The sequence below is a fragment of the Spermophilus citellus genome, assembly GCF_964194105.1.
Source record: "Spermophilus citellus genome assembly, chromosome: 17".
NCBI lineage: Eukaryota > Metazoa > Chordata > Mammalia > Rodentia > Sciuridae > Spermophilus > Spermophilus citellus.
Window position 1 is genome coordinate 28,996,190 of NC_138199.1, and position 215,711 is coordinate 29,211,900.

The window sequence follows — 215,711 nt, forward strand, 5'->3', positions numbered from 1 at the left end:
GGAATTTTCTCACAGTCTGGAGGTCAGAATTCTGAACTCAACATGTTGGAGGGTTAGTTTCTAGTAAAACCTTCTTATGCCTCTCTCTCAGTGTCTAGTGGCTGGCAGCAATCCTTGGCATCATTTGGTTTACAGACTTACCATTGCAATCTCTTACTCTTATGGTCACATTGCCACCGTCTCTGTGTCTTTGTATGTCTTTTTCTGTCTCTTATAAGGACACTCTCCATGAATTTAGGTGCCACCCTAATCCAATATGGTCTCATATCAATTCTTACCTTAATTACCAAAAAATTCACATTCTGAAGTTCTGGGTGGAGATGAATTGTAAGGAGACACTATTCAACTTCTAATTTTATTTTTTTCTTGATGAAAGAATAATGGTTTCTGTGGTTTTTCTTAGGCAGCCCTTCCTTTTCTCACATGGGGTCTTGCTATGGATAAATTTAGTATGTCTGGCTCTGGGCTCTGGGTTCATTGATCTATTTGTTTCTTTTACACTATTATAATAAGTTATTAGATATTTTGACATAGAGTAAATCCCCCAGTGTTCTGTATTCAAATATTCTTGACCATTCTTGCACATTTTCCCTAATTTAGGTAAGCCTTTGAAAGTGCTTATTGAGTCCATTAAAAACATGTTGGTTTTTTTTTTTTTTTTTGAGAGAGAGAGAGAGAGAATTTTTTTTAATATTTATTTTTTAGTTTTTGGTGGACACAACATCTTTATTTGGACGTGGTGCTGAGGATCGAACCCAGGGCCATGTGCATGCCAGGCAAGCACGCTACCGCGTGAGCCATATCTTCAGCCCTGGTTTTTTTTTTTTTTTAATTGAGATTGCATTGAGTTGATAGATTGATTTGGAGGAAATCAACATGTTTACAATATTGACTCTTCCCTGCAGGGCCACATTCTCCATTTGACTTAGGCTTTTATGCATTTTAGTAAAGTTTTGTAGCTTCTTATAGATATTGCATAGTTTTGTTCAGTCTAAAACTAGGCATTTTATAATTTAAAAAAATATATTGTAGGCTGGGGTTGTGGCTCAGCGGTACAGTGCTCGCTTAGCATGTGCAAGGCCCTGGGTTCGATCCTCCGCACCACATAAAATAAATAAAATAAAGGTATTTTGTACAACTAAAAAATAAATATTAAAAAATATATTGTAAATGGACCTCTTTTTCCATTTTATTTCTAATTCATGTTTATTGCTTATAAAAAAAGTTTTTTTGTATATTGTATATTGATCTTATATCCAGCCACTTTACTTAAATTATTTTAATCTCCTATATTTCCATTGATTTTTAAATTTTTTTCTTGATAAATTAGTGTATTGTTTGAAAAGAGGGAGCTTATTATCTTCTAATTGTTTCTTTGGAAACAATGTTTTTCTCTCTTGAGAATTTATGAGTGGACTGTTATATTGCCATGACCCCAATAGTAGAGGATTAAACAGCAGCAGATTGAGTGAGCATGGCCCTTATAGTCCAAATAAAAGAAAACATAAAATGCAAACCAGTAAAGTCACAGATGATATTGCATAATCAAACAATGGACTTATAACACATAAAAGAAGGAAGGTGGCAACAACATCTTAGGTAGCAAGTGCTCACTGTCCGTTGTCTTGCTCTAATATTATATAAAATCCTTCTCAGACCTCTGCCAGGAAGCTCTGTTGTATTACCTGGCACATGGGAATTTTCTCTGCTTGGGAGAAAAGGAATTTTAGCCTATATAAAGAAAAAAATAGATACTTAAATAGGAGCTTGGGTTTCTATAGAAATTATGATACTCATTCTCAATACTGAAACTGAGTGCTAACATTAAGTGCTGAATATTTTTAAGATTAAAGTTACCAAAAAAGAAGGTTTCATGGACTGGGATTGTGGCTCAGTGGCAGAGCGCTCGCCTAGCACATTCGAGGCCCTGCATTCGATCCTCAGCACCACATAAAAATAAAATAAAGGTATTGTGTCCAACTACAACTAAAAAATAAAATATTTTTAAAAAAGGTTTCATTTGTATGATCTGTGAACAAATGTGGAAACGTGCTCTCCCTTCTTTGAAAGGTAAACTATAATAATTCGAATGTCAAATTACTTCTAGCTTACTAAAAATGAAGTGTATGCCAGGCATGAGGGTACATATTTATAATCCTACTCACTTTGGAGTGTGAGGCAGGAGGATCATCACAAGCTCGAGGCCAGCCTGGACAACCTGATGAGCCTCTGTCTCAAAAAATAAAAAGGACTGGGATGTAACTCAGTGATAGAATGTCCCTGGGTTTAATCCCTGCTGAGGGCAGGGGGGTGGTGGTGGTGTAGTAATAAAGAAAAGAAAGAAAGAAGATGAAGTTTGTGAAATTTTATTTTAAATAACATTGAAAATGCTTATAAATAAAATATTGATACTCAAAATTAAAGTGTCATCTCAATCAAATATATTACAAATGCACATAAGGAGGACTAGGAAGAATTCTACCAAAAGCTGAACAATAATAACTCTCAGTGATGGCAATATTTGTGATTATGTGGGCATGTATTACTTTTTAATATACTCCTTTTATAACTTTTAAAAAAACTAAAAAAAAGGTCACCTGCCTTGAATTAGCAAAATAAACCTTTTATGGAATTACCAATGAGACATGAAGACATTGAAAATTATTGGTCCGAAAACTTACAAAAGCAGCTGAGTTTGTTCACAGGGATTTACTGGTTTCTCTAGCTTATTTCAAAGGTAATTTCCATAATGGTTCAATGTCTTTGAATCTTGTTTAAACCTGAGTTTAGAAATGCCTACTTTTAGGTGGGTGTGACTCTGTAAAAAAAAAAGCCAATTTCTGCATTTATCACAAAAGAAATGGATATGTGAAAATACTTTGAAAAATAAAAAGCAATACACAAAGGCAAGCACTATATAATCGGTTCTTTGTGTAAATTATGGGTTTTATTGACAGGGATCATTATCATTGTGTACAAGAGCAAAGACTTCCCTGTGGTGTGCAGCTGTGGTCACTGTTTGCAGAAACCATGTGCCTGGGGTGTGACTGTGCCTCTTAGACCCACAATTTGCTTTGCAAATAATCCAGAATAAAACTGAGAAAGCTGCAGTCTGGAGGTGGCTAAGGCCAGCTAAGAGGATCTTCTATCCAATAGATGCTTAGGGAGAAGTTTAATAGCAGGAGGTTGGGCTATTGGGACCCAGGATAAAGAAAATAATCCCTTGTCTATATCCAGCACATAGTTTAACATGTAATTTTAAGAACATTACTCACCTAACTCTCCCAGCCCTGTGAGGCAGGTGGAGGAACTCTCTTTTACATGGAAAGTTTAGTTGTTTGCTCGATGTCAGGCAATTTACAGATAGCAGAGGCATGACTGGAACTCAGGTTCTCAGATCCCAACCTCACTGCTGTCTGCCTCCCAGAAAGTCCCTTCCATCTGGGGAAACACACAAATCCATATCAGTGCAAGGCTATAATGATCAGGCATTTATTGGGTACAAAATTAAGGAGAAATTAAGAGGAGAGTGTGTAACTTCTTCCTGGTCACATGTCAGTCCTAGGAGCAAGTCACCTCCCTATTTGTGCCATGTGTCTTTAAATGCCATATGGTTTTTGTTGGAACAATGTTCCTTAAAAATCTGTTCCTTTCTTTCTCTTTGTATGCCTCATTTTGTCTTTCTCTATGTCTTCTATCCATTTCCTCTTCTTCGGCTATTATTGTGAATACTAGTCTCTGGATTTGTATCTCTGTGTTCGTTTTCCTGTGACTTAGGGTGTATCTTGCCCCTTTTATTTCCTGTAATTGTGTCTATCTTCTTCTTGTTGTTGTTTTTTCCCCTTCAGGATATTTAACCAGGGCCTCATGCATGCTAGGCAAGGACCCTACCACTGAGCTACATCCCCAGCCCTTTTTATTTTTTGAATCAGAGCTAACTTGCTGAGGCTGTTCTCCAACTTATGATCCTCCTATCTCAGCCTCCAAAGTTGTCTTGGTCTCTCTCTTTTTGTTTTAAATTTTTTATTAGTTATTGATGGACGTTTATTCATTTATTTGTTTATATGTGGTGCTGAGAATCAAACCCAGTGCCTCACATATGCTAGGCAAATGTACTACCACTGAGCCACAATCTCAGCCCCTGTCTTGGTGTTTTTTGATGTATCTTCTTCCTGTGCTATAACTTTCTCTCTGTGTCTCTTCCTATCATTTCATTTCTCTTTTATCCTCCTTCCTTTGCACTCTCTGAAGTGTGGTCCCAAACAAAATAACTTTTATTTTAGAATAGGTTTTGGTTTTCTCTATTAGGATTTTTAAAGTGGATGAACGATGGAGACCTCCAAACTCTTTTTTTCCTCTCTCTTTTTTGGCAGTACTGGGCACGTAGGGGCACTCTGCCACTGAGATACATCCCCAGCCGTTTTTAATTTTTTTTTGTTGTTGTTTTTGTTTTTTTGAGACAGGGCCTTGCTAATTTGCCAAGGCTGAGTTTCAACTTGTGCTCCTCCTGTCTCAGCCTCAATTGGCTGAGATTATAGGCATGTGCCACCAGTTTCTCTTTTATTTCTTTTTTTTTTTAAAGGATAGTTTCTAATTTTTTTTAAGAGAGAGTGAGAGAGGAGAGAGAGAGAGAGAGAATTTTTAATATTTATTTTTTTTAGTTCTCCGCGGACACAACATCTTTGTTGGTATGTGGTGCTGAGGATCGAACCCGGGCCGCACGCATCCCAGGCGAGCGCGCTACCGCTTGAGCCACATCCCCAGCCCTTCTCTTTTATTTCTGAAGCTCAATATGAAGGTGTTTCCTGTGTGAATCTCAATTGTTTTTCTTGTAGAATCATTTTTCTGGATAGGGAAAAAATATCTTTGATCAGAATAATAGCCCACATATCTTATGATATTCACTTGAGATTTCCCAAATATTTCACATGTAAGTATGATATTTTCAATGTAAGACTGGAGAAAGCAGGTAGCAGACATGGAGAGAGTCCCTGTATCCTCTCCCCATTATCCTAAATAATGGTATCTAGAATATGGCCTACTCTAAAGGAAAAACGGGATCAAAAATTACAATCGTGTACCTCAAATGGCAGAAGAATCCCTCCAGAGCCCTCCCAAACTGGGAGCTTTGTACATTCCCTATTCAAAGATTAAGATTCCAAAGTTGGTAAATGAGTCGTCACTTAGCATCTAGTCACCCAGACTTCACTCTTGAAACCCACTCAAGTAGAAAAATGATACAAACTCCTTAAATCCCAATACTATGGCATAAAATAGTTTAAAAATCACCCTAGAGGGCTGGGCTGTAGCTCAGTGGTAGAGTGCTCGCCTCACATGTGGAAGGTACTGGGCTCAATCCTCAGCACCAGATAAAAATAAAATAAAGGTATTGGGTCCACCTACAATTAAAAAAATATTTTAAAAAATCACCCTATTACAGGAATCAGGAGCCCTATTGTCTTTCTGGAACCTAGTCCCTTCACAGAGTGGCAAATCAGTTCACCATTCTACACCTTGGTTTCTTCATCTGTAAAAGGAAACTAATAATATGTTCAGCCTACCTCACTGGCTTACTTTGAGAACCAGTGGAGATAATATAAATGAAAGTGCCTAGAAAAATTATAAAAGTCTCATATAAATATAAAATGGTGTTAATAATAGCAGCATCAGAGCCCATAAATGCCACCCTACATTTATGTTTGTGAGCAAGCAATTAGGAATAGTGGTTATTAATCCAAAACTATATTGTAAAAAATGATTACTTTCTTGGGGCTGGGGATGTGTCTCAAGTGTAGCGCACTTGCCTAGCATGCGTGAGGCACTGGGTTCGATTCTCAGCACCACATACAAAAATAATAAAATAAAGATATTGTGTCCACCTAAAACTAAAAAATAAATATTAAAAATGATTACCTTCTCTTTGCTTATCAAATTTGAAAGCAGTGTAGTCAGTCATTAAACACATGACCTTGAAGGCAGAAAGTATTGAGTTCAGATTCCAACTCTGCCACCAGCAATGTGATCTTGGGCAAGTTTATAATTATTGAGGACTGGGTCTTATATCCCTCCTACCCCCGTCTTATATTGTCCTCTCTACATACACCTCCACCCTGCCACATATTGTTAAGAGGAATTAATGAACTAATGCAAGCAAAATGTTTGATATAGTGCCTTCCATATAGCAATAAAAATTCTCAGTAAACATTAGGTTTAAAAAGTATCATTCATTGACCCCTTGAAATGTGCCAGACCTAACTTTAGGGTACAAAATGCAAAGACAAACTCTGTTTCAAAAAGCTAAGTCTGCTGGGGAAACATACATACAAATAATAAGCAGCATGTTTGCTACTCAAATGCAAAGACAGATAAGAACATGAATTTATACATTTGCTTAGAAGAGACATAGAAATCTGGAGAAGGAAATATTTGATCCTAGACGGTTTTTATTTTTATTTTTTAAACTGGGGATTGAGCCCAGTTTTTACCACTGAGCTACTTCCCTAGCCTTTTATTTTTTATCTTGAGATAGAGTCTCACTGTTGCTGAAAGCCTTGTAAAGTTGCTAAGGCTGGCCTTAAACTTGTGATCCTCCTACCTCAACCTCTGGAGTCACTGGGATTACAGGTGTGCACCACCACACCCAGCTGATTCAAGACTTTCAAAGAGGGATAGGGATGTAATTCAGTAGTAGAGGATGTGCTTAGTATGTACAAAGTCCTGGATTGGATCTGTAGCACCAAAAAAGAAAAGAAAAACCTTATAACTCTTAAGCTTGTTTTTTTTTTTTTTTTTTTTTTTTAACTTAGGGCTTGGTGCATTTGATTTGGCTTTATCATTTTCCCACAGGGGTGTGATTACTTGAAAATCCAAGGTTCATGTTTGTACTTGTCGGCTTTATGGTGATTAAACCTAAACATTCTGGTGATTTCATTGGGCATAATGTTGGAAACTGATTTTACTTGCTATTTCTATAGGTGCAGCATCTCCTTTGTTTTTACTTCATAAAGTCCCCTTAAAAAGTGTACAAACAGCTTCTTGTCTAGAGGATAGATTGGTTCCTACCACTTGAAAGTGTTAGCATATTTGGGGCATGTTGCTGATCCCTCTGAGAGAATACAGGGAGGACTTGTAAACACTTGTCACTCTGAAAAACTGGGGCTGGAGGTGACCAGGATATATGGGTAGGGAATAGAAAGTGGAATGCAGGAGATTTGTTTTTCTGGAGGGAATGGAAAGTTCAGATAGCTATTCTTTGTCCACGTGTAAATTTGAAAATCCAGGAAGACTCATTTGTCAAACATCTTGGTACTAAATTAAAGTGTCTTTCAAATTTCACCATGTATATTATATGTGAATGTGGGAGTTACAGATGTTTCCCCAAGTGGATTAAATTTCAGATTTTCTTTGGATTTTCCCTTACTGTATTGTCAGCTAAATTCCTCATTGTAACAACATGTTGGAAAAGTTAAAAGTTGTCTTTGCCCCAAAAGATCACAGCCTAATTAATAACTATAGTACTACTAATAAAGGGAAATTATCTTTTAAACCTATGAAACATTCCCAGATTAATAATTAACAACAAATTTAAACAAAAGCTGTGTTCATGCTCTATATTTCTGTACTAGTAACTGACATGTTAAAAGTAATTTATTGGCATCTAGCAGAAACCGTCTGACACTTTATAGAGGTCACAGAATCGTAAGAATTTAAAGCTGGAAGAGCCTTGAAGAGCTTGTAATCCAGCCTCCTTCTCATTTCATAACTGAGGAAATAGTGGCGCAGAGAGAGGCTGAGCCCAGCTGTTGCAAAACCCTTGAATGGGACTTCGGTGAGCTTTTGCTTGCTGGCGATTTGAAGAGACCCACAGTACTTTTCATTTGTAGTAGGAATGAATTAATTGTATCAGCCCTCCCCCCACCCCCAGCGCTTTTTGTTAAGTGAGGAAGATGCAGACCAAAGTTAAAACTTCTCTCCCTAGAGGAGAGAAGCCAGGGATACTTAAATTATTGTACTGGTCCATGTGATTGGTGCTAAATGAAAATAAGATTGATTCTAATCCATTCAAGTTTAGGGCATCTGGCCCGAGAACACGTTGTCAACAACAAAAGTTACCAAGACTGGACAGTATCTGAACCCAAAGCCAAAACAGAGAAAGGAATTGCGGAATTCTGGGGCAAAATTTAATGAGACGTCTCCACTCTGGAAAAAACTGCAGCAGTTAGGGGATGTGGGAGACACCTTTGCCGTGCAGAGGACTCCCTTCTTTAAGATTCCCATTCGAAAGCAAGATTGCCTGATAGATAAGGCAAGGCGGGCGACAGACCACGATCCCAACCGCCCACTCCTTTCTTGCCCCAAAGAGAGTTGCCCACCGCACTGTTGGCGTCGGGCAGTGCGTCTGCTGAGGGCTCGCCCCGCCTTGATGGTAGGGGATCGGGCCCGGGCGCTCGTTCCTGCCTGGCTTTTTCTGCCCTCACCCACCCACCCACCCACCCGCTTTTGCCTGGGTCTGGGGAAGAGAGGAGGTCCGCGGGGGAGGGGGAGGCGTCCGCAGTGACGGAACAGAAGCCCAACAGTCTCGGCGCTTCCCGCCACTGTTCAGCTTGGCGGACACTCGCGCGTTGCTTGTCCAGAGCGTAGGTCCGTGTACTTGGAACCCGTTCGGCCACGCGCACAGCGGCTCGGGTGGGGACAGCTGCTCGCCGCCGCCGCCCACCGCCGGCCGGCCGGGGGAACCCGGGGAACCCTCCCGGCCCAGGGGTGGCGGCGGCGAGACCCCGCCCCGCCCGCGGGCCCGCGCCTATCGCGGCCGCCGCGCTGGTCACGCGGAGAGCCGCGCTGCGGGCTGGGGGCCAGCGCCCGGCGGCTGCCGGAGTCGCGGCGGGCCAAGGCGGGGGCGGAGGGTGGAGGCTAGAAACAGGGACGGGCGGGCCGCTCCAGTCGTCGAGCCGCGCGGAGCCAACCTGAGCCACGCCAAACGGTGCCGAGCGAGGCGGCAGGACCCGAAGCACCCATGCTGCTGACGCTGGCCTGGGGCTCCCTCTTCTTCCCTGGGCTTTTCGCGCTCTGCACCTGGGCGCTGCGCCGCTCGCGGCTGGAATGGACCGACACCGACTATGTGACGATCAGCACCAGGTACGCGGTGCGTCCGGGCTGCCAGTCCAGGGCTTGGGTGCTGCCCTCCCCACCCGGCCGCGCGCGGCTGCAAGGCTCCCGGGCCCGGCGGCGACCGCCCCTGCTCTAGACTGAGGGCGGAAAAGGGGGGCGACAGGAAGCGAGGGGGCTCCCTCCCTCACTTCCCTGCTCCTGCCCCTCCGTGTTGCGCCTGCCAGAGTTTCCCGAAGACCCTTTGCGTGAAGAGAGAGGGGACAAGGGCGGAGGACTGCCCACGCGAGTCAGGAGGGAATGTGTGTGTATCTTTTGGAGCCTGCTGCTCACATCTGCCTGGGGGTCGCAGGGCCCAGCGGCCGCCTTACCATTTTCCTCCGCCCAGGAGAAAGTTGAAGAGTTTGGCTTTATGCTGTCCACAGTACTGGATGGAGCGCGCTTTCTTTCATTTTTCTTCTCTGTCCCACTTTAGGTTGGTGTCTTCAGTGCAGGCTGTGCTGGCCACGGGGTCAGGGATCATCATCATCCGCTCCTGTAGCGACGTGATCAGAGACAGGTAACATCTATTCTCCGATGAAAGAAGTACACATAACAGGGTTGGGGAACTTTTTTTGCAGTTTTCAAATTGTAGTGGCTCACAGGCACCAGTTGTTTATCAAAGCATGCTGTTAGGTGGATGACTGGTGGGAAATCTCGGGCACCATAATTAGTGCCTTCCCCCTCTCCTTGTTCTTTAAGCATCCCCGGTTTAGGAGAAAAGAAACTGAAGTTTAAACTAAGAAATGCTAGAGAGCAGCAGAGTCTGAGTCTGATTGGAGGTGGCATTGGAGAACAGTATGATTCAAGTTCTTTATAAGTGTGAAAATTATTTAGAAGTAGGAGTATGACTTTTGGTGCTTTTAAATGATCTCAGTGGGTTCTTACTCTGGAGTATGCATTAGCAGAGATAAGTGCAAGTGCAGTTAATAAGGTCCCTCCTATTGACAGGGGAAAAAAATCCACCTCTCCCCCTTTCCCTGCAGATGCTGCTCTTGACTTTCCTTTGGATTTGCTAAAGGTGATGAAGAGGTTTCTGGTGTCTTCAGAATACTGACTTGTATGTCTATTAGAGCTCAATCTAGAGGCAGTTTAGGAATGTGCGTCTATGTGCAGCTTCAGTGAGAGAAATAATAAATTAAGGCCAGAATGGTCTATTTTGTTCAGTGTTATTTACATCTTTTTAAAAGGCCATTGTTTTCCACCTGTGTTTTAGAATCATTGTCACTTTCTCACAGTTAAGTTGAAAGGGCTGGGAATGTGGATGTGGCTTGGTGGTAAGGTGCTTGCCTAGCATGTGGGAGGCCCTAGGTTAAATCCCCAGAGCCCACACATGCACATGCACGCACACACAGCCAGTTAAATTGAAGAGTGATAGTCAGATATGCAGGGAAAGTTTGACAGCCTTTCCTGATTCTTCTCTGACTATGCCAATTCCTGCTTCTCACCTGTTAAGACAGGAAATGCAAGGGGTGAGTAAGGCATCTCTGTCACCATGACCTGCAATCTTAATTGTGTTTGCTCCTGCTGTGAAGATTTTCATGCTTTTCTTCTTATGCCTCTTTTAAATCAAAACCAGTTATTGGTACTGAATTATAGATGCTAAGAGAAGATGGGGCCAAGTGACCTTCACTGCATATGCCAAAGGCTAACGGCATTTGTTGGGCTTGGTTCAGTTTTTATTTTAAATTAGCATTTTCTGATCATGCAGCAAGTTCCTTCCTGCCTGCAGTTTATCAAATCAGCTTGAAACCTGCCTCCTCTGCAAAGATTAAACTAACATAAAGTTAGCCTCTAGTTTGAGTTAACTAGTTAACATGAGGAGCAGTGCAGCAAGCAAACACTATGTGTTTCAAGAAAAGCTATTCACACATGATTAACTTAGAGTTCTGAAACACCATGGTGGTTCCCCCCTACCCCCGTCAGAATCTTGGTAATTTAGGGGCTTAGGCATATTCAGTAGCAAAAATGAGTTTGGATTTTAGATTCTATATTTTATGTATCTTTATGCCTTAGATTGTTTGCAAAGTAGAGTGACACATTTCTATTCCCTCTATCTCTGCATGGGTGCACAATTTGTGCTAAGGGCACCTAGATCTCTCTCTCTCTTTTTCCCCCTCCTTTTGTGGTACTGGACATTAAACCCAGAGACCCTCTACCACTGAACCACACCTCCAGCTCTCTTTATCTTATTTGAGACAGGGTCTTGCTAAGTTGCTAAGGCTGACCTTGAGCTTGGGATCCTCTTGCTTGCCTCAGCCTCCTGAGTTGCTAGGATAAACAGGTGTGCATTACCATATCTGGCTTAAATCATCTTTTAAAAAGACCATTGAGGATTCTTAGACCACACACCCAAATATTTTTCTATTACTTGCTTTCCCAATCTATACTTCATACAGAATGTCTATAGATGGGAGGGAGAATCTATCCATTTCTCAAAATTGTGTACAGAGTATGGTATGAGGCCAAGAATTTCATCAGATTTCTTATACGGCTCTAGATCCCTACATGGGCTGCCACAGCTTTAGGCAGTTTTCCTCACTGAAGCTCTTATATTTGAATAGTACCTTTTATACTTAAAAATACTTATAGGGCTGGCAGTGTAGCTTAGTAGTAGAGTGCTAGCCTAGCAAGTGTGAGGCCCTGTTTTTTTTTTTTTGTTTGTTTGTTTGTTTGTTTTTGTTTATTTTGGTTCTAGAGATTGAACCCAAGGGCACTTAGCCACTGAGCCACATCCCCAGCCCTTTTTATTTTTTGAGGCAGGGTCTCACTAAGTTGGTTAAGGCCTCACTTAGTTGCTGAGGCTGGCCTTGAATGTGCAATCCTCCTGCCTCAACTTCCCAAGCCACTGGGATTATAGTGTATACCACCACACTGGTGCAGCCCTGGGTTTGATCCTCAGTATGCAAAAAATAAAGGGACTTCCCTAGTTTTCATTTTTTAATCCTCACAATGATTGTTAGGAAAGTTAAGACGAGGATTATTGTCTTCATTTTACAAAGAAAAGTCCCAGGCCAGTTGTATTTAAGATTATAGTCTAGCTATCTTGCTAATAAATCTTCAGGGAATTCTACTGGAGAGTCACAATTTTAGATCTTCTTGAATTAGTACTGGGTGCAAAACATTAAAACTCCAGGTTCCATTCAAGGGGAAAGGCCAGTTAAATTTCATTCAACCTTTTAGTAGTTCTTGTCATCATTTTACTTCTAATTGCTTCAAGAAAGCAACTGAGACCATAAATAGGCAGAATGAGTATTTTGCATTTTGCCCAAATGGAACCTGGCTAATTAATTCACCTGCAAATGAACTTTATTTTTCATTAGTACTAATTTGCATCTACTCATAGTTTATTGATTAGTTATGCTGTGGTGTGGAGTCATTCAGGAACATTTGAAGTGCATGTGACACCCTCTATATATTCCCAGGGTTGCAATTCAGTGGACTGACTCCTTAGAAACTCACCTGAGACTAGATTAAAAATACAGATTTGAAGCCCTAGGCATATAATTTAGAAACTCTGGGGAAATGGGTCCCTTAATAAGCACTAAAGGTGATTCTGATGGTCAGGTAGTTTGAAATTCGTTTTCTTCTACCTAACACATGGGTGTTTAATAAAAATTTGCTGAGTGAATCTAATCCTTCCCAGCATAGTATATGAATTCAATTTCAATTTATTTATTTATTTTTATTTATTTTATTTATTTTTTTTAGAGAGAATTTTTTTAATATTTATTTTTTAGTTCTCAGCGGACACAACATCTTTGTTGGTATGTGGTGCTGAGGATCGAACCCAGGCCGCACGCATGCCAGGCGAGCACGCTACCGCTTGAGCCATATCCCCAGCCCTTTTTATTTTTTTTTAAAGGGGACACTCCCCAAACCCACTGTTCTTTTTTTTTAAAATATTTATTTATTTATTAGTTATTGGCGGACACAACATCTTTGTTTGTATGTGGTGCTGGAGGATCGAACCCCGGGCCGCACGCATGCCAGGCGAACGCGCTACCGCTTGAGCCACATCCCCAGCCCCTCAATTTCAATTTTTTTAAAACACAAAAATTCTGTAGAAGGTTTATTGTTTGGGAACAACATTATATTAACTGCTGAGATTTTTTTTCCTTCTAATATACTCTAGAAGTAATAAAACTACCAGTTTGATTTCACAAATATTGACTCAATCCTATTAGACAAACAAATGAGAACACTGACTTATCCCAGCCCCTCTCCTTTTATTTCTGCTGTAATGTGGTCTTTGGGCTCCAAACTCATTTCCAGGCATGCTTTCTTAGCCAGTGAAACTGGGATTAGCTATAGAATTGTAAAGAAAATGGCCAGGATTGCTTCCCAGAAACTCCCTAGACTGGGGTTGCATGCAGATGACAGAGAAACTCATAGGCTTTAAGTTGGAAAACTCCCAACTGTTGAGCAACTGAGGAGTTAAACTGGAAAGATTGGATTTGTGATTTCGAATACCTTCTTTTTTTTTTTTTTTTTAAAGAGAGAGAAGAGAGAGAGGGAGAGAGAGAATTTTTTTAAAAATATTTATTTCTTTTAGTTCTCGGTGGACACAACACCTTTGTTGGTATGTGGTGCTGAGGATCGAACCCGGGCCGCACGCATGCCAGGCGAGTGCGCTACCGCTTGAGCCACATCCCCAGCCCTCGAATACCTTCTAAACAGGGTTCTTGGTGGGGCTATTGAATCATTTGTGAATTTTTGTATATTAAAGTCAGCTTTTATCACAAAATGCCAGAAATCCATTATAGATGAGTAACTAAATCAAGCAAATGATGACAGCAGTTACTTGAACACACGAGGCTGAAAGAATTCCTACTTTTTGCTTTTGACACTCATGAATTTGCCCTGTAATTTAGAGAAAGTGGTCCACTCTCATTTATCAGTTTCAACATCTTCATTGTAGTGTTTAGAGTAATAACCTGATTAAGTACAAAGCTGAAGGGAACATGTTTGGGAAGAGATTGGCTCAGAGCCTTCCTAATTGACATCCATAATTATTTCACAGACCATCCATATGTTTTCTTTCAGGCACTGGCTTGCCCGAGAATATGTCTGGTTTTTGATTCCATACATGGTCTATGACTCCTACGCCATGTACCTCTGTGAGTGGTACCGAACCAGAGACCTTGGACACTCCACCACTATTCGAAACTTCCTGAGTCAAAACCGCCTCATGATCACACACCATGCAGTCATTTTGTTTGTCCTTGTGCCAGTCGCACAGGTATGGCCTTAGAGGACAGCAGCCGTGGTCGCTCATTTTCTCCTGTTGAACTGGGTATCTTGACCATTGCTGGGTATTTTGAAAAAAGAGAGGATTGCCCTGTTAAATCTGAAGTGTTTGTGATCTTCCTTACCAACAGAGTCTTTTAGGAGTCTTCCGGCTTTCTGGATTCCTTGGCATTTGTCAAAGGTTCTGTTTTTAGTTAAATACAGTGTAAAAATGATTTAAAATTCAAACATAAAACTAATAATAGTACCAGAGCATACTGTGTGCAGTGTTCTCATGTCACAGAAACAGACTATCAAAGCAAATGGCCTCATAATGGCTATCCAGATCCATCTTTCTATTAAAAATCTATTCAAAAAGGAACAGAAATGGGAATGCATCGAGAAATTCAAAATTTTATTCCAAAAGTGCCTACCAGGTGGCACACACTTATTTAAGAGTTTACAGCTTGCTAAATATTAGAAACTATTAGCTGTATACCATAAATGAAGAAACAAGGGCTCTGAGTTTACTTATGTCACTCAGTGGTACTGAATGACAGCAGGTATTCTACTGTTAGAATATTCTGAAAAAGAATGATAAATTACGTTAAGTTTTTTTCTTTTCTGTTTTTGGTACCAGGGATTGAACTCAGAGGTGCTTAACCACTGAGCCACATCTCAGGCCATTTTATTTTTTTGAGATAAGGTCTCACTAAGTTGCGTAGGGCCTCACTGAGTTGCTGGGTCTGGCCTTGAACTTGTGATCTTCCTGCCTCAGCCTCCTGAGTCCCTGGGATTATAGGTGTGCACCATCACACCTGAGAGCATTACATTCTTTAAGGAGTCTTCTCTTAATTGCTTTGAGACCCCACCATGTAGCACATACTTTGTTGAGATGAACAGGCTCAGTACCCTTGGCACAACTAAGTTAGATACACAAAAGTAGGCTACAGAGTTCTTCCAGGTGTCATTGACATTCAGAGAAAGATTGCATCCTATCTGAATTTGCCTCTGGATCCCAGGGATTGGGCCATCAAAGTGCTATTGCTATGGAAGCAGCAGAATATTAACTGGATCTACACTTGCCTATTTAGCATTTCTTTTCCCTTCATTGTCTCTCATTGAAAAAATAGCCCTACTTAGAATTTTCCTTCCAGTGGTTTCTTAACCTCCACTACTTATTTCCTTTTTTCCTTTCATCCACAGAGGCTCCGGGGAAACCTTGGGGACTTCTTTGTTGGCTGTATCTTCACAGCAGAACTGAGCACTCCCTTTGTGTCATTGGGCAGAATTCTGATTCAGGCATGTATGAGTGAAATGACAAAAATAGTTCAGGAGGGAACAGACTTTGCTTTTCCTTTGGAGATTGTTGGGTTTGAATAAATCTGTTAAAGCCAAGTATAGTGGGATAGGATGTCCTTTAACAAACTTAAAGGTCAGTTGGTCATTCAGGCCTATAGAAATGAAATTGTAGATTTGACCAAAGTTTGGGACAGTTCACTATATGTTTTCCTTGGTCAGATTGTTCTAATCCACTGTTCCCGTGACCCCATTAGCTGGGTGGTTTAGGCCAAATTTAATATCACTATTGAGAAAACTATGAGGCTCTATGTGTGTATTAATACAATAGTGCTTAATAATCTTTTCTGTGTTAAAAAACTAGATGTATGTGTGGGTGTCAAGGAATTTAACAGTCTGGGTCTTGAATGGTTCATTTACCACTGGGAGACTTGGGCTAGTGGCTCCCTGAGACCTCGCCTCTTGGTTGCCCTTCATTCTGCTTCTCTTTCTTTTTCAGCTAAAGCAGCAGCACACTCTCCTGTACAAGGTGAATGGAATCTTGACGTTGGCCACCTTCTTCTGCTGTCGGATCCTTCTTTTTCCGTTCATGTACTGGTCCTATGGTGAACACCAGGGACTAAGCCTGCTCGAGGTGCCATTCAATATCCCTTTTTACTGCAATGTGGCCAATGCCTTCCTCATCGCTCCCCAGCTCTACTGGTTCTCTCTGCTGTGCAAGAAGGCAATCCGGCTCTTTGATGGTGCCCAAGCCAAAAAGGATAGTTAATTGCTCCCACAAGTCAGGCAATGAGGGCACCTCATCACACTAGCTGCCTCCTCGATGCAGTATTCCATGGACCAAACTGTGCCCTGGGTGGCCTCTGGCATTTGGGGATTGATAAGCAGATGGATTTGAGATTTTCTAAAAAATATTCCTATTACCTCCTCCTTCTAACCTGCCCTTTTGCAAAAGCACTTTTTTCTTGGTTATAACTATTGGATCTTGTCAGACCTTCATTGGCAGCAAGGTGGCTTTAATTACAAGCCTGAGGATTCTTCCTTGGTTCTTATCTCAAGAGTTCTGGGAAGTCAACTCATGGAATGTGAAGATTGATGGACCAGGTTAATCAGTGCCTGGGCACCCACCTTTCCAACCACTCAGGGCAATATCCACAGTACTGGGCCGGCAGAAGCAAGGGATGACTTGGTTCTTGAAATAATGTATTCTTGCAGTGTTGGCCTGGGAAAATCATCGTGGGTATGTAGTTTTTTATTGTTTACTACGTAGCCCATTACTGTCCTTTGCCTCATCTCTCATTTGTGTCAACATGGAATTCTTTTGTTTACTGACTTCCAACCACAAGTTTCACTTGGCAGTGGGTAGGACGCAGGGCTGGGAATGTGAAGCACTTAAGTGGGTCTGGAGACAGTAGAAGTCAGCAGGATGTTTACAGGCTGACTTGGTAGAAAAACCAGGCTCATACTTATGAGCTTGTTGCAAGAAGTCACAAGTACTGTTCCCCTTTTAGCATGACCTCTCATGCACAGCTTTCCCTATATCTGTATGTATAGGATGCTTTCATAAAAACTAGAGGGGCAAAGTGAAATGATCGTCCCAGTAGCTATTTACTAGGTAATTCCATCTGACAGTCCTTTTCCTATAAAGTGGAAATGGACTTCTATACTCCAAACCAAGGAATGTCTCATCCTAGACCATAGAGTACTTTTCCCAGAGCCTCCTAAGAAGCCAGAACCTCTTTCCATTTTGAGTATACTGCCATTTAGCTCCAGAGGCTAGCAAGTAAGAGGGCAGCCAGCCTGGCCAAAGCACGTCCTGTAGATCGACCCTCTTCACCCCCATTTGCAAATAGGATTCTCTGGTGCCAACACTAATCATTCCTTATCAACTGAGATGGGTTTCACTCTGCTATCATGACTTTTTTCAAGTGGTAGTAAAAATCTAGAATTTTTAAAAGTGCCTTTTAATTCATTGTCCATGAACTTTAAAGGACTGAATATGTCTCCAATTTTGACTGTTTCAGTCTTGAATAGGTGCCATTTAAAATGTAAAATGCTATGGGTTTTTGTTTTTTACTATTTTTACTATCAAAATATGTCATCCATATGGTGATTAAATTGCACTAATTTCCCACCTTATTGTCCTTTGTGAAATATATCAATACTGATTTCCTGTAAGAACCGTTCTGTGACCTCACTTGATTGCTGTGTGCTATTGTTCCTGCGATTCATGCTCACATCACTAGCAATGTGTGCTGATGCTTTTAGCCTCCAGGAGGGCTTTGCTCATATTTTTAACATGTTGGTTTTTGGTCCTAAGAATACACTGAAGGTGCCTGAGTCAAGCCCAGTGGTGACATGTAACTTTAGGTCTTTTCTTCTCTACATAGGTGAATCTCAATGCGTTCGGAGTGGAAGCCTGATCTTTGGTCACAAAGCAAAGTTTACTCTAGGTGGGGGAAAGAACCTGATTAAGTGCCCCCTTTTGAATGAGGGTATGGATATGCAGGAGGTGAGGTACATCTACTTTTCTCTCATCTCCCCAACCAGTTATTATCATTCTTCAATAATAACTTATAAATCTTACATTCTAAGTTTTATGCTTCTGCACACACTGTTCCCTGATTTCATCCGTCAAAACCAGGACACCACTACTTTAGGCAGAAAGTAATTATACCCAACCTCTAAGCACATCTCTGCTGTCACCAGACCTGGCCTTAGCATAGTCCCTTCTTAGCATGCTAAATGATGGGAGTTAGGACTCTGACAGATCTCTGGGTAGAACCCATGAGTTTATGGTCAATGATTTATCCCCTTAACACTTAAGTTTTTCTTATTCAGTCCTTTCATTTTTCAAAAGTGCAGGCCTCTTAAGGACACATATCACGGGGCCAATCAGAGGCAGAGGCAGGGCTAGTCTTTCCCAAGTTGCCACCCTTTCCAAGATAGCTCATGAAAAATATCAAATGTTGAAATGGCTCTTGAAAAAGGAGACTTTCAATATCAGAAAAAAATAATAATAATACACACACTTAGATAAAAGAGACTAGATGAAACTCAAAAGAGAATTTTATTAGTCTGTATGTTATAAATACCTAAGAAACTATTTTCTTTACACTGTTATTGCCATATACCTTTTATCTTGTGTACAATTTCACATAACTATAGTTTGTGTTTCTCAGCTCTAGGCCCTCTAGAACTACCATGTTGTGGCCCAGCTTTTTTTCTGACCTACACAAGTCAGAAGTTGCTGATCTTCTGCAGCAGGGTCTGGCGCCGCTCCTTGGGGCTAATGTTCTCAGCAATGGATGATAAGAAGCGCTGTTCATTTACCTTTTGGAGCAAGGAGCTAACAGAGGGGTTGGTCTTGCTCAGTGTTTCATAACAGGTGAGGATTTCCAAGGCTAACACGTAGAGTGGTTCACAGACCTCTTGGTGCAGCATGGCCATGATGTGTAGAACATGACAGAACACCTGGGTATAAACAAACAGGCTTTCCTGGGTCAGGTCCTGGTCTTGTCCTTGAGCCCAAGGACCAACCGACTGTATCAACCTAACTGAGTCCAGAAGGTTGGTCAGACTGCTACAGAGGAGTTTGACCACATGACTCCAGCCATCTATAGGAAGCCAGTTACGACAGCTCTGGCTGCAGAGAAACTGGAAAGCTCTCAGGAAGAGCACAGAGAGTTGGAGCTCTTGGGCAAAGGGCTTCAGGTTGAGCAGGGGAACAAACTGAATATATTCTAGGCTGTAAGGGACATGTAAGAGCTGTTTCTCCAATAGTCTCCTGGTCAACTGGTAAAGGTACTGCCAGTCCTTGGGGCTGCACCAAGGCATGATCTGCACTAAGGCCACCAGAAAGCCCTTGCTGAACAATCTGACCTCCTCAGGATTGCCCACGTCCACCACCAGAAGAGAGAGCATCTGCTCAGAGACACTGCTGGAAATGTAGCAGCATTCCATCCAAGCAAGAAGCCCTGTGCCAGGCCCATACCCTGGGTGGGCCTGGGAGGTCCACTCAGCCTCAGAAAGCTTACAGATCTCAAAAAGTGTGGCTGGCACCTCACACTTGAAGTGGCCCTCAAAGAAGTTCTTCAGTCTCAGGCTTATAGTCCAGTCTAGCTGTTCCATCTTCCTGTGGAGCCAGGACAGGGACTTGATCCAGGTATCTGGGGAGAGGGTCTCAGCATTGGCTAATACAATTTCACAGAGGAGGTCTAGGATATGGATCACCAGATCCTTCCCATCCAAAGAGAGGCACCGTTTCTCTTGGGGGAATTGCCAATATTTGCTGAAGCTATCTAGAAGCTGGCACAAGCTGAAGATGAGGGGGAATGGGGAACAGGTCTGGAGCCAATATTCCTCTAAGCCCATATTTGCTTCTAGGGTTTGGATGAAGATCTTCAGACTGAGGTCCACCTCTTCAACATCCAGCATCAGGAAAGGCAGGACAAATGCCTTCAGCACCTCATCTGGCTCAAGAAGAGCAGCAACTGGAATCCCCTGGGGCTTCACAGGACTCATCAGGCAGCTCAGGAGCTCCAAAAATTGCTTTTCTTCCTTGGGTGTAGAGAACTTTGTCCAGACAGTTTCTTTGAGGCAGGATACCAAAAAAGTGGTGGGTGAATTAGGACCTTGCTCTTCTGTGAACCTAAGGGCAGGGAAGGCAGTGAGAATCTGTGCTAGGAACCTGTGGGTGCCAAGGTTGATCACAGCCATGCTGCACATCTTTTTCACTGTGACTTCTGGGTACAATATTACCAGGCGGGCCACTGAGGCAACAGCTTTAGCCAAGCCCTGTTCAGAGGCACTCTGCGTGAGCTGGTTAAATGTTGTATTTAGGTCTTCCTGAAAACCTTCCAAATAAGCTGACAACCTTTCAGAGAGGCCTTTTCGCCCCCAGCAATGCAGGACACCTGAGAGGACTTTATTTTTGTCTGGTAGAGAGAGGTCTGCATAGCATTCCAGGATCAAGATGATCACCTGTTTGATCTGAGACTGGGGGATGACTCTCTCGGTCATGCTGACTTCCATCACTGTTTCCAACAGCCTTAAAACTAAGTCTGGCTCTTGGAAGAGAGCCCTGTTGTTTACCAGGCAGGCTACCCACTCATCTGAGAAGGCCCACTTCTTCTCAGAAGCAAAAATATAGCACATTTCCATGTGTCGGTCCATCTTCTGCTCAATAATGGCCATGGCAATAGAGGCAGTAATGTCCTCGTCCTTGAACCCTTTTTTGTTCAGTACCCTGCTGGTTTTCCTCAGGAAATCCTTGACGCACTCTGCCAGCTCAGAGACCACCTGCCTCTCCTCCTTAGACAAGCTAGTGGTATCCAGGTAGAGCTTCAAATTCTGGCTGAAGGAAGTCAGACTTTCACATAGCCGGAAGCTATCGTAATTTGTCCCCTGGCTGCTGTTGAGCATGATCTGTAGCTCCTCTCCCCACTCCTGCAGCAGACTGTGCATGAACTCAAACCCCACAAAACTGGTTTCGCTGGGGAGTTTGGCCAGTGAGGTCAGGCTAACGTCCCGCTCGGCCTCCCTTACTTTCTCTGCCAGAGCCTGTTGGTGATATGGGTTCTGAGTGTCTGAATTCCACACAGAGATCACTGTGGCCAGTTTGTCCAGATACATGACTGCAGACACTTCCTGGGGGTCATCTTCCATCAGTGCAAACACAGTCAGCATGTCAGCTAAGTTGGCTAATGCATAACACTTCATCCCAAGGGACAGGATTCTGTCTTGAATTTGCTTCAGTCCATTAAGTAACATGGCCAATAGGGGCATGGTCGGACACACATCTGGGTCCGACTTAAACCTCTTTGGAGGATGAGAGAACTCATCTGAAGAAGGTAAGTACTTATGGGCCACTGTCCTAAATTGGGAGAGGAGGGGGTCCTGCTTATTGTCCTTGTGTTTCATCAATTCCCACCAGACATCGAGGAAGAAGGACACATCCCTGGAAGAAGTATCAATAGTCATGTGCTCCAAAAAGCGCTCTAGTTCTCTGCGACAGATGGTGGTGGGCAGGGCCATCAGAAGTTGGATGAAGAGCCCAGAAGCTTCTAAGGACTTGAGCAGCTCAAAAAGGACTGTGTGATTAATAGTAGGAATCATGTTGCCCACTGAGAAGAACACATCTTCCTGCCACCGAATTTCAGTGTCAGAAGGGCTAACAGGACAGGGCTGAAGGACCTTGGCCCAGATGATGATCAGAGCTTTCTTCTTCCAGGCAAAAGGCTGAGAATGTGCTGAGGCAGAAGAGATTTCCCTCAAGGCCTCCACAATGGGTTGTCCAACATGTTCCCAGTCAGACTTTGTCATTTCTGCCAATGCTTTGGGGCGAAAGAGCTGCTCAGCCAGCAAGAAGCCCCCATGCAGGATAGTCATTTCTTCGCAGATATTCAAGGGTCCTGCACAGAAGGACGAAAAATAAGAATGTAAAGTTTTCAAAATAGTAAGCAGAGCTGAGAGAGGCAGCACTTATTAGGCTGGCTGTCATTATCAAGGTTAGAAGGGATGAGAACTTTCAGTGACCTTGGTGGAAGAGGAGGAAAAAGGGATGGTTGTAAAAGCCACTGCAGTCATTAGGGCTTAGTTGAGGAATAAAAAAATGACTTCCAAGCTGCCTACACTGGGAACTGTAAGGATGATGGATACTATAGCAAATAAGGATTAGAGAATGAGAACAGGTTTAGAGGGAAGACAAGGTCAGACTTGGTTACTTGGAGTCTAACATGGAACATAAAGGAAGAGAAGTCTTCCAGCAATGGCATTGCAAGGTTGAAGCTCAAGGTGAGTCCGAAAGGTATCTGCCCAGAAGGGCTAACGAAAACCAAAGTAAATGAGATCCCTCAGGAAGAGCATGAAAAGGAAAAGTTGGACTACTGAGGCCAGACCCTCCCACAAAAGGCAGGCCTACAGATTTGGGGAGAAGGGTATAGATAAGAGACAGCGGTGAACTACAGAGGCCACAAAATGTGTATTATAGGACGTGACAACTTCTCAGTGATGATTCAGACTAAGAAGGCCACAAAGCTTCTGGCACAGAAACAATCAGACAAGCCCAACCTTTCCTCTTTTTTTCTCACAGCCTTGCCAATAGGTTTCAAACATTCTGTTCACGCGGAAGCTTTTTCCAGTCAGAGGACAAGTTACTCATAGTCCTAAGAACTTCTGTGGCAGAAACTGGTGGGTAGATGGAAGGGTCAAATACTAGTTTGGACATTCAAATGCGATGTGGCCTAAGAGTTAACTTCTTTGATCTTCCCCTGTACAATACCGTCTTCATGATATAACTGAAGATCAAATGAAAATGTACAAGTTGAGTCCTGGGCATTGGGTTGGTGCTATTTTCTCCTGATCCCGTCTCTGAAGGATGGGAGAAGGTATGGTTTAAATAAAATACAGTAAAAATCAGGCTACTGGGAACCTGAATAACATGCCATAAATGTTGGTCTCCCTTGGCTGGGTGCAGTAATCCCAGTGGCTCAGGAGGCTGAGGCAGGAGGACTGCAAGTTCGAAACCAGCCTCAGCAAAAGTGAGGCATAAGCAACTCAGTGAGACTCTTTCTCTAAATAAAATACAAAATAGGGCTGCAGATGTGGCTTTGTGTCAAGTGCCCCTGAGTTATACCCCCCCAAAAATGTTGGGTCTCCCCAAAACCCTTCTGTTGTTGGTAGGACCAGAATCTTATCTCCATTCTTTGCCTTCCCCAACTCAAAAACATGAAAGAACACCAGACACAGTGGCACACACCTGTAATCCCAGAGACTCTGGAGGCTGAGGCAGGAAGATTGAAAGTTCAAGATCAGCCTCAGCAACTTAGTGAGACCTTGTCTCAAAATAGAGAAGATGGGGTGTGTTTCAGTGGTTAAGAAACCCTGGTTTAGGGGCTGGGGATGTGGCTCAAGCGGTAGCGCGCTCGTCTGGCATGCGTGTGGCCCGGGTTCGATCCTCAGCACCACATACCAACAAAAATGTTGTGTCCGCCGAGAACTAAAAAATAAATATTAAAAATTCTCTCTCTCTCTCTTAAAAAAAACAAAACAAAACCCTGGTTTAATCCCCAGTACAAAAAAAAAAAAAGCAAGAATATAGGTCTTTATTAAGTTTGTTTTCTTTGGCCTAAAAACTAAATCAGAGTGCAAACACAGCTCACTGGTGTTCTCAACTCCTCTTCCCTTTCCCAGGCCCCAGAGATGCTATTCTTTCCTGAGTCTCTCATGCTCCCGGTAGCACATCTTCCCCATTTTCACAGTCTAGGAGTCAGCATTAAAAATACTGACTCTAGGGCTGGGGTTGTGGCTCAGAGGTGGAGCGCTCACCTAGCACATGCGAGGCCCTGGGTTCGATTCTCAGCACCACATAAAAATAAAGATATTGTGTCCAACCAAAAAATAAATATTAAAAAAAAAATACTGACTCTAGGGGCTGGGGTTGTAGCTCAGTGGTAGAGCACTTGCCTAGCATGTGTAAGGCACTGGGTTTGATTCTCAGCACCACATATAAATAAAGGTCCATTAACAACTAAAAATACAATTTAAAAAATACTGATTCCAGAAAACTAAAGGCTATCTTGCCCTACCAACAATTTAGGGAAGCACAAAAGCCAAGGATCAGCACTCCTATGCAACTCACTTGTGAAGTCAATCCATTCTGGCTCCTAGTGGGGTGTCAGACTTCTAAAGGTGTCTGAGAGTTATGGTCCTTCTTTCTGGCTCAGGTTGCTCCTTCAGAACCCCAAAATACATTCCCTCAAAACTGTAAATTAAATTTTACTGCACTATCATTACAGTTGAGCAGATGCTTGGGCCCCAACACCTGCCTTCCAGACACTAACTCTTGGGAGCAGTTAATAGCTGGGAAAACTCCAAGTACTTTATTACTAATAGGTGACTGGTACTTGTGAATGTCCACTTCTTATGTTTACTAAGTGTTTGTTTACTCTGGCAGGCACTGTGCTAGTGGTACATGTATAAGATCTTTAAATCTTCAAAACATCCTTTTGAGGATTACTGTTCCTATTTTAGAGATGGGATCATTGAGGCTCAGGCAAAATTTGCTCAGGATGTCACAACCACAGTAGTGGGGCTGAGACAGAAATCACCACAGTTGCACTGCTCCTAACTCTTCCCGCTGCCATTCCACCACTGAAAAGCTGGCTGAGGACAGGGTCCACATTTCTCCACAGCTGACTATGATTGGCACATATTGGGGGTACCTCACATTCCGCCCCTCTCCCGCAGAATACCCTCTTTATCTTCTTAAGAATATAACCGGCGGGGTGGGGAGGTTTGGCAAGGAGCCAAATGATATCTATCTGCTCTGCAAACTCACCACTTTTTCCAGGCCTTGTCTATGAAGACTATCAATTGCTCGCAGGTTCAAAAAGTGCCACCTCAGCGGATGTAACCCCTCCCCACAACTGTTAGCGCTGCTGTGCACAAAGCACGGTACCCAACACTATACACACGTGGTCGCAATGAAAACTCCCCCAAACTGTAGGAAGACATTGTCTTCATCCCCGCTTTAACGAAGAGGAGACCTGGGGTGGGGACATTTGCTTAAGAACTTAGTCCACGTTCAGTAAATCAGACTATAAGAACATCCATGATTCCTGGGGCCAGGTCACCGGCATTTTCCAAAGCACGTGCACTAACCCCGTCTGTTTTCAGGGGATCCAGCTTCACAGCCGCTCGGGTTTTTCCCATGATAAGAGGACCAGAACAGAAAAGAGGAGGGCCGCGGAGCCCCAGCTAAAGCTCGGCCTCCCGACCCCAGGTCTCCAAGGACACCTCCTGGCCCTCAAACCCTTCCCCAGCCTGAGGTTTTCTTGGTCCCGGCCCGTGCGGGAGTGCGCGGTGGGAAGGGTGTGCAAGGACACCCCTCCCTAGGGGAGCATTGCGGGGCGCCGCCGGGGCTGACCGGGACAGGGGAGCCGGGAACCCACCTAAGTCCATGGCGGCGACACCGGTGGCAGCAAGGGCCGCCCCTCCCCCTCCGAAGGAGCGAGTTCCGCGCCGACGCGACGGCACAATGGGCGGAGCCACAGGCCCCGCCCACGGCCTCAGTTCCACTCCTGCGCCGACCGCCTGCTGTTCCCCGCGCACGCGCGCTCCTCACCAACCAGCTCGCGGCGCCGAGGCTGTCAAGCGCACAGCTCCCACTCTGGGCCCCAGGCCTCTCCCCAGCCAACAGGCCGGTACCATCTGCACAGTCCCCTGGCCCAGTCCTGTTTCCTGTGTGCAGGAGGTCTGTTAGTTCCTGGCCCGGCATTCACCCTAAGCCAGGAACCCTGGGTAGCTCCGACACACAGTTCATTCACACTGAATGCCCTTCCTGGGCTGCCCACCAACCAGCACACTCAGGTCACAGAGGCTTCCTCCCCGCGGTGGGTCCCAGGGTCTCATATTCTGAGCCTCACAGACACAAACCCAATCGCCTTCAATGTTCTTCATACCATACTGCTCCTCAGGACAGCAGCACCAATGCTTAATTTTCCGGGATCACAGACATCCCCCCACCTCGCCCTCTGGTCCTAAAGATGGAACACAGGAGCTCTCTACCACTGACCTACATCCCCAGCCCTTTTTATTTTGAGTAATTCTCCCTAATTTGTCCAGACTGGCCTTGAACATGCAATCCTCCTGCCTGGGCCTCAGGATTACAGGCAAGTGCCACCACATTTGGCTCAAAGAGGCCTTTGAAACTTTGATGGGTAGTCCTCCCCAGAAAATGAACTGTGGGCAGATCCAATCCGGTGGACTTCTAGTTTGCAGTCTGTACTTCATAAAAAACACAAATGTCCTCTGTTCTTCCCACATTGTCTCCTTTTCCCCCCTCTTCCCAAGATCTAATCATCAGCCCCATGTGTTTACAACTTTCCACCCTCCAGCTTTTAGCACCAGATATCATCTAGAAGGACAGAAGCACCCAGCTTCAGGTACTCTAATATGCAAGTGGAGTTTGAGTTCGCCTGTGCTGCGATCAAGCAGCTGAAACGTCCTGTGAGCGATCAGGATAAACTGCTGATATACAGCTACTACAAACAGGCCACTCAGGGTGACTGCAACATCGCTGCCCCTCCTGACTCAGATGCAAAAGCTAAAGCAAAGTGGGAGGCATGGAACGGGAACAAAGGGATGTCCAAGATGGATGCCATGAGGATCTATATTGACAAAGTGGAAGAGCTGAAGAAAAATGAGGCTGGTTAAGGACATTTGAACAGACAAAAGGAAAATAGCATAACTCCTCTGGTAGGGAATGGGCTTCTTAAAAGACCCTGATGGCTGAAATGTCCTGAAAGGGGGTACCTAGGTTAGCTGAGACATCAATAAATTACTGAAACTGCAAGAGAGTGAGTGACTGCTTTAGGAAAAGAGAAACTCAGTGACTGTGACAGTCCTGGGGAGGTATCCAAATGTATGAAAGACATCCCTCCTCTAGGTAAATTCAAAGTGGCTTTTTCTGTAGTTTTGAATGCCATTCCCAGTCTTCCTATTCCCACGCATATGTAGATATTTGGCAGTAGAGAGGATGGAAGAGGATGGAGAATCATGTTGTGAAAATGTCCAAGGTTGGAGGTAAGTGACCATTCTCCACTGATTTGGTCTCTGAGGGGGCTGGGGACCCACCCTGTATCTTTTCAGGGAATGCCAACTCACCAATAACCTAACACTAGGGAGGAGAAAGGGACTCTGTCTTCCAGAAAGCGAAAGTCAAGTCCAAGCCCTTAGGGGAAGTCAATGTTTTGAGAGAAGCCAAACTTTTGGAGACACAGTGAAGTAACTGATATATCACAACACAGCATCTCAGAAACAATGGAACAGATGGTTTCAAAATTCCAGTCTCTGAAAGACTCTTCTAAGGTGTTAGCAATCAAAATTTTCTTGGGACTACCCAGTAGCAAACCTTGGTTCCTGCTTGGGAACCTGTGTAGGACAGTATGTATAGGTATTTATATGTGGGATTTGTTGTAAGCACTCAATATACCCCTTGACCCATGCAAGTGTCAAAGTGTCCAGCCCCAGTGTCTACTCCTTATAAAAAACCATAGAGGCATCAATGCTAACATGTTCCAGTGGCTAGGATATGAAATGCTGAATTCTTAATGACATTTCAGAGAAATAGGTCTGCTGTGGCATGGCATTTCCCAGTACTTTTCCTTAAAAACTATTGTTGGGGGGCTAAGGATGTAGCTTAATGGAAGACCACTTGCCTCACAAGTACAAAGCCCTGGGTTCATGGTGAAGGGGACAAAAACCCCACAATAACCAAAAAGACATTTTCACAGACAATGATATCAGGTCAGCTCCATGAGGGACCATTTAACAATAGAAGTAACAACCATAAAGACTTAAGAGGACAAAGAAAACCAAGTCTTACCAGTTCTCTTTAAGATATTCTGTTCATATATTTACAAGTTGCTAGGTACATTACTTAAGAATAAAGTATATCCAGTACAGCCCAATGACTAAATAACTATTTTAACTATGAAGTGGGCAAGAACCACACTGTAGAATAGAATGCTGCTCTCTCTTCTTTCAAGGACATTATGAACACATTTTGATGCCTTGAGGACCATGATTCATGTTAAATATAAACAATAGACAAATAATAATATATCTTGCTCCAAAATATGGGGTAGGTAGTTTGGCAGTTACAGGTATGCCATCCTATTTTGTAATTATAGAACCTGAAAAGGTAAAAAGGTGCCATAATTAGGACTACAGGAAGCAACTGTAAGGAAGATTAAGTTTAAAAAGAAAAGATGAAACAGTATGTTTCATAGTATACAGTGTGCTAAATTTTGTGGAGGAAAGGGAGAAAATAAGAATATATTTGTATTTGCTTAAATGGTTACCTATAGGGCTGGGATTGTGGCTCAGTGACAGAGCACTTGCCTAACATATATGAGATGCTTGGTTTGATCCTCAGCACCACATAAAAACAAATAAAGGTATTGTGTCCATTTACAACTAAAAAAAAAAAAAAATGGTTATCTATAGGAAGCAGGAGAAATGGGATTGATAGGCAGAGGTAGGAGCAGGATTTGTTGTAGATCTTTTTATATTGTTTTGATGTTTGAACCATGTGACTCTGTTACCTTATAAAGAGGTCTGAGGCAGCCTAGAGTGATGGCTCATGCCTGTAATCCCAGAGGCTTGGAGGCTGAGGAAGGAAGATCACAGCCAGCCTCAGCAATTTAGGCTCTAAGCAACTTAGCAGAACCCTGTCTCAAAATAAAAAGTGAAAAAGGGCTGGCAATGTGGCTCAGTGATTAAGCACCCTTGGGTTCAATCCCTTGTATTAAAAATAACAAACAAACAGTCGGAGGCATAGGTACTTATTGATCATTAAGGCTAGAGTACATTTCCTATTGATTTCCCATATGGTATGCGTATGAATTCTTAGACCAAACAGGGATTTTTTATTTATTTTTTTTAATGGTACTAGGGATTAAATGGTACTAAGTGTAAGTTCAAGTATGTCTTGAGGTTAAATCCAGAGATTTAGAATGGCTATGCTGCAAGAGTTCTCCTAGGTTAGATGGATTAAATGGTACTAGGGGTGCTTAGTCACTGAGCTACACCTCCAGTCCTTTATATTTTTTTGAGTTCTGGTCTCATTAAGTTGCTGAACCTCACTAAATTGCTGAGGCTGGCCTCAAACTCGCAATCCTCTTGTCTCAGCATGAACCATCGTGCCCAGCCTTATTAACTGTTACTATGAATTTCAGAGGACAAGTTGAAGGCCTCCTGAAAATTGACTGCCAAACCACAATGGCTCTGTGTGACAGGTTAGATAGGCAGAATGTCACATAAAGGAGGTCTGAACATCCATGGTTTAGTTAGTTCCACCAAGATGGCAGGTAGATTACCTCAACTCTCCATCTAACTTCGGAGAACTCTTGCAGCATAGCCATTCTAAATCTCTGGATTTAACCTCAAGACATACTTGAACTTAACTTAGTAGGCTAGACTCCACAACCCGTCAATTAAAAATCAAAGTGACTATTCTGAAAACCCAACTCTAAAAAAAAAACAAACAAAAAAAAAAAAACCAAACAAACAAACAAAAAAACAAAAACAAAGCTTTACAACTTCATTTGTTTAAAAGACCAGCTCATACAAAATCGCCTTTCTGAACTAGGGAGTAGCTCAGTGGTAGACCACGTATATAGCATATATGAGGTTCTGGGTTTGATTGCCAGCACTATAAAAATAAAAACAAAAAAGAAAACCCCAGGGGCTGGGATTGTGGCTCAGTGTAGAGCACTCACCGGGCACATGCAAAGCCCTTGGTTTGATCCTTAGCACATTAAAATAAATAAATAAAATAAAGGTATAGTGTCCAACTACAACTAAAAATAAATAAATATTAAAAAAAAAGAAAAACCTATAATACTTTCTCCAGTTCCACAACACTTTTCATTTAACTTATATTCCCTATCTTAGAGGACAATCTTGAATTTCAAAGCAAAACAACAGGACCTTTTTCTACACAAACATCTATATCTGTTTGTACTATGATTTGTTAATCTAATTTTCTATTAGATTATTAATTCCTGATAGTACCTCTTAATAATACTGTTCCCCAAAAAACAAACTACTGTTACCATGTATTAGGCTGTTATAAGGGGGATATATAGGGCTGGGTTTGTGGCTCAGAGGTAGAGCGCTTGCCTACCATGCATGAAGCGCTGGGTTCGATCCTTAGCACCACATAAAAATAAAGATATCCCATTCACCTATAACTAAAAAAAAAAAAACATTAAAAAAGGGGGGGACATATATATTTGTTATAGTAAATACAGTGGTTTATGTAAATACTGTGTGACTAAATAAACACATACTAGTTTCTTTACCTACTTAAGGTTGACTTTTTTTTTTTCTTTTTTTGGTACTGGGGATTTAACCCAGGGGTATTTTCATTGAGATTCAATTGCAGCCTTTTGTATTTCTTTGTGACAGAGTATCTTTAAGTTGCTGAAACTTGCAATCCTTCTGCCTCAGCTACCCAAGTACCTGGGATTACAGGCTTGCACTACCACATTCAACTTTATCTCGTATTTTTATGAATTGCCAAGATCATTGTAATGTCATGTGTAGCTAATAAAAAAAAAAAACAACTTTATCTCGTATTTTAAAATACTAAAATGTTTTCCTCTTAAGTATCTTTCTATGCATGATAGAAAGCATCACACATGGTAGAAATCAATGCTGCTTACTCACCTAGAACATTTGCCTTTAAGAAACTAGCTTCCTTTTATTAATTTCATTGCCTGTCATGTTTTCCTTTGTTGTAATCTTTTTAATTCATTTTAAAATCATTTAACAGCCAGGCATGGTAGTGTGCAGTTACTGGGGAGATGAATGCAAGAGGAATACAAGTTCAAGGCCAGCCTCATCAATTCAGGGAGACGGGGAGCCTGGGGATGTAGCTCAGTGGTACATCACACCTGGATTCAATTCTCAGTCCAAAAGGAAAAAAAGAAAGAAGTCATTTAGTGTGTATGTTTGGCCTTTATCAAGGAATTTGGACATTTTTCCAGAGTCCATCTAGTAATTTTAAGCCTACTATTTTTTAAAAATATTTATCAACGTCTATATCTTTTTTTTTAAAGAGAGAGAGAGAGAGAATTTTTTAATATTAATTTTTTAGTTTTCAGCAGACACAACATCTTTATTTCTATGTAGTGCTGAGGATCGAACTCGGGGCGCACGCATGCCAGGCGAGCGCGCTATCGCTTGAGCCACATCCCCAGCCCTAAGCCTACTATTTTTATAGTCATTTTAAACTAAAAATTATAATTACTTTCTTACCTCAGGAGGGATGATCACAATAAATTAGGAAATGATATTATAGAAAATAAAAAACAAGATAAATAAATAATTACTATTATATCCACTGAGGAGGATTCCAAGTTTGAGACCAGTCTAAATAACTTAGGGAGACTCTGTCTCAAAATGATTTGATTCCCAGTACTGCAAAAACAAATACAAGCACCCCCCCAAACAAACAAACACACAACAAAATGACTGTACAGAATCAAAGAGAAAACCACCAGATAACATTTTTTTTCAGGCTGCAGAAACCATTTAATCCATTTATACATAAAGAAACTAGCACAGAGGGGCACACTTCTATAATCCCAGCTACTTGGGAGGCTGAGGCAGGAGAACAGGAAGTTTAAGGCCAACCTGGGAAACTTAGTGAACCCTGTCTCAAAATAAAACTTTCTTAAAAGGGTTGGGGATGTATCTCAGTGATAGAGCACCCCTGGGTTCCATCCCAGTATTGCAAACAAAGCAAAGGAATGAAAAGAAAAAAAAGAAACTAGCACAGAGCTGGGTGTGTAGAAACACATTAAATCCTTCCCATCTGTTTTCTCTGGCTTCTCAAAATGTAAAGCAAGTAAAATGGGGTTTAACCAAATCTTTGTCCAAGGAACAGAATTTCTTTAAAAAAATGTATATGTTAAGATCTGCTAGAGTAGAAGATTAGAACAGCATATTATCATCAGATGCTGGAATTATGACTACTATAAGCAATTGATTTGAATTTATTTGAACAGTAACTCCTTTAAAATCTACATGATTCATCAAAATTCCCTCCATTCCCAACCAAGACTAATGCCCCATAGAGTTGTCCCAGTCTGGAAAATAATTTGTTACTGATCTATTACATAACGTACCATTACAGTCCAAGTGCAGATTACAGTGAGTTCCCCTCTACCTGGATTAATGATAATTGGGTTTCATTTCTAAACATATCAGAGCTTTCAAAGATTGAAATATACAAATCTTCACTACCCAGGTCTCCTTGCCTGAGCAGGACACAACCAAGTAGTAAGAGCATTTATCAAAAAGGGACACACCAGGCTTCACAGGTGCCACGCAAGAATCATAAATGCTTGTTTCACATGATGTCTTCCATTAACCTGAAGCCTTTGGTTTGTTTCTTTCAGCAAACCACTCATCACTTTTATCTGCCGCCATTGCCTACAGAAACAGAAATATACATTTATTCCAAGTCTGAAAAACAATATATACTTTATATCTCACTGCATGTACTATGCACAAAGAAGAAATTGGTATTTAAAGAGTGTTCATCCAGTGTATTTTGTTTAATGTGACAGAGATGCTAGTGAATACTGATCAACTGCTTGGTGATTATCACTCTGCAGAGTTAAGGGCAAAGTCTGTTGGCTGATGAAAGTGCAGGGACCATGCATGCCAGCCTGTGAGGTCTGTGGTAGAACAAAAATCTTTAGTGTCATGAGACTCAGTCTGAGACTAAGGCCAAATAAAAGCAGGTATTTGATGTTTTAGTGGGCCTTGAATGATTCACTTTTTTTTAAAGTATTTACTTTTTAGTTGTAGTCGGGCACAACCACAACTATTTATTTATTTTTAAGTTGTGCTAAGGATCAAACCCAGTGCCTCATGCATGCAAGGCAAGTGCTCAACCATCGAGCTACAACCCCAGCCCAAATGATTCACTTTTTAAAGGCTCCTCCTAGCCTACTCCACCAATATCAGTTCTGTTGGGTTAGTTTTATGCCTATTAACTCAAAGAGAATCCTTGTTAATGAAAGAACTCTTACAAGAGTTCTTTCAGCTGTTTGTTAAGAAAAACACTTAGGCAGCCCAAAAGCAAGTATGGAAATAGCTTTCTAAAAAAAAAAAAAAGAAAGAAAGAAAGAAAAAAGGACAGGGCTGGGGTGGTAGCTCAGTGGTAGAGCACTTGCCTCGCACATGTGAGGCCCTGGGTTTGATCCTCACTGCCACCATAAAAAAATAAAATAAAGTTATTGTGTCCATCTATAATTAAAAAAATATTTTTTAAAAAAATGACAGTTTTCATCACAAGCTAGGTACTAAGCTGGATCAGGTGTGGCTGCTATGACAAAGTCTCAGGCTATGGGGTCTATATAGAACAGCCTAGGACTCACATATGGAAACAATTACTTTGCACAGAGAATATGTGTGTGTGTGAGGCATTCACTATAATACAGCCATGAACAAAGTGGTACCTGATCAACAAAAAATAACTAATTGGAGAAAGTGTAAAAAATACCCATCTACCTTCAGAAGGAAGTCACAAGATGATGTCAGTAATTGAAAATGAGAAAACAAATGTATATAATGTATATATCTTGTTTAGAAACAGTAAAGGTGATGGCAGTCTTGGATAATGGGTCAAAGATGGGGCAAGACATTATTACATTTCATTTATATAAATCTTAGTACTGGGCTGGGGATGTAGCTCAGTTGGTAAAATGCTTGCCTTGCATGCACAAGGCTCTGGGTTCCATCCCCAGAACCACAAACAAACAATAAAATCTTAGTATTATCTGATTTATTCTGATGAAAATAAAAGGTGCTTAAAAATCAAAGATATGCTAAAAAGCAACAAAGATTCACAATAGTTAGAATTGCAAAATTTTCTGTCTTTTAGGTACCATAAAAGTGGAGGGACAGAACCCAAGAAACTTTCTCAGTTTTTTTTTTTTTAAGATGTTGATGAACCTTTATTTTATTCATTTATTTATATGCAGTGTTGAGAACCAAACCCAGTGCCTCACACATGCTAGGCAAGTGCTCTACTACTGAACCACAACCCCAGCCCCAGCTCTCTGAGTTTTGAAGCACAAGTTGAAGAACAGGGAAGAGAAAAAAACTCTTTGGGCAAGGCAAGGTTTGGGTTAATATAAACAGTTCAATGGGACTGGAATATGGATAGGTAAGTGACCTTTGTGAGACAGGTAGAATAGATCAGAGTAGGGAAGGGCCAGACATGTCCACGTCCTCTGTCAGAGGGTTTGGCATACATCTTGAAAGTACTGGAGAGCTATCAGAAGATTAAACACTTGTAAGAATCACTGGATTGCAGCTGTGGAAAGCTTACACTGGCAGCAAGAAAGGGGGATGTACTGGAAGGTGGGAAGAGGCTTTTGCAGTATTACAGGGGATAATGAGGACATTTTCAAAAATAAAGTTGTCAGGGCTGGGGATGTGGCTCAAGTGGTAGCGCGCTCGCCTGGCATGCGTGTGGCCCGGGTTCGATGCTCAGCACCACATACCAACAAAGATGTTGTGTCCGCCGAGAACTGAAAATAAATATTAAAAATTCTCTCTCTCTCTCTCTCCTCTCTCACTCTCTCTTAAAAAAAAAATAAATAAAAAAATAAATAAAGTTGTCAGACCAAAGACATTTCAGAACTCACATCTCTTGGTGACTAAGAAGAGCTAGAAGAATTTAGGAGTGTGAAGAAACAACATACAAATGTAGCTCTGTCTATACATCTAAAGCTATTTTAAAATAAAAAAACATGTTAAAAACAAAACAGTTGAAACAACAACAAATCAGTCCTGAGGACTGTGGTGTGAACAATTGGGATAAAAGACATACTGTATATACTACCCACAAGAAGAAGCAGGGTATAGAGAAAGGAAAAGAATTGACTATGAAGCCCAAAAGACCTCCACCCAAGTCCCTGCTTGACACTTAGCTGAATGAATGATGTTTATGGCTGAGTGGCTTAATCATTTTTTTTTAAATTTATTTTTTAGGTGTAGATGGACACAACACAATTTCTTTATTTTTAGGTGGTGCTAAGGATTGAACCCAGCTTCCACCCCTGCTAAGTGAGTGCTCTACCCCTGAGCCACAATCCCAGCCCTGGATTAATCTTTTTGAGCCTCAGTTTTCTCATCTGCAAAGGGGAATGCTATTAACCTTGCAGACTATACTAAGAATTATAGAAAGTACATAAAACACTTAAGAATGTGTCCAAATAAGAGATACTTAGTAACAATCTCCATTGAATATTATTAAAAGAAGAATGGATTTTTTTTCTTTTTTTCTTTAAGATAAGTTACAGACACGCCATGGGATCATGGTGAAGAGGCTCACTAGACACAATACAGGTCTGGAACCAAAAGCACTATATATAAAAAGTGGATAAATGGGCTTCCCTGCTCTTCAAAAGACTCCGCTGAGCTGGGAATGTAGCTCAGTGATAACATTTCCTAGTATGTGCAAGGTCTTGGCTTCAAACCCTAGCACCACCAACAAAATAAAATAAAGAAAATAAAGAGCCAAACCAGAGTGGTAGTACATGCAGGTAATCACAACAACTTGGGAAGCTGAAGCAGGAGGATTGTGAGTTTGAGGCCAGCGTCAGCAACTTAGTGAGACCTTGTCTCAAAATAGAAAACAAAAAGACCTGGGGATGTAGCTCAGTGGTAAAGTACTCCTGGAATAAATCCCTACACCAAAGACAAAAGAAAACAAAACAGACAAGCCATAGACTAGAAAAAATACTTGCATTTGCAGGTATCTACCAAATTACTTATATATAGAATATATAAAGAACTCCAACAAGTCAATAAAAATGAATAAATTAAAATATGGATTTAAATGAGCCTTAAAATAAGAGCAAATATTTAAATAAGAGAAAGAACATTTCAGGAGAATAAAATAATATGAACAAAGACATACAGAGTGAAAAATACATTCATTTTAGAGATTAGTGAATAGCCTAGAATGGTTAAAATGTAAAACAGATCAGAAGTCTACCTTTCAAATCATTTGTCATGAAGTCCACTGGATCAAATAAATTTGTTCTGTACTAATATATTCTAATTAAATAAAAACTAGTCACAAAAATGTAGGGCAAACCAATAGTATAAAACCATTTTTCAGACAACAGGGAAATTTTAATAACTGGATTTTTATCCCAGGACTGCCAAGAGAGAGGGAATGAGCACTGGATTTTAGATGACACTGTTGATACACAGTTCCCATCCCAGTGCCAGGGATTGAATCCAGGACCTTGCACATGCTAGCACTCAACCACTGAGCTATAACCCCAGCCCAGATTGTATATTTTTTAAGGGTGACAATGTCAACAATGGTTTATAAGAAAATTGTTTAATTCCTACTTCCTTATATTGTCATAAAAAGTACGAAATACTTAAGTATTTTAGAAATTTAAAAAATGGTATGTTAATCTGAGATATGTCTTAGAAATCCCCAGCCAAAAGAAAAAACAAAAGAAAATCAGGACTGGGGATTGAAGGAAAGAATGACAAAAATAACTATGGTACAGAGGTGATGGGTGAGAGTCACACAGGGATTTGTTGTACTTTTCTTTAGTCATCAGGGAAATACAAATTAAAGCCAAAACAAGAAATAATCTTTCAACTGTTAGAATGGCTAAAACCCAGAAAACAAAAACCCAAAATGTTGGTGAGGATATGGAGCAATTGGAATGCTCAAACACCTACAGTACTTCCCCTTTATCCTTAGGTGATACCTTCCAAGACCCCTAGAGGATGCCAGAAACTGTGGATAGTACCCTATAATTTAATGCTTTCCTATCTTAACTAGGCACTTACTTTGTCCTATGGCAATAACTTGCATTTTGAAATACAAAAGCAAAACTAATACAAATATCTTTTTACTTCTTCAAATTTTATAGATAAAAGATTTGATCGTATTGTTATCTTGGAATCTAAGCATGTTTTTTTTTTTTTCTTTTTCTTTCCTTATTAATCAATAATTTTTACCTTTTCACCTAAAAGAAGCACTGTGAAGCTTCTCTTTGGCATAATGAAATTGCCAACATCACTACTTTTGTGCTTTGAGGCCATTATTAAGTAAAATAAGGGTTGCTTGAACTCAAGCACTGCTATATCAAGGCACTTAATCTAAAAACCAAGATGGCTACTAACTGACTAATGTGAGAGGAGTGTATACAAATGGCTACACTGGATAAAAGGATGATTCAAGTCCTAGGTGGAACAGAACAGGAAAACAGGAGATTTCATTATGCTACTCAGAACAGTGTGCAATTTCAAATGTATGCACTGTCTCTTTCTGGAATTTTCCATTTAATATTTTTGGAAACGAGACTATAGGTAACTGAAATCATGTGAAAAGAGAAATTGCAATTAAGGAGGACTACTATAGTATAATTACTATGGATAGCTATTTGGTACTTTTGGATAAAGTAAAAGCAATTCTACTAAGAATTTACCTGAAACATAAAACATGTATCTACAAGAAGATTTAAACAAGAATTTTCATAGCAGTCTTCTTTTTAGGAGATAAACATCTGGAAACAGCTCAATTGTCTAACATTGCAAGAATGGATAAACAACTGTTATAAAGGTGAATACTATTCAATGAGAAAACAAACAAAAAAGAAATAAACTATGATGTATGTAACCACATGAAGGAATCTCAAAAATGTTGAAAGAAAGAACCGTGTATAAAAGAATACCTACTGAGTGATTCTATTTGTATGAGTCCAAGAACAAACAAAACTAATCTATAGTGCCAGAAATCAGAATAGCACTTGCCTCTGGAAAAAGTGGTCAAGAAAGATGTGAAGAAGGCAGAATCTCAAACTCTAATACCAAAGAAGAGAGTTTAAGAGAAGGGAAAGTTTGTAGATGGCATGAAAGAACAAGGAGGAAGTCCAGCAAAAAGTTGCCTGAGATTCTAGTTTCCTACATAAAATTTACAAAAGATGTATCTGTATCTTCTTACACATTTCCTGCTTTAGTCTATGGTTTGCTGAGCTTTAAAAACCACAGAAAAATCCCATGAAGCAGATATTCTTACCTTCTCAAATTGTTAGATAAAGAAGCAGAAGTTCAAAGAATTTAAGTAAATTGCTTAAGATCATTTATATAGATATTAAAATGACAGAACTGGGATAGACTAATTAATTCCTTCAATCATTCAATAATGTATTTAGAGATAAGCCAGGTAAGATAAGTAGTGGCATGTGCCTGTAGTCTCAGCTACTTAGGAGGCTGAGGCAGGAGGATCACTTGAACCCAGGCATTTGAGACCAGCCTGGGCAACAATTACAAGACCCTATCTCTCTCTCTCTCTCTCTCTGTCTCTCATATATACATACACACAGAGTATTCAGAAAACCTTTACTACATGCTAGATACAAGAAGTTTGAGTAACTCCTTTGAAGATTGCTTGGAAAAAAATTTTAATACAAAATTTTTCATTTTAATACAAAATTAAAAATTGTAAATACAAAAACAAAACATAACCAACTTTTTTAAAAATCTTTTTTTTGGAGGGTGGTACTAGGAAGTGAACCTAGGGCTTTACACATGTTATGTAAACACAATACCCCTGAGCTATTTCCCCAGCCCTTTTATTTTTATTTTGAGACAAGTTTCTGTAAATTTCCCAGGCTGTCCTTTAACTTTCAATCTTCCTGCCTCAGGCTCTCAAATAGCTGGGACTACAAGCACATACCATACCTGGCTGAAAAATCAAGTTTGATGAAAATAAAAAAGAAGTTTCTGGATTTGGCAAGATGGAAGTCCCAAAGATGTCAACATCAGCAAATATTTGAGTGACAAAGAGTTACTGCAGACTAGAGTGAAGTATAAATGGAGAGTAAAAAGTAGAAACTGTGTGCAGACAAATTTTTAAAGAAGAAATCTAGGGCTGGGGTTGTAGCTCAGTGGTAGAGCGCCTGCCTCTCATGTGTGAGGCCCTGGATTTGGTGCCTAGCACCACATAAAAATAAAGATATTGTGTCCATCTACAACTAAAAAAAAAAAGAGCGGGGGAAGGAGGGGGAAGAGGGGGAGGAGAAGGAGGAGGAGGAAGAGGAGGAGGAGGAGGAGGAGAGGAAGGGAGGAAGGGGAAGAGGAGGAAGGGAAGGAGGAGAAAAGGGAAGGGGAGGAGGAGGAAGGGGAGGAAGAAGAAGGGGAGGAAGAGGAAGAGAAGAGGAAGAGGTAGAGGAAGAAGAAGAAATCTATAGCCCAGTGTGGTGGCACACACCTATAATCCCAGCAGCTTAGGAGGTTAAGACAGGAGGATGGCAAGTTCAAGGCTAGATTCTGAAGATGTAGCCCAGTCATAAAGGTCCCCTGGGTTAAATCCCCATTACCAAATATAAAGAAAAAAGAGAGAGAGAGAGAAATTTATAAAGAAATCCAGGGCTGGGGATGTGGCTCAAGCGGTAGCGCGCTCGCCTGGCATGCGTGCGGCCCGGGTTCGATCCTCAGCACCACAAACAAACAAAGATGTTGTGCCCGCCGAAAACTAAAAAAAAAAAAAAAAGAAATCCAAAGAAAGGATATGCAGTTAATACAAAGCTTAAAAGATGGGAACTACTGGAGCTTGCTTGTATGCTGATGAGAACAATTCACTAGGAAGACGGACTGAGCTGCTGAATGGAAGAGAAGACCAGAAACCTAAGAAAGTGAGGCGGGGCTGGGGCTGGGGCGCTGGGGTTGTGTCTCAAGGGGTAGAGCGCTCACCTAGCATGTGTGAGGCACTGGGTTTGATTCTCAGCACCACATAAAAATAAAAGCATTGTGTTGTGTCCATCTACACCTAAAAAATAAATATTAAAAAAAAAAAAAAAGAAAGAAAGAGAATGAGACGGGATGGTATCTTGGCATTCCCACACTTACTGAGCAGAATAATATTGTATACAGCAGCAGTGGTTCTCTAAGACAGCCTGAGTCTACATAAGGGGTCATACAGGTAATAATGAAGACATAGGTCCCTGGCTAAAAAGTCACCCCAACAGCAAAAGGATGTGGTTCAGACTAAGAACCTGGACCCTACTGCTTTGGCCCTTTCCCATACACATTTATGCCTTCCCCCTTAGGCCTATGGTGACATAATATAGAAATAAGACTCACTGGCTAGGGTCATAGCACACTGGTAGAGCACTTGCTTAGCATGTGTGAGGCACAGGGTTCAATTGTCAACACCGCATATAAACAAATAAAAAATAAATAAAGGTCCATTGACAACTAAAAAATATATGTTTAAAAAAAAAAAGAAATCAGACTCACATCATCCAATAATTTGCTTCCCTCTGGATCCATTTTAGAAAGTTCTCGAAATGCTTCATCCCCAACAAAGCAAATTTCATGTCCATCCTATACCAATAAATAGAAAAGCAATTTGTAAAAAGACATCTCTGAAGCAACCCATGGTAGAGCCTGTCTCCTTGCTCAGTAATACTTACAGGGTCAGCCAGAATCACCACTTGTACTGTGGCCTTCCCTGGGGTATCCAGACTCACCAAGGGAGTCAGTATCGTCTGGTTCTCCTTTTTCATTAAGTCTTCTAAGTCTGGCAACTTGAGAAAAAGAAGGCAAAGTGAGCAAGGATCACATACTACTTTTATGGCAAGGATCAAATACTCATTAGCTCCAGATGAGTATCTGATCAGAAAGAACCATGGCACCAATTGTTTGATTTTATTATCTTAATGGCTCTTAAAATAACTGTTGAACTTGATTCCAAAGCGACAATCAGAATGAACCTGAAGAAGGAAGGCCAAGGTCCTCAGCTGAGTGGAACCAGCTAGTCACAGAGATTAAACAAAAGTCAGGTGATTTAACATTACCTCTTTATGGGGACAAGAAAAGGCAATTCTTCCAAAAGCTGCTGCATGGTCAACTGCACCCTTGATGCCCTGCAGCTCCAACTTACACTGAGAAGAAAGAAGAGAGCTTATGCTTCTGGACAGGTTATACATGCATATGGTAACAAAATTCAAACAGTGGGGCTAGGGATGTAGCTCAGTAGTAAAGTATTTGACTAGCATGTTTAGACCCTGGGTTTGATCCTAGATCCCCAGCACATTAAAAAAAAAAAAAAAAAAAAAAAAAGTTAAAGAGTATTAAAAGAAGTAAAAACAAAGTCTTCCTCCTACTTTCACCCAAGAAGCTACCAGTTTCCAATGTCCAGAGATTTCTTCTAGGCACATTTTGTGTGTGTATGTATGTGTGTGTGTTTTGTTTTATATAAATAGTAGCCCAATTTACAAGTTATTCTATCATTTGTTTTCTTTACTTAACATTACTACATACCAGTACATAAAGACTTGCCCCAGGCTTTTCAATAGCTATATAATAATCCATTCTGTTTTTTTGTATTGTTTTTGTTTTTTGTGAGGGGGTTTTTTGGTATTGGGGATGGAACCCTTGTGCATAGTAGGCAAGTCTTCTACCACTGAGCTACATCCCCAGTATCCCATTCTATGGATTAATTATACAGTTTTTAAATATTCCTCTAATCCACAGGACATGAAGATTCCTATCTTTTCCTACTACAAACAATGCTACAATAGATAACCACAAACACACTTCTTTGTGCATGTATATGCTAAGTACATCTATTAAAAAATAGAACCCCAGGGCTGGGGTTGTGGCTCAGGGGTAGAGCCCATGCCTAGCATGTGCGAGGCCCTGGGTTCGATCCTCAGCACAACATAAAAATAAATAAAAGTATTATGTCCAACTACAACTAAAAAGTAAATATTAAAAATATATATAATATGGGCTGGGGTTGTGGCTCAGTGATAGAGCACTTGCTAGCACATGCGAGGCGCTGGATTTGATTCTCAGCACAACATAAAAATAAATAAAGGCATTATGTCCAACTACAATTAACAAAAAAAATATATATATATGTATATATATGTATATATTACAATCCCAGCTACTTAGGAGGCTGAGGCAGGAGGATCACAAGTTCAAGGCCAGCCTGGGCAACTAATAGAGATCCTGTCTCAAAAAACAAAACAAAACACAACCCCCAATAAAGGCTGGGAATGTCACTTAGTGGTAAAGTAGTTGCCTAGCTTGTATAAGACCCTGGGTTTAACCCCAAGTGCCACCAGAAAATAAAATATCCAAGAAGTACAATTGCTGGGCCAAAGTATAAAGACTAAATCAGGTTCAAATGCTAGGTTACTAAGTATATATATTTACATATATAAAAACAGATCATGTATTAATCCTTGTTTGTGTCTAAGAAATTCCACCTCCTCTAGTGTGTTGGCCGTGCTGGGGATAGAACCCAGGGCCTTTCACATTAGGCAAAGGCCTTTCACTGCTCTACCACTATGCCATATCCCAGCCTATTCCACTTCTAAACAGATATATTCCCAAACAGAAACAGAAATAATATCTGAGTGGTGAGATTATCACTAATTTTTATTTTATTCTGTCTGTATAAACATTGAATCAGGGTTGGGGTTGTAGCTCAGTGGTAGAGCTTGTGTGAGGCGCTGGGTTCAATCCTCAGCACCACATTAAAAAAAATAAAATAAAAATATTGTGTCCACCTACAACTATAAATACATACATACATAAATAAATTTTGAGTCACTGTGAAGAACTATGGGAACAACCTTCATGTTCCCCTCATTTATAAAACGAACTCAAAGAAACAAGTTATTTTTTTCCAAGATCACTTACCTGGTTATCAGCATAGCCCAGCAAAGCCCTTTGTTTCTCTTCATCTTGTTCATAAATTTTCATTCCCAGTAGATTAGACCAGTAGTGCAAGGACTTCTGAAGATCAGACACTGCAAGAGTTACTTTCAATACAGGATCTGTAAAGTAATAAATCAGCAGGAATAGATAGGTCACTTTGGTACAACAGATTAAAAAGACCAAGCTGGGCATGGTGGATTGCAAGTTCATGGTCAGCCTCAACAATTTAGAGAGACCCTCAGCAATTTAACAAAACCCTGTCTCAAAATAAAAAACAAAATGGGCTGGGGGTGTAGCTCAGGATTACTGGTTTCAAACTCCAGTACCACAAAAATACATATATACAAAAATAGGCTTAGGGCTGGGGAGATAGCTCAGTTGATAGAGTGCTTGCCTTGCATGCACAAGCCCTAGGTTCAATCCCCAGCACCACAAAACAAAACACTCAATCATATGTAAAAATTTAGTTAATGGGGGTGGGGATATTGCTTAGTAGTAAAGTGCATGCTTTGCATATGTGAAGCTCTTGGTTTGATATCCCCCAAAATAATTTAGTTTATGATTTAAAAAAGGATTTTAAATCAATATGAAAGGGCACCTTATTCAATAGATGACACTAATTTAATTGGTCAATCAATTGGTGGGGAAAAGGTATGTATTTGAATTAAATAGCAAAATTAAATGCATTCCTAATGGGTTAAAGGGATCAAGTTCAAAGAATAAAACTAAGAAAATACTAAATACAGGTGATGATTTATACAATTTTAGATTGGAGGATGATTTTTATTTAAATATGACACCAAAGATAGAAAAACCATGAAGAAAAAAAGCCTGCCAGGTTAACTACACAAAATGGGAAAATCCTAGACAATAAGAACTAAAAGAATTCTAGGGCTGTGGATGTAGGTCACTGGTAAGTTACAGGCCTAGCATGTACAAGCCCTGAGTTGAATCTTGAATGCTCCTTGTCCCCCAAAAGAACTAATAATTAAGATTAAAAAGTAAAGAATTGGGCTGGGATCGTGGTTCAGTGGTAGAGTGCTTGTCTAGCATGTATGAAGCACTGGGTTCAAATCTCAGCACCACACATGAATAAATAAAGTCCACTGACAACTAAAAAAAAAAAAAAAAAAAAAGAATTAAGAAAAAATTTTTGCTATACATAGGACAAACATTCATTAATATGAAAATCATATTTAAGCACCAATGAGAAAAAGGTGAACAGCCTAGAAAAATTGGCAAAAGGTGCAAAGCAGATATCCACATAAGGAGGAACTGGAATGGTCAATGAACATGAAAAACTTATTCAACTTCACAAATCATCAAAGAAATTTAAATTCATATAAAATATTTCATCTAACTGGCAAATGATTTGGTTTTTCATTATTATTATTTTTATTTTTGTTCTCTTGGCAAACAATTTTAGTTTTCACATTGTTTGAATTAAACCCACGTCCCCAGCCACAGGAAAATAATTTTAAAAGTAGTGTTAACTGTGTGTGTGTGTGTGTGTGTGTGTGTGTGTGTGTGTGAGAGAGAGACACGGGCAGGGGTCACAATCATAGAGTACTGATAGAGTATAAATTAATACATTTCTGGTCAACAATTTGATAATTGTCTCACATGTATGAGGACTGGGTTCCATCCCTGGCACTGCTTTAAAAAAAAATAACAGTATTCTTGACAGAATGTATCGAAATCTTTAAAAATGTACATTGTTAAAAGAGCAAGTCCAGTTTCAGCAATTCAAAAAGTAATTGTGGATGTATGAAGGTCTTTCATCACAAAGACATTTGTCAGTGTTGCCCAAAAAATGAAACACTGGGAATAACATAAACATTCAACAATAGAGAATTGTTTATCTTCCTACAATGTGATAATGCAATGGAATTCTTGCAATGGATAATGAAGACAGATCCTGGGGATGGGGCCCAGTTGAACCTTGGGTTCAATCACTGGTACCAAAACAAAACAAATCAACAAGTCCCAGTTGATTCAGAACTTGAAGGAATGCAGGAACAGGAATGGGAATAAGTTTTTGAAACTAAACAGGAATGAATAATTCAAACAAAGGATGGATGCCAGCTAGACTGACAGATTTAACTCCATTACCAACAGAAAATTAATGCCCCAAGGGTGTTATCATTACCTCCCAAGGAGGACAAAAACAGTATCTAAAACACTTGGGACTGTAAGTGTTTCAGATTTTGGAGTTTTTCAGGTTTTAGAAAATTTGCACAGACTTTTACTGGTTGATCATCCCTGATCCAAAATGCTCTGAAATCTGAAACTTTCTGAGTGCAGACATGACGTTCTAAGTATGATGTTTTGGATTTCAGAGCATTTGGAATTTTCGGAATAGGGATACTCACCTGTATTGAATAACTACTAAGATTAGAGGAGGAAAAAAAAAAGTATGATGGATTTAGTTGCAGAAATTATGGTTTAAAATAGTATTCAGACCAACCACAGTGACACGTCTGTAATCCCAGCAACTGGGGAGGCTGAGGTAGGAGGACTGTAAGTTTGAGGCCAGGCTCAGAAACTTAGGGAGACCCTGTCTCAAAATAAAAATACCAATGAGAAAGGGATAAAGATGTGGCTCAGTGATAGAGTAGCCCTAGGTTCAATCCCTAGCAGCAAAAATAAATGAAAATAATAAAGTCAGTATATAAAGCAACAATTGCCTGTCAAAAAAAAAAAAAAACCCACAGCTAGGAACAGTAGTTCATGCCAATAATCCTAGCAACTGGGGAAGTTGAGGCAGGAGGACCACAAGTTCAAGGCCAGCCTCAGCACCTGAGCAAAGCCCTAAGCAACAAAGTGAGATTCTGTCTCAAAAAATAAAAAGGGATCTAGCTCAGCAATAAAGTACCCCTTGGTTCAATCCCCAGTACCAAAACAAAAAAACAAAAGAAAACAATGACAAAAATGCTTTCCTCCACTAGTCTGCATCATGTCCCAAATGCTGAGTCTAATTTTAGTTTTCAGTGTTATTTGTTTTTCATCATGCTCAGCAAAAAGAAAGACCAATCCTTTCTGATGTGGGAGGGTAGACCAGCTGTGTAGGACTTATTGCAAGCTGGTATTTCTGTACTTCATTGATGATTGAAGGTTTTTTTTAATTTTTTTTTTTTTTTTCTGTATAGGGGGATTGAACCCAGGGTGCTTTACCATGAGCTACATCCCAAGTCCTTTTTATTTTGAGACAAGGTCTTTGCTAAGTTGCTGAAGGCTTTGCAAAGTTACTGAGGCTGGCCTTCAACTTCCAATCCTCCTGCCTCAGCTTCCAGAGTTGCTGGCATTACAGACATGTATTACCACACCTGGCTTGGAAAAAAGAATTTATATGGCTCATGTCAAGTCACCTACAGGCATGTGTTCACTGAGTGAAATGGCAGGCAGAATTGTCCTTGCTCTTTACCAGCCTCCTCCTGCCCCGCACTGCTACCACCTCATCTTTTTTTTTTTTTTTTTTTTTGCTTTTGTGTTAGCAAAGAGGCAATTGAATTTATAGGAATTAAGTAAACATGATGAAGCTGTCACTATTTTGAAAAAACACACCTTGTGAGATTTCTTTCCTGCTTTATGTGACAGGCAGTGTGGTGAACTCCTCACTTCTGTTTCATCTCTTACCAAGTACCAGCATGGAGTTTTGGAAACTAACCTCAGCTCAAGTGGTGTGTCTAGGAATAATCCTACTTCTCTTACAATGATGGGTTCAGCAGCAAGCACAGTGTATTAAATCTGACCAGGAAGTTAGCTAAAAGATTCCAAGAAAGTTCTGCACAAAGAACAGTAAGAAGTTGGTTTCCCGACCCCTGCCCAAGTGAATGTGTGACAACATGTAGCCCTAACTGCTACTGGCAGCCATCCTATCATCAAGAGGATTTAGCTCTAGGAGAAATACACTGAAGAAAATAGAACATTTTAGAGAAAATTTGGGTAGTGACAATGATATTTTTCCTACTAGAATACCTGCTCTGTGAGCTAAAAATTTTTCCTATCATTCAAATTAGTCTGAGTTGGATTTTCTGTTATTTGCAACTCAAAGAATCATAAGTAGGTGCATTACCAATAGTACAAAACCAGTCTAGATTCCCTGTTGACTAATGTTCTAACATGATAATATAATTACTCAAAAAACAGGTAAGAGCACTGGCTTGTGAAGGACATGTCATATCAAAACAAAAAGACTCTATAGCAGTAAGAAATCCCACTCCCTCTCTTCTTTCATCAAAGGTGGCTTTAGACAGGTGCTCTGGTTTGGATCTGGAATGTCCCCAAGGCTCAAGTGTTGAAGACTTAGTAGTTCTCAATGCAGCAAAAGTCCCACTGGTGGGACTTTTGGGAAATGATTGTCTCATGAGGGCTCTAACTTCATCGGTGGACTGGTCCATTGATGGGTTTAATAATCTGATGGTATTATGAGGAGGTAGTGAAACTGTAGGATGTAGGGTCTAGTTGAGAAATTAGGTCACTAGGGACACACCCTGGAAGGGCAATTCTTGTCCCTGGCCCCTTCCTGTTTCTCAGTTCTCTGCCATGAACTGAGAAGCTTCCCTTGGCCATACCCTTTCACCATTATGTTCTGCCTCATCTGAGGCTCAAAGCAACCATGAAACTGAGTCAAAATAAACTTTTCCTCCTTTAAGTTGTTTATATCAGGTATTTTGGTCATAACGACGAAAAGCTGAATAACACAATAGGTTTTTACTCATCCTGATGTAATTACCTGACTGAAGTAGACTGCGATTCTGCAAATAGAATTTATATCCTCCTGGGGCCTCAATTTCAAAAACTCCTTCTGCAACTTCACTGAGTGGCCACTCCAGCTTCCTGGCATTGCTGACAGCCTGGCTAGAAGCAAGTGTGATTCCCTATAATAAACAACGAACACACCCACACATATAATCACAACAGATCTTTTACAGAACAAGGAGCCAAAGTCCACTGACTCTAGGTCAAATTACTTAAGATTTAATTGGCATTCCAAAATTTTCTTCTATTAATTTCAAAGTATGTTTTGGATGTTTTCTCCCACAAAGATTCAGATGTTTTTGGATCACAAAAGAGAAATTCAAATGTCAGTAAATTATGAACTATTCAAATATTCAAGATCTAGGGCTGGGGGTATAGCTCAGTGGTACAGTGCTTGTCTAGTATGTACAAGGCTCTTGGTTCAATCCTCAGTTGAAAACCAACAAACAAAAAAATATTTTTTCATGATGTAGCCAGAGAAATCTTGATCTTTCCTTGGCCTGTCAGCTACCTCTTCTGAGATTTTACTTATTTATTTATTTATAGGCATGGTCTTGTTATGTAGCCTAAGCTGGGCTTGAACTTGGCAATATTCCTGCCTCAGCCTCCTGAGCCATTTTTTTTTAAGTTGTAGGTGGACACAATATCTTTATTTTTTTGAGGTACTAAGGATCAAATCCAGTGCCTTATATATGCGAAGCAAGTGCTCTACCACTGAGCCACAACCCCAGCTCCTAATTTTTGCTTTTTGTTTAAAAATATTCATTTTTTAGTTGTAGTTGGACACAATACCTTTATTTATTTTTTATGTGGTGCTGAGGATTGAACCCAGGGCCCCGCACTTGCTAAGCAAGTGCTCTATTGCTGAGCCACAACCCCAGCTCCCAATTTTTGCTTTTTATTTTAACTTTTTCTATTTAGAATTTATTTTAAATTTAGGGCTTCCTGGTATTTGGTTTATTTGCAAATGTTGATAGTAATGATAATGTGGTCTTCATTTTTGTGTAAAATCGGTAGAGAACCCAAATTTGAGGGGGAATAATGCAAACAAAACAATATAACATTTATATGAGGCTGAGAGGTAAGATCCTGAAGCTATGATGAGAGCCCAATATGTCTCTACTGAAACTTTGGGGTTTGCAGACACCCCTTAGAACAAGGGAATATACTGCCCACTCCCATGTCCCCAGGAGGGGAGTCCTATATGGAAATAATGGCCACCTCTGGGGTGCAGCTTCTGAGGTTCTGCCTCTGCAAGCAGAGCCTGGGCATCTGATAAGGACAGGTTCCAGCCCAGGACCAATTTTTGCTTTTAAAACAACAAAAAATTAAACAATTAATGAACTTTTAAATTTACTCAAGTACTCAATAATGTACACTTGGGTCTCCTGAAAAGGCCAGCCTCATTTCTTTTTTAAATAATTTTTTAGTTGTAGATGGACACAATATCTTTATTTATTTATTTCTATGTGGTGCTGAGGATTGAACCCAGGGCCTCACACATGAGAGGCAGGTGCTCTACCACTGAGAAACGGCCCCAACTCCTGCCAGCCTCATTTCTAATTTGGACTATAATAGTCTCTGCTCCAATCTGATCAATTCATCACCCACTGTGCAGCCACAGTAAACTTTCCAAAATGCACCCAATAGCCTGTTTTCAAGATAGCTGCTGGACCTTGCTTTCTCCTCTGCTCAAAACCCTCAATAGCTCTTCATTTCACTCAGATGGATTATAATGGCCTAAAAAGGTTCAACCTAATCTGACCCCATCTCCTACCACCTTTCCCTGGTGTTCTCCATTCCAGTCACCCTCGTTTCCTTGCATTTCCACATGGCTAACTCCCTTACCTCCTCAGAATCTTTGCTCCAATGTCACCTCCTCATGGACTCACAGACTCAACAAATTCAGATTAAACAAGTCATCTACCCTAGCCAAAAATCTACTGGGATAGAATGATATTTACCATGAAGTCATTGCCCAGCTTGTAGTCTCCAATGCCATAATTGTAAGTCAGCTCTGCAACAAAATGATCATCCTCAGGCCCAAATCCCACCATTGTTTTACTCCATTTCCCATCATAAGGCCTAGAAAAATGAAAGTAAATGAACCCAGTGACCATAGGCAAAATCTGCTATAGTCCTCCCTCAGAGAATTATGGGGCACAGAATGGTGGGCAATCCCTTCTGGTCCTAAAAGTTCTCATAAGGTTATGATGACCTCAGGAGTTGCTGAGAACAGCTGAGGGCAGTGCTCATGGGCTCCAACTACAAGCTTCAAAGATCATCTGTTTAGCACTTTACTGGAAGGAAAGATTCATTTATAAAGATTCATTTATTCATTTATTCATTTTTTTGGCAATGGGGATTAAATCCATGGTCTTGTGAATGGTAAGCACTAGATAAGCATTCTACCACTAAGCTACATCCCTAGCCCTTTAAATATTTTAATTTTGAGACAGGGTCTTGCTAAGTTGCCCAGGCTGGTCTCAAACTCGTAATCCTCCTGCCATATCCTCCTTAATAGCTGGGGTTAAAGGTATGTTTGTTTACTTTTCTTTAAAGCAGAAAGTAGAATCCTAAAGAAAAAAAGAATACTAATTTCCAACCTAAGTTCCTAAGTTCTGAACTTAGTTTGTTTATATGTATATCAATTAACAAGTACACAAATCCCAACAGGCCTTGGAATTTTTCAACTTGATGTTGCTATTAAACTTAAAAGATATTCAATAATCAATGTTTTATCCAGAGCACATATTTGTGTTTATGGTATAATATATCTAATTCCTGTCACAGAGGTCCTAAAATCCTTGGAATTTCCTGGTATTGGGGTATCTTTCCTAGTAAGTCCTTTCCATAATGCCTGAGTTTATGATAATGAACTGTCTTAGAGTGGGGCCCTTAGAGAGCCCTAGAATAGGGCTGACTCCATAAAAATCAAGTAATTAAAGGGTTTGAAGTTTCAGCCCCACTCCCCTTTAGGAAGGGGAGGGGTTAGAGATTAAGCCCTAATAATCTGTGTAAAACTACTGAACAACAAAACTAGATGAGCTTCTGGATTGCTGAACACATGGAAGTACTATGAGGGTGTATATCCAGAAAGAATATGGAAGCGCCACACCTCCCCTCTCCCATACTCTGCTCTATGCACCTCTCCTACTTGGCTGTTCCTGAGTTACAACCTTTATAATAAACCAGTAAATAAAAATAGTGTTTCTCTGAATTGTGAGCCTTTCTAGCAAACATGTGAACTTGAAGAGGTAGTCATGGAAACCTCCAATTTATAATTTCTGGTAAATCAGAAATAGCAGAGGCCCAGACTTGTGCTGGGCAGCTATATTGGGGTAGTCTTGTGGGAATGAGCCTTTTATTTGTGGGATCTGACACTAATTTCAGGTGGACAGATTAAGAATTTAGTTAAACAGTAGGACACCTACCTGGTATTGGGAGAGTTGGAGAAATGCCTGGTTTATCAGAAGTGCTATGTGAGAGTGCAGAGAAACAGGATGGTTTCCCCAGTGTTCTTCAAGTTACCTCCCTGATTTACTGACTCCTTCATTTATTCCATTTTATAGTCACTTTGAGAAACTGCCTTCTGTTCTCCTGGGGGTATTCAGAGCCTACAGGAGATTTAAGATACAAGATGTCATACCCATTACAGGCAGCTTTGCAGCCTTCTTCAAATTCCTCATGCCGCAGAACCTGGTAAGGGAATTAAAATAAATTGTAAGGTTTTACTAGTACTGCACATAGTATATTTAGCACAAACTAAAAGGTCAAAACACAGACATTACCATTTGTAAACTTTATTGGTTTAAAAAAAAAAAAGGAAAGGAAAGGACGGAGAGAAGAAGAGAAGGAAAAATGAAGAAAAAGAAGAAAGGAAGGAAGGAAAGAAAAGCTTTATACCTTTCCCAAGCTAGAAGAGGTAAGGGAGAGCAGCTTGACACTAAGCTGAGAGCAAGCCAAGTTCTACCTAGTAAAATTCTACTTAGATTGGGAAGCAGTGCTGAGAGGGAAAAAGTGTGGTTTTTCAGCATCAGAAAAATCTGATTTGCAATTCTGGTTCTCATCTAGCAGTGTGTAATTCTGAGCAGCTGCTTAGGCTTGGAGTCTGTCTCCTCATGTGTTGGTGAAAATAGGTAACTTGTTAAAGCATCTACCATAGAACCTAATATGCATTAGATTCTCAATGTCTTAATTTCTGTCCCTCACTTTTTTTTTTTTTTTGTACCAAAAACTGAAAAGACACTTTACTATTCAGCTATATTCCCTGATTAAATTTTGAGAGAGGGTCTGGCTAAGTTGTTGAGGTTGGCCTTGAAATTGAAATCCTCCTGCCTCAGCTTCCAAAGTCTCTGGGATTTCAAACATGTACTACCATGCCCAGCACTGTTTTCCTTTTTGATTCCATGCCTACTGTTTTAGTTGAAGCTCCCATCATTTCTCTCAAAGACTACTATTAGGCTGGGCACAGTGATACACATCTGTAATCCCAGGAACTCAGGAGGATTCCAAGTTTGAGGTCAGCCTCAGCAATTTAATGAGATTCTCTCAAAATGAAATGGGTTGGGGACATATCTCAGTAGGAAAGTGCCCCTGGGTTCAATCCCCAGAATCAAAGCAAAACAAAACACAGAACAAAACAAAACTCTACTATAATCTTCTTCCTTTATACCACCATAAAAGTGTAAGAACTAAAGAACACTTCTGCTGGGTGCAGTACACGCCTGTAATCCCAGCAGCTCAGGAGGCTGAGAAGGATCTTGAGTTTAAAGCCAGCCTCAGCAGTTTAGCGAAGCCCTGAGCAACTCAGTGAGACTCTGTCTCTAAATAAAATACAAAAAGGGCTAGAGATGTGGCTCAGTGGTTAAGTGTCCCTGGGTTCAATCCCCAGTACAAACTACAAATCATTTCTGATTACATCACTACCTTATTTAAAAAAAAAAAAAAATTGGGGGCTGGGGTTGTGGCTCAGTGCTCTTAGCACGTGTGAGGCCCTGGGTTTGATCCTCAGCACGACATATAAATAAACATTTAAAAAAATTGATCTCCCTATTTACTGCAGCATCAAATCCAAATTCTCAAGCCCAGTATTCAATACACTATCAGAAGCAATCCCAATCTATTTGCCTTGATATCCCATCTCTTCAACTTCAAGTAGATAAAGGCACATAAATAGTGGTGTTTCCAAACATATCTTTGCATCATCTACTCAGTTCTTCTAGTATAACTCACTCCTTCCTCTGATTTTGATTCTTGGAAATACTATTTCTATATTCTATAGGTCAACTTGAATGTATAGTCTTCATGTATTATTCCTTGATGACTCAGGTTAGAAAACCTTGCCTTTTTAATTTTTCTAATACTTCTAGAACATACATATCTAAGGGTCAAATACCTTCTAGATTTAAAAAAAATTATTTAGTTGTAGATGAACACATAGTATCTTTATTTTTTATATGGTGCTGAGGATGGAACTCAGTGCTTCACACTTGAGGCACATGCTTTACCACTGAGCTACAGCCCCAGCCCCTCAAATACTTTTTTTTTTTTTTTTTTTTTTTTTGTGGTGGTGCTGAGGATTGAACCCAGGACCTTGTGCATGCAAGGCAGGTACTCTACCAACTGAGCTATAACCCCATCCCTCAAATACCTTCTAAATAACATGTTTAATCTTCACAACAGCCCTTTAATCAATGAGGGAAAACAGTAAATAGAGCTTTGTGGTTTTCTGCTATCATTTACTAAGACATTAATTCTGACTTCTACTACTGTTAGCTAGGTACAAATTCAATCCCCATCTCCACCTCACCCCTGACCATGAGCTCTAGTTGTGGCTAGATATCAAAATCTTTTGCAAGTCTGTCACCAAAACTCAACACAGTACCCTGAAAAAATATTTCACTGTACTAAACCTCAACCATTTTTTGAGACAGGGTCTCACTAAATTGCTCAGGCTGGCCTTGAACTTGTGATCCTTCTGTCTCAGCCTCCTGAGTAGCTGGGATTACAGGCCTGCACCATCCTGCGGGCACTGCATATATTTTTTTAAACCACTGATGTACTCAGGTAACTCCCTTTGCACTCCGCATCTTCTGTACTGTTTCTACACAAAACCACTCTTGGCTCTAACAATGCCTTCAACACTGGTGTGTACTTTCCTTCCCTGACTTACTAGGAGTTCCCTAAAAACCTCCTTCCATGTTCTCAGGTGAGCGACCCCTGAAGAATCACAGCTTCTCGGAGCTGGAGACATGCAATTTGGAGGCAGTGGGGAAGAGAATGGATTCTGACCTCATACTTAGGCCTGGATTGTTGAAAGGAGAGTCAACGATTTATCCAGCGAGATGAGAGATATCGAGAGAAACCATGCAAACTAGCCCTGACCAAAGCAAAACTTTGAATATGCTGATTATCTACCCAGAAAGGCTCCAGTACCAGAAGAGACTGCGTTATTGTTCATTGGAAGAATAATATGTAAGTTTTTGGTTGTTTATTATCCTTCACAGTACATTGGAAGCTCCCCAAGGCAGACGTTCAAAAATATTTGTGTATGTAAGTGAAAAACCGTGCGCATAGCTAGCATGTCAATCCTTTTTTGTAACGCCCACCGCGGTGGCCCACGCCTGTAATCCCTCCGGAGGCTGTAGCAGGAGGATCCCAAATTCGAGGCCAGTCGGGGCTATTTGGCGAGACACTGCCTCAACTAAAATTTAAAAAATTAAAATTATTTAAAAAAAAAAGGTTGGCCATGTAGCACAAGTAGTCAGTAACGCGCTTGTAGAGCATTGCGAAGCCCTGGGCTCGGCCTCCAAAAAAAAGAAAAGAAAACACAAAACAGTACCTAACCCGTAACCGGGGACTCAGCGCTTCCAGAAGCTGAATACCCCGCAGGGCTAATGGGAGAATCCGGGGCCCAAGGTCCGACGCCCGGGTTTGAGGTTCACCACACACCCTTTACCCCCTCCTCCGCCAGGCACTTCCAGCCTCGCGCGCCAGCCCCTGTCGGCCCCAGCCTGCACCTTCATCCCCAGGACATCTCGAAAGAAATGCGTCGTCTGGAAGCGGTTTCCCACTTTGAAAACGAAGTGCAGAGCTCGACGAGCAGCCATGACTCCCAATGCCACACCGCCGGCACTCAGACTGCGACGCCCCACCCACAGACGGCGCCGAGAGCGGGTGACGTCACTGGGGATGGACCGCGCGCTTTCCTGACGTGACCCGCGGTACGGGAAAGATGGCGCTGCTGGTGAAGAACGTGTGTTCTTCTGTGCGACCGTGGCTGCCAGTGGCCCAGACTTGGGATCTCAACGCGCGGCGCTGGGTCCGGGCATTGCGGCGGAGCCCCTTGAAAGTGGTGTTTCCATCCGGAGAGGTGGTGGAGCGGAAGCGCTCCCCTCGGAAGCAGCCCCGCGAGGCGGCGTCTGAGGCGCATGCCCAGGGGCAGCGACCGAAACAGCCACTTCGTATGTCCCCTTCCCATTCGCCGAGTACCTGGGAAGAGGCAGGACTTCGCTATGATAAAGCTTTTCCTGGGGACAGGAGGCTGAGGTGATGTTTCTGACACTTGTCTACTGCGGTGTTTTTTTTGCTGCACAGTGGAATCAACCTCCTCGTCCCGGAGGAGTTCTTCCAGAACAACCCTCTGGTTTTATTATTTTTATTTTTGCATTATGCAGAATAAGTGTCTCCTTTGGAATTCGTTTTTGCCTCTGCGAAGCTCTTTATGTCTGTTAGAAATTAGGTGTGTCTCAGTATAAGAATGTTGGTCATCAGCCATCTTTTTGTTTCTACTTACAGCAGTGTAATGACAATAGTTAAGTCCAGGCCGTTTCGGGACAAACAAGGGAAGATACTACTGGAAGGTCGCAGGCTGATTGCAGATGCTCTGAAGGCTGGAGCTGTGCCAAAAGTTTTCTTCTTTAGCCGCCTGGAATACATAAAGGAGTTGCCAGTTGATAAGTTGAAAGGTGTAAGCCTCATTAAGGTGAAATTTGAGGATATCAAGGATTGGTCCGACCTAGTAGCACCACAAGGAATAATTGGTCAGTGGTTACACAATGTGTCACTAGGTGTGAATTTCTTGTTCATATTTGTCTTAGGGCAGCAGATTTTATTTAAATCAAATTTAAAATGTTACTATCTAATCTCTTCTTGGAGGCTTTGTACCTGTGATGCCTTTGCAAAGAATTCTAAATTTTTCATTGTATTATCTTTCAGGGAAGTAACTCATTTATTGGAACAATTATATATAGCAAGATGCTTATGATATTTTAAAAACTGTACAGTCCTTTGGGAGCATGCTTACAAAGAAAATTGAATCTTTATTTGATATTAGTTTATATATAAAGAGCTTAGAAGTTGTGTTTGTTTTGGGGACTGGGAATTGAGCCCAGAGGAACTTTACCACTGAGCTTCATCTGAAGCCCTTTTTATTTTTTTTATTTGAGACAGGGTCTCCCTTGTTAAGGTGCAGAGGTTACCAAGGTTGGTCTTGCATTTGTGATCTTCCTGCCTTAATCTCTTCAGTAGCTGGGATAACAGGTGTTGCACCACTGCACCCTGCTAGGATTTTTGTTTTTCCAGGTATAAACAGGTGTTTTATGTGCTTCAAATGTGAACAAACTAGAATAGGCTGTGGGGAGGACAGTTTGGTATCACTTGTTAACAGTAAGAGTGTATTTATACCAATTGTCCTTTTCACTTATGGGTGTTTATTTTCAGACACATACACATAGAGTCATACAGGGACATTCATTATAGCATTGTTTGTAAATAAGGAAAATTTGAAATAATTTAACTGTCATTGGAAGAGCTAAATGAACTGTTGTATATCCTATTACAAAATAACATGCAAGCCAGGCGTGGTGGCACATGCCTATAATCCCAGCAGGAGGCTGAGGCACGAGGATTGTGAGTTCAAAGCCAGTCTCAGCAATGGTGAGGGGCTAAGCAGCTCAGTGAGACCCTGTCTCTAAATAAAATACAAAATAGGGCTGGGATGTGGCTCAGTGGTCAAGTGCCCCTGATTTCAATCCCTGGTACCAAAAAAAAAAAAAAAAAAAAAAAGTAAAAAATAAAAAAATAACATGCAAGACAAGAATAAGGTAGCTTTAAATAAATATACATGGTCATTTCTTTAAGACATGTTATTGAGTGAAATAAGTTAATTGCAGACTAATACATTGAGAGTTTTTATATGTTGATTAAAAGCACCTATATATGGACAGATGTCCCTGTATTAAGGTAGATGCATAATGTTTTGAAAGCATACACTACAAGATTGAAAACAGATGGGGAAGCCAGGGTATCAGCACTGGTAGAATTTTATGTTGTTGGAATTTTTTTAGTCAGAATGTATTCACATATTTCCTATGTCTTTAGAAAGACATAAAGAATAAGTAAATGGAAAATCAAATTATTTCCCACATCAAATAAGTGAACATCCATGTTGTTTCCTCAGGGATTTTTGCCAAACCTGACCATGTCAAAATGACATATCCAGAGACTCAGCTTCAGCATTTCCTGCCCTTATTTTTGATTTGTGACAATCTCCGTGACCCTGGAAACCTGGGGACAATTCTGAGATCTGCTGCTGGGGCAGGCTGCAGCAAAGTATTACTAACTAAAGGTAAGAGCACCTGTTACTAGGTAGCTTGCTTGGTTGGGACTCTGGGCAGACATGCATAGGTCTGAATCTTGGATCTGCACCTTACTAGATGTGTGTCCATGAGCAATAATGCTAAGTGTCAGTTCCCTCATCTCTGAAGTGAGAATAGTAACAGAATCTTACTCATAGGGTTGTTCTGAGGAGTACTTGAGATGATACAAATAAAGTACTTCGCTCCATGCCTGGAGTCATGTAAAATAAGTCAGTAAATGTTGATTTTCTTTTAAAGTTATTTGAAACCTGTTAGGTTATTAAAGAAAAAAAATTTAATCAGGGCAAAAAATTTTAACACTTGGTTTCAGGTCTTGTATTTAATGATTTTGAGTGGGTATAAATTAAATTAAATTTTGAATTCTGTGAAAAGAATGAGTCAATGGTGTGATTATGCCGTTATAATACATTTCCCGTAGCCTCAGGTGGGTCACACAGTCCATCCACATGCTAATTAACCAGAAATGGGGATTATTAGGTTTGGTTCTAAACAGACCTGCCAAACTCATGGGATGTGCCCAAAAGACCTGTTCCACCTTGGGAGCGGAGGAGAGGGAAAGCATCATTCATCAGAAACACTCAAGCTACCATTAAATACACTAATAATGGCAGCCATTGCTGAGACTTGCCTAAATTGCTTGTTCCAACTCTTCCCAGTCACACCCTGTTGGAGTATATTTCTCTGCTGGTGTGAGAGCTAGGTGTTGTGATTCCTTTATGAGTAGACACCAGTAGGTGTTGAGCACTGTGATAGGAGAGATGGTTTTGGAAATGTGTTTATATAATCCAAGCAGTGTGGTTTTTCATATTGATAGTGGTGGCTGGTCTGAAAGAGGTAGGGAAAGAAAGAGTAGGAAATACTTGGTATGGTGCCCAGTGTCAAGGACATGAGGAGAAGGGGGAAAGTCTCACCTTTTCCTTACTCCCCGCTAGGTGAGGGGGTCAGACTAGATAGCTCCTCACAGGTGTGAGCCCATCCTCTAGACCCTTTCCCTCACCTCTTCGCCTGTAGCCCAGCTCCCATCTCTGGTCCCTGCCATGCATGAGAAAGCCCATAGGTGGGGGTATGTGTGGCCACTCTCATGTTCTCAGTTTCTTTTATAGTCCTTCTAGAATGCTGTCTGCCTAGTTATTATGTCCTAAATCTGACAAACTGACTTTTAAAATAACTTCTCATGAGGAGACTTGTGCTAACAAGTTAGGGTAGCAATATGTGTGATATAGTCATGAGGAGGTGCCCTGGTTGTGCCATCTCTTCCCCCTTGCCTGTGATGAGTAGACACTGGGAAAGATCAAGTATCTGCTGTGCATGGGAGTGGTTGGGCCTAGCACTTGACTATATGTAGAAGAGTAGGTTTGCTAACCTTACCATAGTATGACAGAAGAGATGTATGTGAGTGACAGAACTGCCACCTGGGTTCAGGTTCATTTCCCCCTGAATTGCTGCACCGACCTCCTACCTAATTTCCTTATCTCTAGTGTGGGAAATCTGTTCCAATCCAAATTGAACATTGAAGTCAAATGAGTGTCTGAACCATAAATCAGGTTCTGTCACTGTTTTGCTGAAAATCCTTCAGTACCTCATACTGTCTTCTGAAAAAAATCCAAACTCTTCAGCTTCACATCCTTGGCCTTCTATACACTGGCCACTGCCTGCCTCCTCTCTCTTCTCCCACCCTCCACCCCCACCACCAACTCCAGTTCTTAGACATTCTCCCCTTCTCTGACTTTGTTCTCTACCTGGGCGTTTCTCTTACAACATCCTCTTATCCTTCAAGACCCAGCTCAGTGTCATGGTCTCTTAGACATTTGGTGTTTTTCCTGAAAGACTGCTTTATATCAGGGTTTTCTCTTATCCTGTTTATGCTTCTTTTACATTGTCATTAATATTCTAATTACCTGATTAGATATTGTCCCAGCACCACCAACCACCTGTACCCTGAGTTCCTGGATATTGGGTGTTTTAATTCCCTTTGCATCCCCTGGTCAGTGCCTGTATGTATGAACAATGTCAAAGGGATGCATAGAATCCCTCTTCAGCACTAGCAGGGATTAATCCTGCAGTCCCTTTGCTGGACACTGCCGTCACTGGGAAGGCTCTGGAAGGTACCAACTACCAGAAGGCTCCATTGGGAAACACTTTTGCTTTATTTTCTGGTCCAGAATTAATCTGATTTACTCCAGAGCTCCCACTCTGAGACTTATGAAATCTTGATTAAATCTTCTTTTTTGTTTTCTAGGCTGTGTGGATGCCTGGGAACCCAAAGTGCTACGGGCAGGCATGGGGGCACATTTTCAGGTGCCTATTATCAATAATCTGGAATGGGAAACAGTACCCAACTACTTGCCCCCTGACACCCGGGTCCATGTAGCAGACAACTGTGGCCTCTATGCTCAGGCCCAGATGTCTACTAAAGCCAGTGATCATGGCTGGGTGTGTGATCGACGATTTCTGAAATTTCACAAGTTCCAGGAAGAGGATATAGAAACTGGAGACAGTAAAGACTGGCTCCCTGAAATTGAGGTTCAGAGTTACGACTTGGACTGGACAGAGGCACCAGCAGCTGTTGTGATAGGTGGGGAGACCCATGGCGTGAGCCTGGAGTCCCTGCAGTTGGCTGAGAGCACTGGGGGCAAGAGGCTGCTGATCCCTGTTGTGCCTGGTGTGGACAGCCTGAACTCGGCCATGGCTGCAAGCATCCTGCTTTTTGAAGGAAAAAGACAGCTAAGGTTAAGGGTGGAACACTTGAACAGGGACAGGAGCTACCACTGAAAAAAGGGGCTGAAGTTGTGTTTGAGGATGCCTCCAGCTCCTGCAACCCCAGCATACTGGACGGAGGCTGGCAGAGTTGGTTAACTGGCTTCCTGGCCATATTCAGGAGGCAAGAGATAGGCATTGCTGCCATCATACAGCGTCGGAAAAATAGGAATTTCTACAAGTTTCTGCTTTTCCTCATAAATAAAAAGGTCAAAATTCTTCCTGAGATCTCCCGTCTCTCTACGAACTTTGAGGGTGTGTGTTTGGTAATTAATTACGTGGCTCTGGATATACATAATTTAATTGTGTACTATGGCTGGGGTGTAGCTCAGTGGTAGTGCTTCCCTGACACGTATGAAACCCTGGGTTCCATCTCCAGCATGGGGGTGGGGGGGCCAGGAGACCACTAAGAAGCATTTTTTTTTTTTTTTTTGCCCAGAAAGTTCCCAAAGACTGATTGGTATTTTACAGTCATCAAGTATTGGTTATGGGTCATGGTTAAGCCACCTCTGCCTGATAATTGGTCAGTGGAAAATAAACCTGGAACCAGCATTTAAGTGTGGTCAGTGGGTCTCAGTGTCTCTTCATTTTTGGCCTGCTGAGGAGGGCATTGCTAAGAGGAATAACCCAAGAAGCTAATGGCTGCGAGTCATGGAGCAATAGCTAGCTGTTCTTGAAGCTTGGATATGTCCACCCCTGGGGTCTGTGTAGACCTCACTTCAATAGCCACTGTTATGTATATCCCACCCACCTTATGCCAATCTTTAGAAACAGCTTGATTCATCAGGTGTTATCATCTTCTTAGCACCTTTGCAAATGTTTTTTGAGGACTCTGCAGAACAGGAAGAAATTGGCAAAATCTGCAGCTTATCCCTGCAGCAGTGGGGAAAGCGTCACCCTTTTTACAACTTTCTTGTTGTTAATCCTATTTTATGTAAAGTTGTTTAAATGTAATAATGTACTAAGGTACACCCTTCCCCCTACACAGAATGACAGAACTGCTCAGGAACATGCCAGCACGCCTGGGTGCTGTGTGAACACAGGAAGGGTGGGTGGCTGAGGTTCTGAGAGCTTGGAGCCCTGGGAACTACGGCTTTGCTGCAGGACCCCCTGCAATTCTCTTAAACCCCCAGGGAACCAGGACAAGTTACATCCTTACTTACCAGGTGCCATCCAGGATACAGCCAGGGAGGTGAGGGCAGATGCAGATGGTAATCACCGTATCTAATGACTGCCTGTGAACTAGTGTTAGGACTCAATCCAGATACCACATTTACAACTATAAATATAGGGTTGGAGTTGAGGACAACAGTAGGAGTGTAGTTGAACTATATATACCCTTTGGTACAGTGGTTCCTGTAATGATTTGGACTCCTCAGCTGCTCATTCCAGAGAGGTGGAGTGGGTTGCCAGCATGCTCAAGACATACCATGGACCCCCTTTCCTTCCCTTTCTGCTTTTCCAGCTCCCTAGTAAAAACTTCCTCCTGGGAGAACTAAATGTGGGTGTGGGTATGTGCTGAGTGATATTGGAAATCAACTTTCACTTGGCAGGTGGTATTGGTTTGGTATGTTGGGAGAGGGGTGTTTGCAGTTTGATTGGCTGTGTCTTCCTCATCAACATCTTTGAAAAGTGCTAGAGAAAAAGAAGTCATACACTTGTGTCTTTCCCACCTGAAGCCAACTTCTTGTAATTTGTGTCCGTAGATGGTGTTCTTGCTGGGTTTTGTTCAATATTAAAATCAATGAAAGAACAAACTACATCCTTGAGAAAAAACAGCAATCCAAAACACTGGCAAATAACTCTTTAGCCCAGTTTTCATCCTGACTGTAAGAGGGGGAAAAGGAGTTGGTGTGCCTTTGACGTGATAGTAGGTGGCTTCTCCACAATGTCTGTGAGTTCTTTTTGTACATTCATAGGTATAACCACCCTGGCTGCTGGTGAGAAGGGGAGGGGTGTAAGGCACGCTGTCCTTTCTCTTAAATGACTGCAGGAGAGCAAATGGTGGTTAAGTTCTTATCTGCTGAGTGATACTGGAAAACAACTTTCATGAATTTTCGAATTTGAGGCCAATGTTTGTTCGGTCACCATCTTTGCAGTGAATAGGAATAAATTGAACAATACATGACAAGAAAAACACTGGCTGAAAGGTAAACCTTGTGGGATGCTGGCCAGGCTCCTTGCCTTTGTCCCGAGGCACAGCTGCAGCAGAGGTTTCTGCCACGAGGTGGCGGGCTGCACTTCAGAACCACCCCTAAAGCCGGAGGGAGGGGTCATGATCTTTCTCAGATTTAAGTTGCTTAAAAGGAGAAGGATAGAGTCAAGTTTCCCTCTACCAAAGAGTAATTGCAAGCTCACAGTTGTCAAAGACCCATCCAGACTGGCTCATGTAATCTTAGTAGAAGCAAGAATCTGAAATTCAGGAGGACACTGGACCAAAAACTCTATAAACTAAGTGGACAGAAATGGGAACTAACAAAACTGCTACAGCTTTTCGCTGTAACAGCTTCTGAGAGAGCAGCTCTGTGCAGAGGCCAATGTCCCAATGGGCCCAAGTCTTACTGTGGGAGTGCGCTTGGCCCTTCAGTTAGTGCTACACAGCAGGGAGCGCAGAAACCATTCTCCCCTGCCCCACCCTGGCTGCTGGCTTCTGGTTAGGATACTGTTCATTAATGAACAGTATGGAGCGTCCCAGGGTTCACATCAACTCCAGAGGTCACCGCCATCCAAGCTGAGCTGCATTTAGATCCACTTTTGTGATTCCTCCATGCAAAGACCCCAGAAACAACACCCATCTAAGGTTCTCTGGATAGTGCTGAAAACCACCAGCTGTACTGCAGAGCTTGGGGCTCCCCTCTTGGTCCCTGCCACTCCCTCAGGAGCAGACTTCACTTGAGCTCACTTTTGTTTTCTCAAGGAAGCACTCATTGTCACTTAAATTCTGAGATTCCTTCGATTTCCCCATGAGATTGCACAAATAAACGAGAAGCAAAATTAATGGATGAACTAAGTCTCTTTAACTAAGGAACCATGTCACATCTGAGCAGCTGAGATGGCAGCTGTAAGCCAAGTCCTTCCTGGGAGTCTTAAGAAGCATTGTTGACGCTCAATGACCAAGCATGATGGAGACTCCCAATGTGATATGATTGGAATCAGTTCTGTTCTTCCTACTCTCAAAAATCCCTAATTGTGTAAGAAGAGCTCCTTTTCTCAGATGAATTCTCAACCGATGCCAAAGGTGCTGCTTTCTCAAAATGCAAGGGAACACAGATTGAGGAAGAGGTGGGAAAATGACTGCTGCAGGGTCCAACCTCAGCCTCCCTTGTATCCCTGGAATGAAGGAAGCATGTGCTGACTGCGAGCCTGCAGAGTGGCTCTTGGTAGACTGGGGACTCTCAGGTCCTCTGATGTCCAAAGATCAATGTGGGGGAAACTTGGCTCCTAAGACTATGTCTCTTATGGTTTTCCCATTCCAGTTCATGTGGGTGACTTATTTGTATAAAGCATGAGCACCCAAGAATCTAGACCTGAGGCTACTCTGCCTGGCTTGGGCTGTACATTGGCCTATAGAGATGGAGGCTTTCAAGAGTCTGCACATTATTTTAATGGAGATCCAAATGTCCCTCCGAATGAGTTCCACCCACCTCTAATAACACATTTCCTGGTTAAGGAAGTGTTCTAAAACACCAATGGGGTGAGCCACACATAAGCCTTGAAAAATGGGGCATATTTACTTCATCCTTTTGCATATAAGGTACCTAGAACTTCTTTGTCATATATCCCCCAGTAGAAGAAACCCCGTCATAAAGCAGAACTCAATATAAAATTTTACATATAGCCTTTTGTTTTCTGGAAACACAAGCTCACACCACACATGCTGAGGCCAGTGACACTAATAACAAAGCTCCCCACCCTCCCTAAATTTTTCCTTCAGCAACCTACTTGAAGGAAAGGACACATTCTTGTCACTCTCTTGTCCCTGTTGGCATTGGGAAGAGGGATGTTGGCGAGGTGATTACTTCAGCACAACTGTTTTGGGGCAGCCTTGAAAGTCTGCCTAGGCTTGGGGTCCCCAGGTCAGTTCCTAGTTCCCAAGGCAGTCTTTACAGAAGAACTTCTGGGGGCACTCCTGAATCTCTGTAGCCTGTGAGCATCGCTACCCCAAGATCTATAAACAGTTGCACTCTCGAACTATCCTGCAAGCACGGGCCTGCCCAGGCTGGCCAGAGAAATAGCATTGTGTACAGAATGTGTGTCCCTCCCTAGTGACTGGGTAGGGCAGGACCTCATGCTCACTGAGGTTCCTCCCAATGCTATAATTTCTTGTGTGCAGCATTTCTGCCCGAGACTTCACATGTCCATGGTTTTCTTTCTAGCTAAATAGTACAACACCACATAGTACTGCCAGCCTGTCCCCAGGCCACATCCTGCTGTCTCATTGCTGAATTCAGTTTGCTGCCCTGCAGAAGGGCAGGAGGAGTGGGAAACAGCTTTTTAGTGTCTTTAATTAGGCAATAGAGAAAAACAAAGTCTGGCTGAAAATTACCACTTGAAGCTTGTCCGATGCCAAGAAAATAGCACTGGCTCCCGAAGCCGGGATAAATGCTAGCCATTGATTTCAAGGACACATGTGTGTGTGTTGGGGGTGTGTGGGGGGGTTAGTAGCACAATACCACCTGATTCCTGAAAAGGAAGCTGGTTTCCTCTGCCCAGTGTACATACCAATCCCAATACACCCCATTTCCTTAAACAGATCTTTAATGTGGGAAGACAGTTAAAAAAAAAAATCTCTATTGTGAGAATGGCAACTGGAGGTCATTGTTGTGAACACAAATCTGGGAACTCCAGGGTGGCATTTCTACAGCCACCTTCCTGTCTCAACCGGCAGGACATGGTTCTCCTTGCATATGTCACAGCTGGGGTTTTTAACCTGCTTCCAATTAGCAATGAGACTTATAAGGTATCATGGAGCTCTTGGTGAGAATTATCCCGCTGCCATTTGTCTGCATCAATGACCTTTAGGATCTCCTGCACCATGGAAGAAGGGAATTTTTCATTGGCACGGTGAAGTGAGTCTTCCCTAACATTTTCCTCCAATGTAGCCATGGTATAGACATAAACCTTTTTAATAAACCTTCCCACTGCGCTTAACTAAACTACACATCTGCTCTAAAAGGGGAATTCTGGTGACAGGGATCTGGCTGACATTAGTAGTTAGTACTTCAGAAAAGTCAGCCCAATACAGGCCACTAAAGTAACACAGATGACCAATTTTTCTGTTGCAATGACAGCAACTCCTCACTGGACTCTGTTCCTTCTGTCCTCACAAAAAAAGCAGCTGCAAAGAGGGCCTCCTTTCCTCCAAGGCAGTCAAGACCTAGGGCAGGGACACAAATTCTATACATCTTCCAAGGGAGAGCCTAATCTTGTACCCTCATCTGCCTCACCCTCTAAGGGACAATGGTAGAATTTCTAGAGAAGCCTCTAGCCTTAGGACAGAGCTAGACTTGGGCAGCCCCAACTCTTACCCTATTCTTCACAGGGAGACCCCTGCAGGAGTCCTTGTGTTTTCCCAACCAGCAATCTCAAGAGGGAAAGAGTGGGGAATGTCCATAACAATGTCTATAATCTAGGGATTCACCTTGGAGCAAGTACCAAGCCAAAGGGATAGTGACCCGAGCTCCTGGAGGCATCTGTCTCTGGCACTGTAATCAAAATCAGCTTCCTGGCTTCTGGAAACCAAGATGATTTGACAGATGGCCATCTTCTTGGGATTTTTTTCTTATCCCCCTCAGTACCGGGGATCAAACCCAGGGCCTTCTTGCACATGCTAGTCAAGTCCTCTACCACTGACCTCTTGGGATTTTAGAAAATTCTGGAACATGGCTACTAGAGGTTCTCTATGCCTTTCCTTCCACTGCCCACCCTCTAACAGAGCACTCAAGTGAAAAATATTTTTGTTATTAAGAACAGGGAAGGCCACTAGATGGTAATGTCCAGAGATGCCTGCTTTATTTCTTACTAGGTGATTGCGTTTCAGGCTGGCAACATCAAATAGTCTAATCACCAACTAATTTTGTACCTCTGAACTACAAATAAACAATCCAATTTAGCAAGGAACACTGTCAACAGCTTATGGGTGGGTTGTGGGGTTTTCCAAATAAATTGTTTTGGTTGGCAGATGGCAGATTTGAGTCAAGGGTAAGGCTTTGGATTGTTTAAAGGCTCTGACACCTGACTGAGATAGGCGAAACCCCTGTGAATCCCTGGGCCAAAGTCTCTCACACCAAATGTTTCCCCTTTTGTGGCCAGTTCCACTCAAACAAAAGGGCAAGTTACCTAGTCCTAGCAAAGGGTACCCACGGCCTACTTTTAGTTGACACACCCTCTGTCCTCCCTCCTGCCCGAGAACACAGCTTCTTCTGAAGGTTCTTAAAGACAAGCTAGATTTCTAGTAAATTCTTGCTTTTCAGTTCTGCTTTGAAAAGAAAAGGGAGTGACAGGGGAAACTGAAAAGGATGCAGATGCCTCAGCAAAGATCCAGTGGCCTCAGGCACAGAGCTGGGCCAGAGGTCTGTGCAGCTGAGCATGCATGGCTCCTCTAAGAACTCAGGGCCAAGTTTCTTGGAAAGATATCAAGGAGAAGAATTCAAGAACAAAATTCCGAGAGAGTAGAAGCTGTCTGTATGAGCAGGCAAAAACCTGGAGAAGGTCAAGACCAAGGAAGAAAGAGATAAAAGGAAGGAATGCAAAACTCTAATCATATGGTAGGAGCTCAATAAAACTAAGCAATTATATGAATCATTACCTTAGCTACTTGTTTTCTCACCAAAAAAACCCCACACACTTCGTTTTAGATTTGGGAGTTCCCTGCCCAAGAACCCACTGATAAGCTGCTGTTTCTCCCTCAGACCAAGAAAGACTATATCTACGTCCCCTATAAAAGGATACTCTCCCCAACAGCTCTGAGCTGATGTCTACTGAGGCCACGCCCTTTCTCCGCTCCACCAGCATGTGCGTGTGCATGTGGAGCAGCTCCCTTCTGGCTGTTTTGTGTGCGTGCTGACTCCAGAGCCAGAACCCCAATTCGATGTCTCTGCATGCTTATTGTGCAGAATACCCTGAACAATCCTTCACCAAGAGCTAGTGACCTGGAGAGAGTACTGCAGTCCCAGTTCTGGCCCGGTTATGCCATCCCTGTGAATGCCAGGCAGAATCTCCAAATATGGCAGATTCTGCTGCTGCTGTGAGGATGTGCACCCTTGGGTGCTAGTGAGGAGTTAATGCAGAAACAAGGCACCACAGAGAGGTTGGAAATTTGGGTTGTGTGATTTAGGACCTGCTGGAAAAGTCCAAGGGCAGAGGGGAAGAAGGGGAGGAGGAGGAGAATGAGTCTTAAATAAGGTCTCAAGAGGCTGGAGCCCCACTAGATGGGCTCTGGCTTGAGCTTTTCTGCTAGGAAGTCATTCACAAAGGCCTCCACAATGGCAGGGGTGATCTCCTCCACGTCCATCACATACTTGGCCCGGGCTGACATGTCCAGAATGGTGAGCAAAGGGGCAGCTTCAGGCAGGTTGGTGTAATCTCGCAGGGAGTCAGTCATGTCATCCTGGAAGTCACCAGAGGGGAGAGAAAACCAGTAAGTTTTAAAAAGAAGAAGTCCCCTGGGCCCCGTCTCCCCAGACTGCATGGAATGGGACAATTCCATCATCCTGAAGAGCAGGCTCCCCTCAAGGAGAGATGGGTTCTTAGCATAGGCAGCAGGAGACCGTGCCCTGTTGTGGGGAGACCACTTCAAAAAATTCCCTCAGATCCCCCAAACCACCAAGCAAATCATCTTTATTAGCATGAAAGCAACTCTGGTTATATCTTCTGCTTTTTAAAAATGTGATGTCTTTTGATTGCTTATTTTTGCAAGCAACTCTCAATTACTTGCTAACTCTACTGTGGCTTATCTGAGGCCATCTGAACTTCAATTCTGGAAAGTTTTTAAACAGAAACAACTCACTACTCCGCAACCCATGGTTTCAAAGAAGGCAGGAGGCACATAGCTGGCCAACTCTAAACATAGCTTTGCAAGCACCAAGGTTACGCTGCTTCACTGTATTTGTTTGAGAAGGACATGGACACTTTCTTGTGCATTCCCAGCAGCTGTGCGGGTGAACTTCCCTCATATCAGATACTGCCTGATTTAAATATAAAGGCAAACACAAATCCAAAGACAAGAAAAAGGTCTTTCATGACACTGACCCCCATGAGGTAGATAACAGTCAATGGACTTTACATACCCATCCTGAAGTCATTTCCCTACAAAATGCACAATATTCTAAACCCAATGAAAAAGACAGACACTGTTATGGTTTGGATATGAGGTGTCCCCCAAAAGCTCATGTATGAGACAACGCAAGAAAGTTTACAGGAGAAATTATTGGGTCATGAGAGCCTTAACCCAATTAGTGAATTAATTCCCTGATGGGATTAACTGGGTGGTAACTGAAGGTGGGTAGGGTGCGGCTGGAGGAGGTGGGCATTGGGGGCATGACTATGGGGTGTATATATTGTATCCAGCAAGTGAAGTCTCTCTATGCTTCTTGATCACAATGTGAACCACTTCCCTCTGCCATACTCTTCTACCATGATGTTCTGCCTCACCTTAAGCCCCATGGAATGGAGCCTGCTCTCTATGGATTGAGACCTCCAAAACCATGAGCCCCCGAAAAAACTTTACATCCTAAAATTTTTCTTGTCAGATCTTTTAGTTAAAGTATCAAAAAAACTGACTAAAACAAACATTTTGCAGAAAAGAGGCTTGGATTATTCTTGGTTTTAGATGGAGGTGAGCAGGAAGCATAAAATTTATGACTCACTGATTTCTTTTTTTTAATATTTATTTTTTTAGTTGTACTTGGATGCAATACCTTTATTTTATTTATTTTTATGTGGTGCTGAGGATCGAACCCAGGGCTTTGCACATGCTAGGCGAGCACTCTACCGCTGAGCCACAACCCCAGCCTATGACTCACTGATTTCTAAGACAAAAATAAAATTCATGTGTCCATGGCAAATCTTTAGGTAGACTATTAGTGAGATGATCTTTCCTGCCCCCTAAAACACCATGCACTTCCCAGCAATGCTGTATGATTCAATTTCTCAAGCACTCTTCCCCCAATTCAGGCCCTTCATGTGAGTTAGTAAAAAGTCTTCATGATAAATAAAGGGAGATACCTGGACAAATAATTTATGTCTCATTCCCATTAGGAGGCCTGCACAAGCCAAGCGTTCCACTGCTTGCCCTCCCTGGATCCCTCCAATCAAACCACATGGATGAATTTTAATGTCCACCAGGGTTTCAGAGGGGATAACTTTTGCCTGCCACAGGGATATGATTGAGACAGAGTTCTGGGCTCAGTCAATGCTGGATGTTCCATCTTCCTCTGCCTGGCCCCCTTCCTTCCATGCTGCCTTGCTTCTGAGCCTAAGGACAGAGAACTGGAACCTGGAAAGCCCAAAAGGCCAGAAGCCCACGTGAAATGCACAGGAAGAACATGCAGCCAGGTGGGGACAAAAGCAGCAGATGACACAGATGCCTCTGTCCAGTTTTCTGGTCCAGGGAGCCTCCTCCCTCCCGCACGAGCAGGCCCATTTGTCAGAACACATGGACAGAAAGATGAAGAGCACTGTTCTTGGAGTCTCGGTAATCTCATTTCAGTTCCCTCCCTCTGCTACCTACTTCCTATGTGACCCTGGCAAGAACTTTCAGCCCAGGTCCTAGCCCCTGTCAAATGTATTTAACAAAATGGATTTGACAGAGGTTCCTAACACATGGAGCTTCTGTGAGGGTAAACCAAAGGCCAGCAACCCCAGCCCTGCTCAGAGAGAGCCCAGGGAGCAGTTTCAGGGTAGCCCTTCATCTGGCTGGAGCCTTACTTTCTTCCTCTGTGAGACAGGAGGATGATTATGTTCCCAAGCAGAGAGGTGAGGTACAAAGGAAACAAGCAGGTGAAGCACTTGGCCCAGTGCCTGAGTTTCCCCAAAGGCCTCTTTTCAGCCACTTTCTAAAGCCCTGCCCCACAGGGGCTCAGCCCTTTCTGTTCTGCACCCATCTTTTCTTTGGAGCCAGTCTGTGGGGTTAGAGTTTAATAAATGCAGAGCAGCCTCGCTGGGCGCTTTGTGTGCAGCGCTAGTAAGCCCCAGGGCCTGCGAACCCTCTTTGTTCCTTTCCATCCCAGGGTTGGGCAGGGCAGGGCGACTTGAGCTGCCTCCGAGGGGCCCTCTAGGGCCTGCAGGGGCAGCTATTGAGGAAGTGATGAATGGGTGGCTCAGGGTGTCTGGCTGCTGCCTGCCTGTCTTCTCCAGCCTCTCCTGGGATCCAAACAGCGTGAAATGAGCGTGTGGGCTCCTACCAACTAGAGGTACAGATGGGTGAACGAAGGAGGCAGGGGTAGTCTAACCAAGTGTCAATGACTTTTTCAGGGGGCACTGGGGTGGGATGCCGTGAGCATGCGCAGAAGGGGATCCTGTGGGATAGACGCCTGCGCACCGCGCACGCGTCCATCTTACTGAACGCAGCAGCTAGCGGGTTGGCGGTTCCCTCCTCTCCAGGGCTCCCTTCTAACCCTGGGAAAAGTTCCCTGTTGGTCCAAACTGTGGGGGCCTTCAAGGGCCAGGCCTTGGTTGAAAGGGATTGGGGATGACAACAGTTTCCAAACTTGACCCTCTTCCTGGGCTGGCTGGTAACTAACTGTACTCCCAACTACGGCCAAAACCAGTATCCCAGTAAAGAGCTAAGCTCATTTTGCAGGCTGGTGCAGAGAACCAGAACTGGAGAGAGGGTAGATCGTGAAAGTTTTTGGTGGCTGTTCTCCCCAGCAGCCTGTGTGGCAGCGGCCCTGAGAGGGCTTGGTACTGTTGCAAAAAGGAGGGGAAAAGGAAGCAGCAGGAGTAGGAAATGGTTTTCCATGTCTAATTATATGTCTTTTCTTCCACATTGGTCTGTGGCATAATCAGCTTGGTCCCAGAGGTCCCCTCAAACTTCCTAGAGGCCACTATTACTCACATCCTAAAAGTCCCCAGCTAAGAGAGCCAGGGCCATATCCTCTCTCCACACTTACCTCCCCAGCCACAAAGAATAGAAGTGGTGCCTCCTCGTCTTTGGCTTTGTACTTGGCGATGATCTTCTCAGCTATTGGCTGAATCAGTTGTTTGGCTGCCTCGGATTCTCCATCATCCTCAGAATCTGTGATGGGGGGAAAAAGAAATAACAAACTGTGGCTTGTCACCTACCACCCCCAAAGGCCTGGAGAGCTGGAGAAACACCCATCTAAACAGCCTCTGAATGGAAAAGAACCTCCTCTTAGACATAAATGTAACTTTCTGTGTGCATGAGTGGGCCTACACACATGCACACATGTATGCACGCACACACACATGTACTAGCAGCAAAGCAGACTTGAACAGAGCTCTACCGCGCAGGGCTCACCAGGAACAACTAGCCTCACTGAGTAGTGACACAATGCCCCAGCCAGAAAATGCTTTTCACTGAATTCTTTTTTTTTAAGCCTTTTTTTCCTTCTTATTTTTTATACCTTTATTTTATTAATTTATTTGTATGCGATGCTGAGGATCAAACCCAAGGTCTCTCGTGTACAAGGCGAGCGCTCTACCGCTGAGCCACAACCCCAGCTCCTTCACTGAATTCTTTAAAAGCTGGGTTTCCTCTAAGCCAGGATCTGAAGTATCTGGTAGTTTTCTTCTCAATCAAAGAACCAGAAGCCATGACCTGGGACCTCCAGCTTCCCAGTGAAAATGGCAGAAGTGGTGGTACAGTTGAGGTTGAGGACTGTGATTTCTTTAGTGGTTTCATGGTGCTGGGGTGAGGGTACCACAGCTGCTGTGATGCCACCTCCACAGCGAACAGCCAGACTCTCCTGGAAGGGGAAGACTGGCTACATGGGAGAACACAGACTGGAAGTGGCCATGTAGAGGGTCCCAGGGCTCAAGCTGCTGAAACCTGTAGCCAAGAGTAAAGGCAGCATCCCCAAGTGACAAAAGTAGGCTCCAGTGGTGGAGAGATTCCATTCATACATGCTACACCACATGATAAGTTTGTGGTGTGCAGAGAGAGCAGGACACACTCTGGAGCTCCATTTAGTTTGCTTTGCCTCTCTATGACCCTTTCCACATTGCTGCAGATGGTCCTGAGGTTCCTAATTCTTCCTGGGTTCAGAATTGTTTTCTAACTGGCCACAGATGTTGTGTGTATGCCTGCAGCAGGCCCTTTTCCAAGGCCACCTCTCTCCAGGGGGGCACCATCCCCACAACTCAGACCCAGGCTACAAGTCAGTTGGCTTAAGAATTCCTTCAGGTCTGCTTATTGGCTTCCCTCCTGGGAGCCCCTAAACCAGACTTCAGAGAATCGGGAGGATGAGGAATATACTCCCTGACCCTTGGTGAAGCAGATATGGCACATCTCAGCCATGTCCTAATACGGCAGTTCATCTGAAGGGGAGCAACAAGTCCTTAGGCCGAGGGGAAGGTGGCTCTTGGCCAGCAGTTGCTTAGTTTGCAAAAGCAACCTGGGTCATCCCAAAAGGCTGCAGAGACCTCACGTGAATGTTTCTCTGCCTCTTGCCCAGGCTGAGCACAGCACCCAAATGAGAGTTGCAGTTGGCTACAGGAAAAAGAGAGAGCCAAGAACACTGCCCTGGGCTGGCTCTAACAGCCTCTGGCTGTTAGCAGTTCCTCAGAGCACAGAGGAACACAGAAGCAGGTGGGAGTGAGCCAGGCTTAAGGGGGCCCAGCCTCCTGCAGCTGCAGTGCAGACAGCCCCGCCTCTTTCTTAGGGGGTGGGAGTAGGGGCATCCTCCTGGCCTGACCTATTCTGCCCAGCTGGCAGCCCAAGCAGCTAGGGAGGAAAGCACAGCAGCCGTCCTAGACCACCTCCCACAGGGGAAGAGCCATGAAAAAATCATTGGGGTCAAAAGCAAGGCTGGTAGGGAGAGACAAAGGCCTGGGCTCAGCCTGGGGCAGCAAAGAGGCTTCAGGGACAGGCACCACCCCCAGTGAGATCCATTCTGGCCCATCTCCCTCTGTCCCACCACTGAGCTCCATACCTACAAAAAGGACGAGGCAGGGCCCCTCGTTGAGCTGCACAGCGTTGGAGTCAGAGAGCTCCAGCACGGGTTTGGGGTGCCACGGAAACTCCCTGCAGTCCTCATCATTGAGCACCTCCACCCGTCCCTGCCGGGTGATCACCTCCCCCTGTGGGTCCAACACAATGAGCGTGGGGATGCCTGCAAGAGAGAGAGAGAGAGACAGGGTTCACACTAGCTTGGCCACTGGCCTGGGAGAGGAGGTGTGTCTGGAGACACAAGACAGTCTCAGAGTTAAGAATCTGGGTCCCCAAGCTGGAAAGCCTCAGGCTGAATCTGGGGTCAGCCACTAAATAGCTACAGAACTCCTGTGGTTCTGCCTGGAACCTCTCCATAAAACGCTGACAAGTCACTAGTCTGTCTGGGCCTCAGTGTCCTCAGCTGCAATGTGGTAAAGGTGTTGTAGTTCCTACCTTTTCTGGTTCCATCAAGAACATTTAAAGAATTAGGCACATGCCCCGGGGAGGAGCTCAGTGGTGGAGTGCTTCCCAAGTGCACACACAAGGCCCTGGGTTCAACCTCCAGCACCGCAAAACAGAAGCAAAAATATTAGTACAGGGTCTTGGCACATCAGAGCAGCTGATCATTGGTGGCATCCTAAAGTGATCCTAATGGCACAGGAGTCCTCCGCACGTCCAGGGAGTCTAAAGCTGACCAAGATGATGTAAGAACTCACACCCGCTCCCACATGGTACCCCTGCCATAGATGCACATGCGGCACTAAGCAACAGATGGAGCAGACTCCTCACACGGGCGGGGGTGGGGAGGTGGGGGGGGTGGCGCACCACAGTGAGCAGGGGAGGAGCCTTCGGCCAAGGCTGTAGCCACATAAGTGAGGGAGGAAGAGAAGCCATGCTGCCAGCCCTGGCCTTTTGTGGCCCCCACTCTCCAGTCCCAGCCCTGCTACCTATGGAGGCTCTGATACATGCTCTGAGAGAGATAGTCCCCAGAGGGAGCAGTGCATGGGAGTCTTGGGCTGGAATAAGAAATGCATTGCAGGGGCTCTGGTTGTGGCTCAGTGGAACAGTGCTTGCCTAGCATGTAGGAGGCCCTGGGTTCGAGTCTCAGCACCACATATAAATAAATAAAATAAAGGTCCATTTACAACTAAAATAAATATATGTATATTTTTAAAAAATAAATGTATTGCAGTTCATCGGCAACAACCACCACCACCCCCCGCCCCCGGCCCAGCACACACACAAAGCCTCTAGTGAACACTTAGAGAAAACCCATCCTGAGTTACGGTCACCTCTAAGTTTTCCACTACCCCCATTCTCCTGCAGCCAGGGCTACCCCCACCAACCACAGAGTCAGCCTTGGCCCTGTCCTTTGGGGACATGTGTCTCTCCATTGGCAGTTGGTCCCCTCTCCTTTGGAGCTATCCAGGTGCCTCTCCTCCACGGCAGACCAGAGCTTGAATTTTATATGAAAGCCAGAGCAATTTAATATTTATAGATTGCAAAGTATTTGGTCAGTAATTTGCTCCACTGACATTTTACTTCTCTATGGGGGGAACACCGAAATACCAGAAATGTGGCCTTGGTGCTTTGTAACCTGCGGCGGCAGCCAGCCCAGCGGGCATGCAGCGTTGGGCCCATCTTCAAAAGGAATAAACGAAACCATTATGTTCGTAACTATTAGAAGAAGTGGCTGGGTGTGTTAGGGGAGAGGTCCAGAGAGAAACGGGCTCCTGAGGACTGCCATTCCCATCACATCACACACAGACACACAGAGGCTCCTCGGGGACTTTGAAGATGCACTGGTGATGAAGAGGACTCCTGAGCATGAGTCCAGGCATTTCTAGCCTCATACTGTTACCTGCGCTTTCCCCTCGAGGCTGGGCCCCATGTCAGGTGTGTCTTCATCCCTGGGGATCAGGACCTGGACTTGAGTCAGAGGCCTGAAGGGGGGCCCAGGGCTGTGGGCTACTTGGGGCCAGCCAGCTTCAGATGAGTCTTCCACATTGCCACACTGCAATCTCAAAAAAGCTTTGGCTTTTAATCAAGCTAGTGTGTTTCTGAAATCGGGCGGTTATAAGCACTGGGTCACACCAGAGCTATCCACGGCTATGATTAGACACAGCAGCTGGCCAGTTCGTAGCCTGCACTCAAGATGCAGAGCTGGTCTGCGGAGCACAGGCAGGCACAGAGAATGGAGAAGGAAGGAGAAAAGGGAAGATTGCTGGTCAAGCAGGCCAATTCCCGGGTCAGAGCCTCAGACTCTCTGAGGGACTATGGTAAGGGGCCTTCTTTGTTATCATAGCCGAAGTCTCTTGGGTCCACACCCATGAGGAACAAAAGCACAGAGCTCCAGCTAGTTCCACCAAGGGCCAGATCCTCTGGGCCTGGGTCTCCCCACCTCTTCCCCTTGGTTATGCACAAGCAAAATCCCCTCTTCACGTTGGTAATTAGAGCACGAAAGCCTGTGTCTAAAAACCCTAGACAATGAGGTACACAGGAACAAGACAGTGTCAGGCATGTGACTGCGGTACATAAACAGAAACTCACTCAGTAAAATATCTGTAGTCAGATTCTGACCCAGAGAAGCCCCTGTGTTTGGCACACAGATGGGGAAAAGTCCACGCCCACTGTGCCTGGCTGGTCCCCTTCAACTGACCTCTGGTTTTGGCTCTATAGCTAGAAGAGTGTGCTTTCCTCTGATGCTGAATCAGAGGTCTAGAAAAGGGAACTCGCCTGTATGGATGTCTGCTCTGTGCCAGGCAGGACACAGATGCTACCTCACTTAATCGTCATAACAGGTGACTGCAGGGAGCACCACTATCCCTGCCTTATGGATAGTCAAGTGGCCTACCACTGTCACCCAGCTAATCAGTGGTCTTGCTGGGACAGGAACCCTGTCTGCCTGTTGCAAAAGCTGCAGTTCTCTGTCAGGCCACTGCCTTTGCTAAGGATTCTTCTAGCACCTGAATGGGGACTCTCCTAACTAGGACCAGGAAGAGCCCCTGTAGAAGCAGCTTCGCGTACCACCTTCTTCCCTCCTGTCTTCCTTCCAAAGCAGTAGGGAAAGAGGCTGAAATTGCTTCTCCGTCATGCAGTCCCTGAAGTAGGTCAAGACTTCTCAAGAGGAAGTAAGACAACACCTCAACAGGAACTTACAAGGAATGGCAAACTTCTAATTAATGGCATTAAACAAAACATCTTCCACACCATCAAGGAGCTTCTTGCAAGGGAATGAAAAACGGACAACTCATTGCTGCTTAGCTAGGGCTTGTTGTTCCCAGCCTGGATGGCTGGAATGTTGAGGGAAATGACAGTTGAGACTCTAAGGAAGATCAGGCAAGTCCTTTAATTTCTTTGAACCTCATTTCCACAGCTATCAAATGCAGATAATGGCATAATTCTGTCTTAATTGTTGTGGGGAGGAATAAACAAGATTTAAAATGTAAAAATATTTCTAGCAGAAGATCATGTATATAGTAAGTGCTCCATTAAGTATTGGCTATTATTGTAAATCAGTTCATTTTTTTTTAAAGAGAGAGTGAGAGAGGAGAGAGAGAGAAGAGAGAGAGAGAGAGAAGAGAGAGAGAGAGAGAAGAGAGAGAGAGAGAGAGAGAATTTTTAATATTTATTTTTTAGTTCTCGGCGGACACAACATCTTTGTTGGTATGTGGTGCTGAGGATCGAACCCGGGCCGCACGCATGCGAGGCGAGCGCGCCACCGCTTGAGCCACATCCCCAGCCCAATCAGTTCATTTTTTAAAATGCCATCTCTAAACTGATGATTTGAGAAGTGGAGGTGTAGAGGACTGGTGCCTTGTTCTACTGAAAGCAAAGAACCCTTAGGCTGGGCTGGGAAAGTTAGCTGAATAACAGAAGAGAGACAATGTCAATACTACAGCAAGAGTCCCAGGAATAGGATGTGAGAGCGATCTGGCTGCAACATCTGTCACCCCATTGATCACCAGGGTTGATTCGGTTGATCTGGCTGGCTAGGCGGGTGTCCCTTTCCTCCCTCACCGCTCCATGTGCGTCCCTCCCAAAGCTGTGTGCTCAGTCGAAGAGGACGACCTTCCCCGATAGAGGAGGACCGTTCTTCGGTCAAGGGTATACGAGTAGCTGCGCTCCCCTGCTAGAACCTCCAAACAAGCTCTCAAGAGTCCCAGGAACAGTGATGCCTGTCATGCATGGGGCTGGTGCTCTTTTATTTGTGCCAACTCAAACTTAAGTTTCAGGCTTAGAACAAACAGGTTATCTTCCTAGAGAGGGCTCAGGTCCAAGCTCCTAGCCTTAGGGAGCTGGGCTGGACCTCAAGTGGTTCCTAAGGAGCCTTCCCATTATCTCCCTCAAATCACAGAGAAGCCTGTAATCCCAGTACTTGGGAAGCTGTGGCAGGAGGATGGCAAGTTTAAGGCCAGCCTCAGCAACTTCATGAGATCCTGTCTCAAAAAATATAAAGGGGGGGCTGGGGATGAAGATCAGTGGTAGAACACCTCAGTGTTCAATCCTCAGTACAACCAGGTGCGTGTGGGGGGCGAAACACAAAGAAGGAACAATGAGGCCTATGAAACCAGCTCATTCATTCCTCATGGGAGGAGCCTATTTGTGACTATTTAGAACAATCTTGAAGCTAAGTGTACTGAGACTATTTTTCTATTGCTAAAGAGATAGAGTTTGTGGAGGTGACGGGGCAAAAAAGTTGAAATCATCCGGGACCTTGGGGAGAGGGAGAAAGACACACGGGATTGCAACCCAGGTTTCTTTGCATCTGGATGGCAGCATGACCTGAGGGTACTTGGAATAATTCCCCCAAGATTTCTTGGGGTTCGGAGGAGAAATCAACAGAAAAGCGGATGCTCAGACAGGAAGCATGGTTTAGGGCACATGGCAGGGAAAAATACTATGTAATCATGAAAACAGTCATTATAAAGACTGTAGCAACATGGAAATGGTTTGTAACATATTGTTAAGGAAAAAATGCTACCTGTACATTACAACTGCAAATAAGTACCTGTGTGTACTGACAGACCAAAAGAACTCAGAAAAGTGGAAACAGTTATGTTAGCAAGGCAGAAGAGTGGGCCAGATGAGCTGTATATATATTTGGGTTTTCTTTTTTGTTTTGTCATATTGGGGATCAAAACCAGGGCCTGGCACACACAAGGCAAGCTTAGGTTTTCTTATATGGTATCATGATGCATGGATTAACATAGAATGAAAAATCAGAATTGAAGGGCAGCAGGGTTGGATAAGAATGAAATACAAGCCCATGACTTAGCCAGATCATTGCCAGTTGTTTGTCAGATCCTTTTTCCTCTCCTCTTACTGGTTCCCCCAAACTTTCCCTTATTTAGAGAGCTAAGGAGGGGAAGAAAGCAGCTGGTTTGGGCGAAACTCAGAGAAACCCACAAGAGGTTCCAGGGATGGTTCTGAACATACTTGAACTGGGCCAGCAGGTCCAAAAGCTGCTCAGGGAGGTGCCTGTGCCAGGAGACAGGCATGAACAATTCAGAAAAAAATCTAGAAACAACCAACTGCCCATTAGCAGTGGAGCAGATAAATCAACTGGTACATTCATATAATGGAACACTTTCCAGAACTGAAAATAAATGAACTAGATATAAAGGTCAACAGGAGTAAGTCTTGAAAACACACTGGTAAGTGAGAAAAGCAGGTTGCAAGACGATATTTCAGCATGACAGCATTTTAAGCATGCTCCTAAACGACACACCAAGCAAAACTATATATTATTCATGGATTCATATATATGCAGGAAAAATGTGGAAACAGCTTGTGAAGTTACACATTAAATGTATGGCAGTGTTTCCCCAGGGAAGAGGAAAGAGAAAGAAGGAGAATAAAAGGACCCTCCCCTTAGTCTGTAATGCTCCCATTCATTTGTGTTTTCTTTATATCACTTTCGGATGCTGCAGACTGAACACAGGGCCAGGAGCCCATTTGTTTATATTTTAAATACCTGAGCAAAAATGTCCATGGAGGGGTGGAGGCCCATGGGTGTTTATTACAGTATTCTCTGCCCTTACTTGCCTTTTTCTGTGTTCTCACAATTAAACACGACATACAAAATAGAACACTAAGGCCACTGAGTAGTTTCCCAGGCTGCCCCCAACGTGCTCTCAGCAGCTGACGGGGCCAGTTCTAGACAGGCCGCACCAGCCCTTTGAATACTGAGATTTAGCTTAAAAAAAAAAAAAAATCCCAGAATCGGCAGCTTGCCTTCTACTGATAGGAAAAAAAAAAAAAAAAAAAGAAAGAAAGAAATCTAAGTTCCAAATGTGTACTTTTTATATCTACAGATTTTTGCTTCAAATCCATTTTTTTTAAAGGGCAAGAAAGAGGGCAAAAGGAAGGGAGAGAGGAGAAAGGAGGGAAATAGAAGGAAAGGAAAAAGGAAAGGGAGAAGAAAGAGTGGAGGAGAAGAAGGATGGAGCAAGAAAAAAAGAGAAACTGAAAACTCAATGCTAGGGCAGCAAAGGGCCCTCACCCTGTGGCCTCCCAGCCACTAGGCCAAAGCCGCTGACCTGGTGGCCCTCCCCTCAGGGCTGTTTGCTGGCCAGAGGCTATTCTGCCAGGGGCAGGGGTGGACAGGCATCTCTCCAGACCCTGCACAGCCCTTAGGCTGCCTGTCCTCCCAAAGGCTGGGGGCAGGGGACAGGGAGAGGGGAACAAAACCAGTTAGAGCCCTTAGCTCAAGAGAGAAGGGACACTAAGCCTCTGAGCTGCAAAGAACAGGGTGTTCTCTGACAGCCCAGGATTACTTAGACAATTGCTAATGGGATTTGCCCTTTGCCAAGTGTGTCTAAATGGTTTCCTTAGAAAGGCATTTTTAAACAGCTTATAAGGCCACAAACTCCCCAGTCTGCATAAAACCCTGGGAGGAGAGAGGCCTTAGACCCAGGGGAAGCCAGCTATGCCCATAATACAAAGGAAATGAATAGAAACTAAATGCCAGGTCCTCGGTGAGCTTGGGTAGCCCTGTGAAGACCACCAGTTCACACAGCCTGGGCTAGGTCCACGACACCCAAGACAGTCACAGCAACCAGTCAGCTGGCAGCGGCAAGGCATTTGTGCCATCCAACCAGGGGCAAACTCAACCAGCAAGGTAGCAAGACCCTGTCTTAAAATGAAATATAAAATGGGCTGGGGGTGTAGCCAGTTGTAAAGTCTCCTGGGTTCAATCCCCAGTACCAAAACAAAAACAGAAAGCATAATGGTAAGTGAAGAGAGAGAGAAGTGGAATGAGAGCCCCACGCACACAGGAAGAGCCACACAGGAAGCAGGTGCTCACCCAGAGACAGCCCTGTGTGATCTGCTGAAGACTGGACACTCATAGAGCCAGAAGCCTGCTACGAGTGTGTTTGTACATGTGTACACGCACGTGTGCATTTACATCTAAACATGAAGTTATAAGCACAGAGTTACACAAAAGCTCAGAAATATTCAGATTCAATAAAAAAAAAAACCTGACAATTTTGTGACCCTAGAATAGAGTATGAAAGAAAACAGCTCCTTCAAGGCCGAAGGTATTCAGAGCTAGACTGCAGACCTGTAGGCATCCAGAGAGGCCAAGCAACATCCAGTGGAGGGATGGTGCATCCTGTAGGGGGAGCTGCCAGCTTCTAAGACCAGAGAGAGCAGTGACACCAGTTAAACCAGGGCTCTGAAGGTGAGAGGAGCAACCTAATTGAGAGCAAGGACATGGCACTATAAACAGGCTGTGGGTTGGGCAGGAAAGCTGGTTACTTGCAAACTTGATGCACTGAGAAGATACTTTCAAAGAGTTGGAATAATCTTAAGTGGGCATCTTTCAAACCTAGGAAGATCTAGAATTAAGTTTAGAAAATATCAAACTCATTTATGTTTTTATATATCAAAAAATCCAAGCACATTTAATATATAACTCAAGATTTAGATTTAATTAAGAGAATGTGGTCTGTTATAGTAACAGGTTCATCCTAGGATTCCAAATATTAAAATACATTATCGAGAACTTGATGCAAACTTGTGTTTTGTTTTGTTTGGAAATTGAACCTAGGGTGCTTAAACACTAAACCACCTCTCCAGTCCTTTATATTTTTTACTTTGTTTTTTTATTTTGAGACAGAATCTCACTGAGTTGCTTAGGACCTTGCTAAGTTGCTGAGACTGACTTTGAACTTGTGATCCTCCTGCCTCAGCCTGGTGAGCCAATGGAATTGTAGGAGTGAACTCTGCAGACTTGAGATTTTTAAGTTGGACCCTGTGACAGTGATTCCACATTTAAGATAACCTAAGAATCATCATATTTGTGACTAATTTACTGGAGTGACTAGATGGACTCAAACACCAAAGAACATTTTGTTTGTCCTTCAATTAAGTATTTTTAAGAGATTTAAGTATATAAATCAGTTATAAATGTTTAAAGGAGTAAACTCGAAGTTTGTAAATGGGTTCAACAGATCCCTAACAAGAAGCTACTATAATTCCCTAAATATATACATAGAATTAAAAATTCAAAAGCCAGGTGGAGTGACAAGTGGCCTCATCCCAGCCAGCTACTTAGGAGGCTGAGCCAGTAAGGTTACTTGAGCCCAGGAGTACAAAACCAGCCTGAGCAACACAGCAAAACCCAAAATCAAGGGGGCGGAAGGGAAGTGGAGTACTGACTGATAGGGCTGGTCCTTTGTGAGGAGAAGAGACATCAAAGCTCTCTTCTGCCATAAGGACACGGGGAGAAGCTGGCTATCTGCAAGGCAGGAAGAAAACTCTCACCAGGACACAAATCTACCATCATCTTATCTTGGTTCTCCAGCCTCAAGACTGTGAGAAATAAAGTCTTGTTTAAGCTGCCCAGTGTGTGGTCTTTTGTCCTAGCAGCCCTAGCAGACTGAGCTAGTCGCTTAGTGGGTGATGATTGTTGTTGTTTCGTTTTGTTTTATGGCTAAGATAGATCCGAGTATATCATGAGGTGAAAAGGAGCTGGAGGAGGGGCTGGAGTGTGGCTCAGTAGTAGAGGACCTACCTACATGTGTGAGGCCCTGGGTTCAATCTCTAGCACTATACAAGGGGGGTGGGGAGAAAAAATGGAAGAGACGAAGAGCAAGAAACTAGAACAAAGGTGGAGGCTTGGAGAGTAAGGATGAGACTGTGAATGAGGAGAGGGGGTAGGGCTGTTCAGAGACATGGAACCTGATGAAGTTACAGGAAAGTTTCATGGCACAGGGGGACACTTGGGGAATTCAGGAGAGCTACCCATATTGCCACTAATACAGGTCTGCTGAGGAAAGGGGCTAGAAGAGGAAGAGGGGAAAAGATCAAGGGGAAGGATGTGATGGCCATGGGACCTCTGTTGGTGATCACAGGTAAGTTTCCAGCTGGCTGCTCTGCATCCCTGGACCAGGGTCCAGCCTATGCAGGGCTGTAGAGGCACGTTCTCAGCAGCCCTGCGGCCCACTTCAGGCTGCTTTGGTGACTAGTGGGATGAAAGCTTGCCTGAACTTGTACTTGTGAGAAGAAGGCTTCTGAATGGTAAGATCAATGTGAAACACTGCACAAGAACTTAATGACAACCTGTGCTTCACTGGGAAACCAGCTGCGTAAGCCTCATGGATGACAGACTCCCACCTGTCCCATCTCACATGCCCTTACGTAGGTGACAATGTGAGGCTGCGAGGAGCAGAAGCAGGGAGATGGCCTCCTCCCTTCTCCATAGGGCAGAACTGTGTGAGGCTAGACAACCTGTCAGCAGGGCCCTGAGCTCCAGGGTGAGACTCAGTGTGTCCACCAGAATTATCAGTGGATGACCTGACTATGAGATTTCTCTTCCAGTCTATGAATGTCAAAATGGTCAAGTCCAAGGATGCCTCAGGCTTTCTGTGATATTTCTGTGATACGGCCTCATCAGCCTTATCTCTGCTCTGCCCCAACAGCAAACCTCAGGCTTTCCTGAGGTATCAGTGTGGGGCAAAAAAGTAAGCACATTACAAATATTTGTCCAAAGGTTTATTTTGACCTTTGTCTTTAATGTCCCAAACCCTTCATCTAACCCCACCTATTCTATAAGGCCCTGCTCTACAACTACCTTGTCCGGGAAGTCTTCCTAGATTAGTAGCTCTAAAGCCAGGGTTTCCTCTGAACCTTATTCTATTAAATGCTGCCGTGAGGAAACAAGGGGCAGGCAACACTGTGCCAGGGAGAAGTTAGAAGCCAGAGAATGAGGAATTAGGAGGTGGGGAGTTGGAAAAGTAGATATTTCCAAGCAGAAGAGAGATTATCACAGATGGCAGGGGATGGACATCATGGAGTCGGCAGACCAGAAAAAGGAAGGGTCCAATATGAGGCTGGGCTGCAAAGAACACTCATGGCTGGAGCTGGGTTCCAGAGGAATCTGACATTCTTTCAGTGTAGCTGTCTGGCTGCTGTTTGCCTAAGGACCAGGTCTTTCCAGATCAGCTTTGTGATCCTTACCTAAGGGTTCCTTGTAGTCTTGGACCACGTATGTACTTCTCATCCTTACGATGCCAGGGCCTAAGACTGCACCAAATGAATGAGCCTCTGAAATTCATCCCTGTATTCTCTTCCTCCTCCACTGTGGCCACCTGCTTTCTGGCTGTCTGAGCCACCCCTAACAATCATGGCTCCTATGTCCACAACATGTGCACGCTGACCACTGAGAATCAGAGGGAGAGTTCAGCTGAGTTTCTAGGGTCTAGCACAAAAAAAGAATTGTGGCCCATAATGAAATTTGAAGTATACAAAAGATCTTAAAATAAGTAAGTAAGTAAGTAACTAAGTAAATAAATAAATCCCAAAACCTGGGGCTAGAGTGTAGTTTAGAGGTAGAGAGTGTTTTTAGCATGCCCAAGTCCCTGGGTTCAAATGCCAATCCCCAGTACCAAAAACCCAAATGAAACAGAATAAAACCAAAACTACCACCTGCTTAAGCTTAGCTTTTACTGGGTGCTCTAGGATAATTTCTTGAGAATAAATTCCTATAAGTGGGATTTATAAATTAAGGCTATCAAACTGCTTAAAAAAAGTAACTTAAGGGTACAAGTCATTTTCAAGGCTGTTGATATATATTGCCAAATTGCTCTCCAAATTTATATCCCTATAAATCTCTTGATTTATATCCCTACTAGCCATCTGCTATCTTTCCCTACACTGGGATTAGATTATCATTTTTAGGGGGTGGTTCTTTGCAAATGTGATAGATGCAAATTTAGTGTTCTCATCTGTAAATCATGAAATTATGCTGAATATTTTTCACATCCATACTGACAATGTATATAGGGTAAGTTGTCTGCTTCATATCTTATATCTTCTACTAAATTGTCTGTCTTTTTAAACTGGTATCTGGAGAAAGCGCTTCCTTTATGAAAGAATATGGATTCTTTGCCATACATGTTACTAATATTGTTGGTTGCCTTTGTTTCAACATTATTATATTCTAAAGTTTATCTTCTTTAGGTGATAAAATAAAAATTTTCCTTCTATTCCTCTCTGCGTTAGCCAACAAATATTTGTAATGTGCTTACCTTTTGCCCCACACTGAAATATTCCCATTTTACTGAACAAAGAGAGGTTAAGTAACCTGATCAAAGCCATTGTAGTGGGGCTGGGATGTTGGTGGCCTACAATAAGGTGGTGGTAATAAATGTGGAAAGAAATAAGACAGAAAACAATATCCTAGGAGAAGATCCAGAGTGCCCACACCTGGCAGGAGAAGGAAAATTGACAATCTTGGCCTATCTTTGAGATGCCTCTGGGAGAGTATATTCCAAGGCTCAACCACATCACAGAATCATATTTTTTGCCTACTAGTACACACACCCACACACATAGCTGGAAGGGGAAGAACAGAGGCCAGATTGTGGTTGAGGAGCCTCTGTTAGGGAGTCAGAGGAGGCCACACATGGGAGATACCTGCTGGTATGTACAGGTAATGGGGATTTGAAAAATCCCAGGGTTGTCCCATTATTACTGAAAGGCCAAGATGGAAAATCCATGGTTAGCAGAAGAGGTAGGGCACAGGTGCTCTTGGATATGGCTCTAAGAGACAACAAAGTCTTGGTAACACTTAGGAAAGATTTGGGTCCTACCCAACCTACTGGTGAGTCTCACTGTAGCCAGGGAAGGAGCACTTCAAGTCACAAGCCAGAATAGAGGCTGAGGCTCAGCCACGTGGAATGTGCTGGCTGTGCAGTTAAAAAAAGACAGTCACATCTCCATTTTAGGAAAATTGCAGAGTCAGTTTGAGGGTGAAGAACTGAATCCTGCAGGCATAAAGGAAAAAGCACAACCCCCATGTAATTTTGGGATGGGTGATGCGAATGGAACCTAGGGCCTGAAACATGCTAGACAAGCTATCTGCCATTGAGCGACACAACCAACCCCTAGTTTAATTTTTATACTTGCCAAGTAAGTACTTCACTAAGAAAAAGTAAAGTACTGAACGAAGTATATTCGTTCTGCTGAAGAATGAGAAGGAGTTTTTTTGGGGGGCGGGGGTGGACACCATGAATTAAATTCAGAGGTGCTTAACCACTGAGCCACAGTCCTTTCAATTTTTATTTTGAGAAAGGGTCTTGCTAAATTGCAGAGGCTGGCTCCTGTCTCAGCCTCCCAAGTTACTGGATTACTGGCACGTGCCACCATACCTGGCAAATAATCATTATTTCTGAAAATCACTATGATTAGTACCTGAAGTCATGGTTCTAGATACTCTCAAGCAATTTCCTTACCCAAAAGGTTATTACCCACCATTCAGCCCCACCATGATGCTTCAGGAATTGTGAGAAGCGCTTTATGTATATTACATATTCATGCTCTAAACAATTTATCATCCCCCCTTTTCAGAAGAGGAAACTGAAGCTCAAGAACTCTGAGTGTTGGAACTAAAGGTCACTCTCTGTCACACACTGGTCTGTTTGACAGTAAAACCTCATTGTTTTGGCCTTGTCATTTGGGAGCATGTGTTCCGCGGCCCACCTATGTTTGAAGCCACTATGTCAGAAAGTGAGAAGTAACTGTCTCACCAGGACAAGTACTTAAATCCACACCAAGTAATTTTTAAAATGGTGAAGAATATGAACATTCCTGGAAATAAAGTTGTTTTTTTTTTTTTTTTTTTTTTTTTTTTTTTTTTTTTTCTGCTAAAGGGAAAAGGATGTGGGCTGGGGCTGTAGCTCAGTGGTAGAACACTTGCCTAGCATATGTGAGTCCCTGGGTTTGATCCTCAGAACCATATAAAAATAAATAAATGGAATAAAGGCATTGTTAAAAAAAATCTTAAAAAAAAAAAAAAAAAAAGGAAAGGGATGTGGTGAACCTAGAGGGCCAATGGGCCTTGGTTGCCATCTAAGGAGCCACATGGAGTCGGGGCCTGGGATGCCTACCTTGGATTCCATATAGCCGGTTCAGGCGCGACCTCCGGGCCTCATCAGTGTAGGGGACAGCAAGCCAGGGCATCTCACTGAAGTACTGTTTGAATGATTCTTCTGACCTGCAGAGAGACACCCATGGAGAACAAGGCCCTGTTATCCAGAATACACCTCCATTCAGTCCTCCCCACCCATTACAGAGTTGTGCCTGAAGCCCCTATAGGGCTGGGGTTCATGACATCATGCTCCTTGGACACCAGGCAATGGGAATGTTCTGTTCTACCCATTCTGTGTTCACCAAGAAGCAAATGCCTCCACACAGCACAAACTGAAGCGCCATCCTGGCCACTGCAACATCCCCCTTGCTCACATCCTACCAATTATGCTCATGCCTCGGTGTTCATTTTCAACCCAGACAGGTCTTTCTATTCCAGGGAGCTCAGACATACACAGCTATTGTATTCCCTGTGATATTTCTACTCTGCATAGGGAACCGTGATGTGTACAAGACCACAATTCAAAACCAAGCATACACCTGTGAGTCCACATTTAAGAAATTCTAGGGAAGACAAAACTACTCACGTGATAGTGGGTACATCCGAGGTTTCTTGGAGCTGGAATTTGGGGATGAGGACTGATTGATAAGAGCCACAAAGGAATCTTTTGAGTGATGGAGACATTCTGTATCCTAACTTTGACGATGCGATTATATAGGTAAATATATTTGGCAAAACTCACTGAATTGTGTACCTTAAAGGTATTCATTTTATTGTGTAGAAACTATATTTCAATAAAAGTAATGTTGCTTAAAGTTTTTTAAAAAGGTACTGCTCCGCCTGACATGCCTTTAGGCTTGCCCCCACTCTACTCGCTGAGACAGGGAGCTGTGGAGAGGAACCGTGGGCCATTAAGACAAGCATGGGATAGTGCGGTGCCAAGTTACATAACAATGTGCAAAAGGCCTTCCGCGTGCCGAGCCGGCCTCTCAGCAGCCCTTCTGTGAACAGCGTCCTGAGAGACAGAAGTGCCTGGGGACCCAGGCTGAACAGGGCTGGAATTCTGAGTTGAAGGAAGCTTGGTGATGCGAGACATCGGAAAGAGAAGCAGAGGAAATTGAGGCTAAAAGGACCTGAACTTGCTCTGTCTTTCTTGCTTTTGTGATTCAAACAGCCCCCTGACAGAGTGCATGACCGGGGCTAAGAAAATGACTGCATGTGCACCAAGACAGCCGTCACATCCCATCAGGCGCTGGCTCTCTTCCATCCTCCCCACTCTGTATCTTTTCCTCACAATCTAGAAAGCTGTTTGAACAAATTGGAAAACAAATCCAAATCCCAAATGGCCCAGGTCTGGATTGGGATGTGCCCCAGTGTTCACAGCAAGAAGAGGTTTTTCTCGGTTCCCTTCCGACAATTATAGGAGCAAATGTGAAATGTATCTATCTGGCCCTCTGCCAAAAGTGCCAGATATGCCTTCCCCAAGTGCTGCCTCCACTCCTACAGCAAGGAAGTAACAAGTGTAAGGTGAAAGAAATGGATGCTAACCACCTCGGGAAAGGGAAGCAGCACCACCCTGCACAGGCACGTCTCACCTGTCTGCGCTAACGAAGATGATCTCAAATTTCTGGCCGGCCTCCTTGATCTTCCGGTAGGATTCCACCAGCACCCGTGTGAGGCTTCGGCAGGGTGGGCACTGAAAGAAAAGAGCAGGACCTTGCTGTGTCATCAGAGGAAGACCCAAGTGGGATTGGGACACAAAAGAGGTGGAACTGAGCTTGCTCCTCTTCATGAACCAACATTCAGTACACAAGGGCCCCCTGCTCTGTAGTGAGCCAGCAGGCAGTGGCTAGAACAGTCCCCTTGGAAACCCTTAAAGGCTCATGTGAATGGGTTAAGGGGAATATTTTTTCAGATCAATCAAAAGAAGTCATTTTGGGGGCTAGAGATTTAGCTCAGTGGTAAAGTGTTTACCTAGCTTGCACAAGGCCATGGGTTCTATCCCCAGCACTGAAAAAGAATTTTTTTTTAAAGTTAGTTTCTTGCTGCTATTATCATTTGCAACATTAAGCACTAATTGCATGCCAACACTGCATCAGGAGCAGGAGAAGACAAGAAGGCCAGAGATTTCCTGCCACAGCAGACACCCCCAGATGCCAACCACAGCTAAGCTCAGTGGTAACATCAGTGCTCCTATTTGTCTGGACTTAGGGGGGGACCAACCACTCACCCAGTGTGCGGAGAAATAGACTCCCACGTGAGACCCCTCCAGGCTGCTGCTCTCCAGGGACTGCCCATTATTTCTAAGTAAGGGCCCTGCGATGACTTCCCTGAAGGGCTTAGGTCCCCACGGGAATTCCAGACCTGAAAAAGCAACAGATGGCAATGTTAAGACTCCTCCTTATGGTGAGGGGCCCAGGAGCCACTGAGCTGCAGGCAGGACAACTTCACCATCAAATACTATCTGTTAACACAGCCACGGGATATGCAACTCACAGGAAACAAAAGAACTCATCCACTACCTGTGGGGCAACAGCTCCCAAGCCTGCATGGGGCCACCTCTGGATACAGAAGCAAGGCTGAGGACAAAACTGAGCAGACTCCCCAGGTAATTCTGATGGTGGGGCAGGGCTGCAAATCCCTGCCTCAGGCGTTAACCACAAATTGATGCAATCTAAATCCTAGCATCTCAGGCATTCTCAATGCTGACCACATGTTAAAATCTACTGGGGAATTTAAAAATATAATGCTCCGGGGCCCCATCCCCAGAGAATCTGATTATATTGGTCTGGGTTGGAGCTAAAGGAACCAAGTGAGAATTTAAGTCTAATAAAAGGAAAGATTAAAACCCAGCCAACCCAGATGGTCAACATTCTGATAATACCTAAGCTCCCGGCGGAAGAGTAAATAATATGCTCTCAATTCTATAGAAAAATATGTTCTTACAGGATGGTCTGTGGCCCACTGCCTCAAAATTGCCTGAGGGATCCAGGACTAGAGGGAGAAGTATAGACCAGTTTTAAAAAATGCAGATGGCCAAGCCCACCCTGAAATAAAATAATATAAAAATCTCTAGGGAGCCAGGCTTGGTGGTGCACGCCTATATTCCCAGTGACTCTGGAGGCTGAGGGAGGAGGATTGCAAATTCAAGGCCAGCCTCAACAATTTAGCCCCGCCCCAAGGATGTGGCTCAGTGTCTAAGTGCTCCTGGGTTCAACCCTTCTAACCAAAATAAAACCAAAAAACAAAACAAACAAAAAAAACTCTTGATTCCAATCTTTGGGGTGTATGTGTGCATGTATATGTGTACGTGCAAGTGTGTTTAAATCTTCACTGCAACACAGACAGCAATGAAACCATGGTGAGAAAGGTTGAGCATCCCTAACCTGAAATTTTAAACCGAGTCCTTTTCTTTTTTTTTTGGTACTAGGGATTGAACCCAGGGGTGCTTAACCATTGAGCCACATCCCCAGCCCTTTTTGGTGTTTTATTCAGAGATGGTCCCACCGAGTTGCTTAGGGCCTTGCTATGTTGCTGAGGCTGGCTTTGAACTCTCGACCCTCCTGCCTCAGCCTCCAGAGCTGCTGGGATTATAGGCATGCGCCATCTTGCCCGGAGAGTCATTTTAGTGCTCAAAAAGTTTTAAGATTCCAGAGTATTTCAGAGTGTTGGATTAAGAATGTTCAACTGGTAAAGTCTGTGCAAATATTTCAAAATATAAAAAATTCTGAAATCTGAAACATTTCTGCTCCCAAGCATTTCAGATGAGGGATACTCAATTTATCTTTAAATTGTGAGAGAGAGAGGGGCTGAGGTTGTGGCTCAGCGGTAGAGCGCTCGCTTAGCACGTGCAAGGCACTGGGTTCGATCCTCAGCACCACACATAAAAGTAAATAAATAAAATAAAGGTATTGTGTCCATCTACCAAAAAAAAAAATTGGGAGAGAGAAAGGCCCCTTTAGTCTGCCTCTGATTGTGAAGGTAACAGCTGCTGCTGAGAGAAGCACTGGAAAGCCGGGTGTGGTGGTGCAGGCCTGTTATCCTAGTTACTTGGGAGGCTGAGACAGGAGGGTGAAAAGTTAGAAGGTGGCATGGGCAACTTAGTGAGACCCTGTCTCGAAATAAAAAATAGAAATGACCAGGAAGGTAGCTCAGTGGTGGAGCAAATCCCCAGGATGGCAAAAAAGAGAAAGAAAGGGAAGAAAAGAAAAGAAATAGCACAAGAGGTCAGTATCTTGGTTTTTGCTGCTTTTCAACAGCCTCCTTAGACTTCAAAGCTGAACTTTCTTTTCCAGATTCCAATTCCTTCAGCCCATGAATTAAAGTCCCCTAGAGGGACATTCTTATCCCTTTAAAAACCTTAACTATGACCTACAAAATACCCTAATTTCATCAAGACAATGTTCTCTAGCCACGTAAACCCACTTACACATATTTATTAGCATTCTCTATACCAAGGAGGAGGGGGCTAGGGCAGGGGAAGGAGTGGGAATCGAGTCATAAGTGCGGATAGACAGGCTGAAGCTTCACCTTCTGGGTCATCGCGGATCACCAGGAGCCCATTTCTGCACACAACCTTCCCAGTGGTGGCATCTAGGAATATTAGCGATGGAATGTTGGAAATTCGGTATTTGTTCCAAAGTTTAAGCTGTAAAAAGAAAAATAAAAAGTCGGGGTTAAATCCAAGCCAGATTAATTGCAGAGTTCTTTTGAGACCCTCGGGAGATGAGTGAGAAAATCACTAAAGTGTAAATAAAGAAATAACTGGGCTAAAGCAGGATGCTGGGCATAAAGGGACACTGACTACAATCCCCATGCTCCCGCGTGGTAGATACACAGCAGAAGAACCCAGACCCCACTCAGGCTCAAGCTGTGACAGAGGATGATGGAGGACCAGGCTTCTCCTCTCCTGGCTCTCCCACAGACACATTCTCTGAAACACATGGTCATGAAGATGGATGACACGTGTTTGACACAATCAGACCTCCACCAGGTGGCTAAGCAAGGAAGCGAAGCTTCTCCACCCACCAGCAGCCAATCGCTCCCCTGCTTTCCCATTCTGCGGTGTCCCCTTAGCCCCATGGGAGAGGGACATCTTTTCCAACAAGAGTAAGTGGTTCAAATATGCCCCTCATCCCCTCATCCCCTCACCAGACCTGCTGCTACAGATGTGTGCCATTTGGCCTACCACACACAGGGCAGCGATATCCCATACCAGCCCCAACCCACAGCTCTAGGTGCCACTCCAAACAACCTTGGGGCTGCTGGCAGACTGTTCACGTTGGCTGTGCAAACTGTCAGAAGCCCTGGGTCTAGGAGGGATGAAGCTGAGAAAACCTGAACATAACAGCCCAGGCGGGAAGCCAGATACGTGTGGCCCATGTTTGCTCACTGCCATGGGTGAGAACCATTCTAGGTGGGCCTGGGTATTCTGAAACTTAACTGCCAAGCCCCCAAAGCAAGACCATTAAATAAAAATGTTGGGCTGGTAACACATCTCCAGAGAGGAAAAAAATGAAGGAAGATGGCCCAAGGGCCCACTGGTTCGGCTACTCAGCTGTGAGCCTCCCTTCTAGACAGGGAGGTTAACTGCTTGGGCACTGGAGGAACAGGACCCGGATGTGACACAGGATAACAGGCATCAGAAGGCAGACTGCAGGCAGCAGAGGGAAAGGCACATGTGGCCATGATTGTCCCCCCTCCCCAACGGGGTACTGGTGACTGAACCCAGGGCCTTGCACATGCTAGGCAAGTGCTCTACCACTGAGCTCCCCAGCCCCCCACCAGTTCTTTTTAGTTTAATTTTGAGATGGGGTCTCAGTTAAGTTGCCCGGGCTGGCCTCAATGTTGTGATCCTTCTGTCTTAGCCTCTGGGATTATAGGCGTGCCAGGAAACATTAGGCTTCCCTGTCCGAAAAGACCCACATCTTGGCAGGAGAGGTTGTGGGACCCCACCTCAAACTGGGTGGGCCCTGCTTGCGGCTGCCTGTTTTTCCCAGCCCCACATTTCCTGTGGGTTCACAAAACAGCCTCTGCAGAGACAGTTTCAATGACTGATATTACATCATTCCGGAGAAACCTGATCCTGGGCTAACATTCTGAAGAGATTGGACAACAAGCAAGCATCCTGCCCCTGGGATCAGCTTCCTTAAGTTTGCTGTGCACGTATCCAGCCAGGAAGGTAGGGAGGAAAAAAGAAAAGAAAGAAGAAAGGGGGAAAAAGAGAGAAAAGGAAAGTTAAAATGACTGATGTTTTTGTTTTTGTTTTTTTGGTTTAAAAAGTAATTCGTGTGTGCGTGCGTGCGTGCGTGCGTGCGTGAGAGAGAGGGGGAATAATTTCTGGAAAAAATTGGGAAAGCCAGCAAAACACAAAAACAAAAGTAAAAAATGACCATGATTCACCATTTAGGAAAGTTTAGACATTTTACATTTCCACCAGTAGCCAATGAGACAGCCTTCTTCCTAGTACCCTCACCAACATTATCACTGACAATAGTTTTCCAATTTTTATTCTTATTTTTAAAAATTTTTTAGTTATACATGGACACAATATCTTTATTTTTGTTTATTTTTTTTAATGTGGTGTTGAGGATCGAACTCAGGATTTCTCACTTGCGAGGTGAGCACTCTACCACTGAGCCACAATCCCAACCCCCAGTTTTCCAATTTTTAAAAAAATATTTTTAAAAATTGTCAATGGACCTTTATTTTATTTATTTATATGTGGTGCTGAGACTTGAACTCAGTGCCTCACACATGCTAGGAAAGTGTTCCTCCACTGAGCTACAACCCCAGCCCTAGTTTTCCAATTTGAGGCTGGCCTTGAACTTGCGATTGATCCTGCCTCAGCCTCAGCCTCCTGAAGGCTGGGATTATAGGCATCCACTGCCACACCTGGTTAGAGGATATTTTAAAGGTAGGATAACATGTGTTGACTGGGATAATCTAGGAGAGAGAGAGAGAGAATAAAATTGAAGAGAAAGAGAATGGAAAGAACAAAGTCCGTGAATGGGCAAAGCAGTGTGATCTGGGTCATAAATGGGAAGGTGGGGTTGTAGAAACAGCCCATTTTAAAAATTTATACTCTGACTTCAAAGCAGTTTTTTATCTGAATAGAAAGTCATTGCTATTTCTAAGTAAAGACACCTCTACTTTTTCTTTTCAATGGTCACACCATTTATTTCCTTTTTTTAAAGAACTATAATGGCTGGAACTTCCAGAACAGTGTTTAGTAGCCAGCATCCTTATCGTCCTACCTGACTATAATGCACATATCTCAACGATCTCACCAGCAAATATAATATTAGTCATTGGTTTGAGATAGATATTCTTTAACATGTTAAGAAAATATTCTTCCATAACTTTTTGACCAAAACTTGAATCAGGATTGTGTGACTATATTATGATGATGATCATGATGATAACAACGATGATGTCTAAGTTGCTGAGACTAGCCTTGAATTTGCAATCCTCCTGCCTCAGCCTCCAGAGTCATCAGGCATACAGGCGTGTACCACCACAGCTGGCTTATTTTAACCTGTTGTAGTATTTTTCATTAGTAGCTCTTCTAAGGTTAAAGTATCCTTGCCTTCTTAGAAGAAATCCTCCTTGGTGTTGGTCCTGTGTATACTGTTAAGGACCGTTAGGATCATATCTTTTCTGGGCATAGGGGTTCCCCCAAGCAAATGGCACCTTAAAACGAGACTCTTTTTGGGTTAACTAGACTGTTCCCTAAAGTAAACTGCAGCCTGTGAGCCTTAAAGAAATAGGACTGGATATAGGTCAGTGGTAGATCATGTGCTTAGGATGCATGAGGAGGTCGTGGGCTCCATCCTCAGCACCAAAAAACAAACTAACCAACAAAAATAATAACAAGAACCACCAAAAAAAGAATTGGTGGTGGGTCTTTGCTTCCTGGGCAGCCCAGCCTCTCTGACGCTCAGTAGAGATGCCCCACCCCAACAGAAGCTAGATAATGAGGAACTCAAATTACTCTGAGTTCTTCATGTAGAAAAAAAGAATTTTAACATCTTTCTCTGCCTTGCTGCAAACCACCACAGATATATCATTGCTCTCAGAATCCACCTTGAAGATCTAAGAATTTATAATTTCTGTGGCCCTCACTTTCCCTAGGGATCCCGTCCCCCTTCTTTCTCATGGGGACTCAGGAAGACAGTAGGTCTTGGCTTGTATTTTACACGGTCATCATTGGATCTTTGTTTCCAAGTAAAGGGCCACTGGTTTAGAGTAAAAAATAACAATTGCTTCTAAACTCGCCTGACACTGAAAAGTCAATCTTTTTATAGACTAGCCCATCATGGTCTAATTTTATACGATCGTGATTTATTTAGGAACTAGTGTCATTCATCAGTGAGCTGTATCTATCTGTGGATGGGCATGGACCATCTTTCTCAGGCTGTGGCATCAAGACTACTTGGTTCTAAACAGTGTGGAAGGTTCAGGAATAATCATTCCAACCTTATTGATCTTGATACCTGAATCAGGATCTGATTCTTAGGCTTGAAAAGTCATCGGGCCTGTGCTGAGGGTTCCCTCATGCTGCCTGAAAATAAGCAAAGTCTGAGTTTAAAGAAATGAATTATTGTGCTGGAGCTGGGGCTGGGGCTCAGTGACAGAACACTTGCCTAGCATGTGTGAGGCACTGGGTTTTTTCCTTAGCACGGCACACAAAAATAAATAAAATAAAGGCATGCTGGCCGTCTACAAATACAAAAAAAAATTTTTTAAAGAATATAAGAAATGAATTCTTTGTGTCTTCATGTGTTTGATACCTCAAATGTTCCAAAAAAACCTCTGAAAATAACCTTTTTGGGTCACTTGAGGATAAAAGCTAAGGATCTTTTCACCAGGGAAAATACACATACCAAAAAAGTCTGTATGTAATTTCACAGAGCTCATGAATCCCTTAAAGCCTGTTAGCAGAACCTGCCTGATCATGGGAGGTCTATGGGCCCCAGATAAAGATTCCCTTGTCTTAAGGGTTCATTTCAGTGCAGATCTTGACCTTATCTCCATGGGGAGAACTACATTATTGATTCATCTTTATTCCTGCCATTAAAATCTCCTCCAACAGAATTCCTCATAAAACTTGGAATGGAATCACCATTTGACCAGCTATCTCACTTCTTGGTTTATACCCAAAGGACTTAAAATCATCATATTACAATGACGCAGCCACATCAATGTATAGCAGCTCAACTCACAATAGCTAAACTATGGAACCAACCTAGGTGCCCTTCAACAAATGAATGGATAAAGAAACTGTGGTATATATACACAACGGAATATTACTCAGCCTTAAAGAAGAGTGAAATAATGGCATTTACAGGTAAATTGATGGAGCTGGAGAATATCAAGCTAAGTGAAATAAACCAATCCCAAAAAACCAAAGGCTGAATGTTTTCTCGGATATGTGGATGCTAATTCACAATGGGCAGGGGGGTTAGGGAAGACTAGAGGTACTTTAGGTAGGGAAGAGGGAGGGAAGGGGAGCAGGTATGGGGGTAGGAAGGATAGGAGAATGAATCAGACATTGTTACCCTATGTACATATATAACTATATAACTGGTGGGATTGTCCACATTGTGTATAACCAGAGAATGAGAAATTATTTATACTCCATTATATATAATGCATCAAAGTGCATTCAACTGTCATGTATAACTTACTAAAACACATTTTTAAAAATTAAAATTAATTAATTTTTTAAAAAGACATTGTCCCAGGGGCTGGGATTGTGGCTCAGTGATAGAGCGTTTGCCTAGCGCATGTAGGGCCCTGGGTTCAATCCTTAGCACTACATAAAAAATAAATAAAAATAAATTGTGTCCAACTACAACTAAAAAATAAATATCTTTAAAAAAAGACATTTTCCTGGATACAAAATTAAAAAAAAAATCTCCAATAGAATCAGCATTTATAACTTATCTTACTATGTAGGATAATGGAGTTATGAACAGCAGATGATAAAAGCCCATTATCCTGCTGCTGCTGGGGTCTTCGACTCCTTCAGCACTGATTAAAGCCTGAGGAATCTAACCCACCTTTGTTTTCAAGGTGAGCACCCCCAAACCACTCAGGGCTGAAGGCTAACTGCACTTTTTTAAAAAGCATTCCCAAGAAATAAGTTCAAGTTTGCTTTTGGTTTGGGGGGTTGATTTTTGGTTTTGTTTTTCCTTCATTTTGTTTTTATTGTTTTGCAGCACTGAGGACTAGAACCCAGGGCCTTCTGCATGCAATGCAAACAGTAGGCAAAAGCCCCATCACTGAGCTACACTGCCAGCCATTTTCTTAGAGCATTTAATCGTCAGTGCTTCATCCTCTTACAAGTGCTTCCCAGGGAGAAAATACGGTAATGTAGAAAAAGAAACTGGCTTCGGAGAGGGTGGGCTGACATCCTGGCCCTGCACCTTAGTAAATGTCAGCAGAGGACATGGGAACAGGCTCTGGGCAGGTCAGGTCTTGCTCTGAGCACAGTCATGCCCACACTGCAAGATGAATATGAGACTGGAAGGAGGCGAAGTGTGTTAGAGACACTCGAAAAGTACTGCCACACAGGGGACGCATCATTAATACTGGAATCTGATTTATGCTTATTACCCCCTTGTCTTGTCAGCATCCTCTTCAAAAAGTGTTTCCCTGTCAATTTTATTTTACAGTTAATCAATCAACTGTATAGTTACTAGGCTGTAAATGAAACTACTCAGAGAATGGGGATTTCCTTCTACAGCAAATGATATTTTGCCACAAGAACTGTCTACAACATAGAGCGATTAGGGCCTGTTTATGTGATTGGTTTGCCAGTCTCCTCCTTTCTTTACATGCCCCCCCCCCCTCTCATGTCTAGATTTCTGATTTAATTTATTCTTGTATTTACTTTTGAGCCAGGTTCTCACTATGTTTCTCAGGCTGATCATGAACTTCTGGGGCTCTAGGGAATTCCTGCCACAGCCCCCTGAGTAGCTGAGACCCGATAGGCACGTGCCACCAAGCCGGGCTGGAAAAAAACTTTTTTTTAATTACCTCTGTGGATTTTGCTCTTCACACTACTTAAGGGATCCCTGGCACTGCATCTGATTCTGAAAGGAATTCCTACTTGGTTTCCTCAACTCTGGCTTGGATGACAAAGTGTGAAATACAGTCCAGTCTGGTGCAAAGGAGCGTGGGAGGAAGAAGGAGCTGAGTCAGGCGCCTCCTTGCCCTGCTGTCTTTGAACCAGGAGATTGGATTGGGGGCAAGAGCTCACATTCCACTGTGTGTCAAGAGATTTTTTTTTTTAAAGGTCAGCGGCGACTTGAGCACTTAAAAAGCTACACTGACTGTCACTGCTGCAATTGGGAGAGCCCAAGTGACTTTTACATCCAATATTTGAGCTCTCTACAGAGACTGTTCTGGGGGAAAAAAAAAATCCACTCAAAGTTCATTTCGATGACATCTTCAACCCTCTTCTTCCATAGCTACCCAAATGTCAAGTGACTCCGACATAATATACCGCAGCAAAACCCAACACCCAGAAATGTAAGTATTCCTCAGGAGTTCGCTAAATTCAGAAGCAAGGCAACAAAGATGAAATAGGAAAGAAACAAAGAGGAGACAATATGAGCTCGACTTGGCAGAAATCAAAAAGGATGACAGAATGAGCTGTCCAGTTACTTGAAAGTTCCTGTTCCCAGGCTTGACGGCTGGCTCCGTCTCTGGATCCAAGGCTGTGGTTGGAACTATCATCCTAGGAGCACTAGCCAGAAATGCTTTTATAGTGACCCAGAAAACAATCAAGCGAAAATCACAAGGGACACGATTGGGAACTGGTAAACTGTAAAAATGCAAATGAGAAAAACCAGCTAAACTGAAACTCTGGAGGGATCAGTCAGCACCCGCAGATACCACAGGGAAATACAACCTGGTGATTTCTGAGAAGTCCCAGCTCATACGGCAACACAGGACCCGCCTCTCAAGCTACAGATTGCATCTTGCACTTGACCGAGGGGCTAAGCTTTTACTTCTCAGCAGCTGCTGCAAATCTGTGGGGTGAAGCCAACGCTAACACAGATGGAAGATTAATCAGCAATCTCCTTGCCCAGGTCAGCTGAACCTTCTCAGGCACTTTGCTCCTGGCCCTTTCACCCTGTGCTGACCACAATCAAGACCACCTTTTCTATGAGCAGCATAAAAAACAGATCCAGAGAAGTGTCCCCATCTTTCCTAACCAAACATGACCAAATCCTATTGTAAATACAGTCTGAGCGAAAAAAATTCCACTTGTCCCCACCCCCCAGTGTCAAGGGAATATATACCCTGAGGGTTACTTAGCATAAGCTAAGACTGCCTGGGCCTAAGTCGGCTCCAGACACTTAGTAGTTGATTTTAAGCAAGCTACCTTACTTCTCTCTTGGTTCCTCCATCTGTAAAATGGGGGTAACGGAACCTACACCTCACTGGGCCATTGTGAAGATTAGATGAGTTATATTAAATGTTTAAGAATAAGGCCTGACACAGACTAGGTACAATATGACATATGTGTTAGTTGCTATTATTACCAGCAATTATTACTATTGTTACTGCTATCCCAGCACCATCTACTAAATGCTCCCATAGGAGTTTGTCCTCATATCTCGAGTTCAGACCCAATTTTTGACTCCTTTGCTCTTGAGGCATGATTCCAAGTGTGTGATTTGGCCTATTATTGTCATTTTCACAGCCTGGTAGAGCAGTTGGCCCAGCACAGTGCTCGGCATGTTATGCATTCAACAAGTGATGGGTGAATGAATAGAGGAAGGAAAGAATAGAAGGAAAGGAGGGAGGGAGGGAGGGAACATTGTCCTGGGTCAGTTAGACTGACTAAGCAAACAAGTTCAGTTTTCTAAATGGCTTCTTCACTACCAAGTCTCCTCCTAGCTCCTTAGGGGCCCAGAATTTATTTATTTCTTTAATTCCCTCTTTCCCCCACCTCCCACCTTCCTCTCCAGTTTTTAGCAGTACTGGGAACTTGACGGCTGGCTCCATTTCTGGGAACTGGACCCAGAGGCTCACAACCACTGCGCTTCATACACTCCCCGTTCTTTTTTAATTTAATTTTTATTTAAAATTTTTTTTGTAGTTGTAGATGGACAGAATGCCTTTATTTTTATGTGGTGCTAAGGATTGAACCTAGTGCCTCACACATGCCAGGCAAGTGCTCTACCACTGAGCTACAGCCCCAATCCTCCTTTTTATTTTTTGAGACAGGGTCTTGCTAATCTGCTGAGACTGGCCTTCAACTTGTGATCCTGCTGCCTCGGTCTCCCAAGTTGCTGAAATTACAGGTGTGTGCCACCATGCTGGGCCAGAACGTTCTTTAAATTGCAGAATAAATGATTCAATACAGTTGTTCTTCTCTTTTAATCTGATGGTGCCTTTGACCTCTGTGTGCTACTCACTTTCCCATCTTTCCTTTGCCCAGAGTTGTCACAAAACAAACCATGTGAGGCCAAGAAAAAGATGCAGGTGGGCTGGGCCCAGCCAGTCAGAACCACTACCAGCCTATGAGAATTCAAAGAGCTCCTAATGGATTTGCAATGATAACATCAGATTTTTATAGCTCATTCAGACCTATGCCCCCAAGGGTCACAAGACTGTGAGGTTTAGAATATAACATGTCTACTCTGCTTCCTGCAGACATCAGGCATTAAACATGCCACAAGCCCTTCTTCTGGGTCCTCTCTGCTACTGTATTAAAAAGAAAAGACTGGGTAGATGAGACATTAAACATTTATTCTTCATTTCTTTAAGTCACAGTGAGTTTTCTAACTGATTTACAGTTGATTTGGATAAGCTGTGCAATCCAATAGGGCTTTATTAAATTGTGATTTACTTAATACACTCTAATCAAAGTGCTGCGTGGAGGCAGGGAAGGTTCAGGTATGTGGGTGGTGAAACACCGTGCCTGCCTTCAGGACCCACAGAGTTTATAAGTGGAAGATGGTTAAAAAGATCAATTTTGTTTTGTCTATTTTACCAGAGCAAATAAAAATATGGAGCTACAACTATACACACACAGGCACAATATAAGGCAAAGCTGCCAACTGCCAGAAGAGGCAAACAAAGAGGGCAGGAAGGGAGACTGGCTCCATTCTAGTGTGGTGACTGTGCCAGGAAGGGCTCTGCATGCTGAACCAACACTCTGCCCGTTTCCAACCATATGACCACCTGCATTCTAAACAGGGGCAGCCGCCAGGACCAACAGCTCAGCACAGAGTTTGGTCCTCCTTCAGCCAAACAGTCGGTGCTCTGCTGGACAGCAGTGTGCTGCTGTCAAGTGGTCAGGAATGTGGTTCTGGAGCCCGACGGCCTGGGCTCAAATCCTGACTGTACTGTATACCAGCTGGGTGACCTGAAGCCAGTTACATCACCTCTCAGGGCCTCAGTTTCCTCATGAGTAAAATGAGGATAACAGCACTACCTCACACGGTCAGTGTGAGAACTAACTGGGCGAATGTGCAACATTTAGAGTACTGTTTGGTACACAATAAGTGTTTGATAAATGCCAGAAATAACGATGATATGGGGCTGGGAGTGTAGCTCTGTGGTAGAGTGCTTGCCTAGCATGCAAGGGGCCCTGGGTTCAATCCCCAGCACTGCAAAAAGAAAGGAAAGAAAAAAAAAAGAAGAAAACAAAACAGGAAGACGATGATCCCTCAAGAAAATATCTCCATTTCTCCTTGGCCGTAAGTGGAAAAATATGATGTCCCATATCATCTTTATTTAGGCCCCTTGTCCAGCTACACATTCCCATTTCCAAGGGAAATGACCTCTGGGGCCTTGTGTCCAAGTGGAACTCGTCTAGATAGAGATACCAGAAGACAACCCTGCTCACCTCAGCCTGGTGTGTAGGGACGACTTCTTAAGGCCTCGCTGTGCTTGCAAGGTACTGTTTTACAACAGAAATCATTTTGCTGCTAGTGCAAGAGACAGAGATCTGATAGGCTACTTTTGTCCCCTTGTCCAAGGGGAATGTCTAACCTCCTCAGCTGCCAGCCTTCCCCACACCTCACTGGTTCATACAAGCTTCCATCTTCATGTGTTCCTCCAAAGTACTCACAGATGCCCTGATGACTCCCAGGATAAAGGGCTGCACACTATGCCTCCCGGATTGAACACAAAACCACCACTGTCCCCTAAGGCCTTGCTTCAAGAGGATCACTGTGTTCTGGCAGCCCCCAATCCTCCACTGTATGGAGGCAGGAAGTAGAGGGCAGGGGTGAGAGCACAGGCCATGGGCGATGGCTCTGGTTGGAATCCTGGGCTCTGACATTTTGGGCAAATGCCTTACCCTCCCCAAGCCTCACACTCTTCAGCTGCATCTGGTACCATGGTCCCTACCTCCTAGATTATTGGAGACTTATTGATACAAAGGTAGTGTTTAGACCTGTCCCTGGCACACAGTGGGCACCACAGTGCCTTTGCACACTTTAGATCAGGGAGCCCGTGCTAGGGCAATGAGTGCTGCTGGCTGCAAGAGCACTGAGGACACAGCATTTGACTATGGTGCCATTGGTACCTTGGCAGGGGGTGGGGGTCAGCATAATCCACCCAAAGAAAAACAAACTATTCTATTAGAGACTTACTGTCAGAGGGTAAGGAAAGGAAGGGGAACGCTGAGGAGTCTCCTTCCCCAGCTCCGGCTTTGAGAGGGGCAAAAGCACAAACAGGACAAAACTACAATCCTTCCAACATGGCCCTGAGTTCATCCCAGAGAGGCAGATTCTTTCTGGGCTGGTATCCAGTCCAAGGATCCTTCTTTCTCAAAATAGGAGCTAGGCTGAGCATGGTGGCATACCATTCCCAGTGACTTGGGAGACTGAGGCAGGAGCATTTCAAGTTTAAGGCCAGTCTGAGATATTTAGTGAGACCCTGTCTCAAAATAAAAAATAAAAAGGGATAGGGATGTAGTTCAGTGGTAAAGTACCCCTGGGTTCAATCCCCAGTACACAAAGACACACACACACACAAATTAGCTAAAACTCCATTAAGATGCAGTCCCTAGTTCTAACTACAACCCCCTAAAATACAGGGGTTGCCTGAACCATGCAGGCAGACTCAAGGAGGTAGAAAATGAAGCAGTGCTTCATGAGGCTTGGAGGCTGTCAGCTTTATGACCCTGGTGGTGAAGGCCACAGTGGGATACTGCTGAGGATGGAGTGTGAACATGGGAAAGAGGCTGTATTCCAAGTGCAACCAGCATTAGACGCCAAGAAGAAGGAACTAAAGAAACTAAGGCATTTCTGAGACCTGGGCCCTCCTGGCCTCCTTCTCGGGAGTCACAAGAAAAGCAACTAGGCCACTAAACTTCCTTTCAGAGAACAACACCTTCACCTTCAGACTGGCTCCCAGCAACAAGAACAATTAAACATTATGAGATGTTAAGGCCGGTGGGCAATGTCTACAAATACAAAGACAGACGTGTACAAGGTTTCTTCCCACATTTCCAAAAGTGCAGAAATACAAAATCTCTCTGAATTACTCCAGTAACACGGCTGGCTTGGAGAGCCCCAGGTCCCCAACACTTGGAATTTGTTATCGTTTGTAACCCCCATTAAGGAGGTTCATTTACTAAGCCATGTGACTTCCTGCCCAAATGACTCAATGAGCCGGGAGATGAGCAGTTTGTTGGGAGTACAAAGCAGCATATGGCTGCCAGGTTCTTCCAGGCCAGCACCGCAGATGAGGGAAAGGCTGCCGGGTTTCCCCACGCTGCAGTTCTCACAAGCTGACGGAAGGATTTCCTATAGCCCATCTGGTATCAAAACCTCCACTGGGCAGAGTGGTTTGGAAAAGCGAGGGGGTGGCTTGTAATAACAGACTGCAGAGGGGGGAAGCTCTCAAGAAGTGGCTTGCAGTTTTCATATGAGAGGGGGAGAAGGAGCCAGAGTCAGAGTGAGTCTGAAATCTGAGAGATGTGTCCCAGCCCCAAAGGCAATAACTTCTACTGGGGGATAGGGTTTCTGTGCCTTATGTCGCTGGTCACTGTGGATTCTTCTGCAGTTACAAGCGGGAAAGAGCTCAAGTTTGCCCAAGTTCATTCTGAATAGTGCTGTTCCTCCTCCCCTCCACTGGGTACTGCTGAACCCAGGGGCACACTACCACTGAGCTGTATCCCCAGCCTTTTTTACTAAAGGTCTCCCTAAGTTACTGAGGTTGGCCTTGAACTTGTAGCCCTCCTGCCTCGGCCTCCGGAGTCCCTGGGATGACAGGTATGCACCAGTGTACCACGCTGAGTTGCGCCTTTTTGCTTGAACACTGGGACCTTGATCTAAAATCCTTTTTGAGAGATGTGTTACCAAACAAGCTCAACCCAGAATGCCAAGGTCGTTTCAATGAGGAACCAATTCTGAGTGTTTTCACACCAGATCTTTATAGGACTTTCAAGGTTAAAACAAAACAGAAAGGCAGAAAGGAAGCCTAGGAATGATGAAGGGAGAGTGCCATGCCTTGTAGATTCAGGGGGATCTGCTGGAAAATGTGCTTGTCCAGGCAGCAGAATGGCCCACCTTGACCCTCCTTAGTTGAAAGGCGGTAGATGCTACCAATTTACCCCAACCAACCTATACGCCATGGCTCAGTACTACATATAAGGTAATTAAATTTGGGAACTGCCTACAGCTGATGAAGGAGCTTGCAAGAAATGCGCCAACAAGTTTTCTCTGTCGTTTTTTTTTTTTTAAATAGGAAAAGAAAATAATACCAAGAAACTTTTTTCATCTAAAAACAGACACTCCCACCCCAAAACAGTATTAATGCAAGTTCCCTAGGACAGGACCACAGGGCTTCCCTAGCCTTGTCAGTTCTGGCTGAGCAGGCGAGCCATGGCTCTGATGTTCCACCAACTCTCAAACTCAGCACTTGAAGGACACGCCCAGCATAGCCTCTCTGCTTGCCATAGAACCCCCAGTCCCTGGTGCTGCAGTGAAAATGTCCAATGAGAAAAAGGCCAAAGGCATGAACCACAGAGACAGGGGAGTTTCTAGATGGATTCCACCAGGTGGAGGGCAAGGCAGCATTCCACCCTTCCAGAATCCTGCGGTCATCATCCTTATAGGCCTTACAGGTGGTGGGTCCTCGGTGGACGCCCTGATGATGCCGTCAGGCCGACAGAATCTGCTTGCTCTACCGGCACCTGGGGAGTGAGCAAGCCTCTGTAGCGTTTTCACACATTCATCCTCCTTCCTCAACAGCCACTTGGTAAGTTGCTATCCAGAGAAGAAATCAGGCAAACAGTCTCCAAACACTGTGCAGCTTCCAGTAGATCCGGAATGTGATTGCGTAACGCCTACTAAACCAAATGCCATAAATTACAAATCAGCAGGCTGAGCTTTTCCATGTCCACTCTCCAGAATGAAAATAAGAGCAGGAAATGTGGTTTGGGAGAGTGGCGGCAATGTTTATCACTTCAGCGCCATCCGTACCTGTTCCACTGTGCAGCCATTAGCACTCAGCACAGCACTCTTTCCAATTTCCTACTTGGTGGTTATTTCATCGGGGTTTTTGTACCAGAGCCCCTACCCGGCCCTCCCAGCATAGAAAGTTCTGTTTCTTGGCAGAACTTTCTGAGCGCCCAGTTATCAACCCCTTGTTACCACTTTCCTGCTTCAGGAAGTCCCCACTGAGCCCTGACCAAATGACAAGGAGAGGAAAGGAAACATTTACAATGATGTGAGAAATTCCCAGTCTGGAAAAAAAAAAGATCAAAGAGGATGGTCATGAGGGAGCCTGGCACATGAAGGCCCTCCATGAATTGGACTGGACTGGTCCAAGACAAGTAGTGTCACCTCACTGGAAATCCAGCAAGCCAGGAGCCTCCTCAGCTCTGAAAACAGCATCAGCCATGCTGCGAGGGGCCAGCTGTGTCCTGAGTGAAAGGAATCCTATCCCATACTAAGGAGCTGAGATTGCCACGTACTAAGATGCCTTTATATACAAATGGACTGTGGCTTGCAGTCCCCTCCACCAGCTCTTGAAATGAAAGGATTCCACAGCACAATGAAATAAGTAACAGCAGGGAGAAAGAGAGAGGGAGGTAAATTGTTTGGAAAGCAGAAGACAAGGTGGAAAAGATGAAATTCAAGACAGATGTGTGAGAGCCGCAAACACATGTCCTTAAATTTAAGCATCCAAGTGATTTATGTAGAATAAGGGGGAAAAAGAACTACATTTCAATATAGAAATATAGCTAAATAAAGCTGTTATAAAACAGGTGAGTGGAGAATCCAAGATGAAACGCTAGTAATCAAGCAGAGATTCTCTGAGGCCCCTGTCACTCTCAACAGGATGTCAACCACCAACGATTTATTTTCAATTACTGAGTAGTGATTTTTTATCTCCAAAAGGTACTGCTACTGTATAACATTGGCAAAATTTGACAAACAGTAGCATTTACCAGGTTCCTGCCTAGCCCTTAAGAGAAAATAAAGCAGGAAATTTAGATGGGTGTTTCCACTGAAACACAAAAGTCCAAGGCTCTAGCCGGAAAGACATTTATTTTTACAGTGCAGTATTAATATGTGTTGTTTCACTTCTAAACAGCTAAGCTCAAAGGGGCCACTACACAATTGATTCCAAATGCCTCACACTGAGAAAAAACACAGGCCGCCTGCTTCGCTGGTTTAAATGTTCTCAGTTTGAAACTTTGGAAGGTGATAAGAAAGAGGAAAACGGCAGAAATGCCCCCCCCCCCATGCTAGGATGCGGCTAGAGAAATGGGGTGAAGAAGAGTCCAAGGACATAACAGAAGGAGTGGGAGGATGACTGAGTTTTCCTGGATAGGTCAAGTGCCACATTTCAGGACAGTGCTCAGCAAAACATCAGGATCCAAGAATGTGCCTGGTCATTGTCATTAAATAGGCATTTAATGAATATCCCAAGCCCACCAAGTGTTTGTATTCGCCTTCAGGGAGGAAGATTTTGGTAAATACCCAAACCTGCTTCCTCTTTGGTCAGTCCACCTGGGTTGCTGTCTCTGCCCAACCTGCATCCCCTACAAAAATGAGCCTAGGATGATGCTTCCTCCATGGGCTCCAGTCTTAGACGACAGGTGATCAGAGCAGGTATGAACACTGGACAGTAAGACCAATCACACTCTTTACTGGGAATTGGACTTGGATTCAGTCAGATCAGATGTATAAGTATGTTACCAGAGGGCGCCATATTAATCCTGCCAGCCCTTGGGGTGGCTAGAGGCCCCTCTCCCTGCAAGTTCTTGGCCTCTGCAGGCTAGTTTTATCCCTGAAAACAAAAAATGATTATTTCCTAAGTGTGACAGGGATGTCAACAAGGTAGAGGGTGCTGAGGGTGAAGGTGGAGACCAAGCACTCTAGTGTTGTTGGTTCAAGGACAAACAGAGAGAAACAGAGCTGAGAGAGACAGGGAAACAGAGGAGGGGCAGTGTAAAGACACCAGAGAGACAGAGGGCAGAAAGAAGCAAATAAGAGAAACTGTGTAGCCCCGAAGAGGATGGGAAAGTCTTGCTTCTGAAATTCCATTTCTGGTCCCAGCTGTACTCCATTTCCTGAAGCTGGATGTCCATGGGATTAATGACTGTATTCTGAGAATCTGACCAAATCTACTTACTTATGCCAGCTTGAGTGAATTTCTGTTCCTTGTAAACAACTCCTAACTAAGACAGATGTGTGGGTATGTCTGTGCACGGAGAATCCATGCATACCATGAAACTCTTCCTGCTTAAAACATGAGCAAATAATAAAGAAAAATTACATGACACTCTGAATCTTTTCAAATTCCTTCCTCATAGACAGCAGCCCCTCTTATCTGCAGGGGATATGTTCTAAGACCCTTCTCCCAGTAGATGCCTGAAACCAAGGACAGTACCAAACTCTATATATACTGTTTTTTAATATATACATACATAAATTTAATGCCTTTTCCATCTTAATGAAGCACTCATCATGATACAACATGATACAACATGATACACTCATCCATGATACAATAATCCAGCTGATAATAAAGGCAGCTACAAAGTGACTAATGGGAGGGTAGCATATACAATGTGGATACATGGGCAAAAGAATGATTCGCATTTCACGTGGAATGGAGTTGGAGACAGTGCAAGATTTCATTACATTATTCAGAACAAAACTCAATTTAAAACTTACAAATTATTTATTTCTATAACTATCCATGCAATATTCTCAAATTTTAGCTAGCTAAAACCATAGAAAACAGAAGTTCAGATAAAGGAGGAACTACTGTGTCACTCTTCTATCCTCATCACAGAACCCTGGGGTCACAAGAAGGAAACTCTTTCTCATGCTAGGGATGCACAGATTGGTGCAAGACGACTTGCCTAAGATGACAGAACAAATTAGTCCCAGGGTCTCTTTTCTCCCTGCCAACCACCAGTCCTGGAAATTAGTACTTCTTAAATATAAACCTAAAATACAGCATATATTTCATATGCATGCAGATATGAGATAAATCAATCTGCTTCTCTGGCTTATGAGTCCAAGGAAAGTGGCTGTGAACAAACTGCTAAATTCACCAAGAAAAGCCACTTTTAGTGAGTTCCCATAATGCACCTCTCTCACCAGAAGGCTTTGCACTCTCTACCTCCAGGAGTGCCCCTGAACTCAATCAGTAAGGAAGAAATTCTGAGGTTTCTTTCACAGACAAGATGAATGGCTACTTTAAAAAAAAAAAAAAATCAAAATCCCATGTCTTCTACAGCACATTCCAAGGGTATTTTTTTCCTGTTGTTGAAATTTGAATCCAGGGCCTTGCACCCCCAGTCTAGCACATCCCTGAAGTAAGACAGCACATAGGATATTCAGCAGCAGACACAGCAAGTTTCCCAACTTTAGTGTTAAATACAGATCACAGACACTACTAGACCAGGTGTGCCAGCACTTTCCTGTGTGCTGGTTTCTGAAAGCCACTGGTGTCACAGAACTTAAATGGCAGAGTGTACTTTGCAAGACTGCAATGAGACTTTCTCCTCTAGAACAGAAGTGTCCCAGTGAATCAGACCTTGAATATGCCACTAATGGCTTGCTTAGGAAACTTGAACTGCTGAGACCTTCTGAACAGTAACCAAACACAAATGAGTTCTCCATAAGGAGCCCGGACTTTCTGGGACAGGCTGGCCATTTTAAAGAGCACAATAATCCTGTCAACTTTTAGCAGAACTGAACTGTTAAATGTCAACACATTTCAAACTGGTCTCCAGACCACCCATAGAAGAGTCTTGTGTCCAAAAGCAGGGAAATTCAGTTGAGTAGCTGGGTTCCGGCATGTTTGAGCCCTCTTCTTGGCTAAGCAACAGTAAGACCCAGCATTCGCCTGGCTGAGATGAGGTGGCCAGCAGAAGGGCTGAGGCACGCTCTGTCTGTTCCCCCACCAGCAGCCTCAGGCTGCAGAGGAGAAAACGCTCAGAAAGCAAGTGGGGAGCAAAAAGGGAGGATGGGGGTCACTATGGAGGCCCACCACATCCCCCAGTCACCATGAAGGCAGGCTGGCTGGAGGGCAGAATGGTGAAGCTGGCCATGCTGTGATGCCACTTCACTTCCCTGAGAAAGTTACTTGCCTGCTAGGCTTGCTGTGAGGATTCAACCAGAGGCGAAATCCAGATGACTTCTTCTATGACCATATTAACCCAACTCTGTCATTCACCTATACCACAAATCTGTGCCCCCAGCTCTGCTCTTACATATTCTGCTTTAAATACTTACTATATATATATATATATATATATATATATATATATATATATGTTTTTTTTTGTTTTGAAAAGAAATTTTACACCACTATAAAGAATTGTTTTCCCTAAATAGAGGGTGTCAAAATAAAAATAAGAAAGACCAAATAATGGGCAGAGTGCTTGCCTACCCCTGGGTTCAATCCTGGGTACTACTGGGGGGAGCGGGAAAGACCAAACAATGATTAAACATGATCTAGCCTTCCTGCCTGAAGACTCTGGGGTCTGCTTTCTCTATTGAAAAGGAGGTTGGCAAATTTTCCCAAGGTTTAAAGATGGAGCACTGCATCAAAACTTTCTTCTGATAAAACCAGAGACTTGGAAATGGAGAATGGAAAAAAACATGATGTAGCTCAGTCAGGGGCGCCAATCTCAGTAACAGTCCGGACACCTTACATTCCTGAGGCTCTGTGCCAACAGAGGCAGTGGTGAGAAAAGGAAACAGGAACCCAGAGAGCAGGCTTACACCTGGACAGCACCCAGCAGGCTCTTTGCCAAGGAGATGCTGCTGGCTCAGTGTGAGTTTTCCTGCCATCTGGGCATCCCAGCCCCTCCTCCCCACAAGCCCCATCACAGGGAACCCGCCTCAGCCATGGCCAGGGATGTCACCCTTATGGAACATCATAAACTCACCACTGACAAGAAAGTAGGCTGCTCTTTGCCCAGGATCCCTCCTGCCAATAGCTGTGTCTTGCTCCCCGAACTCATCCTAGTTGTCTCTCTAACCTTTCTACCCCCAGATAAAGTCATAAGGGATATGTTGACAGACTTATATCTGAATATCTGCACTGATGTCCAGAAAATTTGAACTGGGGGGACCCACTTGCTTTCCTTACCTGGCTCCCAGAGCTGAGAGTTAAGAGTTATCTTTGAATCTGGGGCTGGGGTCCCTGAAAGTGTGAAGCAGAAAGTAGGGATGATGCAGAAAGAAGAAGGGAGGGACCAACCAATGTCTGCTCCCTGAGGCAGCCGGGGCTAAAGAATGGGGGTAAATGCCCATGAATAGCTGGGATTATGCTTATGCCAAACCAAATATACCCACTCTTTCAAAGGATGCCTGCAGTTGTCTCCAGCACAAATTGCAAATTGTAAGAAAAGAGTTTCAACAACAATATTTAATGCAGTTATTTCTGCAGGAACTATCTATATCAGAATCTCCTGGGCTGATGCAGATTTCTGGACCCCACCAAATCTGGTTGCCTAGGGATGAGGCTTGAAAAATGTAAAGTATAAGAAAGCTCCCCGGTAACTATCATGCCTATTGACATTTGAGCCACATAAGCACTTTCCCACATGGTGCCCCTTCATAAATATGCTTCCCACTCCCAGGTATGTAGATCTCAGGTCTGACATCCCTTCCTCAGGGGGGAGACTTCTCTGCCCACTGCCTGCTCTCAAGTCCTGACCAGGTCACTCACTAGATGTACAAGTTCTGCTATATTTATGTCATAGGGCTTATCACAATTTCCATCATAAACTGTATTTGTGTGACTTGTCAAATAATGTGTCTTCCCCACTGAAGTTAGGTGAGGGCAGGGGATCCTTTGCTCACGGGTGTACCCCAGCTTCCAACACAGTGTCTGGCACTAAGAAGGCTTGTGGTAAAAATAAAGGCTTGTGCCGAGCACAGTGGCACACGCCTGTAATCCCAGCAACTCAGGAGGCTGAGGCAGGAGGATGGCAAATTCAAAGCCAACCTCAGCAAAAGTAAGGCACTAAGCAACTCAGGGGGACCCTGTCTCTATATAACATATAAAATGGGGCTGGGGATGTGGCTCAGTGGTCCAGTGGCCCTGAGTTCAATCCCTGGTACCAAATAACAACAACAACAACAATAATAATGGTTTGTGCAGGTTCTTGAAATTTCTCGTAATAGCAGGTACTGGGAAGGGAGACCTTGCTGTTGATATTTTTGAGTTACACAGATTTTGAATGTTCTCATCTGCTCACCCTGGTAGAGTTTTAAGAGTTTAAAATGTTTCATATACTAACAGAATAAGAAAGAGGCAGCCCCTCAATCTCCTGGGTCTGATTTTGCCTAATGAGCTACAGGACACCTATGCTCAGGGTAATGAGCAGAAAGAAGGGTCTGCTCTCTACTCAATCAGAGATATCTTCTCAAAGGCTACTAAGAACTTGCCTGCTACTTCGGGATTTAAACATGGGTAAAATGTTCCCCAGATCCCATAAGTTCTACTTATAAACATATTTGTTGAAAAGTTTTGTTTGAATTAGTACAGCTCAATCGTGCTCTCTTCCTCTCCCTCCCTCCCTCTTCCCTCCCTCCCTCCATCTCTCTAAAAATATGCCCCAGAAGGAAGCAATCCTTCCATTCTTCAACAAGTATAGGCCTGGTCCCATCTGATCCACCTCCATTTCTGGCAGCCGAATACCCACAAATGTTTAGCTCTGCCATGGGATATGTAGAATAAATTAAGTTTAGGGGGAAAAATCATAAAACAAGCCTTTGCGTCTCAAGACTCTGTGTACCTTGGCAGGGGGAATGTGTGTGTTACAACAAATCCTATCCAGCGTGCCAGAGAACTCAATCAAAACCAGAGAAACGATTCCTGTCATAGGAGACGGGCTGCTCCAGAGCAGCCCTCTAGGGGAGATGGAGATAAGGAGCCCAATCACGCCTTGCATCTGCCAAAATTCTTCTCCATGATGGCTAAGGCAGGAAAAGACCTAAAACCCCAAATAAAAGGAGATGGTCATCCCAAAGTCAGGGCTTGTGCATAGACAAAACAAACATAAAACCCCACCAGAAAGCCTTCTCACTTAGGTCTTGCCTCTGGAACTCTGATTGAATGTATTTTAGGGGGATAAGAATCTTAAATCACTGTAGGTCAAGCTCTAGAATGGCTCTTAAAGCATGGCTCCACTAGTCTTGCTAAGTGCAGTCTTTCACTAGAAATTCCCATTTCCATGGCTGAGCTTGCTCTGCATCTGGATGGTCAGTCCATCTGAATGCAACTAGACTTAACTAGTCTACAAAGCTTATTATCCACAGGAGAGAGAGACTTGACTTGTGAGACTGGCTTACCCTTGGTCAAAGAGGGACCAGACAGTACCGAGTTTTTCAGGTCAATGTTTTATAGGGAGACAGGCCACCTTATTCCCTGTGGTACTTTTTACCACTCTGGAGAAATCCACTAGAAACATCAGATTACCTGTGGCTTTTGTGGACCTTTGCTTTCTCAGGCAGGGAAAGGTCACAGGCCACAGGCATGAACTCACTCGGGCTGCTGAGGGGCATTCAGAGCCTGTGTTGTGTAAGTCTAGACAGTCACAATCAAATGCTATCCACAGGGAGCAGATTCAGATTAAAACAGGCTTCCATTCTGGTCTCCTCTGAAATTTGTTCCTAGTGATCTAATAACTGGAGCTCCTTTTAGATGAGCTGAGCACTTGCTACTCAACAACAACAACAAACCGAGCAGGTCTTCTTTTACTATACATGATGCAACTTAGGGGACATAAGAACTTGCTAATTAACTGATGTCCAAAGGCTATTAGCTTTGGGAGTAATAGTACAGCTACTCCCAGGTTAAAGTTAATACTTTTTGTTAATGCTTCTCAGTTTTCATTTGCTTTTAATTAATTTGTAAATTAAGAAACAATTCCAAATGATAAGCTATTTCCTTTAATTACCATCACAAATCGTTTATCTTAGAGAGCTTACCAGGTTCCAGGATCAAAACTGGGTAGGTAAAGGATGTGGTGAGGGTTTTCTTGCTTGGTCAAGGTGACAGAAGTGAGAGAAGCCAGATTTGGGGAAGAATGCTTTAAGAATATGCTCCCAGCTTGGTGCAATAATGTACACTTGTAATTACAGTTACCTGGGAAGCTGATGTGAGAGGATTGCAAGTTCAAGGCAAGTCTGGGCAACTGAACAAGACCCTGCCTCAAAATAAGATGAAAAGGGCTGGTGCTGCAGCTCAGTGGTATGGTGTTTGCCTAGTATTTATGAGGCTCTGGGTTCAATCCCCTGGACCTAATAATAATAATAATAATAATAATAATAATAATAATAAAAAAAGAATATGCTTCCAGATCATCTATAATATATGCATACTTTAAGGTGGAACTACAGGGGGTTGAATATCATACTAACCACTCCTGAAAGCAGTCTTACTAAATTTCTCTTTGGTGGAATGCCATCAGAGCCCATCAATGGTTATCTTAAAAAAATTACAAAAAATTATGTTATTGACGGCATCACTCTATAGACCATACAAATTCCTTTGTATGTAGGTTTCTGGAAGAAATATCCATGCTTATTTCATTTTATCTTGCAGATACTGGGAACTGTGAAACAGACAGGTTTCCTTTTCTTTCCCACTGACTACTAGGAAGCTGTTACGGTTTGGATCTGGAATGTTCCCTAATGGCTGTTCTGTTAAAGACTTGGTCTCAGTTTTGGTGTCATAGGGAGGTGATAGAAATTTTAAGGGGTAGAACCTAGTGGGAGGTTCAAAGCCAATGGTGGTGTGACCATGGAAGGGTTGTGGGACCTGTTTTTTCCTCTCTTATGAGTCCTGGTCATGAAGTGAGTGGCTCTACCCACCACACACTCCCCACCATGATGGGCCTAAACACAATGGGACCAACCAGCACGGACGGAAACTTCCAAAACTGAACCAAAATAAATCTTTTCTCTTTACAAGTTGACTTATAAGGTGTTCCCTGTCCCCTACCTACCCTCTACACCGGGTCTCAGGTGTTTGTTATAGGAATAGAAACTCATGCAAAATTTTACTTCTATGTAGTAGGTGTATGTGTCACATGATCTTCTGGCTACTTCTATTTTTGTCTTTGTATTCTTATTTCATTTCTCCTAGTTCCTTTTTTTTGGTCTTAACTTCAATTTATTTTATCCTGAACACTTTAGGCGCATATTCTATTTCTAGAGGAAACCTTAGTGCGCTTGACCTGAAACAAGGCTTCCCCCACCTGGCCCCCAACACCCACAACAAATATCAAACTACCGTCAGTAGGCTATACTATAATCCCAGCTACTTGAGACCAAGGTGCAGGCAGGTGGACCATAAGGCCAGCTTGGACAACTTAGTTACAAATAAAAATAAAAAATGCAAAGGGCTGAGATGTAGAACACCCTTGGGTTCAATCTCCGGTACCACAAAACAATAACAATAATAAATTACTGTGAAACTCCTAGTTTTCAAGGATATTCTAAAAACATTGAGCATAAAAGCAGTGGCTGAATCAACAGTTACTGCCTTTCCAAATACTGCCAGGGCCATCAAAATATGGCACTGGACAATGCTCTTCTTATGTGGAATTACTTATCTAAACCTAGTGGAGAGATTTTTTAGGTGGCACAAGTTGTTTAAAAAATATATATATATATGTAAATATTTATTTTTTGGTTCAGATGGACACAACACAATGCATTTTATTTTTATGTGGTGCTGAGGATTGAACCTGGTCCTGCCCGTGCCAGGCGAGCGCTCTACCAATGAGCCACAATCCCAGCCCCACAAGTTCTTAAGTGAATAAAACAGTGGGGATCTTGGTCCTTTTGTAATTTTCTTTTGGTCCTTGAAATTACTTTAGGGGAAACTTCTTAGTCTGATGTCAATGAATGATTAGCATTTCTCTAATACCTGTTCATCTTCCTTTAAATTTAAGCAAATTTATGAATCTTGATTTTAAAAATGAGTGTACTTAAAGAACAATGTTAAGTAAACAATGGCACAGTTGTCATCCTTCCATGACAAAAATCACAAAGGTGACACTGGAATGATGGAGCTATGGAAAATATAGGTGCAGTGAAGACTTTAAGCTCCCCTCTCTGTCCCATACCCACCCATAAGCAGGCAGGGGCTGGAATCTCTGAGTCTATCTACTCTACTTTGAGTGCCCTGACATGAACGAAATGGACACCTTGTCCTCCGAGGAAGAACTGATGAAATGATCAGGTTTAAAAGCTACCTCAACTTTTAATTTAAACTTGGGAGAGGTTTTGTTTTTTTTTTTTTTAAGAAAAGGTTTATTTTGGCTCAGGTTTAGAGATTTCAGAGCCTGATAAGTTGGCCTGTTTCTCAGAGCCTGTGGCAGCCCATCCTTGTGGGAGCCTGGGGAGGAGCCAAACCCTTCACCTCGTGGCCAAGAAGTAAAAGAGAGAGAAAGGAAGGAACCAGGGTCCCATGATCCTCTTCAAGGGCACAGGAAGAGTATTTTGCCAAGAAAATTTGCCACTCAAGACATAAACCAGGTTATTTGAGGAAATACTTTCAGATCTAGTTTCCTTTCCACTTATAGTTTTAAAATGAAGTCTTCTTACTCTGACCTCAAAACTGTATTTAATGGAACCTATTAGATGTATCTGTCCAAGCTGACTAATAGTTGAAAGTTGTCATTTGGAAATGGGATAAAGAGTCACTCCCTAAATACACCAAAGGAGTTAAGACCAGAAATACTGGAGAGATTCCTCCAGAGGTCATTTGGAGTTTAGGAGAATTTTTCGTTTGGGTTTTCTCCTAGTTTTAATTGCTTATAAGAGCTCCTAAATGTCAAGTAAAGCACAACAACAACAAATGTGAAAAGTTAACTTCCCCAAGATGTTTATTCAAAAGAAAAAAAAATTGGTTCTCTGCAACTCTTCTGCAGGAGGGGATTAAAACTAGATAATATTCTGTATGAAAAAGAAAGGAAAACCCAAATTACTCCAGTACAAAATAACAGCTGCACCAAACAGCCCGCCAGAGAAGGAACTTATCTGCTTAGTCACAATCTGTTTCACGGATCCCAGATCTGCTGGGGCCAAATCACAGTCAGTCCCACTCCTGTCAGAAGTGATTAAATGGGCCATCAAAATCAAACTCAGACTGCTTCTTTCTACTTGAAAGGCCTGCCCCTCTGCTCATCCCAGTCATCCTTTAATGACCCTCCCACAGGGTACTTTGCTTTTTTCACAGATTACTAAGCAACAGACAAAACTAAGCAAATTAACAGAGTGAGGGAAGATAAGGAATTCCACTCTGTTCCTGACACGTTTCCTCTGGTCACGGCTAACCCCAAGACCCAGAGCCTTAGACCATTCCTGTGTGTACAGAAAGGATAGGGTCCAACCCAGATAGGCACTGGTCGCTTTGACAATAAAGAAGGCAAAAGATAAATAAGAAACTAATGAAAGGGTTATTTCTTTCAACAGAAGTGTGACTGTTTTATACAGACTGACTTCAGAACTTCATAAATATTTTATTCATTAGAAGAATAAAAATAACAAAAGGTATGAGGGAAAAGGCAAATCCTAAAGCCAAGTGAATAGAAACATATGAACCGAACCGTATACGGCAATTATTACGTACTTTCCAATAAAGAGTAGTTCAAGTGATTTTGGGGTACAATTCTGACTATCCATTCTTCCTGGGATATAGTCAAAGGACAAAAAGAACTAAAAGAAATCTTGAATTTTTCATAGTAGCTTTGTTGTTGGCAGGATATGAGGGTCGGACAAGGTTCTTGTCATGGAACAAGAGGAACACAACACAAAATGGGATGCTGGTTCTGAATTAAAAATCTCTGGATAAAGTTAAGATTTTTAAAAATATTTAGATTTTTTTTGATACTGGGGATTGAATAGCCACATTCCCAGCCCTATTTTGTATATTTATTTAGAGACAGGGTCTCACTGAATTGCTTAGCACCTTGCTTTTGCTGAGGCTGGCTTTGAACTTGAAATCCTCCTGCCTCAGCCTCCTGAACTGCTGGGATTATAGGCATGTGCCATGGTATCTGGCAAAATATTTAGATCTCTTAGCTCTTTCTACTGAAACTTCCCAAAGCAGTGACATACTTATCAGTGAGCACACTTCATGCCTGTATTTTGGTTTCTAAATACCATTTCTCCATCAAAAGTAAGCAGGTTTTCTTAATGAAAGAGCTGATTCCAAGATTGGGGAAAGGACAAGCTCAACCTGCACATCTCACCCTACACCAGAAAAGCAAGGAAATAATGAAGACAGTTGGGAACAAGTTAAAAGGACTCAAGATCCATTCTAAAAAAGGCTCCCATTTACAAGTTTTAGGTTATTAGAACATTAAAATATAATGAAGTTGATCTACTAAAGCAATTGAACTTTTTTTTTTTTTGAGAGAGAGAGAATATCTTTTTTGTAGATGGACACAACACAATGCCTTTATTTTTAATGTGGTGCTGAGAATCGAACCCGGGTCCCGCCCGTGCTAGGGGAGCGCTCTACCGCTGAGCCACAATCCCAGCCCTGCAATTGAATTTTTAAATATGAGTCCAAAGTGATATTAAAAAAAGAAAGGGGTACAAGGGGCTCTTGGTTTTGTTTTGTAAAAGAATGACAGCTGGTAAATATGAAAGGAGCAAGAATTTTAAGATCAATGTCCCACAATAATCCATGTAAAAACATATTTGGGCAAGGATCATCAACATAGCAATAAATGCTAAAACCACTGAGCAACAAGTTATTAGGAATAGAATATTCATACAGTCCAAAGTATCATACTGTTTATTTCTTATCCATGACAAAGGAGAAAACACCTTTATGAAACAGAGAAATCTGGCAGACATTACCTTGACCAAGTCTTTCAACTATACACCATCAATAATGGGATAGAAAAATTATGTGCCTCATGGTGAGACACAATATCACCTTTTAGTATTCTGGACAATTATTTGACCTTAATCTAATCACAAGGGAACAATTTAACAAATTCAGAATCTAGAAAATTCTACAAGACAACTGACCTACACTCTTTGTGGATCATTGTTAAATTTCATGGGTATGGGGCTGAGGATATAGTTCAGTTGGTAGAATGCTTGCCTCACATGCACAGGCCCTGAGTTCAATCCCTGGCACCACAAAAAAAAAAAAAAAAAGTCATGGATACAAAAAGGATATTGTTCTTAAAGGGAATACCTTGTTCTTAGGGGACACACTGCAATGTTTAGGAGTACAATGTCATAATATGTACAAAATATTTCCAAAAAGTTTTAGGGAAAAAATAGACCCATCATTCATACATGTGTATAGATTTATGACAGAGGTTCATACTGTATGTTCCCCATACCAGTAGCAGCAACCTCTGAGAACTAAAGTAGCAAAATGTTTACTACTAATATATTTAGGCTAGGGAAGTATAATGGGTACTCATTGTATGGGTTTGAAATTGCCCCCGAAACGGGCAGGAAAAGTGGTGCACACCTATAATTCCAGCAGCTCAGGAGGCTGAGGCAGGAGAATGGCAAGTTCAAAGCCAGCCTCAACAACTTATCAAGGCCCTAAGCAACTTAATGAAAGCCCGTTTCAAAATAAGATATAAGAAAGGAGCCCAGCGTGGTGGTGCACACCTGTAATTCCAGTAGCTTGAGAGGCTGAGGCAGGAGGATTGAGTTCAAAGCCAGACTCAGCAAAAGCTGTCTGTAACTAAAATACTCTGTTTCTAAATAAAATACAAAATAGGGCTGGGGATGTGGCTCAGGGTTAAGTGCTCCTGGGTTCAATTCCCAATACAAAAAAAAAAAAAAAAAAAAAAGGAAATTTCCCAAAACGAAAAGTTGGCAGTGGAAGAGTAAATTTTAATTCATTTTCCTTCTGAGGGAATCAAAACCTTGGTTTCTCTTCAAATTGCTAAGTTTGCGAAAGTGTAAGAGGGTTGGGGATGTGGCTCAGTGGTATAGTGCTAGCCTTGTACACAAAGCCCTGGATTTGATTCTCAGTATCACCACCATAAAAAAACTTTAAGGGAGTGAATGCTACATTAGCTCTATCTATGTTCTTCAGTTGAAGTACAATGTGGGATAGGACATCAACATCAATCTCAAAAGTATTAGATCAAGTGGGGGTCAACTGTATAGAAGGAAATAAAACAGGAATAAACTGGGTCCTACCCATAGAAACTGCTGCCTCTGCTGTACAGGCTGGTTTTCCCTGATAAATATTGGTTAGACCAAGATGAGTAGGAAGATTTTTAGGAATATATCTTGCATTTCTCCCCCTCCAGACAATTCTCTGGTTAAATGTCACAAAGGACCTTTAACCAGACTTCTACCCAGAGATCATTCTAAGCTTAATTGTAATGAAAACCATAATTACCCATCTCTTACTTGGAGGCCCTTCTAATTAATGGGCCTCCTAAGGAATGTGTTTGGCACAGAAGGAGTGAAGAGGAGGATGCAGAGTTTGCTCAGCAGCTATGAAATCTCCAGGAAATGTTAAGTGACCCAGGGATTGTTCTGTCTGTTGTTCAGGAAGGGTCAGAAGCCCTGACCTCATTCAACACTGTTGAAAAGAAAAGAACCTAGAAATTTAAGAGCTGATTCTGGCATTTACTCCCTACTCAGGAAGCCAGGCTTCTGAATCTCAGAACTAGAATCACTCCTGGATTTATAAAACATCATGCAATGGGGTTAAGCGGATCATTCTGTCCTCATTTAATGAGTAGATGAGAATACCTAGGTCCCCAGAAGTCCTGTCTTTCCAAATGTCATTCATGTTCCACATCTTGGACTGCCTTGCAGTTGTCAAGCATTTGTTTATATCATTCCATTTTAGGGACCAATATTTTCCAGGCAAAGGAAACGGCCAGCATTTTAAGCTGGCTGTCAGAAGCTGGAGTAATACATTTTCTTTTTCTTATGTATTACTCTTTTTTTAATTTTTTTTTGTAGTTGTAGAGTAATACATTTTCTATAAACCAACCCCACTGTTTCCTGCGAGAAGGACCTTGGCAATGTCTCAAGGTTAACAACATATCATCCTTTGGCCTAGCAACTGCAATTGGAGAATGTTATTGTACAGGGCTAAGGATGTAGCTCAGTGGTGGATCACTTGCCTACCAAGTGCAAGGCCCTTGGTTTAATCCCCATTAGCCCAAATAAATAAATAAAGTTATTCTACAGATATGCATGTATAACTGTGCAAGAAAATTTATTGTTGCATTACTTGAAATAGCAAAAGACCAAGGAAAGGATGAAATATCCATTGCTAGGGGACTGGGTAAGTATATTATACTACATACGCTCAATGAAATACACTGTAAGTGTTACAAAGACTGAAGCAGGTCAGTGTGTGGTGATGGGGAAAGATCAGTACGATACGGTAATAAACTTTTTTTTTAACATCAAGGGTGTTTTTGGAAAGGACAGACATTACTCATAGGCACATATACATGTTTATAAATGCAGAGAGAAGGATATTCCAGAAGGATGTGTAAGAAACTTAAGAGTGATTATATCTGAGGAACTGAACTTTGTTATTTCCTTCAGTACAGCTTAGATTTTTTAACCATGTGCATGTAGTTCTGCTTTTATAATTAAAGAAAAAAAGGGTGAGGACCTCTTCTTTCAGAAAAGTTCTGGCAGCCTCTGAGGCTGCGTGATCTCAGCCCCGGCACCATCAAGTGAAGACTGTTTCACTGAATCAGCAATTAAGTGGCTGGATGTGAGCTAATCTGGTTTGCTATCTCAGAATACATATTCTTAGTGAAACAAATGATTTGAGCATGGGTCAGGGCAAAGCCAACATTCAAATACTGCTTCACTGCAAATCCTCATCTGGGGCAGCCTCAGGCTGCAGTCAGAACATTCGAGTGGAAACATTTTTACAGGAAAGAAAACTGATGCCAGCTTGGTCAGCAAGTTCCCGGGGTGCTCCAGGGAATTCTTTCCAGTCCCTTCAAGTTATGCTCAGAGCAGGGTTTGCACCGTGACCAAAGCATACTCTCCTTTCCTTGAGGGAAAAGTCCAGCAAAATTACACAGATAAGTGACCTAAGGGTTTTTCTCCAAGTCTGGGAGAACTGCAGTTTGGGTTTCTGAATAATCGAAATGTGTGATTCATAAGACTAAGAGAGTTTTAACAGGGAGATTGAAAAGTCTAAACAAATGGATTAGCAGCCAATTAATCAGCAAAGGACATGCAGACTCTTGTCAAAATGTAAGTGAACGTCCCGCAGGACTGTCTGCCTGGTCAGTAGTGACCTGCAGTTCTAGGAACCTGACCTATACTGAAGAATACAGTGGGGACATTTGTATGCTCTGGGCACAGCCTGAAGGGCTTCCCAACTGGACCCTTACAACAGCTTCAGAGTGGTCTCCTGCCTGCACTCCTGAGACCTCTTACCTCTAAACTATTCCAATTAACTCACTTCTCCCTTTATCCTTTGCATACACAAATGACTCTACATAAATAGCTCTTCTCTGACCTGTTTCCTCCGCCCTCAAAAGCTGATGAGAATCTCTGGGAAACCTCCGTGATCTCATCTCCTCAAATTCTCACCCAGCCATCAGAGTGAGGGAGCTTCTCCTTCACCTCCCCAAGATCAGGCAGAGCCATGGTGGCTCAGTGGTAGCGCAGGTCTTGCACCAGGCCCACCATCTCCATGTTGGTAGGAGAAAATGAGCAGAGAAAGGAAAATGTCAGGAAGGACAAAAGAAAAAAGATGTGCTAGGCATGGTGGCATATACCTGTAATCTCAGCAACTCGGGAAGGCTGAGGTGGGAGGGTCCCAAGTCTGAGGCCAGCCTCAGCAACTTAGCATGATCCTGTCTGAAAATAAAAAATAAAAAGTTCTGGGGCTGTAGCTTAGTGGTAGAGAGCCCCTGGGTCCAACTCTGTCTAGTACCACCAAAAGAAGGGAGAGAGAAAGAGGAAAACAGTCCTTTTTCTTAATCATGGCAGTCAGCATAAGGTCCAGAACCACACAGAGGCCCAACCTGCCAATATTTCACAAGGCCAAAGGTAAAAGGTCTTTCAAGGCTGTTTCAATCATTCCAAAAGCAAGGAGGTAGCCAGGCTCAGTAACGCATGCCTATAATCTGAGAGGCTCAGGAGACTGAGGCAGAAGGATCGAGGTGAGTTCAAAGCCAGCCTCAGCAAAAACAAGGCACTAAGCAACTCAGTGAGATCCTGTCTCTAAATAAGATACAAAATAGGGCTGGGGATGTGGCTCAGTGGTTAAGTGCCCCTGAGTTCAATCCCTAGTACTCCCCTGCAAAAAAGTAACCAGAAGAAAGGAGGTGTTCATGGTAGATGGTACCCCATGATCTGGCCCGTATTAAGTTTGACTTCTTCACAGTTGAACTTCTAGATTTGGAGAACTGCATCCACCAAACTATTCCTTTGCCCCTATATCTTTTCCATGTCATTATTTGTTAACTTCCCAGCACACATTTGCTTCTTTTTAAAAGGCAAGCAGACATGAAGCACCAGTGGTTTCATCAAAGGCCAGAATGCCTTAAGGAGGCACCAGAACAGACACTGGTGGCTGTTCCTGTGGCTCCTGATATTGACCCTGGAGGGACTCACCTGACTCATACTCTGTGATCAGGGGGCTCTGGGCAAGCAGCTCTGATTCTGGAGGGCTTCCTGGTAAATCTCTATTCTGATGCCACAAGAGCTACAGACCTATCCTGATTATAAGGTGGTGGGAGGGCTCTAAGGTACCTGTGCCACCAACAGGACATCTGCTCAAGGTATTCTAGCCAAAGTTCATATCCCTCTCATAGCCATGTTTTTTTTGTTTTGTTTTGTTTTTGTTTTTTAGTTGTAGATAGATAACAATACCTTTATTTGTTTTTATGTGGTGCTGAGGATCGAACCCAGTGCCTCATGCATACTATGCAACAGCTCTACCTCTGAGCTATAACCCTGGCCCAATAGGTAGAATCTTGACATTGTTTTTTATTTCTTCAATTCTCTTGTATTCCATGGACAACTGATAAGCTACCAATTCTCAAAGTGTCTCTAGGGACCAATTTTCCACCTTTTCTTTTATCTCAGCCTAACTGCCAACCCACTGGCCTAATGTCAAAGGTGTCATGTGGGAGGGCTCTGGGGAAGACTTTAGGAAAGGCAGGATGGTGCTGGGTACTGGCACTTGCTTTAAGCCAGTGATTCTCAACTGGAGTGATTTAACTTCCCAGGGGATATTTGGCAACATCTGGGGACATTTTTGGTTGTCACAACTGGAGATGAGGTATTGCTGGCCCATAGTAGGTAGGTGTCAGGGATTCTATTAAACACTCTATACAGCATGTGACAGCCCCCCACAAATAAAATTATCTGGCTCAAAATATCAACAGTGTGAGGCTGAGAAATCCTGCTATGAGCCTCTGCCGGAATTCCTTCCATTTCCATTCAGCCCCCGATCACTTCCTAATTCCAATTCTCCAGCACAGAAATAAAGAAATGGATTAGCAAAAACAAAGGGAAAGTGAACTCAGAAGGAGCCGGTTCTTATGTATGAGTAAAGGGGAAAGCACCTTGAACTTACTGTGCAATTTGGGGGATTTGTGGGCAGTTTACTTTAATCATCTCATTTCTATTATCTGTAGGAACATCTCGAGGTGGGAAGGGCCAGATTGAAGGAAGAACCCTATTTCCATGTTATTCTGAGCAAGTGGCTTAGAGTCACCCATGCTCTCAGGACTATGTGTCTTGATTTTAAGCATGGTAATCTTACAGCTCTAGTTATGGAACTGTGCTTTTAACCAAGAGTAGTATATACCTATCAGACATCTGAAGCTCCAATGTGAAAGACTAGCTAGTATTAATGTCACTTGAAGGGAAGTTTATAAATTTTTTATTTTGGAACTTATAAATCATAGCACATACATTTGCTTTGGATAAGCTTCTGTGATTGAAAAAAGTTGACAATACACAAGCTTATTGGGAATTACATGTTTTGTCCCTTCCTGACCTAACTGTACCTCATTGCTGATGAACACGTAAGTTACTCCTAAGTTTATAAAATGTTTTTATGAATGACATGTCACAAAGCATCTGTGGTGCTATTTGCTTTATTTCCTGGGAGACTTGAGGGGTGTGGGCATGGGGGAAGAATGTCAAAATTTGGACATGCCTATAGAAGTATGTTATGCATGGAATTTCATATACCATGTGTGGTGTGGCAAAAAAATAAAATAAAATATGATTTTTTTTTAAGTTGAGGGCTGTGGTTCTAATAGAGAACAAAGAAAGCCTGAAGTAATACCAGCTGTGAGTGGAAGGACCAGGGATGGAAGAGAGTTCCAATACTGAGTTCTGGTCTTTTAGTCAAGCTGCCAACACTCACAAGGCCAAGATATCAAACCCTATAACCAGAGAATGAGGGGGTGGGGGGAAGCGGGGAGAGTCTTGCAGAGGAGAGATATCCTGGAGATAGCGTCAGATACCACAGGTTGAGGACTAGATCCCCAAGTCTGATCCCCCAACCTAGATGCCCAGGTTGCTTTACCTGTGCTTTGGACTGTGTTTTACCAGTTATAAATTGGGGATGCCACAAACCCTCCTCCTTGGATTCAGTTCATTTGCTTCAGTGGCTCACAGAATTCAGGGAGAAAGGGGAAGGAGAAGGAGGAGGAAGAGGAAGAGGAGGAGGGGAGAAGATGGAGATGGCAGCAGCACTATAAAGAAGTCAGCAAGTATGAAAATACCAAAGCAGTAAGAGGAAATTAAACACTGGAGGACACACACTGGTTTAGCTGGAGGGACACAGAGCTGTGGATAAGAAATGCAGGTACCCAGATAAATAGACTCCCAGGGTGAAGGCTAAGAAGGGGCTATTGAAATTTTGAATGAGAGTGGGGCCTAACAAAAATGGTACTCAAGGAAGGCAATACAGGTTGTAATAATATTCAGAACTCTTTGTTTTTGTTGGCCATTCTGGGGATCAAACCCAGGGAGGACCTCATTCATGCCAGGCAAGTGCTCTACCACTGAGCTACACCCCCAGGTAAAGTTCTTGATCACATCTCATTTTGGCCTTTTATTTCATGCTATATGCCTTCTTCTCTAAATGTGTTTTGGTTGTGTATGTCTCTCCATCAACAGAGAAAGCATCTTGAAGGTAGGAAATAAGAGTTGTATCCTCTGAAATCAGCTCTTCAGCCCAGAATCGCTTTGGCTTGGGAAACCCAACAGCACTTACAATTAGTATTATTCTTTGATTATTCCTTTGTACCACAAAATTGTCTTTGCTTCTCATTTACATGGAATAATAATTCCAGCCTTCAGCACATTATATGTGATCAAAACCAGTTCTTAAACAAACATGCAACAATTGGATATGTGAATAGTGACTGTATTTTTTAAACAGCCAAATTTATCAATCATTACTGGGTTCCTTATATATGTGAAGCACTGTGCTAAAATCTGGGAATACAAAGATAACTGATACGTGGCCTTGCTTTTAAGGAGGGCCTGAGCATGTAAGTAAGATTCATGGACATAAACTACTAAGATACAGAATAACAGAAGAACAATAAACTAGCATTAAGAGGAAACCAGCTAATATACAGAAAATGCTTAGAACAATGCCTGAGGCTCATACTCTGTGCCCCATAAACATTAGCTATTTTTACTATTTAATCCTATTGCGAGTCAGAACAGGTGAAGAGCAAAGAAGCAGTGACACCTGAGCTGCTTTTGGAAGTGTGAACTATATTTCATCAGAACTAGATTTGATCAGGCAGGAGTGAGATGGGGAAGGCACTCAAGACAGATCAAAAGGCAGATAAAGCCCAGTACATTTGTGGAACTGTAAGCTTTTCAAGGACTACAGATCAGAAAGTCTTGGAGGCTGTTAGGGAGATTAGGGGCACTACAGGAGATGGTGAGTCTAACTAGAACAACTCTTATTCATGACATCATTGATGGGACTATTGAAAATGAGGCCCAGACCTAGAACACCTGGGCTGAACCCTGGGTGCACAATCTGGAGGGAGAGACAGATAGAGAATTAACAATAATACAGGAGACAGGTAGGACACAGATATGGACAGCCAGTGATGACTGTACTATAAAGTAACATCTGAAGGGACAAGGTACACAGCTTACATTTTAGCACAGCCTCATCATAGAAGAAAAGGGCATCCCTGGTAGAGGAACCATCCCCCATAAAGGATCTCAGAGGCAAGATGATGATGGTGTGTTTGGAGACCTCTGGAGCAGATCAATGTGGCTGGGTATACAGTGCAAAGGTGAGAGTGCAGGAGAACATGCTAGAAGGCCAGGTGGGGCTCAGTGGTGGGAGGTCTTGAAGTCACCCCAAGGAGTCTGGATTTAATCCATCATCACTGAAGGTCTGTTATGTAGGACAGCATCACAAACAATTGGTACTGTAGAAAGATTGCTGGGGAGTTCAGTAGAGGAGGTATGACTAGAGGCTGGTGGATTCATTAAGGGACTATTGAAATGACCATGTCCTGACCTAATTAGATTCAGAGAAGATGGCGGGTAGAAGGAGATGAGTTGAGAAACAATGTGACTTGTAGCTTGGGTAAATGTGGCAGTGTGACACTTATCAGAATTAACCAAGCCTTTAAAAACATGTAGAAAAGTTAAAAGCTCAAATATTTCTGGAATGTATGAATGAATTAATGAGTGAATGGAAAGATAGGGAAGGGAAAGGAAAGAACAAAGTGGTTAAAAAAATGGTGGATGATGGATAAAATTAATTTGGTTTTGAACCAGGGAACTTGAGGTCTCTCTGGCAAGCAGGTAAGGACATGGTTGGGACTGATATGTAGGGATGTCCAACATGAAAACTTCATATGACTGTGTCATTATTTGCTGGACTTTCTTTGCCTTTCCGCATCTTGGAAGAGTTAGCCGGGAGGATGGGCTCTTTCTGGCCTCCAGCAGGGGGCAGCAAAAAGAATGGTTCAGAGGAAAACTGGTAAAAAACCCATGTGGGTTGAAGCCAAAAGCTCTAGAAACTTCTCTCACAGGTATGGAATCCAACCACAATGCCCACTGTGGTGAAGCACTGTATTGGTCCAAGAAGAAAGTGATGAACAAAAGAACACTGAGACCAAGTCGTCCTGCAAAAACAATCTGTGAGTTACTATTTATTTGGTTAAGAATGGAAACTCTGCTTTTATTTCAAGCAAATCTTCTACAAGTTCAAAGGTAAGGTTTCATTGGAAGAATTTATAAAAATAGTAAGATTATAATAATTTTTAAAAGAAATGATTCGTTTAATGAAAAAAAAAAAGTCTTAATCTATTCCAGGACAACAAGGTCCCTGAAGACAACACATCCTGAGCAGATCATTCTTTTGGCAGGTAGGAGAGGGAGACGTCTCTTTATTTCCTCAAATACAAAATAAAAGAATTTAATTAAACAACTTTGAACTAACTACCAGAGCTGAGGTTTATGATAAGGCTATGATTAGGGACACATAAAAGGATAAAACATCTTAATAAGTACTTCTTTGTTGCCTGTTTGAGCCTTTCTTAGTAAACTAATGAGTTACACTTTTCCTGGAGAGAAAATCTTGGAAATGACCCATTTCCCCAACAGGACAGCATTTCCTGTAATTCACATGTGGTAGAGTTAAAAAGGATTGTTTGAACCTAGCTGAGCTAGGCCAGGGAGAAAACTGAAAATAAGTATTTATTTTTCTGATTAAAGCAAGCAAAACAATCAGACTCAAAATAAAGAGGCCATTGAAAACCCACAGAATCTCCCAAGTGGCTGTGAATGGCATGCCCAAAGACCCTGCTCAAAAAGAAAAGAAGCAAGAAAAAGAGGAAAAGGGCAACCTGCTCTAAGGGGGCTGATCTGGAACTCTGTCATAAAAATTCCTTATACATGTTTAGAAGCAGAGAATCCTTTCAGTCCCAAGAACAGGCTGACCATGAAAGACACTACTACCACCTAGAACCAGGTAGGGACTGGGTCTGATAATAGCATAATTATCAGAAATGAGGCCCTCCTCCTCAAATCCCACGGTCTGGGCTGGAGTGCCAAGAGGCTGGTCAGACCAGACTCTGGTGGTTACAATCCATGTGAGCTCCCCGCTGCCCTTTCTGCTCCCTCCATGCCCAGGGGTTCATCCCCAGCCTTTGCTCCAGGAGTGCACACTAAAAGCAATCAGAAAGCACTACATGTTGGGTCAGGAGCTAAGACAAAGAGCAACCGGTGAGGATCTGAATTACTGACTTACTTTATGCTTAGATGGTCGTGAGAAGTCTTCCTGGAAAAAATAAGATCAAAAGTTGGTCTGATAAGCAAACCAGGAAGGAGCATGAGGGAACTTTGCAGAAAGACGTAAATTTCTGTAACTTGTTTTGAATACTGCAACAGTTGTCCAAACACACTGAACTGGGCACTAAGAACCATGATTTGGGGCTGAGGATGTAGCTCAGTGGTAGCTAGTCTATCATGACTAGGCCCTGTGTTTTTTCCCTTTTCTGTGAAAGGGAAACATTTTTTAAAAGGAACTGTGCATTTTATCCTATTATATATACACCTCAAAAAATGTACGTACAAGAGAAAAAAGAAATCATTTGTTCCTCCATCTAGCGGTAGGTAATTGAGAATTCCAGAGTGAGGATAGAGTACCTGCCTGCTGGGTGTTTCTACTTTCTCACAAGGGACTGCCTCTCCCATCCCTGTCTTTCTCTGCTATTGTTCCCTATCTCAGTGAATGGAACCACCCAGCTTCCCAAGCCAGAAACTGGGATTCCTTCCACATTCTTTCCTTTTCTTCACTTCTCCATCACTTCCTGGACAGTTCCGGAATCCACTCCTCATCTCCACCCCACTGGGACAACCAGAGTCTGGATCCAGGTTGCTATACTTGGCTCTCAACTATTTCCAGTCTGACTCCCTTCCAATCTGTCCTGATACAAAAACCAAAGCTCCTGCACTATCATCTTCCTGCTGCTCTAGATCACCCTCTGGATAAAGACCGAATTCAGCAAGAGGAGCAAAGGCAGTCTGGTACCTTCGTGCATCAAGCAACTCTGCTGCAGCTGCCTAGCGCTCCCCCTACTACCTTCCCCAGTACCATTCCCTCCCACAGCCACCTGCACACCTGTTCACCTGGTAAGCCTTCTTTACGATTTTGATCAAACATCACCTATTCTTAGAAGTCTCTCCTCTATGTGCCTCTCCTCTGCCCTCTGCCTTCCTCCCTCCTCTTACACTGATACAGAGCTTAGATGCTTACAAGATGGCTTACTATGACAGGGCCAGGCTCCCGGTACAAGCATTTCACATGTGTCAGTTCATTTAATAGCAATTACCACTCTGCATAGTAATGACTGGGTTTCTGTTTGTCTCCCAGGCAAAATTGTAAGTAGGGACTATTTTGTTCAACTTTCCCCTTAATTATTCAGGCTCTGGGAAAATACATATACTAATTTAACATATATTTTTTGAATGAGTGAATGTCACATAGCTTAAGGCACAAAATGGGATGTATTTCATTATATTTCAACAAGCAAAAGGAACCACCCAGAACAGGCTAGGTGCTGAGGTTGTAATCTGGCAGGCTTTGGCAAAACCCAGCTATAAACCAGGTGTAGTGGTGCTTGCCTGTAATTCCAGTGGCTCAGGAAACTAAGGCAGGAGGATTGCAAGTTCAAAGCCAGCCTCAGCAATTTAGCCAGACCCTAAGCAACTCAGTGAGACCCTGTCTCTAAATAAAATATTTAAAAAGGGCTGGGGATGTGGCTCAGTGGTTAAGTGCTCCGGGGTTCAATCCCAGTACCAAAAACAAACAAACAAAAAAACATCCAAACAGCTGTATTCAAATTATTTCCTGGGATAAGTCACTCAGATATCACAACTGCCTAAATCTCTTCTCCACACACTTCTCACAAGCACCTCTTACCATACACCTTGCATTGTCCTGACCTCTCGTGCATAATCACATTTAGTTCCCCTAATAGCCCTTTAGCGGGGCATCATCAATGCCCAATCTGACACGAGAAAACAGTTCAGAGAGACTAAGTAACCAGAGTACCAAATGGCACAGAACAGAAGGCTGCTCTTACACTGAAAAGCTGCGACCTCCCATCTGAGCACACTGTTTTCCAAGACAAAATGGAACACCTTCTTACTGCTTCCGGCGTTTTCTGAGTCACTGTTATCTCTACTTCATGTAGAATGGGAAAGTGCTATGGTTTGAATTTGCCCCTCAAATTTCATGTGTTAAAAACTTAATCCCCAAATTCATATTTTGGTGGTGTTTGGAAGTGGGGCTTTTAAAAGTAACTGGGATTAGATAAAGCCATCAGAGCGGGGCCCCTTTGACAGGACTTGTGGCTTTCTAAAAGGGCCTAGGCTGACCTACTTGTTTTGTCTTGCTATGTGGGATGTCCCTCACCAGATGCTAAGCAGATGCTGGTGCCATATCCTTGGACTTCCCAGCCTCCAGGACCCTGAGCCAAATAAACTTCCAGCCAAATAAACTTATAAATTACTTGGCCTCAGGTATTTTGCTATTATGACAGAAAATGGACTAAGATTGAAATTAAAACTCATGAGATTCAGGCCTTGCTGAGGACTGTCAAAGAGTGAGCACAGGAGGCAGAGACGGGGCCCACACAGCCAGTCACCTGGCAAAGGATAGAGCTGCCAATGATGGAACAGCAGACCCAGCTCCTATGCCCCAGCACTTGACTCCAAAAGCTACACTTTTACCTGCTCAAACCCATCCTATGATAAAGAGTTAAAATGAATAGCGAAGACCTGGGTTTACTGTTCAGAATTTACAGAGAATTAGAGAAAGAATCCCCAATTTATAGTCTTTTTTTTTTTTTAAACTGGGAATTGAATCCAGGGAAGCTTAACCACTGAGCCATATCCCTAGTCCCTCTGATTTTTCATTTTGAGACAGGGTCTAAGTTGCTTAGGACCTTGCTAAATTGCTGAGGCTGGCTTTGAACTTGTGATCCTCCTGCCTCCACCTCTTGAGTAGCAGGGACTACAAGCAGGTGCCACCCCATCCAGCTGATATGTTTATAGTCTTTACTAGCTCTGAATTGAGAAAGCAGAAATCTTAAAAACCAAACCCTTCATCAAGTCAAGAAAACAAGACTGACAAGAGAATGTGCTATATGAGGACTGCCCTAAGGGACAGGCATGTATTGGAGGAAATTCTGAGCAGAGAAATTTCAAGGCACCCGTGGGGCTGGGAATGTGGCTCAAGGGGTAGTGTGCTCGCCTGGCATGCGTGCGGCCCGGGTTCGATCCTCAGCACCACATACCAACAAAGATGTTGTGTCTGCCGAGAACTAAAAAATAAATATTAAAAATTCTCTCTCTCTCTCTCCTCTCTCACTCTCTAAGAAAAAAAAAAAAAAAGAAATTTCAAGGCACCAGGATCTAGAAGACACCTGCAGGAAGCTGTCAGCTGAAGGTGAATCTGTCAACCCCTGAGGACATGCAGAGGTGATCAGCTTGCAGCCTTCTAAGAGGTGAGGTGAAGGGGAAGGCTGTGTGATGGAATTAAAGTCACAAGGAAAACAGCCTGCACAACCCATGAGAGTGTGAGGCCACGGATGCCACTGAACAGAAGGCAATAGGGGCATGAAGATCAGGCCAAGGAATATAGGAGAAACTGGTGGTCACAGCTCTCCTAGGAGCAGAGTGAAAGATCTGTAACTGGTAGGCCTCTTCTTCCACATTTGTGTTAGACCCACTAATCCACAGAATTGAAAGCTTCCCTTATTTATTTATTTATTTATTTAGACACAGTCTTGCTAAATTGCCCAGGCTGGCTTTCAACATGCAATCCTCCTGCCTCAGCCTCCCCAAGTAGCTGGGATTATAGGCCAGCACCATCACAACTAGTAAACAAACAAGACACTTCCATTTTTAAATAGAAAGGAGCAAAACTCCCACCTCAGATTTGTTTTCTATCTTTCTTTCCCATTTCTTCTTTCCCACACCAACACAGCCAAGAACTATGCCAAATAGGATTGGGAGGTAAAGACTGGAAGAAAAAGATAAAGGAGACTGACTGGCTGGCACTCATTCTTGGCTTCTGAGATGGAGAAATACCTCCACTGCCCAGGCCTCCCTCTTCTCCCCCTGATTACCCCAGGCAGAAGCTGTTCCTCGCTGGCTGTTGTATAAGTAGTCTTTGTTCTTGGAGTTGAACCAGCACAAGCCTCAAATTTCCATTACATCCACAGCTCTAAACTCCTCCTACTCCACCTTCATGACCTCAGGCTAAGAAAGAAAAGAGCTGGCCATCAACTCCCTAGCTGAAGTTCTCACACCTCCTCTTAAGACAGACTGCCCTTAGGGAGACCCTCTGCTATGCCGGCCACCAAGCCAGGACGACTCAGGGATGAGGAGGCAGAAAGGTCCAAATATAACTGGCCAGGAAAGCTCACTTGGGAAATACTTACAGAGGAGCTACCCCACAGAAATGAGGAGAGCAAAGCCACGAGATAGGGGGCCTTGTCTGTGGAAATAGTACCTCTAAAGGCAGACTCAGTGTGCTGTGGGTATGATGGCAGGGCATGATCAGCAAAATGCAGAGAATGCTGGGGCTCACACAAATGAGTTGTGGAAGTGTGTCTGGCAGGGTCCAGGGTAAAGACAACGTTTCTGGGGGGTCAGAGACAGGACAGTCACTGGAGAGGGCAGGTGAGCAGGGAACAGGTCCTTATTCTCTCATCCACCTGCCTTTTGAAATAAAACTTGGTTCTTAATTTGGTTTTCTAGCTACTTAATTTACAGGGAAATTCAGTATCCTGGGTTCATATACTAGAAAAGCAATGGACCACCCCTTGTGAATAACAAACTAAATGGAGCTGATGTCTGACCCAAGTTTCTCAGCACTTCTGGATGACCCTGTAAAACGAGTTTCAAGAATATGAACAGTTTTTAAGCATTTATATTCCAATTTTTAATCAAAACCCTAGGAAATCAGAGACAGTTTGGAACTTTTCCCCCAGATATTTAGCTGAGGACACAGAAGAAAAATTGAGGTGTGTATGAAAGATGAGTCTGGCTGAGGGTGTTCTCTGGGGAGAGTCCTGTCAATTAGGGATAAGAGAGACATCTAAGACTAAGCACTGTGTCAGGTCTCCTGAGTGGGATGAAAAGGTACAAGGGAGAGAGTTCTAGGAACAGGGTTTTATTCAGGATGACATGTCCCATAATGATCATGACCCCACCCCCACCCCCGCCAGTGCTACATGAAACCCAGGGCCTTGTGCATTGCTAGGCAAGAGTGCCACCACTGAGCTACACCCCTAACCCTGGGTATTTTTAATTAGAGCAGGAAGTAACCTCTAAAAAGGGTTAAGGGTTGGGAGTCCGTTCACCTATTTCCAGCCTTCCATTTCTCCTATTCATTTCTTAGGAACCATCCCTGGAAGTCAGTGGCTGTTTCCTTCTTTTTTTTGCACATGCCTGATGTGAAGAAAAAGCTCCATGCTGACCTGGGAACTACAATACTTGCTTTTGATGCTCTTGGACAATTCCAAACAAAGGTCCACATATAGCTCAAAACCCTGGCAAAGAACAACTTGAAAGGCAGAAAGAGGCTGGGCAAGGTGGAGCCCATTAGAAGTCAAGGGCTCTAAAGTTAGGACCCATCCCATCCGAGCATTTCTCAACCAAAGCAGCTTCCAGGCCCCTAGTGTCAGGCAGGCTGATCTCAGTCAGAAAAACTATGCAAGGCTATGTGCTCATACAGAATCTCTCCAACATTATTCTTGGCTCTGTTAACATTGCTTTGGCTTTAAAAAGTCAATAAATAAAGCAAGCAGAAGGTCCCCTAACATCCAGGCTGGACTAAAGGGTTTGGCCTTTACCGAGCCAAAGGGAATATTTAGTCCAAGGAGATATAGTCTGCTGGATACCTGACACTTTCACATGATTTTTTTCCTTGGGAGGCCAGCAGTGCCCAGGGAGGCTTTGCTACATGAGAATCAATGTTGCTAAGCTACCAGAAGACACTGTGGCGAAACAACAGCCAGAGACTCCAGGGGAAACACACACACACACACACACACACACACACACACACACACACAAGAAAGGGAAGAAGGGACAGGAAATAAAACCCCAACTGAAGCCAGGCATGGACACACACCTATAATCTCAGCGACTCTGGAGGCTGAGGCAGGAGGATAACATGTTGGAGGCCAGCCAGGATAACTTAATAAGACCCTATCTCAACATTTTTAAAAGGAGGTGGTATGTAGCTCAGTAGTAAAGCACCCCTAGATTCAATCCCTAGTAAAGCCCCCAACTCCAAAAAAACCTTCAAGTGAACAAGGCTCTGAAGGGAAACTTGTGGCTCCTAAAAGTCTCAGTTCTGGAAGGCATGAGAACCTTTTCCAATAATCCTGAAAAGGTGTGATATAGAGAAGGTATAGAAATAACAGCTCTTGGGCTGAGGGTGCAGCTCAGTGATAAAGTACTTGCCCAGTGTGCGCAAGGCCCTGGGTTCGATCCCCAGCACTAGAAAACAAACAGAAAGAAGTAAATTTTCATCTTACTCTCTGAATGCTTTAAATCCTAACGTAATCTATTATTTATTCTAACATTTTGCCTGGCAATCTGGACCACAACAACTAAATTCTTATTTAGTAGAAACTCAATAAAAACATGCTAGTTGACTAGTCAGTGCTCTCCCAAAGAAGGAAGCACAGTCATGAAGGGTTGGCATAGGTGCTGGGGTGGGGGTGGGGGGCACCCAGGGAGGATGTGTCCTGCATTAACAGGGCAGTGTCTGAATTAATGAATGTGACCCAGGAAGTGGCCATTCATATGCTTTTGTCACCAAAGTCAACAAGGATACCCTCTTCTGTACCACCTATGTAGAGATTTTCTAAATCCCAAGCATTTTCATTCCTTTATTCCTTCCACTAAAATCCCACAGCTTACTTCTCCCACATGAAGAGGCCAAGGAAAGAATCCATTTTATTTGTCAGAATTAGCCATAAGGTAAACAAACACAGAGAAAGCGTGTGCTGGCCAATTAAACAGGAATGCAGGCTCTGGCAGCTCCATGACCCGATTTTTCCATTCATTTGATGTGAGTGAACCACCCTTGCTGAGTTGGCCTCTATGGTCTATGGCTTTGGGGGGAGGGAGAAAGAGGAGGAAAAGAGGAAGAAAGAGAGAGAGAGAGAGGCTTTCCGTGTGTTTCTACAAGCCTACTCCACATCCCTCTTCCTAAGAGGAAAAAAGTAAACTCTCTTCTTTTCTAATTCCCATTCAATAGAAAGAATGTAGAGTGGGAAGAACTTGGGCTTCGGTGTTTGAGACCTGTGTTTAAACCCTTGTTCTGTGATATCCACTAGCCATGGATGCTCAGAGCAAGAATACAGAACCTCTCCAAGCCTTTGATCCCTCACCCACAAATCAGCAATGTCTACAACCATAATGGGTGACAGAGGACACTAGTGGAGATCATTCACATGGTCAGAATGCATGTGTTCAGTAAATGTTCCTTTCCTTTCAACTTCAGCTCATACTATACTTAAAGGATGTAGAACAAGTACCTGAGTAGGTACAGAAACGGGGAGCAGGGTGGAATTAAGGAGTTTTAAATGCAACAAACAGAATAACCTACATTTTACAACAAAGCTGGGGACAGGTCAGCAAGACTTAAAAAAAAAAAATCAAACAAAACAGAAAAACTTCAATACAACTATAGAGTGCTTTTAGGTCTTTAGACAACTGCTAATGAATTGTTATAATGAAAATATATTGTGGAGATGTCAGACACCTTTCTAGAAGCAACAAAATTTCAGATTCATAATAACAAAAAACATGGGCTGGGGTTCTGGCTCAGCACAAGAGCACTTGCCTAGCACAGGTGAGGCACTGGGTTCGATCCTCAGCACCACATTAAAAATAAATAAAAAATAAAGGCATTGTGTCCATCTACAAGTTAAAAAATATATATTAAAAAATAATAACAACAACAAAAACCAGAAAGTTGGGGTTTTTTCTAAATCGTAGAGCACAACAAGCAGAGCACTGTACCCTTGTGGTTAACAGATTGGTCAGGAAGCAGGTTCTAATCTCACTCCACCATCCACCAGCTAGGTGACCTCAGGCTTCTCAGGAGGATTAAATGAGAAGATAAGAGCATTAAGCACCATTCCCTGCACATGGTGAATGCTTAAAAGTGATGGAGTTTCTGCTGTTGCAACACTGAAAAGCTCTGAGCCCAGATACCCGTATACAGATCCTGCATTTCAAGAGCAAAGGAAGACTGTGGGAAGATAGAGATAAAAGGAAAACAAAGAAGGATTAATCCTTTAGGGCTGCAGAATGCAAAATAAGGGTGGTTCCTGGGGTTTTAATTTAAGGCCAGGAATATTTCAGAGTCCAGTGAGGAGCAAGGTACCAGAATGCTTTGTCTTCACTCTTCCTAAACATGCCTTACAAAATATAACCCCACTCACAAAGAACACACTGGAACATGGCCAGTGCATGATCTCTCTCACTAAGCTAAATGCCCCAAACCCAAACTTATGAAGACATTCAATTCAAAACAACAAAAGTAGACACCTCATGTGTAAAGTATCTTAATTAAATAGTGTCAAACATGCCAATGTGAACTCAGTGTCTGGACCTACTTATTATGAAATAAGCTTGATTAAGAACAAATTCCTTTTAAGACGAGGAAAGAACCCAGCAACTCTTAGGCATATCAAATGCTGTTCTCAATTATCCTTTTTTTCTGTGAACTTCACAAAGTACCAGCAGGTGGGAGATAATTAAAGTTTCCATAAAACTTGTTTTACATGCCTCAGTTGGAACCTTTGTTCTGCAAAGCTTTTCCCTCTCCAGCCCAAAGATGCACCTAAAAAGGAAGATTTAAAAAAAAAATTTTTCTGGCTATATTTTGGGTCTTACAACTTCAGACAGATGAGGGTAGAGGAGGTAATTTATGAAAAGGACTACTTCTCTTGATTCATATTTACATTTTATAAGGGAGTGAGTTTGGTTTGGGGTTCTCTTCCCATGCCCATCAGGGGAATAGAATCCTTGCTCCCACTTGATAAGATTTAGGAGCAATGAGAGATCCATAGGACTGACGCTTGCTGCACCCCCAACCCCAACTTCAGGAGCCTTTAGATTGCAAGAAGTGCTGACTTGGAAAAAACGTATTTTCCCTTATAAATCTCTTTCACAGCAGTCCTCGGACAGCTTACCACCCCGCTCACACGCTTGGCATCCACATGAGCTACCCTGTTCTTCGTGGGCAGTTTTTAATGAATCATGTCTTGCCTCTGTTGCAACACTGGCATCACAAAAGCTAACAGTTGTGCACTGCAGAGATCAACTCCTGAAGATACCCTATCTACACAGAGATAAGAAGGCCAATTGTTTTTCTTTTCAGAAAAGGGAACCGAGGCAGTAAAAAAACACCTCTGAGGCTTAAAAACAGGGGACCCCAAACACAGGGACCCAAACTCAAGACTAGGGCTTTTAGTTTTAGATGGATTAGAGACTGCATTTCACTGGACACTAACCTAAGCTAACCTCATGGTATACAACCTACTAATTATAATTTTGCACTTTTCTATTGCACTCAGACTCAGGGGCGTCTGAATTAGGAGGATGAGAGTTAAAGGAATGTGTGTAGGTTCTGTCACTTTTTCCTCAATCCACCCAGGGGCTCTCTTTTGCCTGAGGCAGACTTTCCAGCCCTGGAGCCTCACATCCCTTTTTTCTACCTCAACACACATGCAACCCCCTGAGCAACTGCCTGTACAACAAGGTCTTGCAATGTTGGCACCACAGACATTGTTGTGGGGGCTGCCTTGTACAAGACAGAATGTTTAACAGCATCTCTGGCTTCTATCCAGGAAATGCCAGTAACACCTACCTAGTTGTAACAATCAAAAATGTCTCCAGAAGCACAGGAGATTTTTAGGGCCATACTACTATTCTGTGTGATACTATCATGGTGGATACATGTCATCATCTGTATTAGCTTTCCATAGCTATAACAAAATAAAATAATCAACTTAAAAAGAGGAAAGGTTGGGCTGGGGCTGTAGCTCAGTAGTAGAGCACTTATCTCACACATATGAGGCACTGGGTTCAATCCCAGCACCACATAAAAATAAATAAAGATATTTTTTAAAAAAGAGGAAAGGTTTATGCATGGTAGTACACACCTGTAATCCCAGCTGCTTGGGAGGCTGAGGCAGGAAGATTGCAAGTTCAAAGCCAGACCCAGCAGCTTAGTCAGGCCCTAAGCAACATATCGAGACCCTGTCTCTAAATAAAATAGATTTTTTAAAAGGGGCTGAGGATGTGGCTCAGTGGTTAAGTGCTCCTGCATTCAATCCTCAATACAAAAAAAAAAAAAGGAAGGAAGAAGGGGAAGTGTTCCCCAGCCCTCCCCCCCAAGGACACATCACCATGACCACAAGACCTCCACTAGGCCCCACTGCTTAAAGGTTCCAATATCTCCCACTAGTGCCAAGGTGGGGACTAAACCTTTAACACATGGGCCTTTGGGGGGGGGATTTGAGATCCAAACTATAAGCCTGGGAATGTGGTTCAGAGGTAGAGTGCTTGCCTAGTATGTGTAAAGCCCTGAGTTCAATTCCTAGCACCAAAAAGAAAAAATATATATACATACATACATACATACATGAGTGTATACACAGGGGGATGGGGATGTAACTCAGTTGGTAGAAACCTGCCTAGCATGCATAAGGGTTTATCATATTTGGGTTCAATACCAAGCATCACCAAAAAAAAAAAAAAATACATTCAAACTACACCATTATGCCCTCAAAACCAACAACATGTTGGGTACAAAGAATGGGTCCCAACTAAACTATGGTTTGAAGTTTATAATGATGTGTCAGTATTGGCTCATCAGTCCTAATAAATGTATCACACTAATTCAGATGGTATCAATAGAGCAAGCTGGGAGGCAGAGGAGTTATTTGAGATCTCTCTGCACCTTCTGCTCCATTTCCCTGAAAATCTAAAACTGCTTTAAAAAAGATTAAATTATCAATTTTTTTTAAGTCTCCAGACATTGCACTACATCTCTGTATGGCAAAATTGTTCCCTGAAAATTAATGCTTTGGAGGGAAGGTAGCCTGCATGCACGGGCCAAGCACCTGGCAGCAAAACGGTCTGATTACTTCCTCAAGTTCATCAATACGGTTGCATCAAGCCACATTTCTGGATGGAGGGTGGAAGAGGTGAGCTTTCTGAGTATACATGGATTGCCTAAATTCTTCCTGAGGATAAACTCAAAGGGAGGAAAGGCAGCACCTTGACCCTACATTCAGTCTTTGGTAAGAAAACCTTCCTTAGTTTTCACTTTATTGAGGTTTAGTTCCACAGCCCAGAAGCCTGAGATAAGGAAAGGAAAGGAAAGCTTTAGGATTAAAAAGAAGTCCACGGAAGGGTCCGAACACCCCACCCCAAACTGGTCTTCCTGGCCGCCACCTTCACAGCTCTGCCTCTTGTGTACTGAGCCATCTACAGACTCTGGCAAAGACAGAGTGAGCAGGGTCTCAGTACACTAGCTCCTGCTCTGGGGAACCTGTATGAGCATACCACCTTCTGTATGACTGAGGGGGACTACGACAGTTCAAATGCCTCTGGAGGCAGAAGAGTGCATGCACAAGTGAGCTGTAGCAAACCCGGGTCCCCCAGCAGTCAACAGGGCACCTTAGAGGTTTCCCTGAATCCTGCCTCTCACTTTTGCTCATGGCCTGATTTCATTTCCTTCACCTATACCCTTTATAATTCATCTTCTTCAAAGGAGGAAGAAAAGATGCTTGCTGAAGAAGCAGAAAAATGAGAGATGAATACACATAAATCAGGAGAAACACCCTAATAGAGGATGACTACCATGGCACAGCGAGGGATGAGGACAAAACAGAAATAAACAACATGTAATGCTGCTACGATGATATTTCACAGCTCAGAAAGATATAATCATTCCCAAGGTCTTTAAATTTTCTCAACATTGTCAGTATCTTCCAAGGAACCTTTTGGGGAAATGGGCCTTGTGAATTAATTGTTCCTGTACCTCCTGCAGTTGTTGGAGGGTTAAGGTGGCTGATGTATCTATAGCTCTAAACATGGGGCCAGGCACACAGGACATGCCAACCAGACTGTTTCAGGTATTATCTTTATTTGTATTCCAAACTCACTTTAAACTAAAATCTAAACAGTCATTAAAACTACACCCACACACACACATGCACACACCTCTCATCTCACTACTGCTAGCCTAGGGAAGTGTTGCTGGAATTGATATTTATTTTCATAGAGAAAGCTGTTCCTCATAATAGAACCTTCTCATCTAGCTCTAAACTCCCTTATACCATCAACTAACAGATAGTTGTACCTCTCCAGGCCTCTAAGACAATAGGAAGGGCCCCAAAGTCCTGACCACCAGCAAGTGGCCACTGCCCATCTCATCTTCTCATCTTACTGGATACACATCACACAGAGTTCTCTTTCTTTCTTTTTTTCAAACTGGTTCCTTTCTAGGCTTGACAGTTTAAAGTATACCTCTCATGGAGAGGTCCCTGTAGCAGATAAACATAGGATCAGTAATGGAAACTCCAGCCTGCCCAACAATAGTGCCACTGTCACACACGTGTAAGCTTTCGTGAAAGCCAGGGATTGGCAACCCCAGGCTGCCATGCCCAGGAAAATTATTTCCTGTGGGAGAAAGAAAACAACCTTCGGCTCCTGGCAGGTCCCAGGCAAGTCCAAGCCAGGCTCACTGGAGAATGTGAATGCTCTGACTTTGGAAAGGGAGGCAGACGGTAGGGCTGTTCCCATCTGTGAATGCCTCAGTGGGGAAAGGCAGTGGGATGGAAATCAAAGCTGGGGATATAGCAGCATTGTAGAGCACTTGCCTGGCATGTGCAAGGCCCTGGGTTTGATCCCAGAAGCAAGGAGGAGAGGTGGGAGACGGGAGACACCACAGTAGCATCCAAGCCTGGCTTTTTCAACCTTGCATAGCGGACAATCAATTAGCAAGACAGATCGTTTGGTTGGGGGCGGGGGAGGAAACTCAATTTCTTCTTGAAAGCACCTTGCAGGGTTGAATGCATTTTTATCCCATCAATCAGATGTAGAAAGGCAATCACTTAAATTTAATAAGAGAAGGAAAATGCTAGGCAGCTTCATTGACATCCTGCATGTTCTGTTATTACTGAAAGGAAATAGAGAAATTACAGACAGCATAACCTATTAGCTTCCTAATGCCTAGTCCCTTGGTGATCAGCAAAGACTTCTTCAATACAATGAGCTCTTCAACTCAGTGTTCAATGAATTCTTGGTTCACTGTTACTTAGGGGTGAGCTGACACTGTGTACCTAGATGTCTCCTATATTGAGCTGGCTGGGCAATATTTAATTTTCAATAACTACCCACCTATTGGTGTACATTTCCTCCCTCCTGGCTCTTTGCCTTTGTTCCTACTCAGCTCCTCAGAATGCCACTCCAAGAGGGCTCTTCCCCTCATTCTGGACTCAGGATTCCTCAAACTCAGCGCTAGGAAGCTGGATCTTTTTTGTGGTTGGGGGGGGGGGGCGGGCATCGTGCACTGCAGGATGTTTTATTTCCTTATTTGAAAATTTTTCATGTATATTTTAAGGTATGTATCATGATGTTTTGATATACATATGAACAGTAAGATGGGTACTAGAGCAAATTAACACATCTCAGTTAATTTTTTTTTTGCAGGACACTTAAAATCTACTCTTATAGCAAATATCACAATACAACAAAATATTCTTTTTTAAAAAAATATTTTTTAGTTGTTGATGGACCTTTATTTTATTTATTTGTATGTGGTACTGAGAATCAAGCATGCTAGGCAAGCGCACTACCACTGAGCCCCAGCCCCAGCCCCCAAATATTTTCAACTACACTCCTTGGTCGTATGTTTCAGCTCTAGATTTATTCATCTGCAGGACATTTCACAGCCTCTGTTTTCTAACTGTGCTCCCCCAATCTGGACAAAGAGCCCCTTACGTGCAAAACTGCCTCCAATTGAGAACTGCTGTCCCAGTTCTGCACATTGTGTTCCTTTGGGAACATATTGGTCTTCACTTCCTGCTGCCTGGGATACTTTGGGTTCTATGTTTGCCTCCTAACTCCTACTCTGTGGTTAGGAACCTGTGTGGTTGTCACCTCCTCGGAAAATATGACTCTGAACCCCAGAACCCTATCCCCCCACCAAAGAAAGCAGGGCTGGGATGCCTCCTCTGCACCCATACCAATCTGTGCATGCTTATCTTATGATGTCACAGATTGTCACTACTTCCTTCTCTTAATAGCACATCCATCCATTAACTCCACAAATACGGAAATGCTAGGTATGGAAAATAAGGCCATAGACTTGGGTTTCTGCCCTCAGGGCTTACACTGTAGTGCGGGAGGACAGACAATAAAAATAATAAACAAGAATAAGAACTAGAAAGAAAATATAGTTTCCCACCCTCCCCAAGGAGACTTAGCTCCTTGAGGGCAGAGACAACTTTGTTCATTACTGTAGCTCCAGGAATTAACACTGAGTTTAAAAACCAAAACCAGGGCTGGGGGGTGTAGCTTAGGGGTTGAGCATTTGTCCAGCAAGTGAGGCCCTGGCTTCCATCCCCATCACCACAAAAAGACCAAACCAAAAACTTGGTATTTTCTTCCTTTCTCCCCAGGCATGTCATTTTCTACTCTCTTTTACAAAGATGTAGTAGGTATAGGGTTCTCTCACCAGCCAGCTTCTAGAAGAGGGGATCTAGCTCAAGTTCTAAATCTTAGAGAGTACATCAGAGGATTTTTGCTAACATAAATGATATCCTCAAACTACAGTTTTTAACACTAAAATTTCATTAATGATATAGCTGAAAAGTCTGTGAAGACAGCATTTTACACAAACTGAGGCTTGGGAAGGGTGACTTGCCCAATGTCACAGGGCCAAATAAATGGAAGCCTAGGGGTTGGGGTTGTGGCTCAGTGGTATGGCACCTGCCTTAGCATATGTGAAGCACTGAGTTTGATCCTCAGCACTACATAAAAATAAATAAATAAATAAAACAAAGGTATTGTGTCCATATACAAAAAAAAAAAATTTTAATTGAAGCCAAACTCCAGGACCTATATTCTTCTTCCCTGCAGATTACTGTCTCTTGTAAGAAGACAGATGCACATTAGGTAAAGATATCAGGAGGAAAATCTCTCTCCTCCCTGAAGGCTGTTGGCAAACCATAGCCAGCATTTAGAATTCTCCTTGGGTGAGAAAGGAAAGGTGGTGAATTTATTTATAAGCAAAATGAATCTGATAGCTCAGAGAGAAGAAAAATGAATGACATTATTTTTTTTTAACTTAGTGAGACCCTGTCTCAAAATTTATTTTTATTTATTTATTTATTTTTATTGTTGGTCATTCAAAACATTACATAGTTCTTAATATATTTCACAGTTTGATTCAAGTGGGTTATGAACTCCCATTTTTACCCCGTATACAGATTGCTGTATCACATCAGTTACACTTCCATTGATTTACATATTGCCATTCTAGTGTCTGATGTATTCTGCTGGAATGACATTAATTTTTCAACTTGCCACTGGGACTGAGCCTCAATGATAGCACTTTCTTAGCCAAGCCAAAAATCACTCAAAAGCTAACGCCTACTAAGAAGGCAGCCAACAATGTTTGCCTTTCTTTTAAAGCAAAGAAAGATTTGTAATATTCAAAACCTCTGCCGGGCATGATACACACATGTTATCCCAGCAACTCAAGAGACTGAGACAGGAGGAGCAAGTTGGAAATCAGCCTAGGCAATTCAGTAAGACCCTGTCTCAAAATAAAATGAAAAGGGCTGGGAATATAGCTCAGAGGTGGAGAGCCCCACTGGGTTCAATCCCTAGTATGTGGCGGGGGTGAGGGTCAGGCTCATTCTGCTGAGATGTTAAAAAGGATCCAACCTGCTGGGTGGGAGGCATCTTCTGAGAGGCAGATGGACCAGCTCCAACTTTAGGAAAAGACATATCTGCATTCTAATTTGCATCCACTTAACCTCTCTAAGCCTCAATAGCACCATCTGTAAAATGCAGGGAATTGATGGGGATGATATCTAAATTAAATGGGACAGAAGTACCTGGCACAGAGTCTTTTCTTTCTGCAGTTTATTACAGAGAAGAACCTCAACCTGGGAAGTGGGAACTCCCAGCTCTGCCCAGACTCAAAGTGACTCTGTACTTTAGCTGCCCCATCCTCACTGGTAAAATATGAGAAGTCACAGGATTAAAGGACATATCCCCCAGGGAAATCAACGCAACGCCTCTCAAGTTTTACATACCCAAAAACTGTTGACTGAAGCTGAATTGACTACTTTATTCTATAAACACTCAGCATGAAAGCTTCACCCTCATTTTGCTGTTTAAACATGACCAGATGCAGCTGCATCAGACTGTAGGATTGGGGATATAGCTCAGTTGGTAGAGTGCTTGCTTGCACTAGGCCCTGGGTTCGATCCCTAGCAACACACACACACACACACACACACACAAAAAAAAAAAAAAAAAAAAAAAAACATCAAACTGTACACTGCTGGATGGCAGTGCCAGGCAGGCAGTGGTTTCAGGGCCCTACAGTCATCTCCCCAAAATACCCTCAGGGTGTTTGTCCCAGCTGGTTAGTCAGGGTTGAACCTGAAACCAGGAAAAAGTATTTCTACTAAACACCCACCTCTCACAATCTGACCTATCATTCCCAGCTCCCACACTGCAACGGAAAAATATCTATAACTCATTCCTAATATAAACATTAGCTCTCTGGGCTGGGGATGTGGCTCAAGTGGTAGCGCGCTCGCCTGGCATGCGTGCGGCCCGGGTTCGATCCTCAGCACCACATACCAACAAAGATGTTGTGTCCGCCGAGAACTAAAAAATAAATATTAAAAATTCTCTCTCTCTCTCTCTCTCTCCTCTCTCACTCTCTCTTAAAAACAAAAAACATTAGCTCTCTTTCTTAGAAATCATAAAGGCCATAGGAAAAAAAAATAACATCACAGTAGGTTGATATCCATGAAAGTGATACTTCAAGCAGAAGACACCACAGTATCTCTCTGAATGCCAAAAATCATGGTGAAGGCCCTCAGGATATGTAGAGGCAGATGTGTTTTTCCCAAAAATCTGAGCTCCTCCACCTGCCTCTCAGAAGATGCTTCCAATCTGGCAGGAGGAAAAAAAAAAAGATGGCACAAGCAAAGATGCTGCCTCCTTGGGCTGTCTGTCTTCCCTGCCCCTTCCCCCAAAGAGGTAAGCAGAAAAGCTATGTAGAGGCAACTGTCAGGCAATGGCAAAGCCATGGCTTTCCTGGCTTTTTAAAAATCTTCCCTCTAAACCAGTACAAAAAGAAGTGAGGGAGAAAGGGAAAGGTCATGGAAAACAACGCCACCAGGTCCCCTCTTCTACCATTCTATCACATGCCACCCGAAACATCTCAATACAAGGAATGACTCCAGTAACAACAGCAATAAAAGCATTTCACAGTTACTATGTACTTGTGTCTTTGTTTTGCTCCAGGTTTTCTGTGCATTAGCTCATTTAGTACCCAGGATAAGTTTTAACAAATTATTATTCCCCATTTTCCAGATGGAACACTGAAGTTCAGAGAGGCTAAGGAAATTGCCCTATTGGCTGGGAATGTAGCTCAGTGGTAGAGCACTTGCCAAGTTATGTGTAAGACCCAGGGTTCAATCCCTAGCACCACCAAAAAAAAAAAAAAAAAAAAAAAAAAAAAAAAACACCTCCCTGAAGTCACACAGCTCATGTTATGATTTGGATGTAATGTATCCCCTAAAAGCTCCTATGCTAATGCAGAAATATTAAGAATATTCAGGAAAAAATGACTAGACTATGAAAGCCACAGTCTCATCTATCCATTCTAATTTGAATGGACTAATGGGTGGGAATTACAGGCCGATGGTATGGCTGCAGGATGTGAGATGTGGGTCACAGGGGTGTGCCTTAGAAGGGTTTGTTTTCCCTGTGGCCCCTTCCCTTTCTCTCTCTGCTTCCTGGCCACCGTGAATGGAGCTGCGGTCCTCTACCACACCCTTCCCCATGATGTTCTGCCTGAACATCGGCCCAAAACAATGGACTTGGCCAACCATGGACTAAACCTCTGGAATTCTGAGCCAAAATAAATTTTCCTCCTCTAAGTTGTTCTTGTTGGGTATTTTGGTCACAGCAATGAAAAACTGACCAACACAGCCCATAAGTGGCTTGGCAGGATTTGAACCCTAGTTGTCTAACTCTACAGCTAAAGAGCCTCACATCTGCCTTAACTCACAGATTAGAATAACTCCCTCCAGGAGCAACCCCCTCAGAAGACCACTGACAACAGGTTCTTAATAACATTCACATTCCTTTGTGGGAAAACGTCAGTAGTCTATGGACAAGGAGGAGTTAAGCCTACACGGACAAACTCAGAACTCCAAGCTTTGTGGGCTGAAGTCAGACTTGTAGCATTAACTTTAACGTAAATTTTTTTGGAGGTGATTCATGTAGAACTCCTGCCAAGAATTTTAATAATTAGACTGAATTAGTTCAAACTCTGTCCGTACATGCCTAACAACATCTGCTGGCCTGACAGTTATCCTGGAAGCCCTGCCAAGCCCAGGGAAGGGCAAGCTGGGCCTTGAGAACTCTCAGGCTCTGTGTGCGGCTCCTCGGTGGAGAAAAGCACCTGCCAGATTCCATCTGGTTCACACTTCAGCCTTCCACCTGGCTAACACCTGGCCCTGTTTTATCCTACCCCACAGGGAAAAAAGGCAGGGACATACAAATTAACAGAGGCACATAAAAGAAAAACATTTCCCAAGTCTCCTTTTTACCCAGACCTGAGTGTATTGAAGTGTTTTCCTACTGTGGTCACTTTCAGCCTTTTCCCTCTGGCCAGCACATTCCCATAAGTAACAGGGACTTGTGCACATGGCTGTATTTCTTTAAGGATAGGGGAAGAATCCAAATCTTTGCCCCCTCCCCAAGAAGCACAATCATCAAGGGTGGGGTCCTAAACAATTTGGCAAAGCCCTTTGAGGAATCTGTTTTCTATCTTTCTTCCTCTCTCTGGGTCACATAGAAGCAAACACACAGATACACACATACACTCATACTCTATATATACAACATTGTGGATTTAACAAGAATCCCCAAACACATACGTTGACAATGCATCAAATCTTTCCTGTAATGCTGTGTCATTCGAGCCACAGAAATTACACTAAAAGTATAAAGAATTGAGCTGGAGATTTTAGCTTAGTTGCAGAGAGCTTGCCTAGCATCTGTGAGGCTGGGGGTTTCATCCTTAGCACTATCAAGGGTTAAAAAAAAAAAAGAGAGAGAGAGAGCCTTTTTGTTTTTAAAGAAAAATGTTTTCCATGCTGGGATTGTGGCTCAGCTGTAGTGCACTTGCCTTGCATGTGTGAGGCATTGGGTTCGATTCTCAGTAACACATATTAATAAAAAAATAAAGATCTATCGAATTGCCAAGATCATTGTAATGTCATATGTAGCTAATAAATAAAGATCTATCAACAACTAAAAATATTTAAAAAAAAAAAGAAAAGAAAAATGTTTTCTGTTCTCACTTGCCCATTTACCAGTAAACTGCTCCAGGAAAGTAACTGAAACTTCTTGAGATTCTCCTAAAGGAACATTAAGAAATGCCAAGAAAACCTCCCTCACAGAACTGTTGTAAAGATCATATGTAATAATGCATATGAAAGTGTTAGGTACAGGCTATGTACATGCTAATTATTGTTATTACAGCTACTTTAAGATAATAGATCATCCTTTCAGATCAATAGCTTTTTTCTCTTCGAGTCTATAAATATTTTGCAAACACCTGTCTTTCCTTCCCAGAGGCAGAAAAATAGTAAGAAATGCACAATGATAATTGCAAGTCCTTTTCCATATCAGAAGCTAATTTCTACCTTACAAGAAAAATCTCACGGGGCTGGGGATGTGGCTCAAGTGGTAGCGTGCTCGCCAGGCATGCGTGCGGCCCGGGTTCGATCCTCAGCACCACATACCAACAAAGATGTTGTGTCCGCGAGAACTAAAAAATAAATATTAAAAATTCTCTCTCTCTCTCCTCTCTCACTCTCTCTTAAAAAAAAAAAAAGAAAAAAAAAGAAAAATCTCACCATAATTTCCAAGTGATATTTAGGTTGTTTTATTGGATAGATGCTTGGTTTAAATGAATACCTTGTTTTAATAATACCTCATTGAGGCTGAGAATGTAGTTTAGTGGTAAAGCACCTGACTATCATGTGCAAGGCCCTGGGTTTGATCCCCAGCGCCACAAAATAATTAATAAATAAATAAATAAATAAATAAATAAGACCCATCACTGGTCCTGGTCAACAAGTCTTGCTTCCAAGAGAATCTCATAATTCAAAAAATGTGTTCTGAACTAGCAAACAGAGATGAGGAAGGTCATCTACTCCTTCCTTACCTGCCTCACCTGTTCCCCTTCTTTTAGTCTCAGGCTCTTTTAAGATGTTTGAAGAATTATCTACAAATTTAGGTGACTGTTTCTGTCTGCAATATTTTAGGATTAAGAAGAGAACTAATGTCTAAATATTTCTTGATAGCTGAACAAAAGACCTGCTTTACCCTCCTCCCCATCTGCTACGGTAATGGAGACAATAATGCAAGCTTTGAGCAGCTAAGTGAGTAGTAATTATTTTATGAAGATACATATATATCTTCACAAGTGCAACTGCTACTAGATGAAGGATCAATGAAACCTGAGGTTAAAAAGACATCCGTGGTACACACCTACAATCCCAGATACTCGGGAGGCTGTGGCAGAAAGATCACAAATTTGAGGTCAATCTGGGAAGCTTAGAATGACTCTGTCACAAAATAAAGTTTTTAAAAGGGCTAGGGATGTAACTTGGTGGTAAAGCACCCTTGAGTTCAATCCCCAGTACCACAAAGCGGGGCGGGGAGGGGATGATAAATATCCCCTTGTACAAAAAACTGGCAACCAAGACCAGTGCTTTAATAAATATGCCCCCCTGCCAGTAATCTATTTATTCACAAGAGAAGAACCTATCTCAAAATCTTTCATGTTACAGAATAATGAATTAAATGATAAAAAAAATCCTTAGGTTTTGTTTTTCAATTTTAATCTCATAAGGCATGGCAAAATCTGAAATTCCAAATGCTCATAAACTCAAACATTACATGACTGTCCTCCCTGAAATTCTACAATTTTCCACTGTTCAGCATGAAACAGATTAGAAGATTTAGTATTCATATTTCAGTGATACCAAACAGAAGTTATTGGTGTGCTTTTAGAATAAACTCTCAATATAACATTTTGACAGACCTGTACTGATTAGAAAAACAATAAAGCCACTGAGACCCCGGTCTGACATTTGACTACACACAAAAGCCAGCATTTCTTTATTTCTGCTGTAGTTTCACGGGAATGAAAAATGGAGGTTTGATAGCTTGTGTTCCAAAGGAAATGAATCTTAAAGAACTACTGTGAGTGATGCTTATGAACTGGACTAATGGGAAACAGCATGCAACAGATGACATATGTCTTAAGAAATGTTAGCAAGTGATATCCCCTCTAATATCCACATCTATCCACAACAGACATTGCACAAGAATAATCATCCTGAAATATTTCTAACATAAAGGCAGTTTGTCAAGAGAAAAAATCTGAAGTGTCATTTTACCTTTTCACAGCAAAGATTTCATTAAGACTTACAAAAGCAATTGTTTTTCTTCTAAAAATTCCAATTCTGGGTTGCAGCGACATGGCACGCCTTCTAAATCAAACAACCCATGACTCAAATTCTGATATTTATAAATGGCATAGAGAGATGATAAAATGTTTTCCAAATGCTGTGGGAATTTCTTTAAAGCTCCCAAAACACGATAATGTCTGTTTTTTGTTTTTTAAAGAATTTATCATCGGTTCCAAGTTAGAATGCAGTTACTACAAATACTCAGAACTGATGATTTAAAAAAAAAAAACTTTCTACATACAGCATTATTGCTTCGATGAACTAGTGCCAACAGATGTGGTCAGTATTGTTTCCAGATTCCTCAGGCAATTGTACTCCTCGTTATGGTCAATCCAATCCTGCTTGTTCTTGATTGCTTAATTCTCAGTCATCTGCAAACTCAAATTGACTTTTTAAAGTGAAAACTAGGCACACCTGGGCTGTTCTGATTAGCAATAGAACAAGCAATGTGGGCACAGTGTGCAGAATTTCTCACATAGGGCTTCTTAACTCAAAATAGACCACAGAAAGAAAGACACCCCCTCCCATCTTCACAAAGAAACCTTGGAGAGGACAGTTTCCATTTTCTGAGGGATGATAGACTATTAAAAAAAAGATTCTTTTTTGCTCTACCTTATCTTTAATTTTTTTTAAGTCTCTGCTGATTAGCTCCATTCTGTTGATTCTCTCAAAGGACTCCAAGTTCCCACAGTACATATGTATTCAATTTTATTGCTTTGCACTTGATATACTGCTTTGTAACTGTTCAAGGCATTTTTTAGTGAACATTATGTTTCTGTCTCCAAAACTATACTCTAAGCTTCTTAACAATAAAAACCAAGCCCTGCCTTTCCCCTGGGATTTCTTTTTTTTAACTATGACTGCATTAAACATATAAATTAATTTTGAAGAAATGACATCTTTACAATATTTTACATTTCCAGTTAGGAACAGTCTGTTTCTCCATTAATGCATGCTTTCTTTTCTTTTCTTTTCTTTTTTAAGTCTAACCAAAGTTTTGTACTTTTTTCCAACTATAAAAATGAAACACGCACATAGTGAAAAATTTAAACTGAATCTTTCTCCCTTCTCAGATCCAAGTATGACCCTCAGAGGTAATCTCCTTTATCAGTTTCTTACATAGATGTTCATACACATGAATATCATCCACCCACCCATCACTTTTAAAAAGCTGAGCCAGTTATCAATTTATCACCTCTTAGTTGGCAAAGGAAAAAAAATATTTTAAGGGCATGGATCCATCTTCATAGAACAGAAAATACAGACAATGAAAGGATAATGTAAACAGATGCTAAATAAATGTAAACACACTATGCCCAGTACTATCTACAAGTCTTTTTAATGGTCCCCAAAGATTTTATTAAGTGGAAAGACAATAGTTTACCTAACTAACTAGCCTTTTACTTACAGACACTTAGATTATTTCACATTTTATTTCAACTGCAGGTATTGATACAATAAACACCTTTGAACATTCTAGATCCATGAACTTTGCTATTAGAAAACTTTGTTTATATTTGTAAAATCTGTTGGATAAACTCCCAGAAATTGGACTGGTAGGTCAAAGATTAGATATTTTTAATTTTGATTGGCATTGCCAAAGAAACTGAGTCAGCTTATATTCATTCAAACCACTTGAGAGCCCGATTCTCCACACGCTTGCTAACACCATGCTCTTTCTGCCAGTCTCCTAGTGACACATTGTACTTCATCATTCGCACTTCTTTCCTTGAAAGTGGAACCAGATCTTTTCTTGTTTATAAATATGTTTATGTTTCTTGCTCTGTTCAAAGTCTTTATCCAAATTGATTTTAAAAGCTATTTATGCCTTCAGGGGGGGAAATGGCCCCTTTTATCTGTCACATATATTAAAAATGTTTTCCCAGTCTATGGTTTATCATTTGATTTGGTTTTTGGTATTTTGAACAATAAAGGATTTTAAAAATCAGAATCATCTCTTTTATAGTCACCAATAAACTCTAGCTTAATTTTCTAAACATAAATACAGTTGTCTCTTGGTATTCACATTGCATGGAGCCCAAGATTCCCCACAGATATCCAAATCTGTGAATGCTCAAGTTCCTTACATAAAATGGCATTGCGTTTTCATATAACCTCCTCATATCCTCCCATTGACTTTAAATCATTTCTAGATTATTTATAACTAAAACAATGTAAATGCTACATAAATAGGTGTTGTATTGTTTAGGGAATAACTAGAAAATAGTTTATACACGTTTGGTACAGACCACCACTTTTTTTCCAAATATTTTTTATTTAGAGTTAGTGGAATCCAAGGATGCAGAATCCATGGATTTGGAGCAACAACCATATATGTTAACTACCTGTCAGCAAAGATGAAGTTAAAACAGAGAAAAGATAACTAATGGGTCAACAAAAATTTTCCCTGATTACAAACTATGGAAGAACAAATAGCTGTTAACCAAACTACTGTCAGCACTCAGTGGCATAGCTCATCAAAAGAGCATCTATAGACCCTCGGAATGGCACATTTTCTTGTGTTTGGAAAGTTCTTAGGCTTGTCAGTTTTCTGGAGTCCAGTAATCCTCTTTGCCTCTAGTAAAAGAGGCCGTGGCTTAGCTGATTCATAACAAAAGTGATTACAGATAAAGATTTTGGCCATTGCCCTGCTACCAGACACACTTCAACATGACAAGCCAGCTCGAAGAGCTAAGAAAGGAGGTTTGATCAATGTACCAGAGATAGTACGGACCAACCTGAGCCCAAGGAAGAAAATGATACCCAGCCAGGCTCTCCAATACTGTTACACCCCCAGGCAATGAACAGATGACAGATGTTCTCAGAGGACTTTTCTTTCCTGGCACCTCTCCCTTCTTATCCTTTCCAGTAAAAGAGCAGGCACAATTAAGTAGAAAAAGCATTTTAAAATATTTTTTTCTTTTTACCTACTCTGACATAAAGTCACTTACATTTCGACAAGATGTGTATTTGCTATAATGGTGTGTCCTCCCAAATTCAGGGAAGATTTCAAATACATTCTATATGTTCTTGGTACAAAAACATTGATACCAAATAATGTCTGGGCAGATGGGATAACTGAAAAACCATAGTGACCAATGTCCACCACAAAAGATTCTTCTGGTGGGGGTAGGGAAGTGATTAATTTATCTACTTATTTAACAAGCATTTTTTGAGTACCTGCTACCTATCTTAATCTGTAGACAAGAGTCCATGCCTTCTACAAGTCTAGTGAGAGACTGAAATATAGAAGACAGTGATTGCAGTAACCTCCTTTAAGTTTTTTCATTAGAGGATTTTCGAGTGCTAATGAAAAACATCAGGAGTAACCAAAAGTCAGGGCAGAAAAAACTGGGTATGGTAAGTATGGACTACTCCAGTGGGAAACCTGGAAATAAAAAAGAGAGTGACAGGGCAGGATGTAAAGGATTTGTTAAGGGAGAGAGAAGATTAATGTGTACTGGGGATTGAACCCAGGGCCTCACGCATGCTAGGCAAGCACTCTACCACTAAGCTACATCCCCAGCCTTTTTTGTATTTTATTGTGAGACAAAGTCTCACCAAGTTGCCCAGGATGGCCTTGAACTTGGGATTCTTCTGGCTCAGCCTCCATAGTAGCTAGGATCACAAGACAGGGAAGATTTTTTTTTTTTTTTAAGAGAGAGAGAGAGAGAGAGAGAGAGAGAGAGAGAGAGAGAGAATTTTTTAATATTTACTTTTTAGTTTTCGGTGGACACAACATCTTTATTTTATTTTTATATGGTGCTGAGGATCAAACCTAGTGCCTTGCTCATGCCAGGTGAGCGAGTTACCGCTTGAGCCACATCCCCAGCCCCCAGGGAAGATTTTTAAAGAGGGAGGTGAGATGGAAGAAGAAAGTTCAAAGACAAACACAGCATTCTGTCTTCAGTTGAACAAGCAAGATCCCTAGAAAAGAAAGGAATATATACAATTTAGCAAATGTTTATTAAATGCTACCTGTGCCAAACACTGTGGCACATGACTAGAATCCCAGCAGCTCGGAAGCCTGAGGCAGGAGGATCACAGTTCAAAGCCAAACTCAGCAACTTAGGGAGACCTGGTCTCAAAATTAAAAAAAAAAAAAAAAAAAAAAAAAAAACATGGGTGGGGATGTTTGGGGATGTGGCTCAGTGGTTAAGCACCCCTGGGTTCAATCTCTGGTGACAAATAAATAAATAATGCTACTTTGTGTGGCACTGGACCAGGTAGAGGCAACTTTGTAAAGATGAGTAACAAAGACTTGTTTGTAAACTTGCAGGAGCTCACAATCCACTGAGCCAGGTACTTAATGAAACATGCAATTTAAGAGCAAGAGAGTATGTATTTTGAGATGGGAAGAACAAGGTACTGTTAGGTTCATGGGAAGTGCAGCTAAGCCACATTTGGTGCATCTAAGCCTGCTTCGCAAGTTCTCAGAACTTCCTGGAGCAACTGATGATAAGATTTATGGAATCAACAGACAGGTACAGGAAAGAAAGAAAATAGAAAGAGTTTTCATAGTTTTCTAAAATATTAAAGGGTGTGGGATGGCAGAAAGGAATTTGTAGTGGAAAATTTTAGAGTCGAAGACAAGTGAGATTTCCATATTCAGAGTACAAAAAGGTAAAATTCTGAATGTTCTCTAGGAATTGTTCCTAAGAAAAAAGAGAAGTTGAAAGGGGGCTGGGGTTGTAGCTCAGTGGTGAAGTGCTTGCCTAGCATGTGAAGCCCTGGGGTCCATCCCCAGAACCACCAAAAATAAAAATAAAAAAGAGGTGAGCATGAATTAGTAAGTAGTATAACAATCACCAGCATTGGTGCAGAAGCAGGGGAAGTGTATATATAACAAGGATGCCAGGGCTGGAAATTTGGCATGGCAATAGATCAACAAAGCAAGGGTGACAGATTACGAGACCAGGAAGTGAAACACAAGTGGGTGACCACTTACAGGGTCAAAGCTGGTCTTCCACGATTTCCCTTTTCCCACAAGTCTTTTTTTCCCCCACCCACAGGCCCTAGAGTTTTGGCCTTCAGCAATCAGTTCTGTGTTTTATTTCTATGCTCAGTTTCCAACCTCATTTTTAAAAAGCACTTCTTGAAAGGCAAAGATTGGGAGAAAAAGACTGAAGCTCTTAAGAGCTCCTGTCTAGCTGCCAAAGCATTGTTTTAGTCAAATGTCAAATGAAAAGGGAGAAACAGAATAATGATTTTATTTGAATTGCTTCCAAAGAAAAGTAACCTCCAGCAAAACTTTAGGCCCACTTTGCTGGAAATCCTGGCAGGGCAACAACAGAAATGGAAGCAGAAAATTGCATCTTCTAGAAAGCATGGTATCAAGTAGGAAAAACCACAAGGAGCAATAAGCTTTGAGGTCCCCGTGGCTCAGGATCCATTTTATCCTTTTCTACTTTTTCCCTGCTGAAAATGAAATTACTTAAAACACCATTTTCCTTTGTAGAGAACTTTTGGAAATGACTAAAGGTCAAATATCTTGTTTTAAGTAAAATTAGTGTATTAAATTTCAAGTTTACTGAACTAAAAAAACAGACAATGAAAATAAATATAAATATATTCTAACACTTTAAAATTAAAGAGGAATGGAGTGCAGCTCTGTGATCCAATATGTGTAATCCCTGGGTTTAATCCCCAGCCTCACCACCACCACTACTACTACTACTAACAATAATAATAATAATTATTATTATAGGAGATTTCAGGATATGGTTAAATGACAGTGCTTCCTGGTGAAATGTGAAATTGCACCCCAGCTGGATTAGCTACTGTAAATACTCAAGGAATCCAAGTGTTAGTGTTCAGGGGTACCTGCAAAGTACTAAGAACTTTAACGTTATGCTCATAAATTATAGCAGCCAACAGGCCTCTAGGCTGGTTAACACTTAAACCTCTTCCTTAGAACTTTTCAAACCAAGTGGAAGGCAGATATTTTCAGTGGTCTTTATCTATCTTCATTCATTAATCACCTTTATTAGACACTCCTGTGTGTCCTGTTCTGTTAAACATGTTGGAGTTACAAATCAAATATAGACTTTGCCTCCAGCAAAACTCCTTGTTCTCATGTGAACAAAGCGATGAAGTGTTCCATGTCTGACTCTGGGTCTTTGCTTATGAACATAAAGCTAAGCCACAGGTGCCACACTGTCATCTGTGGCAACTGTCCCAGATTCTCCTGGTTCCTTCTCAACCTGTCCCCACCCTTTGATCAAGCGGCAGTCTCATTCTTGAGTCTGTCTTCATTTCTAGCCTCTCTGAAAAGGTCCTGAGGTTTAAGAGTTCTTTGGCTTCACTTCCAACTCTCCCTCAAGGACTTGGCTCAGACTCACCTCACCGTTTTATCCCAATTCAGAAGGACTTTCCCACTCTGTCCAATGTCCTGGAAGCAAACTCTGGGTTCCAGCTCTACAAAGTACATTACTGGTGCAACAGAGTAGACAGGGTGGGACTCTCATTTCCCCGAAGGAACAGCATGCTAGTAAAGAAAAATAACATGCTTTACAGTCAGTTTTGTTGACAAGAACCCCTAATGGATAATAAAACATTTATTGAGCTCTTTATGAAAAGCTCATGGCCCAGGACAGGACCTGGCACATTATAGAAACTCAAATATTTGTAGTATAAGTGAAATATAATTTAATATAAAAAACAAGGTTATGTGTCTAAATCAGAAAAAAAAAAAAAAACTATAGGAAGATGGACCAAACACAAACAAATCATCAGAAAATTCACAGTCTCCTTTTCTAAAACAACATAGCCTTTTCTTTCTATAATCAAAGAAATGAGGCTGTGCTGGGCCTGGTCTCTTGTGCCAGAAACAGAGCCACCAAACCTGGGGCTAAGGAGTCTGGTCTTGATTAAGGTTATTTTCCTTCATAACATTCAGTTTGGAGGGAAAAGGAAATAATGCAGTGAAGATGGGCTCCCAGAGTCCTAACCCAGAAGAACTAAGATGCTGTGATGAGACTCACCGACACACCTTGGGCACCTCCAGTTCCTTCTGACCCTCCTTGATTCCCCACAGCCTCTCCCTCTCCCTCTCACTGCGTCACAGGTGGGCTTCTGCTCTCGGCCATCTTGCCCCATTCTCAAAAAGCTCACTATCATCTGCTCCGAGAGGCCATGAATGCCATCTCATGCCAAGTCCATTGCTGTGTTCTCAGTCTGCTCTGAGCCTGAAACCACTGCTCTTACTTGAAAGTCCTTCTGAATTGGGATGAAATGGTGAGGTGGTTCTTCAGTGTTTGGGATGTGCCCTTCTTGGTCTCTAACACCAGCTCGTCTAACTGATCCTAAATGCTGGGGTTGCTGGTGCCACCTGTGGCTTTCTTCTTCTCTCCCAAGGTGAGCTCACCTGCTCCCACAACCTGGCAAATGCCTGGGATGCTCGCTGGTCTCACTGCCCACCTAGCCTCTCTCAGGGCTCTCTCTGCCTGCAGTCTCCACTAGTTACCTAAGAGACCCTCAAAGTCAACATTCCTAATCTGGAGGTTATTCCTTTCCTCAAACCTGATTCTTGCCTTCTCTAGTCTTTATACTCATGGTAGGGATTTGAGGCAGGGCCCTTGTCATATCTGTCCAGTTTATATCCCCAGGGGGTGCTTTTATACCATCTAACACAGAAAAAAGAAAACAAGCATAAGCATTTAGTGGGTGTTCAGGCTTTTACCACTGACACCACCTCATTTAATTACAAGAACTCTCAGGTAGGTACTAATGAGCTCCACCTTACAGGTGAGTGAGGCTGGCCAGCAGCTCAATATCTGCACCTGAATGATAAGCTGACTTTATTTATGAATAATTAAGATTACAGCCTTTAACAAGATGCTCAATAAGGCCATGGCTTTAGGGAGACAAAAGCTCCTGGCCATTCCTATCAGAACTTGAAGCCTTGACATGCCCTGGCAACTCCTTCCAAGAGGTTTTCAGGTTCCTGAATGGAGCATGCCCAGGACATCCCTACCTTTTGCTGTCTCCCACCTAGAAGCCAGGTTCCTGCCTCATTGGAGGCCTCTGTTTTACCTTCCAACCTCCATGCTAATTATTCCTTCATAGACCAGCTACGGCCAAAAACTCTGTTCACAAAATATTTCCTCAGAATTCTACCATTAAAAGCTCATTTGAATGAAATGGATACAGAAAATATGAAGGAAAAAAAAACCTAAAAAAATGAATATAACAATAATCACACAATAGCTATAATTTTTGTTAACTAATCACCTGCCCCAAAAGACACTGGGATCAGACAGTTTCATAGGTAATTTCTTTCAGATATCTAAGGAACCAATAATTACCATGTTACTTAAACCATTCCAAAACCCAGAAAATGGATGGTGTTTTTTTGTTTGTTTTTATTGTTGTTTTAATTCTTTCCTATGTTTTTTGAAATTCTACAGTGAGAATGTATTACTTTTATAATTAGAAAGAAATACTAACCCTATTCAATTTACTGGGGTTCTTATACTCAGTTGCATTTTCAAATATATTTTTATTTTAACTGACATATAATAGTACATATTTAAGGATTTAAAATAAGGAAATAATTATGAATCTGTATAAAGTTTTAGCTAAAGGATATCTGAGCAAAAATCATGAAATAATTCATTGATTCACTGTGTACCCTACAATATGCTATACAGCATGTCAGACACTAGGGATGAAATGGTGAGCCCAATACCCATGCCAACTATCTTCATGGAGTTTACACTCTCAGGAGGAGAAAGACACCATATTGTCCCCAAAGCACATATAATTAGAAACTCTGATAACTGGTATGAAAGAACTAGATAGGACACAATACTGGAAAGAAAATCTTATCTGGGTCAGGAATGGCGGAATACCAGGAGCTGTTTAAATGAATAATATTTTAAATGAATATTTGATGAATGACAAAGGATTATATTCATGTAAAGTAAATGAAAAGTACACAATAATTTGAATAGCTTAGTCCTGCCTCCGAGTTTTAGTATTGCTATAGTTTGGATCATGTGTTAAAAGCTTGGTTCCCAAAGAAGCGCCATTAGGTGGTAGTGGAACCTTTCAGAGGTAAGTCTTAGAGATGTCTTAGATAGTAAGGCGGGGGGCAGTCCCCTCAAAGGGGACTGTAGGACCACTGTCTCTCTCTTTGCTTCCCAGTCTCTATGGGGTGGGCAGCTTCTTCCACCACACACTGCCACCATGATGTACTTGGGCCTTGTTACAGATGCAAAATCAACAGGGTCAGTTGACTAGAGACTGAAATCTCTAAAATCATGGGCAAAAACAAGCCTATCCTCTTTTCAAGTAGGTTTATTTCAGGTATTTGTTACCATAACAGAAAGCTGACTAGCACAATTATATTTACATAGAAAAATGACTGGAAGGATATACAAACACAGTAAAATGCAAAATATCTACAGGGGGAGATTTATGACTCCCCTATTCTTTGCTTTTCTGTATTTTTCAAATTCTCTAAAATAAAATTTTGTATGCTATTCTTTGTGAAAGCTTCGTTTTTTAATTTTTTACTGCGGTAAATTATACATAAAATTTATCATCTTCACGATTTTTTAAACACACAGTTCAGTGGCATAAAGCACATTCTCACTGTTCTGAAACTACCACCAATATCATCTCCAGAACATTTTCATTTTCCCAAATGGAAACTGTGCTCATTAAACAGCAACTCCTCATTTCCCTGCTTCACCAGGCCCCTGGCAACCCCCAAACCTCACTTGATTTTAAAATGCAAACATTCAAAGACCAAGCCTCATTCACACCTTAGGTGTAAATTACTTTCATCTGCTAAACTCCTATCACTCAAAAAAGACTGCCTGAGCAAAGCAGGCAGGATCCACAGTTATATAGAGCCAAAGACAGTCTAAGTGGTAATTTTGACTTTAAATGAGACATGGAAGGGCTCCTTTGAAGTTTGGCAGGAGCCTTGGGAGCAGTCAGGGTATTCAGGTATAAGGACCCACCCACCCTAAGCCTTTGCTTTCAGTTCAATACTGTCTCTGGCAGCTATGAGGGAAAAAAAGGTGGGGGAGGGCCTGGGGTTCAAAAAGCAGAGGGGTGTCTGGGGTGCAGCTCAGCAGTAAAGTGCTTGCCTAGCATGTGTGAGGCCCTGGGTTCAATCCCCAGCACCTCAAAAAGAGAGAGAAAGGATGATAAAAAGAGGGACACTTAACTTAAACACCAATGAATGAGGCCTCCCCAACCCAAAGCCAGGAATTTCCTCCACAACCCTCCGGACAGCTGGCTGTGCAGCACCTGCCTGCACACGTCCAACAACAGGAATACAGAGCCTGACATTCCAGAGAAGCACATCCAGACAGCTTCACAGACCACCCCCCACAACCCATAAATACGGACATGGTTGTGGAGGGTTCTGGCTTTTTCTGATTTTTGTGTTTTGGGTTTGGTTTGTTTGTTTGGTCGGTCTTACCTCTCATTACAAGTCAATTCCCTTTAACTCTTTCTAGAACTGTCTCCCTGGAACAGTGCCCCAGCTCAAGCCACTGCTTAAGCATTCACGACATCCTTGTTCCCCGCCCCCCCAGAGTACAAATGAGGTGGACTCTTTCCCAACACAGCAAAATCCATCATTCTAGTTTTCTTTTTTTTTCTTTCTTTTTTTTTTTTTTTTTTTTTACAAATCATTAATTTTAGACTTTATTTATTTATTTTTTTCATTCTAGTTTTCAATGTCTCCAAAACTCCCTTTTTCTGGCTAAGACCTATCACTATGGGGGATATCTTTGCTTTTCCTTCCCTAACATTGTGAATACTATAGCTGATTCTCTTTTCAAAAAATATTATTAGAAACTCTGATAACTGATAATTTCTTTTTTGGGGGGGGGCCTGGTGGCACACACCCGTAACCCCAGTGACTTGGAAGGCTAAGGCAGGAGGATCCTAAATTCAAGGCCAAGTCTCACCAACTTAGTGAGACTGAGACTGGTGTATTCAAAGGGGAGGCGGGGGCAGGGGGGGATGAGGATGTAATTCAGCTTTAGCTCAGCAGTAGAGTTCAACAGGGGTTCTATTCCTAGTACCCCCACACCTACCAAATTCTTTTAAAAAGCCATTTTTCACAAAGTTTTAATGACTCAAGAGTTATAATAGAACTACGATTCAAATCTGTCTCAACAAAATGACAAATGACTACCTGTCAGGAACCTTCAGGATTGCTTGGGGCTCTAAAAAGTCAAGACAGTGTTACATCCAAATTGGCAAATTCCAAGCAGCTACAGTCTATTTGCACTCTATTTTTCCTCCTCTCTCTCTATTAACAGCGGTCTCCACATATCCTTGGGATTTGCAGAACATGGTTCTGGATAATGAAAAGGTCTACTGATAATGGACTTTTGCCCATCTCCTACCCAATGCAGCAGCAAAACTGTTTACAACAACCCCAGAAGGCAAGTGCTTGATGTGTAAGAGGTGGAAAGGGGAAGAGGTGGAAGAAGCAAGGCACTTAGGGATGTCTGGTCAAGGCAGGCTCCCAGAGGCAGAGAACAAAGGGCAAAAAGGAGACAGGTTAAAAGGAAGGAGAGGGTAAGATTATTTCATAATAATGTCTAGAGCATGTGGGAGGCTCTTGGTTCACTCCCTACCACCAAAAAAATAAATAACACCTACAGACAGCCCTGCCCACACCCTCACCAGCTGTCCTCTAACTGAACACTCTGCATCTAGTGTAATGCAACAAAAGAATCTCACCAACCCCATCCGCTTGTGTTAACCACGTCAACTTCTCTGAGAAGCTGGACTGGTGGTAATTAAAAAACAGAAGAGAGGATAAACACCAGAGGTAGAGGAAAATCACAGATTATAAGCTTGAAGTTGACTCTGGCCAAAAGTTTGGAAGAATTATTATATTCACAGGACTGGGATAAGGAACTAATGAGGATGCAGATGAAGGTGCTCTGCAAATGAAGTGCTGGACCAAGGTGTCACTATTAAAAGACCTTGCTATGAGCCCAGAGTATAGGAAGTATGTGTGGTTGGGGGTCTTAATGATTCATCACCACTTATTTAAAATATGACATCCAAATAGCTTATCTTATTCTAAAAAGAAGGACAGTTTGGGGGAAGAGTAATACTCCTAACATATCTGACTTTAAAAGGAAAGCCTGCCATGAGATTTTCCATACAATCACTGTGGATAAGATAGAGAAGGATGGGCTAGATAAGGTAGACCAGTAGCTAGCTGAACCTAAAGATCAGATTATCAGATGAATATTAACAGAGGGAAGTTTCCCACTGTGTTCTAAAGGGAATGCATTCTGGCCATGTTCAGCTCAACATTAATCTTAATGTTCTTGCGGGGAGAAAAAAGCATAGGGCAAATCATTCACATGTGCAGACATTGCAAAACTAAGAAATAAGCAAATAAACACTAAAATTAGCCATGCAACGATCAGAATAGTTTTTTTTGAATTTTTTTTTGTAGTTGTAGATGGACAGCATGCCTTTATTTGTTTATTTTAATGTGGTGCTGAGAATTGAACCCAGTACCTCACACATATTAGGCAAGCGCTCTGCCACTGAGCCCCAGCCTCAGCCCCTGATCAGAATAATTTTTATGGATGATCTGCAATGTAGTCTTAATTTTCATACAGGAAAGCAGAGGTCTTACACTAGTGAACCGCGTATGTGCTTTGTTTGGCTTGCCCAATGTTAAGAAAAAAATTAACCTGACTAAAATCATGTAAAAAATTAACTGATTTCACATAAAAATTCAGATTTTGAGTGTAAAAAATCAGAAGACATGATGACACTGGGACGGTGAACATACGCTTTAAACTGCCCCTCTTTGGGAATAAGAAGTTAGTTGGCTGTCACTTTTTAAAGAAGTAGTGCTGAGTCATTAAGATCCCCCAACACAAGCACTTCCCATACTCTGTGCTCATAAACAAGGTCTTTCATGGTAAAACCTTGTCCACCTTCATCTGCTTCCTTCCTATCACAGTCCTGTAAATTCAGTCATTCTTCCAAATTCTTGGCTAGAGTCAACTTCAAGCTTGCAATATGTGTTTTCCTCTACCTCTGGTGTTTATCCTCTCTTCTCTTTCTTAATTACCACCAGTCCAGCTTTTCAGAGAAGTTACCTTTACTAATACAAGCCAATGAGGTTGGTCACAAATGCTTTGTTGGTTACAAAGGCTTGGCCCTCATTTTATACGTGTGAGAATACACACACACACCGCACACCACTACCCTCATTCACTTCACCTACCCAACCCTCTACTGGCATTTGAATTGGTGATTTCTGCAGCAAGATCTTGATTCACATTATTCAACATATCCAATTGGCCATAAATTGAAATTGACCATCAAACTTCAGCTCAGTTTTCTCTCACTTTCAGTTTTCACAGGTTTTGCTCTTAAAAGATTCAATATCTCATCACAACTTAATAATGACAACCTGTGTACACAGAGCAGGATGCTCTTCCAATGTGCCATCTTATCCTTCCGTTTGTTTATCCTCCCCAAATTCCAGGAAGGTTGAGCTTATTGTATGCTGCATAAGAGAGATCAACTCTCTTAACTGGAAACAAAGCCAGGATTTCAACTCAGGATTTGGGCTAAATCTTGGTCTAGCATTTCCCACCCTACCACATACCTTTCAACCCCCTGAAAACAGCTCTGATTCCAGGCTGATCCAACAGGAAGAGGATGAAATTCAGATTGCAAAGCAGCTGGGCTGCTCTGGAAAGAGGACGGCTTTTTAGAATCCTTGCTTTATTTCCGTTTTTAATCATCTAAAAAAAAAAAAACTGTAGTAGTGTTTCATCCAAAGACAGCTGATTCTCATTTACACTTAACCTGTGCTGAACTCACACACTAAATTTTAAAGCTCTGCTCTCAAAAATGCATTTTGTTCTTTAAGATCTCCTTGGTAACACTCCTAATTGGTATGTGGGCTACAAAAATATAAAGAAAAGGATTGGAACCAATCAGTAACTGGAGTTAGAATAAAAAATACAATTGGAAATTTAACTTGGAAAAGAACTCAAGTAAAGGTCCAGGATGACAGCTGTGTAGCAGACCCAGAGAACAACCTGATCAGAATGGAGGACTGGAAAGTCCCAAGAAAGATTAAAAAAAAAAAAAAAAAGGCGAGTCTCAGTAAAATCCCTGAATGGATCAGAAGTTCTAGAGAAAAAACTGACGACACAGTCAAATAATATATAATGGAGGAAAAGCATTAGAAATTTCAGGCAAAGTCAGTGAGATACACCTGTAATTGGGAAGCTGAGGAAGATTAAAAGTTTGAGACCAGCCTAGGAAACTTAGCAAGATCCTGCCTCAAAAAAAAAAACATTTGAAAAGGGTCTGGGGATGTAGCTCAGTGATAAAATGCTTGCACAACATGCATGGAAGACCCTCAGTTCCATTCCCGGGAGGGAGGGAGGAAACTAACTTCAGGAAAAGCAAAAGGCTGTATTAAAAAGGTAATCATAAGGGGCTGGGGTTGTACCTCAGCAGTACAGCACTTACCTAGCACAGGCGAGGCCCTGGGTTTGATCCTCAGCACCACATAAAAATAAATATATTAATAAATAAAGGTATTATGCCCAACTAAAAAATAAAATATTTTAAAAAAATGTAATCATAATATATCACCTGAATTTGCCATGAACTTGATGTGTGTATGTGTGTTGCTGGGGACTGAACCCAGGGCCTTGCATATGCTAGGAAAGTGCTCTACCACTGAGCTACACCCCAGCTCCTACTGTGAACCGTATTTACAGAACAATACCACTACTGATTGAATGGCTGATTTTCAACTATACACATAGCATGATTTCAAAGCATGAATCAGTTATGTAACAGAATATAAATATGACCAAACTTGACAAAGTCAAAGGAAAGATCCTCCCTTCCCCCCAAGAAAAGGAGAAAGGAGAAAAACATGAGAGTTGAAGGGCAGGATAGAGAGAAATCAACATTCTCAACTTACAAAAAGTCATTATTGAAGGACAAGAACTAAAGGCAAAAGCATGGTATTTAAAATTAAAGGTGGGGGCTGGGGATGTGGCTCAAGTGGTAGCACGCTCGCCTGGCATGCATGCGGCCCGGGTTCAATCCTCAGCACCACATACAAACAAAGATGTTGTGTCCACTGAAAACTAAAAAATAAATATTGAAATTCTCTCTCTCTTCTCTCTTCTCTCTCTCTCTCTCTTTAAAAAAAATTAAATTAAATTAAATTAAAGGTGTAGGGCTAGGAATGAATCTCAATGGTAGTGGGATTACTTAGTATGCTCAAGGTCTTGGGTTCAAAACCCAGAATTGGGAAGAAAAAAAAAAAAAGGAAAACCATAAATTGTGATATAGTCATATCAAGAGGACAAGAATTGAGTTTAAGTGAGCTTGATTATCATCAATCTTAGCAGAAAAACAACAAATAATACTGAAAAAGAATTGACACAGAAATAGCAGGAGGAATATTTATTAGAGACATGGAATTAATTTCCAAGATACATATTATCTTAAAAAACAAAAAGTCACAACACTTAAAAGTGATAGCTTTTAATAATGGAAAGAAACAGAAAGATCATACTTCATTATAAGTCTATATATACCATTTCATTTTGTTTTCCCATAGCTATATTATTTAATTTAAAATACATTTTCATCTGGGTGCAACTGGTATGCACTTGTACTTCCAACTGTCAGGAGGCTGAAGCAAGAGGATCCTTTGAGCCCAGGAGTTTGACAAACCAGCATGGGCAACATGGTGAGACCCCATCTTAAAAAACAAACAATTAAAATATATTTTCAATCTAGTTGGGGGCCTAGGAAAAAAATGAAAACAAAGGTCATCTGAAAATTTTGTCTTCCTAAAAGACACATCAAAATCAGCACGGGGGGCTGGGGATGTGGCTCAAGCAGTAGCGCGCTCCCCTGGCATGGGTACGGCCCGGGTTCGATCCTCAGGACCACATACAAACAAAGATGTTGTGTCTGCCGAAAACTAAAATGTAAATAAAATATTAAAAAAAAAAAAAAAAGAAATCAGCATAGTACTGGTTCTGAGTAGTGGTTCTTAGTCTGTTCCCTGGACCAATAGCAGCACCTAAGAACTAGTTAGAACTATAATTTCTTGGGCTCGGCCCAGACTCCCAATTCTGAAACTCTGGGATGAGGCCCAGGAATCTGCAAATTAACAAGTCTTTCAAGGGAATATTTTTTTGTGGGGGAGAGGTGGTGCCGGGGATCAAACTCAGGACTTCAGGCATGTTAAGCACCAGGTCTACCTCCAAGCTACACCACAAGCCTTCCAAGGTGATTCTGATGCAGACCCAGTTTCAAAACCACAAGTTTTAGTCAGGCTTGGTGGCACATGCCTGTAAATCCCAGCAGCTCAGGAGGCTGAGGTAGGAGGATCAAGAGTTCAAAGTCAGCCTCAGCTAAGCAACTCACTGAGACCCTGTCTCTAAATAAAAAAATTTAAAAGGCTGGGGATGTGGCTCAGTGGTCAAGTGCCCCTGAGTTCAATCCCTAGTACTCCAAAAAACACTAAAAAACACTAAAAACAAAACAACACAAAAACAAAAACAAACTAAAAAACTAAAAACACTAAAAACAAAACAAAACACAAAAAACACTAAAAACAAAACAAAACAAAACAAAAACCCCACAAGTCTTGAACATAACAGAACTGTTAAGGCAGTTTCTGGTGTTGTCAGCTAAGTGTTAACTACACATTAAGGCAGTCTCAGGTGAAGGCCTGAGCCTCTTCTAAGAAAATATTTATTTGAAAGGAATCTTTAGAGCTGGTTCCTCAGGGTTGGGGCTGGGGAAGGTGACTGCTGCCCTGGGTGAGTTCTAGTGGGGCCCAGCAGAAAGGCCCATTGGAAAGAGGCTCTGGGAGGTACCCATCTGCCACAGCCCATCAGCGGGCAGTGAGTGGGCTGGTGACCATTCGCCAAGCAGCTGAATGGGTTCAAAGTGCCCAGTTGTGGCTGGCTTTGCATAAGTCATCTGCTATTATAAGGAAGCAAGAGGCACTTCACTTCTGGCCTCTGACATTAGGAATAGAGGTCTCAAATGTCCTTTGACTATTCCTGACTTAAAATAGATTGAAGCAGGAATGGCAAGCAATATTTTATATCCTATGTACACTCTGATGGGCTCCAGGGGCTTCAGGGCATATGTTTTGCCATCTTCTCTCTCCTGCTTCTGTTTGGAGGGAGTGCTAACTAAGAGGAGCGTCCTCACCTTGGGTCAGAGTTCCAGGAAAGCAGAAAACATCTCAAGACTGCCATCATTTTCCTCTCCAGAGAGAATGGCAGGCATGGCAACCAGAAAGGCCTCAGGGTCCTTCTCAACATTCAGCTCACAAGGCAACTTACTAATCCATCAATGTTGGCTGGAGGGATGAAATTTATCCTAACCAACTTAGTATACCCAAACACTCTGTCATCAGCAGAGGACCCCATGACACAGTGCCTAGCATCTCTTGGTAGGAACAGGTGACTTGTCATCCATGATTTATTCCTTCCTAGGTAACAAATTTCGTAAGTTTATTGTCAACTACATGAAACAGGCCTCCCTTTCTTTTCTCTAAACAGTCTTGTTAGAAATTTAGGTCCAGAAGTTGGTAAGCTTAACATCCTTAACTTGAGAAATCAAGTCTGAAGTTCCAGAAACTGATGTAGAACTGGTCTCAGTATCCCCTGAACATAAAGTGAGCAATCTAAATTTTCTGTCTACTCTCTTTCTCCAAAGTGCTTATTGTACAAGTTGGAAAGCAAAATGAAAAACACAAATTAACACAGATCAGTGACAAATTTTTGAAGCCAGGCGTGGTGGCATGCACCTGTAATCTCAGCAGCTCCGGAGGCTGAAACAAGAGGATTTTGAGTTCAAAGCCAGCCTCAGCAACTTAGTGAGGCACTTAGCAACTCAATAATACCTGTCTCTGAATAAAATACAAAATTGGGACTTTTGATTCCGCCCTCACTGACAACAGCCCCAAGGACCCTCTCCCTGCCCATTGACTCAGGGCTGGGAGCGTTTGGGGAGACCAGTGAGTGAGGGGGAGAGAGAGAGGATGAGGCGGGAGGGGGAGGAGGAGGAGGAGGAGGAAGATCAGAAGGGACCCCAGCCACCTCTACCGCCTAGGCAGCGACGGACTCCCCGCCCCCTCCCCCCCAAAAGTCGCCAAGCTCTCACTCAGCCAGAGTCCGAGGTTGCTAGACCAGGAATTGTCCATTGGAAAGGAAAGCCACCACCAGAAACAAATGCTTAACAACTGGACAACAATTAAATATGACTATAAAGCTTGAAATTTGCTGAAGCAAAAGCAAAGTTCAATTCAAAACTAAAGCGCATTCTACTCGGACTAATGGAAAGGAGTTAGAAGCAGATTGTGATGGTTACACAACGCTGTGAATGTAATCAATGTCACTGAACTGTATGTTTTAAAAAAATCATCAAAATGGCATATTTTATGTTACATTTTATCACATAATTTAAAAAAAATCAAAACAATCTTTCATATAGATCTAAGATTGGCTTGTATCATGAAAATATCATGTCAACCTTCATGGGAAATAATGTGCTATGATGCATTTCCACTGCTTTGTCCTTACCTGCTGACTGCTACAGTCCAGTCTATGCTGGATAACTATCCATAGGATGAATACCCAACCCAAGGATAATCAACAGCAATAGGTAATGGGAGATCAAGGTCTCACCCACTTTTCGCGTTCTCCAATGCAAGAAGATGGTTCTCTTTTAAGGTTTTATACAATACAAAATATTACAAAATGAAGACAAGGAAGCTTTGACAAAACCCAAACAAAAAAAAAGAGTGTATTAAATGCAAAAGTTCTTTTGGGATATTTTTCCAAAGAGTAAAAATCATTCGTGAAATAGTACACTTTCCTGTTAAACAGTTCTTAGGATTTCACACACTGATGTGCAGCACTGTAAAAATGTAACCAAATTGACCACATATCACAAATTGACCACATATAAAGACTTTAGATTCTATTTTTTAAAACAAAAGAATTTTTTTAAAAGAAAGACTTTTGAATTTGTCAATTATTATTTTTTTGTGATAGTAATAAGGATTAAAGTATTTGCTTCTTATACAACATTAGAAATATCATCTTTACCTTTAACACATCATCTATTATTCTACTTCATATCATCTATTCCTACTGATTTTATATTAGGATGGAATTTTATATTATTATAAAGTGGAATTTTTTAATGTATTAGAAATTCATTTATAAATTATATTTTATTGAAGGTTATATCTATGTATATGTATCTGACGCGCATGACTAAGGAATTATGTATTAATATACATAATGAAGCTGAATTTAAAAGATATCATGTATAAAAGTATTAAATAAAATACTAAAAAATAGCTTCACAGTAAAAAAAAAATACAAAATAGGGCTGGGGATGTGGCTTAGTTGTCAAGTGCCCCTGAGTTCAAGCCCCAGTACCCCAAATTAAAAAATAAAAAATATATGTATTTTTTAAAAGAAAACACCACTAGAGTTTCCAAAGAAAGGGGACATTCAGAGAGCTGAAGAGGACTTTGTGGAGGTCATAGTTAGGTTTGGAGAGGCAGAGCACAGGGGCAAGGCATTCTAGGTTGGTAGAACAATCTAAGCAAGCAAGAGGCAAACAGAAGGGAGCCCTGTGTTGTCTCTGTGAGTAGAGGGCTCACCCGCTAGGAATGCCTGCTGGAGAGAGACAGAAACTAGATTTGGTGCAATAGCATGGCACCCCCATGGAGGGACTTAGTGCCACTGAAATATTGCTCCTGTATGTCCTGTGAAAGTTAGCCTTTTGTTGCTGTGACCAAAATACCTGACATAGACAACTTAAGAGCAGGCAAAGTTGATTTGAGCTCACTATTTCAGAGATTTAGTCCATGATAGGCCAACTCCATTGCTCTAGGCTCAAGAGGAGGCAGAACATCATGGCAGAAGGGTGTGGTGGAGAAGCACTGCTCCATTGTGGTGACCAGGAAGCAGAGAGAGGGGAAGGGACTTCAGGGAAAATGAACCCCACCAGGGCATGCCCCCAGGAACCCACCTCCTCCAGTCACACCCCGTGTGCCTAGCGTTATCAGCCAGTCAGTCCATTCATACTGGGGTGGACTGATTATATTATAGCTCTCACGATCTAACCATTTACCTCTGAATATTCATGCATTAACACAGGACTTCTGGCAGGGGGGACAAACCAAACAGGCCCTTTTGAGAAGGATTACTCTCCTGGCAAAAGGGATGAAGCCTGGGGAGCTACACCTGAGGAAAAAGACCTGTTTTCCCTTATTAAGGGCCTTTCTAGGTTCAATAACCAGTGGTCATTAGTCTCTCCCTCTCTGCCACACACAGACAAGAATTCAGACCACCCTCCTGCTGCCCCTGTCTCATCCATCCTACTAAACATGGTCTGGCTACTGTACCCAGCAATGTAAGATGTCAGGGGAATCACTGAGGGGCTCTATGATGACAGCCCTGGTTAGTTTTAGGTGTCACCTTGACTGGAGTAAGAAATACCTAGAGAATTGGTAAAGCATTATTTCCAGGTGTGTCTATGTGGGTATTTTCAGGGGAGACTGGCATATTGGAGTTGGTAGACTGAGTGGGGAAGATCTGCCCTCAGGGTGGGTAGGTACCATCCAATTGGTAGGGGAGTGGGTAGAAGAAAAAAGCAGAAAAAAATTCACTCACTCTCTCTCTCCTGAGACACACTCTTTCCTCCTGCCCTTTGGACACTGGAACTCTAGACTCTCCAGCCTCTGGACTCCATGACTTACAATAGTGGCCCCCACCAGGTTCTCTTTGGCCTTAGACTGAAATTTACAGCATCAGCTTCCCCAGTTCTGAGGGTTTAGGGCTTGGACTACCTGTGTCCCAGGGTCTCCAACTTGCAGATGGCCTGTTGTGGGACTTCTCAGGCTGTATAACTGAGCAAGCCAATTCCCTTCATACATTCCTTCTCACCTACCTATCGCCTATTGATTCTCTCTCTCTCTCTCTCTCTCTCTCTCTCTCTCTCTAGAGAAACATAATAAAACGACTCATTCACACAGTGAATTTTGATGGAGTCAGCCCGCCTGTTTTGAATCCCAGCTGCATCACTTACCAATTTGTAATCTTATAATAATTACCTAACCTCCCAGTGCCTCAGTTTCTGCCATCTATAAAATGGCTAACCTCATAGGTTATGTAGACTACATGTAGATTACATGTAGTAAGAGTTCATTAAATGTAGCTGTTATCAGTAGATATTATCCACATATTTACTATACTGGATCTAAGATTATTTTTGTGTATTATTTATTTCAACCCAGCTCACCAGTTGCTTAGAATGCCTAAACATTCTCAACTGCATCTGAATCTATATAACCAGCTGATTTTCCCACAAAATTTTGGAGCTAAAAAGAACATAGGAATTATGTAGTCCAATAACTCCCTCTTTTAAGGATGAGGAAACTAAGAACTGAAAAGATTATTTATCAAAATTTTCCTCCTTTATAACCTGCTTAAGTTCAATCTGCACTACCACTTTGATAGTTCCTTCCCCACTAACTTAATATCTGCAGCCTAAATCCATTAGGAGGACTAAAAATTCACCTGGTTTCAAATCCTCAAATGTTCCAAACTACAAGATCATTTAGTGCCTCATCCCCGATGGTACTAGGACCAAGAAATAATACAACCAACCACATACTAGCTATTCTGGCTTTTGGATCTGTTTTGTACTCCAGCTTTGCAGTTACCGTTTACAGAAGCCCATGTTTGTGTCTCCGCACAGAACCTCGATCTGGTGAGCGTGTACCGTAAGACGGAAGCAAGGCCTGTGGGAGAAGAGTTTGGCCAAGGGAGAAAATCTGATTAATAAAAAGATAAGCAGCCAAGAAATAAATTAAATGACAGCTCACAGAGAAAGCACAAAAGGCAAGAGGGGGAGAGACTTGATGCCCACATTGCAAAAGGGACAGAAATGCTTTAAGGAGAAGGATGGGGGAAGGGTAAGAAGTGATTTTCTAATATTAGACTCACCACATGCTAAATTCCCAAATCCCAGCCAAAATGAGGGCCCCTCTGCTGCCTCTGAGTCCCAGGGCAGCCTTCTGCTTGGACACACTTTTTGCATCAGGACTATGCACGGATGCCAGAGCAAATCCCATCCATCTCCACTCCTCACTGCGATGCAAAATCACTCACAGGGCTTATCTTGAAATCCCCCCTTTCATCTGTGCCTCCCACTAACTTAAAACAATGCCTTTAAAAAATACTCAAGACCCCTACAGTAAATCCACATCCCCATTATTCATAAAGCTCTTACCAGAAAGCTGTTTATCTAGAGCTCTGCGTGGTCAGTTTTAGAAAATATACCTTCATTTAAGCTTTTTTATGAAATAAATAAATAAAAGCTTCCACAATACCAGAACACTGTCAATTTGGACCGAAGTCACAGATTCCAAGACAAGCAGCCAAGGTCCTTAAGCAAAAACATGCCTTGCCTTTTCTTAATTGAAAAACAAACAGATGGAGGAGGTGGAGGTGCATTCCCCACTATGCAATTTAATAATTGACACAATGGACTCCAGCTTCGATTAAATTTGTCTTTTTTTTTTTTTTGCACTGGGATTGAACCCACTTTCTAGGCAAACTCTTTAAAACTGAGCTACATCCCCAGTCCTCCAATTAATTTTTAAATTAGTCATTTTATTTTGAACTTTATGATTATAAAAGTCATGAATGCAGACGAGGGAAAAGAAAGGAAGCACCATAAGAGGAAAACCAGGGGTCACTGCTGGAAAAGTCTTTGAATTGGTGACTTACGGTCAATAAAATCTCACATCTGGCCAAATTCCAATCCAAGTAGGAACATTCTCCTAGCCTGGTTCCCGGCGGCTCTCCAGCTGGACAGACCACTCGTGCGCTGTCACTCATCACTTAATCGTCTCACGGGGCCTTTAAGACGGCCACAGGACTCCACCCCAATTCCTAAGTTTGTGGCGATTCTCTGGCAAAAGCCACCACCTTTCCTATATTATGTGGTCTGTGAGGCAGCCAGAAATGCCCTGGGCTTATGAATACAGAGAGGTGGGGTCCCCACTGGGCTACCATGACGACGGGGCACGCACAAAGCCAAGGCTATTTTGTGAGGAGCCAACCAAGATAGGTTTGGGGAAGGGCAGCTCTTAGAAACTCAATGAAATTGGGCCACAGTGTGACCTGAAAGACTTGGAAAGTCCCCAGCCTCCCGGCCAAGGCGGAATAAGAAGGAACCTCATAACAAAAAGTGATAGTGCTTGAAGGAGACCTCGTAAGGCTGCAGGAAAAGGACAAAAACGCCAGCCCAGAACCCGCTGCAGTGAGCTGGCCCTCGGCCGATGAACTATGCACTCCCTCCACCAATATGTACCTATGGAGCACCTGCTGGGTCTGAGACCCTGAGCTCTGGAGAACACAACAGTGAGCCACAGAAAGAGCTACCTGGACAGAGCTCTGGGACAGACTGCTGTTGACGCGGATATTACAAGTTCTAGTCCATCAGAACAAAGGCACCCTTCATTCCATGCCACAATATACCACGCCAGCTGCGTCCTTCAAACTTAACTGAAATATAACCTGTAACCCTGCTGCCGTGAGGTCACACTATTCTCGGTCCCGCTCTTGTGATGTGAATCAACCATCTTCAGTGGTGTGGCTGGAGCCGGTCAGTATCACTAGAATCCCACTCACAGTCAACCTACAGCTGAAGTCACACAACCAAGCCTAAACACTGTGTAAATACTAGTCACCAGAGGGCCTGGTTAATGCGATCTTCTTCCATTACACCCCAAAGTTCCTCTAGGACAAACCTTTTGGTTTTTTGCTTTGTCTTCTTTCTCCCCCTAAGTGGAAGAGCTGCCCCTGTAACTTAGGTACTTTGGCAAGTGACAGTACCTATGGCAGGTATAGCTCTTTTTAATGCCTTTATTTTATTTGTTTATTTTAATGTGGTGCTGAGGATCAAACCCAGTGCCTCAAGCATACTAGGCAAGCGCTCTGCTGCTGAGCCCCAGCCCCAGCCCCCAAGTGCAGCTCTTATATGCTATCTGTGCACCACGTGTGACCAGGACCAGCAGTGGCCCCAGGTAAATTCTCTCCTGTGAATGGACATGCTACTTGCTGGATGGCATGGCCCAATAATTCCCTCTTTCCACATCTTCCAGTCCCCAAAGCAACCTGAGGCCAGGATACGGCTGCAGGAAAAATGGACCTGGATGAAAGGCACAGGCAGGGGAGAAGCAGGGAGCAGCAGAGGTGTGTTAGCCTGAATCCGTCCTGGGGTACTAAATCCTGACTGTGCAAAGAATAAGAAGAAAAGGATGCTGCAGACACAGAGGACAAAACATCAGTCAGGCGTCAGTGCTGTCAGTAGAACCAGTGTTCAGACCCTGTGGCTTTATGGTAGATTTTTTTTTTAACTTGCAAGTAAATATGAAATACTTTACACAGGCACTGCAGTTAAATCACATTTGTTCGTGTGAACTTATTTTTACTGAAAGAAGTAAAATTCTATAAAATTGGGAGTGTTCCAGAAAATGCAGGACTTGAGTTCAACAATATTCACTGGCAGAAAAGGGAGAGAAAACAGCTTTGGCAGATGGCTTTAGCCAGGCCCTCTCCTGAAGAGTGTTCACACATTGTTGGGGCCTGCTTGTGTGTTAATTCACAGTTGGAATGAGAGTGGCGTGTCAGTGACATACGCACACCAGCAGACACACCAGCCATTCTTTGGAGGACAACTGACATAAACAGGAGTGGGAACTTTCCTTCTGGTAGCTATAAGCTAATCTTTGAAGGTCATTATGAGAATTAAGTGAGCTAATATTTATAAGCACTTAAAATAGCGATTGCTATGTAAGTTTTTTTTTTTGTTTGTTTATTTGTTTTGGTTCCAGGGATTAAACTCAGCAGCACTTAACCACTGAACCATGTCCCCAACCCTTTTTTTTTATATGTTTTTTAGAGACAGAGTCTTGCTGAGTTACTTAGGGCCTCACTAAGTTGCTGAGGCTGACTCTGAACTCACGATCCTCCTACCTCAGCCTCCCCAGCCTCTAGGATTACAGGTGTGTGCCACCACGCCCGACATTATATGTTGTTTTTTTTTTTTTTAGTTGTAGATGGACACAATACCTTTATTTTATTTATTTTTATGTGATGTTGGGGATCAAACCCAGTGCCTCACGCATGCAAGGCAAGCTCTCTGCCCCTGAGCCACAACTCTCCTGCCCTATGTAAGTTTTTTAAAAAGAAAAAAATAAATAAACTTTTTAAGTGTTATCATTTGCTGGGGACCGAACCTAGCATGCTAGCATGCATTCTACCACTGAACTAACGCTCCCAACCCCTGCGAAACATTTTTAACCAAAATTTGTTGTGACTCCAGAAGCCCGGAAGTTGATAAGGACACTCTCTATGGCTTCCTGGGGCTCCCACCCCAGAGGAAAGAAGGAGCCCAGAGCTCCAGTCACACGGGGTTATCTGGCTGGGAAGGTTTGCTGTGTCACTGTCTTCTGGGCGACAGCCTGCCTTAGGTTCTCTTAGGTTCTTTGATATTTGGGTAGCTGGTCAAGTATCCTAAACTTTATATTTAAGGCTGACTTTCATTGAATGCTCCTTGCTAGCTGAGTGTGAAGTTTAATTAGAGCTCTCTAGGCTTGTGCTGGGTGAACAGTAAAAGAAAGCTTGAGGTTAATCAAGATTACACATAATTTTAAAAACTGAACTAAAAGAAGGTAACTAGGCAAAGTAATGGATAGATTTATTTATTATTTATTGACTGTAGTAATCACTTCGCTAAGTATATCAAAACAGTAAGTTGTTGGGTATGATGGCAAAAGCCTGTAATCCCAGTGACTCAGAAGGCTGAGGCAGGAAGACTGAAAATTCAAGGATAGCCTCAGCAACTTAGCAGGACCCTATCTCAAAACTTAAAAAAAAAAAAAAAAGGATTAGGGATGCAGTTTAGTGGCAAAGCACCCTGGGGTTCAATCCCTAGTACCAAAAAGAAAACAAGCAAAAAAAAAAAAAAATTATGTTGTACACCTTCAATACATACAATAAAAATAGGTTAAAAATGAGATAGGCATGGTGGTGCATGTCTGTAATCCCAGTGGCTCAGGAGGCTGAGTGAGGCAGGATTACAAGTTCAGAGTCAGCCTCAGCAACTCAGTGAGACCCTGTCTCTAAGTAAAATACATAAAGGACTGGGGATGTGGCCCAGTGGTTAAGCACCTCAAAGTTTCAATCCTTGGTACCCCAAAAGAGAGAGAGAGAAAGAGAGAGAGAGAGAGAGAGAGAGAGAGATATCTGAACAATAACTGGGTATTTCATTATAGTAAAGATTTGTTAATTTGAAAATCTGGAGGTATTTCTTCAAATCCTTACCTTGCGTATCTTTTATAGGTATACATTAAATATTTATGGCTGAAATGACATGATGTCTAGGATTTGCTTCAAAACCTGAGATGGGAAATAGGATACGGGAAGGTATAGATGAAACAAAGATGCTATGAGTGATCTTGTCTGCAGGTGGATGACAGTACACGGGGGCTGATGATATTATTACATCTACTTTTGTATGTATAGATTGAGCATCTCTATTCTGAAATCCTAAATTTCATGAGTATCTCCTTTTGGGGGCTGGCAAATTTTCAGATTTTGAAACATTTTGAATTTTGGATTTTCATATTAAAGATACTTAACAATACTCCAAGATCTAAAAAGCTTTGAAATCTGAAATACTTCTGCTCCTAAGCATTTCAGATAGGAGATACTTGAACAATATTTCAAATTTTCTATAACAAGAAAAAATTTTTGTTGTTGTTTAAAGAAAAAAAAAAGTTGGAGAGAATAATGACTAAAAAGAAAAGACTGGCGGGGCTGGGGTTGTGGCTCAGTGGCAGAACGCTTGCCTAGCACATGTGAGGTGCTGGATTCAATTCTCAGCATATTAAAATAAACAAATAAATAAAGGCAGTGTGTTCATCTACAACTACAAAAATAAAAATTAAAAATAACCGGAAAAAAAAGAGCCTGGGTTTTCCAACAGGAAAATGGTCAAAACAAACAGAAGGAATCAACTTCCAACATGGACCCAACGAACCTGCTTTGAAGAACCTGGGAAATAAGGATACCCCAAATTCATGAGTTGGTGATAACTATGCAGTGAATACTAAAGGAGAGTAAGGGGAAATGTGGGTGTCGGACGAGACGGAAAACTGACTATTCTTCCTAATCAAGAAGAACCTACTTTTCCCCAGGGTTACTGCTAATTCGAGCACATTTCCTTCTGAACATGTCCACAAAGTTACTGGGGTCTCCCCCCCAGCTCTCCCCAACAAACACACTCACACCAGACAATTTCACTCTCCTCTGCACGGATTCCAGAGAGGTATCCTGGAGACAGACATCAAAGGAATGAGAGCTGGCAGCCCACAACAGGTCACACTGTGGGGGGAGCACGAGGAACCACATGAAAAGCAGAGAATTCACAGGGCGTTTTATTATTATTATTATTATTTAAAGAGCTCGAAATGTCTCACGTTTTAGTTTGAGTTTAAGGACAGCTACCTCTTGGGGAATGGCTTTGAAGTCATATAGCCCAAAGCAGCACTTAGTGGCAGGCCAGCAAGGGAAGAAAAACACTGCACCCAGCAGAAAAAGCAAGAGGGATCCATGCTAGCTTATGGGTTGGTCTCGTCACTATGGAATAACCCAGAAGATTTATGCTTGGAATAAGGGCAGGAAGGAAAGAAAAGGAACCACTGTTAGAAAGAAAGAGCAGAGCTGAGACCAGATCGAAAAGGCTACCAGGCTAGACTTGTAATTGTCCTGCAGGGCGGCAGCTGCAGTCTATAGAGGGTAAATGATAGAACCCCAGTGGAACCCTACTAATGCCCCTTTGCTTGGACGGGACCAAGTGCTGGAGTAGAATGACTGAGAGGAGGAACACACACTTCAGACTGTCCTATGGCTCTAGAAAGCAGTACTATAAAAGTGCAGGATGGGAGATCCCAGGGCAATGAAGTAGTATCTACAGGTGGGCAGCAAGAGCTTGCCCTGATGTGTGTGACAAACAGGTATTAAGTGGCCACAGTCAGAGCTTATAGCTTGTGTGAAGGCTAGGCCAAAGAAAAAGCCCTAAGCATAAACTGACCCCATCTCAGCAGCTCCCACAAACACAGAAGAAAGAGAACACAGATGTTCCCTGCTAGGACAGTCTCTTTCTCGCTCCCCGCAGGACATGGAGGAGCTGAACTAGAGACATAAATTTATACTAACAAAGTCAAGATCTAAAAGGAGAGTCTGTTAGCAACAAGACAGGGGAAAACCAAGCAGAAAGGATGTGCCCTATCTATGGGAAAATCCAGGACCTGACAAACTTTCTTCATTCAAGGACAAATGAACAATGCAGAATATGAAGCTGCCAGAAACAGTTTGCAATACCACAGCAAAATATTGCACTTAAGATACAAACAGTACACCATCAGAAACAGAAGAAAAATTTGGAAAATGTATGCTTGTTTGTAGGCCAAAATGTTGAAGGAAAAAAAAAAAAAGCAGGCCAGCACAATGGGGCACACCTGAATTCCAGCTCCTTGTGAGGCTGATGCAGGATTGCAAGTTCAAGGCCAGCCTGGGCAACTTGGCCAGACTGTCTCAAAGTAAAAAAATTTTTAAAGGCTGGGAATGTAGCTCAGTGATGGAGCTACATTCTCAGTATCTGCCCCACCACCATTAAAAAAAATAAAATAAAAAGGATGCAAACATAAACCAAATAAAGTGAGGAACTATTATAGAGAAACTAATAAAAATGCAATTGCAGGGTCTGAGGCTTGTAGCTCAGTGGTAGAGCGGCTTGCCTAGCATGCACAAGGCCCCAGGTTGAGCCATAGCACTGCCAAAAATTAAAAATAAAACCACAACAGAACTAATCCTTGAAAGGAATACTGATTAAAAAAAAAAAAAAAGAAATTAAAATGATGAAAAAGACAGGGCTGGGAATGTGGCTCAAGCCGTAGCGCGCTTGCCTAGCATGCGTGCGGCCTGGGTCCGATCCTCAGCACCACATACAAAGATGTTGTGTCCACCGAAAACTATAAAATAAATATTAAAATTCTCTCTCTCTAAAAAAAAAAAATGAAAAAATAAAATGATGAAAAAGAAGATGAAATTGAGAACCAATGACAGGCATATAAGAACTAAGGAGATAACAAATCTTTGATGCAGCAATTCTTCTCCTAAAAATTTATCCTAAGAGAACAACCAAAGTCAAAACCAAAGCATATGTAAAAAAGTTTATAACAGCACTGATTATTATAGCAAAGTTTGAAACCAGCCTCAATGTCCCATAATAGGGAATTGTTAAATAAATTTTGGCACATGTATATAGCAGAACACTGTGCAGCTATGAGACCATCTTTTAGAAGAGCATATTCTTAGACACCAAAATTCCAAGACACACATGTATGTTCACACACAGAAAACAATAAGGCTGCTTGTAAAATAAGAACACCAATTACTTCTAAGCAGGGTTTGAGGAGGGTTTACGGGTGACTCTTCCTCTCTATATTTTTTTGTATATTTTCCAATTTTCCACAATGATATTATTATTATTATTATTATTATTATTATTATTATTATTACTACTATTTTGGTACCAGGGATTGAACCTAAAGGGGCTTTACCAGTAAGTCACATCCCAGCCCTTTTTAATTTTTATTTTGAGACAGGGTCTCGCTAGGTGGCTGAGGCTGGCTTTGAACTTGCAATCCTTCTGCCAAATGGCTGGGATTACAGGCATGCACCACCACGCCTGGCTCCAATATTACTTTTTTTTTTTTTTGTATCAGAAATTGAACCCAGGATTGGATACTCAACTACTGACCCATGTCCCCAGCCCTTTTTTATATTATATTTAGAGACAAGGTCTCAATGAGTTGCTTACGGCCTTGCTAAGTCTGGCTTTGAACTCACAATCCTACTGCCTCAGCCTCCAGAGCCACTGAGATTATATCAACGTTACTCTTATATCAAAGTCACTGTACTGTCATGTATAACTAATTAAAACAAATTTTAAAAAAAGAGAGAGAGATACCCCAATTCGTTTTTACAAAAGAAGGAAACAATTGCAGGGACTTCCTCAAAATGCAGGTCTTCTGAAAATCAACATCACGGAGGTAAAAGGCAGCACCAAGCCCCTCACCACTCAAGATTGGTCCCTTACAGCTTGTCTCATTTGATAATAACCCAGCAGACTTTTCAGAACCCTGGAAAACAGGATTCCATGGCACAGCTGTAAATTCACCATGTGTGTTTGTCGCCTCAGATTTACTACCAGGTCAGCAGGCACTAGACCCCATCTTCCCTTCCCTGTTCCAACATACTTCATTGCTTTAAAATAACCTGTCAATTTAAAAAGGTAAATATTAGGGTTAGCTCCTTCTCAGGCATCATAATTCTCCCTTGACTAAAATGTTTGTGAGTTTTAAACATCTGAACTGAGGTATTTGTCCCACATGAAGTTACCCAGTGAACAACTGACTCCCTGCTCTGGATTAACTATCCAAGTTCAAGGACCTCCCAGAAAAATACTGGAAAGCGAAAGAAAGCTCCACAGAGATTGACTGGCCCCTGATTCTGAGATCACAACGGGACAGTCAAAAGGATTCCCAGACAAGATTTCAAGTAATCACAGCCCACTCCTGCATGCCTGCTCTCCACAGTTTGTATACTTTCTAAGTTACTTTGTCCAACTTTCAGACACTGATCATAACTAACACGGCTGAGGATGTAGCTCAGTAGTAGAATGTGTGTTTAGCATGCACAAGGCCCTAGGTTTAATCCCCAGCATATTAGAAACAGAGAGAGAGAGAGAGAGAGAGAGAGAGAGAGAGAGAGAGAGAGAGAGACACTAGTACTTGATCAATAAATCCCAGAAATTTCTTCAAAGAACATTAACAAATTTGTTTATTTATTTTTATACCTTTATTTTATTTATTCATTTATTTTTATGAGGTGCTGAGGATCGAACCCAGGGCCTCGCACGTGCTAGGCAATCATTCTATTGCTGAGCCACAACCTGGCACAGAACATTAACAAATTTAAATTAACTCCCCCCCCAAAAAAAATTCATGCCAGTCCTATTTTATAAACATGGGGGGTGGGGGAATGAGGTTATAAAAGGAAAATCAGAGATTCATAAAAGTCACAACCCTGGAAAAAGCCTTAAAATTCATTCAGGTCAATATCCTATCAACATTATCTGTTAGATAAGCAAAATGTAGTTTACACATACAGTGGAATATTAATCAGCCTTAAGAGAATTCTTCAGGGGGCATGGTGGTGCATGCTCATAATCCCAGAACAAGGCCAGCCTGGGCAACTTAATGAGACCTTATATCAAAATAAAAAATAAAAAGGACATAGTTCAGTGATAGAGTATCCCTGAGTTCAACCCCCAGTACTGAATTCCCCCACAAAACATATGCTATAAAAGAGGTAAACCTTGTAGACATTATGCTAAGTGAAATAAGCCAGACACAAATACTGGTTTCATTGCTATGAGAGTCTTAGAGAAGTCAAATTCATCTCAGCAAAGAGTAGAATGGTGGTTGCTACGGCTAATGGGAGGAGAAAAATAGGAAGTCATTGCTTAATAGCTACAAGATTCTATCTGGGAAGATGAAAAAGTTCCAGAAATGATGGTGGTGATGGACACAGAACAATGTGAATAGACTTTAATACCACTGAACTGTGCACACAAAAACTGTTAAGATGGTAAATTCTGTCACATATATTCTACCATGATTTTTTACTTATTCGCTTACATTGTTTATTTATTTGCTATTCTAGGGATTGAACCCAGGGTCTCAGCTGAGCACAGTGACTATAATCCTAGTGGCTGGGGAAGCTGAGGCAGGAGGATTGCAAGTTCAAAGCCAGCCTCAGCAACTTAGTGAGGCCTTAAGCAACTCAGCAAGACCCTGTCTCTAAATAAAATATAAAAAAGGGCTGGGGATATGCCTCAGTGGTTAAGTGCCCCTGGGTTCAATCCCTGGTACCAAAAAAAAAAAAAAAAAAAAAAAAAAGAGAGAGAGAGAGAGAGAGAATTGAACCAAGAACCAAGGGTCTTGGGGGCTGGAGTTGTGGTCAGTGGTAGATCACTCACCTAGCTCATGTGAAGCCCTGGGTTCAATCCTCAGCACCACATAAAAATAAATAAAGGTATTGTGTCCAACTACAACTAAAAATAATTAAACAACAAACAACAACAACAACAACAACAACAAACGTCTTGCCCTTGCTAACCAACCTCTTCACCAATGAGCTACATCATTGGTCCCAAACTTGCAATCCTCCTATGTATGTGACTGCATTCAGCTCTACCATCATTTTTCAAAAATAACCTTTTCAAAAATGTCTTAGTTCATCAATTTCTCATATGTATCACAGGCTACATAACTTGCTTAAGCTTCCCATAAGAAAGCCTTGGGATCAACCTGGGTAACTCATGTTCCTATCTCATCCACATTAGCCCCAAACTGCATGGGGATCAAATGAACTTCTGACTTCAAAGCTTAAAGTCAGGGCTGGGGTAGAGTGCTTGCTTAACATGCACAAGGCCCTGGGTTCAATCCTCAGCATCACAAAAAAAAAAAAAAAAAAAAGCTTAAAGTCTACACAGATATAGATTTTGGAGGCACAAGGCTGCCTCCAAAAAGTTCTTCTCCATCGGCAGCCTCGCTCTGCATTCACTCACGTGTGGCTTTCCTCACCTGGACACTGCTTCAGCCAGGGATCCTGCTTGGAGCAACAGGAGGGCTCCTTCCATTGAAAAGACGGCAAAGGGCCAAAAGTATGGTAGATTAGTTTGTTTGTTGCAAATAGCTGAAGCCCACCATGGCCCAGTTCTGAAAAATCCCTCTGCAAGTTAACCAGCTGGGTGAGAGTAAGAGTGGGCAGGGAGACCCCTTCTCTCATTTTCACCTCAAAAACACCAACCTTTGTCTTGGGATTCTCAGTGAACTCCTATTCCTCACTTGTAGAAATGAAACCGACAGAAAAGTCCAGAGGTCAACATTTTTAAAATGACAGCCCATGCGGTCAGTGTTCTCTTTCAGGCGAGGGCCGCAGTGGGGAAAATTTAAAAACAGGTAATAACAAATCACCTACCCACTGTGAGACACACTGCAAGGAGAAAATTGGGTGCAAAATAGAAATGGATTTTTCTAAAATGGAGTCAGATGCCCGAAAGGCTCACCAGAGCAGAACTCCAGGAATGGCCATCTCAATAAGCAGTGACATGCTAGTGATTTGTACAAGCAGTTCTCTTTAGCAACTGCCCCTGTGACAGCTCTGCCCTCTGTCACCGCCCTGGCCCAAGCCCTCTCATTAGCCTCCCAAGCCAATTTTTCCCTTCCTAACTCCTCCAGCAAAATTGCACCAATTTTTCTTAAACACCATGATCACTACCTCGTACCCCTTCTCAAAGCCCTTTAATGGCTGCTGAGTCACCTCACATTGAGCACCAACTTTCTTGCCTATTTTCAAGGGTCTCTGTATGCCAGCCCCACCCTCAGTGAACAGTCTTCTGTTCCTCTACTTCCAGCGAACACCTCTCAGCACCTGGGTTTGAGTCCTGGTCTGACTTCCATCCTGAACACACAGTCCAGGATGTTTTCGTGATGGAGGCTGTACCTCACAGGGTTGTTTAGCAGATCCTGAAAAGAGAATGCAAACCCCTGGCACAGGACTCAGGCCCTGGCAGGGTTAGCCATAGTTTCCCTACACACCAGTGCAGCACTGTGTCAGGGATAAACACTGAGGAAAGTGCCTGGAAAATGGTCAAGTTGCAACGGAACGTGGTTAGGAATATGACCACTGCTGAGCTCACACCGGGAATCTGCCTGAAATGCCCCTTTCCACCCCACCCCTACCTTCTGGATCCAGTGCAAGTTCTGCCCCTTAGAGGGTCTTCTCTGACTACTCAGGGGGTTCTGAGTTCGCTTCTGACTCCTTCTGCACCATCCTACACAGCTCAATGCCATCTTCTCTACTTCTGTCCTGCTTTCCCGCTGAGGAGGGCCCTTTCTCTATAAGCGAGACCATAAGCTCTCAGGAAAACAAGCCTCACCCCAACTCCTGAGTGCTCCTGGGACCTCCCTGTGCCCAAGTTCACAGGCATCCCATGTTACCAGGTACACACACAGTACAGTACTGCAGCCCTTAAGGCCACAGTCACTAAGAGGCCACCCAAGGGACAAACTGGGCCCTTAAACATGTCATCTAGATACTACAATGTTTTAAATTTGAATTATCTAACAACACTCATGAGATACAAAGATTTCACATCATGAAAGAATCTTCTTGGCAAGATTTGACTGACCAGGTCTGCATTCCAGAATGGCTGCTCCCTTGAGATGAAGGCCACTCTCACCAGTTTGGCCCAGGCCCACCCATCCCTTGCTATCACCTTCTGACCTGCATTCCCACCAGTGGCTTACACAGAGTAGAGGTGAGACAAAATGAATTGCTTTTTACTCTTCCATCTCTTTCAAAGGTTGGATAGTAGAAAATTCACTAAAAGGGATGTCAGTGCTGGGCAAGGTGGTGCACTCCTGTCAAACTCCCAACTCGGGAGGCTGAGACTGGAGGATCACGAGTTCAAGGCCAGCCTTAGCAATATAGCATTTCAAGACTCTCAGCAACTTAGCAAGACCCTGTCTCAAAATAAGAAGGGTTGGGGATATAGCTCAGTGGCAAAGTGCCTCTAGGTTCAATCCCCAGCACCAAAAGGAAGAGGGGAAAAAAAGGGATGTCAGCTTCCAGAAAAGTGAAAGACAGCACATTTCCTATGTTTCAAAAGCGCACACCAGTCGTGTAGAAATTCCCCATGAATTTGAGTCACAGTAGGTGTTGAAGCTTGCTGCCCTGTCATCTGCTCTACAGTCCCAAGTGGGTCTTTAAAGGAACCTTGGGGAATAAATAATTTACCAAATTAAATTTAGAAGTCAAACCCTGAAAAGTCAGCGGCTATCAAGTATATGGTTGTTTTCATATATTTAACCCCAATATAACGAACAGGGGGCCAACAGAAGGGCCTACCAGTAGACCACAGTGGCAACATCCTGCACAGCCATCAGTGGTGTCTGGGGCAACCCTCTCCTACTTGCCACTGCTGCACTCTCCCTCTCTGTGAATCTTGTCAATTCTACCCTTTCACAAAAATGCTAATTTTTCTGAGATGAGTGGCCAATCAGCAGTTCCCTTGGGTTAGGCCAGAAAACCACAGGCTGAAAATGTCCTTGGGGTCCTGAGATCTTGGCTGTTTTCACCCTGTTGGCTGCTCAGAGGGCTCTTTCTTTGCTATCAGAGACACTCCCTGGGGTAGGGAGAGATGGTGTGTGTATATATGTATGTTGGGGAATTCTAGGGGCTTGAAACTTCATAAGGCCATTGTGTTAGTCCATTTTATATTGTCATGACAAAATACCTGAAGCTGGGTACTTTATAAAGAAAAGGCTTAATTAGTTCACAGTTTCAGAAGCTGAAAGTTCAAGATCAAGCAGACCTATCTGTTCAGACAACACGGCAGAGAAGCAAAAGAGAAATAGTCACACACGGAAGCAGCCAAGGGTGTGGGGTAGTCTCACTTTTTAAGAACCTACTCTCATTTGGACAGACCAACATTAATTCCTTCCCAAGAAGATGTTCCCATGATCTAATCAACTTCCAGAAGGTCCCACCTCTTAAAGGTCCTACCACCTCTAAATTCATTCACATTGGAGACCAAGTCAGCAGCACATGGATCTTTGAGAGACATCTAAATCACAGCAGTCATCTTTAGAGAACTGAGGTATTTGAACCACTTTTCAGAACTCCCTTTTGCAAGAGTCTGCGGTTGGTATACTCAACACCCTAGCTCACCTTATCCCCAGTAACACACTGGCTGACAAACCCTTGCCAAAAAACAGAGTCCAGATGTACCTAACACCATGCTCCCACCATGTACAGTGGTACACAGGAGGAAAGGAGAGGCTCTGGAGGGAAGATCAGCAGACCAGGTCTCGTCTATAAAATGGGAGTAATGATGCCAACTTCAGAGCATCCTGCGAGAACTGAATAAGGCAGCACACATAAAGGACCTTTTATCTCAGTGCCTGCACACAGAAAGGGGCCGCGAAGGGAGGGCCTCCAACTTCTTTAAATGACAGCCTCGGTCAGTTATTAGGCAGATCAGCACAGCTCAGGATTTGATCAGGCTCAAATCCTCCCTGGAACACTGGGCAGCATGACTAGGAAAACCAATCAGCCCAGCAGTGCCTCATTCAAGGGGCTGTGTGAGACTAACACACTGCAAAGCACTTAGCTGACACAGGGCACGCCCAGTCAATGAGAGCTGCAGTCTGATGCTGCTGATTATTATGTTTATTTATTCTTCTATCCTCTCATTTATGTGACCCATTCCAGATCAAGAAACGCTAGAGATATAGTAGTGACTTAAAAAGTATATTTACAAAGATAATCATCAGGACCATTCAAGTTCACAAATGAGGATGGGACTCAAGGGTGCTTATTTGAGATGGACTCTGTGTGAATGACTGGCCAGGAGATTGTACCTACTCACTTTCCTGAAGATTATGGGCAGACATAATGGGATCCTAGACATTTAACTGACTTGCTATAATTATGCATATAATTATACACTGCCAGGCACTATGCTCTTTGCTGGGACATAATCATAAGCAAGCAGAGTGGGGATATGTTTTTTTAAAAGCTCCCCAGGACACTCTATCAGCCAGGGTTGAAAATCACCACTTGGAGTTTCACTTGGACAAGTTCTTATGGTAAATACAACAGAAACTGGGTCCCAATACCATTCCCTGCCTCTCCCAATAGTCTTTGCAGTTGAGAACTATATCCACACCTCGGAACTAGGGGAGACAGCAAGAGCAGAAAACAGCTTCCTTTTCCCTGCACTGGCCTCCTTTGCTATGGCCCCACATCCCATCCTCAACATGGAAAGGGGCTGGCCAAGGGAGAGCTCCAACTGCCAAGTGAGCCTCCAGAACGCACTCCAGCCTGGTCCAGAATTCACTCCAGCCTGGTGGTAGCCTCTGGGACTGGTGCAGGCAGACAGAATCCATCCTTCAGCCGCAGCATCCAGGCAGGACACCCTGTAATACAGCCCTTTGGTCAGAGCTTCTGGGGAAATAATACTAAGGTCCAAAGCCCAACAGCCAGAAGTTATTTGCCCCCAAGGATTGGTCCAGCTTGGAGACAAAATAATTAGTAAGTTGATGACAGCCTGATGCTGGAGAAATCATTTTTTAAAAAAAGAAGAAGAAAAGGTGACTTAAAAGAAGCCCTTTAACTCAGAAGGTAGTCCCATCCACCTTACAAATTCAATGCCCTCTGAATACACATCCATCTGTCACAGTAGGGAATCTTTTAACTAGCAAAAGAGCAAGAGAAGGAATTCAGATCAACATCAGGGACTCCAGCAATAAAGCTGGTGCCGGTTCACCCCTTTCCCCCTGAGGCAGGAAAGAATCAAGGAAGAATTTCAAAATCTTTTTATACAATTAAAGAGAGGGATCCGGTGGGGGAAGGGAACTGGGTACAGAGATAAAGTTTAAGGTTTGCTATTTTAAGCTCAAAATAAACCGTGATGGGAAAGGCCTAGAAGGTAGGGTTTTCTTTTTAAGATCTTATCTACAGCAGGAACTGATTCTGGTGTTTGTGGGGAGGGTGAGGTGAATACACTGTCAAGCTAGCAGGAGTCCTTTTACTGGCCCCCACCTCTAGTCCCCAAATGCAAAACCAGAGTTTGGCACATGCTTCTAGGGTTTTACAATCATGTATGATGGCTTCAAAATAATTCAGATTCCACTATAATGAAGCTCAGAGATCACTATTTTTATGTATATATTTATTTTTTAGTTGTAGGTGGACACATATTTTTATTTCATTTTTATGTGGTGCTGAGGTTTGAAACCAGTGCCTCACACGTGCTTGGTGAGCACGCTACCACTGAGCCACAACCTCAGCCCCAGAGATCACTATTAATTAGATATAAGGCCCACTACAAAGAAAGTCCAGCAGAATACCCAAGAACTGGACCCAAGATGATAGCAAACCTGGCACAAGAGGACCAGCAAACTATTCACCAAACCAGTAAAGATGGCTCCATTAAGAAATCCACATTATTGCCCCAAACTAGAATCTATAACTGTCAATTATTACTTTCTAGAAATTAATTCCATAAGACCCAATCCTGATCATTTATAAAACAAAAGCAAACAAAAATGGGTTGAACCTTAGTTCTGTGCATTATAAAAAGTATGGGCTGGGATTGTGGCTCAGAGGTAAAGTGCTCACTTAGCATGCATGAGGCACTGGGTTCGATCCTCAGCACCACATAAAAATAAAATAAAGATATTGTGTCCACCCAAAACTAAAAAATAAATGTTAAAAAAAAAGCATTCCCCTGAGAAAACTAAAAAAAGTGCTTACCTGGGAACAGTGGCGCATGCCTGTAATCCCAGCAACTCTGGAGGCTGAGGCAAGAAGAGCATAAATTCAAAGCCAGGGGCTGAGATTGTGGCTCAACAGTATAGCACTCAACTGGCACATGCAAGGCCCTGGGTTCAATCCTCAGCACCATATAAAAATAAATAAATAAAAGTATTGTGTCCAACTACAATTAAATGTGTGTGTATACATATATATATATAATATAATATATATAAAATATATATAAACTTTTAAAAAATATTTATTTTTTTGTAGTTGGACACAATATCTTTATTTTATTTATTTTTATGTGGTGCTGAGGATCGAGCCCATGGCCTTGCACATGCTAGGCGAGTGCTCTACCACTGAGCCACAACCATAAACTTTTTTAAATTAAAAAAAAAAAAAATTCAAAGCCAGCCTCAGCAATTTAGTGAGGCCCTAAGTAACTAAGCAAGACTCTGTTTCTAAATTTAAAAAAAATAAATAAAAAGGGTTGGGGATGTGGCTCGGTGGTGAAGAGTCCATGGGTTAAATCTCCAGTACCAAAAAAAGGGACTTCTTGGTAATTTCATGGCCTACACCTGTTAAGAATGAGGCCTGAGGCCAAGGGGTCTGGGCTACTTTAACCATTTCATCTCATCTAAATATTACCCTTTCATTAGGCCCCTCAGATTCTCTTTTCTTTTTATCAAATCAGGGAGAAAAATTATGTATGCTAATATGTGTTAATACACATATATAAACCCTCTTTACCTATTTAAAAAAATTCTTTTTTTTAGTGGTAGATTGACACAAAACCTCTATTTATTTACTTTTATGTGGTGTTGGGGATCAAACCCAGTGCCTCACACATGCAATGCAAACACTCTACTACTGAGCCACAACCCAGTCCCCTTTTTACATATTCTAATATTTAAGAGCTTATCATTCACATCATCAGATCTTTCTGAAACACAAAGTTGGCCTAAGTGGTGTGAGCACAACACTCAGGACTGACTGAAATGTTTTCCGCCTGTTCTCTCTGAGATGCCTCGAGTTCTCTTTCACAGACATGTGTGGTTAAAGCCAAGGTCTTTCCCAATCAATGTGCTTTAACAATGTGAAGCAGGGGGTGTCTTTCAGCTGTGGGGGAAGCAACCTCCTGCTGCAGGCGCTCTGGCTGATGCTGGCAAGCCCCACTTCCATGTATGGAAGTGGACGAATGCAGTAAAACCTCAGGCATGAGCCTGGGCAGGACTGGGCTGGGGGCCGGCATTCCTTACCACAGAGCCAGCAGGGGCCTGGAGCAGCGCACAAGGGGAACCCTGGCCTAGGGGCCGAGACTCTTCAGTGGAATGGTCCCACAGGCAGAAATGATGGGAAGCAGGAAAATAAGGGGCACAGCTCACTTGATAGCCAGAAGACATCCAGGAAGTAGAAATTCATCCACTACAACAATCACAGGACCCAGAGCCTGAACCCCAAAAGCCAGTGCCACACAGCTCACACATGCACTGACCTCAATCCCCTGGAATGCAGAATTCTGCACAATTTGCAATCTATCACCATGCTCCAAAAAGAGAGTAGATCTTTCTCTTTCTTTCTTCCTTTCTTTCATATGTGTGTGTGTGTGTGTGTGTGTGTGTGTATGTGTGTGTGTTTTCCAAGAAACTCACGATAGTTATGCACTTCTTCCAGGGCAAGTATGGAGTTGCCAAAAAGTTTAAGTCAAACTTTGGGGGCTGGAGTCTGACAGCTCTGGGTTAGAGCCTCACAGGTAAGCGACTCTGAGCAAGACCTTTGAGGCCCTGACCTCAGTATTCCCCTCTGCTAAATGGAAAAATAACAGAAGGTGCCCTGTGCAGCTGTTGTCTAAAATCTGTAGTGCTGTGCCTGGCACAGAGTAAGCACAGTATAATGTTATATGTTATTATTAACAATAGTCAAATATAGAAGTTGCTAAATGAATGTTTCTTCTAGCTCTCTCACATTGATCAATGCAAATGATCTTTCAAGCCTTCCTTATAGTTCATGTTTACACTATTGCTCACCCCCTCTGAAGCACCTTCCTTGACCTCTGTTCCTTTGCACTCTTGTCCCCAGTCCCCTACTGGGATTCCCCAGAACTCTCCTGGAAGGCCACCTCCTTCTGTCTTCACACACTCTCTGAGACTCTTAGTCCCTCTCAGAACTCTATTTGCTGATGTCTTGGGCAGAAACCTAAACCTCTTAAGAGCACCATCCAAGTAATTAAACAGCTCGATATTTCAATGTGCTTTTATTTGCCTTAGCTGCCCTCACAAACCAAAACACCCCCCAACTCAGTTGGCGACACCTGCTACATTTCTCACTGTCATTAACTCCTTCCTCCATCTCACCCACCAAAAGCTAGGACCCAGCTGTCGATCAAGTATCCCAACACTTCTCACCTCCCTCCATAGCCCTTTCCCACCTCCCACTGCCCTGGGGTAGCCTTTTGCATCTCACCTTTCCTCTGCTGTTCAACAGAAATCTATGAAATTTAAAACTCTTTTAGTAGCCACTTTAAAAAACTGAAAGGGCTGGGATGCAGCTCCAAGGTACAGAGCCTGTCTAGCATGCAAGAAGCCCTGGGGTTCAATCCCCAGAACCATACACACACAAAAAATTAAAATTGAAAAATCATAAAGACAGACAAATCAGTTTTAATGCTACATTTTGTTTAACCCAATATTTCCCAAGATTATAATTTCAACATGTAATTTATACTGAAAAATCATTCAGATACTTTACATTCTTGTATTCATACCATGTCTTTGCTATCTGGTGTACATTTTACAGAGCACACCTGAATCAGACTAGTCAGTAAGACGTGAGAGTACAAATAACAGGTGTAAATCTGTAGAGAATAAAAGTCTGAAAAGATAATATGTAAACACTAAAATGTAAATAATCATAATTTTTTTAAACTTTTTTTTTTTTTGGTGGAACTGGGAATTTAACCCAGGGTCTCGTGTATGCTAGGCCAATACTCCACCACTGAGCTATATCCCCAATTCCTTTTATTTTATGTTTTATTGTGCTAGGGATTGAACTCAGGCCTTTGTGCATGCAAGGCAAGCACTCTACAAACTGAGCCACATCCCCAGCCCCAAAATCATAATCTTGGATTAGTAAAATTTGAATGAGTATTTTTGGTTTTGCAAATCTGTTTTTTTTTAACAGCTAGAAGATTAAAGAAAAGGGGAGAATAAAGTCACCCACGGGAGGAAGGGGCCCTAAAGCCAAGCAGTATTGAACCACAGAAGTTCTGCACATTTAGGATAACAAGAGAAATAGGTACAGTTTCTCCTCCTCATTCATGGATCCTATATTTGTGAACTGGCCTACTTACTAAAATTTACTTGTCACCCCAAAATCTGTGTTTAAAATGCCTTTGTGGTCATTCTCAGACATGGGCAGAGTAGTGAAAAAAAAATCCAAGTCTATCAACAACCTAGTTCCTGCTGAGGCTGAGAAGGTCACGCTCTTCCTTCTTTCAGCTCATACGATGCATGTCCCTTTCGTGGTCCATTTAGTGCCACATTTGTCACATTTTTCGCTTTCTGTTTTTGATTTTGCTGTTTAAAATGTCCCCAAAGGGCAGTGCTAAAGTGCTGTCTAGTGTTCCTGAGTCAAGAAGGCTACTATAGGCCTTAAGGGAGAAAATGTGTTACATTAAGTTTTGTTCAAGCATGAGTTAAATATAGTACTGTTGGCAGTGAGCTCAACTCAATGTTAATGAATCAACTACACACCACACACACATAAAATAAGGTGTCTTTAGACAGAAACACACATAAAACAAGGCTATGTACTGATCAGTTGATGAGAACACCAAGCGGAGGCTCACAGGAACCCGACCCAGTGTGTCCCCTAGGAGCAATGGTTCAGTACTTGCTAATTTAATGTTTGCAACAACTTTATAGAATGTAACTACCATGAATAACAACAATCAACTGTAGTTTGGTTTTAAGGATTGTAACATGGGAAACCACAAGGAAAAAAAAGAGAGGGAGGGAGAAGAAAATTGGTGCAGTGTGGGTATAATGCTGAGCCCAGATCTGCCACTGACAAAGAACAGGAAAAAATCCAGAGGTAGGCCCCTGCCTGGAAGCCCAGGTGTGAAAAGCCCTCCACCCTAGAGCAAAACAGCAGAAAACAGCACACCATGGGACACAGAGGGGCTGAGGGACGGGTTTGGGGGCTAGAAGCTGAGGGTGAAAATCCCACTCCACCACCCTAAACCAATTACTTACCCTTTGAATTTAGTGACTTCACATAAAAATGATGGCAATAAATAGTACAGTAGCCCCCCTTAACTGTGGGGATACTTTCCAAGCCCCAGAGAATGCCTGAAATCACAGACAGCACCAAACCTTATGTGTCATGTCTTTCCCATACACCTTGCTGTATCACCACATAGTACCAGAGTTAATAGGTCCTTCATTGGCACCTCTTTTATGTCACTACTACTTTGGGACCATTATTTTAATTTGAACACAAGCACTGAGACAGAGCAACAATTAATATGATAAACAAAAAGGCTACTAAATAATTAGCGGGCAGGTAGCATATACAGTGTACAAATACTGAACAAAGGGATGATTCACATCCTAGGCAAAATGTAACAGAGCAAGATTTTATCGTGTAACTCTGAATGGTGTGTAATTTTAAAACTGTTCACCTATGGAATTTTCCATATTTTTCAGTCCACAGTTGACTATGGGTAAGTGAAATCTTTCAAAGTGAAACTATGGATAAGGGAGACGACTGTACCTACTTCGTGGATTGTTATGAAGATCCAATGAGATAATGCACAAACAGCATTGAACAATGTGATCCCCAGAACCTAGTAAGGACTCAACAAACAGAAGCAGTTATCAGTGGTGACAGTACGAACACCCTGACTCAGGAGATATCTTGTGACTCCCTGAAGGCTAAATGAAGGAACAGGATTCCACCATCACCACTGTAAGCAGGACAAATTATTTCAGGTGCAACACACCTCTCCACTCCCTCAGTATCATCTCTAACAAATGTGAGAAAGGAATCAACCTTTATATAATTTCATTCCCACCCAGCAGTAAATCCATCAACTTGCCAGCTAAACACAATCTTATTAACCTCTATTGAGTTTAGACTACAATAAGTTGTAATTATTAGTCCACAGAGAATTCATAATTCTCTGGTGACCCCTTTAAAGAACCCAAAGAGGTGGGAGGCAACAGTAACCACAGCTGATCATGTGGAGGGACAGATATGGCTGTGCCTGCACAGTCACCTGAAGGGAGGTGACCATGCTTGCACATGGGTATGCGTGACTCCCTGATACATTTCCTCTTTGTTTGGCATACTGAAAATCACCACTCCAAGGAGATCTATGCTGGGTTTCAGAAAATATATAAAACTACATCAAGATGATTCATGAAGAGAACTGGCTTTAGAATTGACTCCCACGCCTAGGTTTCAGAACATCTAAATTCTCCCTGTAGTAAAGTCACAGGTGTGACCCAGTAGCCCATTTTCCAATGCTCAAGGCTCAGGCCAAGTATGTGTCCAAGTTTTTGTTTTTCTCCTACTCCGGCATTTATCTTCTTGCTTGGATTGGAACGATCTCCTCAAAGCAACAGGCAAATTCCCATGACTCCAGGCCCCTGAAGAGAGTGCCAAGGTCCCACTCAGGTCACAGCTATCCCTCAACACAACACGGAAGGGCGCTAACTGCCTGGATAGGCCACAGGATAACAGGCCTCTTCTCCCTTCCTCGATGGCCCAACAGGAAAAAATACAAGTCATCCGAATGGAATTTCTGACACTTAAGCTCCCATCAGCCTAGACCCACACACTGAAGCACCTGGCTCTTTTTACATTCCTTTCTTTACATTGCACATACTTTGGCCATGGTAATCCCCTCCTTAAGAGCTCTGTGCTGTTGTCCAGTCGGGGAACATGTTTGTTTTTTCAGCATTAGTTACAGCCACTTGAGGCTTTCCACATAGGAGGTCTGACCCACGTCCCGGGCCTGACCCCAGCCCTTCCACAGGAAAATGGCTCCACTCTCAGGATCAGGCTCCTGGGACAGGGAAAGCGTCCCACTTTCTAGAGGCCAGGATATATAAACTCACGTGGGAAAAATAGGACTGCTGCATTTCCCTCTTTTCAGAATGCTTATCTCCTTTCTCTACAAGCAAAATTTGGCAATGACTTACAGATACTAGTTGGACTTTTTTTTAAAGGGCTACCAGGAAGAATGTCAGGAAATACCACTGAGCCGGCAATAATGAGACCCAGAACCTAGAAGCTGCTCAGTCATGTGACCACCTCTTTTCTGGGCCTCAGTTTCCTCATCTGTAAAGAAAGCTACCTAATCCCCAACATCCTTTACAGAAAAAACACTCAACGGCCATGTTGCCCAATATTACGCAATGAGGGCATTTGTTAATTATCATGATAGCACAAACAAACCAAGCATCTACAACTTACTTTTACTTTTTCAACCTTGTGCTTGGAATTCCATTCCTCTTCCCACCCAAGTTCTGCCAATCCTTCTGACCTCTGTCCAAACCATTCATTCTTTCAACAAGCACTTGTGCCAAATTTTATTAGTAAGAGGTGTCAAATGTAGTAAGTAGAGGGACATGAGGACTCTACTCTAGGTCCTTGCAGCTCCTGCTGTCCATCCCATCTCTACTAGAACCAACACAAAGGACATTATCCAATGGAAATTCTAAATTTATATATACATTTCATGCCTTACCTCCCCAGTTAAAGCATAAATGTCTTTGACAGCAGGGACTTAGTCATTTATTTCTCTGCATCCTGACACTGCCTGAGGCAAATGAGATGCTCAGGAAACATGTGACTGACCGAGGTTTGGCAGTGCCCATACAAAGTAATGAAAAGCGCAAACTTGGTTTTTGTAGTATGAGCACATACTAAGTGAGAAATCTAGTTTGAGAGCTTCATAGACCCTGTCACCGCTTCCCCTCTACCGATACCATACAGTGGTGGAAAATTCCTAGAATTTCCTTTATTTTTCTTACCAAACGGAAGCCATTAACACAGAGTATCTTCTTTATGCTCTAAGGAAGCTTATAGAAAATGTGTTTCTGCAACCTGGCCCAGGATAAGATTCTTTGTTTTGAGTTTGGCCTCATTGGTACAAACAGCATCTGTTTCTTATCCTGTGGCATGTCTGGAATCCAGACCTTCTTTCTCATTCCAAACCCAAACCCCAGAGAGGGGCCCACCCTCACCTTGCAAACAGACCACTGCCTGCTTCTCAGAGTCTTCCCACATGAAATCATGCCTCCCAATCAGCATCACCTCAAATGTATTTTCTAAAGATTCTGCCAAAGGGATTTTTGCTTCCTAAAAAAAGTAAAAATGTTCCCACCCGGCATGGGCGGCCTCGAGGGCTCATCGATTTTCAAACATACATCATCTCCCTCCATCCCATACTTACTCTTTTTAGCAGGATCAAATGAAGTTCCTCCTTCTCAACTTTCCCCTTCATTCCCACATGGTTATTTATATCTGGAATATCCTTCTTTCTTAAGCCACTGGACTACCCGCCCCTCATCTGAAAAGGTCACTTTCAAGTTATTCTTTGCAGAAAGTGTTCTTGAAGTCAGTGGCCGTGAGCTGGTGCTCCTCACCCACGTGACTTTGCTCCATATGAGGCAATGATGAGTGAGTTAGTCATGTGCTAACCAGATCGAAACAGGGAAGAGAACCTTACACTAAGACAAAGTATCCAAAAACAAGATGCAAGCTCTTTCAGGAAAGAGCCAAATTATTTTCTTCACATAACACTGATGTTTTCATTATACAACTGACTGTATTCAGAACATCTGGAAATCAGACACCCACCATCCACACATGCCACCATCCTAACATGACAATAAGTAACCTGGCATATTTCCACCTTTCTTCTCACATTTAAAACAAAAATTCTTACTTCTAAACTGATACTTTTTCCCTTTTTTTTTTGGGGGGGGGGATGATGTGGTTCTGGGGATTAAACCCAGAGCACACTACCACTGAGCTACAGGGTCTCACTTAATTGCTGAGGCTGGCCTTGAGTTTGTGATCCTCTTGCCTCAACCTTAGGAGTCACTGGAATTACAGGCCCGCGCCACTGCACCCAGTTTTCTTTCCATTCTGAAATCAAGTCCCCATTTCAGGTTCACTGGATCTTTGAAAAGCTTACCTTCCACAATGTCTATTATCCATGTATCTATTTAATAAACACTCCCATAGCAACCCTTTGATTTTTCATAAGCAACTTGCCCACATGGAAACCAAAGGAAGTATAACTTTTCTCAGTCACTTTATAGACAAGAGAATTCAGAATGTTCAGGGGAAAGGGGAAAAAGTGTTTGTAACATAAAAATATTTACTTTTTTTTTTTTTTTTGCATTGGGCATGATGGTGCACACCTGTAATCCCAGCAACTCAGGAGGCTAAGGCATAAAGACTGCAAATTCAAAGCCAGCCTAAGCAACTTAGCTAGGCCCTAAGCAACTTAACAAGACCCTGTTTCAAAAAAATAAAAAATAAAAAGGGCTGGAGATGTGACTTAATGGTTAAGCACCTCTGGGTTCAATCCCCAGTATGTATGTGTGTGTGTGTGTGTGTGTGTGTGTGTGTGTGTGTGTGTGAATACACACATGTATATCTATATGTGTGTGTGTATATACATACATATATATATATATATATATATATATATATATATGTTTATACACACACACACTTTTTTTGCAGTGCTAGGGACTGAACCCAGGGCCACCTTATTTGCTAGGCAAGCTTCATCCCAGCCCTTTTAATTTTTATTTTGAGATAGGGTCTGACTATGTTGTATAGGCTGACCTCAAACTTGTGAACCTCCTGCCTCAGTCTCCTGAGTAGCTGGGATTATAGGTGTGTACCACCAACACCTAGCTGGTAAGAATACTTCTCTAACAGTTGCACATTTTTCTCAAATCAACAGATGTACTCCTAAGGCACTGGGGGGAGCGGGGGAAGGAGGAGAATGAAATGAAGATCCTTCTATAATGAAAATGAGTTTCTTAATTTATCTGTTTCATAATTTTATATTTCAAGGGTGGTGAAACTTCTAAAAATACAGCACAGTTTACTAAGCAAAAATCTACATTAAATACAAATTGCCTGACAGAGCTACCACAAAAGGGCAGGCATAATGCAAATGCCTGTGCATGGGGAAGTCTTTTGTCCCTGGATAAATGTGAAAGCTCTTGGAAGGGAAGACTGACAGCCTCAGAGAATGAACCTCTTAATTTACCCAAGTGGCAGGGCCCAGCAGTAGGAATTTCACAGACACTGTCTTCTCACTGCTTTATGTCAGACTTAGAGGAGGGCCCCTCTTGGAGGGCAGGGAAACTGTTTTCAAAGGTCTCCTTAAGCCCATTGTACCCCCACAACATGTCACACTGAGTCATTTTCCTTCTAAGGACAGTGGTGGTTTGGGGGATTCCTTTCCCTGTTTTTGTGTTGGGTTTGTTAATAAGGAAGACATCACACAAAGTTATTACAGGGCTATCCAGATGATATTTTTAGTCTCTATATAGAACCTGTCAGGACAGTCAAGAATCTGAGCAAGATCCATTTAAAAGCATTTGTATGAGGGGCGCATACACACACACACACACACACACACACACACACACACACACGCTTGTAGATTACAAAATAACGTGAAATGGATCACGATGGTTGCTGACTATAGTCAGCACTGGGAGTGAGACTTCCCTGCATACCTTTCATTTCTTTCTTTCTTTCCTTCCTTCCTTCCTTCTGACACATTGCTAGAAACCAAACCCAGAGTCCTGCATATGCTAGCCAAGCGCTCTACCACTAAGACACATACCCAGCCCAATTTTTTTTAATGTACTACCATTCTAGAAAATAATATTTTTTCAAATGCTAAATCTATTTGTATAAAAATGGAAGCACATACATTTACATATATAGTACATGCACATTCTTTTTGCTGAAAGAATAGGAAAGCAGTATTAACAGTAGTTATCTTTGGAAAGAGGATTATTTTTACAATTAAAAAAATGTTGGCTTTCTCTTGCAAATGGAAAAAAGTTAATATGTGGAAAAGGCATATTAACTACATGCTGAGTCAAGGAATACAGTGGCTTTTAATGTAAATAGTCAGTAGGACCGCCATAATTTGTGCTGGATGCACAGAGACAGACAAATCCCTCTTTCCTCATAAAGGCATATCAGTTTTTGTTCTAGGATCTACATTCACCTGGAACTACTGGCTCTGTAGCAGAGCACACTCAGATGACCTAAGGAAAAAAGTCACCAACAGCATTCACAGGCCAGCAGCACTTCAGAAAGTGTCTCAAAACTAGAGTATTGCACCACAGCCTCGGCAAATTAATACTTTTCCTAAATCCAAATGAAAGGCAGTATGTTCAAGTAGTATTAAGTAGTATTTTACTCTTAAGATCATTTGTACAAGCTTCAAACAATGGATCCAAGGGTTGAAGCCAGGGACCTTGTGTAAATTAAGGAAACTGATTTCCCCCCAGGAAAGTGCTTTAAGGTATTTAATTCCAATTCATCCTCAGGCCTAACATTGGAATAGTCAGAATTCTTAGGTGCCAAACAGATGTGTAATCTTAAATAGGCAAATACAATTCAGTAAGAAAACAAATCCGTTTCAAAATAAAAGGTCTGATTTGTCCTAAAAAGTTGACTATCAAGAAAAACCAAGCTGGGCACCAAGGCTCATGCCTATAATCCCAGTGGCTTGAGAGGCTGAAGCAGGGGGATCACGAGTTCAAAGCCAGCCTCAGCAAAAGCACTAAGCAACTCAGTGAGACCCCGTCTCTAAATAAAATACAAAATAGGGCTGGGGATGTGGCTCAGAGGTCAAGTGCCCCTGAGTTCAATTCCGGGTATGCCCCCCACCAAAAAAAGGGAAAAAACTAATGTATCAGCACCAGGCACTAGGCTGCTTTGTAGCTAGTTGGCATCTACCACTAACTTTAAAACAAAATGCCACAATTAATTAGCCAGCAATACCCTCATCCTGCCTGTGATGGGGGGAAATGGCATTAAGAAAAAGACTCCCTCAGGCCCTATTAGGACTTAATGAGCTGGTGAAGGAAGGGGAGTGCTGGGGTCAGGGAAAAGGCAGTCAGTATTGCCACACAACCTTCAGAAAGGGAAGGAACTGGGCCTCCTGGACAATGGGGTGCCCTCAACTACATGCTATCAGGCGTTATCTAGACACGGCTACTCCCACAAGATCTTTTGCAGGAAACAAATGCACTCCCTACATGCCCAGCCAATACAGCAATTTTGCTCCTTTAAAGTATGAATTACATCAAGAGGGAGAAAATGTGGCATTAAGATCACCTAGCCAGGGCTGGGGTTGTGGCTCAGTGGTAGAGCACTCACCTAGCACATGTGAGGCACTGGGTTCGATCCTCAGCACCACATAAAAATGAAATAAAGATATTGTGTCCACCTACAACTAAAATTTTTTTTTAAATATTTTTAAAAAAAGATCACCTAGTCATTGTCTGTGATTTCATGACCTGCAACCAGCAGATGGAAGGTATACTGATTTTCAAAACAGCAAAATGGAAGAGATTCTGCAAACTACAGCTGGACTTGACTTCAACCCTTAAACAGATCCTACAGTGTACGGTTCTTAACCACACACAAAAAGGATCCATTAGGAGCAAGCCTGGATTTTACTAAATAAAATCATTTCAGATGGTCTTTCCCAGAGAGGAAAAGAGTAAATATCTAAGTTACAGCAAGCTATGTCTTAAGCTCGTTTACGATAAATATGTTAGCTAAATGGATAAGCGTAGGTTAGACAGTAACACAATTAGGCAGATATGGAACTGGCTGGATTTCAGGTTGGTTAAACAAATGATTAACGAACTGTGATTAACCTGGAAGTCCTTAGTACTGTGCCATGATCCCATCTCTCTCTCTCTCTCTCTCTCTCTCTATATATATATATATATATTTTTTTTTTTTAATGTCTTTATTTTATGTGGTGCTGAGGATCGAACCCAGGGCCTCACACATGCTAGGCAAGCACTCTACCGCTGAGCCACAAACCCAGCCCAATATATATATATATATATATAAATACACTGTGTGAATAAAGGTCTGAAAGGGATCATACATAATTCAAAGCTAGCAAAGGGCTCTAATTATTGTTATGGCCACCTCAGCCTACAAAATGATTTCAACATACTGCAAAAAATGAGCAAATCTAAATAAATGGTTGAAAATGAGGGAGATGAGATTTTGGACTCTCTTCTCATTTGTTCAGGTATATGATTGACAATGATAGGTGAAAAAGACTTCAGAGTTCTGGATGACCAAAAGGTCAATGGGACAACACAGTGTGAAGTGACTTGTAAGAAAAGCTGATGCAATCTTGGGCTCTGATAAGGTTAAGTATAGATAAGATCTAGAACAAGGGGGTGATGCCTACCCTCTGTGATTGACTTTGTGTTCAGATACTGTAGAGTCTGTGTACAGGTGTGGGGACTCCTCTTTTAAGAAAGGTTCCAGGAAGACTGGAGTGTAGCTCAATGGTACAGTGCTTGCATGGAGGCTCTGGATTCAATCCCCAACACCACAAACACACACACATACAAAAGGGCCCAGGGAAACTTGGAGAAGGCTCAGATATGATGAGGCTGTGAACCCATGCCATATGAGAAATGGTCCAAGAACCAAAAAAACTTTGCATTTGGTAGAGAGTTTTGTTTTTGTGGCACAAGGGATTGAACCTAGGGCTTTAAGTGCTCTGTCACTGAGCTACACCCCAGCCTGGAATTTCACATTTGAGAGACAGAAGAGTTGCTTGTGGTTCTCTGAAGACAAGGAGGTCCCCTGAGGAGGATGGCTGATGTAAGGATGGACTTCCTCAGTAGATAGTGTAAGTGGTCACTAGAAACACTCCAGAACAGAACAGACAGTCATCTCCAGGGCACATTTCCTCTGAGAACACAGAGGTTTCCCCTGATGTTCCCCCCTTCTTGAGGTTTGGTCCCCTGGCTTGAGATTCCACCCTCTGGGGACACAGGTACAGATGTCACTCAGGCAAGGTCAATTGGGCTTTTACACATCCTGGCCATAGCAGTCAGTGCTGGATGGGAAAGTGAGTAAGCTGGCCTCTTCCTGCTGGGGATCTCAGAAGATGCAAAGTAGACCTAGACTGCTGGTGGCCTTCGTGTCACAATGAAGAGCAGCCTGCTAGAGGTCAGGACCCAGATACACAAGCAGAGTAGACAGATGGGGATGGGCCACTGTCCCTGAGCTGCCCAGGCCTCATGATGACCTACGCCTATCCTTCTCAGCTATGGGAGGCTGGGACCCTTTCCAAGCCAGGATTTAAGAAGCTACAGACTTAGATAAAAGGAAAAACATGGATAGGAAAGTTCAGAAGTATAGCAAGGAGGGGATGGGGCTGTAGTTCAGTGGCACATGTGAGGGGCTGGGTTCAATCCTCAGCACCACATAGAAATAAGTGAAGGTATGCCGTCCATCTGCAACGACGGGAAAAAAAATTTTAAAGAAATATAGCAAGGAAGACCTAAAGCCAGAGAGAGTTTAAATGGACAGGAACAACAACAACAACAAAAAAAAAAAAACAAAAAAAAAAAACTAAGGAAAAGAAGGGAAACTACAGTTGAAGAGATTTAAGAAATGGCTTAAATGTAATGAGTAGACCTTATCTGAATTCAAACAAAACTTTGAATTCAAACAGCCCAACTGTGGGGGATAAAAACAACTGTGAGACAATCAGGGAAACTATAACACTGACTAGATACTTGCTGATTTTAAGATATCGCTAGATACTGTGGGCATGTTTTTAAAAGTCACTTAGTGAAATGTTTATAAAGGAAATGATATATGTCTTCGGATTGTCTTTGGGATCCATGAGCTGATAACTATTGCACCTGTGTGGGTTCAAGGAGATACGCTGTCCTGTTGTCCCTACCTGTGTGATGTTTAAAGTTTTCCATAAGAAGTTTAAAAGTGGGGCTGGAGATATGGCTCAAGCGGTAGCGCGCCCGCCTGGCATGCGTGCGGCCCGGGTTCGATCCTCAGCGCCACATACCAACAAAGATGTTGTGTCCGCCGAAAAAAACTAAAAAATAAATAAAATTCTCTCTCTCTCTCTCTCTCTTTAAAAAAAAAAAAAAAAGAAGTTTAAAAGTAAATAAAGGGCAGAATAAATAACTACATATGTATATTTAAGTATATTTATTTATAAATAAATATATATATTTTTTCCTCCTATCCATTCACAGCTCAAAGGAGAAATAGAATCCATTCAGTAAAATAAGCAAAGTACATGCTTAGCACATGCAAGGCCCTAGGTTTCTTCCCCAACACCAAAATTTTAAAATAAAAAATATAAATTTTAAAAATTGAGCATTTGATTGACTCACAAATAGATGGCCTGGAATTATACTCATATTCAAAAATAGAGATATGTCATAAAATCAACAACAGACAAGTCATTATAGCTATCCTAGTAACAAACTGAAGATTGCCTGGTGCGGTGGCACACGCCTGTAATCCCACAGATTCAAGAGGCTGGACAGGAGGATCACAGTTCAAGGCCAGCCTCAGAAACTCAGAGAGACCCTCAGCAACTTAGCAAAACCCTGTCTCAAAATAAAAAATAAAAAGGGATAGGAATGTAGCTCAACAACAGAGCACCCCTGGGTTCAATCCCCAGTACCACAGGGAAAAAGGAAAAAAAAAACTGAATAGAAACCGATGATAGAGCTAGATGAAAGAACTAGGTACCCTGGAATGGCAGAGGGGTACAAAGACGTAGGAAAGCTGAGAATTCCTCTCTCCTATAATCTGAATAACCATAAAATGTGGAATGAAATGCCCACGCACCGCTCCAGGCATTGTTAAGCACTTTTCCAATATTGACTCATTTAACCCTTAACAACAACCTTATGAGGTGGGTGGGTATTGCTCTCTATTTCCCCCCCCCCCCCCCCCCCCGACCAAGAAACCAGACACAGAAATTATGTAACTTGCCACAAAGTCACTGCTACAAAGTGTGAGCTGGGATGCAAACTAAGAAAACCTGATCCAGTGTTTAAGTTCTTTTTTCACCCACTCGGCCATGTCCTTTAAATATTCATTTCTAATAATGGAGCATTCCCCGAAGGTCCATGAGTCTGAATGATTTGCAGAGCTGCAGCCCAGAGCTGCACTCGCCTCCATTCACACCCGACCAGAGCTCTGCTGGTCACATTGTGACTTTTCCTTACTGCATGTTGTTCCACCCAATCTTTAAATTTCACATGAAACCCTGAAAAATTAGTAACAGATGAGGCAGCTGCACCCAGAGCCACCACGATCAAAAGAAAACTGTCTTGACCTGATCATGTTTAAAGGGGGAAAAGGCAATGTCTTTGGATTTTAAGCAGATTGAATTCATCCAGATTTTTATCCCAGGGATATTGACACAAAAAGGAAAAAAAAAAAAAAAAACCCTATAGAACTGTAGAACCAATGTATCTAGATAAAACTCTCTCCCAGGAAAACAGAGACAACCCTACCCTAGAACAACAAGACTGTCACACCCTGCTTTGTGATAATCCACTAACAATCCAAGATAAAAGCATCATTAGCTGTGGAAATATTACTTGAATTTACCTGTAATTGGCATCTATATCAAAATAATACCATGGGGAGTCGGTGACAGAGCTGACAGAATGCTAAACGTTACGCTTAAGTTGTTTTTCAAAAAGAATTTTCTGAAGTACAGCCCATACGAAAATGTACTGCATATCAGGTCTAAGAGTTATGACCAGCAAGCCGCAGAAAATTTACGTTTGCTTTTAATCACAGATGCCCCAGAACAAAAGTTTCCATTGCAGGGCTTCACTCCAGAATAACAGCACTCGAGCAACTTTCAATTACTATACTTCTTCCTTGTCATAAAGCAGAAAGCACATGTTTGAGATTTCACTGGAAGTTGGAACAGCCGTTTCTGAAAACCTCATAAAAGGGAGGACTGATTTAGTCCTAGGATCTCGGCAGGATACCTGAAGTTCAATTTTGTCTCTGAACAAAAGCACTAAAGCACCCGCAGGCTTTGCATAGGATGAAGGGGAGTTGGGGGCACTTCACTGGCTGAACTAAAAAAAGCCAAATCATTAAAAAGGCCCTTAGAAAGCACCACCAGGGAAAGGTAGCAACAGAAAAGAAGTTCAGGCTCTCCTGTCTTCTGAGTAACAGCAAATGTGTTCAGCAGTTAAACTACCTCTATCTTATTTCAGAGTGTTCTACCCATACAGAGTGAATCCACATTGAAGAGAACACTCAGCCCCCTCCTCTTCCAGGGAGCATGTTTGATGTGAACGTTTTTAAGATACAATTACATGAACAGAAATGACAGAGTTGTTTAAGGGAGGTCAGCCAGTTCTTTGATCCAACACTGTGACCCTGGATCTGATCATCAGTTTTCTTTGCTTCAATTCTCCGATTCTTAACATACTTTGAAAAGTTAAAACACTTAATATCCACTGATTGCTACTTGCTGGGAGAGGTAATATGCATGGCTTTTGAGCTTCGTGGAAGAAAGATGCTAGAGAAATACAAACTATTTATGAAATGTAAAAGCATGGAATGGTAGGTCTGCAGATGAGACTATTTTAATAGACTAAGATACTTGGTATTTCAAAAGGGAGAGTCAAGCCTTTTCCTATTTTTGAACATAGAATTACAGGGCAATGCTGTTGCACAAGAAGCAATTGGGACTTTCCCTGTTGGGATGTCTATTTGCTCATCTAAGTGCTTTTTTAAATTCTCATTAAGGGCTGGGGTGTAGTTATGGCTAGAGCATTTTTCCATGTGTGCAGGGAAAGAAAAAAATATATATATTATATATAAAAATATTTATATATATATATAAATATTTTATATTAAAATAATATTTTATATATATAAATTATATATATATATATACACACACACACTACACACTTAAGAAACAAAAACAAAACACACGTACAGAGAATGTACAATTAACACAGTTCAATTAAGGCCCAACTCTAACACTAAGTACTAAAATCAAGCTATGTAACAACGAAAGTATGCATTTTAACTTACATGATCTAAAATTATAGTGTTTTCAAGCTATCAATCTGAAAGTCACAGGCCTGATTTTTATGACATTAACCAATTTCTCAGCACCTCAACATCAATCACCTTCCCCTTCTTTTGGTTGGGTTCTAATTTCAAGGACCTTATAGTCTAACAAAAAAGATGAAGAAAAAATTTTAAACTCTATTCCAGTGACTTGGGAGGCTGAGGCAGGAGGATTGCAACTACAAAGCTAGCCTCAATAACTCAGCAAGACCCTGAGTTAACTTAGTGAGACCCTGTCTCAAAATTAAAAAAATAAAAGGGGCTGGTGCTATAACTTAGTGGTACAGTGCCCCTGGGTTCAAACCCCAGTACCTAAAAATAAATAAATAAATAGATAGATAGATAGATAGATAGATAAAATAGGGGCTGGAGATATAGTTTAGGGATTGCATGCTCGAGGGCCTGGGCTTGAGTCCAAACACATATATAAATACATAAAGTAAATTTCAAGAGGGACAGGAAAGTTATCTAAAGCAGAGACATCAGGAGCTCTACACTCAGCCAGGTGAGGAAGAGGGAGAATACAGCATATTCCAGAAACGAAAGTCCAGTGGAGTTCTATAATACAGGTAAGAGACAAGACTGGAGAAGAGTCAGGGCCGGTAGTCTGGAGTTGACGGCAAAGGCTAGCAGAATTCTTCAGCAGGAGAGTGACAGGGTCAGAGTTGCATCTCCTCCTTCCCTTCCTCTTTTTTGTGGTGCTGGGACAACACCCAGGACACTTGCTGGGCAAGTGTTCTAACATTGAGCTCCACCCCGTCCAGGGGTATATTTCTGAAATGTTCATTCCTTTCTGAAAACAGTCTAGGGCAGTGCTACTCCATTAACATGGGGTCCAAGGACCAATGCTTATCTATGAGTTATTTGTCACTAGTTCAAAACAAGGTTAAGGGCGCGAGGTTGTGGCTCAGTGGCAGAGCACTTGCCTAGCATGTGTGAGGCTCTGGGTTCAATCCTCAGTACCACATACAAATAAATAAATAATAAAAGTACATTGACAACTAAAAAATATATATATATTTTAAAAAGACAAAGTTAAATATAAAAAACAGAGTAGACACTCAGAAATGCTTAAGACAATGGCCCAACAAAACAGCAACATTCAAGCCTGTGATCCATGAGCTCATTTTGTTGAACAGGACAATGACAAGTTTGTATGTTGTCAACTCAAGTGAGGAATCACATGTGGCTCAAGCTGCATATTAGTCATGTGGAGCAAGACAATGTATCAGTGTGTAATTGACTGTAAATCTTTTAAAAATGGATCTTGAAGGGCTGGAGTTGTGGCTCAGCGGTAGAGCACTTGCCAAGTATGCGTGAAACACTGGGTTCGATCTTTGGCACCACATAAAAATAAGTAAATAAAATAAAGAAACTGTGTCCATCTACAACTTAAAAAAAAAAAAATGGATCCTGAACTAGAGCATGAGAGAAGCCCTAATCTCAAGAGCCATTTCAGGGGGCTGTGGTACTGGCTTAGTGGTAGAGCACTTGCCCAGCATGTGTGAGCCACTGGGTTTGTTCCTCAGCACCACATAAAAATAAACAAAAATATTATGTCCATCTGCAATTTAAAAAAAAGAAGAAGGAAAGAAAAAGAGCCATTTCAGGGGGTCAGTACTGAAATCCAGAAGCCCAGGAAAGCTGTTGGAAGAAATGCTCCAGAGGAAACCTGAACTGAAGCAGCGATGTAGGGATGGACAGATGGGCTCAGAGTAAGAAGGCGGTCAAATTAGCCAGACTCGGTGCCTTCAGGATGTGGGCAATCGAGAAGAATCTTTCTGTGAATCCTGACTTTCATGAGGCTCTTCATACCGCTGTTTTATATCTTGCCATTATTTTTAGTCAGGATTCACAAAAAGATTCTAAATTCATAGCCATTTTCTCTGAGTGCCTTTGAATAAGCATAATGACAAATTAATGAAATACAGAAAACTAAGCACCCCGGTGGTTAACACTGTGCACCGCGGGGAATTCAGATTGTGAAGAAAGAAAACACAACCTGAGCCAAGTCTCCACTCTCCCCCTGAAATGAAATCATGCGGTCAGGAGGCAAATCTAGTTCAGAAAGGGGCAGCTGGAGCCCCAGAACCCCCAAGCCCTTTTAGGAAAAAAGAAAGAAAAAAAGAAAGAAAACCCTCAAGGGACTTGTTCATTGCCTGCCCCAGCTGTACACAACACAAAGCCTCCTTCCGCCAATTGATGCAGATATTAAACCAGGCCTTCTACCAAAAGGAAAAGTGATAAATAGAGGGTTGGGAGGAAATCAGGTGGAAATAAATCAATGATGCTAACCTCAAAACCCACTGCCTTCCTCGGTGCTCTATTTCACACCCCAACCCATATCAGAAGACAAATCAGTCAGCAAGAGCTGTGGACAGCCGCTACCTGGAAAATGAGGACTCATCCAGCAGTGGCTACATGTCTGAGAAAACCTATCTTACACCATTCCAGAGCTGAGAAGGCAGGTGGCTCCATGAGGCGTGGCATTTCTATTGCTCCAAAGCAGGCTCCTCCATTTCCCATGTTGAAAAAACAGAAATCCTTCAACCTCCACACTGCCCAGATTTGAGCAACAAGAGTCAGCAGGAGACAGGCCTAATGGCTTTGGGAAACCACAAAATAATCACCAAGTACATAATTTCTCTCAAGAAGGGTGCTTGATGGTTTTTAAGTTGCTACCCATTATCATACCAAGGCTTCAGTGATTAGCAATCCAGAGTTGCAGAGACTGGCCTCAAACTCATGATCCTCCTGCCTCAGCCTCCCAAGAAGTCTACAGTTTGACTGGCAAATATAAATATGGAGCTCAGTACCTATCAGTAATCTCCCACAACTTTAAAACACAGTATTATTGTCTATTCATTTGCTTTTGGTATTTCATTCTCTGAGGTCTTTCTCCTCAATTACAATGTCTTGTAGGGCAATTCTTTCAACACCTTCACCATATCCCCTTGCATGCTTGTAAGTCATTGATTTGAAAAAGTTAAAAAAAAAAAAGACAAAAAGAAAGAAAAAATATACACACACATACACCTGGTAAGTTTTGCAATTTCTGTGATGTGATGCATTCCAAAGGCTCAAGCTATGAAATGAATTACTAAATTTGAAGATCAGTTACTAACTAATAATAAATAGCATTTACTGAGCACTTACTATTTGCCAAGCAAGGGTATATTATCTTATATATTCTACACAACAATCCTGTAAGGCAGGTGATACTATTATTATTTCCATTCTACAGGTAAGTAACCTATGTGGGCACAAATACCCACAGTCAATATAAAGCAGAGCCAGCCAGTCATGGTGGTACACACCTGTAATCCCAGGGTCTTGGGAGGCTGAGACAGGAGGATTGCAAGTTCAAAGCCAGCCACAGCAACTTAGCAAGGCCGTAAGCAACTTGGTGAGACCCTGTCTCAAAAAATGAGGGCTGGGGCTGTAGCTCATTTGTAAGTGTGTAGCTCTCACTCTTGCCTAGCATGTGTGAGACCCTGGGTTTGATCCTCAGCACCACATAAAAATAAATAAATAAAATAAAAGTAGTGTGTCCATCTACAACTAATTTTTTAAAAATTAATAATATAAATAAATAATGAAGTGGGCTAGGGATGTGGCTCAGTAGTTAAGCACCCCTGGGTTCAATCCTGGAACCAAAAAAAAAAAAAAAAAAAGGAGCCAACATCTGAACTCAGGCAGAAGGATAAAAGAATCTACATTTGTAGCTAGTAGACTGCTTCATCATACAGAAAAAAAAAAGTAAGATTAAATAATGGAACAAGGAAAAAGCCTCTCAAGGAACATTGCTCTTATTAATTTAATTGGACTGTTGTCTTTTATTAAACTGACCAACATCCTAGAAACACAGTCACCAGTGGACACCTATCCTGGCTGGTCCAGGGTCTTTATTAGGAAGGCAAAAAACCCTAGTTTCAAAAGCTGTATCTTTTTTACCATCTTAAAAGTGAAGAGGAGGGCTGGGGATGTGGCTCAGTGGTAGAGCGCTTACCTAGCATGCATGAGGTCCTGGATTCAATTCCCAGCACTGGGGGGGGGGGGGGGCAGGGGATGAGAATAAGAAAAGATAAGGTGACCCGTCCCTGTTCTTTTATTGACTACAGTATTTGGATTTGAGAACAAGTAGAAGAGATGAAACTATAGACTATCTGAGCTGGCACAAGATCCCATCCACCCAAAGACCCAAAAGGATTCAGGTGAATTCTAAGCCACGCCTCTTTTTTAATCCGAACCAAAGAACCATCATGAGCAGTTAGAGCAGCAGCCCAATATAGAGCAGCTGGAGGATGGCTCCATTTCCCCTGGCCAAAGCAGGTAGGCTAGGATGCCCCCTGACTCAGCTAATCTCCCACCCCAACTTCCTCTTCCCTTTCTGCCATGCAGAAAGTTCTGGGACCAAGCCAGAGCCAAATAACCTGTTGGGAGGGAAGTCACTGTCTACTCCCTTTCATGTCATGCACCCACAATGACCAAATGTTTTCCATCAGGCACCCAGCCCAGGCAAAGCCAGGTCCTGTGGCTTTAAAATGAAAAGCAGTGCTTTCTTCTGACTCTGAAGTGGATCTTGGAGACAGATCCTCCAGTTTTGACAACTGAGTAAGTTAAACTCATCTAAAGGGACAGATCCAATCCTCAAAGTCCAAATCTTCACCCTTTTCCAACTATTCGTCACTCTCTCTCTCTTTAGAAATCTCAAAAACATCCACCAACCTACTTATTAAAACAAGACTAACTGCCTTACTTCAGGATTATAGGTTTCGTGACAAAACTGGTCTTATAAATGCACTCAAAGTTCTATTATCATCTAATTACAATTTCTATACAGCTATATAATAATGTGTGTGTTGTGGAAGCCAAAAAGAAAAAAAAAGAAGCTTTAATTACTTTTGTACCTACCATTAAAACAAGCAGAAACAGGACAACCTTCCATAAAGAATTTTTAAAAGAGAGAAAAAGAGAAGGATGCTGGAATCCCTTTACTTAGTGGTTTCTCATAGCTTCAATGAAGGTGAGAGGAGCCAGAGAAGATGCAGGCTGAACATATATGGTCATCCCCAGACTTTCTTACTATATAAAGGAGAAATTAATAAAAGAAGAAAAAAAGAAATACCACACAGCATTTTCTTTCCCCACCATAATTTTTCAATTTTCTTTAGAGAAATGCCAGCCAATAACTAATTAGAACCATATCCTTTGTTATCCCAATGGGAAGAAGTACACAAATGGTTTTAAAGAGCAAATGTTAATGAGAACTTTAAAAAAAATGTAATCTGTAACTTTGGTTCCCTTCACTGTAAAAGAAAATTCCCTTCTTTAAAGCTATTTTTATGGTTGGTGAAATAGCATGAACAGAGCCCATCAAAAAAAAAGTTAAGTGTTCACCTACCCAGTGCCCTGAACTGGGGGTGCCCTGGCTTTTCACTGCTCTTAGGGTGAAATTAGCATCACAAACTCACGGATTTCTATGCACCCCATTTTAAACAAGAGAGACAAAAACTCAGTTACAAAAGAGGAATTCGTTTTACATCTCTTTGGTTTCAAGGAAGAAAAATAATTCCTTTCAAAGTGAATACACAGCTTTTGCAATTTCCAAGAGTATGTTTTTCATAAGAAACACAGCTGGAGCCTTTTTACCTGGTATACATCACTACGAATAAGAATGTTTCTGGGATCGGATCTTGAGCTGCCTATTCACCAATATCCAGAGGCAGAAACTACCTCCTTGAAAACTAGTCTGGGTTTTGAACAACAAAGTAAATTCTAGGATATGAGTCAGAAAAACTCTGAGAAAAAAATAAATTTAGGGGGGTGAGAAATATAGCTCAGTGGTAGAACACATATTTAGCACATACAAGACTCCCAGGTTTGATCCCCAGCTAAACAAACAAACAAAAATCTTTAAATAAAAAATTTAAGATGCTAACACATCACAGTTTAGGTACCTCCACACTATAAACTATATTTTCAAACGGGATCTCCATGTTCTCCAGATGCTTCATCCTGATGAAATTCAGCAGGTCCAGGCTAGAGCCACAGAACCTTCTCCCCCCCCCCCCCTAAAAGGGACTAGCAGCTAGGGTAGAGAGAATCAAACATGGCCTATGTCATATCAAATATGCCCATTTTTTTGGGGGGGGAGCTTTAAGATTTCCAAAACATCTCAATGTATTCCATATTTTTACTATCCAACAATTTTATTTTCCCTTTTGTAAAAAACATAACAATAGACCTAGCTATGTAACATTTACCATTCCTTGTTTGTATTCAAAAGCCAGAAATCATTTATATTCCCCAATGAGGATATTATTTTAAACAGACTTCAGTCTACAACAGAAACTTGCTAGAACAATAAAAGTATTTTTTGATAAATCACTTTCTGAGCATTATTTCTCCCCAAAACAGTCATATACACAACCAAAGAAAACAAAGGATTCTCATATTTTGAAGCAAAAAGTACTAGCCATGCATATTCACACCCTATCAAGCATATAAATCAAATATGGGCAAAATAACCTAAAAAGTGGTCAAAAATGCGAAGTCTTGCTTCTCTGTGGTTAGTGAACCCATGTTTTTCCAATGTTAAATTTGCAAACTGCATTTGTTAAACTGTATTTCATACTTTAAATCTCAAGTCTGTACCTTAACACTGCTTTGGGATGGAAGATTTACTCGAGACATTTGGGGTCACAGTACAAGCCTTTTGCTCTCACTAAATCTAAATCATGCTTCTCAACAAGATTCTGTACACACATAAAAGAAACACATGGCATGCGTTACCATCCTCCCTAGAGGAAACTAAACGCCCCAAAATAGTCTCCCTCCTGTCCACCCCATAAACTGAGATTCTCCTCAGAAAGGGAAGGAGTTGGAATCCTTCTGCATCAGACACACTAATTAAGCAAGAGCACTCCAAAACTTTTTCTGTTACCATTCATTACAAAATGTCCTGAATTTGTTTTATTGAAATGGACATCTTCATCCAACAGATACACACAGGAACCCAAACTAATTCCAACAGCAAACTGGGAGGAAAGAGAAGTTGACAGCAAAGTATGTATCTCCTGGAATCCTAGTTATCCCAGTCAAGCTGCATCTATGGGATCAGTTCTTCATTTAATTCCAAGTAGCCAAAACAACAGTGGCCCACCAAGAAACTAAGGGATCTGCAAGGACGGGACTGCTCCTGGGCCTGGAGATAGCTGGACAGCCAGACAATGAAAAGCTCCCCGGAGGCCACTAATTCAGCCCCGGGAAAGGGGGAAAAGTAGGGAAAAGCCAAGACAAGAAAGCTCCCTTCTCACCCCAAACCACGGTTAGTGGCCGTCTCCCTGGGGCGATCAGTGGCCTGACCCCAGAATCGGCCTCCAGGTCCCTAGTGCTTTGGGAGGGGGCCCCAGGAAGGCAGGTTTCTCTGGAATAGAAAGGAAACTTCCTGGTTTGGGCATTATGGGTAGGGGGCTAGCGCTCTCCCCAACCCATTACAGGTATCCACCAGGAGTTAAGTGGTTGGGGGAAGGCCCCCTCCCTGCACTAATAGAAAGAGGTGAGGGGAGGTCACTGGGTAGCGACCCTAGAGAATAATCACCCTTTCGCGAGACTCCCAAGTGTGAGAAGCGGTCACAGTTTAAGCCAGGGTCCAGGGGGCTAAGGGGTGTCAAAACTTCCCATCGCGGGAGCAGCCTGACACTGGCACCTAGGAGTTGCCGCCAGCGCCCCAACCTAGGATCGGGGTGCGAGCTCAGATAGGGATAAGAGAGGAGGTGCGTGCCAAGATGGAGAAGGAGGGCAAGGGGACAGCAGAGTAGGGGCGGCGAGGACCGGGCTCCCGGGAGCGCGGGGGCTTCGAGGCCGGGGGCGCCAACAGGCCCGCGCCGCTCACCTTCCTGTGCTTCTCCTTGTAGGGCAGCGCCAACCACGGCATGTCCCGCACGAAGTCTTGCCACTGCCTCTGGTCCTGGTCCGAAGACACGAAGACGATCTCCAGGCGGCGCCGCGGTTCGGGTTCCGCGGCCGCTCCGGCCCCCGGCCCCGGCCCAGCCCCGGCCCCTGGCCCGGCCGCCGCGTCCCCCCGCAGGCGGCCGTAGAAGGCGGCCAGGCTGGCGCTGAGCTGCGCGCAGGGGGCGCTCAGGCTACAGCCGAAGTAGAGCCCGAGAAGGGAGATGCCGCGGGCGCCAAGCGAGTGCACGTCCACCTCCTCGCCGCCGCCGGTCACCAGCTTCTCGCCAAGCAGTTCTTCCAGGAAGCCCGACATCCTGGCCCACCGCAGCCCCAGCACGCGGGCGGCGGGCGGGTAGACTGCTGCTACCCGGCTCCCTCGGTCCGCGCGGCGGGCGGGCGGAGGCGGTGGCAAAGGCGGCGGGCGCGGATGAGGAGAGCTCCGCCCACCGGTCCGCCCACGCCACGCCCCTCCAGCCCACGCTCGCCACGCCCCCTCCGTGGCTGACCCAGGCTGCCGGGCACACTAGGTGCAGTCTACCCAGGCTGGTCCCCAGCAGCTGGCGCCCCGGCGCCCCAGCAAGAGGTCGCGGGCTTACAGCGCGTGACCAAAGAAATCTGACCCGAAACGCTCCACCGTGACCTCAATGCCTTGGGCCTAAGTGAAGACAGGAGAAGGGTCTGCTGAGCCGGAGCTTTCTGAGGCTGCAAACCAATGTCGAACTGGACTTGGCCGCACTTTTGCCGGTATATCCTCTTCCCTCCCAATTCTAAGTTCTCTCCAGACTTCTCCAAAGGTGTCTCCCTCCCCGTCACCCTGTTCTGTACCCACTCCTTGTTCCTCCACCTCCTTCTCCTTTCTCCCCACACAAAGCTTAACCCTAAGGGCACTTAGGACCCACTAACCTCTCATAAAACTTAAAGGATTTAGTGTCTTTGCCACACAATATCACTTTATCAGGCTAAGTCTTGCTCGGCAGTTATTTCTCTGTGTATATTTTGTATTTTCTATTATAACTGGACTAGAGGACACCATGTCTTCTATTTCTTGTGCGCCTGTGAAGTACGAGGCACACAAGAAAAAGAATTCATAAATACTAGTGAATTGATTGCAAGTCGTAGTGTGGGATTTCAGTTCACAGGTCGGTGAGACCATGTCCCATCAGCGAAAGGCTCTCTTCCATCTCCACAAACATGCAACAGATGCCGATCGCAGCATCTCTAAATCAATGTTGGCAGCTCTCCTGATTGGCTTCAAAACTTATATAAAGTCTGTTGATGGCTGAGAAACATTCTAAGGAATTTTTTCCTCAAATGGCAAATGTTCACGGATGTTTAAGGAGAAAGTTTTTCTCACCACTTTTTAAATTGGTTCATTATAGTGGCACATACTAATGGGATATGTTGTCGCATATTTGTACATGCACACATTACACAATATAACAAATTGGCCAATATAACTCCCCTCCACTTTCCCCCTCCGGCCCATCTTCCACCCCTTGGTCACCTCCCTCTACTGATCTTTAGGGTGAAACTTTATTAAACAGGTGGTCTGTTTAATAAAGTCTCCCAGGCTCCCAACCACCTCTACCCACAAACATGACAAAAATGTATTCCATGCCCACCCGCCAAAGAGGGCTTTGGTGTGACAGCAAAAGGAAACACACACACACACACACACACACACACACACACACACACACACACAAATAATAAACTATCAGCCCTCCAGTGCTTTTAAAGTTATTTCTTTGGTATCTACCGCCATCTAATGGAAAGAGCGAGAAAAGAAAAAGTTCTACCAGCCCCAAGGTGTGAAAAATGTTGCTGGGCAGGACCAAGCAGAACTCTTGTTATTTACAAAGGTCCCCTCCCTGTCCCCTCACACGCAAACACGCACACATTCACGCACACATCATAGCAGGTCTCAACAGGATATCATTTAAACCTCCCAATTTAACTGCAAGCTTTGACCCAAACATAAACTTTCGAGCCCTAAAGTTCTCAAATTTGTGAACAG

At 42.6% G+C, this 215,711-nt stretch overlaps 6 protein-coding genes across 13 annotated transcripts; 3 read left to right on the forward strand and 3 right to left on the reverse strand.

The window, feature by feature from the left end:
- Window positions 1–7,941: 7,941 nt before the first annotated feature.
- TLCD3A (TLC domain containing 3A) lies at window positions 7,942–20,196 on the forward strand. Of its 5 annotated transcripts, none has more exons than XR_014019460.1 (8): window positions 7,943–9,135; window positions 9,581–9,664; window positions 14,191–14,386; window positions 15,580–15,675; window positions 16,172–16,912; window positions 18,063–18,184; window positions 18,855–19,060; window positions 20,059–20,196. XR_014019460.1 is itself a non-coding variant. In XM_081272283.1 (5 exons), the coding sequence occupies exons 1-5, from the start codon at window positions 9,014–9,016 to the stop codon at window positions 16,439–16,441; spliced, it is 768 nt and encodes a 255-aa protein (XP_081128409.1). In that variant the 5' UTR covers window positions 7,943–9,013; the 3' UTR covers window positions 16,442–17,874. The 5 variants fall into 5 exon arrangements, 2 of the variants coding, with proteins under 2 accessions (XP_081128410.1, XP_081128409.1); XR_014019461.1 differs by having other exon boundaries at window positions 18,063–18,125; XR_014019462.1 differs by lacking the exons at window positions 18,063–18,184; window positions 18,855–19,060 and having other exon boundaries at window positions 20,059–20,081.
- On the reverse strand, window positions 18,219–25,711 carry GEMIN4 (gem nuclear organelle associated protein 4). 2 transcript variants are annotated; one of them, XM_081272263.1, is made up of 2 exons: window positions 25,626–25,711; window positions 18,219–22,085 (listed from the first exon to the last, which is right to left on the reverse strand). In XM_081272263.1, the coding sequence occupies exons 1-2, from the start codon at window positions 25,633–25,635 to the stop codon at window positions 18,913–18,915; spliced, it is 3,183 nt and encodes a 1,060-aa protein (XP_081128389.1). In that variant the 5' UTR covers window positions 25,636–25,711; the 3' UTR covers window positions 18,219–18,912. The 2 variants fall into 2 exon arrangements, with proteins under 2 accessions (XP_081128389.1, XP_081128390.1); XM_081272264.1 differs by lacking the exon at window positions 25,626–25,711 and adding an exon at window positions 25,013–25,607.
- Window positions 25,712–26,628: 917 nt separating this feature from the next.
- On the forward strand, window positions 26,629–26,889 carry LOC308635555 (diazepam-binding inhibitor-like 5; the record flags this gene model as incomplete). The annotated part of the gene is made up of 1 exon (XM_081269961.1): window positions 26,629–26,889. One exon carries the CDS (start codon window positions 26,629–26,631, stop codon window positions 26,887–26,889), a length of 261 nt encoding a protein of 86 aa, XP_081126087.1.
- A 5,115-nt stretch (window positions 26,890–32,004) lies between these two features.
- Window positions 32,005–54,905, reverse strand: GLOD4 (glyoxalase domain containing 4). Its single transcript, XM_081272282.1, has 9 exons — window positions 54,756–54,905; window positions 51,383–51,432; window positions 49,698–49,818; window positions 47,708–47,852; window positions 42,955–43,091; window positions 41,097–41,183; window positions 40,713–40,826; window positions 40,537–40,623; window positions 32,005–32,679 (listed from the first exon to the last, which is right to left on the reverse strand). The coding sequence occupies exons 1-9, from the start codon at window positions 54,843–54,845 to the stop codon at window positions 32,614–32,616; spliced, it is 897 nt and encodes a 298-aa protein (XP_081128408.1). The 5' UTR covers window positions 54,846–54,905; the 3' UTR covers window positions 32,005–32,613.
- A 29-nt stretch (window positions 54,906–54,934) lies between these two features.
- On the forward strand, window positions 54,935–60,371 carry MRM3 (mitochondrial rRNA methyltransferase 3). 2 transcript variants are annotated; one of them, XM_081272280.1, is made up of 4 exons: window positions 54,935–55,284; window positions 55,534–55,805; window positions 57,197–57,364; window positions 59,635–60,371. In XM_081272280.1, the coding sequence occupies exons 1-4, from the start codon at window positions 54,971–54,973 to the stop codon at window positions 60,165–60,167; spliced, it is 1,287 nt and encodes a 428-aa protein (XP_081128406.1). In that variant the 5' UTR covers window positions 54,935–54,970; the 3' UTR covers window positions 60,168–60,371. The 2 variants fall into 2 exon arrangements, with proteins under 2 accessions (XP_081128406.1, XP_081128407.1); XM_081272281.1 differs by having other exon boundaries at window positions 54,936–55,284; window positions 55,534–55,778.
- A 3,361-nt stretch (window positions 60,372–63,732) lies between these two features.
- On the reverse strand, window positions 63,733–214,127 carry NXN (nucleoredoxin). Of its 2 annotated transcripts, XM_081272278.1 has the most exons (8): window positions 213,636–214,124; window positions 91,172–91,289; window positions 88,872–89,005; window positions 88,237–88,337; window positions 86,661–86,767; window positions 73,265–73,444; window positions 71,264–71,388; window positions 63,733–67,761 (listed from the first exon to the last, which is right to left on the reverse strand). In XM_081272278.1, the coding sequence occupies exons 1-8, from the start codon at window positions 214,005–214,007 to the stop codon at window positions 67,579–67,581; spliced, it is 1,320 nt and encodes a 439-aa protein (XP_081128404.1). In that variant the 5' UTR covers window positions 214,008–214,124; the 3' UTR covers window positions 63,733–67,578. The 2 variants fall into 2 exon arrangements, with proteins under 2 accessions (XP_081128404.1, XP_081128405.1); XM_081272279.1 differs by lacking the exon at window positions 73,265–73,444 and having other exon boundaries at window positions 213,636–214,127.
- Between the last annotated feature and the right edge of the window lie 1,584 nt (window positions 214,128–215,711).

Excerpts from the sequence above, each read along its gene's own strand:
- TLCD3A (XM_081272283.1), top strand. The coding sequence starts at position 9,014 with ATGCTGCTGACGCTGGCCTGGGGCTCCCTCTTCTTCCCTGGGCTTTTC. Across the intron at positions 9,136-9,580 it reads TATGTGACGATCAGCACCAG|GTTGGTGTCTTCAGTGCAGG; the intron begins GTACGCGGTGCG and ends GTCCCACTTTAG. Across the intron at positions 15,676-16,171 it reads TGGGCAGAATTCTGATTCAG|CTAAAGCAGCAGCACACTCT; the intron begins GCATGTATGAGT and ends TTTCTTTTTCAG.
- GLOD4 (XM_081272282.1), bottom strand. The coding sequence starts at position 54,845 with ATGGCTGCTCGTCGAGCTCTGCACTTCGTTTTCAAAGTGGGAAACCGC. Across the intron at positions 41,184-42,954 it reads TGGGCTATGCTGATAACCAG|TGTAAGTTGGAGCTGCAGGG; the intron begins GTAAGTGATCTT and ends CTTTCTTCTCAG. Across the intron at positions 40,624-40,712 it reads TGGTGATTCTGGCTGACCCT|GATGGACATGAAATTTGCTT; the intron begins GTAAGTATTACT and ends TTATTGGTATAG.
- MRM3 (XM_081272280.1), top strand. The coding sequence starts at position 54,971 with ATGGCGCTGCTGGTGAAGAACGTGTGTTCTTCTGTGCGACCGTGGCTG. Across the intron at positions 55,285-55,533 it reads CCTGGGGACAGGAGGCTGAG|CAGTGTAATGACAATAGTTA; the intron begins GTGATGTTTCTG and ends TTCTACTTACAG. Across the intron at positions 55,806-57,196 it reads GTTACACAATGTGTCACTAG|GGATTTTTGCCAAACCTGAC; the intron begins GTGTGAATTTCT and ends TTGTTTCCTCAG.
- NXN (XM_081272278.1), bottom strand. The coding sequence starts at position 214,007 with ATGTCGGGCTTCCTGGAAGAACTGCTTGGCGAGAAGCTGGTGACCGGC. Across the intron at positions 88,338-88,871 it reads TCTATTTCTCCGCACACTGG|TGCCCACCCTGCCGAAGCCT; the intron begins GTGAGTGGTTGG and ends CTTTTCTTTCAG. Across the intron at positions 73,445-86,660 it reads CCGGCTATATGGAATCCAAG|GCATCCCCACGCTCATTGTG; the intron begins GTAGGCATCCCA and ends TCTCTCTTGCAG.